The sequence below is a fragment of the Pelobates fuscus genome, chromosome 3 (assembly GCF_036172605.1).
Source record: "Pelobates fuscus isolate aPelFus1 chromosome 3, aPelFus1.pri, whole genome shotgun sequence".
Taxonomy (NCBI): domain Eukaryota; kingdom Metazoa; phylum Chordata; class Amphibia; order Anura; family Pelobatidae; genus Pelobates; species Pelobates fuscus.
In genome coordinates, this window is record NC_086319.1 from 359,917,442 (window position 1) to 360,205,799 (window position 288,358).

The window sequence follows — 288,358 nt, forward strand, 5'->3', positions numbered from 1 at the left end:
TAGAATGCGGGGCGGAGGGAAGGGTTGGGTGTGGGTGGCGGGGGGGAGGAGGGGGGCGCCTGAGTTTTGTCCTGCCTTGGGCAGCACAAAACCAGGATACACCACTGCCTGGGAGTGAGAGCACTCTGTTCAAAGTTTTATCGGATCACGGTGGTTGCCCGATCCGATTAGGAGTTGCAGACAAGTTTTGTTGTAGCTCCCTGTCAAGTCACACCTCCCTGCATGTGACTTGCACAGCCTTCCATAAACACTTCCTGTAAAGAGAGCCCTATTTAGGCTTTCTTTATTGCAAGTTCTGTTTAATTAAGATTTTCGTTTTTGTTCCTTTCATGCAGGCTCTGTCAATCATAGCCAGTGGAGGTATGGCTAGGGCTGCATAAACATAAACAAAGTGATTTAACTCCTAGATGACAGAGAATTGAGCAGTGAGACTGCAGGGGAATGATCTATACACTAAAACTGCTTTATTTAGCTAAAGTAATTTAGGCGACTATAGTGTTCCTTTAAGGGCTAATCGTAAAGCCAGAGCAATCTACATACAATCTATTTATCTGATATAGAATTGCCACACATAGAATCTCAACCCATAAAAATAAATAAAAAACAATATAGCAAGAAATGGATTGTCTTCTAAATATTGCTAGTAAATTAAAATTTCACTGGGTAATCACTATAAATGTATGTCACAAGACAGTGCTAGCTGGTAGGATAAAGTAATCCAAAATAGCTATCCAGAATGTATGAGCCCAAACTTAGATACTTTGTTATATTCATAAACAGAATTGAAGATTCATTCCAGATACGATCTGCTGTGTAACTCACTAGCCTGTTCAACAGTTAGTATTGTCATAGCGCTTAAGGTTTGATTGTTTTCAGGAGCAGTCCTTACATTTATCACTTATTTGGCACATAGTCTATGGAAAGCCAGTTTTAACTATTGTAGTGTATATATATATTTTATATTGCTACCCGACGATCTAGGAATATTAAGTAAGGGGTCTATTTGGGCAGGTTTCCATGAATGGAGCAGGTTTTCTAAAGACGGATTTCAGTTTACGATCCATCTAGCAGGGGAAGGCAATTCAGACCTAGTGGTACAAGACAATCTGAGCAATATGTGAGATTCACTAAACAGTGAATACCGAGAGCAGCAGAGATGATACTAGTGGGTTTATCACGAGGATTAGAGCTCTGACAGACAGTGTGGGTGGCTCTTATAAGAGCCTTTGGGTTTATAGTAAAGTAGAAGAATGCCATTACTTGGCGCTGGTGTACTTGGTGACAGCCTTGGTGCCCTCGGACACGGCGTGCTTTGCCAGCTCTCCGGGTAGCAGCAGGCGCACGGCGGTCTGGATCTCCCGGGAAGTGATGGTGGAGCGCTTGTTGTAGTGAGCCAGGCGAGAGGCTTCTCCTGCGATGCGCTCAAAGATATCATTGACAAAGGAGTTCATGATCCCCATGGCCTTGGAGGAGATACCGGTGTCGGGGTGGACCTGCTTCAGCACCTTGTACACGTAGATGGCATAGCTCTCCTTCCTGGTCTTCCTACGCTTCTTGCCATCTTTCTTCTGAGTCTTGGTCACGGCTTTCTTAGAGCCTTTCTTGACGGCTGGTGCGGACTTGGCTGGATCAGGCATGATCTACGCTGTTTGCTGGAAATACAATGACGGTCTGCGCGCTCCGACGGCTTTATTTATAGGCAGGCCATGCAAATTAAGCCCTTCCGCTTTCCGTGATGGGATTGGTCAACACAGACAGGTGACGAAACGATGTCATAGTTTCAGCAATTGATTGGTATCCTGTACAGCGCGTGTCTAATTGGCTGCTTGCAAAGCCATCCAATCCCAGAGCAGAGTGTGTCTATAAATAGCCCGTGTAAAGGGGGGTGAGGTTTTATTATCAGCGAAATTCTAGAACCAACATGTCAGGCCGTGGAAAGCAAGGAGGAAAGACCCGTGCAAAGGCGAAGACTCGCTCATCCCGCGCTGGTCTTCAGTTCCCAGTCGGCAGAGTCCACCGTCTGCTGAGGAAGGGGAATTATGCAGAGCGTGTTGGAGCCGGTGCCCCCGTCTATCTGGCTGCAGTGCTGGAGTACCTGACTGCTGAGATCCTGGAGCTGGCAGGGAATGCCGCCAGAGATAACAAGAAAACCCGCATCATTCCCCGCCATCTCCAGCTCGCTGTCCGTAACGACGAAGAGCTCAACAAACTGCTGGGAGGAGTGACTATCGCCCAGGGAGGTGTTTTGCCCAACATCCAGGCTGTGCTGCTGCCCAAGAAAACCGAAAGTCATAAATCAAAGAGCAAGTAAAGCGGACAGCTGCTCCACCGGTCTAGACTAAAAACACAAAGGCTCTTCTAAGAGCCGCCCACAGTCTCCACAAAGAGCGCAACCATCTTCCTGTATCTACTCTCTCTCACACACACACACACACCCCATGAACGTGTAACAAGTCAAATAGGAAGCGTTCTCGTCCTGCACTCAGTCCCATTCTGTATACAACATTCCAACTCTAGAACGCGAGCTAGAATCAATGTATACCCATGATACGTGCAGCAGCATCGAGTTAAACATTGGGTCAAGTGTATATAGTTTGCATGAGCCTCTATTGCTAAGGGGGGGGGGGGGGGGAATCTCGCTTACTTAGGGTCGTCCCCCTCCCTGTCTGAACATGCTGCGTGAAACTTAGGATAAGATTCAGCTCTACAGATCCGATCTCTGGCTGCTGGATGCGTTAGCTCTGCCTCAACAGCATGGACTCACGGCCGCACAAGGGGATTATTGTTTCAATGAGTGGCTGCCTGGTAACATTCCCTGCTCTGTCTCATGTAGCTCGGTTATAAGGCGGCTGGGCGTACTGTGAGTCCTTTATCAGACGTGATCACACTAAGAATCCCATGTAAAGAAGCGGGCTCTCTGCATGTGTTAGAGGTGTATGTCCCATCTCCCCTCGGTAAAGCCTACACACTAGTTAATAATTCTATTGGGAGTAATACGGCCATTACTGCCCACTGCCAATCCTATCAACTAGTAGCGTCTATAATAAATGCTGTCAGGACAGGAGGACTCACTGAAGGACTAGATCCCTTCTTTGAAGCAGATGATTTGAGCGGGTATTTTGAATGAGGGGGAGGGGATAAGCAGTTGATTTGAGCGGGTATTTTAAAATGAGTAACTATTTGTGTTCAGCCAATCAGAATACTCCACCCACCTGATGAACCAATGGAAACGCCGTGCCTGGCTATAAAAGCTCGGTCTTGTAAGCGCAGACTTCATTCGCGCTCGTTTTGTTACGATGGCCAGAACTAAGCAGACCGCCCGTAAATCCACCGGAGGCAAGGCTCCTCGCAAGCAGCTAGCCACCAAAGCTGCCAGGAAGAGCGCTCCAGCTACCGGCGGAGTGAAGAAGCCTCACCGTTACCGGCCGGGAACTGTGGCTCTCCGGGAGATCCGACGTTATCAGAAGTCCACCGAGCTGCTCATCCGCAAGCTGCCTTTCCAGCGCCTTGTCCGTGAGATCGCTCAGGATTTCAAGACTGATCTGCGCTTCCAGAGCTCTGCCGTCATGGCTCTGCAAGAGGCTAGCGAGGCTTACCTGGTGGGTCTCTTTGAGGATACAAACTTGTGTGCCATCCACGCCAAGAGGGTCACCATCATGCCCAAAGACATCCAGCTGGCCCGTAGGATCCGAGGAGAGAGAGCTTAAACTCTTAACTTGTTCACACAAACACCACAAAGGCTCTTTTAAGAGCCCCCAAATCTGCACTGGAATGAGTTTAAACACTTTTATATGCACGGTCTTTGTATCCTCTGCACATCACTAAATATCTAGACGTATTCAGTTTCTTTCTTTTCTAATCAACAAACAATGCCCCCCGGGTAGATATAGTAGCTGCTTGGCTATTTTACTCGGAATTTTACCTTCACAGATTTTCAGTGAATAAACTCATCTAGTAGACAGTAGAAGCGAATTACTCTATTTACAAGCGATCATGTGAATTGGCAGCAGGTAAAGGAGTACTTTATATTTGCTACGGCTTGCTTAGAGGAAAAGAATACATGTGTATTTATATACAGCTGGTCATAATGTTTCTAATGAAATGGCTTTAAACTGCAAGCATGTTATAAAATGTAAGCAACAGTAACTATATTCAATACTTCTAAAATCTTGGTAGTCTGTCTAATCTAAATGCACTGCACTAGATCGCAATGTTGAGTGATATAGCGCTACAATTACTAGAAATCGAGTGCTAACTGCAGACAAATCGATGTGTAACTAGATAATGACACGATCTCAATAACCATTGACTCTACATAGGAGAATGTTATAAACTCAGATCTCGCTCTACCAATACCATGTTTGTACTTTCCGATGTGTTTGAGCAGTAGAAGGCAGTTTGTCAGATATAGGGTTGAAATGATTAGATTTACTCTTTCAGTGAAAAGGTGGGTGGCCCTAAAAAGGGCCTTTGGGTTAGTGGGGTATGCGGTAAGGCCGAGTCAGGGTTTTAACCTCCGAAGCCATAGAGAGTGCGGCCCTGGCGTTTAAGGGCATAGACTACGTCCATGGCGGTCACAGTCTTCCTCTTGGCATGCTCGGTGTAGGTGACGGCGTCCCGGATAACATTCTCCAGGAAGACCTTCAACACCCCGCGAGTCTCTTCGTAGATGAGGCCGGAGATACGTTTCACTCCTCCTCTGCGAGCCAGGCGGCGGATTGCAGGCTTGGTAATGCCCTGGATGTTGTCACGCAGGACCTTTCTGTGCCGCTTAGCGCCGCCTTTCCCGAGACCCTTTCCGCCTTTACCTCTGCCAGACATGGTTCTGTTTTTCTATCTGCCGGAATGATACGGGATACATGCAACGCTCTCCTTATATACACCACGGGTGGACCGAATGGAGAACTGCAGCACATGGGGCGGAGTTAAGTCGCGCCCTCATTCACATTTTTTTTTTCCCCCCTCTTCCCTGAAATGGTTCTGTCTCTTGAACATAAAGTTGTGTAAACACGAAGGATGAAACAAGATCGTGACTTTTATTTTTATTTTTTTTAAATCATGTATTTAGTGTTGCTTTGAAAGTCGGCTTATTCACAGCACACGGTATCACTTATTTCCTACGGTTTGATCATCTAAATAAGCGCCCGGTTCCCAAGTGAGAGAGGGCGATGGCAGTCCCTTTATTATCACCATGTAAATATTCAGCTCGACAACAGCCTTAATTAGTCTCTGCTTTATCATCTTACTGAACAGGAAATAAAGCCAGTATGGCTACTTTGGATGGTGATATTCTATAGATTATATGCGTTTCTCACTCAATTCTGACTAAAGTTGGCCTTTTGCAGTTTAATGAATCTCCCACAATATCTTAGCAAGGAGGGAATTTCAACTTCCCACAAAAAATAATAAAAACATTTTATAAAGAGTAGCACTGACAAGGTACTTTCTATTTACATCCCAACGAGGTATTTTCTAGCACTAGATCCTGCTTTACGAATGAGAAATGGTGTGTGTGACATTCTATAAAATAAACACGTGCCTATCACAAATATAGCTCTTAAAGGACAAGGTGGTGGCTCTTAGAAGAGCCGTTGGGGCTTTTAAATATAAATTAAAACAAGATACGAGCAGGGCTTATTTTTTCTTGGGAGCTGCCTTTTTAGCCTTTGCTGGACTCTTAGCGGCTTTGGGCTTGGCTGCCTTTTTAGCCGGGCTCTTTGTTGCTTTTTTAGCCGGACTCTTCACTGCCTTCTTGGGCTTGGCGGCTTTGACTTTCTTGGGGCTCTTGGTGACTTTTTTAGCGGAGGCTGCCGGCTTCTTGGCCTTCTTAGGGCTCTTCGCGGCTACCTTCTTCACTTTAGCCGGAGACTTGGAGGCTTTCTTTGGGGCGGGCTTCTTGACTTTAGCCGGTGCCTTCTTGGGCTTTGCAGCCTTGTCTTTGCTCTCCGCCTGCTTCTTGTTGAGCTTGAAGGAGCCGGAGGCTCCGCTACCTTTGACCTGGACGAGAGTCTCTTTAGTCACCAAGCCCTTGAGAGCCAGCTTGAGGCGGCTGTTATTCTTCTCCACATCGTAGCCAGCGGCGGTCAAAGCCTTCTTCAGGGCTGCCAGGGACACCCCGCTGCGCTCTTTAGAGGCGGACACAGCTTTAACAAGGAGCTCGGACACGCTAGGACCGGACGGCTTGGCAGCTTTCTTGGCGCTGGATGCCTTCTTCGGCTGCTTCTTCTTAGAATCGATTTCAACCGCAGGAGCGGCAGCAGGAGCAGTTTCAGCCATGATCACTATTCACTATACCGATCAGTCAATAATTCCGTTCACAGCCGGCTCTCATTTATAGATCTCAAGCTGGCATCCTATAGGCTGATCTAAGCGCGCTCTGATTGGATACTGTCTTATGACACACCCTTCACTTTCCCTTCTCCTGCTTTTCACACACTGCTCTCACTCTGTGTTTCCGAGTGGATACAACTAATAGATTTTACTGAAATAAGAGAACGGATGTCGATGTCATCCATCGTGAAATGTACTAAACTATCTAATCTAGAATTTATTAGCAGTCTCATGGCTCCCGAGGGCTGTCACAATGTAGTAGAGCTGGGGAAAGCAGACACAACTCGTTTGTGATCAGCTTGATGTTTTCCAGAAACATTATTTCCAGAACTATTTAAATGATATATTTGAAGGCTTTCTTTCTCAATCTTATTCAGGGAAGGGAAGGGACCTGTGTTATCAAGGTGTGTTGTAGCTCATGTCATAAAGAAACAGAGAAGAGGGATGTTGCACCTCGTTTGTTCAGACAGTAAACTCAGGCAGTATGTAGTAAGATCATAGCATATAGTTGATATTTAATTTGCATAATCTTTATTCTATCTATTTATTCATTATCCTCTGAGTCTAACAGCAACTAAAACCAGTTCTATATGCTCTGGAAGGAAACTCTGCTCTGTGAATTTGCGTCCCTTGGTCATCTTGAGGTAGTGTGATGACCCCCTTGCCGACCTGCCAGTAGAGCGCTTTTTGGAGGGAAGGTTCAGACTTATTGGAGAAATTGCTTCCTGAGAGCCAGGGGGAGCTCCCTTCCATTTGACTGCAGGAACTCCCACTCTTTGATTGGCCCAAGACCAAGACACAATTATGCTGGAACTATTTTGGGCTTGGCCCTCGTGTGCGGCCAGTCAAAATGTAACCCGGTGGAGATTCAACATTTTTTCATGGATCCTGGCACTATTTTACCAATTCGGATGACAGCTATCCAGGGTTGTATGATATGTGGGGTGCCTGTGTGGTTTTATTGTATTATGGGGGTGTTTTTGTCTTAAGTACTTTGTATTCGGGAGATAATCAGTTTAGCGGTCAGGTGCTTGGATGGGCACTGTATGCACATGTGACGAAACCAATCTCGCCACATTGTATTGGAGGAGCCTGGTTGCCCGTGTTCTATCAAAAAACCCTACCCCGTGAAAATTCCCTACCCTCGTCACTTCCGGTGACGCAGCCGCACCGGAAGTGACCCTCATCCAATGGAGGAGGAGGGCGTGCGCCGCCGCGCAAGCGCACACAAACTAGGTAGGGATTTTTCACGGGGTAGGGGAAATGAATGCAACAGTGCGCACGCGCGGCAAAGTACTCCCGTCGGAGGTACAGCGCACGTGCGCACGAGTTGCAAGGGAGCACTTCACAAACCGCGCATGCGCAGTATAGGGGTAGGGAAATTTGATGGCTATTAGCCCTGTGAAATCTCCCTACCCCTATACTGCGCATGCGCGGACTCATCATCAGATTAAAGCCTCTCCCTGCTCCCAACACTCTCAGCCATCCAAGATTGAGGGTGAATTATGGTGGGACGGTGGGTGTTTATGTGCATTATATTGGGGGGTCTGTGCAGACCCCCAATTCTGCACAGACCCCCCAATTCTGCTCAGAACCCCCCCAATATAATGCACATAAACACCCACCGTCCCACCATAATTCACCCTCAATCTTGGATGGCTGAGAGTGTTGGGAGCAGGGATAGGCTTTAATCCGACGATCAGAGTTCGCGCATGCGCAGTATAGGGGTAGGGAGATCTCACAGGGCTAATAGCCATCAAAATTCCCTACCCCTATACTGCGCACGCGCGAACTCTGATCGTCGGATTAAAGCCTCTCTCCCTTGCCACTAGTGCGCACGCGCGCTGTACCTCCGACGGGAGTACTTTGCCGCGCGTGCGCACGGTGGCGTTAATTTCCCCTACCCTGTGAAAAATCCCTGCCTAGCCTAGTTGTTGTGCGCCTGCGCGGCGGCGCACACCCTCCTCCTCCATTGGATGAGGGTCACTTCCGGTGCGGCCGCGTCACCGGAAGTGACGAGGGTAGGGAATTTTCACGGGGTAGGGTTTTTTGATAGAACACCCGCCTGCTGCCTTTGGATTATGGACCGGCAGCTAAAGGGTTAATTTTACTGTGCAGAAGGATTTATTTCTCCCTTTCTGCACAGCAGTTCGGTAGATTTCATATACCGATCAAACAGCCGTTCACCAACCTTCCCAGAGCCGTGGGAAGCCGGCCGGCGTTGTTAATTGGCCACCCAGGAGCTGGAGTGTGCCTCCTATTTACCTCCCTGAAGCTGCGGTTAACCGCAGCTTAATTGCTTGTTAACTTTGTGCCTGCCGTTACACTTTGCGGCCGCTAGGTGGCGGTGTTCTAGAGCTCCCCGGGCAGCCAGCGCTTTTCTGCCCGGCTTTCATGCACCAAAATCGGACACTTTTACGTGCAGGCACCGCTGAACCTCCAGCCCCTGGTTCTAATTCGTATGGATTTGGTGAATGCAGGGAAATTCGGTGTTTTATGTTTTATGTGAATCCTTTAACCCAGATAGCAATGCCATGGAGCCTGTTCGTATAATTAAAGACTTTAGCTCCATGGCACTTAAACTGTATTCGGGTGGTCTGGGTGCCATTCACCTAATAATGTGCACCCAGACCTGAGCTATCTGGGGATATGTTACATGTCTGTGTTTTGTGTATAAAATGTGTCTTTATGTATTTTAAAGTGATAGTCTGTTTCTGTGTCACCACGTGCATAATGGAGTCTTGCCTTTGTCCTGGGAGATAATTTAATTACTTCATTAATTATCTCCAGGACAGAGAGGAGGAAACCAGGATGCATTGTGGGAAAGTATTGTGGCTGAGTGTACGAAAATGATACATGTCTGTCTGCTGTTACAGTCTTCCATCTGGTCCCCTAGGGGAGTGTCCACCAGGTGGGAGACCTGCATAAATACAGGGGCAGGTAGCCCTGAATAAACAGACCACTGCTTGACCCTCAACACGGAGCCTTGTCTCGTTCTTGGGGGGGATTCACTGTATGCTGTTGGAGATTGATTGCTAGGAGTGTAAGCTGATATATGCTTTTCCTGTTCGTCTGCTAGCAGCTATTCGTGAGGTTCCAGTTTGGAGTGCTACCTTATTCCCTTGTATGTAGTTCGGGAGTTTGATGCATTTACCTATATCCAATTTGTGAGGTTTGGTGATTTTACAGTAGCTGTGCCTGTCTCTCAGAAAGGGGCATATCGCCTAAACAGATTTTAACCCCTTGTCTGCTGAAACGGTCCGTTACAATTGGTGGCAAGCGGCGGGATCGTTCCTACAGCCAGAAGGACAGCTACAGGAGACACCATTGCTCTGGATTTTACAATTTGAGGGCAACGCATGTCTCAGTACAGCGACCCTGACAGCACCAGCATGGAACCAGCAGTGGAGTTCGATGAGGCTGACATGGATGACCGAGATGCAGTACGCAAAGGCATCTGGTACCAGGCACTGGGTATTGTGGAATACCAGCAGGACGGGAGATTCCCCAAGGAAGAGCAGCGGTTGCAGAAGCGAGTAGCCCTGCGGATGCCCTTCCTGGGAGAGCAGCCCCTGGAGGAATGGGTGAGAGAATTGGAACACCTAGTATGGCAGGAGATGTGGCTGGAGGATGCCTACCAAGCGCTTTGGTGGTATGTTGCACAGTACCTGCCCTGGACAGCCGAGCATGACAAGCCAGAGGGAGAGGAGTTTGATGGTCCTGGCTTGTTATGGGAGACTTTTGCAGAGCCTGAGTTTGGGAGCGCTACACAAGCCCGGTTCCAGGATCTCTTTGAGTGGAGGGAGAGCAGGTATGACTGGGACGACACTCATAAGATTGAGCAAGACCTGGTCCACCTGGTGACCCGGGAGATGGAGCTGGAACAGGGCTACCAAAATCTGTTCCACTCCAGTGAGAAGGCTCAGCAGGGAAGCGCAGACCCAGATCCAGACCCCTTCAGCTGGGAAGATATTGTACAGTTTTACTGGGAAGAACCCCAGGTGGCCAGTGGAGATGGGAGCGAGGTCTCTCCACCGGTCCTGCAGGGAATTGGGAGCCCAGTCTCCATTCCCCAGCGGCAGTGTGAAGTGCAGGGAGAGGAGAGCAGCGTCCTCCCTCCTCAGCGGCAGGCTGAGTTACAGGGGCAGAGGTAGTTGTTCCTGCCCCCCAGCAGCAGAGTGATATGCCAGGAAGGCAGTGTGAAGTACAGGGAGAGGAGAGCAGTGTCCTCCCTCCCCAGCGGCAGGCTGAGTTACAGGGGGCAGAGGTAGTTGTTCCTGCCCCCCAGCAGCAGAGTGATATGCCAGGAGGGCAATGTGAAGTGCAGGGAGAGGAGAGCAGCGTCCTCCCTCCCCAGCGGCAGGCTGAGTTACAGGGGGCAGAGGTAGTTGTTCCTGCCCCCCAGCAGCAAGTGGTATGCCAGGAAGGCAATGGGAAATACAGGGAGAGGAGAGCAGTGTTAAAAATTTAATTTAATACCTAGTTGAGAACAAAAGGATCTCCAAAAACGGGAAACAAATTGGGACCCTCTGTCAGATACGATTTGGGAAGGTATCCCATGTAAGCGAAAAATCTCCCTCGCGAATATCTCTGCCAACTCTGGGGAGGATGGAAGCTTAGGCAAGGGAATGAAGTGGGCCATCTTGGTGAATCTGTCAACCACGGTGAGGATAACAGTCTGTTTTTTAGAGATAGGTAGATCGACAATAAAGTCCATGGCCAAACAAGACCATGGTTTCTCTGGTACCTCTAAGGGATGCAGGAATTCACTTGGGAGCGTATGAGGTTGTTTGGTCTTAGTACACACTTCACACGCAGCGATGAAATCTTTAGTATCCTTACGTAAAGCAGGCCACCAGAAGTCTTTAGAAATTAAAGCATACGTCTTGCGGATACCAGGATGTCCCGCCATCTTGCTGTTATGGAAACATTGCAACAGCTCCAGTTGAAGAGTAGGAGGAACGAAATGTCGACCCTCAGGAGTCTGTTTAGGTGCTAGATGTTGCAGCTTAATGATCTCGGCCAGTAACGGGGAATGAATCCTGAGATTCGTATTAGCAACAATCTTGCATTTAGGAACTATAGAAGAAAGAATCGGTTCAGATACAGTGAAAGGTTCATATTGTCGAGACAAAGCATCGGCCTTAGAGTTCTTAGAGCCAGGTCTGTAAGTAAGCACATAATTGAAATGAGTCAGGAATAAGGACCAACGAGCTTGCCTAGAGGACAAACGCTTGGCCTCCCCAATATAGGACAAGTTCTTGTGGTCCGTCAAAATAGTAACCGGATGTAAGGTGCCCTCCAATAGATGTCTCCACTCTTTCAAGGCTTTAATGACTGCTAACAATTCCCTGTCTCCGATGTCATACCTGCTTTCAGGCCCAGAAAGTTTCTTGGAAAAAAAACCACAAGGATGTAACGGTTTATCCACCCCCAACCTTTGTGAGAGAACGGCACCTACTCCTGTCTCAGAGGCATCGACCTCAAGTAGGAACGGCAAGGACGTATCAGGATGGACTAATATTGGAGCAGAAGCAAAAAGTTCTTTGAGATTTTTGAAAGCAACGAGAGCTTCAGTAGACCAAGTCTTAGTATCAGCCCCTTGTTTGGTCATATTGGTAATAGGTGCAATAATAGAAGAGTAACCCTTAATGAAGCGCCTATAATAATTGGAGAACCCAATAAACCTCTGGATAGCCTTGAGTCCCTTAGGCAATGGCCAATCTAGAATAGACTGGAGTTTGTCAGGATCCATCTTAAAGCCTTCCCCAGAAATCACGTATCCAAGAAAATCTATCTGGGTCTGGTCAAAGCTGCATTTCTCCAATTTGCAGTATAAGCCGTGTTGTAGAAGTTTGTGTAATACCTTTCTGACTTGTCTATGGTGGGTCTCAATCTCTCTAGAGTGTATGAGAATGTCATCCAGGTATACAATAACACAATCCTGTTGAAATTCCCTAAGAACTTCGTTAATCAGATCCTGGAATACTGCCGGTGCGTTACAAAGGCCAAAAGGCATGACCGTGTACTCATAATGCCCGTAGCGGGTATTAAACACAGTCTTCCACTCGTGACCTTGTTGAATTCTCACCAAGTTATATGCCCCTCTGAGGTCCAACTTGGTGAAAATCTTAGAACCTTTTAGCCGATCAAAGAGCTCGGTAATCAAGGGGATCGGATAGGCATTCCTAATGATTATTTTATTCAAACCTCGGTAATCAATACATGGTCTGAGTGAGCCATCCTTCTTTTTAACAAAAAAAAATCCAGCCCCGGCGGGAGAAGAGGATCTCCTAATGAATCCCTTGTCTAAATTCTCCTGAATATACTCCTCTAAAACAGAATTCTCTTTAATGGGTAGAGGATATACATTACCCCTGGGGGGCATGGTGCCGGGCAAAAGATTAATTTTACAATCAAAGGTCCTGTGTGGGGGTAGGGTATCAGCGTTCTTCTTATCGAACACTGCTTTTAAGTCTATGTACAGAGGAGGTATCTGTCTCCCTGTAGACTGGGTAGAACTATCTGGTGTGTTAATCATAGCCAATGGAGACACCCTGCGTAAACACCTCTCCTGACAACCCTGGCCCCATGAGATTATCTCCCCTAATTCCCAATCGATAATAGGGTTATGTCTCTTTAACCATGGGTAACCCAGGACTATGGAACAGAAGGAGATGAAATGAGCATAAGTGATAAGTTCTCCTCGTGTAAGATACCAATAGTTAAGTTAATGGGTATAGTCTCACGAGAGATAACAGGCTCAAGTAAAGGTCTACCATCTATGGCCTCAACGGCCAAGGGTGTATCCCTTACCTGGGATGGGATAGTGTGTTTAGTAGCAAAGACTTGGTCGATAAAATTCTCAGCAGCTCCGGAATCTATCAAGGCCATGGTCTTTAGCATTCCCTTCTCCCACGTTAAAGAAATTGGTAGCAGAAGCCTGTGATCTTTATAATTATGCGTAGAGGACAAAATAGAAACACCCAAGGCCTGTCCTCTAGAGAAACTTAGGTGCGGGCGTTTCCCGAGCGAGTAGGACAATTCAGACACAAATGACCTCTGGCTCCACAATACATACATAAACCCTCCCTTCTCCTGTACTGCCTCTCCTCCTCAGAGAGGCGAGTATTGCCTATCTGCATAGGTTCAGGATACAGTGAGGTATTGGAATCAGGACTTTGAAATGTAGGAGCTAATTTAAAGGCAGGTCTGAAGTTCCTCTCTCTAGTGTTCTGTCTCTCTCTTAAACGCTCATCAATACGAGAAATGAACGAAATTAAGTCCTCTAAATTCTCAGGAAGCTCCCTAGTAGCAACCTCATCAAGGATAATATCTGATAGCCCATTCAAAAATACATCTATATAAGCCTGCTCATTCCACTTGACTTCTGCCGCCAGAGACCTGAACTCTAGTGCATAATCCACAAGTGTTCGGTTCTCCTGTCTCAGGCGCAACAGTAATCTGGCTGCATTAACCTTCCTACCAGGAGGGTCAAAAGTTCTTCTAAATGCAGCTACAAAGGCATTATAATTATATACCAATGGGTTATCATTCTCCCATAGTGGGTTGGCCCATCTCAGAGCTTTCTCAATGAGTAGGGTGATAATAAATCCAACTTTTGCCCTATCTGTGGGATAGGAGCGGGGTTGTAGTTCGAAGTGGATATTAATCTGGTTCAAAAAACCACAACACTTCTCCGGTGAACCACCATAACGTACAGGTGGGGTAATACGGGAAGAGGCACCTACAGTGGCTACCTCTAGACCAGAACTTACAGGAGAGATGGAAGTAGTACGGGTCTCCTCAGGTGGGTTATTGGCACGAGATAATAGCGCCTGTAGTGCTAGTGCCATCTGGTCCATTCTGTGTTCCATGGCGTCAAACCTGGAATCAGAGGGACCAACCTGACTGTTTGTACCTGCAGGATCCATTGGCCCTGTCGTAATGTCAGGATCGGGACAGGGATCCAACACGCAAAGTACAAACAGGACAGGGTACGTATACCGGACCTTAGAATGGCCGGACTAACGTACGGAGAGTAAAGAGAATGGTCAGAAACAAGCCGAGGTCGAGGGAACGAGAGGACAGGTGAGCGAGGAACAAGCCGGGTCAAGGATACCAGAGGGAAACAGAGTAAGTCAAACTAGCCGGGTCGGAACCAAAGGAATAACTGAAATCGCCAGAGCACTGTGTGACTAGACAGGCTAGAACCACGACAGGGCAATGAGTGAATGGGAGAAACAGGTTTAAATACCCTGGTTACAGTGAGTATACCCGCCTCCGACGAGTCCTGAGTGGCTTCCAGTCACTTGAGTGACAGATCGGTCCGGACTGACGTCATGACGTCGGGCAGCGTGCGTGACGTCATAAAATGAGACGGATCCCTCGCGGCCGGCGTGAGAGTGTCTAGGGGAGCCGCGAGGGATGGAGGAAGCCGACCTGCTGGAGGAGTAAACTACTAAGTCTCTACCTATTTCGGAGGTAGAGGCTTCAGGTACCCTGACACCTACCTGACGTGTGCATCTTGTTAAATCTTGGTAAATCATTTAAACTAAACGAGAACCTAAGCTGTCAAAATATTGATCTCATTAATCTAAAAATGTGCCTTGACAAACGAATGCCACGACTTGTACTGCAAATGTCTATCAATTTTTCTTGATGTCGCTGTTGTGGCGCACCAAGGCTTTTTGTTACTTTTGTGCACAACAAAAATAAAGAATTAAAAAAAAAAAAAAATGTGTTAGTATGAGTGAGATGAGTGAGTGTGTGTCTGTCAGTGAGTGTGTATGTGTGTTTATGTCTGTTAGTGTGTGTGTGTGTGTGTGTGTTTGTATGTCTGTTAGTGTGTGTGTGTGTGTGTGTGTGTGTTAGCCTGTGAGTGTGTCTGTTAGTGTGTGTGTCTGACTGTGTGTGTGTCTGTTAGTGAGTGTGTGTGTGTGCTAGTTTGTGTCTGTTAGTGACTGTGTGTTTGTCTGTTTGTGAGTGTGTCTGTTAGTGTGTGTGTTTCTGTCAGTGAATGTGTGTGTGTATATTTAGAATGCGGGGCGGAGGGAAGGGTTGGGTGTGGGTGGCGGGGGGGAGGAGGGGGGCGCCTGAGTTTTGTCCTGCCTTGGGCAGCACAAAACCAGGATACACCACTGCCTGGGAGTGAGAGCACTCTGTTCAAAGTTTTATCGGATCACGGTGGTTGCCCGATCCGATTAGGAGTTGCAGACAAGTTTTGTTGTAGCTCCCTGTCAAGTCACACCTCCCTGCATGTGACTTGCACAGCCTTCCATAAACACTTCCTGTAAAGAGAGCCCTATTTAGGCTTTCTTTATTGCAAGTTCTGTTTAATTAAGATTTTCGTTTTTGTTCCTTTCATGCAGGCTCTGTCAATCATAGCCAGTGGAGGTATGGCTAGGGCTGCATAAACATAAACAAAGTGATTTAACTCCTAGATGACAGAGAATTGAGCAGTGAGACTGCAGGGGAATGATCTATACACTAAAACTGCTTTATTTAGCTAAAGTAATTTAGGCGACTATAGTGTTCCTTTAAGGGCTAATCGTAAAGCCAGAGCAATCTACATACAATCTATTTATCTGATATAGAATTGCCACACATAGAATCTCAACCCATAAAAATAAATAAAAAACAATATAGCAAGAAATGGATTGTCTTCTAAATATTGCTAGTAAATTAAAATTTCACTGGGTAATCACTATAAATGTATGTCACAAGACAGTGCTAGCTGGTAGGATAAAGTAATCCAAAATAGCTATCCAGAATGTATGAGCCCAAACTTAGATACTTTGTTATATTCATAAACAGAATTGAAGATTCATTCCAGATACGATCTGCTGTGTAACTCACTAGCCTGTTCAACAGTTAGTATTGTCATAGCGCTTAAGGTTTGATTGTTTTCAGGAGCAGTCCTTACATTTATCACTTATTTGGCACATAGTCTATGGAAAGCCAGTTTTAACTATTGTAGTGTATATATATATTTTATATTGCTACCCGACGATCTAGGAATATTAAGTAAGGGGTCTATTTGGGCAGGTTTCCATGAATGGAGCAGGTTTTCTAAAGACGGATTTCAGTTTACGATCCATCTAGCAGGGGAAGGCAATTCAGACCTAGTGGTACAAGACAATCTGAGCAATATGTGAGATTCACTAAACAGTGAATACCGAGAGCAGCAGAGATGATACTAGTGGGTTTATCACGAGGATTAGAGCTCTGACAGACAGTGTGGGTGGCTCTTATAAGAGCCTTTGGGTTTATAGTAAAGTAGAAGAATGCCATTACTTGGCGCTGGTGTACTTGGTGACAGCCTTGGTGCCCTCGGACACGGCGTGCTTTGCCAGCTCTCCGGGTAGCAGCAGGCGCACGGCGGTCTGGATCTCCCGGGAAGTGATGGTGGAGCGCTTGTTGTAGTGAGCCAGGCGAGAGGCTTCTCCTGCGATGCGCTCAAAGATATCATTGACAAAGGAGTTCATGATCCCCATGGCCTTGGAGGAGATACCGGTGTCGGGGTGGACCTGCTTCAGCACCTTGTTCACGTAGATGGCATAGCTCTCCTTCCTGGTCTTCCTACGCTTCTTGCCATCTTTCTTCTGAGTCTTGGTCACGGCTTTCTTAGAGCCTTTCTTGGCGGCTGGTGCGGACTTGGCTGGATCAGGCATGATCTACGCTGTTTGCTGGAAATACAATGACGGTCTGCGCGCTCCGACGGCTTTATTTATAGGCAGGCCATGCAAATTAAGCCCTTCCGCTTTCCGTGATGGGATTGGTCAACACAGACAGGTGACGAAACGATGTCATAGTTTCAGCAATTGATTGGTATCCTGTACAGCGCGTGTCTAATTGGCTGCTTGCAAAGCCATCCAATCCCAGAGCAGAGTGTGTCTATAAATAGCCCGTGTAAAGGGGGGTGAGGTTTTATTATCAGCAAAATTCTAGAACCAACATGTCAGGCCGTGGAAAGCAAGGAGGAAAGACCCGTGCAAAGGCGAAGACTCGCTCATCCCGCGCTGGTCTTCAGTTCCCAGTCGGCAGAGTCCACCGTCTGCTGAGGAAGGGGAATTATGCAGAGCGTGTTGGAGCCGGTGCCCCCGTCTATCTGGCTGCAGTGCTGGAGTACCTGACTGCTGAGATCCTGGAGCTGGCAGGGAATGCCGCCAGAGATAACAAGAAAACCCGCATCATTCCCCGCCATCTCCAGCTCGCTGTCCGTAACGACGAAGAGCTCAACAAACTGCTGGGAGGAGTGACTATCGCCCAGGGAGGTGTTTTGCCCAACATCCAGGCTGTGCTGCTGCCCAAGAAAACCGAAAGTCATAAATCAAAGAGCAAGTAAAGCGGACAGCTGCTCCACCGGTCTAGACTAAAAACACAAAGGCTCTTCTAAGAGCCGCCCACAGTCTCCACAAAGAGCGCAACCATCTTCCTGTATCTACTCTCTCTCACACACACACACACACACACACCCCATGAACGTGTAACAAGTCAAATAGGAAGCGTTCTCGTCCTGCACTCAGTCCCATTCTGTATACAACATTCCAACTCTAGAACGCGAGCTAGAATCAATGTATACCCATGATACGTGCAGCAGCATCGAGTTAAACATTGGGTCAAGTGTATATAGTTTGCATGAGCCTCTATTGCTAAGGGGGGGGGGGGGGGGAATCTCGCTTACTTAGGGTCGTCCCCCTCCCTGTCTGAACATGCTGCGTGAAACTTAGGATAAGATTCAGCTCTACAGATCCGATCTCTGGCTGCTGGATGCGTTAGCTCTGCCTCAACAGCATGGACTCACGGCCGCACAAGGGGATTATTGTTTCAATGAGTGGCTGCCTGGTAACATTCCCTGCTCTGTCTCATGTAGCTCGGTTATAAGGCGGCTGGGCGTACTGTGAGTCCTTTATCAGACGTGATCACACTAAGAATCCCATGTAAAGAAGCGGGCTCTCTGCATGTGTTAGAGGTGTATGTCCCATCTCCCCTTGGTAAAGCCTACACACTAGTTAATAATTCTATTGGGAGTAATACGGCCATTACTGCCCACTGCCAATCCTATCAACTAGTAGCGTCTATAATAAATGCTGTCAGGACAGGAGGACTCACTGAAGGACTAGATCCCTTCTTTGAAGCAGATGATTTGAGCGGGTATTTTGAATGAGGGGGAGGGGATAAGCAGTTGATTTGAGCGGGTATTTTAAAATGAGTAACTATTTGTGTTCAGCCAATCAGAATACTCCACCCACCTGATGAACCAATGGAAACGCCGTGCCTGGCTATAAAAGCTCGGTCTTGTAAGCGCAGACTTCATTCGCGCTCGTTTTGTTACGATGGCCAGAACTAAGCAGACCGCCCGTAAATCCACCGGAGGCAAGGCTCCTCGCAAGCAGCTAGCCACCAAAGCTGCCAGGAAGAGCGCTCCAGCTACCGGCGGAGTGAAGAAGCCTCACCGTTACCGGCCGGGAACTGTGGCTCTCCGGGAGATCCGACGTTATCAGAAGTCCACCGAGCTGCTCATCCGCAAGCTGCCTTTCCAGCGCCTTGTCCGTGAGATCGCTTAGGATTTCAAGACTGATCTGCGCTTTCAGAGCTCTGCCGTCATGGCTCTGCAAGAGGCTAGCGAGGCTTACCTGGTGGGTCTCTTTGAGGATACAAACTTGTGTGCCATCCACGCCAAGAGGGTCACCATCATGCCCAAAGACATCCAGCTGGCCCGTAGGATCCGAGGAGAGAGAGCTTAAACTCTTAACGTGCTCACACAAACACCACAAAGGCTCTTTTAAGAGCCCCCAAATCTGCACTGGAATGAGTTTAAACACTTTTATATGCACGGTCTTTGTATCCTCTGCACATCACTAAATATCTAGACGTATTCAGTTTCTTTCTTTTCTAATCAACAAACAATGCCCCCCGGGTAGATATAGTAGCTGCTTGGCTATTTTACTCGGAATTTTACCTTCACAGATTTTCAGTGAATAAACTCATCTAGTAGACAGTAGAAGCGAATTACTCTATTTACAAGCGATCATGTGAATTGGCAGCAGGTAAAGGAGTACTTTATATTTGCTACGGCTTGCTTAGAGGAAAAGAATACATGTGTATTTATATACAGCTGGTCATAATGTTTCTAATGAAATGGCTTTAAACTGCAAGCATGTTATAAAATGTAAGCAACAGTAACTATATTCAATACTTCTAAAATCTTGGCAGTCTGTCTAATCTAAATGCACTGCACTAGATCGCAATGTTGAGTGATATAGCGCTACAATTACTAGAAATCGAGTGCTAACTGCAGACAAATCGATGTGTAACTAGATAATGACACGATCTCAATAACCATTGACTCTACATAGGAGAATGTTATAAACTCAGATCTCGCTCTACCAATACCATGTTTGTACTTTCCGATGTGTTTGAGCAGTAGAAGGCAGTTTGTCAGATATAGGGTTGAAATGATTAGATTTACTCTTTCAGTGAAAAGGTGGGTGGCCCTAAAAAGGGCCTTTGGGTTAGTGGGGTATGCGGTAAGGCCGAGTCAGGGTTTTAACCTCCGAAGCCATAGAGAGTGCGGCCCTGGCGTTTAAGGGCATAGACTACGTCCATGGCGGTCACAGTCTTCCTCTTGGCATGCTCGGTGTAGGTGACGGCGTCCCGGATAACATTCTCCAGGAAGACCTTCAACACCCCGCGAGTCTCTTCGTAGATGAGGCCGGAGATACGTTTCACTCCTCCTCTGCGAGCCAGGCGGCGGATTGCAGGCTTGGTAATGCCCTGGATGTTGTCACGCAGGACCTTTCTGTGCCGCTTAGCGCCGCCTTTCCCGAGACCCTTTCCGCCTTTACCTCTGCCAGACATGGTTCTGTTTTTCTATCTGCCGGAAAAATACATCTATATAAGCCTGCTCATTCCACTTGACTTCTGCCGCCAGAGACCTGAACTCTAGTGCATAATCCACAAGTGTTCGGTTCTCCTGTCTCAGGCGCAACAGTAATCTGGCTGCATTAACCTTCCTACCAGGAGGGTCAAAAGTTCTTCTAAATGCAGCTACAAAGGCATTATAATTATATACCAATGGGTTATCATTCTCCCATAGTGGGTTGGCCCATCTCAGAGCTTTCTCAATGAGTAGGGTGATAATAAATCCAACTTTTGCCCTATCTGTGGGATAGGAGCGGGGTTGTAGTTCGAAGTGGATATTAATCTGGTTCAAAAAACCACAACACTTCTCCGGTGAACCACCATAACGTACAGGTGGGGTAATACGGGAAGAGGCACCTACAGTGGCTACCTCTAGACCAGAACTTACAGGAGAGATGGAAGTAGTACGGGTCTCCTCAGGTGGGTTATTGGCACGAGATAATAGCGCCTGTAGTGCTAGTGCCATCTGGTCCATTCTGTGTTCCATGGCGTCAAACCTGGAATCAGAGGGACCAACCTGACTGTTTGTACCTGCAGGATCCATTGGCCCTGTCGTAATGTCAGGATCGGGACAGGGATCCAACACGCAAAGTACAAACAGGACAGGGTACGTATACCGGACCTTAGAATGGCCGGACTAACGTACGGAGAGTAAAGAGAATGGTCAGAAACAAGCCGAGGTCGAGGGAACGAGAGGACAGGTGAGCGAGGAACAAGCCGGGTCAAGGATACCAGAGGGAAACAGAGTAAGTCAAACTAGCCGGGTCGGAACCAAAGGAATAACTGAAATCGCCAGAGCACTGTGTGACTAGACAGGCTAGAACCACGACAGGGCAATGAGTGAATGGGAGAAACAGGTTTAAATACCCTGGTTACAGTGAGTATACCCGCCTCCGACGAGTCCTGAGTGGCTTCCAGTCACTTGAGTGACAGATCGGTCCGGACTGACGTCATGACGTCGGGCAGCGTGCGTGACGTCATAAAATGAGACGGATCCCTCGCGGCCGGCGTGAGAGTGTCTAGGGGAGCCGCGAGGGATGGAGGAAGCCGACCTGCTGGAGGAGTAAACTACTAAGTCTCTACCTATTTCGGAGGTAGAGGCTTCAGGTACCCTGACACCTACCTGACGTGTGCATCTTGTTAAATCTTGGTAAATCATTTAAACTAAACGAGAACCTAAGCTGTCAAAATATTGATCTCATTAATCTAAAAATGTGCCTTGACAAACGAATGCCACGACTTGTACTGCAAATGTCTATCAATTTTTCTTGATGTCGCTGTTGTGGCGCACCAAGGCTTTTTGTTACTTTTGTGCACAACAAAAATAAAGAATTAAAAAAAAAAAAAAAATGTGTTAGTATGAGTGAGATGAGTGAGTGTGTGTCTGTCAGTGAGTGTGTATGTGTGTTTATGTCTGTTAGTGTGTGTGTGTGTGTGTTTGTATGTCTGTTAGTGTGTGTGTGTGTGTGTGTGTGTTAGCCTGTGAGTGTGTCTGTTAGTGTGTGTGTCTGACTGTGTGTGTGTCTGTTAGTGAGTGTGTGTGTGTGCTAGTTTGTGTCTGTTAGTGACTGTGTGTTTGTCTGTTTGTGAGTGTGTCTGTTAGTGTGTGTGTTTCTGTCAGTGAATGTGTGTGTGTATATTTAGAATGCGGGGCGGAGGGAAGGGTTGGGTGTGGGTGGCGGGGGGGAGGAGGGGGGCGCCTGAGTTTTGTCCTGCCTTGGGCAGCACAAAACCAGGATACACCACTGCCTGGGAGTGAGAGCACTCTGTTCAAAGTTTTATCGGATCACGGTGGTTGCCCGATCCGATTAGGAGTTGCAGACAAGTTTTGTTGTAGCTCCCTGTCAAGTCACACCTCCCTGCATGTGACTTGCACAGCCTTCCATAAACACTTCCTGTAAAGAGAGCCCTATTTAGGCTTTCTTTATTGCAAGTTCTGTTTAATTAAGATTTTCGTTTTTGTTCCTTTCATGCAGGCTCTGTCAATCATAGCCAGTGGAGGTATGGCTAGGGCTGCATAAACATAAACAAAGTGATTTAACTCCTAGATGACAGAGAATTGAGCAGTGAGACTGCAGGGGAATGATCTATACACTAAAACTGCTTTATTTAGCTAAAGTAATTTAGGCGACTATAGTGTTCCTTTAAGGGCTAATCGTAAAGCCAGAGCAATCTACATACAATCTATTTATCTGATATAGAATTGCCACACATAGAATCTCAACCCATAAAAATAAATAAAAAACAATATAGCAAGAAATGGATTGTCTTCTAAATATTGCTAGTAAATTAAAATTTCACTGGGTAATCACTATAAATGTATGTCACAAGACAGTGCTAGCTGGTAGGATAAAGTAATCCAAAATAGCTATCCAGAATGTATGAGCCCAAACTTAGATACTTTGTTATATTCATAAACAGAATTGAAGATTCATTCCAGATACGATCTGCTGTGTAACTCACTAGCCTGTTCAACAGTTAGTATTGTCATAGCGCTTAAGGTTTGATTGTTTTCAGGAGCAGTCCTTACATTTATCACTTATTTGGCACATAGTCTATGGAAAGCCAGTTTTAACTATTGTAGTGTATATATATATTTTATATTGCTACCCGACGATCTAGGAATATTAAGTAAGGGGTCTATTTGGGCAGGTTTCCATGAATGGAGCAGGTTTTCTAAAGACGGATTTCAGTTTACGATCCATCTAGCAGGGGAAGGCAATTCAGACCTAGTGGTACAAGACAATCTGAGCAATATGTGAGATTCACTAAACAGTGAATACCGAGAGCAGCAGAGATGATACTAGTGGGTTTATCACGAGGATTAGAGCTCTGACAGACAGTGTGGGTGGCTCTTATAAGAGCCTTTGGGTTTATAGTAAAGTAGAAGAATGCCATTACTTGGCGCTGGTGTACTTGGTGACAGCCTTGGTGCCCTCGGACACGGCGTGCTTTGCCAGCTCTCCGGGTAGCAGCAGGCGCACGGCGGTCTGGATCTCCCGGGAAGTGATGGTGGAGCGCTTGTTGTAGTGAGCCAGGCGAGAGGCTTCTCCTGCGATGCGCTCAAAGATATCATTGACAAAGGAGTTCATGATCCCCATGGCCTTGGAGGAGATACCGGTGTCGGGGTGGACCTGCTTCAGCACCTTGTACACGTAGATGGCATAGCTCTCCTTCCTGGTCTTCCTACGCTTCTTGCCATCTTTCTTCTGAGTCTTGGTCACGGCTTTCTTAGAGCCTTTCTTGGCGGCTGGTGCGGACTTGGCTGGATCAGGCATGATCTACGCTGTTTGCTGGAAATACAATGACGGTCTGCGCGTCATTGGTTCTGTTTTTCTATCTGCCGGAATGATACGGGATACACTGCAACGCTCTCCTTATATACACCACAGGCGGACCGAATGGAGAACTGCAGCACATGGGGCGGAGTTAAGTCGCGCCCTCATTCACATTTTTTTTTTCCCCCCTCTTCCCTGAAATGGTTCTGTCTCTTGAACATAAAGTTGTGTAAACACGAAGGATGAAACAAGATCGTGACTTTTTTTTTTTTTTTTTTTTAAATCATGTATTTAGTGTTGCTTTGAAAGTCGGCTTATTCACAGCACACGGTATCACTTATTTCCTACGGTTTGATCATCTAAATAAGCGCCCGGTTCCCAAGTGAGAGAGGGCGATGGCAGTCCCTTTATTATCACCATGTAAATATTCAGCTCGACAACAGCCTTAATTAGTCTCTGCTTTATCATCTTACTGAACAGGAAATAAAGCCAGTATGGCTACTTTGGATGGTGATATTCTATAGATTATATGCGTTTCTCACTCAATTCTGACTAAAGTTGGCCTTTTGCAGTTTAATGAATCTCCCACAATATCTTAGCAAGGAGGGAATTTCAACTTCCCACAAAAAATAATAAAAACATTTTATAAAGAGTAGCACTGACAAGGTACTTTCTATTTACATCCCAACGAGGTATTTTCTAGCACTAGATCCTGCTTTACGAATGAGAAATGGTGTGTGTGACATTCTATAAAATAAACACGTGCCTATCACAAATATAGCTCTTAAAGGACAAGGTGGTGGCTCTTAGAAGAGCCGTTGGGGCTTTTAAATATAAATTAAAACAAGATACGAGCAGGGCTTATTTTTTCTTGGGAGCTGCCTTTTTAGCCTTTGCTGGACTCTTAGCGGCTTTGGGCTTGGCTGCCTTTTTAGCCGGGCTCTTTGTTGCTTTTTTAGCCGGACTCTTCACTGCCTTCTTGGGCTTGGCGGCTTTGACTTTCTTGGGGCTCTTGGTGACTTTTTTAGCGGAGGCTGCCGGCTTCTTGGCCTTCTTAGGGCTCTTCGCGGCTACCTTCTTCACTTTAGCCGGAGACTTGGAGGCTTTCTTTGGGGCGGGCTTCTTGACTTTAGCCGGTGCCTTCTTGGGCTTTGCAGCCTTGTCTTTGCTCTCCGCCTGCTTCTTGTTGAGCTTGAAGGAGCCGGAGGCTCCGCTACCTTTGACCTGGACGAGAGTCTCTTTAGTCACCAAGCCCTTGAGAGCCAGCTTGAGGCGGCTGTTATTCTTCTCCACATCGTAACCAGCGGCGGTCAAAGCCTTCTTCAGGGCTGCCAGGGACACCCCGCTGCGCTCTTTAGAGGCGGACACAGCTTTAACAAGGAGCTCGGACACGCTGGGACCGGACGGCTTGGCAGCTTTCTTGGCGCTGGATGCCTTCTTCGGCTGCTTCTTCTTAGAATCGATTTCAACCGCAGGAGCGGCAGCAGGAGCAGGAGCAGTTTCAGCCATGATCACTATTCACTATACCGATCAGTCAATAATTCCGTTCACAGCCGGCTCTCATTTATAGATCTCAAGCTGGCATCCTATAGGCTGATCTAAGCGCGCTCTGATTGGATACAGTCTTATGACACACCCTTCACTTTCCCTTCTCCTGCTTTTCACACACTGCTCTCACTCTGTGTTTCCGAGTGGATACAACTAATAGATTTTACTGAAATAAGAGAACGGATGTCGATGTCATCCATCGTGAAATGTACTAAACTATCTAATCTAGAATTTATTAGCAGTCTCATGGCTCCCGAGGGCTGTCACAATGTAGTAGAGCTGGGGAAAGCAGACACAACTCGTTTGTGATCAGCTTGATGTTTTCCAGAAACATTATTTCCAGAACTATTTAAATGATATATTTGAAGGCTTTCTTTCTCAATCTTATTCAGGGAAGGGAAGGGACCTGTGTTATCAAGGTGTGTTGTAGCTCATGTCATAAAGAAACAGAGAAGAGGGATGTTGCACCTCGTTTGTTCAGACAGTAAACTCAGGCAGTATGTAGTAAGATCATAGCATATAGTTGATATTTAATTTGCATAATCTTTATTCTATCTATTTATTCATTATCCTCTGAGTCTAACAGCAACTAAAACCAGTTCTATATGCTCTGGAAGGAAACTCTGCTCTGTGAATTTGCGTCCCTTGGTCATCTTGAGGTAGTGTGATGACCCCCTTGCCGACCTGCCAGTAGAGCGCTTTTTGGAGGGAAGGTTCAGACTTATTGGAGAAATTGCTTCCTGAGAGCCAGGGGGAGCTCCCTTCCATTTGACTGCAGGAACTCCCACTCTTTGATTGGCCCAAGACCAAGACACAATTATGCTGGAACTATTTTGGGCTTGGCCCTCGTGTGCGGCCAGTCAAAATGTAACCCGGTGGAGATTCAACATTTTTTCATGGATCCTGGCACTATTTTACCAATTCGGATGACAGCTATCCAGGGTTGTATGATATGTGGGGTGCCTGTGTGGTTTTATTGTATTATGGGGGTGTTTTTGTCTTAAGTACTTTGTATTCGGGAGATAATCAGTTTAGCGGTCAGGTGCTTGGATGGGCACTGTATGCACATGTGACGAAACCAATCTCGCCACATTGTATTGGAGGAGCCTGGTTGCCCGCCTGCTGCCTTTGGATTATGGACCGGCAGCTAAAGGGTTAATTTCACTGTGCAGAAGGATTTATTTCTCCCTTTCTGCACAGCAGTTCGGTAGATTTCATTTACCGAACAAACAGGTGTTCACCAACCTTCCCAGAGCCGTGGGAAGCCGGCCGGCGTTGTTAATTGGCCACCCAGGAGCTGGAGTGTGCCTCCTATTTACCTCCCTGAAGCTGCAGTTAACCGCAGCTTAATTGCTTGTTAACTTTGTGCCTGCTGTTACACGTTGCGGCCGCTAGGTGGCGGTGTTCTGGCGATCCCCGGGCAGCCAGCACGTTTCTGCCCGGCTTTCATGCACCAAAATCGGACACTTTTACGTGCAGGCACCGCTGAACCTCCAGCCCCTGGTTCTAATTCGTATGGATTTGGTGAATGCAGGGAAATTCGGTATTTTATGTTTTATGTGAATCCTTTAACCCAGATAGCAATGCCATGGAGCCTGTTCGTATAATTAAAGACTTTAGCTCCATGGCACTTAAACTGTATTCGGGTGGTCTGGGTGCCATTCACCTAATAATGTGCACCCAGACCTGAGCTATCTGGGGATATGTTACATGTCTGTGTTTTTTTTTTTTTTAATTCTTTATTTTTGTTATGCAAAAAAGGATCACAAATTGGCTTGCACTGCTACAACAGCCAGTGTGAGCCCACAATTGGTAAAAACAGGCATATAGCAGGTGAGTAACATTGCACATTTTTTTTTTTTTTATGTAACAGTAAACTTAGCTAGGTAGCGGAGCATGCCTGGACATCAATTTAAGTAATGGTATCGAGTGCCAGAGGTGAATCAATGCTGTGGGCAGAATATTACTATCGTGAGGGTAGAGACCGAAGCAGGTCTATTTTTGGATGTCCTGTGGGAAAACCTATATTGAGAGACAGTGGGTCCTAAGCTACGCCTGCTCCTTGTTGTTTGAAGGTAAGTATTCTAGTTGAGTGTTCTATTGGGGCCCCATGAGTTTCATCCCAGTGGTTTGTTTGTCTTATGGGATATTTGGTAGTTTCCCAGTGTAGACTTTGAGCTAAACGCGGGGTTGCTATGAAGACACCTATCTGCAGGTGACTTTGTACCCTACCGGGCGCTGGTGAGTAAGGTCACTTATTGGTTCCCTTGCGGGGGTATGGTAGGGGGGGGGGGGGAAGGTATGTGTAGGCCAGTTGGGATATACTAGGTCTGAGGATTGTGAGCGGACTAGTACAGGGGTACATTCAAGGTAGTGTGATAAATAGTCGTCGAGGACATGGTGACAGTTATTGGTGCATCTGTGCCGTGTAGAGACGGCGGTGTATTTAGAAAACATAAAACATTTAAAGTATAACACGAAAACATTAATAGAGAGGAACGAGTGAGAGTTCTCTTAAATGCCTGGCAGGCAGCGAACAGTCCAGCACATCAGTTGGACCTCTATGCGGACAAACCAGCTCCGGCTCGGGCTTCACGGTGGCAGTCATGTCGGCATCGCATTCCGGGTCGGTCTTGGAGTAAAGTCCGCTATGTGTGCAGGGTTTATGTGGAGCAGAGTCCCGCTTGCCCCGCTCTGGGGGGTAGTAAGACTAGTTGATTGGAGGTGCGCTTCCAATTCTTGTAGGCTACGTGCCTTGTAGGTATTCCCCCCATGGGTGAAGATCAGTGCTCGAGGGGTGCCCCATCGGTATGCTATGTTCTTGGCGCGGAGGTGTTGAAGCTGCGGCTGTAGTGATTTCCTCCAGGATAGGGTACTTTTGGTAACGTCCGGAAAGACTAGGAGCGTGGCTCCTTCAAAGGTTAAGGGGGTTGTCCCTCTTGTCGCTGCTGAGAAGGTGTTCTTGTCCTGGAGGTTTTGGAAGCGGAGGATGAGGTCCGCCGGTGCTGCTTGTGGTACCTGTGCAGGCTTGGGAAGCCGGAACATCCCGTCTAACTTTATGGCTTTGGCCTGTTTGGGTGTCAGCAAAGCTTCAAACAGGCGTCTGATAAAGTGGGGTAATTCCTTGAGGCCTACGGTCTCCGGTATGCCTCTAAGTTTTAGATTGTATCGCCGTCTTTGGTCTTCGAGTGTGTTCACTCGGTTTTCACAGCTAGTTGCCTGTCTTGGAGGTCTGCCACTGATTTCTCTACCATCGTGAGTCGGGTGTCATGGGCACTGGAGTTGGCTTCGAGTTGTGTGGTTATGGCCTGGACGCCTTCTATGGCGGTTTTATAGTGGGCCCTGTCCGCAGCCAGGTCTTTTCGCAGGTCTGCGAACATGGCTTTGAGCAGGTCCGCCGTCACCGGTTCCCCGGTCTGCAGGGGTTTGTCAGGCCTTTTCTGCGGTGGGTCATAAGAGGCTCCCTCCTCGAGATCTATGGAGGCCTCGTCGGATGAGTATGACAACTCGTCCCTGAGCGCCATCTTGGCCCATGCGGCCTGTTGCAAGCTGCGTAGCATTTCTCCAATATCTTTGCTTATCGGGCACTTGTCGGCTCGGGGCTTTTTAGTTTTCCTGCCCATCGCCTTCTTTTATGTTGCAGGTACGGTTTGGGGTCAGTTTGGGCTGAAAACGCCTGTTTTGCCACGGTTTCAGCGAAGTAGGGCTCAGAGCTCAGAGAGTTGCGTCCGCTCCGGTCCTCAGTTAGCTCCGCCCCCCACATGTCTGTGTTTTGTGTATAAAATGTGTCTTTATGTATTTTAAAGTGATAGTCTGTTTCTGTGTCACCACGTGCATAATGGAGTCTTGCCTTTGTCCTGGGAGATAATTGAATTACTTCATTAATTATCTCCAGGACAGAGAGGAGGAAACCAGGATGCATTGTGGGAAAGTATTGTGGCTGTGTGTACGAATAAACAGACCACTGCTTGACCCTCAACACGGAGCCTTGTCTCGTATTTGGGGGGATTCACTGTATGCTGTTGGAGATTGATTGCTAGGAGTGTAAGCTGATATATACTTTTCCTGTTCGTCTGCTAGCAGCTATTCGTGAGGTTCCAGTTTGGAGTGCTACCTTATTCCCTTGTATGCAGTTCGGGAGTTTGATGCATTCACCTATATCCAATTCATGAGGTTTGGTGATTTTACAGTAGCTGTGCCTGTCTTTTAGAAATCATATCGCCTAAACAGATTTTAACCCCTTTATATAGTAAAAAACAAAGAAAAGAAAAATGTTACCTGCGCTCTCTCCTTAATCCCTATGTATATTTAGACAAATGGAGGTCATTTAGTTGCTCCAATGGCCATTGGAGGTAATGCCCGCCTGCCAACGTCAAGGCAGACCCCCCTAAGCGGGTCCTAACACTGACCCTTCAGCCTGCTTCCTTGAGCTTCTGGCAAAGATATCTCTAATGAGACAGAAAGGGGTATTTTTTATATACACCCCTATACTTATTAACCCTTAATAGGGAACACATGGGATGGGCAGCAGCATTGTAACCAGGCTGTGTGATACAAAGTAAATACAAATACAAAAAGTGAAGTCCTGCGCTTAGTCCCATTACTACTGGGCCAGCAGCAACGACTACAATACACATCAGCCCCAATATATAGTAAAAACCAAAGAAAATAAAATGTTACCTGCGCTTTCTCCTTAATCCCTATGTATATTTAGACAAATGGAGGTCATTTAGTTGCTCCAATGGCCATTGGAGGGAATGCCCGCCTGCCAACGTCAAGGCAGAACCCCCTAAGCGGGTCCTAACACTGACCCTTCAGCCTGCTTCCTTGAGCTTCTGGCAAAGATATCTCTAATGAGACAGAAAGGGGTATTTTTTATATACACCCCTATACTTATTAACCCTTAATAGGGAACACATGGGATGGGCAGCAGCATTGTAACCAGGCTGTGTGATACAAAGTAAATACAAATACAAAAAGAGAAGATTTTAACCCCTTGTCTGCTGAAACGGTCCGTTACAGCACACAATGGAGACCCCATGATGGGGATCTATGTATAAAAGACCAAGCCTGTTGAATAAAAAAAAAAAAAATAGTTGTGGGGGCGTGGCCAACCGAGCAACAGAGAATCCAGAGTGTGCAAGTGTCAGGGTACCTGTAGTCTCTACCCCTGAGACGGGTAGAGACTTAGACGTTTTTCCATCCAGACGGCATGATTCTCCCGTTCCTCGCGGTCCCCTCGCGCATGTAAACGCCGGCCGCGAGAGAACTATGCCTTTTTGTAACGTGACGCTCAATAGTCGACGTCATGGCGCTATTCTAGCCCGACCTGTCAGTCAAATCCCGGACACGAATCAGGTCTCGGCGGAGGCGTGATTAGTCTCTAGAACCAGGGTATTTAAGGGAGCTCTCAGCATTTGCTCATTGCCCTGTCGTGGTTCTAGCCAGCCTAGTCACACAGTGCTCTTGTATTCTCTTGTCTTTTGGTTCTGACCCGGCTTTGTTATTACTTACCAGTCTTCTCTGTTATCCTTGACCCGGCTTGTCTCTCGCTTACCTGTCTTCTCGTTCCCTCGACCCCGGCTTGTCCCTGACCATTCTATACGTAGTATTACGTTAAGTCCGGCCATTCTAAGGTCCGGTATACGTATCTGCTACTCTTTGTACTCTGCGTGTTGGATCCCTGTCCCGATCCTGACAGCAAGACACCCACAACAATCTGCAAGCACTAACAGACCAAGTACAGAAACTTACCAAGTCAATGTTAGTGATGGAGTCCAGACACAGACGGAAGAACATCCGCCTCCGCGGCATTCCGGAGCATATTGAGGGGGACACAGCACTGCCCTTCCTTCGACGCTGCATGGCCTCGCTAGGCATAGGGGGCAACACGAGCTCAGAGACACTAACGTCAGCGATCCGGGTCCGCAAATCCGCAGCTGCCCCAGCAGATGCTCCAAGAGACGTAATTGCCACGACCAAATACATTACAACCCGATCTGCAATCATGGCCAAATCGAGAGAGCTCGGAACCATACACTTCGAAGGCTGTGACATAGCCATATACGAGGACCTCCCTTTTGCCGTCCTCGCAGTCAAGAGACAGCTAACACCGGTGGCCCGACAGCTGAGAGAGGCGCGGATCAGATATCGGTGGGAGGTGGATGGCTCCCTACTGGTAGCACAAGGAAACAACATACTCACCCTCTCCTCTCCTGAGAACAAAGAGACTTTCCTCCAAAAACTGACAGTTACCACAACAATCCCAGCGAAAGTCAGGAACAGGCACAAAAGGGACCCACCAGAGTTCACCCATTAAACCCGCAAGCTCGACTCCTAGTTAAACCACGCCACCTGTAGTTACACCACACTCATAGCGGTCCTTAAAGGCTACTAGCAACTTGACAACGAGACACACAATAGTTGCCCAATATTTCACAAATATGAACCCATAATAAAGTTGACGGCAAATGCAGTCATACACTCATATTGACCACATCTTAGCCCCCAACCAAAGAATGATTATTTACCTTTAATTTACTTAATACCTTTCATTTAATTGTTTTACGTTATACACTAGTACTAGGGACATCACACACAGCACCCAACGAGACTGTCTTTTGAAGAGACCACACATAACGGTAGCAGTTCTCCTTTTTAGTTCTTAAGCATTTAGTTCACACATACTCCAATTTATATTCCTTAGTGCACATGTACTACAGAGTTAATTTTTATCTCTACTCTTATGTGCACGCTACTGGGCAAAGTCCTAGAGGCTACCATGCATAGCCCACATTGCACACTGATATGCACATGTTGCTAGCTACCTATACATTGATATATATATATTGTATATGTTATATACCTATTCTTGTAACTTTATACCTTGACGCAGATATTTTTGGAATTGGAAACTCCAACAAAATACAAAAAACAAAAACAAAAAAAAAAACAATACAACTATAAGTGAATTGCTTTAGGAAACAAAAATAGAGAGAAAATCATTGTTGTGCGATTAATCTCAGTTACTCGATTTACCAAGTTTAGCTTAATCAGTACTTTTTGAAAATAAATTCTTGAAATCTAAAAAAAAAAAAAAAAAAAAAAAATAGTTGTACTCCCAGAACTGTGTTGTCCAGTTACTGAGGGAAAGGGCTATTGTGAAGGAGTTCCTGTATGAGTAACTCCACCTTGTCGGCTTCCTAGCAGCTTGCAGGGACCCTGGAAAGCTACAGCCCAAGTTTGCTAAAAGCTCGGGAGCTCTCTCCTTCCGGGAAGCTATCGTCCCCTCTGCCTATTCTTCCAGACAGATATCCACCTATAGCTGCAATGTTATTTCTGTTGCCTTTGCAGGCAGCAATATTTGGTCATCGAGTGCATGGAACTATAATACGGATACCTGAACTTGCGAACCCCAGGATTATCGTACCGTCGCCTGCTTCTCTCACACACAAGTCAGAAGAGAGCTGTTTGGGGGAAAATACACTCCCGAACAAGGGGAACATTCGCTCCCTGCCAGCCAGTGGAACCTTTTGTTTGAATTCATATACGAACTCCCGAAGATTTACCTACGGCAACCTCTTTTACGAGCCACGAGAACCTTTCATTTGAATTTGCATAAGAACTCCCGAAGATTGACTGTCCGCTACCTCTTTTGTTATGGAACTATTTTGGGCAGAAGCCGCGTGTGCTGCTGGTCAAAACTTTACCCCAGTGTTGATTTGGCTGCAATACAGGGATCTGAGCACTATTTGGACAACTTAGGTGCTCAGATCCAGGCAGTGGTGTATTTTGGATCTGTGCTGTCCTAGGCATGACGGAACTCAAGCACCCCCTAATTTAAATTTGCCCCATGGCTTCTTGTCAAGGCCACACCTCTTCCTGTTAAAGTCTAACACACACTTTGACTGACAGACACACACTCTCGGATACACTGACATACACACACACTCACTGATTTGACACAATCTGACAGACACACACATTTACTGACTTACTCACAGACACACACTGATAGACACACGCAATCAATGACACACACAATGAATCAGACACACACACATTCACGGACAGAAACACACACTCACTCACAGACACACTCTGACAGACACACAATCACTCAGACACACTGGCTCCCTCACATAAAAACACACACTCACAGACACACACAATCACTAAGATCACTGGCGTTCATAGCCCGGTAGCAGGGGTCGCAGCTGCGACTGGGCACGTCACTCCAGGGGGCCCGGCCTCCCTGCAGACCCCTGCGACCGTGTACCCGCCATCATCATTTGCGGCCCCGACCCGCTCAGCAAACCGCTGGGGCCACATGTTAAGGTATCCATCGGGTGGCCCATGCTGTCAGGGCCACCCGATGGAGATGGATTGTCAGGGGGCCCGGTCAGTGCTGGGTACTTTAACAGCGCGGCTGGGCCCCCTGTGATGAGATTACATGCTGAGAGGAAGTGACTGCATGTCACTCCTCCCGGCTAACATACAGAGCCCGTGACGGAGGAAGAACAGGGAGTCAGAGTGGGAACTCTGACTTCAATCAACCTGAGCCACCACTGGACCCCAAGGAAAGTCACCCTCCTGTACCTAAAAAGTAGGAAACAGGAGGGTGACTTAAATATTATGTGTGTATGTTTGTTTGTATGCATGTGTCTGTGTCTATCTGTCTCTATGTATGTGTGCCTGTCTGTCTGTATGTATGTGACCCAGGACATACTTGAAAACGAGAGAAATCTCAATGTATCTTTCCTGGTAACATATTTTATAACTAAATAATGTGTCTTTGTATGTATATTGTATGTGTGTGTGTCTGTCTGTCTGTGTCTGTCTTTGTCTGTCTGTCTGTATGTGTCTTTGTATATATTTGTGTCTTGTGTGTGCCTGTATGTGTGTGTGTGTCTGTTTGTATTTGTGTCTGTGTCTATCTGTATGTATGTATGTATATATGTGTGCCTGTTTGTTTTTATGTATGTATGTGTCTTTGCATGTATGTGTGTCATGTGTGTGTGTGTGTCTGTTTGTATGTATGTGTGTATTGTCTGTCTGTATGTGTGCCTGTCTGTTTGTATGTGTCTTATTATGTATGTGTTGTGTGTATGTATGTATCGGTAGGTATCTGTCTGCCTTTGTGTGTGTGTGTCTCTATGTATGTATGTATGTATGTGTGTGTCTGTCGGGGGGGATCAGAGAGGGGGAGTGGGATCATGGATCAGTTTTGCAACGGGGCACCATGGGTCATGTGTATGCCACTGACTCAGACAAAAACACACATTCACTGACAGACACACATTAACTCACAGACAAACACAGTCACTCAGACACACAGGCTCCCTCACAGACAAACACTGACAGACATACAAACACTCACTCACAGACACAATCACGCACTCGTAGACACACGCAATGACTCAGACACACATCGACAGACATTCTCTCACTTACAGACACACTCACTCACAGACACACACTGCCAGACATACACACATTCACAGACAGGCACACACTTACAGGCATACACAAACACACACACACACTGTGTGTGTTTGTATGTATGTGCCTGTGTCTATCTGTCTGTATGTCTGTGTGCCTGTCTGATTGTATGTATGTGTCTTTGTATGTATATCCTATGTGTGTGAGTTTGTGTCTGTCTGTCTGTATGTATGTGTCTTTTTATGTATGTGTGTTCTGTGTGTGTCTGTAACGGATCGACGGGCACCCAGACTGGGTACCTGTGTTGATTGATGCTCCTAGCGCTTCCTGAGGACTCCAAGTACTGCAGCGGCCACCACAACCACCGAACCGGAGAAGTATACAAATGCTCTCAAGCATATGAATGCTGTAAACAGCTGAACAGGAAAAGCATACAATCAGCTTACACTCCTGGCAATCAGCATACAACCCAATTCCCCCAATAATGAGATGACACTTTGTTTTGAAGTCAAGCAGAACTGACTGTACTGGCACATACAGCCAGGGGCGGGCGAAACTCTTTTAGGACCGGCCGCGGTGGGCCGGCCCTTTAAATGCTGCAGCCGCCTGAGCATAGCGCTCAGACGGCTGCAGCAGCTTCTCCCCTCCCTCCCCTCCCCTGTAGCGTGGCCGGAGCTGGTCTCCGGTCCGTGGTCCCGGCCAGAGTGATGGAAGGTGCACACTGAGTGTGCACTTCCTGTCAGTCCGGCCGGTTACAGGAAACAGAAACTCCTGTTCCGCGCGGAGTTTCTGTTTCCTGTAACCGGCCGGACTGACAGGAAGTGCACACTGAGCGTGCACCTTCCCATCACTCCGGCCGGGACCACGGACCGGAAAGCAGCTCGGCCACGCTACAGGGGAGGGGGTAAGAAGAGGGGAGGGAGGGGAATAAGAAGAGGGGAGAGGATAAGAAGAGGGGGGGAGAGGATAAGAAGACGGGGGGAGAGGATAATAAGAGGGGAGAGGGGGGGAATAAGAAGAGGGGAGGGGGGGAATAAGAAGAGGGGAGAGGATAAGAAGAGGGGGGGATAAGAAGAGGGGAGGGGGTAAGGAAGAGGGGAGAGGGGGAATAAGAAGAGGGGAGGGGGGGGAATAAGAAGAGGGGAGGGGGGAATAAGAAGAGGGGAGGGGGGAATAAGAAGAGGGGAGGGGGGAATAAGAAGAGGGCAGAGGGGGAAATAAGAAGACGGGAGAGGGGGGATAAGAAGACGGGAGAGGGGGGATAAGAAGACAGGAGAGGGGGGATAAGAAGACAGGAGAGGGGGGATAAGAAGACAGGAGAGGGGGGAATAAGAAGAGGGGAGAGGGGGGGAATAAGAAGAGGGAAGAGGGGAGGGGGTAAATAAGAAGATGGGAGGGGGAATAAGAAGAGGGGAGGGGGGAATAAGAAGAGGGGAGGGGGGAATAAGAAGAGGGGAGGGGGGAGTAAGAGGGGAGGGGGGAATAAGAAGAGGGGAGGGGGAATAAGAAGAGGGGAGGGGGAATAAGAAGAGGGGAGGGGGGGAATAAGAAGAGGGGAGAGGGGGGATAAGAAGAGGGGAGAGGGGGGATAAGAAGAGGGGAGAGGGGGGATAAGAAGAGGGGAGGGGGGAAATAGGAAGAGGGGAGGGGGGAAATAGGAAGAGGGGAGGGGGGAATAAGAAGAGGGGAGGGGGGAATAAGAAGAGGGGAGGGGGAATAAGAAGAGGGGAGGGGGGAGTAAGAGGGGAGGTGGGGAATAAGAAGAGGGGAGGGGGGAATAAGAAGAGGGGGAGGGGAGGGGGAGAGTAAGAAGAGGGGGGAGGGGGGAGTAAGAAGAGGGGGCAGTAAGAAGAAGGGGAGATAAGAAAAAGGGGGGAAGAAGAGGAGGAGGGGGAATAAGAAGAGGGGGAGGGGGGAATAAGAAGAGGGGGAGGGGGGAGTAAGAAGGAAGGGAGATAAGAAAAAGGAGGGGGGAGTAAGAAGGAGGGGAGATAAGAAAAAGAGGGGGGTAAGAAGAAGAAGGGGAAGTAAGAAGAAGAGGGGGAGGGGAGTAAGAAGGAGGGGAGATAAGAAAAAGAGGTGGAGGAGGGGGAGTAAGAAGAGAGAGAGGGGAAATAAGAAGGAGGGGAGATAAGAAAAAGAGGGGGGAGGGGGAGTAAGAAGGAGGGGAGATAAGAAGAAGAAGAAGGGGGAGTAAGAAGAAGAGGGGTGAGTAAGAAGAAGAAGGGGGGAGTAAGAAGAAGAAGGGGGGTGTAAGAAGAAGAAGGGGGGGTGTAAGAAGAAGAAGGGGGAGTAAGAAGAAGTAGGAGGGTTAAGAAGCTCGAAGGGACAGCTCTATAGGACAGGGGGCAAGACAGGGAGCTCTTTCACACTATGCGCAGACACACACACACACAATGCATCCCTATACATACACAGAAACACACAATGCATCCCTATACATACACAGAAACACAACATGCTTCCCTTACACACAGAGAAACACACAATGCATCCATTACACACACACAATGCAACCCCCACACAAAGACAATGCATCCTTTGCACACATACACAGAAACAGACAATGCAAACACACACATACTGCTTTTCTTACATACACACAGAAACACAATGCATCTCTTACACTCAATGCACACACATACAGACACACACCTTGCATCCCTTATGCATACAAACACAGATTCACACAATGCATCCCTTACACACAACCAGAAACACATAATACATCCCTTATACACAAATACACACTGCTTCCACTACACACAAACACACTGCATCACCTGCACAAACTGGTATCCCTATAAACTACATACCATAAGCACACATATTAGATCCTCTACAATAACTCATAACACATCCCCTACACACTCCACTCCCTGTGAGCGAACTCATGGGTGGGTGGAACATATAAGTGGACTTATGAGTGGGCCTTATGGGCATACTCACCGTCAGGCCCTGGGGCCCAGACCTTGAGCTGTGTAAGAGGCCCCCAAAAAATGGAGCTGCTTCTAATTCTCCCAGAACATTGAATTTTGTGACCACAGTTGCAAACAGCCTCCAAAGATCCTGTTCTACACCAGACCAGTGGAGCCAAACTGCAGCTCATCATCATCCTCATCTAATTGTAAGTAGGCAATCTAGTATATTATTAGTGACACTAATCTATAATTTACCTCACATTAAAGGGACACTATAGCTTAATGAAGTGGTTGTGGTGTCTATAGCTGGTCCCTGCAGGCTTTTTAATGTAAACACACACTGTGCAGCACTGGCGTTAGTTCATATGGCAGATCATATGGGTGGGGCATTGTGATGTCACATGGGGGGGCGGCAAATTTATATTTTGTCTAGGGCGTCAAAAATCCTTGCACTGGCTCTGATCCTGGGCAGGTGCACCAGTCTACTGGTGACCCACAGCAGGGGAGTTCACTGATTGCACTGCACTCTCCTCCTGCCCAGACCCGTCTTGACCGCAGTGCAACTGCCCTCTGCCCCTAACTTACAGTGGCTCACACTCACAACAAGCAGTGCCTGGAGCCCTTTGCAGAGACGGAAACAAAGAGGTTCTGCGGCAGCTGGCCGTCCTGCAAGCATTACATTAAACAGCTGTTCCCCATGCAGCCACAGGTGGCGTTGTGCTGGGAGACTGTGATTACTCTTCACTTCCTCCCAGCCTACAGAGCAGCGCATGGGGGAGAGAGAGGAGGAGGCATGATTTAATCTTACAATAAATCCTCTAAGCAAACCTTTATAAATTTGGGGGGATCAGCTCTGTTTCCACAGTTTATTGGTGTTTACTCTGATGTCTGCGGCCAACACAGCTCACAAGTTGGGTACACCAGCATATTTAATTTAAACGATTCGCTGGTGGTCCACTGGTGGGTCAGATCATATCCTCTCCCTCATGGTTCCAGCGCTCAGTTAGTGAGTCAGAGCACAGGCTCAGAGATTCTCAGCCTGTGCTCTGACAACATTGAAAGTCAGAGCCGTAAAAGGAGTGGGTATGGCAAAGAGCTACTGATTAGCATAACATCAATATCCGTTATAAAACCAGGAAAAGGTGGGCATGGATGGTGAACTGATTTGGTGGCGCAATGGGCCACTTGACTGGTTTTGCCCCCCAGGCCTAAGGCTGCCAGCCCTCCCCTGCATACAGCCTCTTTTATTCCCAATCCACAAACATAGTAAACCCACATGGTTTTATAGAACAGCCAATCAATCCGTACAATAAGCACAGAGACTCCCCCACAAAATCCTCCCCTCTGCCTGTGATATGATTACTGAACACAATGGGTAATATAATTATCACAGACAGAGGAATACAGTTTTATAAAACATATCACAGGGACCCCAAAACATGCAATAACCCCATATATCATCAGAACCGGGGGATCTGGGTGAACCACATATCCAAAATTCACCCAGATCTGTTCAGTAGTTTGGAAGATACAGTTTAATGCAGTTTCTGCAGAACATATACAGGCTATATGGAAAATAATTACTGTATAATGTGTCTCCTGTTGTATAGTTTAAAACTACTGCACAATTTCTTTGTGCACCAAATACCAGCGAGATGGCACCATGTAGAAAAGTCACAACAGTGTCTGTGAGTTAAAATGGCCGCAATCTATTGTTCTCACCATGTGCTTCATCCATTGTTCTCACCATGTGCCTCTGATACATGAAATGGTGGCCACCCAGTAACTCCACAGTATGTCCCCAGATGGTTCTTAAAGGGGCAGTAGCAGCATAATCTAATACAACATGCCTGTGACGAAGTGCCCTTCGCCACTTTGTTGTGGAGAAGCCTATTTGCCAGCCTCCTGCCTCATGACTATGGCCCCTGGAAGATTGTGCCCCTGAAAATTTATTAACTTTTATTGGGTGTGTATGGCCCTTTAAGAACCGTCTGGGGACATATTGTGACTTTGCTGAACAATGCCCCTTTAAGACTATGTCCCCAGACCTGTAAAATAACTTGCCCCTGGCTCTCTCCCACTTGGTTCAGTAAATAGGGCTTACTGAACCAAGTATTACACAGGCGGACCACCCAGAAGTTAAAGTACGCAGGCAATTTACCTCCCAGGCTGTGAGGTTACTGCAGGTTAATTGCCGAGCGCTGGGTGGCCGCCATTCGGCAGCCGAACACGTGGCGGCGGCCATTTTAGTCATTCGAATGCTTTCAGCGGTGTATGCTAAAGATTCTGTGGAACCAAAATCGGCTACACATTTTGCCGAACACCGCTGACCCTTACCTTCTCCCATACTGAACTTGCAGCTCCAGAGACTAAGTCCCGTTCGAAATGGGACTTAGTCGTTTTTCGGCATGAAATTGACCGGCCGCACAGCCCAAATCTATGGAACTGTTTTGGGCAGGAAATTGTGCTTGCGGTCGGTCATAAAGGACTTCCAGCTAACTTTTGATCCACTGGAGGGATCTGGCTGATTTTTGGAAGTGTTTATGTTTGATGTATGTTGAGTCTGAATATAATAGTTATTGAAATTGAATGTATGGTTTTAAAGTTACAGTGTGTGTGTAAAAACTGTATTTTTATTGTATGTAATAATTGGTTTAACTGTTTATCTGAGGGGAGGGAATGTGTGGGTTGCACCAGATGTGTGATTGGTGATTTTATGCCTCCCCCTGGGAGTGTCCTATTTGCATGTAACCTCAATAAAAGCCAGGCTGGGTGTTCCAGCATCTCAGACCTCTTCTGACCCTCAATACGTAGCCTCGTCTCGTTATTGGAGGGAACTGCTATATCACACTGGGGATTGCTATGCTCTGCATATTCCCCTGAGCTTAATCACTTAGCTCTTCTAAGAGCTTGTTCCGGATACGCTCTCCTGGAGGAGAGGTCTTCCCCACACGGTCCTGGAGGACAGAATCCGATCCAGGGTGGAAGGAAGACGGCGAGGCTCCAGTTAAGCTACGGCGGTTGTGGAGCCTGCGGTGGTGTCGTCTGCAGTGCTTGGAGTCCTCTGTAAGCGCTAGGAGCATCCATCAACGGAGGGTACTCGGTCGGAGTACACGGAGCTCCGTTACAATGCCCAAATCAGTTCTTAGAAGGGCAATACATCCCAGGGCCATAGTCGCAGGGCAAGAGGCTGGCAAGCAGTCCTCTCCAAGCACAAGTGGCGGGGCTGGTTTCGCCACAGTGTCTGTATGTGTGTGTGTGTGTCTGTATGTATGTGTGTGTCTGTGTCTATCTGTATGTATGTATGTGTGCCTGTTTGTTTTTATGTATATATGAGTCTTTGTATGTATGAGTGTGTGTATATGTGTTTGTTTGTGTCTGTCTGTTTGTATGTATGTATGTGGGTATCGTCTGTCTGTATGTATGTCTGTCTGTATGTGTCTTTGTATGTATGTGTCATGTGTGTATGTATGTGTCTGTAGGTATATGTCTGTCTTTGTGTGTGTGTGTGTGTGTGTGTATATGTTTTTATGTGTGTGTATGTCTGTATGTATGTGTGTTTGTATGTATGTATGTGTGTGTCTGTCTGTATGTGTCTGTGTTTATCTGTATGTATGTGTGCCTGTTTGTTTTATGTATGTATGTATGAATTTGTCTTTGATTGTAGTGTGTTTTGTGTGTGTGCGTGTGTGTGTGTGTGTGTGTCTGCATGTGTGTCTGTCTGATGTATGTATGGGTGTCTTGTCTGTCTGTATGTATGGATGTGTGCCTTGTCTGTATGTATGTGTGCCTGTCTGTTTATATATGTCTTTGTATGTATGTTTGACGTGTGTGTCTGTCTGTGTCTGTGTCTGTATGTATGTGTGTGCCTGTCTGTTTTTATGTATGCATATATGTGTCTTTGTATGTATGGGTGTCATGTGTGTGTGTGTGTCTGTATGTATGTGTGTGTCTGTATGTGCCTGTCTGTTTGTATGTATGTGTCGTTGTATGTATGTGTCATGTGTCTGTATGTATCTGTCTGTATGTATCTGTCTGTCATTGTGTGTGTGTGTCTCACTATACCGCGAGTAGGGACATGTCTATTAAACAGTGAACAGCCTGCGGCTGCCCACTGTTAAAAAAAACAACAACAAAAAAATAAATTTCCCGCCCCCGACCCCTGAGCAGCGGGTGGGTGCCCTAAAGTAAACAAATGGGGGGAGACCTATTTTCCTCCCTCTGGCCCCCACCTATGCGCGGCAGGTGGGGGCCCTAAATATCAAAAAGGGGGGGACCTATTGTCCTCCCCCCTGGCCCCCATCCCTGAGCGGTGGGTGGGGGCCCTAAGTTAGAATAAGGGGGGGACCTATTGTCCGCCCCCCCCGGCTCCCACCCCTGAGCGGTGGGTGGGGGCCCTAAATACTAATAAGGTGACTAGGGGTCCCACACACCCCTAGTCACCCCCTCCCCCAAAAAATAACCCCTACCTACCCCCCTTGCCCTAAAAATAATGAGGGGGGACCATAAACTAGATACCTGTAAAAAAAAAAAAAAACCCATTAGATGTCTTTTTTCTAAAATCTTATTTTTTTCAGCCCCCAAAAAAGGCCAAATAAAATTTCATAATAACCAACGCACTTTGAAAAACAAAAAACAAAGCCCGAGCTCAAAAAAAAATTAGCCATCTTCACCCATGGAGGGCTCCGTGCAGACTGAGCTCTGCAGGTGTGACAGATCCCTGTCTTGGAACGATACTGCTATCCCTTTTGGTTTGTTTGTATTTGTGTAATTGCCTGCCCGTACTCCCCCGTTCATTTATTTCCTAAACTCCCGAACAAACTACAGAACGGCCAGCCACCCAGAAGAGAAGTGTGCTGCTGGTTAACCTCTTGGCCTCATTAGAACGTTGTGGTTAACCGCAGACACCTCTTAATTGACAACCGTATGCTGGGTGGTCGTCGTTCGTATGCCAACCACGAGGCGGCTGCCATCTTGGACGCACAAATGAACAGTATGGAGCTTGGTCCCGTGATTGGGGGAATTGCTACTTTGGAGTTTTACTTGTGCCTGTTCCAGGAGAGAAGGAGTTTGTATGTTTCCCGTTCGGTGGGTTAGAGCATTGCTGTTCCCTTGTAAAGGTGAATCCCCAAATTGGTGTTAACCCTCATTATACGGGTTATACCGTAACAACTGGTTGCAAGCGACGGGATGGTTCTCATCACCCAGAAGGACAACTACACATCCTGAACTAATGGAAGTACCATACGAAAGGCTGAAAAGAGCTACCCTTAAAGACCTGCTGGAACAACAGGGCCGAAAAGCTAGTAACCTCAGGAAGAGGGAGATTATTGCCATACTGACCGAGATGTACGGAGTACCAGGGACCGAGGGAGCCAATGTGCCCAGCATATCAGATAGAACCCCCGAAGAGGCAAGCTTTGACCGGGCGGTTAAAATAAGACTGGCACATTATGGCCCCAACCAGACTACAGAGATCATCGACCTGGTCATAGCCGCTGTGGAGGCCAGCCTACTTTGCCAAAGCGGCGCTGCAGCAGCCCAAGTCACAGTAACCCTGTGTAGCGGTACTTATCCTCTCCAGGGGCCGGACGAGTTCCTTCTTCCCCGCCGCACACGGTCCTGCAACTGGACGAGCCGCGCACGGCTCTTCCGATGGGAAGGTGTGCACAGACTGCAAGAAGCGGTCCCGTGATGCGCCAGGCACTGGGAGCGCGCCGCGCATAGCGAGCGCGCTTTTAAAGGGACAGTGGGAGCAAAAAAATAAAAAGGTCTCCCATTGGCCCATGTCATTCAACATTCCCCATACACTCACATTTTGGGGGCGTGGATTTGACAAGGGCCAATCAAATTAAACTAATAGGTATTTATAATCACCTTTCCCTTAACTCCCTGCCCTATCGTGGTTTCTGATTCAGTTCCCTTTAGTGCTTGTATTGTTCAGTAGTGTTTTTTTCGTGCTTGACCTTGACTTTGTACCTGACTCCGTTTTTCTCTTTATCCCTGCTTTGTCTTGTTCGCCGGTTTCCTGACTCTTGTGTACCAGTCCTTGGCTAGTTCTTGTTTACGCTGTCTCTCTGTTCCCTTGACCTCGGCTCGTTCTTGACTCTGTCTTTTCCTGTCCACATCAAAGTCCGGCCATTCTAAGGCCCGGTAAGATGTATATTGTTTTCTTGTCTCTCGTTGGACTGTTCTTGAGTGTTGGGGTATATTACCGTGACACCCTGGTGGAAAAGAAAAAGGTACATTTTGCAGCATTTAAAACCTTTGTTGAAGCAGAAGGAGAGATTGATGGGTACCTTGCTGATTTTGAGCGGCAATGTGCTCTACACAGGGTACCCGCAAAGGACTGGGTCACTATTATCCGGAAAATTATCTGGCCGGGCCAGTAAGGCTTTTCGGGCCAGTCCTGATGAGGAGATCGGGGATTATAATGCTGTGAAAGAGGCTCTGCTCTCCAGGTATGCTGTTACACCGGAGGCATACCGGAGGCGGTTCAGAAACACTAATGTAAACAAGCCAGAGATTCCTACACCGAGTGTGCATCGCACAGCAGCCCACTGGATGGCGGGGTGCCAAGCCATGTCCGTGGAAGAGGTGCTGCAGCTGTTCCTGTTGGAACATTGCTTTGATAAATTACCTCCAGGAGTCAGAGAGTGAGTCTGGGACCGTAAACCCTCCACACTGCATGAAGCTTCCCGCCTGGCAGATGAGTATACAGATGCCCGTGAACAGGACAATGCTACAACCAAGACCCTTGCCAGAGTGGAGTACCAACCAGCAGCACCCCCAGCCGCTACCGCCTACCCTGGCGCACCGCACTCCAGCACCACCTCCAGCCTAACACTATACTCAGCCATCCGAGTTTAACTCACAGGACTACTCTCAGCCCATCCGGTGTTTCGGATGTAAGCAGCTAGGGCACAAAAGACCAGAGTGTCCACTAAACACCACTAACCAAGCACAGTCCTGGAGGAGACCCACCGGCGGAAACCAGCGTAACCCTCAGCCTGCTGCCCACTGCATAGAGGAGGAGGAATGTTGGGGCATCCTGACGAAGCAGACCCCATTCAAGCGGCCCACCGGGACAACAGACAGCAGCACCGGCAGCTGATTAAAGTGAATGGAAAAGGGGGTCAGTGGTCTGCGAGATACTGGTGCTACCATGACCTTGCACCAAAATAACTTGGTGTCCGAGAACCAGCACACCGGATACACTGTGGCTGCGATGGTAGCAGGGGGCGCTGTGTTCCGTCTGCCTGTTGCCCGGATACATTTGGATTGGGGAGTGGGCGCTAGGCATGTGAATGTGGGGGTCATGAGGGATGAGGGATTTGCCAGCTGATGTTCTCCTTGGAAATGACTTGGCCCCCCTTGTTTCTGCCTACGCTCCAATGGGTCCCGCTGATGTTAACCCTGTGACTACCCGTGCTCAGACCCGTGCTGACGAGTGTGTCCGGCCTGCTGCTGAGACCCAGGTAAGACTCTCTCCCCCGACTTGTACCCTAGATCAGGCCCCCTTAGGCTAGGATACCCAAGAGGCATTTCGGAGGGAATCCCGGAAGGATCCGACCCTTCAGAAGGGCTAGGGTAGATGCTAGGGAAGAGGGGGAGAGCCCTTTTCCCGCATAGCCGTTGACATTGTGGGTCCACTGGCCAGGGCTAGTCCATCCGGGAAGAAATACATTCTCACAGTGGTGGACTACGCCACCCGTTACCCAGAGGCAGTAGCACTGTCTAATATTGAGGCAGAGACAGTTGCTGATGCCCTGGTAAAGGTTTTTACTAGGGTCAGGTTCCCTAAGGAGATTCTCTCCGGGAATCAGGGATCAGGGAATCCAGTTTACCACTGTGCTCACCCAGCAGCTGTGGAAGGTGTGCGGCATTAAACCGCTTCTTAGTTCACCTTATCACCCACAGACTAACGGTCTCTGCGAGCGCTTTAATGGAACCCTCAAGCAAATGCTGAGGAACTTTACCGACACTTGCAGAGACTGGGAGCGATTCCTGTCTCATCTGTTATTTGCTTACAGAGAGGTGCTCCAGGAATCCACTGAGTTCTCTCCCTTTGAGTTGCTCTATGGGATAAGGGTCTGCAGGCCCCTGGATCTCATTAGAGGACACTGGGAGGGGGAGACAGAGGAGGAGGGGACCCCCATAGTGCCATATGTTCTGGAACTCTGGGACCGCATGGAGCAACTGTCTCTGATGGTAAGGGACAATCGCCAGGCGGCCCAGGGGAGACAGAAGAGATGGTATGATCGGGGTGCCCGGCAGTGGGTCTTCCAGGTTGGGCAGAAGGTGTTAGTACTTAAACCTGTGAAGACAGACAAGATGCAAGCATCTTGGCAGGGCCCGTATAAAGTGTTAACCCAGGTATGTGATACTACCTATATTATCGCCCGCTGTGCAGATGAAAGGATCCAGTGATCCATTCATGTGAACATGATGAAGGAGTATCAGGAGAGACTGGAGGATGTCGCTGCTGTGTGTGCCCATGCTGCAGATGACCCTGAAAATTTACCCCTTCGCGATTTATTAGAAAGGGACCCCCAGACTGACCTCACTAGTCTCGTACAGTTAGGTGACCGGTTGAGTCCCCCAGAGAAGGTACAGGCAAGACAGCTTCTGTGGGAGATGCAAACAACGTTCTCCCAAGACCCTACACTGCCCTAGCTGTACATAAGGTAGAGACCCCTGGACAGAACCCCTTGCGACAGCCACCCTACTGTATCCCTGATGCAGTCCGAGAAGGAATGCAGAAAGAGAAACAGGAGATGACCCGGCTTGGAGTCATTGAACACTCTGATAGCCCTTGGGCTTCGCCTGTAGTCCTGGTGCCTAAGAAAGATGGGACCACCCAGTTCCACTACAGGCGGCTCAACGAGAGGACCACCACTGACGACCACCCGATGCCCCGGGTAGACAAATTACTAGACCGTATTGCCAGGGGACGTTATCTGACTACCATAGAACTGTGTAAGGGCTATTGGCAGATTCCCCAGGCCGAGGATGCTATCCCCAAGTAGGCATTTGTCACCCCATTTGGCCTGTACCAATTTAGAGTCATGCCATTCGGAATGAAAAATGCCCCGGCTACCTTCCAACATATGGTGGATAGACTCCTCGATGGCTTCCAGGAATTTGCTTGTGCCTACCTGGATGACATTGTGGTCTACAGTGAGTCTTGGGAGGAACATCTGGTTCATGTAGGGGTTGTTTTGGACAAGATTCGAGCTGCTGGACTGACCTTGAAACCATACAAGTGTCATCTAGGCATGGCTGAAGTACAGTACCTGGGTCACAGAGTGGGGTGTGGGAGCCAGAGACCAGAGCCAGCCAAGGTAGAGGCAGTGGCTAACTGGCCCACACCTATCACTTGTGTTCGTGACCCCCACGAACGGATGGCCACCCAGAATAGAAGTGTGCTGCTGGTTAACCTTTTGATCCCAATTAGAACGTTGTGGTTAACCGCAGACACTTCTCAATTAAACCAATTTCAGGGTGGTCGTCGTTCGTATGTCGACCACGAGGCAGCGGCCATTTTAAAACAGACACTCGTTCTGCCGAACACCGCTGAACCAACGGGTCGCTTAGCTGTCTCGACGAACACGTACGAACACCAGCTGTTCAGGAGTTTTACTGCATACGAAAGTACTGAACCCAGGTAGCCTTCCCATGGAGTCAATCGCATACCGAAGGACTGTACGAACTTTGACTCCATGGCGGTTGAACTATACGCATGGGATCTGAGCGCTATTCGTCAATAATATGCACTCAGATCCAGGCTATCTGGGGATACGTGATACGAATGTAGAATATTCGGATATTATAAAGTTATATATTTTCATGTACTTTCTGTGTTTATGTTTAAAATGGTGATGTGTCTTTGTCCTGGAGATAATTGCATTACTTCCCAATTATCTCCAGGGCAGAGGGGAGGGAAACATGATGTATTGTGGGAGAAGTCTGTGACTGTATGTCTGAAATGTACTTTTGTCCTACTGTAATTACAGTCTTCCATTTGGTCCCCTAGGGGAGTGTCCACCAAGTGGGACACCCGCATAAATACGGGCGGGTAGCCCACAGTAAAGCCAGATCTTGTTTGACCCTCAATACGGAGCTTCTGTCTCGTTTGTGGGGAAAGGGGATTACTATTGGAACAGCGCTTTCGTTATTTTTAGCTGTGGATGGAGTTCGACTGAATTGCTGATCGGGAGTTGCCGTGTTCGTATGCTCCGGTCGGGAGTTTGACGATCGGCTGAATTAAAACTGCATTTCTAGAGAAAGGGGATTATCTACTAAATGGCGGCTTTACCTACCTGGAGGTGAGTGTCGTAACAGACTTCAATGGGCAGGCGAATTTTAAAACCCACAGGGACTCTTTCTGGCCACAAAAGTGATCGAAAAGTTGTTTCAAGGGGACTAACACCTGGACTGTGGCATGCCGGAGGGGGATCCATGGCAAAACTCCCATGGAAAATTACACAGTTGATTCAGAGTCTGGTTTTAATCCATAAAGGGCAGAAATCACCTAACATTCCTAAATCAAAATGGATATGGATTGACACCTGACATATGACATATTGACACCTTGACATATGGATTGACACCTGTCCTCAGAGACCCTGATACACACTGACACAGAGCAGAAAAGGGACTATTCCCCCTACATAGGGTAACTTGGCAGATATGGATTGACACCTGTCCTCAGAGCCCCTGATACACACTGACACAGAGCAGAATAGGGACTGTTCCACCTACATAGGGTCACTTGGCAGATATGGATTGACACCTAACCTAAGGATCCCTGATACACACTGACACAGAGCAGAATAGAGAATGTTCCCCCTACATAGGGCCACTTGCCAGCTGTGATTTCCCTATGCACAATTAGCAATGCTAACTGCTGTATGATGCCCCCTAGCTGTGTACAAGCTGTTTATAAGTATTATTCCAACTAGTTACTACTATACTAATCATCAGTCAGCTGTTAACTACTTTTCAATGCTTTTCCTGTGCCTAGAAAGGGTAACAAGATCTTTGAATATTTTATACTATAGTTAGCGATGTTACATTTGTATTCAAGTGTCCTATATCAGTTAGATAAGCCAGTGCCACGATTGAATGCTCCATAAAGTTTATAACGCATTGTGCCGCCAAGGTTTCGTTAGACCTGCTCAGCTAAACTAGGACCACATTTTAATTGTATACTCAGTGTAATGTGTAAACGTGGACAATCTCGCCATAAATAACTAAAAAATGTGCACGGATTTATGAAAACCCCATTGTTAAAAATGTTGATGATCAGCGTGAGGAATGCTATTGGGGCACCACACGCCTGCTGTTATGATTTTTTGCACTGCAAAAATAAAGAATAAAAAAAAAAAAAAAAAAGCTAATAGTTCGGACAAGCCAGCTGTCAGACGCTGGGCAAGGGCGTGACTTTTTGACATTGGCTTCTTACGCTCAAACATGTCCTTGACAGACACCTGACTGTGGGCAGATGAGCGGGAACTGCTCAAGGCGAGAGACGGAGTGGTGGATGGTTGAGAGGGGGCAAGGAGGACAGCAGTGGTTGACGTGGCTCAAGATGCTGGACCAGGAGGAGGATGGCGGCTTTGAGTTTGCGTGCTGCTTGTACTCATGTGTTGATCCCATAGGCGTTTGTGATGTGCAATCATGTGCCTACGCGAAGCAGTTGTACCTAGGTGGGTGTTGGACTTCACACGACTCAGTTTCTTTTGGCACAGGTTGCAAATGGCATCGCTGTTGTCAGAGGCAGACACACAAAAAAAATTCCACACTGCTGAGCTTTGCAATGACGGCATTCTGATGGTGGACACAGCATGCGTTGATTGGCGTGCTGTCGGGCTGACCCAGGGAGCTGATGCATGCTGTCTGACTGTGCCACTAGCTCCTTGCGACGACCTCCCCCTGCTTCCAACTCGTCTCCTTCTCCTCCTCTCTGTCTCCCCATCTGAACTTTCGCCCTGTTCTTCTGTTTGCCGAGCGGGCACCCACATGACATCCATGGACGCATCGTCATCATCAACCGCTTCGCTTGTATCTGACAACTCAGAAAAGGAAGCAGCAGCGGGTACAACATCATCATCATCACACCGTACCTCCATGTGTTTAATGCTGCCTGCCTGAGACATATCCCTGTTATCTACATCCTCTATCAATAATGGTTGCGCATCACTCATTTCTTCAAACGGGTGTGTGAATAACTCCTCTGACATACCAAGTAAAGCGGCTGTGGTGCTAGTTTTGGTGGTGGCGGCAGGCGGGTGAGTGGTATCTTGAGAGGTGCCTGAAGCTAAGCTGGAGGAGGATGGTGCGTCAAGGTTCCGAGCAGAGGCTGTACAAGATTGGGTGTCCTGTGTTAGCCAGTCAACTATGTCCTCAGAACTTTTCAAGTTCAGGGTAAGTGGCTTCTGAAAACTGGGCATTATTCTAGGGCAAAAGGGAATCACAGCACCACGACCACGACGGCCCCTGCGGGGTGGCCTGCCTCTGCCTGTCATTTTTTGGGGGATTAGTGGTACTATGCGTGCAAGCTACTGTGAGACCAGATATGATTGGCAATGTGAACTGTAACAGTTCTGCAGAGCACACACTGTAGGCCTGACACACCCGCTTGAAGACAAGTAACTGCTACTCAATCTATAACAGTGAAATCAAATTTTGGTTTTAAAAGCACGCTATAGAGACACCAGATATGATTGGCAATGTGCACTTGAACAGTTCTGGAGAGCACACACTGTAGGCCTGACAGAGCCGCTTGAAATTCCACACTGCTGAGCTCTGCAATGACGGCATTCTGGTGGTGGACACAGCATGCGTTGATTGGCGTGCTGTCGGGCTGACCCCAGGTGCCGATGCATGCTGTCTGACTGTGCCACTAGCTCCTTGCGACGACCTCCCCCTGCTTCCAACTCGTCTCCTTTCCTCCTCTCTGTCTCACCATCTGAACTTTCGCCCTGTTCTTCTTCTTGCCGAGCGGGCACCCACATGACATCCATGGACGCATCGACATCATCAACCGCTTCACTTGTATCTGACAACTCAGAAAAGGAAGCAGCAGCGGGTACAACATCATCATCATCATCATCATCACACCATACGTCCATGTGTGTAATGCTGCCTGCCTGAGACATATCCCTGTTATTTACATCCTCTGGCAATAATGGTTGCACATCACTCATTTCTTCAAACGGGTGTGTGAATAACTCCTCTGACATACCAAGTAAAGCGGCTGTGGTGCTAGTTTTGGTGGTGGCGGCAGGCGGGTGAGTGGTATCTTGAGAGGTGCCTGAAGCTAAGCTGGAGGAGGATGGTGCGTCAAGGTTCCGAGCAGAGGCTGTACAAGATTGGGTGTCCTGTGTTAGCCAGTCAACTATGTCCTCAGAACTTTTCAAGTTCAGGGTAAGTGGCTTCTGAAAACTGGGCATTATTCTAGGGCAAAAGGGAATCACAGCACCACGACCACGACGGCCCCTGCGGGGTGGCCTGCCTCTGCCTGTCATTTTTTGGGGGATTAGTGGTACTATGCGTGCAAGCTACTGTGAGACCAGATATGATTGGCAATGTGAACTGTAACAGTTCTGCAGAGCACACACTGTAGGCCTGACACACCCGCTTGAAGACAAGTAACTGCTACTCAATCTATAACAGTGAAATCAAATTTTGGTTTTAAAAGCACGCTATAGAGACACCAGATATGATTGGCAATGTGCACTTGAACAGTTCTGGAGAGCACACACTGTAGGCCTGACAGAGCCGCTTGAAATTCCACACTGCTGAGCTCTGCAATGACGGCATTCTGGTGGTGGACACAGCATGCGTTGATTGGCGTGCTGTCGGGCTGACCCCAGGTGCCGATGCATGCTGTCTGACTGTGCCACTAGCTCCTTGCGACGACCTCCCCCTGCTTCCAACTCGTCTCCTTTCCTCCTCTCTGTCTCACCATCTGAACTTTCGCCCTGTTCTTCTTCTTGCCGAGCGGGCACCCACATGACATCCATGGACGCATCGACATCATCAACCGCTTCACTTGTATCTGACAACTCAGAAAAGGAAGCAGCAGCGGGTACAACATCATCATCATCATCATCACACCATACGTCCATGTGTGTAATGCTGCCTGCCTGAGACATATCCCTGTTATTTACATCCTCTGGCAATAATGGTTGCACATCACTCATTTCTTCAAACGGATGTGTGAATAACTCCTCTGATATACCAAGTAAAGCGGCTGTGGTGCTAGTTTTGGTGGTGGCGGCAGGCGGGTGAGTGGTATCTTGAGAGGTGCCTGAAGCTAAGCTGGAGGAGGATGGTGCGTCAAGGTTCCGAGCGGAGGCTGTAGAAGATTGGGTGTCCTGTGTTAGCCAGTCAACTATGTCCTCAGAACTTTTCAAGTTCAGGGTACGTGGCCTCTGAAAACTGGGCATTATTCTAGGGCCAACGGGAATCACAGCACCACGACCACGATGGCCCCTGCGGGGTGGCCTGCCTCTGCCTGTCATTTTTTTCTGGATTAGTGGTACTATGCGTGCAAGCTACTGTGAGACCAGATATGAGTGACACTGTGCAGTGGCAGAGGTTGGCAGAGTTCACGCTGTAGGCCTGACATACCCGCTTGAAGACAACTAACTACTATTCAATCTATAACAGTGAAAAAACTTTTTGGGTTTTTAAATGCACGCTATTGTGACACCAGATATGAGTGGCACTGTGCACTGGCAGAGGTTGGCAGAGTACACGCTGTAGGCCTGACACCCGCTTGCAGACAACTAACTGCTATTCAATCTATAACAGTGAAAAAAGTTTTTGGGTTTTTAAATGCAATCTATTGCGACACCATATAAGATTGGCACTGTGCACTGGCAGAGGTAGGCAGAGTACACGCTGTAGGCCTGACACACACTTATGAAGGACACTGACTGCTATTATATTACAGTCAAAAACTTTTTTTGTTTTTAAATGCAAGCTATTGTGACACCAGATATGAGTGGCACTGTGAACTGGCAGAGGTTGGCACAGTACATGCTGTAGGCCTGACACCCGCTTGAAGGTCACTGAATGCTATTAGATTACAGTCAAAAAGTTTTCTTGTTTTTAAATGCACGCTATTGTGACACCAGATATGAGTGGCACTGTGCACTGGCAGAGGTTGGCATAGTACACGCTGTAGGCCTGACACACACTTATGAAGGACACTGACTGCTATTATACTACAGTCAAAAACATTGTTGCTTTTAAATGCAAGGTATTGTGACACCAGATATGAGTTGCACTGTGCACTGGCAGAGGTTGTCAGAGTACACGCTGTAGGCCTGACACCCGCTTGCAGACAACTAACTGCTATTCAATCTATAACAGTGAAAAAAGTTTTTGGGTTTTTAAATGCAATTTATTGCGACACCAGATAAGAGTGGCACTGTGCACTGGCAGAGGTTGGCAGAGTACATGCTGTAGGCCTGACACACTTATGAAGGACACTGACTGCTATTATATTACAGTCAAAAACTTTTTATTATTTTTAAATGCAAGCTATTGTGACACCAGATATAAGTGGCACTGTGCACTGGCAGAGGTTGGCAGAGTACACGCTGTAGGTCTGACACCCGCTTGAAGGTCACTGACTGCTATTAGATTACAGTGAAAAACGTTTTTTTTGTTTTTAAATACACGCTATTGTGACACCAGATATGAGTTGCACTGTGCACTGGCAGAGGTTGGCAGAGTACACGCTGTTGGCCTGACACACAGACGCTTGCAGACAACTAACTGCTATTCAATCTATTACAGAGAAAACAAACATTTTGTTTTTAAATGCACGCTATTGTGACACCAGATATGAGTGGCACTGTGCACTGGCAGAGGTTGGCAGAGTAGACGCTGTAGGCATGACACCCGCTTGAAGGACACTGACTGCTATTATATTACAGTCAAAAAGTTTTTTTGTTTTTTAAATGCAAGCTATTGTGACACCAGATATGAGTGGCACTGTGCACTGGCAGAGGTTGGCAGAGTACACGCTGTAGGCCTGACACACACTTATGAAGGACACTGACTGCTATTATATTACAGTCAAAAACTTTTTTGTTTTTAAATGCAAGCTATTGTTACACCAGATATGAGTGGCACTGTGCACTGGCAGAGGTTGGCAGAGTACACGCTGAAGGCCTGACACACACTTATGAAAGACACTGACTGCTATTATTTTACAGTCAAAAACTTTTTTGTTTTTAAATGCAAGCTATTGTGACACCAGATATGAGTGGCACTGTGCCCTGGCAGAGATTGGCAGATTACATGCTGTAGGCCTGACACCCGCTTGAAGGACACTGACTGCTATTAGATTACAGTCAAAAACTTTTTTGTTTTTAAATGCACGCTATTGTGACACCAGATATGAGTGGCACTGTGCACTGGCAGAGGTTGGCAGAGTAGATGCTGTAGGCCTGACACACCCGCTTGAAGACAACTAACTGCTATTCAATCTATAACAGTGAAAAAAATGTTTTTGTTTTTAAATGCACGCTATTGTGACACCAGATATGAGTGGCACTGTGCACTGGCAGAGGTTGGCAGAGTACACGCTGTTGGCCTGACACACAGACGCTTGCAGACAACTAACTGCTATTCAATCTATTACAGTGAAAACATTTTTTTTTAAATGCTATTGCTATTGCTTTTAAAAGCTATTGTGACACCAGATATGAGTGGTGGCACTGGGCAAGTGGGCACAGTATCCACTGTGAGCCTGACACAGAAGCTGGCAGGCAGGCAACTGCAATTAGATTACACAGAAAAAAAAAGCAGACTGATGTTCTAGCCCTAAAAAGCTTCAGAATGAATCGAAAATGGATGCTGGGAGGGAGGTGGGAGGGTCTGCTAGGGAGGGTCTGCTGCTGATTAGCTGGAATGTGTCTGCTGACTGTGAGGCACAGGGTCAAAGTTTACTCAATGATGACGAATAGGGGGCGGATTGAACCGCGCATATGTTCGCCCGCCGTGGCGAACGCGAACACGCTATGTTCGCCAGGAACTATTCGCCTGTGAACCGTTCGGTACATCACTAATAGGGATGTACCGAACTGTTCGCTGGCGAATAGTTCCCGGCGAACATAGCGTGTTCGCGTTCGCCGCGGCGGGCGGACACATGCACGGTTCGATCCGCCCCCTATTCGTCATCATTGAGCAAACTTTGACCCAGTGCCTCTCGGTCAGCAGACACATTCCAGCCACTCAGCAGCACACCCTCCCTAGCAGACCCTCCCACCTCCCTCCCAGCATCCATTTTTGATTCATTCTGAAGCTGCATGCTTACTGAGAGGAGGGAAAGGGAAGCTGCTGCTGATTAGATAGGTCAACAATGAAGTCCATAGCCAAACAGGACCATGGCTTTTCAGGAACCTCTAAAGGGTGCAGAAATCCACATGGAAGCGAATGAGGAAGCTTAGTCTTGGTACAAACTTCACACGCCCCGATGAATTCTTTAATATCTTTACGTAAATCAGGCCACCAGAAATCTTTAGAGATCAAAGCATACGTCTTGCGAATGCCAGGATGCCCAGCCACCTTGCTGTTATGGAAACAGCGTAACACTTCTAGTTGGAGAGTGGCTGGAACGAAGGGTCGATCCCCAGGAGTCTGTTTGGGCGCAAGATGCTGTAATTTCATGATCTCAGTAAGCAACGGAGAGTGAATCCTGAGATTCGTGTTAGCGATGATGTTACCCTTAGGAACTATCGAGGAAAGGACTGGCTCAGTTATAGTGAGCGGTTCATATTGACGAGACAAAGCATCGGCTTTAGAGTTCTTCGAACCAGGTCTATAAGTAAGTACATAATTAAAGTGAGTAAGGAACAAGGACCAACGAGCTTGCCTGGCGGACAGGCGCTTAGCCTCCCCAATATAAGACAAGTTCTTATGATCCGTTAAAATAGTAACAGGGTGTAATGTCCCTTCTAGTAAATGTCTCCACTCTTTTAAAGCCTTAATGACCGCTAACAGTTCCCTATCACCGATGTCATATCTGCTTTCAGGCCCAGATAATTTCTTAGAGAAGAACCCACAAGGGTGTAACGGTTTGTCCACCCCTAACCTTTGAGACAGAACAGCACCAACTCCCGTCTCAGAGGCATCGACCTCGAGTAAGAACGGCAGAGTCGTATCAGGGTGGACTAGAATGGGAGCAGAGGCAAAAAGTTCTTTGAGAGTCTTGAACGCAACAAGAGCCTCCGTAGACCAAGTCCCCTCTAAGGGATGCAGGAATTCACTTGGGAGCGTATGAGGTTGTTTGGTCTTAGTACACACTTCACACGCAGCGATGAAATCTTTAGTATCCTTACGTAAAGCAGGCCACCAGAAGTCTTTAGAAATTAAAGCATACGTCTTGCGGATACCAGGATGTCCCGCCATCTTGCTGTTATGGAAACATTGCAACAGCTCCAGTTGAAGAGTAGGAGGAACGAAATGTCGACCCTCAGGAGTCTGTTTAGGTGCTAGATGTTGCAGCTTAATGATCTCGGCCAGTAACGGGGAATGAATCCTGAGATTCGTATTAGCAACAATCTTGCATTTAGGAACTATAGAAGAAAGAATCGGTTCAGATACAGTGAAAGGTTCATATTGTCGAGACAAAGCATCGGCCTTAGAGTTCTTAGAGCCAGGTCTGTAAGTAAGCACATAATTGAAATGAGTCAGGAATAAGGACCAACGAGCTTGCCTAGAGGACAAACGCTTGGCCTCCCCAATATAGGACAAGTTCTTGTGGTCCGTCAAAATAGTAACCGGATGTAAGGTGCCCTCCAATAGATGTCTCCACTCTTTCAAGGCTTTAATAACTGCTAACAATTCCCTGTCTCCGATGTCATACCTGCTTTCAGGCCCAGAAAGTTTCTTGGAAAAAAAACCACAAGGATGTAACGGTTTATCCACCCCCAACCTTTGTGAGAGAACGGCACCTACTCCTGTCTCAGAGGCATCGACCTCAAGTAGGAACGGCAAGGACGTATCAGGATGGACTAATATTGGAGCAGAAGCAAAAAGTTCTTTGAGATTTTTGAAAGCAACGAGAGCTTCAGTAGACCAAGTCTTAGTATCAGCCCCTTGTTTGGTCATATTGGTAATAGGTGCAATAATAGAAGAGTAACCCTTAATGAAGCGCCTATAATAATTGGAGAACCCAATAAACCTCTGGATAGCCTTGAGTCCCTTAGGCAATGGCCAATCTAGAATAGACTGGAGTTTGTCAGGGTCCATTTTAAAGCCTTCCCCAGAAATCACGTAACCAAGAAAGTCTATCTGCGACTGGTCAAAGCTGCATTTCTCCAATTTACAGTATAGACCATGTTGCAGAAGTTTGTGTAGTACCTTTCTGACTTGTCTATGGTGAGTCTCAATCTCCCTAGAGTGTATCAGTATGTCGTCCATGTAGACAATAACACAATCATGTTGAAACTCCCTAAGTACCTCAATAATCAAATCCTGAAATACTGCAGGAGCATTGCAAAGTCCAAATGGCATAACTGTGTATTCATAATGGCCATACCGAGTATTGAACGCCGTCATCCACTCGTGTCCATGCTGGATTCTCACCAAATTATATGCCCCTCTGAGATCTAATTTGGTGAAGATTTTGGAGCCCTTAAGACGATCAAACAACTCGGTAATCAATGGGATAGGATAGGCATTTCTGATAGTTATTTTATTCAAACCTCGGTAATCAATACAAGGCCTCAGCGTGCCATCCTTCTTTTTAACGAAAAAGAACCCAGCCCCGGCAGGAGAAGAAGACCTCCTAATGAATCCTTTCTCTAAATTCTCACGGATATATTCCTCTAGAACAGAGTTCTCCTGAACAGATAAAGGATATACATTACCCCTCGGAGGCATAGTACCAGGTAGAAGTTTAATTTTACAATCAAATGACCTGTGTGGAGGTAATGAATCGGCATTCTTCTTGTCGAATACTGCCTTTAAGTCTTGGTACAAGGGCGGTATCTGTCTCTCTGTGGATTGAGTAGAACTACCTGGTGTATTAATATTGGCCAATGGAGAAACCCTGCGTAAACACTTCTCCTGGCAGCTCAGGCCCCACGAGAGTATCTCCCCTAATTCCCAATCGATAATAGGGTTATGTCTCTTCAACCATGGATACCCCAGAACTATGGGAACAGAAGGGGACGAAATGAGCATGAGAGATAAATTCTCCACGTGTAGGATACCAACATTTAAGTTAATGGGTATGGTCTCACGAAAGATAACGGGGTCCAGTAATGGTCTACCATCTATGGCCTCAACGGCCAAGGGTGTCTCCCTTAACTGGGATGGGATATTGTGTCTAGTAGCAAAGGCTTGGTCGATAAAATTCTCAGCAGCTCCGGAATCTATCAAGGCCATAGCCTTTACCACTTCCTTCTCCCAGGTTAAGGAAACTGGTAGCAGAAGCCTGTGATCTTTATAATTAGGAGTAGAGGACAAAATAGAAACACCCAAGGCCTGTCCTCTAGAGAAACTTAGGTGCGAGCGTTTCCCGGGCGGTTAGGACAGTTCGAGAGTAAATGACCTCTGGCTCCACAGTACATAGATAACCCCTCCTTTCTCCTGTACTGTCTCTCCTCCTCAGAGAGGCGGGTATAGCCTACCTGCATAGGTTCAGGGAGCAATGAAACCGTGGAGTCAGGACTTAGAAATGCGGGAGCTAACCTAAAGGAAGATCTCCGGTTCCTCTCTCGAGTGTTCTGTCTCTCTCTTAAACGTTCATCTATACGAGAAATGAACGAAATTAAATCCTCTAAATTCTCAGGAAGTTCTCTAGTAGCAACCTCGTCAAGGATTACATCTGATAGCCCATTCAAAAATACGTCCATATACGCCTGCTCATTCCACTTGACCTCTGACGCCAGAGACCTGAACTCTAGTGCATAATCCACAAGTGTTCGGTTCTCCTGTCTCAGGCGTAACAGTAATCTGGCTGCATTAACCTTTCTACCTGGAGGGTCAAAAGTTCTTCTAAAAGCAGCTACAAATGCGTTATAGTTATATACTAACGGGTTATCGTTCTCCCATAGTGGATTGGCCCATCTCAGAGCCTTCTCAATGAGTAAGGTGATAATAAATCCCACCTTTGCCCTATCCGTAGGATAGGAGCGAGGTTGCAATTCAAAGTGAATACTAATTTGGTTTAAAAAACCACGACACTTCTCAGGAGCACCACCATAACGTACTGGTGGGGTAATGCGAGAAGAAGCACCTACAGTGGCTACCTCTAGGCCTGAACCTACTGGAGAGATAGGAGTAGTACGTAACTCCTCTGGTGGATTATTGGCACGAGATAATAACGCCTGCAGCGCTAGCGCCATCTGATCCATTCTGTGATCCATCGCTTCAAACCTAGGATCAGGAGAAACAAGCTGACTGTTTGTACTTGCAGGATCCATTGGCCCTGTCGTAATGTCAGGATCGGGACAGGGATCCAACACGCAGAGTACAAACAGTAGCCAGATACGTATACCGGACCTTAGAATGGCCGGACTAACGTAAGTAGTACAGTAGAGAATAGTCAAAGACAAGCCAAGGTCGAGGGTAACAGAAGACAGGTAAGCGATAGACAAGCCGAATCAAGGATAACAGAGATAAGCAGAATAGAGCAAACAAGCCGGGTCAAAACCAAAAGGGATAACTAGAAAACACGAGCACTGAGGGACTAGAACAAGCTAGAACCACGACAGGGCAATGAGCTAATGCAAGGAGCACTGTTAAATGCCCTTTTCAGATAAGTAGACACACCTCCGACGAGTCCTGATTGGTCCTGAACCAATTGAGTGACAGGTCGTTCCGGGTTGACGTCCTGACGTCGACCTCCGGGCGTCATGCTATAAAAGGGAGTCACTCCCTCGCGGCCGGCTTTGCATGACCGGATGGACCGCGAGGAAGAGGGAAATCAGACCGTCCGGATGGATGAACGACTAAGTCTCTACCTCTCTCGGAGGTAGAGACCTCAGGTACCCTGACAATAGCTAGGCTAGGGTATTCAGTGTCCACTACAATCCTGAAGGACTCATCTGATCTCTGCTGTAAGAACAGCACCCCAAAAAGCCCTTTTTAGGGCTAGAGCATCAGTCTGCTTTTTTTTTTCTGTGTAATGTAATTGCAGTTGCCTGCCTGCCAGCTTCTCTGTCAGGCTGGATGCTGTGTCCATTTGCATAGTCAGTGCCACCATATCTGTTGTCACAATAGCTTAAGCTTAACATTTAAAAAAAAATTCACAGTAATAGAAGAGCAGTTAGTTGTCTGCAAGCGTCTGGGTGTCAGGCCTCCTTCAGCGTGTGCTCTGCAGACCTGTGCCAGCGTACTTTGACAGTTGCCACTCATATCTGGTGTCTCTGTAGCGTGCTTTTACAAAGAAAAAAGGTTTCCAGTGTAAGCTAATAGCAGCCAGTCAGTGTCCTTCAAGTGGCTGTGTCAGGCCTTCCTTCAGCGTGTGCCCTGCACAACCCTGCCAGCGTACTTTGACAGTTGCCACTCATATCTGGTGTCTCTGTAGCGTGCTTTTAAAACCAATTTTTTTTTTCACTGTTATAGATTGAATAGCAGTTACTTGTCTTCAAGCGTGTGTGTCAGGCCTACAGTGTGTGCTCTGCAGAACTGTTCCAGTGCACATTGCCACTCATATCTGGTGTCTCTGTAGCGTGCTTTTACAAAGAAAAGAGGTTTCCAGTGTAAGCTAATAGCAGCCAGTCAGTGTCCTTCAAGCGGCTGTGTCAGGCCTTCCTTCAGCGTGTGCCCTGCACAACCCTGCCAGCGTACTTTGACAGTTGCCACTCATATCTGGTGTCTCTGTAGCGTGCTTTTAAAACCCACATTTTTTTTTCACTGTTATAGATTGAATAGCAGTTACTTGTCTTCAAGTGGGTGTGTCAGGCCTACAGTGTGTGCTCTGCAGAACTGTTCCAGTGCACATTGCCACTCATATCTGGTGTCTCTGTAGCGTGCTTTTACAAAGAATAAAGGTTTCCAGTGTAAGCTAATAGCAACCAGTCAGTGTCCTTCAAGGGGCTGTGTCAGGCCTTCCTTCAGCGTGTGCCCTGCACAACCCTGCCAGTGTACTTTGACAGTTGCCACTCATATCTGGTGTCTCTGTAGCGTGCTTTTACAAAGAAAAAAGGTTTCCAGTGTAAGCTAATAGCAGCCAGTCAGTGTCCTTCAAGCGGCTGTGTCAGGCCTTCCTTCAGCGTGTGCCCTGCACAGCGTACTTTGACAGTTGCCACTCATATCTGGTGTCTCTGTAGCGTGCTTTTACAAAGAAAAAAGGTTTCCAGTGTAAGCTAATAGCAGCCAGTCAGTGTCCTTCAAGCGGCTGTGTCAGGCCTTCCTTCAGCATGTGCCCTGCACAACCCTGCCAGCGTACTTTGACAGTTGCCACTCATATCTGGTGTCTCTGTAGCGTGCTTTTACAAAGAAAAAAGGTTTCCAGTGTAATCTAATAGCAGCCAGTCAGTGTCCTTCAAGCGGCTGTGTCAGGCCTTCCTTCAGCGTGTGCCCTGCACAACCCTGCCAGCGTACTTTGACAGTTGCCACTCATATCTGGTGTCTCTGCAGCGTGCTTTTCCGAACTATTAGCCCGCCAGCTTTTACCATACAATCTGGTTGAGTCTGAGGCGTTCAAAAAATTTGTAGCTATTGGGACACCGCAGTGGAAGGTACATGGCCGGAATTTCTTTTCACAAAAGGCAATCCCCAACCTGTACTCGTTTGTGCAAAAGGAAGTCATGGCATGCCTGGCACACAGTGTTGGGGCAAGGGTCCATCTGACCACTGATACCTGGTCTGCAAAGCATGGTCAGGGCAGGTATATCACATACACTGCGCATTGGGTAAACCTGCTAACGGCTGACAAGCATGGAATGCGTGGCATTGCAGAGGAGTTGGTGACACTGCCACGACTTGCAGGCAGTCCTGCTGCCACCTCCTCTACTCCTCCTACTCCATCCTCTTCCATAACCTCCTTGGCTGAGTCCTCTTCTGCTGCTGCGTCTTGCTCCACATAAACGGCACCCCCCCCCAGCCCCAGATTAACATAGGGGCTGATGGAGCTGCAGCTCCAGGCCCAGGCCCATGGAATAGGCCCATTTAAAAAAGAAAACAATTTTTTTATTTTTTTTTACACACTACTCTTAGGTTTGCCACCTGACTGGTATTTTACTGGCACAGCCGGTATTTGAGTGTGCCTGGCCGTGCCGGTATTGCAGTAATATCGGCAATACAAATGCAGGTATTTTTCTCAGAATAAATGGAGATTACTCTGCAATACCAGCACCGGCCAGTAGGGGTCACTGTGTGTGGAGAGAGGCAGGGATAGGAAGTTACAGCATATCCCTGCCTCTCTCTACTACTCACTGATCCATGGGGGAGCAGCAACACGGCACAGAGTCCAGACAGCAGCTCTACAGTAAGTGAGGGATGGGGGAAAGGCAGCAGGGACACATGGGGACATATGGGGACACTGAGACACTAGGGGACACAGACACATGGGGACACAGACACTAGGGGACACAGACACATGGGGACACAGACACTAGGGGACACTGAGACACTAGGACACATTGGGACACAGGAAAACATGGGGACGCTGAGACACATGGGGACACTGTGAGACATAGGGACATTGGGAGACACTGAGACACGGATACACTATGTCCCCATTTCTCCCAGTGTCCCCATGTCCCCCAGCCAGTGTCCCTAGTGTCTCAGTGTCCTCAAGTCTCCCAGTGTCTGTGTCCCCATGTCTCCCAGTGTCCCTATATGTCCCAGTGTCCCCATGTCTAAGTCCACAACTGTCCCCATGTCTTCCAGTGTCCCCAAGTGTCTGTCTCCCAGCCAGTGTCCCCTAGTCTCCCAGTGTCCCCTAGTCTCCCAGTGTATGTGTTCCCATGTCTCTGTGTCCCTAGTGTCTTAGTGTCCCCAAATGTTTCAGTGTCCCCATGTCTCTCAGTGTCTTTGTCCCTAGTGTCTCAGTGTCCCCATTTCTCCCAGTTTCCCTAAATGTCTCAGTGTTCCCATGTCTCCCAGTGTCCCCATGTCTGTGTGTTCCCGGGTCTCTCAGTGTCCCCATATCTCTCAGTGTCCCCGGGTCTCACTGTGTCCTCAGTATCCTAGTGACATGGGGTCACACTGAGACATTGGGACACTGGGAGACTAGGCGACATGGGGACACTGACACTGTGATACATAGGGACACTGAGACACCGGGTGACCTGCGAGACTGAGACACCGGGAGACATTGGGAGCAATCCATCTATACAGCAGAATGAAACTGAGTAGTTTGTTGGTGATTTTACATAATTTTCTCTGATATCACTCCTTGTGATTATACAAATGATTAAGACTGGTATTTTTTTCCAAGAAAGGTGGCAACCCTAACTACTCTTCACATACTCTTGCTTAAAGGAGCACTATAGGGTCAGGAACACAATCATGTATTTCTGACCCTATTATGTTAAAACCACCACCCTGGCCCCTTCTTGCCTCCCTAAGTGTAGTAAAATATAACTTGTATTCAAGTCTGCAGCTGCTGGCTCTGCCTCTGAACTGACTGCCTGCTGACATCATCAGAAGTGGTGGTCTGAGCAAATTACAATACTTCCCCATAGGATTGGCTGAGACTGTCAACTAGGCAGATCAGGGGCAGAGCCAGCACAAGTCCAACATAGCCCTGGCTCCTCATAAAGATAAATTGAATCAACACATCTCTATGAGGAAAGTTCAGTGTCTGCATGCAGAGGGTGGAGACACTGAATAGCAGTGCTGCGCAATAGGCAGTACTGCTCCTGGAAGCACCTCTAGCAGCCATCTAAGGAGCGGCCAGTGGAGTTATTTTCTCTGAAAGCACAGTGTTTACTGCAAAAGGCCTGAATGGAATGATTCTACTAACCAGAACAAATACAATAAGCTGTAGTTGTTCTGGTGACTATAGTGTCCCTTTAAGTTCGGGAGCTTAAGAGGGATGTATGGGAACAAAACTTGTTTGGACTGGCTGACAATAAAATGAGTTTAGGTAATGCAGACATTGGTCTCTCTAACACTGTGGCATGTCCCCTTTCTTCTACACTCACTACATACACCATTTCTCTGTCTCAGACTATATACCAGGAATTTCTGCCTGCTAGTAAGAAAGTAAGGAGACAAGTGGACCAGCGAGTGCTAGGAGACAGTCCTTAGAAAGCATGGAGTGAGCGCATCTTTAGACGCATTTATGTCAAGCTCAGGGTGCTGCCTGCGTAGTATGCCTGCATGATTGGCGGGCAGCCTGACATGCATTCATGCCAGACTGTCCTTCAAATTCTTTGGACAGACATGCCCCCTTTTTGGGCATGTTCTCCCCTTTTGGCAGGTCTGTCACATGATTCGCACCAGTGTCCCACCCTTTTACCCTGCCCATTGACTTCCTTCTTCACTGGACACTGCTGTTAGGGGTTATGGATTTACTTGAAAGATGAAAGCATAAATTACAGAGAGATTAGCATAGAGTATGTGTTTTATTATAGCTGCATCCTATGAGTTTCCCTCCAGCACCATCTCCATCAGATACATGACGCTTGGGAGGTATGACTGTTTTTAGTGTTTTTGGTCGATAAGATTCCGTAATTAGGCCCATCATAATTGTCAGCACCAGGCCCACTGTGCTCTTAATCTGGCCCTGCCCCCAGCTCCCTAGGTACTATTCCACATCCCGGATACGGCAGTGTCATGCCGTCTTGGGTTTGACTTGCTTGAAAGCAGAGAGTCACACCGGACAAGCACTCCTGTCCACCCTGAACGCACAGGTGGAAAAGTGGCTGACTCCGCAGCAACTGGATATCGGCAAAGTGGTTTGTGACAACGGAACAAATTTGTTAGCGGCATTGAAGTTGGGCAAGTTGACACATGTGCCGTGCATGGCACATGTGTGTAATCTGATCGTACAAAGCTTTGTGCATAAGTACACAGGCTTACAGGACATCCTGAAGCAGGCCAGGAAGGTGTGTGGCCATTTCAGGCGTTCCTACACGGCCATGGCTTACTTTGCCGATATCCAGCGGCAAAACAACATGCCAGCGAAGCGCTTGATTTGCGACAGCCCGACCCGTTGGAATTCAACACTCCTAATGTTCGACCGCCTGCTCCAACAAGAAAAAGCTGTTAATGAATATTTGTATGACCGGGGTGCTAGGACAGCCTCTGGGGAGCTGAGAATTTTTTTGCCACGTTACTGGACGCTCATGCCCAATGCCTGTAGGCTCATGCGTCCTTTTGAGGAGGTGACAAACCTAGTCAGTCGCACCGAAGGCACCATCAGCGACATCATACCATTTGTTTTCTTCCTGGAGCGTGCCCTGCGAAGAGTGCTGGATCAGGCCATAGATGAGCGTGAAGAGGAAGAGGAAGAGTTGTGGTCACCATCACCACCAGAAACAGCCTTATCAGCATCGCTTGCTGGACCTGCAGCAATGCTGGAAGAGGATTGTGAGGAAGAGGAGTCAGAGGAGGAATGTGGCTTTGAGGAGGAGGAATGTGGCTTTGCTCGTTGTCACCTATCTGGTACCCGTGGTGTTGTACGTGGCTGGGGGGAAGAACATACCTTCATTGACTTCAGTGAGGAGGAGGAACGGGAAATGAGTAGCTCGGCATCCAACCTTGTGCAAATGGGGTCTTTCATGCTGTCGTGCCTGTTGAGGGACCCTCATATAAAAAGGCTGAAGGAGAACGACCTGTACTGGGTGTCCACGCTACTAGACCCCCGGTATAAGCAGAAAGTGTCGGAAATGTTACCGAATTACAACAAGTCGGAAAGGATGCAGCATTTGCAAAATAAATTAAAAAGTATGCTTTACACAGCGTATAAGGGTGATGTCACAGCACAACGGGAATCTTACAGGGGGAGAGGTGGAAGTCATCCTACTCCTCCCACGACCACGCCGACAAGGACAGGATGCTTTAAAGACGTGTTGTTGATGGAGGACATGCGGACCTTTTTAAGTCCTACGCATCGCCACAGCCCTTCGGGATCCACCCTCAGAGAGCGACTCGACCGACAGGTAGCAGACTACCTCGCCTTAACTGCAGATATCGACACTCTGAGGAGAGATGAACCCCTTGACTACTGGGTGTGCAGGCTTGACCTGTGGCCTGAGCTATCCCAATTTGCAATAGAACTTCTGGCCTGCCCCGCTTCAAGTGTCCTGCCAGAAAGGACGTTCAATGCACCAGGAGGAATTGTCACTGAGAAGAGAAGTCGCCTAGGTCAAAAAAGTCTAGATTACCTCACCTTTATTAAGATGAATGAGGGATGGATCCCGAAGGGACTGACACTGGGCGATACATTTGATTAAAAAAGGCCTGATGAGATGAGCTGCCTTGGGCTAAAAATGGTCCACACGCTGCTGTATTTTAGCTCTGAATGCCGGTTGACTTGCGTGACTTATCCGCCACCAACCAGGGTTCAAGCCGCCATGTTTTAGGGCACTTTCTGCCTGTGAAACAAACATCAGTTTTTCTGGCCGCTGCTACAGCAGCGGCTGCAACAATACCGAATTTTTCAGGCATGTGTACATGCCTAATTTTTAGACCCTATGGTGCTGCACTGTGGCTTCAAAAACCAAACCAAAAAAAAGGCACATAGTGAACAGTCCCTATTCTGCTCTGTGTCAGTGTGTATCAGGGATTTGACTATCTTTATTCAGATTCCAAAATTACAATTCCAGGAAAAATTTAACAAACATTTACAAGAACATGTTATGCACATCATAGAAACAACGTGAATTCTGCTCTTTGTCAGTGTGTATAAGGGGCTTTGAGGATGGGGAACAGTCTCTATTCTGCTCTTTGTCAGTGTGTATCAGGGGATTTTAGGACAGGTGTCAATCCATATCTGCCAAGTGACCCAATGTAGGGTGAACAGTCCCTATTCTGCTCTGTGTCAGTGTGTATCAGGGTCTTTGAGGACGGGGAACAGTCTCTATTCTGCTCTGTGTCAGTGTGTTTCAGGGATCCCTAGGATAGGTGTCAATCCATATCTGCCAAGTGACCCTATGTAGGGGGAACAGTCTCTATTCTGCTCTGTGTCAGTGTGTTTCAGGGATCCTTAGGATAGGTGTCAATCCATATCTGCCAAGTGACCCTATGTAGGGGGAACAGTCTCTATTCTGCTCTGTGTCAGTGTGTATCATGGTCTCTGAGGACTGGGAACAGTCTCTATTCTGCTCTGTGTCAGTGTGTATCATGGTCTCTGAGGACAGGGAACAGTCTCTATTCTGCTCTTGCATTTCTATTTCTTCTTAGATAACAAATAATTCTGAGACAACGTTGTCAGGGCTATTCACTTCTGTGATCTGTCATGAATTGTCATTTGAATGTTAATTTGAACTGTGGGGCACAAGAACTTGAATCTGACAATTTTTATTTTATCAGAGAACTTGTTCGGCATACAGAAAGGAAAAAAGGGAGGGTAAGCGGTTAAGGTACATCGATCTTATTCACATCTTATACATTCAAGAGCAAACTGGTTATTCATTCTCGTGGGAGTTTTTCCGCTGCCCTTGTGCCTTTGGTCTAGTACCATGTCATGGTTGTCTTTCTCTCCTAAACCTGGGTTTGGTCCGGGGTATGGGAAGGGGGAAACCTGGGGACAGGCTACGGTAGGGGAAGAAGAACGGGGGAAATAGACGTCGTAAGCCCCTCATCTCCCTTTGTCTCCTTCTTAGTTAGCACGCTGTGTGCGGTCACTGGGTCTATTCCCTTTTCTAACTACTTAACTATGTACAACGTGGGTGTTTGTTCTGTTATGCCCTGTAGATTGTTTAACCTCAGCTTGGTATACCTCAATGTTGGCTGTTGTACCATGGTGTTTGGAGTCGTTGTCTCTCTGCGTCAGAGCAGTTAGGTCTTAGGAGTGGTACTATTCATCCTTCGTGTATATATATATATATATATATATATATATGTGATATGTTATTGTTCTAACACGACCCCCTCCTCCTCCTTCCTCAGATATGCCTCCCATATGTTCCTGGCTTCCACTATGTGGTGTGGGGGGTGTAGCAGCTGGCAGGTTTTTGTTTCATATGCTAGGTTTAGGGAGATCTGTTGGAGAAGGCTAGATCTCTCCGGTGGCTGTTGTTGTTTCCACCCTCTTGCTATTAATAAGTTGGCAGCAATCAAAATATGATATGTTAGGTCGGCATGTGCTTTTGGGAATGGGTCAATCGAGATGAAGAGTAGGGCATTTTCTGGTCTCAGGTCCCAGGTCCCAGGTCCCATCTTATTTGGTGCTTCAACTACATTAGTTCTGATGCCAACCAACATTCTAGGTCCCCAAGGTTACTGAGCCTGTACATCGGACGTTAAACCGGATCCCTAATATCAAGTATCCATTGAGTTAACCATCAGTCCTGGAATGTACATGACTTCATTTCTGCACACCATGTCTACAACAATCCATGCTTGCAACATTATTTGGAGAGTCTCTGGTTCTGCCCATGATTGGTTGTCTCTCTAATATTATCCATGGCCCTTGTTCTGTCCAACTATATGGTTCTGCTCGTGGCCATGATACCACTAGTGTGAGATGGGGGAAAACTCTAGTTCTCAACCCACTCCAAGTTCTGTTATTTATTTAATTTTTTTTTTGGTGAGGCTTTACAGGACAGAGTGCTTCTCCACGGGACATGTTAACTCACGGGCAGATGGCTCATCAAGCAGCTTTCCATGTACAGGTAAGACACGTGCAGCCGGTAAGGGTTCAGGCTCTTCTTCCTGGAGGATACGCTGCAAGACACAAGCATTGTAAGTCTACTTAGAGTTGGTGGATAAAGCAAATACAAAGAACAGTATTCATTGATCAATGCAGACAGCTTATATCTTTGTTTAAGCTGCTGATCCCAGATAGGAGACGCGAAAGGTATTAAACTGATCAGAACAATACTAAACTCACCACTCCTATCTGGTGGCACATTAGCTTGCCCACGCAGTGCCCCAAATTTGAAGTTAGAGGACCGACCAAGCATCTTCTTCCATCTCCCTGTTACAGAAATCACTGCCATATCCATACAAATTGTACATAATGTCCAGGATAGTTTTCCAGGGCCAAATGTTGTCGCCTGTGGAACGAGGTGACCTTGCTCAGGTCCCAGGTGTGCGGTTCCTAAAATGGCTGCCATATACACGTCCACTGATAGGAGACGTGAAAGGTATTAAGCTGATCAGAACAATACTAAACTCACCACTCCTATCTAGTGGCACATTAGCTTGCCCGCGCAGTGCCCCAAATTTGAAGTAAGAGGACCGACCAAGCATCTTCTTCCATCTCCCTGTTACAGAAATCACTGACATATCCATACAAATTGTACATAATATCCAGGATAGTTTTCCAGGGCCAAATGTTGTCGCCTGTTGAACGAGGTGACCTTGCTCGAGTCCCAGGTGTGCGGTTCCTAAAATGGCTGCCATATACACGTCCACTGATAGGAGACGCGAAAGGTATTTACTGATAAGAATAGTACACCACTCCTATCAGTAGGTCCCCCCCATTGTGATTTATGCCCCCCACCCACCGCGCAGTGGTGGGGGCCGGGGGGGAGGACAGTAGGTCCCCCCATTGTGATTTATGGCCCCCACCCACCGCGCAGGGGTGGGGGCCATGGGGGGAGGACAGTAGGTCCCCCCATTGTGATTTATGGCCCCCACCCACCGCGCAGGGGTGGGGGCCGGGGGGGGGAGGACAGTAGGTCCCCCCAGTGTGTATCAGGGTCCCTGAGGACAGGTGTCAATCCATATCTACCAAGTGACCCTATGTAGGGGGAACATTCCCTATTCTGCTCTGTGTCAGTGTGTTTCAGGGATCTTTAGGATAGGTGTCAATCTATATCTGCCAAGTGACCCTATGTAGGGGGAACAGTCTCTATTCTGCTCTTTGTCAGTGTGTATCAGGGGCTTTGAGGACAGGTGTCAATCCATATCTGCCAAGTGACCCTATGTAGGGGGAACATTCTCTATTCTGCTCTGTGTCAGTGTGTATCAGGGGCTTTGAGGACAGGTGTCAATCCATACCTGCCAAGTGACCCTATGTAGGGGGAACAGTCCCTATTCTGCTCTGTGTCAGTGTGTATCATGGTCTCTGAGGACGGGGAACAGTCTCTATTCTGCTCTGTGTCAGTATGTATCAGGGGCTTTGAGGACAGGTGTCAATCCATATCTGCCAAGTGACCCTATGTAGGAGGAACAGTCCCTATTCTGCTCTGTGTCAGTGTGTATCAGGGATCCTTAGGATAGGTGTCAATCCATATCTGCAAAGTGACCCTATGTAGGGGTAACAGTCTCTATTCTGCTCTGTGTCAGTGTGTATCATGGTCTCTGAGGACAGGTGTCAATCCGTACCTGCCAAGTGACCCTATGTATGGGGAACAGTCCCTATTCTGCTCTGTGTCAGTGTGTATCATGGTCTCTGAGGACAGATGTCAATCCATATCTGCCAAGTGACCCTATGTAGGGGTAACAGTCTCTATTCTGCTCTGTGTCAGTGTGTATCATGGTCTCTGAGGACAGGTGTCAATCCATACCTGCCAAGTGACCCGATGTAGGGGGAACAGTCCCTATTCTGCTCTGTGTCAGTGTGTATCATGGTCTCTGAGGACAGGTGTCAATCCATATCTGCCAAGTGACCCTATGTAGGGGGAACAGTCTCTATTCTACTCTGTGTCAGTGTGTATCAGGGGCTTTGAGGACAGGTGTCAATCCATATCTGCCAAGTGACCCTATGTAGGGGTAACAGTCTCTATTCTGCTCTGTGTCAGTGTGTATCATAGTCTCTGAGGACAGGTGTCAATCCATACCTGCCAAGTGACCCTATGTAGGGGTAACAGTCTCTATTCTGCTCTGTGTCAGTGTGTATCATGGTATCTGAGGACAGGTGTCAATCCATACCTGCCAAGTGACCCTATGTAGGGGGAACAGTCTCTATTCTGCTCTTTGTCAGTGTGTATCAGGGGCTTTGAGGACAGGTGTCAATCCATATAGGGGTAACAGTCTCTATTCTGCTCTGTGTCAGTGTGTATCATGGTCTCTGAGGACAGGTGTCAATCCATACCTGCCATATGAACCTATGTAGGGGGAACAGTCCCTATTCTGCTCTGTGTCAGTGTGTATCAGGGATCCTTAGGATAGGTGTCAATCCATATCTGCAAAGTGACCCTATGTAGGGGGGACAGTCTCTATTCTGCTCTGTGTCAGTGTGTATCAGGGGCTTTGAGGACAGGTGTCAATCCATACCTGCCAAGTGACCCTATGTAGGGGGAACAATCTCTATTCTGCTCTGTGTCAGTGTGTATCATGGTCTCTGAGGATGGGGAACAGTCTCTATTCTGCTCTGGGTCAGTGTGTATCAGGGGCTTTGAGTTCAGATGTCAATCCATATCTGCCAAGTGACCCTATGTAGGGGGACAGTCCCTATTCTGCTCTGTGTCAGTGTGTATTATGGTCTCTGAGGACGGGAAACAGTCTCTATTCTGCTCTGTGTCAGTGTGTATCAGGGGCTTTGAGGACAGGTGTCAATCCATACCTGCCAAGTGACCCTATGTAAGGGGAACAGTCCCTATTCTGCTCTGTGTCAGTGTGTATCCGGGTCTCTGAGTACAGGTGTCAATCCATATGTCAAGGTGTCAATCCATATGTCATGGTGTCAATATGTCATATGTCAGGTGTCAATCCATATCCATTGCGATTTAGGAATGTTAGGTGATTTCTGCCCTTTATGGATTAAAACCAGACTCTGCATCAACTGTGTAATTTTCCATGGGAGTTTTGCCATGGATCCCCCTCCGGCATGCCACAGTCAAGGTGTTAGTCCCCTTGAAACAACTTTTCCATCACTTTTGTGGCCAGAAACAGTCCCTGTGGGTTTTAAAATTCGTCTGCCCATTGAAGTCAATGGCGGTTCGCCCGGTTCGCCGGTTCGCCGGTTCGCGAACGTTTGCGGAAGTTCCCGTTCGCCGTTCGCGACATCACTAATTATCTTTACTCTGTCCCCCTTCCCCGTCACACACTATAACCCCCTATACACTGCACCACACACAAACATACAGCCCCAATATACACACAGCCCCTAATACACACACTGCCCACCCTTACACACACTGTCCCCTTAAACAAACTGCCCCCTTACACACTCAGCCTCCCTTACACACACTGCCCCCTTAGACAAACAGCCCCCCTTACACACACTGCCCCCTTACACTCACAGCCCCAATACACACACTGCACCACTACACACACACACTTCCTTCCCTCACACACACTAACCCCCAAACACACACTATACCCCTCACACAAAAACACACTGCCCCTGTATACACACACTGCGCCACTCACACACAAACACACACTGTCCCTCCATACATACATTGCACCCCTCACACACGAACACACTGCTCCTAATATACACATTGCTACCCCATACATACACTGCACCCTTCTCACACATGCACTGCCCTTCCCATACACACACACTTCCCCTCCATACACATACTGTGACCCTCACACACACTGCCTCCCCCCCCCCATACACACACACTGCACCCCTCACACACATATACACTACTGTCCCTATCCCGGCAGGTTTGACTACTTAGTCTGGTAGGGCGCCACGACACTCATGGCACCAAAACCACTACAGAGAGCTTTAGATGATCTGCCAGTCCTGAGATTAGGTTCTGGATCTACAACTGGTCAAGGCTACCTATTATTACTCTAAAGCAACAAGCAACCTTATCTGGGTCAATTGCATGTTCTTTGCCATCTGCTCTGCGGTGGTGGAATACATATTACTGCTACTATTCACTGAACAGTTTCACTTCTCCTGCACCATGTTTGTCATAATCCTGTGGGAAGGAGAATAAACTAAACTGAAAGCTAAAAACCAGAAGTGAGAGCAGACCCAGCATCAATGAACTGGAGAAATATTACTGGGGAAATGGAAAGCAAAATATAATAGAGATTTTTTTTTTCTTTGCACAAGCTAATTCCTATTGTCTATTGTTCTCATTGCAACAACCAACGCTTCTAACGCAGACGTTGAATGTGATTCCTTCAGAAATAGTTATTATTGTTCAAGGTTAAAAAAAAAATCTTCTATAAAAAACTGTTTTATTCCATATGTCCTTAAGGGAACACTATAGACACATAAATCTCTTCAGCTTTATGAAATGCTCTGTATGTCTGGAGTCTGTCATTTTTATGACCGTTTATAAAAATTTCAATAGAAACCGACACTTTTAAAATTGGGACCTGAAACACCTGAGTGACAGCCAGAGATGCTTTCTTCTGCTGCTGTTAACTCCACTGAGTCAACTGAAGCAGCAGGTGCTCTAGGCTAGATTGCACCTGCCTTTCTCACTGAGAAGCCTCTTAATGGAGTGTTCCTTGAATGTCTATGCCTGGGAAAGAGGGGATGGCTTGGTCTGTAGCTTTTTTTTTTCATATGGCCCCCAAAGAACATGTAGGAAAAAATACATATTTTGGGGAATATCTACCAAAAAGTTAAAACAAAAATGTCACATTTGAAAGGGTCAGAGCTCTTCCTCTTTCCCTCAATCAACTAGTATTCCACACCTTCTTCCGCATTTGGAATAGCCTCGCCCCCGCCTTAGGTGATTGATGCTCAATGCTGGTAAAAGGAAACTCGCTGCAACATTGTGTTGCTCAGTTATTTTGCAATACCGTTCTTGCTACCTGTGCTCCTGTCTGTGTACAGCTATTTCCATGCCCTGTATTTAGCTAGGGACATTAACTATTGAATGCGATATTGTGTATATTTATTTTCTAACCCAATAATTTGTGTAAACTTGTGTAACCAGCTCTAAGAGATTGGGTCTCTTTTTTTTTTTTCTAGCCACCTCATAGATAGTTAGGTTTCTTCACTAATTTATTGTGTATTGATTCTTGTAACACTAATATCCCATTTTAGATTGCTACTTAGGACATCTTACTGTTGATGGTTACATCATCTATTAATCTTATTTTTTACTTATGTGGAATTTACCATTTTTATATTAGTATGGGTCATTAATTAAAGGTTAGGTTTTGACCACACATTTATGGTTTTTTTTCTAAGTAGGAGGGCTCAAACCTCTCGGTGGTGGTCCATACATAGCCTTTTCATTTATAAAGCAAGTGGATAGTTAATACAATGATAAACACAAATCTGCACACCAGTCAAGCCATAAGACTTGCTTTTCCCAAAAGAATCACAAATTTGCAATGTTGTTACTACCGCAAAATAATTTGGGTTGGGCATATGTAAATTAGTTCAACAAAGAATCTCAATTTTGCCTCATTTCATTTTAAACATGATTCCTTCGAGTCTGTGTTTGCTGTATACAGGATGAGGATTGGGTTGGGGAACTCTGGCCTAGGGTTTGTTTCCCAAACAAGTCATCATGCATCTCAGTGGTCCAGCATTTATCAAACTTGGAATGAAAGTGAAAAATATCAAACCAATTGGGGTATGTGAGGTAAATGTATCTGCTGTTATATCTACCCTATTTAGCTAAAAAAAAGAAAAGCTGCACTGTCACTTAACTATCATAATCAGTCTATATAAAAGTATTTTTAAAGCATGATGTTGAAGAACAATATATCACATACGAGATACGATTTCACAATACAGCCAGACCCAGCTAATGTGTTAACGAGGATCTGTCTCATCCTCAACTCTAGCATAACCTAACACCTACCTAAAAGCTTCCAATAGTTTGTGCTACATTGGTAGTTTTTTTTTTTTTACTTCTCCATTATTATTTTTTTTTTTTTTGTACATTTCCAATTACAGACTTTTCCAAAAGAAGGGTGGGGGACCTTGTGATTTCTCATGATGTCTCTAGAACACCTTAATTGCATTGTTTTCCAAATTTCAATAATAATAAAATAATATTTTTAGAATACACGATTTGGTATCTTATTTATATAATTCTCTCTCTATATATATATATATATGCTTACATTTTTTTGTGTATGCAGTTAATTAATTCCATTGTATCTATAAAATAATAAGGTAAACTTGTCTGCAAATTGATTAATTTCCAATGTGTAATTTTCGAGACCGTACTCTGCCAGCAGATCCCCTGTAGCTTCCCATGCCTTTCTACAAAACATTTTAGTTTTTAGCCTGTGGCTGCTCACTGTTAAAAAAAAAAAAAAAAAAAAAAGGGGGTGGGGGCCCTAAAAATAACAATAAGGGGGGGACCTACTGTATCCCCCGGCCCCCACCCCTGAGCGGTGGGGGCCTTAAAAATAACAATAAGGGGGGACCTATTGTCCCCCCCCTCGGCCCCCACCCCTGAGCGGTGGATGGGGGCCCTAAAATCAACAATAAGGGGAGGACCTATTGTCCCCCCCCCCGGCCCCCACCACTGAGCGGTGGGTGGGGGCCCTAAAATTAACAATAAGGGGGGATCTATTGTCCCCCCCTGCCCCCACCCCTGAGCGGTGGGTGGGGGCCCTAAAATGAACAATAAGGGGGGGACCTATTGTTCTCCCCCGGCCCCCACCCCTGAGCGGTGGGTGGGGGCCCTAAAATGAACAATAAGGGGGGGACCTATTGTCCCCCCCCGTCCCCAACCCTGAGCGGTGGGTGGGGGCCCTAAAATGAACAATAAGGGGGGGGACCTATTGTACCCCCTGGCCCCCACCCCTGAGCGGTGGGTGGGGGCCCTCAAAATAACAATAAGGAGGGGACCTATTGTCCCCCCCGGCCCCCACCCCTGAGCGGTGGGTGGGGGCCCTAAATACAAAGGGGGGGGACCCTAGTCACCCCTCCTCCCCCCCAAAAAAAATTATCTACCTACCTACCCCCTTCACCCTAAAAATAATGAGGGGGGGGACCTTTAACTAAAAACCTGTAAAAAACAAAATAGATAAAAACAACTTACCATTCGATGTTTTCTTTCTTCTACAATCTTCTTTTTTCAGCCCCAAAAAAGGGCAAATAAAAAAACATAATAACCGACGCAATAAAAAAAAAAAAAAACGACCGCACAAAAAAATAATCCATCTTCACCCATGGAGGGCTCCGCGCAGACTTGCCACGCCCTGCAATTAGGCTAAGAACACTCTGATTGGCTGGTTCCAAAGAACTTTCCCACGCGTGTAAAATTACACAGAGCACTGTGAAATCCATCCGTTCAATTTTCCGACACTGTGTAAAATGAAACAGAGCACTGTGAATGGATGGATTTCAAGCCATCCAATCACAGTGCTCTGTGTCATTTTACACAGCGTGGGAAAGTTCAATTTTCCGACACTGTGTAAAATGAAACAGAGCACTGTGAATGGATGGATTTCCAGCCATCCAATCACAGTGCTCTGTTTCATTTTACACAGCGTGGGAAAGTTCAATTTTCCCACGCTGTGTAAAATGACACAGAGCACTGTGATTGGATGGATTTCAAGCCATCCAATCACAGTGCTCTGTGTCATTTTACACGCGTGGGAAAGTTAAATTTTCCCACGCTGTGTAAAATGACACAGAGCACTGTGATTGGATGGATTTCAGTTCTTTGGAATTTTCCCACGCTGTGTAAAATGACAAAGAGCACTCTGATTGGCTTAAACCAGCCAATCAGAGTGTTCTTAGCCTAATTGCAGGGCGTGGCAAGGCTTTATAAGCCTTCCCCCGCCCTGCAGAGCTTAGTTTGCGCAGAGTCCTCCATGGGTGAAGATGGATAATTTTTTTGCATTGGTTATTATGGTTTTTTATTTGCCCTTTTTTGGGGCTGAAAAAAGAAGATTGTAGAAGAAAGAAAACATTGAATGGTAAGTTGTTTTTATCTATTTTTTTTTTACAGGTTTTTAGTTAAAGGTCCCCCCCTTATTATTTTTAGGGTGAGGGGGGTAGGTAGGTAGATACATTTTTTTTGGGGGGGAGGGGTGACTAGGGTCCCCCCCTTTTGTATTTAGGGCCCTCACCCACCGCTCAGGGGTGGAGGCCGTGGGGGACAATAGGTCCCCCCATATTGTTATTTTTAGGGCCCCCACCCACCGCTCAGGGGTGGGGGTGGGGGGGGGACAATAGGTCCCCCCTAATTGTTATTTTTAGGGCCCCCACCCACCGCTCAGGGGTGGGGGACGGGGGGGGACATTAGGTACCCCCCTAATTGTTAATTTTAGGGCCCCCACCCACCGCTCAGGGGTGGGGGCCGGGAGGGACAATAGGTCCCCCCCTTATTATTATTTTTAGGGCCCCCACCCACCGCTCAGGGGTGGGAGTGGGGGGGACAATAGGTCCCCCCCTAATTGTTAATTTTAGGGCCCCCACCCACCGCTCAGGGGTGGGGGCCGGGGGGGACAATAGGTACCCCCCTTATTGTTAATTTTAGGGCCCCCACCCACCGCTCAGGGGTGGGAGTGGGGGGGGACAATAGGTCCCCCCCTAATTGTTATTTTTAGGGCCCCCACCCACTGCTCAGGGGTGGGGGCCGGGGGGGACAATAGGTACCCCCCTAATTGTTATTTTTAGGGCCCCCACCCACCGCTCAGGGGTGGGGGCCGGGAGGGACAATAGGTCCCCACCTTATTGTTAATTTTAGGGCCCCCACCCACCGCTCAGGGGTGGGGGCCAGGGGGGGACAATAGGTCCCCCCTAATTGTTATTTTTAGGTCCCCCACCCACCGCTCAGGTGTGGGGGCCGGGGGGGACAATAGGTCCCCCCCTAATTGTTAATTTTAGGGCCCCCACCCACCGCTCAGGGGTGGGGGACGGGGGGACAATAGGTACCCCACTAATTGTTAATTTTAGGGCCCCCACCCACCGCTCAGGGGTGGGGGCCAGGAGGGACAATAGGTCCCCACCTTATTGTTAATTTTAGGGCCCCCACCCACCGCTCAGGGGTGGGGGCTGGGGGGGGACAATAGGTCCCCCCTAATTGTTATTTTTAGGGCCCCCACCCACCGCTCAGGGGTGGGGGATGGGGGGACAATAGGTACCCCACTAATTGTTAATTTTAGGGCCCCCACCCACCGCTCAGGGGTGGGGGCCAGGAGGGACAATAGGTCCCCACCTTATTGTTAATTTTAGGGCCCCCACCCACCGCTCAGGGGTGGGGGCTGGGGGGGGACAATAGGTCCCCCCTAATTGTTAATTTTAGGGCCCCCACCCACCGCTCAGGGGTGGGGGCCGGGGGGGACAATAGGTACCCCCCTTATTGTTAATTTTAGGGCCCCCACCCACCGCTCAGGGGTGGGGGCCGGGGGGGGACAATAGGTCCCCCTTAATTGTTATTTTTAGGGCCCCCACCCACCGCTCAGTGGTGGGGGCCAGGGGGGACAATAGGTCCACCCCTAATTGTTAATTTTAGGGCCCCCACCCACCGCTCAGGGGTGGGGGCCGGGGGGGAACAATAGTTCCCCCCCTTATTGTTATTTTTAGGGCCCCCACCCGCCGCCCAGGGGTGGGGGCCGGAGAGGGGGAGGACAGTAGGTCCCCCCCCTCATTATCTTTATGGCTTCCACCCGAACCCAGGGGTGGGGGCCTGGGGGGGAAGGAGAGTAGGTCTCCCACCCACCCCCCCCCCCTTGAACCACTATTGTGGTTATAAAGAGTCCCTGTGGGTTTTAAAATTTGCCTGCCTATTGAAGGCTATGGCGGTTTCCCACGGTTCGCCGGTTCGCGAACATTTGCGGACGTTCGCATCCGCCGTTCGCGAACCGAAAATTTTATGTTGGCGACATCACTAATCAAGAACTTAAACCATCATTATACATTTTCTCACTCTGTGTACTGTAGAAAATACAGAGAAAGTGTTAAAACTTACACACCGATTAAAATTAGTTACCTTTTAAATTGTAGGTCCTTTCAAACATAAAATAGTCCTATATAACATGAATAAGAATAAGACAAATAGTGTAATCTGTTAAAATACCAATAACAGTAGTGGAAAAAATGTCACACTCGGGGGCGGGGCCTGACCGCCGAGCCGGATGGACGTGGGGCACCTCGTCTCCGCTATGAAAATTGCAAAATCAGGCAAAACCTAGCTTTCTTCCCCGAAAAAAAATGATCAACAGCCACACAAAGGCAAAGGGGACACAGGCAAATACCCTGGATGTCAATATCAACCCCAGTCCTGCCGGTAAAGCGGACTGCTGGGCGACTGAGATTGAGACCTGTCGCGAGGCTCTGGCGTGAGAGGCGGCTGATCTCCCGTGCTTAGTCTGGTGGGACCTCTCGCACGCCTACTGAGGGCCCCGTTTCCCCCCGCTGTGGGCCGGGGGGGTTATCCCGGACCCCACCGGAGAGGCAGTGTCCGCTTCTATCATCTGAGCGGCGACACGATCACACAAGAACCGCGTGGCAAAATCTAAGATGGCCGCCACGCTTATTGCAAGCCGGAGATCAAGCTCCCAAATACATAATCGGAAGCTACAAATCCCTGTGATACTGGCAGACCTAAATGGACTTTACCAGGACTCTCACTCTGAGACTTTTGGGAACAATGCCCCTTTAAGAATGTGTCCGCAGACCTTTAAAATACTTTGTTCGAGGCTTTTTCCTATTTGGTTCGGTAAATGATGCTTACCGAACCAAGTACTGTACAGGCAAACCACACAGAAGTGGAAGCGTGCGGCTAATTTACCTCCCAGGCTGGGAGGCTGCTTTATGTTAATTGCCGACCGCTGGGTGGCCGCCGTTCGTACAGGCGAACATGTGTCGAGGCGGCCGTCTTTCTTCAGTCGAACGCGGTCAGCGGTGTGTGCCGTCAAATCTCTGGAACTAAAATCGGCTACAAAACAGCACGAACACCGCTGACCCTTACCTTCTCCTCCACTTCGACGATCCGGCTAAAATCAAAGTGCGTTCGACAATTTGAACGCCATGCTATGCTGTGCTATTTGCACGAACGGTACCCCGTTCGTGCATTCGAATAGGACTTAGACATTTTTTCTTGTGTGAAATTGACCGACCGCACAGCCCAAATCTATGGAACTGTTTTGGGCAGGAAAGCATGCTTGCGGTCGGTCACAAAGGACTTCCAGCTAACTTTTTAACCCCTGGAGGGAATTGTATGATTTTTGGATATGTCTATATTTGAAGTGTGCTGGTTATTAATATGTGCTTTTTATGGAGATTGGATGTATATTTTTAAAGTTGTGGTAAATGTGTAAAAATTATATTTTTCCTGCCTGTGATAATAACTTTAACCCATTGTGTTCAGTAATTATATCACATGCAGAGTGGAGGGTTTGTGTGTAATTGCTGGGAGTGTCTGAATGTATTGTACGTTGTTGATTGGGTGGTAACCTTGTGGAGAAATATGTATAAAAGAAGCAATAAAGCCCCAACTCTGTCTGTTCCTGTTTATACTCCAAACTGTGTGTCGTCCTGTTATTGGAGGGAAGAAGATTTGCTCCTGTGTCTGCTGTTCCAGCTTGTGAGGAGATTCAGCGGGGAAAGTCCTTGTAAGGACTAGAGCTAATTCCCCATTTCTAGTTCTAGAGTTCCCAGGACTGAGTAGCGTCCAGTGCCGGGAGGTGTCTGCTGGAGTGCTTGGAGCCCTCAGGAAGCGCTAGGAGCAGGACCTTCAACAGAGGTACCCAGTAAGGGTGCCAGGTGATCCGTTACACTTACCATTTGGTTCCTGGTTCTTCTGGAACTCACACCATTCCAGCAAAGAATTTACCACTATCTGCAGCAATTCCAATGGTGGATGAAACACTGATACAGTTCAGAGCCATTCTTAAAGGGCTCTTTAAAGTGTGAGTGTGACATTTTATTCCACTTCTGTTATTGGTATTTTAACAGATTACACTATTTGTCTTTTTCTTATTCATGTTATATAGGACTCTTTTGTGTTTAAAAGGACCTACAAGGTAAATCATTTTAATCAGTGTGTACGCTTTAGCACTTTTCCTATTCTTTTTACAATTTCTTATTAAGTGTCCTGGGTGACAATACATTTTAAGTTGTTTTAGGCTGCACTGGATTATTATTGCTTTAAGCGCCACATATCCCTTAACAGTTTTATCCTATACTCTGTGTACTGTGCCCAAACAAAGTAAGTATAATGAAATCTGAGGCATATAGACCCATGTATACACTGGGCAATATCAGCTCATGCCATCCTGATATTTGTATGGATTATTTAAAATTCACATTATGACAGATGCACACACCTATAAAATACAACAACAAACAAACAGATTTTTTGGCAAAGATTGGTGATAAAATGGTAACATTTAAAGGCGCTATGTACCATATATAAAATACTCTGTTTCCACTTTTGCAAATATATCTTATGAGAAAGTAAAATTAATTGTTATGATGACTGGAGAAAGTGGGCTACGTGTTCCAGGGAATCCCCTGGTTTTTGTTTTTGACAAAAACAATCAACACAAAATTATCGTGGTTAGAGTTTCCCTTTAATGTAAGCAAAAACATGCAGTTTTCAATTCTCCCTTCTTCTTCTTTCCGTTAGTTTCCTTTCTGCACCCTTCCTCCTTTACAATCCTTTTGAACCCTCCATTCTCATGTTTCTGTATAGCTCTCTGTGCAAGTTTGCTGCTTTATCTGCCGCTTCAGTTTCTCCCCATCAGCTTGTTTTTACTTAGTTTCCAGTCCCCCCAGCATTTTTCTCATTTATTTTTCTTTCATTTAACCCTTGACAGGAAGGTCTAGGAGAATAGTGACTTACACGGACAAATATTTTGGAATTGGATGTGTGTGTATGTGCACACACACGTGTGTGTGTGTGTGTGTGTGAATGTACTGCAAACTTAAAGATGCAGTCTAGGCACTATAACCACCCCATGCTGATGCAGTAGTTATGGTGCCATCAGAAGCATGTGTGCCATCTTCAGTTTCTTGTTCAAACTGTTCTCAAGTAGTCTGACCCAAAGAAGGGGTCGCTATTAAAATGTGTAATTTACACCAACAAATATTTCAATGGATTGTTGCAATCCACTTGGAATTGTTCACTTTTGCATATAAATAAGTGCCTACCCCTAAAATAAAAGTGTTTGGGCGTGCTCTGGAATAACAGCTGCTCATATTAACCAGGTTTCCCCAAAGCTCCTTACAGGATTGGTTACTAGGAGACAGAACACATATCTTTTAATTATTATATCATAGACAAATATTTTGGAATTGAATATGTGTGTATGTGTGTGTATGCACGCACAAACGTGTGTTTGTACATGTGTGAATGTGCTGCAAACTTAAAGAGGGAGTCTAGGCACTATAACCACTACATGCTGATGCAGTAGTTATGGTGCCATTAGAAGCATAGGTGCCATCTTCCATTTCTTGTTCAAACTGTTCTCAAGTAGTCTGACCCAAAGGGGTCGCTATTAAAATGTGTAATTTACACCAATAAATATTTCAGTGGATTGTTGCAATCCACTTGGAATTGCTTACTTTTGCATATAGATAAGTACCTAAGTCACACATATTCTGTATAGTGTATTGTGATAAAAAAAAAAATGGACCGTATTTGGATTTCCTCGAGTTCCATTTTTGTTCAAGAAAATGTGCAGCTGAAGCACAGATGATAACGGCAGAGAAGAAGAACAGACACTCATTGAAATGCATCCTAACAGGGTACAAAGAAAAGTCCTTCAATTGTTAAGCATACTCTTCATAAAAGCTTATTGTGAGTGATTTTTGTCTGACTTAAAGGGACACTGTATGCACTATAACTATTTCATCTTGTTGAATTGTTTATATTGCTTGGAGTCCCCTGGCACTGTCCTTCAATTCAGTGTTAAAGGAAAACTACAGGAACCATAACTATTTAATCCATAACAATTTCTTATGGTGCCAAGAGGTCCACAAGCGCTTTCTTACCCGAAGGAGTTAAACCTTTTAATCCCAAATGTTGTCTCCAGTGCTGCATCTTCAATTCCCCATGCAGCATCCGGCTTCCGAAATTTAAAAAATTTTTTATGAATGGGAAGCTTCTGACTGGCTTAGAACGGCAGCTGACTGTTCTAGCCAATCAGTGGTGCCCCTGACTGGTGGCACTCTAAGTTCCTGATAGTCAATCTCAGAAGCTGGATGCCGCTGGAGGAATTGGAGATCTGGAATGGAGGCAACCTTCGGAATTAAACTGTTTGAAAATGGTTTAACCTCTTTAGGTAAGAAAGCACCCAGGTACCTCTTGGTACCAAACCTTACTTTCGAGCAGGGCTTGAGTCCTGCAGGAACGCATGGGAACGGCGTTCCTGCACTTTTTCCAAAGCGTTACCAGTCCTGCAGTCCTGCAGGAGCCAGCCGCTACACACAGGGGCCTTCACACGCTGTGTTCCCTCTCCAGCTCTAACTCTCGCAAGACCCGCGGCTGTCAGAGCGTTACCACGGGTTACCATGGCAACGCTCCGCACAGGCGAGTCTCACGAGAGTTAGAGCTGGAGAGGGAACACAGCGTGTGAAGGCCCCTGTGTGTAGCGGCTGGCTCCCTCCACCGGACCACCACTACAAACACACTACATTCATTATTCATACTCTGCATTCACTACAAACACACTACATTCATTATACACACTCTGCACTCACTACAAACACACTACATTTATTATACACACTGCACTCACTACAAACACACTACATTTATTATTCATACTCTGCATTCACTACAAACACACTACATTCATTACACACCCTGCACTGCACTATATGCATGGGAGTGAGATTTTATTTATTTATTTATTTTTTTAGGTGGGGGGGGGGGATCTTGGGCTAGTTCCCACACTTTTTTCCCCAGGACATGACCCCTGCTTTCGAGTAAGTTTTTATGGTTTCTGGATTGTTGCATTTTTGTGCAGTTTATCACTAAATAAGGGTCCCTGGCCACCCACATCTCAGCCTTTAATGGAGGTATGACTGAGGCAGACATTCAACACTACCTTCTAGCCATACCAATTCATACTTGTAATAGGCACTCGGATATCGGAAAAGTATAGCAACCAGGATGGCAGAAAGCTACAGGCAACTGAGCACTACAGGAGTTATTTGTGTGAAATGATCACAGCCCTGGTAGAGCTGGACCAGCGAATCACCATTCTCAGCACAGACAGGACAGGATATGGCGCAAACCCGCCACCTGAGCACTTTCCATAAGCTTAGCTGAAGCCACTGGCAGTAGGATATGGATCAAGCTAGCATCCTTATCCGAGGTAGAGTTCCCGTACAGAGCATCAGAGAGATGGCCCTGCTTCGGAGGCAATCCCTCAGATTGAGGAGTTGTCAGGGTTTCTTTTCTGTTTTTAACAGCAACCCTTCCTTTTTCAGTGAGTTTTTCGCTGAGATTAACGATCAGCTCCTTCAGTATGTTGCCACGGTTACTCACCTGAGAATAGTAATCAACCCTGCTGCTAATCAGTGCAGCCTATTTAAGCAGCAAATCCCAGTACCTCCTTGCCCTTGCGTGGTTTCCTGTTCCCCAGAAGTCTCCTTGTTCCTGTGTTTCCTGTTTGTTCCTGGTTCCTGACTCTGGCCTTGTTCCTGACTTCGCTGATCTCCGTTCTCTTGATCCTGGCTCGTCTGACTACCCGCTCTGGTGACTGACCCCTGCTTGCCTCCTGGACTTTGCTTTTGGTTATTTCTTTGTTATTTATTAATAAAGGTGTCTCTGTCTAGTTCCTGGTCCTTAACAGGAGTGCAGAAACCTTGGTGTCTGATCTCAGAGTTTCAGCAGCGACTACAGGAAGCTCTGTTCCAATATAATGGCACAATCCTGGGAGAGTGTGAGCAGGATCTTAAGGAGTGAAAGCAACTCTGGAGTGAGGTCCTCGAAGAGGTACAGGTTCTCCGGAAAGAATTCCTCCCAACCCCAGAACAGTGATATCAAGGTCAACTGGATATGTGGATGCCTTTTCTGGGAGAGCAGCCCCTGGAGGAATGGGTGACTGAATAGGAGAGACTGGTCTGGAGAGATCTGTGGCTGGACAATGGTTACTTGGCCTTAAGGTGGTATGCGGTACAGCAGTACCCTTGGCTCGCAGGTGACAATCCTTTGGGGGTGAGGGCTATGTTTGCCCTTGCCTATTGTGGGAGGCCTTTGAGGAGTGGAATTATTTTGGGAGATCAGCGGTGTTCCAATTCTGGGACATCTGGGAACTTAAGGGAGACCTATTGGATCTCATGGCAGCAACAAACCTGGAACCCGATCTGACCTACTTAGCAATCCATGAGTGGGAGCTTGAGCAGGACTACAGGTGACTGATCGACTCTATACAGCAGCAGCAAGGTGTGTTCCTAGGGAGGGAAAGGGAGGTTAGTCTTCTCACTCCCCAGTGTCCAAATATGTTTACAGAAGGAAAGGACAGTTGCCTCATTCCACAGCAGGAGTATTTATTTACTGGATGGGAGGAAAGTCTCCTCATTCCCTAGCGGAAGAATGTGTTACCAGGAGGGGAGATCAGCAACCTCACTCCACTGCGGCAGAATGCATTCATAGGGAGTAAAATAGAGGTCAGTCTCCTCACTCCCCAGTGGGTGAATGTGTTTATGCGAGGGGAGGACAGTAGCCTCACTCCCCAGTGTCAGTATTTTTTTATGGGAGGGGAGCACAGAACCCCAACTACCTAGTGGCAGGATGTGTTCATGGAGAGGGGATGGAAGGTCAGCCTCTTCACTCCCCAGTGGCCAAATGTCTTTATGGAAGGGTAAGACAGTACCCTCACACCACAGAATGAGTTTCCAGGAGTGGAGGACAACAGCCTCACTCTACAGATATGTTTACGGGAGGGAAGAACAGTATCCTCACTCCCCAGACGCAGAAAGTGTTTCCGGAAGGGGAGGACAGTATCCTTACTCCCCAATGGCACAATGTATTCATAGGGAGGAAAAAGGAGGGCAGTCTCCTCACCCCCAGCAGCCAAATGTGTTTACGGGAGGAGAGGATGGTATCCCCACTTCCCAGTGGCAGAATGTATTTTCAGGAAGCAAGGACAGCACCCTCAGCAGCAGGAGGAACCCCAGGGGCTTCCCTCCCTAACAACACAGTGGAGCTATCGGGGGGAGCTTTATCCAAGAGGCTACCCATGTGGATTTACTTTTTGGGAGTGACTACCCGACTAATTCAGGCACAGACCATTTGGAGGTCTGGTACCTTGTTAGTCTACTCTTTGGGGAGAAGATACGTCACGGAAGCTCCCGTGCCACAGCCTGCTGGAGAGGCATAACAGGTAGCCTCCTGCCCACAGACTATGGGCCTGGTCAAAGACTTTAAAATTATATATAGGAAGTGGGTATATGTTTTGTCATTGTCAAGTTATATTGTAAAATTTTGAAACGAATGAAAGCTATTGAGTTAATTATATTAGGTAACAGCTATTGTGCAATGTGTAATTATGTTTTAAACACCAAGACACCAGAGATTGGTTTGCATTGTTCTGGCTGAAGTTGTATGTAGGAGGATAAATGCATGTGGTTTTCCCTGAACTAAACAGTTCTCTTGTTTTACCCAATATGGCTGTTCTTGTCCCCTATAATGGGGAATTTTACAAGGTTCCAGAGGGGTATAATAACTGAATGCTGAAGCAGAAATCCAGTACCATAGGAGGATTAAAGAGGCGGTGACCAAGGGACACTAAGAGACCTTGCTACCAGTGACATCCCCACGAAACATGATGCAGGATTTAAAATCCAGGCCCCATTTATCTTGGTGCAGATTTCAGCCATCTCACAGTGTTTGGTCCAGCTGAAATCTGGACACTTGCTTCCCATAACAGGCTAAATGTCCCAAGACTTTATGTTAGCTTTGTGTACAAAGAACTTATCTGTTCTCTCTCTGTTCTTAGATTGCCTGTGCAAAGCTGCTGCAGTAAATTATTCTGGGTATTTCTCTGTTCTCTCAGTGCTGCTACTGGTGCTGCTCTCAGACAGAGCCAATCTCTCCTTCCTACTTCCCCTTGCAGGCATCGCATTCTCTCATGCTGAGTACAAGCAGGAAAGTTACCCAGAGGAGGGTTTTGCTGATAACAGACATGCAGAGCACAAACATCTAATTGGCTGGCTACATGATCCCTGCATTGGTCTGCGGTTGCTATTCCTCCCCAATGCTGATCGTCTCAGCCAATCAATCCAATGCTTCCCCATTGGGATGTATTGTAGAAGCTAGTGCACATGCAATTGCTATAACTGCTCTGCACCAATTGCCATACTGCGCCAGTCAGCAACTCCTCATAGAAATGGATTGTATCAATGCATCTCAATCGGATGAGTCCATCTTTTCAATTTTACAAAACCACATTCAAGAAGTTTCTATAGTTTCTATTTTGTACATGGTATAAATATTTATACCGGTATGTATAATGAACACAAAACACAGTGACTAATCTACCTCTGAAATTGGAGCTTTTACTAGCATCTGTGAGAATTACCAGCTGCAAAAAAATAATTGATGGTGATAAACTTGAAAATACACCACAAACCAGCATTTATACAAGAAGTCAGTCATTAAAAGTAAAATCTAAAATACATTCAATAAATAAAAAATAAAAAAACACAGAGTAAAAAAGAAAATGCAGGAATGCACAACATTTCAATACCACAAATAAAACTAATGAATAATGTTTACATTTGTCTTGCTAAAAACTGCTCCAAACCCTTTATGTGCGGAGACAATTGTCCAAGTTCTGAACCAAAACAAAACATAGAATTTAAACTATTTGTCTGTTCAACCATAATTTACCTCTATCATATTACCTGTACCCAGACTTATTATATATAATTTTGTTCAGGAGACTTAGGGCTTTCATTTAGTTAAATATTTATTTAAGGAACGTAATTTAATAGGAATAAAATCTAAAACAGTTTGAGAACTTAAGAAATGTTAAATAAATAAATAAAAACTCTTGCACTCCAACAAAGTTATGATAGTACCTGGTGCTCTGGTTGCTCAAAGATATAAACAGAAAATATACCGGCACTCCTAGGTTTTTCAAGACAATATTCTTTATTCCAAATCAGTACATCAACGTTTCAGCTCCATTGTGGAGCTTTCATCAGGACAGCCTTTATGTATATTACGTTCGATCACACTCTCCTGAACTCTTAGAAGGTTAAATGATTATAGCCCATTCACATAGTACACTAATTTGTACTCTCCCGAAATCCAAGCAGGTCGTGGGAAAAAAAGTGTTTCGTCGTTCAGATACCCAAACATCAGTCGAGACTTGATGAAGGGTACAAATGGAATGCTTTATTATAGCCAGATGGCCCACTTTTATACACAGATGCCCAGCATGAGGTCTCCAGCAAATGTATAGGAAAACACACACAGGCATCTCTGTGTCTGGGAGATAATTGAGTATGCGTTGCTTAAACTAATTATCTCCCAGGCGCTAGAGGTACAGAATATAAAACAAAAAACACCCCAAAACATACACAATATTACCAGGGACCCCCACGAGTCCTATATCCCCGGATATCCTGGATCTGAGTGGCCAAATACATTCCACGAATACAGCCGAATCGCCACTGGGGTATAGTTTTGACTGACAGCACACGTGGTGTCTGCCAAAAATAGTTCCGTGAGAAAAGTGGTAGCGTTCAGTCCCTTTCGGGAGTCCCAAAACGAACAAACTACCGAACGGTTCCCCTGGCTCGTAAGTAGATCTAGTTCATGTGTACCTTTTCACCGAATAGCGCTCACCTGCCTTGTTGGAAATAGACGCAGGTGTTAGTACAAAGTTACCGGTGTTCGCCAGGTCAAGTGTCCAACCTAGAGTTCCAGACACTTAACGACCAAGTACTGCTGCCTTCTTTCGGGAGACAAGGGAGAGCACTTAATTTTATGGTTACTTTGAAGTTAAATGAGCCAGGGGGGTGGTCGGTGTTCGGTAGATCAAACCGAATACAGTAAAAAAATAACTGAGGCAAGGAAAATACAGGATTTGTCACACCAAGACACCGTGGAGTTGTTTGCATTCTTCTGGCTAAAGACTCCCTGTTGTGTGTAGTGGTATAAACACTAGAGATGTCCCGAATAGTTCGCTGGCAAATAGTTCCCGGCGAACATAGCTTGTTCGCGTTCGCCACGGCGGGCGAACATATGCGATGTTCGGTCCGCCCCCTATTTGTCATCATTGAGTAAACTTTGACCCTGTATCTCACAGTCAACAGACACATTCCAGTCAATCAGCAGCAGACCCTCCCTCCCAGACCCTCCCACCTCCTGGACAGCATCCATTTTAGATTCATTCGGAAGCTGCATTCTTAGTGAGAGGAGGGACAGTGTAGCTGCTGCTGATTTAATAGGGAAATCAATAGCTAGGCTAGTGTATTCAGTGTCCACTACAGTCCTGAAGACTTATCTGATCTCTGCTGTAAGGACAGCACCCCAAAATGCCCTTTTTAGGGCTAGAACATCAGTCTCCTTTTTTTTTCCTGTGTAATCTAATTGCAGTTGCCTGCCTGCCAGCGTGTGTGTCAGGCTCACAGCGTATACTGTGCCCGGTTGCCCAGTGCCACCACTCATATCTGGTGTCACAATAGCTTGCATTTAAAAAAAAAAGCAAAAAAACTTTTTTGACTGTAATATAATAACAGTCAGTTTCCTTCACACGTGTGCGTTTCATGGCCTGCCAGTGCACAGTGTCACACCAGTGCAACTCATATCTGGTGTAACAGTAGTGTACATTAAAAAAACAACACTTTTTTGACTGTGAAATAATAGCAGTCAGTTTCCTTCACGCATGTGCGTTTCAGGGCCTGCCAGGGCACAGTGTCACACCAGTGCAACTCATATCTGGTGTAACAGTAGTGTACATTAAAAAAAAAAAACAACTAGAAATTTGACTGAAATAATAGCAGTCAGTTTCCTTCACACGTGTGCGTTTCAGGGCCTGCCAGGGCACAGTGTCACACCAGTGCAACTCATATCTGGTGTAACAGTAGTGTACATTTAAAAAAACAAAACAAATGTGACTGTAATAGATTGAATAGCAGTTAGTTGTCTGCAAGCGTGTGTGTCAGGCCTACAGCGTCTACTCTGCCAACTTCTGCCAGTGCACAGTTCCACTCATATCTGTTGTCACAGTAGCTTGCACGCATAGTACCACTAATCGAAAAAAAAATTACAGGCATGGCAGGCCACCCTGCAGGGGCCGTCATGGTCGTGGTGCTGTGATTCCCTTTGGCCCTAGAATAATGCCCAGTGTTCAGAGGCCACGTACCCTGAACTTGAAAAGTTCTGAGGACATAGTTGACTGGCTAACACAGGACACCCAATCTTATACAGCTTCTGCTTGGAACCTTGACGCACCATCCTCCTCCAGCTTAGCTTCGGGGACCTCTCAAGTTACCACTTGCCCGCCTGCCACCACCACCAACACTAGCACCACAGCCGCTTCACTTGATCTGTCAGAGGAGTTATTTACACATCAGTTGGAAGAAATAAGTGATGCGCAACCATTATTGCCGGAGGATGTAGATAACAGGGATATGTCTCAGTCAGGCAGCATTACACACATGGACGTACGGTGTGATGATGATGATGTTGTACCCGCTGCTGCTTCCTTTGCTGAGTTGTCAGATACAAGTGAAGCGGTTGATGATGACGATGCGTCCGTGGATGTCACGTGGGTGCCCGCTAGAAGAGAAGAAGAACAGGGGGAAAGTTCAGATAGGGAGACAGAGAGGAGGAGGAGACGAGTTGGGAGCAGAGGGAGGTCGTAGCAAGGAGCTAGTGGCACAGTCAGACCGCATGCATCGGCACCTGGGGTCAGCCAGGCAGCACGCCAATCAACACATGCTGTTGCCACCACCAGAATGCCGTCATTGCAGAGCTCAGCAGTGTGGCATTTTTTTTGTGTGTCTGCCTCTGACAACAGCGATGCCATTTGCAACCTGTGCCAATAGAAACTGAGTCGTGGGAAGTCCAACACCCACCTAGGTACAACTGCTTTGCGAAGGCACATGATCGCACATCACAAACGCCTATGGGATCAACATATGAGTACAAGCAGCACACAAACTCAAAGCCGCCATCCTCCTCCTGGTCCGGCATCTTCAGCCACGTCAACCACTGCTGTCCTCCTTGCCCTCTCTCAACCATCCGCCACTCCATCTCTCGCCTTGAGCAGTTCCTGCTCATCTGCCCACAGTCAGGTGTCTGTCAAGGACATGTTTGAGCGTAAGAAGCCAATGTCACAAAGTCACCCTCTTGCCCTGCATCTGACAGCTGGCTTGTCTGAACTCTTAGCCCGCCAGCTTTTACCATACAAGCTGGTGGAGTCTAAGGCGTTCCAAAAATTTGTAGCTATTGGGACACCGCAGTGGAAGGTACCCGGACGAAATTTCTTTGCACAAAAGGCAATCCCCAACCTGTACTCGATTGTGCAGAAGGAAGTAATGGCATGTCTGGCACACAGTGTTGGGGCAAGGGTCCATCTGACCACTGATACCTGGTCTGCAAAGCATGGTCAGGGCGGGTATATCACCTACACTGCGCATTGGGTAAACCTGCTGACGGCTGCCAAGAATGGAGTGCGTGGCTCTGCAGAGGAGTTGGTGACACCGCCACGACTTGCAGGCAGGCCTGCTGCCACCTCCCCTACTCCTCCTACTCCATCCTCTTCCATAACCTCCTCGGCTGAGTCCTCTTCTGCTGCTGCGTCTTGCTCCACATCAACGGCACCCCCCCAGCTCCCCAGGTACTATTCCACATCCGGGATACGGCAGTGTCACGCCGTCTTGGGGTTGACTTGCCTGAAAGCAGAGAGTCACACCGGACCAGCACTCCTGTCCGCCATGAACGCACAGGTGGATCAGTGGCTGACTCTGCACCAACAGGAGATCGGCAAAGTGGTTTGTGACAACGGAAGAAATTTGTTAGCGGCATTGAATTTGGGCAAGTTGACACATGTGATGTGCATGGCACATGTGTGTAATCTGATCGTACAACGCTTTGTGCATAAGTACCCAGGCTTACAGGACATCCTGAAGCAGGCCAGGACGGTGTGTGGCCATTTCAGGCATTCCTACACGGCCATGGCGCACTTTTCAGATATCCAGCGGCGAAACAACATGCCAGTGAGGCGCTTGATTTGCGACAGCCCGACACGTTGGAATTCAACACTCCTAATGTTCGACCGCCTGCTCCAACAAGAAAAAGCCGTTAACGACTATTTGTATGACCGGGGTGATAGGACAGCCTCTGCGGAGCTGGGAATTTTTTTGCCACGTTACTGGAAGCTCATGCGCAATGCGTCCTTTTGAGGAGGTGACAAACCAAGTCAGTCGCACCGAAGGCACCATCAGCGACATCATACCATTTGTTTTCTTCCTGGAGCATGCTCTGCGAAGAGTGCTGGATCAGGCCGTAGATGAGCATGAAGAGGAAGAGGAAGAGTTGTGGTCACCATCACCACCATAAACAGCCTTATCAGCATCGCTTGCTGGACCTGCGGCAACGCTGGAAGAGGATTGTGAGGAAGAGGAGTCAGAGGAGGAATGTGGCTTTGAGGAGGAGGAGGAAGACCAACCACAACAGGCATCCCAGGGTGCTCGTTGTCACCTATCTGGTACCCGTGGTGTTGTACGTGGCTGGGGGGAAGAACATACCTTCATTGAGATCACTGAGGACGAGGAACGGGACATGAGTGGCTCGGCATCCAACCTTGTGCAAATGGGGTCTTTCATGCTGTCGTGCCTGTTGAGGGACCCTCGTATAAAAAGGCTGAAGGAGAACGACCTGTACTGGGTGTCCACGCTACTAGACCCCCGGTATAAGCAGAAAGTGCCTGAAATGTTACCGAATTACCGCAAGTCGGAAAGGATGCAGCATTTGCAAAATAAATTAAAAAGTATGCTTTACACAGCGTATAAGGGTGATGTCACAGCACAACGGGAATCTAACAGGGGAAGAGGTGAAAGTAATCCTCCTCCTCCCACGACCACGCCGGCAAGGACAGGACGCTTTACAGACGTGTTGTTGATGGAGGACATGCAGAGCTTTTTAAGTCCTACACATTGCCACAGCCCTTCGGGGTCCACCCTCAGAGAACGACTCGACCGACAGGTAGCAGACTACCTCGCCTTAACTGCAGATATCGACACTCTGAGGAGCGATGAACTCCTTGACTACTGGGTGTGCAGGCTTAACCTGTGGCCTGAGCTATCTCAATTTGCGATAGAACTTCTGGCCTGCCCCGCTTCAAGTGTCCTGTCAGAAAGGACCTTCAGTGCAGCAGGAGGTATTGTCACTGAGAAGAGAAGTCGCCTAGGTCAAAAAAGTCTAGATTACCTCACCATTATTAAGATGAATGAGGGATGGATCCCGAAGGGACTGACAGTGGGCGATAAATTCGACTCAAAAAGGCCTGATGAGGGGGACGTAACAGGGATTAAACTGATGAGAATAGTACTACTTAACACACCACTCCTATCTGGTAGCACATTAGATTGCACGCGCAGTGCCCCAAATTTGAAGTAGAAGGACCGACCAAGCATCTTTTTCCATCTCCCGGTTCCTAAAATTGATGCCATATACACGTCCCCTGATAGGGGACGTAACAGGGATTAAACTGATAAGAATAGTACTACTTAACACACCACTTCTATCTGGTGGCACATTAGATTGCACGCGCAGTGCCCCAAATTTGAAGTAGGAGGACCGACCAAGCATCTTTTTCCATCTCCCGGTTCCTAAAATCGATTCCATATACACGTCCCCTGATAGGGGACGTAACAGGGATTAAACTGATAGGAATAGTACTACTTAACACACCTTATAATAACACAGAGAGAGGCAACGCAGAGAGAGGAGTCTGAAGAAGAGGAGTCAGAGGAGGAAGGTGGCTTTGAGGAGGTGGAAGACCAAACACAGCAGGCGTCCCAGGGGGCTTGTTGTTACCTTTCGGGGACCCTTGGTGTTGTACGTGGCTGGGTGGAGGAAGAGACCTTCAATGACATCAGTGAGGACAAGGAACTGGACATGGCTAGCTTGGTATCCAACCTTGTGCAAATGGGGACTTTGCGGTTGTGCGAATGGACCGTTTGCGGTTGTTTGTGGTGCGTTAAACGGGGAGTTTGGTCTGTCACTGTGAAGCGGGTGTAACCCTTACACTACCTGATTGATACAACATCATACCTGATGTTTTAAAGCACGTTGTTCCAAGCAATTTAGGAATGTTAGGTGATTTCTGCCCTTTATGGATTAAAACCAGACTCTGCATCAACTATATAATTTTCCATGGGAGTTTTGCCATGGATCCCCTCCGGCATGCCACAGTCCATGTGTTAGTCCCCTTTAAACAACTTTTCCATCACTATTGTGGCCAGAAAGAGTCCCTGTGGGTTTTAAAATTTGCCTGCCTGTTGAAGTTTATGGCGGTTCGACCGGTTCGCCCGGTTCGCCCGTTCGCAAACATTTGCGGAAATTCGCGTTCGCGGTTCGCGAACGGAATATTTTATGTTCGCGACATCTCTAATAAACACCTTTGTTTTTTCTGAAGTAAACAGTTCTCTTGTTTTACCCAATACGACTGGTCTTGCACCGCTATATTGGGGAATTTCCCAAGGTTCCTGAGGGCTATAATCACTATTCCTGTAGCTTATGAGTCTACAGGAAATAAATGCAATGAATGGGTCTGAAATATGTGGTGGAACAATTCTGAAAAACAGACACTTTTAGGGAGCATATAGGCTTATCATTGAATCCACTTTTGAGACTTGAGTAGCCTCATGATGATTAAATGGTTAATACACAGTGATATTCGCTAAACCTAGAATTGTAGAGAAGGGACTTTCAAATGTAACATTTATTCATTTTAACTATTTAGTTGATGTAGCCTCAAAGAAAACGTGCATGTAATTTTCCCTTGTTTTCTTTGGGGTGTATTAAAAACAGCTTGCAAAAGCTGCAGATCAAGTTCTCCCCTTTTTCTCAGGCTAATACTTTTTTTAATATTTACTGTAATGAGAATAATAGATAAGGAATTAGCTTGTGCAAACATAATCTGTATTATATTCCAGTTTCCATTTCCCCAGTAATATTTCTCCAGTTCATTTACACTTGGTCTGCTTTCACTTCTGGTTTTTAGCTTTCAGTTTAGTTTCTTTATTCTTCCCGCAGGATATTGACAACCACGGTGCAGGAGAAGTGAAACCGTTGGGTGATTTTATTTATGGAAGGACATAGCAGTAACATTCATTCCACAGTAGCAGAAGATGGCAAAAGATATGTATGTGAATGTACTTAAAACGGGTAAGTTTGATTGTTCCTTTAGTGTAGTTATACGTATCCTTGATATGGCAGAGTCTAATACTCCAGACCTGGAACCAAACAGCTTTGAAACATCTGTACAGATACTGAATCTGTTATGGCTAGATTGGAACCATCTGCATCAATTCTGTTCTTGTTGGACTGAAACTCCATATCTGTATCTAATAGTCAAGGGCTCAAACTGTCTGCATTGTATTTGTTAAAGCAGAACTGGACTCACCTGCACTGTATCTGTGTTTAAAGGATGGAACAAGTTGCACTGAGTCTGGAATTGTAGAATGATAACAAGTTGCACTGTGTCTGAAATTGTAAAATAAGAACAAGTTGCACTGTGTCTAAAATTGTAAGATGAGAACAAGTTGCACTGTGTCTGAAATTGTAGGATGAGAACAAGTTGCACTGTGTCTAAAATTGTAAGATGAGAACAAGTTGCACTGTGTCTGAAATTGTAGGATGAGAACAAGTTGCACTGTGTCTAAAATTGTAAGATGAGAACAAGTTGCACTGTGTCTGAAATTGTAGGATGAGAACAAGTTGCACTGTGTCAAATTGTAAGATGAGAACAAGTTGCAGTGTGTCTGAAATTGTAGGATGGGAACAAGTTGCACTGTGTCTGGAATTGTAGAATGGGAACAAGTTGCACTGTGTCTGGAATTGTAGAATGCAAAACAAATTGCACTGTGTCTGAAACTGTAGAATGGGAACAAGTTGCACTATGTCTGAAATTCCAGTGCTAGACCCATTTGCATTGTTTTTGTTACTGCAAGACTAGAAACATCTGCATAGTATCTCTCTTACTGAAAAACTGAAGCAAGCTGCACTATGATAGCATTACTTAAGTTATAGTTGAGCATATAGCAAATTATTCATTGTGTCTTTGTTAATTTTCTTTTTACATTTAGCATCTACTGAAAACAAAGAGTACACAGATTTGTTCACAAATAGAGAGTTGCCAGCTCTGCCTGTTGATGAGAACGGAGACGTTGAAACTGCAGCTAACAATGGAAACCTGACTCTGAAATGTAATGTAAACATATGATTTTATCTGTATCACATCAACATGTATACTGAGTTTTGTATAGTGATAACTCATTATACTCATTATTTCATACATACATGATAACTCATTATTTCAGTGTTTCTTTCTCTGGCTCTGCTTCTTCTCCCCAACTCCTCTCTGTTGGTGTCCCCCAAGGTTCAGTCCTTGATCCCTTACTGTTCTCCATCTATACTGCCTCCCTTGGTAAACTCATTAGCTCTTCTGACTTCCAATATCATTTCTATGCAGATGACACGCAAATCTACTGACTTACTTTAAATAAATTGATGCAGCCTACCTGTAAAAAGAATAAATAATATGTCAGTATGACCTCGTTTTAATATACTTGTAAAGGTTCTCCAATTATTTAATATTTTGAATAAACTTTTAAAATTACTTTTTCTAAATATATCAATATATCAGAAAATTATCAAAATATTTAAACATTAAAAAATATGTTTCAAAATATTAGATCATTTTTGAAGGTTATCCCGAAAATATTAAATCAAGGCCTATATGTGATTGCAAGTAAATGTACTGAATAATGGGTTAAAGAATCACTCCATCAAGGGAAAAATCTATAGCATTATTATTATTACTATTATAATTATATGAGAGATGACTTCATTTGACTTGGTTCACAAAGAAGTCTTTTCTTTTAATTAATTTATTTAAAAAATATTTAACTGGAATTTGGCTACTACTGGGAACTGAATTGTGTGGCAAACTTTTCATGGGTGTCTGAGTGAGTAAGTCGTTTTAATGCAACTTCATTTTTTTTTTACACTTTTGAGCTTCAATGGCGCAGGTTTCGAGTAACTGCTGATTGTGCATTACTGTCGTCTCTCGTTCTTTTATACTTCTGCTTTTTAAATACTGTCTAGGAAATACTTCCATCATGTCATACACTATATATATATGTACTGTTACATTTTATTTCCGATTATTGACATAGATATATAATACTTACTTACAGTGGGCGAAAGCTGTATCCCTGCTCTCAGAGTACATGAAAAAGAAGTAGGATGGGTTGCTTACAATTAGCTTACAGGGTGATCATACACGTAACTTGCTAATATGTTGAAAAATATATAGTGATATGAATTTTTAAAAAAAAGATGCATAGTCATTTTAAAAAGAACATTAACAATCCACTGCAAATACAGTAATTCCAACGAATTGTTTAATTGTCCTTATTGCAAATGCTCTAAATAGTTTTTGAGCAAGAAAAAAAATATGTGATTTGTTCGCCGAATACTGAATTGCCATGATTTGAAAAACAGAATTGCAAAATGTAGGATACACTAACTATGCTATGACTATAGTAAAGTCAGAGAATATATCCTAGTTAATTTGTTTTACCCACCTTTTTCAATTCGATTTTGCAGTTAATTGCAATTCACTGTTTAGAATAAACCTCCTGAAAAACTGTAGTTCACTCCCTCTCCTTACCTGTAACTCTCTTTCAGCTTCTCCACTAAAAATCTTTCCATCCTAATGTGAATACATAGAAACATTATACTGTGAGAGAAGAGAGACAAAATTAGGATTAGGAGTGGGATAGATTTATTCACATAAACAACTATCTAACGGCCCCACGAATAATACATTTGAAAATTTACAGTAACTTTTCCATAAAACTTGAAACAAATATATTTTTCTTCTGCTGACAAAAAGGAGCATTTTTTTTTCTTCTAAACTGTAAGGGTTATTGTAACGGATCGACGGGCACCCCGACTGGGTTACCTCTGTTGACGGATGCTCCTAGCGCTTCCTGAGGGCTCCAAGCACACTAGCAGACACCACAACCACCGAACTGGAGAACCATACGAATGCTCTCACGCATATGAATGCTGTAAACAGCTGAACAGGAAAAGCACACAATCAGTTTACACTCCTGGCAATCAGCATACAATCCAATTCCCCCAATAACGAGATGACACTTCGTTTTGAGGTCAATCAGAACTGACTGTACTGGCACATACAGCCTCTTTTATTCCCAATCCACAAACATAGTACTGCCCACAGGGTTTTACAGAACAACCAATCAATCCGTAAAATACACACAGACACTCCCACACAAAATCCTCCCCTCTGCCTGTGATATGATTACTGAACACAATGTTTAATCTAATTATCACAGGCAGAGAAATACAGTTTTTACCAAATATTAATAACTTCCAAAATATACATGCCACAAACATAAAAATCACATATTCGAACTCAGCACACTTTAATTATAAACATAGTCAGGGGTTAAAAAGTTAAGGGAAAGTCCTATTTGACCAAAGGAAGCATGGCTTTTCTGCCCAAAACCAGTTCCACGGAGTCTTCTATCCTGGAGATAATTGGGAAGTAATCCAATTATCGCCAAGGACAGAAGCAAAACTGCATTAGCCACATGGTAGCAAAATACAATAAAATACATAAAAATATATAACTGTGCAGCTATTGCATAAAACATATACATTCAACATATCCCCGGATAGCTTAGATCTGAGTGCACATTATGACTGAATGGCGCTCAGATCACATACATACAGTTCAATTGCCATGGAGCCAAAGTCTTTCACATAGTCTTTCGTTATACGAATGGGCTCCATGTCATAGCTATCTGGGATAACACTGCTCACATAAGGAAAGTACAGAATGACCCGGCTTTTGGGTCTTTGCAGGGGAAAATCAAGCATTTTAACATGGCGCCATAGTCACAGGGCAGGAGGCTGGCAATCAGTCTTCTCCAATGCCCAGTTGCGAGGCTGGTTTCGCCACAGTTATTATTATTATTATCATTATGATATTTATATGGCGCCATCAGATTCCACAGCGCTTTACAATGGGTGGACGAACCGACATGTAGTTGTAACCAGACAAGTTGGACACACAGGAACAGAGGGGTTGAGGGCCCTGCTCAATGAGCTTACATGCTAGAGGAAGTGGGGTAAAATTACACAAAAAGGTAAGGATAGTATTAGACTAGTGACAGTTGCAGAAGAGGAATCAGTCAGGAGCTATTAACAAATTCATTGATACGATTTTTTGAAGGAGTGGAGACTGGGTGAGCATCTAACGGAGGAGGGAAGCGAGTTCCACAGGAACGGTGCAGCCCTCGAGTAAGGGTGAGCTATTGTTGTTATTACTGGTATGTAGATATAAGTGCTGATATTTTCCATAGCAACATACATTCTGAGAAAAAACACTGCACCGACGAGGGAAACACAGGACAGGAAGGGGGAGACACACACGCACACCCGGGACGCTGACCAAAACTATCCGCTAGGGAACAACCTACGCCAAAGTTGCATGTGGGACGGGAAGAGTGAATGCCCAGGACACCACAGCCCTCGGTTCCAGTAGAAAACGGAGCTACTCACATATGAGATCTCACTTGTACAAGTTTTTTACTTATTATGTCCCTTTGTTATTTTAACCACTGTAAATATTTCCCCAGTTTATAATACCCACATATACGAAGGTAAAAACACTGACAGACAATGCATAACTCCACTGTGAATAACGGCTTTTGCACAGGCCATGAAATGTATAGCCTCACGGTATATCATGCACACTAACATTTAACCTTCCTTTCTGTAACTCATTCTTTGCACGAAAGTTGGTAATTTGGCATAGGCGTAAGCCCCAGCTGATACCGTGATATCTGTCTGTCAGAGCAAAAATAAAGAATAAAAAAAAATAGACTGCACCGTATAGACAAATCAATACAAAAGAAAAGCAAAGAATAGAATACGTGAGCAAAGATCTAGCATTTACAGCTCTTTTACAGAAGTTACTAAGCTAAATAGCTTGTTAGCTTACAATCTAAAGTTCATGATGGGGACTTGAGATCTAGAAAGTCTATCTAAGGATCTGCCATTGACCATCTTGCATATACACAATGGGAGGACACATATATCTATTTTGCATTTACAAATATAAAACAAAAAAGTAGTTGGTATATACGAGTGTAACTGCTCTCTCTTCACTTATCTCCACTGGTGTTTTAAAAGGTGTTATTTATACATATTTAGTGTGCATTACTCAGGTATAGTGTGAATAATGGTGGATGGGACTTGCTAATATCTGGTAGTGGAAGCAGCTTGAAGCTCTGCTCCTTGGAAAAAATTGCCAGAAATGAACACCTAAATAAAGAATGAAAGTCCAATACAATATAAGTGATGGTTTCATAAAGATCTATCTTTAAGGAATCCCATAAGTAACAGTGTTGTTTAAAGATAACAAATGTTGTTGGTTTTTATCTTTCACTCAAATAATTCAGAATTTACATATGAGAACACATTTCCATCTTGCTCTCTCAATCTCTTGTTTTCTCAGGTGGATCATTTATTTGGAGAAAGGACAAACTTGGGTGGCTAATTTTTGCCTTTGGAATTTTCTTGGTCCTGATGTTCATTCTCTGGTTAATCCTTGTCATCGTGGTGATCAAATATTGTAAGTTACATTTAGATGCCAAGTAGGTAATGCACAACATGCCGTGTAGAGTAGAATCAAAATTCCACTAAGGAAGGCAATTAGTGATGTCCCGAACTATTCGACATGCTATGTTCCCGGCGAACATAGCATGTTCGTGTTCGCCGCCGCGGGCGAACACATGCGATGTTCGGTCCGCCCCCTATTTGTCATCATTGAGTAAACTTTGACCCTGTACCTCACAGTCAGCAGACACATTAAAGCCAATCAGCAGCAGACCCTCCCTAGCAGACCCTCCCACCTACTGGACAGCATCCATTTTAGATTCATTCGGAAGCTGCAATCATTTTTTTTTCATTTTTTTTTATTATTATTATTTTTTTTTATTCTAAATGCAAAACATTATTATATAGGGGAATATTCACTAAATGCCAAACATTAGTATATTCCCCCTATATAACAATGTTTGGCATTTAGTGAATATTCCCCTATATAACAATGTTTTGCATTTAGTGAATATTCCCCTGTATAACAATGTTTGGCATTTAGTGAATATTCCCCTGTATAACAATGTTTGGCATTTAGTGAATATTCCCCTATATAACAATGTTTTGCATTTAGTGAATATTCCCCTATATAACAATGTTTGGCATTTAGTGAATATTCCCCTATATAACAATGTTTGGCATTTAGTGAATATTCCCCTGTATAACAATGTTTGGCATTTAGTGGGTGGGGGGCCATACAAATAATGAGGGTGGGACCTACTGTCCCCCCCGGCCCCCACCCCTGAGCAGTGGGTGGGGGCCCTAAAAAAAAAATAAGGGGGGGACCTACTGTCTCTTCCCTGGCCCCCACCCCTGGGCGGCAGGGGGGGGCCATAAAGATAATGAGGGGGGGACCTACTGTCCTCCCACTCTCCGGCCCCCACCCCTGTGCGGCGGGTGGGGGCCCTAAAAAAAACAATAAGGGGGGGAACCTACTGTCCCCCCCGGCCCCCACCCCTGAGCGGTGTGTGGGGGCCCTAAATACTGATAAGGGGGGGACCTAATGTCCTCCCCCCTGGCCCCCACCCCTGAGCGGCGGGTGGGGGCCCTAAATACAAATGGAGAAGGGGACCCTAGTCACCCCCCCCCAAAAAAAAATAATTATCCCCCTACCTACCCCCCTCACCCTAAAAATAATGAGGCGGGGACCTTTAACTAAGAACCTGTAAAATAAAATTTGAAAAAGCAACTTACCATTTGATGTTTTCTTTCTTCTAAAATCTTATTTTTTCAGGCCCAAAAAAGGCCAAATAAAAAAACATAATAACCGACGCAATAAAAAAAAAAAAACGAGCGCAAAAAAAAATAATCCATCTTCACCCATGGAGGGCTCCGCGCAGACTGAGCTCTGCAGGGCGGGGGAGGGCTTATAAAGCCTTGCCACGCGCTGCAATTAGACTAAGAACACTCTGATTGGCTGGTTTAAGCCAATCAGAGTGCTCTTTGTCATTTTACACAGCGTGGGAAAATTCCAAAGAACTTTCCCATGCTGTGTAAAATGACACAAAGCACTGTGATTGGATGGCTTGAAATCCATCCAATCACAGTGCTCTTTGTCATTTTACACAGCGTGGGAAAATTCCAAAGAACTTTCCCACGCTGTGTAAAATGACACAGAGCACTGTGATTGGATGGCTTGAAATCCATCCAATCACAGTGCTCTGTGTCATTTTACACAGCGTGGGAAAGTTCTTTGGAATTTTCCCACGCTGTGTAAAATGACAAAGAGCACTCTGATTGGTGGGCTTGAAATCCATCCAATCACAGTGCTCTGTGTCATTTTACACAGCGTTGGAAAATTCCAAAGAACTTTCCCACGCTGTGTAAAATGGCACAGAGCACTGTGATTGGATGAATTTCAAGCCATCCAATCAGAGTGCTCAGTGTCATTTTACACAGCGTGGGAAAGTTCTTTGGAATTTTCCCACGCTGTGTAAAATGACAAAGAGCACTCTGATTGGTGGGCTTGAAATCCATCCAATCACAGTGCTCTGTGTCATTTTACACAGCATTGGAAAATTCCAAAGAACTTTCCCACGCTGTGTAAAATGACACAGAGCACTGTGATTGGATGGATTTCAAGCCATCCAATCACAGTGCTCTGTGTCATTTTACACAGCGTGGGAAAGTTCTTTGGAATTTTCCCACGCTGTGTAAAATGACAAAGAGCACTGTGATTGGATGGATTTCAAGCCATCCAATCACAGTGCTTTGTGTCATTTTACACAGCATGGGAAAGTTCTTTGGAATTTTCCCACGCTGTGTAAAATGACAAAGAGCACTCTGATTGGCTTAAACCAGCCAATCAGAGTGTTCTTAGTCTAATTGCAGCGCGTGGCAAGGCTTTATAAGCCCTCCCCCGCCCTGCAGAGCTCAGTCTGCGGAGCCCTCCATGGGTGAAGATGGTTTATTATTTTTTGCGCTGTTTTTTTTTTTATTGCGTCGGTTATTATGGTTTTTTATTTGGTCTTTTTTGGGGCTGAAAAAAGAAGATTTTAGAAGAAAGAAAACATTGAATGGTAAGTTGTTTTCTTCTAATTTTTTTTTACAGGTTCTTAGTTAAAGGTCCCCCCCTCATTATTTTTAGGGTGAGGGGGGTAGGTAGGGGGATAATTTTTTTTTTGGTGGGGAGGGGGTGACTAGGGTCCCCTCCCCATTTGTATTTAGGGCCCCCACCCGCCGCTCAGGGGTGGGGGCCAGGGGGGAGGACATTAGGTCCCCCCTTATTAGTATTTAGGACCCCCACCCACCGCTTAGGGGTGGGAGCCGGGGGGGACAGTAGGTCCCCCCTTATTTTTTTTTAGGGCCCCCACTCACCGCTCAGGGGTGGGGGGCGGGGGGGACAGTAGGTCTCCCCCTTATTGTTTTTTTTAGGGCCCCCACCCGCCGCACAGGGGTGGGGGCCGGAGAGTGGGACGACAGTAGGTCCCCCCTTATTATCTTTGTGGGCCCCACCCGCCGCCCAGGGGTGGGGGCTGGGAGGGGGAGGACAGTAGGTCCCCCCCCTCATTATCATTATGGCCCCCACCCGCCACCCAGGGGTGGGGGCCGGAGAAGGGGGAGAACAGTAGGTCCCCCCTCATTATCTTTATGGCCCCCACCCACTGCCCAGGCGTGGGGGCGGGGGGGAGGACAGTAGGTCCCCCCTCATTATCATTATGGCCCCCACCCGCCGCCCAGGGGTGGGGGCCGGAGAAGGGGGAGGACAGTAGGTCCCCCCTCATTATCTTTATGGCCCCCACCCGCCTCCCAGGGGTGAGGGCCGGGGGGGGAGGACAGTAGGTCCCCCCTCATTATCATTATGGCCCCCACCCGCCGCACAGGGGTGGGGGCCTGGGGGGAGGACAGTAGGTCCCCCCCTCATTATCTTTATGGCACCCACCCGCCGCCCAGGGGTGGGGGCCGGGGGGGTGGAAGGAGTTTAGGTCTCCCCCCCTTCAATCACTATTGTGGCCAGAAAGAGTCCCTGTGGGTTTTAAAATTCACCTGCCTATTGAAGTTTATGGCGGTTCGCCCGGTTCACAAACATTTGTGAAAATTCGCGTTCGCGGTTCTCGAACCGAAAATTTTATGTTCGCGACATCACTAAAGGCAATGATTGAGTTATAATTTGCAGAAGAAACAGTTTCATCACACGTTACTTTATTTTTTTTTTTTTTATGTGTTAACTTAAGAGATTTGTATTTACATACATTACTTTTTTTTATTTTAACTCAGACTCCAGAATTTCTGTGGAAATATTAGACGTTAAGAAGAACAATAATGAAACAATGCAGACAGGTAATTACCACACCAGTTGAGCCTCGTGCGGGGTTTAAATATGGTGCTAAACAATGTTTTGGGGGCTGTAAATTTTTACCATAGGTCCATTATATATATATATATTCTGAGTTCTGATTTTCCATCTTTGTCATTTTACTGAATAAGTTAAGTCATGAAGAACTTAACTCTTGTACTACTTAGATGTTCTTAAATTCCACTAGGCCCTCTCCATTCAATATCTTTCTCCAACACTACAAATTACCTCGCCATTGCAAATTGATAACAGGGAACCAATTGACAGGAGTGCCTTTTTTTTTTGTTCATTTGTGGCTGTGGCCACATCTGCGAGTACCTTAACATAAGAGTCAATGAGAAACTAAGAAGCAGGCGGAAGTTTGCCCTGACCACCACGTAGAATTCAAAATAGATAGAAATATGAGAAGAGCAAAGAAGAGTGCGAAAAGGAAGAAGCTCAGATTTCTTCCCTTATTTATGCAATCTTTTAAAGAAATATCTGGCACCTGGAATCACAATAAAGGATGGTTAGTGGCAACTGGTTACTTTTCAAGTTAGTGGGGCGCCAGAGGTGTCAGCTAGCACATACTTACAACTGCACCGGGGGAGTCCTGACAACTCCACCCCATGGTGCAAACAGCCAATCACAGCCCAGTAGGCGTGCTAGTAGGCTGGCCTGCCTACTAAGGGCTATTTTTGTCCTGCATATTAGGCGTCCTAATACATTTCATTAGGAAACAATAGGGAGCTGCCCGGCAGCCAATGACAGTGAAGTAGGCAACCTCCCATATATGTTAATCAGGTTTTTGGTCGCCCGCCCAACAATCTGATTAGGCTTTTTTAATTTTTTTATTATTTTTTTTTTAACTCTCCCTAGCCACTGCAGAAGGGAATAACAAGGGGGATTGCAGTACAGGGAGGGAGAGAACACATTTGTATTAAACAGAAACATATTAAAAGTGTATGTTTACAAAAAAAAGTTAGAAACCCAGAAAAAAAAGAATTCTACAGTTTATTTTTATTTTTTTTCTACAAGAAAAACTCGTGGGTAACTGTCCTGTGGACAAGCCTCCATTGAAGATGATGATTCTGTTCCTGGTCCAATTCAGGAGCACCTCCCCAGACACTGAATTAACTTTGTTGGATCAGATTGTTTTAATCAGATTGTTGTTTCCATTGCATTTGATGTGTTCACGAATAGGTAGAGAAACATAGTGAAGTTGCTGTGTTGGGACATCAGATGGTAGAGATGGACCGAAGATAAAATTAGAGCAATAGATGTCAGCAACACAAAAATATATTGGTTTAAATATATTGACGACATGAACTTCTAAAGAGGAGCATGTGATAGTTTGAAGGATAGAAATAAGGATTTCCAGTTCGGCTATTAGCTTTCGGTAGTTAAAGTTGAAAATTAAACTAAAACTATCGGAAACCATTGTTGTGCCAGGAAAGGAATGAATATGTGATGAGCTCAAGTAATTTTATAGTAATTTTATAGAAAGTTAAATAAGCGTGTCTGGTTGAGTTACAGCCTGGTTTGGCAAAAGGGTCATAATGCTGATTCATTCTCAACCAATCTAGTTATGTGGATCATCTTGTACTTTTTCTGTACAGTTTTCCAGCTTCAGATCCAGCAAGAAAGTATTCTTGCAGAAATGCAAACCACTTACAACAACACTGGTGAGTCTCTGAAGACAGAAGCAGTGTCCATCAGAATTTAAAGACTAAGATTTTTCTGTAACGTTTTCACTCTTCTCCCTTCTTCATTGTTTCTTTCTCATCATTTATACATCTTCTTTATACCTATGACTTTCTTGACCTCACAAATTCTTGACATTTTCTAGTCATTCAGAAATTAACAAGTTATCCATTATTCTCTTTTTCCTTTCTAATCAGCTTTGTTCCTAATTTTATTTTTAGAAGTTTGTTCCAGTAAAAGTCATAATTCCGAAGATATCTTAATTGTGTTTAGTACTCTGAAAGTATTGTGATTAATCTTTTAAATGTGAAGGAGAAGCAAAAACATTGTGGCAAGATTTCGGTGGTCCTTCTGTAATGTTAGGTTCCATCTAAGAATAAAGTAGGTTGTCAAAGTTATCCATGTTTTCTAGCTTAGCAGAAAATAAATAAAACATATCAAAAAATGGAAATAATTGATGGAGGACATGGATTAATACAAAGAGATAAAACAATGGAGAGGCAGGGTTTAGATTCTTTCAGGTTCTCTTCACCCAATTGAAAATGCTTCTATATACAGTTTAATAAACATTTCTTGTTTGTGTATAGATTTTCTTTGCAAGGGCCTTTGTAACTCAATCAAACAGCTGTCCCACCATGCCCTAAAATATATTTAACTAGTTTTTGACAGATTATTGCTAAAATGGATTGTGCATGGGCTACAAATGGAAGTGCTGTTACGTTCAAGAGAATAATGGAATTAAAAAAAAAATACTAGTGTTAACATTAAGAAACATCTACATGCCAACATGTAGTTGGCATTTCAAGAGGTAACATTCTTTACATGCCTTAAATGTGAATAAAATAAGTACTGTTGATTAATCGTTTCTGAACTATAAAACACACCTAAAGATTTCATAAAGTACTTTGACAGGTAAAATAATATCCTATTGGACTTGTACATGGCGAGAAATTTTGGTTCTGCCAAATAATTTTTCAGAAGTCAGATGTTGTTCATCTCAGACGAATGTCAATTCTGGAACTGAATCAGAAGAACAAACAAAAAAGGCTTTGGGAAAATGAGTCAGGAGAACCAAAAGTTCATGAAATCGGGCCAGTCAGTGTGTGCTGCAAATATATTACATATTGTATTATATATTTTTATTTTTTTACTGCTCTGCCTGATTTTTACTTCTACTGGATACTTTTTCTCAGTTGATCTGTGAACCACAGGAAAATGCTGTATATTTTTATATATATATAGCCTATTAATATATATGTCGCCTATCCATCATCTTTTTTTTTTCATCAATCATATCTTTTTTGGCACTCCTGTCAATCATCCCTTTTTATGACACCATGGACAGAATTTAGTTCAGAACACCCGATCGGCCCAAATTCAGACAATTTTCAGTTTGGTCATAAATAAATCTCAAGGTCTATATCCTATATAAAGGAAATAACAATCCCATCTTGAATCACATGGTTTATTTTTCACATTCTTTGAACAACAATTGAGTCTGACTGTCTATTCTAACTCTTCTTGAATCTTCAACTGTGCACTGTTTTGTAAATGTTGTCTGCACATGTACATAGCTGATTATTCTTGTGTAATGATGGCATTAATTTGTAAATACCGTTGTCTAACATATTTTGGCTTGTATAGTACCATTACTATATTAATTCAGCTTCAACTTTCATTCTTTGGATGTAAACCTCTTGTTATTTTGGGAAATGTAAAAGCGAAAGAGAATAGTATGATTGAGCCACCATAGAGATTATTCATAATTAACCTAAAGTCCAGCATGTATAACCCAGGTGTGAAATGGAAGCAAAGAAGTTGGCTATACACCTCAGGTTAAAGGAAGAACTAACTCTGTGAAGTTACTATGATTTGCTTTTTTTTGCAGTTTCCCAAGTTCTTCAGTCACACAAAAATCTTCTTGCTGAGATCACAAAAATTAGTAATATCGGTAAGTATTTGAATACAGGCTTTTCACAACAGATAATACAGAGCAAAGCATTTTCTGTAACTTTTTCTTTGTTTCCGTTTCTCCTATATAGAGGTGGGGCTAGCAGGATCAAAGTATTGAGTAATCTCAGGCATATTATTCAGGGAATGAGATTTTGGACCTTGCTTGTCCATCATTATTAATATTCTCATTGATTGGTGGAATAGATTGTGGGCACTGTAATGGCCCCAGATCAATATTTTTACCCTCTTTATTCTCTAAACATTATGTAATGACATGAGGGATGGATGCTTTTTAATTGGTCCTGTAACCCCACTTGCTGTGCATACAAACATAGAAAAACTGGGGTTCACTTGACTTCCACCTGGTTCATTGAGTTGTGAACATCTTCCTGTTTAATTCATTACCCTAAATTCTTAGGATTTCTCTTGATTCAATTGTGGGATCTCGGGACCACACATCCTACAATTGCATTTATATTACTTAAGGCAAGAGGTACAATGTCACTGACAGAAGCCTTTGATTTGCTGTTGTTCGATCCATTTTGGTGAAAAGGAAATCACATTGGAATTAAGGTTATGAAAGGGAACATGGCTTTAAGGAATTATCATTTGATAATGATAATTATGGCTTTAAGGAATTATCATTTGACAACCTCTTTCAGTTGTGTGCCAATTTATTTCCATAGATGTGAGATTTTATAAGTCCAGATGGTCCTAATTATCTAACCTTCACTAACCTAACTAATTCTTTATCCATCATTCTTTTTTTTTTTTTTTTATACTTTTTTCAGATCGAACTCTTACTCCATGCCCCAGTAGCTGGACATGCATTGGTAAATATGCATATCATTTCTCAACGGAACCTCTAAATTTGGAAGCAGCTAAGGCAGACTGCATCAGTCGCCAGTCACAGGTCTTAATTTTGGCTGACAAAACAGAAATGGTAAATATTATGCGATAATTGTGAAACATTTCTTTCTGTGCGTGCATGCAGTCCCTAGAGGCAGTCTTAACCCTGCAATTTAAACATGGCAGTTTCCCTAAAACTGCAATGTTTTCACTTGCAGGGTTAAGGGGCCAGGGACACTGCACCCAGACCACTAAATGAGAGGGAGTGGTCTGAGTGCCTATAGTGTCCCTTTAAAGAGTTATTTGTATAACTAAAGAAACAATTTATAACAATGTTACGGCTCAGTCAGGTACATAAAACTTTGAAGTAATAAGACTTAAACCCTTCATAAGTTTATTGGTCTGTTCCGTGGAATGGCATTAAAAATTGTTGACTTGTATCAACTCTTCCAGGATGCACTAAAATTCATGATGACAGGAAAGTCATACTGGATCGGGTTAATAAGGAATTATATGGGCTGGAAATGGGTTGATGGAACCTCTCCCTCCTTCACGTAAGTTTGAATCAAACACAGCATATTCAATGTATTTCAACTATTCCAGCTATTGATAAAAAGATGAGCTTCAATCTGGATGTGAGAGATCCCGCAAAGATACATTTCCATTTTGGAACTAGTTGAATTGTGTACCATAGACTCAGTTCACCTAGGACATCTAGATTAATGTGCCTGATCATGAGTTGAGCATAAAACTAGCCTCCCAAGCATGTCATACAAGCTGAATAATATGTGATTTAATTGATTGTATAACTGAAGAATGGGTCACTGAGATAACCACTCTAAGGTTATCGTTTTACTAATTGTTTTAAACTGTTTATTAGATATATCCCCAAAGAAAACATACATGTATTTTTTTTTCTATATGTTTTTTGGGGGGATATATGAAAAAATAGCTTGCAAAAGCTGCTGACATGCTGTTTGCCACCTTTGCAAGCACTCCTCTCTTTCCCCAAGACTCTTAGCAGTGAGCTCGGACACCAATCAGAGGCTTCTCATTGAGAAGCTTCTGTGCTGGAGCCATGCATACACATATTATTTGAGAAGCCTCTGTGCTGGATAGGACAAATGCACTCTATCCCAGCCCAGCCATGCATGCACATATAATTTGAGAAGCCTCTGTGCTGGATAGGACAAATGCACTCTAGCCCAGCACACCTGCCACTTCTGTTAGGAGAAGAAACCCTGAGGGATAGCCAGGCAAGTGTTTCTGTCCCATGATATAAAATTGTCGCTTTATATTTAAACAGTCAAAAAAAAAGACAAGCTGTTCTTTTAACTACTAAGCTATCCCTAATGCAGGCTGATAAACAGGTGCTGGTTGGGTTGCAATCAATTAATCAAATCTCATGGCATTACAAGGACTAGTGATAAGCAGACACAGACTTGCCATCGTGCACACCGTGCAAATGCCCTGTGGGCTGCGGTGGCCATGGGCTGAGCCCGGCAGGGGAGGTTACAGGATCTCCTCTGCCGGTCCATGCAGGGTCTGTGCTATCCGAGCGCCGTCCCTGCTGTGTTCCATGATGAGCTGGTGGGGAGATCTTTGATCTCCCTCACCGGCCCACATGTAGTGTATTGCGGGCGCCGGCGCGGGAGAGAGGGAGGGAGACAGGAAAGGACCTGGAGGAGCTCTATCTTGCAGCTCTGCCGAGTTCCTCTTGCGAGATCCAGAGCATTGCCATGGCAACGCTCCAGATCTCGCGAGAGGGAACTCTAACCCCACAGACTACAGTTCACTCACGACCAGGACCACCAGGGATGGAGGTCACCCACTTTTGTGAAGCATACCTCCCAACTGTCCCTATTTAGGTGTGATAGTCACTATTTTGGGACCAATCCCTTTGGCCCTCTTTTCTACCTAATGTCACTCCTTTCTAGGAAATCTTTATTGTTGGTATTTCTGCGTGTATGATAACTCTACAGCAATAATACTCACAATAATATGTCTTTAAACTACAATAATTTTTTTTTTTTTAGAAATCAGTTTGTGTAAATAAGATACATTGTTATTGTTCTAAATTACATTTTAATTTCATACATTTTTTATTAGTAAGTCACTTGAAATTTCTCAGAACAGGCCGTCCCTAGCCACACCCCCATTCACATCCTTAAAATGAAAGTTTCCCTTTTGTCAATTCATGTTAAATGTTGGGAACTATGGTGGGAACTAAGTTCAGTGTAATACATTTGTTTGATAGATATTAATATCAGAAATATTATTTTTCTTGCTTCTCTAAATAGAAATTATAATCTTACTTTCTCTCTCCCTACATGTATTTGTTTTATTTGTTCATATACAGCTTAAAGGTAAATATTCTTATAACAAAAATGAATGTTTAATTTAAATGACTGATACAAATAAGTGATAAATGTAATATCAACGAGCCAGAATACAGTGACGACTGGTGACTGGATTTCAAGTTGGTGGGGCCTCAGACTGGAAACATGAATGTTTTTAATCATGAATAGGAATATGTCTATATGGCACTACAACCTTCAAAATATATGGACAATCCCATAAATAGGGAATAAACAATACAGACATATTCTTATTAATGAGTTGAATAACTTGGCCATTTTGTGGCTAAATTCATATTACACGTGTAATTCAGAATTTATCCACAAGATGCCACCAAAGGATTACTATTAAAATAATTTTCCCTTAAAGGGATTATAGTGTTAGGGATACAAAGTTGTATACTTAATACTATAGTGCCCTCTGGATCCCCCCTCTCCCCTGGATAAAAAACACTTTATTTACTCACCCGACTCCAGCGTCGATCTCCCTCGGTGCTGGGTCGGTGCTACACCTTTTCCGACATCATCCTACTAGGGGTATCTAATGCACATGCACTGTGAGTACCGTGAGTGCATTAAGCCCTCCCCATACGAAAGCATTGCCAAAGTGCTTTCCTAAGGGTATTTCAAAAGCAAAGCGTGAGGATGTCCAGTGTCGCTTAAGGGACCCAGAGTCCAGTCTAAAAGACTGCTAGTCTAGTAGACAGTCAGAGTCTGGTAGACAGCCACTAGAGGCTGTCTTAGTACTGCAATGCCTATGGTATCTCTTTAAAATGATAGCTAGATAGAATTTCTCTAGAAAAAAAAAAAATATATATATATATATATATATATAATGGCTCTGCCAACAGATTTTTAGATATCAAACATTCCTTCCTTAGGGGAAAATTTTATAACTAAAACACATTTTAACAAAAAAATAATAAAAAATAAGTTAGCAGCCTGACAGCATACCTGTGACTGGTACCTGCTATTGGAGTGGTGTCTGTCACTGTGTGGATGTGATGCTGCTCTAAAGTGAGGCAGGCATCTCTTCAAACACCATGAGCCTGCCGTACATTAGTGTGTAGGGGGCAGCTGGTGGACCAGGTAGCAAGCACCGCTGTCAGTGAAGTGCCTGGGTGAGCTGGAAGACCAGTATCAGGCACCACTGTCTGTGAGGTGCTTGCCAGACTTACAGGGGGGAGCAAGGAAGCCATGTGGCAGGCACTGCTGTAGGTGCGGTGCCTGCCTGAATATCGGAGAAGGGAGAGAGTCAGCCTGCAGTGGGGAATCACTTTGGTTTGGATCTCAGTAGCCCTATAAAATGTAAAGTTGTATTGAAGGCCGAGCAGAAAAATACAGTATAGATATGAAAATCAAGCTTAGGAAATAACATAGCGGCAACTCCCCTATCAACAGCAATGGGCAAAGCGAGAAGGGATGGGTAATTATCTAATATACAATTTAATGTCCACTTCACTGGATGTTTTTTATTTTTATGAGTTATTTATATACAACTACTTTGTATTAATATATGTTGATAATTACATATGCCTAGCATACAGTATATGAATACTACTGTGAAATATGTTTGGAAATTGTTAATTTAGAAAACAAAAAAAAATAAAAGATATAAAAAAAATGAAAGCTATATTTTTATGTGCCCTTATCGGTAGGTTTGATCATTCCTTTTGTTGTTATTAATTATTATTATTATTAAGCTCCTCTAGAGCTTTCATGGGATGTTAAATTATGTTTATCTCTAGGAATAAAAGTAGAAATCTTTAAAGGAACACTATAGTCACCTAAATCACTTTAGCTAAATAAAGCAGTTTTAGTGTATAGATCATTCCCCTGCAATTTCACTGCTCAATTCACTGTCATTTAGGAGTTAAATCACTTTGTTTCTGTTTATGCAGCCCTAGCCACACCTCCCCTGGCTATGATTGACAGAGCCTGCATGAAAAAAAAAACTGGTTTCACTTTCAAACAGATGTAATTTACCTTAAATAATTGTATCTCTAAATTGAACTTTAATCACATACAGGAGGCTCTTGCAGGGTCTAGCAAGCTATTAACATAGCAGGGGATAAGAAAATCTGAATTAAACAGAACTTGCAATAAAGAAAGCCTAAATAAGGCTCTCTTTACAGGAAGTGTTTATGGAAGGCTGTGCAAGTCACATGCAGGGAGGTGTGACTTGGGTTCATAAACAAAGGGATTTACCTCCTAAATGGCAGAGGATTGAGCAGTGAGGCTGCAGGGGCATGTTCTATACACCCAAACTGCTTTATAAAGCTAAAGTTGTTCAGGTGACTATAGTGTCCCTTTAAATCAGCCAGCACCAGTTTGTTGAAAGCTTCCATTGCTGGACTGACTAGTTTTTTGAAATATAGTGTTTTGCAGTAGGGAATTTTTAAAAGAATAGCTAAGGATCGCATAAAATGGTTAATACCCATAAAATTGTCAAAATGGTTCACATTTGTAGGAGCAAATTTTAGCTCTTTTTTAAAACCTGAACTTGAGGACACAGTAGTTCAACACTAAATAGATTAAAATTACTCTCGGGAAGGCTGACACTCATGGCGACCAGACGTGTTCTGCCAGGGTTCCTTATCTGGCCTTAGCTTCTGCCTGGCTTTTAGCCATTTACTGCTCCCAATCGGTCCCTGGTGTGGACTTAGCGGAGCGCTAACTGGGGGAACCAATCTGGAGAGTAGTGCCTATTGCAGAGGCTGTTGGTGAGGACAGTGAGGCCTAGCAGCCCGATCGGGCGCGAAAGACGGACACTTTCCCAACCTGAGAAGGCCTGTACCAGCGGCGGAGCCTTCTATTCCACTGTTTTCCTCCGATTGATTTTCATGTGGTAAACCTAATGGTGGGAACTGGGGACAATTAATCCCTTGAATACGTTTTCAGCTTATAATTAGTGTTAACGTCTCCCAAAAGGTTCCTTTTCTTTTCTACCGTTTGCTACTGAGTGTTCTAATTTAAGCTATGTATATAAAAAATAAAAATATACTCCTACTTGGGATATTATTCCTTATTGAGTTTTTTTGTTTTATCACATCATTTATTTTTCCTTTTTTCTAGTTAAAAGATCTTGGAACAATTTATTCAGTTGTCTCTTAAAATTTTCTTAATTACTTCCTTACACTCGTTAAGTCCCAAAAATGGAGTTCATATTTCTCTAACAGAATTGATGAGGAAATCAATTCTCTTACAGAAACACTAACTCTATCTTTAGTCCAGCAGAGACTACGTTTACACAACATTTGGAAACTGTCTACAAACTCGTTACAAAACTACAGAATAAGGAACAGTGCATGCACAAAATTACAGTTTTAAATTTTACAATGCTACTTAAAATCATCTAACTCGGCAAACACACATGGGGATTCAGTTCCACCATGAGGTCAGATCATGTTAAGCCTACTACTATGTCACAGTACTCCAATATCGGTCAGTCCTACTCCTACACTAATTTTAACATGGGACACAAATTAAATAGTGCTAGATGAACTAAAATGTATTTAATTAGACTTCCCACTTTTTCTCCAAACTTGTTACAGACATCACAGATATTCTGTATAAGTTTAAAATTGTATTGTTTTGTTTACACACTGGGATTGCTGTATTGAGGCAATTACGATGTGCATGTTTGTGACTGGTGCTTCATTATTGTTTTGCGGTATGTATATATATATATATAGACATTTGCCTAGGTTTTGGTCTATTATTCCTATTTGTAGAGCTGCTAGTCATTTTAATTATTTGTTGATTTTTATGTACACTGGGTGTCTTTCTTCGTTCAGCTGCTATACTTTTTTATGGGTTAATCATTTTTAAATACCTAGTTTTTAAAAAAAAAAAAAAACTTCCACAATTATTTATGTTTTCTAATTATTAGTTTAAAAAATAAATGTAACCTAAAGGTAAATCTATTATCATTACAGCTCCTGGAGTCAAAATGAACCTAACAACGCTGGCAGTAGAGAAAACTGTGTTGAGATCAAATCAGGATTATGGAATGACATAGACTGTACAATTAAAAATAACTTTGTCTGTAAGAAAATGTGACCTTCCATTACCACAAATATTATAACCCATAAATGGGGTATTTTTCCCTTTTTATATACATTTGCTGCCAGTAATTAGCAGTATTATGAAACATAATAATTAATAACCACTATATGCCAAAATATCAGAAAAATCGAAAAAGAAAATGTTAAAGTGTTCCCTCAAAACACCAACAACTTGGGAAAAAACATACACAAAACTGGAGGATTTCTAATACCTAAAGATGTTATCCCAAATGTGAAATATAAATGTGATCATAAAATGCAATACAATCTGTGCGAAATGAAGGCGGGTTTGGTGTAATGCAATATATGAACCTAATGAGAATATCTGGAAAAGAACAGACTGAATATAGTGTAATACACTATACTTTTCTATAGCTTTTTTCTCAAGTATTATGAAAGTTTTTTTTATTAAAATGACAACTTTTGTAATTATATATGTATTTAAAGGAATTATTGTGTCAATATATTAAAAATTATGCTAGAATAATAAATGTATAAAGAATTAAAGGATTTATACTTCATTGGACAGGATCATAAATTACAAATAATAAATTGAAAGCTGGATAAGAAGGAATGATTGAGGTTAACTGAAACAAAAGGGGTGAATACAACTTGAAACAAGGGAAAACAACCTAGAAAAGTAAATATTAAAATTATCAAATTTTATGAATATAATATCAAAATATAATTTTAAAAAGTACCAATGTAATCAATAACACCTTCATCGAATGGATGTAAGCCTTTCCTTTCATATATATGTTGTTTGATGTTACTCTAGTAGCAGAGAAATAAAGACTCACGGTTTCTACATCAAACAAATAGTAAATATCCAAAGCAGGACACACAGTGTAAAGTCAGTATCAATTTGTATCAGAACCATATATAGAAGTAGCAAAAATAATGGTAGAAAAAATAGACAGCAGAAAGAGAAAGTGAAGAGGGAGAGATATACCCCCTAAGAATTTGCCCCTGAACATGCCTTAAAGGGCACCTACACTATACTACACATCCTACAGTCATGCTTCAATATGTTGGATACCAAATTCTCTGCTTCTGTAAAAAGTTTCAGCAGTTTGAAGGAGGGTTCTACGATCACGATTCAACTGGTGCAGGACTCAACATCTAACTCCCGTTATAAGAGCATAATTACTCTCCTTGACTCTTTCCTCTGTTCTATCTGTAATCGCTGCTGGTTCCCTTATTTACCACTATGACGGCTTAAAGCATAGAACTTAGCAGGGCTAACCATACAGATTTCTTAGCCATAATTTTATATAGTTAGTGTAAGAGATCCTCTATTTAACATATATAAATAATTGAGAATACAATATAAAATAAGGATTGTCTTGGAAGCAATAAAGGTTTGTCTTTTAGATATTTATTATATAAAAATATAAATATAGACATATAAAATCCATTATGGCAGAGTTTATAAGATTAAGCTAAATGCTTGCAAATATCATTAATAGGTTAACATACCCTTCTGAACATGTCATCATGTCAGCCTCTCTGTCATTTTAAGATGGAGCAGCGTCTGTCTCCAAGTCTCTCCTCTGTTCCTTAACATTTAAAAGTACACCTATTTATACCTTAGGAGTCGTCATTTTAGGGTCACCGCAGTTCATATATGAAAAAGTAACTTTTTTTTACTTTATTCATTTTAGGACCTCCCTTAACATGGCAAAAATACAAGTTCATAACTAAAGGGTGTATACGTCATGGTAATTTTCCTGACTCAGTTCAAGATGGCATCTTACAGTCTGAACATCTTTATCTACTTAGGGTTACCACAGTATATTGTGTACTGAAAGAGTCGTAGCATAGCCTTGAAGCTTGTTTATGCATTATTGTTATTGTAATTCGTCTGGGACAAAATGGCGTAAACATATTATGCACTGAAGGTAGGTAAGAGGTTATTGCTTAAAGAAACAGTTATGAAAAACAATATGTTCCATTTCGAACACCTTGCCAGTTTGCAATATCTCTTAAAGACAAAGTACACAGTTTAAGAAATACATTTCATTCTAAAACTTGTGATATTTGCATTTGACCATAGCACATCCACTCCACATTCAGCGGTGTGCTCTATTTTCCAGCCCTGGTATTGTTCTATGAGATCAGGGCAGCTGCAACTAGTCACGGATTAGTCAGGGCCGGTGCAAGGATTTTGAGGTATACAGGCGATTATGAATTTGGTGCCCTCCCACCCCACAAAAAAAAGCATCTTCACTTGTGTGCCTCTTAATCCACCTTTTCTTTCTTATCCCCCTATAGTGTGTCCCAGTGGTTCTCAAACTTTTTCGGTTCAAGGTGCCTTTAATATTTTAATATTTTCCCAAGGCGTTTCAAGTCAAAATAAATTCTAGGCTGTATATATGTACAGCGCAGCTGCATATACTGGGCCCCTGTTCGGTAGAAATGCTCGCCGTTCAAGCGCAGATCAAGAATCTAATTTTGGGGCACTGGTAGATTATTTAAAGAAAAAAAACAGGCACAACAGAGAAATTTGCCTTCTAACTGATACCGGCAAGGTGATTTATATGTTATAGCCCTATTCAGGGTATGTAGGGGTTTATAAAACACCCCTTCATGTCTCATTAGAGATGTTTACACTTTGTCTGATACCAGCAAAGTTTATTGTGTGTGTAGAAGCCCTATAAAGGGTTAAATGTGAAAGGGTTTATAAAATACCCCTTCCTGTCTTATTGGAGATTCTTGGCTGATATCAGCAAATCTAATGGCTAGAGTAGGACTCACCTCGTGAGGATTGCCTTGACGTGGCAGGTGAGCTTGTATATTCAAATGGTCATTGGGATAAAACTAAAGAGCCTCCATTTTGTTTAAATGTACATAGGGATTTAGGCCAGAGCGCAGGTAACATTCTCTTTGTTTTTACTACAGTGGCATGTTTAAGGTCAGCAGGGACAATGCCAGAAGAGAGAGAGCAGTTGAATATGCGTGTTAAGGGAGGCACAAGACAGGGCGAGAGAGATCTGATAAGGTGAGATGGGACAGATCTATGTGCGGTTGAGAAAGAGAATGACAAGGTGGGGAGAATTCTCTCCTTAGCTGTTTAATCTTGTCGGTAAAGTAGCATGCAAAGCTATCAGCAATAAGGTGAGTTTGGGGGGTGGCCACAGCAGGGCGAAGAAGAGAGTTAAAGGTGTCAAAGAGATGCCTGGGATTGCGGGAGCATGAACTAATGAGAGAGGAATAAATGTGATAACAACAATTATTATATTTTTATAAACAAATTACAATATAATGTGACATGTCTTAATAAAAAAATTGAAGATCTATAAAAGATAAAGCTGTGTCTATAAATAACTAATTTTATAGCGAAACAGGAGGCTTTATATTTGCTTTCCCCTTCTTTACGGACACCTCCAGCAGTAAAGAAACAGGTAACACTGGTTGTTTCTAGTCCTTTATTTCAAGATATAAAACCCAGAATAAGCCAGCCCCCCCACCCTTCCTATTTATTTGTTGCTGCCTCCTGGTGAGTTCTCAACAGCATAGAGTGTTCTTACTCATTGTATTCTGTTTATTGTGCCCTTTTTGCGTTTTTTCTTTATTATGACTACTGGTAGAGCGTAGTCTTATCCTAATAGTAGGGTCTTCTCCCCAGATTCTGCTGGGCTATAAAGGCTCTGCAATCGCGTCCCTCACTTTCCTGGCTATTTTATGCCATTCCCTTGTGCTCCAATCGCGACCCATTCCTCCCACTCCCATATTGGTGTTTCAGTCCTCCCTCACATGTGCTAGGCTGCGGCCTTTATCTTTTTCTTTATTTTTGTAGTACATGTTTTAAATGACATGAGCATTCAGCAGTATCATATATGGAGAAAAAAAGAACATTCAACAGTAGCAATACAATGATATATTCCTGCACTAAATTTATTATTAATACTACGAGAACAGCACCCTTGACAGCTCAAAGATGAGGGTGACAGGAGAGCACAGAACTGTGCGCAGGTAATGCTCTGTGGGCCTAGGGTTTAGAATAACCCGAGGAGTGGACTCAAGGGGAAGCATGTGGTTATCACGCTTTGGTTGGAAACCTGACAAACATGGATTAATATGCAAGACCTGTGCACATCTAGCTATGGTGGTGTAGTACAGGTTAATAGGTGCCTCAGCAACATGGGTAGTTGGAACATAAGAGGTTAATGGCACAGTTAAAGGAGGCTGTACATAGCCGGTTGTTCTGCGGAAATATATTTACCCCTAACCTATCTTTTTGTTATGTGTATTGCTCAGGACTCCTGCTCACTTGGGCATTATGCTGCCTACCTCTGCTCGATTTCAGCCGGCCCTATCACTGTCCGGCCCCAAAGTTTGCTTTGCAGCGCTTTCTCTCTGCTGGGCCCCAGGCTGTGGCCTGGTTTGTTGGCGAGTGGGTGAGCCCCTCCCTGCTACCTCCTACCCCTGGGGTTAGGTTTCAGGCACTAGCAGTTTCTCCCACTGCTCCTGGGTAAGCCTGAGGTCCAATGCTCCGTTGGGATGAGTGAACTTTATTTCTCTTTAAACTCTATTTTTTCCTCTGCATTACTTACTGTGTTTCTGTGGGTTCCGCAATCCCATACTAAGAAAGACACCTTTCTTGTCAAACCCCTGTGTTGCTAGGGTGACCCCTCTGAGTGTGTTGGGTAAATTATTTAAACACACGCTAGAATAATCCCCCATAATCACATATATCTATAAAACAAAATCAGTCAAAAACTAACATACATTTTCAAGTCAATTATTTTCAAATAAGTTTTATTAAGGTTATAATGTATTTCACAACAAATAATAAAGAATATTTAAACATACTATTCGGGGAAGGAAAGAGAAGGGAAACTTGGAAATAGGAAAGCGGATCAATCCACAGCAATAAACATATGGAATATTGTACAAAACAGTAATTATATACAGGGAGTGCAGAATTATTAGGCAAGTTGTATTTTTGAGGATTAATTTTATTATTGAACAACAACCATGTTCTCAATGAACCCAAAAAACTCATTAATATCAAAGCTGAATATTTTTGGAAGTAGTTTTTAGTTTGTTTTTAGTTATAGCTATTTTAGGGGGATATCTGTGTTTGCAGGTGACCATTACTGTGCATAATTATTAGGCAACTTAAAAAAAAACAAATATATACCCATTTCAATTATTTATTTTTACCAGTGAAACCAATATAACATCTCAACATTCACAAATATACATTTCTTACATTCAAAAACATAAAAAAAACAAATCAGTGACCAATATAGCCACCTTTCTTTGCAAGGACACTCAAAAGCCTGCCATCCATGGATTCTGTCAGTGTTTTGATCTGTTCACCATCAACATTGCGTGCAGCAGCAACCACAGCCTCCCAGACACTGTTCAGAGAGGTGTACTGTTTTCCCTCCTTGTAAATCTCACATTTGATGATGGACCACAGGTTCTCAATGGGGTTCAGATCAGGTGAACAAGGAGGCCATGTCATTAGATTTTCTTCTTTTATACCCTTTCTTGCCAGCCACGCTGTGGATTACTTGGACGCGTGTGATGCAGCATTGTCCTGCATGGAAATCATGTTTTTCTTGAAGGATGCAGACTTCTTCCTGTACCACTGCTTGAAGAAGGTGTCTTCCAGAAACTGGGAGTTGAGCTTGACTCTATCCTCAACCCGAAAAGGCTCCACAAGCTCATCTTTGATGATACCAGCCCAAACCAGTACTCCACCTCCACCTTGCTGGAGTCTGAGTTGGACTGGAGCTCTCTGCCCTTTACCAATCCATCCATCTGGCCCATCAAGACTCACTCTCATTTCATCAGTCCATAAAACCTTAGAAAAATCAGTCTTGAGATATTTCTTGGCCCAGTCTTGACGTTTCAGCTTGTGTGTCTTGTTCAGTGGTGGTCGTCTTTCAGCCTTTCTTACCTTGGCCATGTCTCTGAGTATTGCACACCTTGTGCTTTTGGGCACTCCAGTGATGTTGCAGCTCTGAAATATGGCCAAACTGGTGGCAAGTGGCATCTTGGCAGCTGCACGCTTGACTTTTCTCAGTTCATGGGCAGTTATTTTGCGCCTTGGTTTCTCCACACGCTTCTTGCGACCCTGTTGACTATTTTGAATGAAACGCTTGATTGTTCGATGATCACGCTTCAGAAGCTTTGCAATTTTAAGAGTGCTGCATCCCTCTGCAAGATATCTCACTATTTTTTACTTTTCTGAGCCTGTCAAGTCCTTCTTTTGACCCATTTTGCCAAAGGAAAGGAAGTTGCCTAATAATTATGCACACCTGATATAGGGTGTTGATGTCATTAGACCACACCCCTTCTCATTACAGAGATGCACATCACCTAATATGCTTAATTGGTAGTAGGCTTTCGAGCCTATACAGCTTGGAGTAAGACAACATGCATAAAGAGGATGATGTGGTCAAAATACTCATTTGCCTAATAATTCTGCACACAGTGTATGTTTGAACTTAACAAAATATATATTCTATAATTTTTAGACAATTCTTGACCCTTAAAGAAACACTGCAGTCCCAACACGACTTGCAATCAGGAAGATATTCTGTGGTGAGGAGAGGTGTAGCTAAAGGGGCAGGACTATGATGCAGAAAACTTCAAAACTAAAGACATTTAACAGGGAAAAAACACAGAATAAATATGAGGCAAAAACCTACCAAGTTGTTTTGGTGCCTGAAGTGATTCTTTAATCAGTCAAGCTTATGCGTGTGTAAATCACTAATAAATAATTGCATTGATCTGTTCATCAAAAGTAATCAATTAGGTTTGTGCGTTTGTAAGTCAGCAATAAATAACACTAGATTTATTTTTAAAAAGGAATATATTGTGTGTGTGCGCGTTAATCTCGGGAAAACAAAACATGAAGATCTACAAGATGTTAGGTTTGTGTATGTTTAAATTACTAAAACTGCAGATCTTTCTATGCTTGTGAGTAATTAACTCCAGATGTGTCTATGCTTGTGAGTGTATAAATCGGTACATACTAAAGTGGAACTGTCACTTCTCTTAAAATTATAGCATTGAATCAAGCTTGTGTTGAACATTTTTTATGTGATGCTTTTTTTTTCCAAGCCTCAAAAATACATATTTATTAGGTATCAGGGCTTATCCTGGGAAGCGACAGTTTCCCTTTGAACTGTAGGTTTATTAATGCTTGTCCGAGTGTAAATAACTCATTACCTGCAGGTTTACCTATGTTTGGCAGTGCGTAAATAACTAACAATAATAACTGCAAATGTATCTGTTTGTTGTTCTATGTAAGCAAAAACCAAAAAGGTTATGGTGGGGAACAAATTGTGATTGAAAACCCCTTCCACCTGAAGTCTGTGGATAGCTAATACAATTTTAAACAAAAATCTGCAGGCCAGTCAAGACTTGCTTTTCCGACAGAAATCACAAGTTTGCAGTGATGTTACTACAGTAAAGGATTCTGGGTGGGCATATGCAAATTAGTTTAACAAAGAATCACATTTTTGCCTCATTCCATTTTAAACATGGATTCCTTTTAATCTGTGTTTGCTGTATACAACAGCTTTAAAACACAATTTAGGAAAAGATGCAAAACCATGGACAGCTGTTTCATTGTTAATGCAAATCACCAGCATGAGGTTGGTTACTGGTTTGCTTATTGAGGCTTGGTAGTGCTTGGGAAGCAAAAACCAAAAAGGTTATGGTGGGGAAAAAATTGTGATTGAAAACCCCTTCCACCTTCATTTACAATTTTGTTGCCCAACATAACAAATTGCATCACCAGCTTAGTCCAGGCACACATTGTATATGAGGAGCTGACATTATTTAATCCCACCTCTTCTCTGAATGATGTCTGTATGTTGACTCTCATGAGCAAAAGAAAGAGCTTTTAAGAAGATTGATGGGGAGCTGAGATGGATGAGCCCATTTCTATATTTAATTTTATTTCTCATTCTTCAGCCATATATAGTTGTTGAATATATAGTTTAAGTAAAGATAATAGAGAAAAAATCAAGAAAAATGACAGTTCCACTTTAACAAATATGAGATTGTTGGAGTTCAGAAACATCACTTTTAGCTACCTTTCCTAAAAGCTGCTTCTCCCTAGAGTGAGAGAGGAAGCTTTGTGCAACAATGAACATTTTTATTTGCACCCAATACTGGCAAACGTTCTCTAATGATTGTGTCACTCATGGGTATAGTTCTCATCATGAATATGATCAAAAAAAATAAAATAAAATAAAAAATGTAATGTAGAAATTAGCTGTAGCAATGTCTGTAGTATACTGACAGACACGGGTAAGAGAGTGGATTTATAAAGGGTTTCACTAGGTCACAGTTTGATGTGCTAGGCCTTTCCATTGACTCATCCTTAAGGTCTTCTCTTCATCCTGATTTGGTGAAAGAGAGATGATGAAATAATTAGTGATACATACAAAATTATGAAGAAAATACCTGCAGGAATTGCCCATCCTTACCGTTTCACATTCTCTGCTCGCTTTCCATGGTAAATCTTTGTCACCACTATGCATGTTCTCCGCTATAAAAAGAGTAAAGTCCATACAAAATATTTAAAGAAATGTGAAAGAGACACTGGTTCAGTCCAATTGTAGGGAAAACAGAATGCCTACAACAGTAGATAGCTTTGTCCTAAAATGTGTGCTTTTTTTCATGTGTGTGCGCTGTTCCTTAGTCTGTATTTTGTATATATTTTGGTCTTTACAGCAGCACCACTACTGAAAAATGCATGTTCTGGGTTTGCCCCCAACTCCCATTTTTCTGTGTATATTTGGAATGCAGACCAGGTTCTTTTAGGGTTCAGCAACCCGCCCTTCCGCTATAGGTGACCCTTTGGAGGTTTCCACATTAGAGCATAAATTTGCCTTGCCATAAACTTGATCACCTCTATGTACTGAAAAAACAAATTAACAAACAAAATTATAAAATACAGGTATGTAACATGGAGTACATGGGCCTTGTGGCTGTAGGGCGTAGTGTGTTTGTGTGTGTGTGTGTGTGTGTGTGTATCTGTATTATTTTAACTTAGAATAGTTCTAAAAATGTTGTGGGATATAAAGTTAGTTTGAAGTGAAGTATACTGGATTAAATTAGTTGTATCTATCAGAATACTAGTCACGGCCAGAGGTGAAGTATAGAAAATGAACAACAACAAAAAATACCATTTTCACAAATACTAAACAATTTACACATGCAACCATTTTTTTTCACAGCAGTACCTCTTAAAGAAATAATTAATTTTACTAATAGAATGATTCCTACATCTTGCGTACTCTGGTCACTCACCTATTTTCTGCTCTGGGAATGATTTTCGGCTCGCTGCAGGTTCAATACGAGAGACAATTTCTGCCAGGTCTGTGAATCCTGGTACAACTTCATCCTACAAGAACAAATCAGAGTGATGGCAGTTTATCCAGTGGTAATGACACACAATAACATATCAATAACACGAGCGATTAAGTGGAAGAAGCAGTAGTGACATTAGACTTACAGAACGCTCTTGATGCTGATAAAATTCAGCAGTGCTTCTATCCTTCAGCATTTTCTCAATGAGATCACCACGGTGCCATTCAGTAAAAATAAGCTTTCCATACTCATAACCCACATCCTGATGAAGAGAAACCATACATTTTAGGGTAAGCTGTTTGGCTTTATTCTAAATTTAATTTCCTGCTTTAGGACAGCAGCATGTTCAACCCAGTCCTTCTCAAACTCTTTCACTATCTCAGCCTCTGCCATCTCTACTGGTAAGCTATATTATGTACCTACAATAATCTGTAAAATGTATTTCTGACATCACCCTTGCATTTTGCTCCCAACACATTAAAACAGAATTAACACTCCCAAAGTAGTGACAGTTCCATGTCCATTCACCCCATTATATGTTATTTAACATTTATTGGAGTGAACAGAACAGCAGAGCTAAGTAAAAACAACTTACCTCTGCTGCTCTTTCGCGCTGCATGCTTGGTCGCCTATCAAACAATTGCATCAGGCATTTACTCTAGCCGCGCTGTCTGCATGCATGCGCTGTACGTATGGTACTGTAAGAGTTAACTCATTTGAATAATTTGTCAGGCTAGCATATAATAATTTGCTAGGCAAGATTATCTATAAACTAAAGAGAATTTGTATAATAATTTTAGCAAGGCCTAAGGCTATAATTGCATTTAGATGTTAGGTTATGCTGAAAGTGAGCAAGTAACAGTTTCTTTTTAAGTATTATTGCATAAGCTAACCCCTTTCTACAGAAAGATAAGTTAATGTGTGTGGCATTCCTTTATATTGTATGTACAGATTGAACTTTTGATCAAAGATTATAAAATAAGACTATAATAATAAATACAATTTATAAATACAACAGCATCCCCATGTTTTGGAATTGCTACATTAGAAAACGGTGGGATACTATTTGAAGGGATAAAACTAAAGAGAATTAATCATCTGAACGCCAGGGAGTGGTTTTGATGTTGGTTAAGATAGGAAAGCAAAATAATGCAAACGTACATGTATCTCCTGGAAGCGGTTGAAATCTGTAGTGTTGAAGCGCTGGACCGGAGGACTCAGATACTCACAGTATCCACTGTGCTTTACTTGTTCCAGCTGACGCACGCATGAGACATAGGACAAGCGAGACTGCAGCTCTGCCATGTCTGGAACCTAAAAGAAAAACAGCAAAAGAAGAAACTGCTAGGAATATGTGGAGACATAACCCCACCGAGATACCATAAAGCTATCAATATGACAGGACTCCGATTCATCCTGTTCAAACTCACGTAGAAACATAGAATGTGATGGCAGATAAGAACCATTCGGCCCATCTAGTTTGCCATATTTTCTAAATACTTTCATTAGGTCCCTGGCCTTATCTTATAGCTAGGATAGCCTTATGCCTATCCCACGCATGCTTAAACTCCTTCACTGAATTAACCTCTACCACTTTAGCTGGAAGTCTATTCCATGCATCCACTACCCTCTCTGTAAAGTAATATTTCCAGGTATTATTTTTAAACCTTTGCCCCTCTAATTTAAGACTATGTCCTCTTGTTGGGGTAGTTTTTCTTCTTTTAAATATAGTCTCCTCCTTTACTGTGTTGATTCCCTTTATGTATTTAAATGTTTCTATCATATCTCCCCTGTCTCGTCTTTCCTCCAAGTTATACATGTTAAGTTCCTTTAACCTTTTCTGGTAAGTTTTATCCTTCAATCCATGAACCAGTTTAGTAGCCCTTCTCCAAAATCATTCCTTAGTATCAATATCCTTCTGGAGATCCTGTCACCAGTACTGCGTACAATACTCCAAGTGAGGTCTCACCAGTGTTCTGTACAATGGCATGAGCACTTCCCACTTTCTACTGCTAATACCTCTCCCTATACAACCAAGCATTCTGGTAGCATTTCCTGCTTCTCTATAACACTCTCTCCCTACCTTTAAGTCATCTGAAATTATTACCCCTAAATCCCTTTCCCAGATGTTGAAGACCTTCTGCAAGATCACTAATACAAATATTAAAGAGAATGGGTCCAAGTACAGATCCCTGAGGTACGCTTTAAATAGATAACTGCATTGTTTTATTACTGTTCTATTATATGGTAAAAACTGTTCTCTGCCAAACCTTGTTTGATGTACACTTTTGTATTATCTATGTACCTCCTCTGTTGCATCCATTGCTGATCTAAATGTGACCTAAATGTAACCTCAATGTTATCTCTGAAAACCTTGAATAAAAGCTGATTATATCAAAACCAGGAAAGATCATCATCTAAGAGGGTATTATAAAAACCCCAAAGTTGCAACCACATATACTATTCAGTAGGGGTCACTGTTCCATTTGGGTAAGTTGAAACTGGTAAATCCCAGTAATATTGAATTCCCCCCTAGGGGTCACTCTTTGTACAGTTGAGTAATGCTTGTTCCTCTGTATTCGATTCAGTAATAAACCAAATGGATAACATATACTTAGAATTAGTATCTGTTAAATACTTAGTGTCTGTTAAATACATGGCCTCTACCTACTCCAATCCCATTCCGTATATATCAAACAACACTAAACCAGATAGCTATAACAGTGTCCTAGTCGTATCTATTTATAAACAACAATCAATCTTAGTGCCTTCTTGATTTCTAGCTCAGCATCTGGTATAGATATATATTGGAAAAATAAATAAACACAATGTAAGTTGAGGACCAAGCCAAAGTTATCCAATGAAAGACGGGAGCCATACTGAGACAAATCATTTAGTTTCTATCCATACCAGGATGGGTGGTTCAGCTATACCCTACAAACATCTAAGTTATAAGCCGCATTCTAGCTTTGCCCTAATTATTTGCTGGCCACTTGTCCAAATAAAATGCTGCCTAGTCAAAGTGTGAGTCTGCCCCGCACCCGACGCGCGTTTCACTCGGTCAGTTCTACCGGGATCATCAGGAGTGACGATTTTGTCTTTATCTTTAGACTGTGTGTTTTTCTCTTATAATTTTTTTATAATGAATAGATTAAAAGTGAAGTTTTAATTACACTACGTTTCATCGATTGCTGGCATTTCGGTTCCGGACTGCTGTTACAGGTCTGATCAGTCTAATATGCTTCAGAATATGTTCTATCCGTAATGGCACAAGTGAGAAAAAACTATTTTTAGACCTGAAGGGCAAGCTACTAAGTTTCTCTAAGCTTTTGTCCATTCTCAAAGTTCTCATATTCCATATTTTTGTCACATAAAATACATATTTTACATTAAAAAAGTTTGTGGTTAATTCCCACATTGATTGCACTTTTATTTTATAACACCCTATCTATGTTACATTTAGCCCACAATTTGATAAAGCAAATATAAATATATATATATAATACATTACTAAACACAAATACACACACTAGGCAAGCCATAAGACTTGCTTTCCCACAGAAATCTTACTTTAACAGTGCTCTCACTGCTGCAAGGGATTCTGGGTAGGCGTATGTAAATGAACTCAACAAAGACCCACATTTTTGTCTCATTCCATTTTCCATGGATTCCTTTGACTCTGTGTTTGCTGTATACAACAGCTTTGAAACACAACTCAGGAAGAGGATCACAGCCAGTGAACCACTCATGGACAGCCGTTTAGTTGTTAATGCAACTCTTCAGCATGAGGTTGGTTACTGGCTTGCTATGGAGGCTTGGCAATCAGCACTCACCTGCACATCACATTATTATATAAGACATACATCTTAACGTTGGCATTAAACCATCTACATAGGTATATTTAAAACATAGGGAAGAACTGAAAATTGAAGATGTATTGTGTGTGTGAAAAAAAAACATCCTAGGATATAACAATATTGGGGTACTTTGGTGGAGTGGTAGGCATCCTGTGATGGTCTATATTTTACATCTAACATAGGTGTTTTAGGTGGCTTATAATAAAATGACCGCACCTTTAAAAGGAAGTGTGTTAATTTCACTAAATGTCACTTTGTATAATTGTTAGAACAGGCTTAGGGTATTCCTCCCCAATAAAGCATGTGAATCTTTTTTTGGGCATTCTCACATTTGTGGCTTAATACTAGCACTTTAGATTTAACAGAGTTACACCTCGGGTAATCTAAATCTCTGTACCTGCAGTGTTTCATACTAAAGCTCTAAACATAAATACTTGAAGCACCATAACCACTTCAAAACACTTAATGAATGGAGTAACCAAATAATGCATGCCAAGGATACATTTAATGTAATAATTTACAGTAATAATAAAAACTTGATAGCTTATATTGTATATACGAAATGTAAGACAGAATGCATTTGTCAAATCCTGCACACAGCTCTTTACACAGAAGACATATGTAAACTTTGTATGCTAAAGGCAGAATACCTTGACTTTTTCACTCCAGGGGTTAAGTCTATTCCACAGCAGCCACCAGCCAGACAAGCTGTCTCCATAGTTCCATGTGTTCCACTCTTTCTGCTGGCCAACATCAATTGCAAGAACAGTGCGGGCTCCAAGGGAATGAGCCACGTCCGCTGAAAATGGTGCAAAACTGGAGTTGTCATAGAGCATTAGGGCAAGGAAAGCAGGATGTAACTGAGAATTATATATAAGAGGAAAATTTCAAAATAAATGCAGGAAAAATATCAATAAAAAATTAAAGTCATCAGCGAAAAACATTGAGAACTCAAGAAAATCAATAAAGGAACATAAAAAGGTAAATTAAAAGGAAAACGCAAGAGATGCATGTTGGAGAAAAGTAAAATGTCAGCACAGGTTTGTGATATATGAGTTAGATTAAGGGAAGGGAACACAATAACATTATGCTTGAAGAAGTCACTGTAAAAAGACTCCTATAACAATTAAAATAAAAGTACGGACCTGGCAGGTTATTCACATAGCAGCCATCCAGGAGCAGGTGGGAATCCTGGGGGTCACAGAGTGGAGGAAGATAAGGGGTATAGGAGGCACTGGCTCGAACATAACGCCATAAACAGCCTGTAGGAGAAGGACTGATTATTATTATTATTATTGCCATTTATATAGCGCCAACAGATTCCGTAGCGCTTTACAATATTATGAGAGGGGATTTAACTATAAATAGGACAATTACAAATAAACTTACAGGAACAATAGGTTGAAGAGGACCCTGCTCAATCGAGCTTACATTCTATAGGAGGTGGGGTGTAAAACACATTAGGACAGGAATTTGCAATCAAATAAGGTGGGCTGCCCTTTAGGAGAGGGCAAGAGACAGGTATGTGAGGTAGGGGTTAGTCTTGGAGGCCATAAGCTTTCCTAAAGAGATGGGTTTTAAGGCACTTCTTAAAAGATGCAAGACTAGGGGAGAGTCTGATGGCGGTAGGCAGGCTATTCCATAGGAAGGGAGCCGCCCGTGAGAAGTCCTGCAAGCGCGAGTTGGCCGTACGGGTGCGGACAACGGACAGGAGGTGGTCACGGGCAGAGCGGAGAGACCGAGAAGGGACATACCTATGGATCTGTGAGGAGATATAAGAGGGGCTAGAGTAGTTCAGTGCTTTATAGGTGTGAGTTAGTACTTTGAATTGACTCCTATAGCATACAGGAAGCCAATGTAAGGACTGGCAGAGGGGTGAGGTGTGATATGTTAACATTGTTACTGGTGTGAAGTACACACAGAGTGGCATGCTATCTCTGTAGAAAACGCATACAGACACCTCTTTCTCGGACAAAACTGGCAGCTAAGTGGGTGTCAGCAGGTCAGTGCTGTTTATCATATTTAACATTTGTATGTACCTTTTCCCTACTAATTTGTATTTGTTCCAATCTATGCTCGCATACCTCTTACCTTCTCTGTGAACTCGCATTGTAGAAGAGCTGATGTCTGTCGTGATGCTGAAATATGGCAGCCACAGATCCTAGAGATGAAAGTTAGGATTAGGTCCGTGAAGTAACCGGTAGAGCCATAGAACAATGGAAGAAGGAATCAGGAAAGTCTGCAGCTAGGACTAAAGAGTGTAACCAAGAATAAGGTTTGGGCTGTGCAAAGCACACCATTATACAAGGATTGCCCGGAAACAGTCCAGTCTGTTTGCGCGACATCAATGTAAACTGGCATCCAAGAAAAGTGGACTGGAATGCGCTTGCGTGAACAATAACGACTTCACTGTACTAGTCAGTGGGGAAGCTAGCCGTTGAATGAGCATGTGTACTGTGTGGCCATCACATTGAAAATGACGAGTAGAACAGCAAATCTGCATCAAACTTTGAGTTAAGCTGGAACATTCTTCCACGGAAACTATTCAGATGATTCAGACAGCTTACGAGGACAATGCAATGAGTGCAGCACAAATGCTTCAAAGATGGTCAGGAATCTGTTGAAAGATTTTCGCCCTGCGATTTCATGCTTTTCCCAAAACTAAAAATCACCTTGAAAGGGAAGAGATTTCAGACCATCGATGAGATTTAGGTAAATATGACGAGACCGCTGATGGCAATTCTCACAATGAATGGAAGAGACTAAGGGAGAACTGATTTCCCAAGGTGCCAACTTTGAAGGGGACTGTGGTGTCATTGTTCTATATACAATGTTTCTTCTATCTTGTATCTTATTCAATAAATGTCTCCATTTTTTTATATTACATGGCTGGATACTTTGTGGAACAGATCTCGTTTACTGACGGGGACTAGTGAATAGAGAGAAATGTGTAATACTTATGATGTATTACAGCAGCCAAAAGGAAAACTGTCATCATTTATATTATTACTGAAAATAAAAGATTACAAGTCTCACTGTGCGTTACTTTGTAGTCAATATATACATTGATAACCAATATTAGTTAATCTCCAGGCTTACCTTTGCATCCATTTATACCATGCTTTAGTCAGAAGTACCACTTATCTTCTAAGACCATGAACAATCGGAAGTTCTAAAACTACACATGTTTGACATTGCTGGCACTTGTCCATTGTTGCACAATAACTCTTCATTACCTGCAGAGTTCTCGACAGGATAAGCCGTGCTTGTGGCCAAAGAGGACTGAAAAAATACACACACACGCACACGCAATACAAAATAATATGCACAAAGATGTAATCTGCAGTCTTTTATCAGGAATTTTATGTTTCAGTAATCATTTCATTCTGTAAAATAATAGTTTTTGCAAGTTAGATGGAAATAGACCACAATTAACTCCCATGTGATACAAAGATTTACAGAATATTTACTTTTAATTGCATCTATTTCTTTGAGGAGATTTTATATATATATATATATATATATATATATATATATATATATATAAAACAATGAATAAAGCAAACAACATTTTAGATATGATCAAACTCATCTGTTTCCTTCACCTGGATTTGTCTCTCCCGAAAGAGTTTGTGCAACATATCATTGAACGTAGAGCCTGTTAAGAATGAGGCGATTGGGTAGGTGAGATCCATAACTGTTTGGGGAAGTGAAGACATCATCTAGTAATGACATAGAATTAGATGTCTAATAAGAATACAAATTATTGGTGACAAAATGAATAGGGAAAGGGGACAGGAAAGACGTCATACAATGTACACGTCAGGAAAGATAAAAATAAAATCATGCCACACCAAATACAATACAAGTCTTTTCCAACCTGTGCCCATTTACTTGTCCGCTCTCTTGTTCGACTGCTATTTCGCTCTTCAGCATATATACCTCCAACCAGTGCCCCAATAGAAGTTCCACCCACCATGTCCACTGGAATACCAGCCTCCTCTAAAGCTTTTAACACACCAACATGCGCAAAGCCTCTGTACAGAGAGTAAAAGAAGATACACCCATATACATATGTAAAACGAACAAGAAAATATATGCCCATATACATATATAGAAATATCGATAATGTAATAAAATTCTGGATGCAAAGACCCACCTGGCTCCACCACCTCCTAAAACCAAAGCAATGGTGTTTCCAGTCAAGGCGCGCGCCAGACGAGAGAAGTCACTGTGACGGTTGGCGTGCTGCTGCAGGATCCTAGTGTATAACTCGTACTGATACAAAGGAAATAAGAGGGCAATGAGGGTGGCAGCACAAGAGCCAGAGGAAAGGAAGAGGAGGACAGTGAAGGCATCAACATACTCTTTAGTGTTACAGAATAGGCAGAAAAAAAAAACAACAAGTAATTTAGTAGTATACAAATGTAAACACATAGAGTAAGAAGTAGAGAGGGCCCATGCAGTCTTAATTCACACACAGACATAAAGTCTCTTATCAAAATATATTTCTTCTATACTGTGATGTTCTGCAATCACTAAATCAGTGCAGTTCACCAAGAGAACTGAGACCCATCCAAGCCTGGCAGATTTATATTTATTTTTTTGTAGTGGTAAAAGCATGAATATGTCAAAATGAATCCTTACAGGGAAAAGATTCTACTGCTCCTATGAATTTTCAACTTTTATTCTTGTCAACACAGATTGAAACATTGAGTAAGCTCACAGTAACCTCTCTATAGAGCTAACTTGCTATGTTCCTGATTATTATGCTGAGTGAAGTTGATGACAGATCTCCTCTGAAGGTGGTCATCAATGCCCTATTACAGAGGCGGCTCTTGACTTTATGAGACCTTAGGCGAAATGCAAACATGAGGCCCCACTAACAAAAAAGTGTCACATATACACATTGATGCACTGTCTACCTGTGTATGTGCCTGAGAGTGTGTCTGACAGAGACTATCCTTGTGTGTGTGAATGTATGTCTCTGTGAGCATGTTTGCGTTTTTGTCTGAGACCCTATGTGTATGGGGTAGCTGCTTGAAGTGTGTTGTGTGTATAGGGGGGGTGATGGTGAGAGGGAGAGACGGGTGATGGTGAGAGGGAGCGGGGGGTGTGATGGTGAGAGGGAGCGGGGGGGTGTGATGGTGAGAGGGAGCGGGGGGGGTGATGGTGAGAGGGAGCGGGGGGGGTGATGGTGAGAGGGAGCGGGGGGTGTGATGGTCAGAGGGAGCGGGGGGGTGATGGTCAGAGGGAGCGGGGGGTGTGATGGTCAGAGGGAGCGGGGGGTGATGGTCAGAGGGAGCGGGGGGGTGATGGTCAGAGGGAGCGGGGGGGTGATGGTCAGAGGGAGCGGGGGGGTGATGGTCAGAGGGAGCGGGGGGGTGATGGTCAGAGGGAGCGGGGGGGTGATGGTCAGAGGGAGCGGGGGGTGATGGTCAGAGGGAGCGAGGGGTGATGGTCAGAGGGAGCGGGGGGTGATGGTAATGTGAGAGGGAGGGGGTGATGGTAATGTGAGAGGGAGGGGGGTGGGGGTAATGTGAGAGTGAGAGGGGGGTAATGTGAGAGTGAGGGGGTAATGTGAGAGTGAGAGGGGGGTAAAGTGAGAGTGAGGGTAATGTGAGAGTGAGGGGGGGTAATGTGAGAGTGAGGGTAATGTGAGAGTGAGAGGGGGTAATGTGAGAGTGAGGGTAATGTGAGAGTGAGGGTAATGTGAGAGTGAGGGTAATATGAGAGTGAGGGTAATATGAGAGTGAGGGTAATGTGAGAGTGGGGGGGGGTAATGTGAGAGTGAGGGGGTAATGTGAGAGTGAGGGTAATGTGAGAGTGAGGGTAATATGAGAGTGAGGGTAATATGAGAGTGAGGGTAATATGAGAGTGAGGGTAATGTGAGAGTGGGGGGGGTAATGTGAGAGTGAGGGGGTAATGTGAGAGTGAGAGGGGTAATGTGAGAGTGAGAGGGGTAATGTGAGAGTGAGAGGGGGTGATGTGAGAAGGAGGGGGTGATGGTGAGTGGGGTGAGGCTGAGGGTGGTGACGGAGGGTTATGCTGAGGGTGGTGAGGGGGTGATGCTGAGGGTGATGAGAGGGTGATGCTTTAGGTGGTGGGGGGGTGATGCTGAGGGTGGTGGGGGGGGGGTGGTGCTGAGGGTGGTGGGGGTGGTGGGGGGTGAGGCTCAGGGTGGTGGGGGGTGAGGCTGAGGGTGGTGGAGGGTGATGGTGAGGCTGAGGGTGGTGGGAGGTGATGGTGAGGGTGGTGGTGGGGGGTGATGGTGAGGCCGAGGGTGGTGGGGGGTGATGGTGAGGCTGAGGGGGTGGGGGTGATGGTGAGGCTGAGGGTGGTGAGGGGTGATGGTGAGGGTGGGGGGGTGAGGCTGAGGGTGGGGGGGTGATGGTGAGGCTGAGGGTGGTGGGGGGTGATGGTGAGGGTGGGGGGTGAGGCTGAGGGTGGTGGGGGTGATGGTGAGGGTGTGGGGTGAGGCTGAGGGTGGTGGGGGGTGATGGTGAGGGTGGTGGGGGTTGAGGGTGAGGGTGGTGGGGGGTGAGGGTGGTGGGGGGTGAGGCTGAGGGTGGTGGGGGGTGAGGCTGAGGGGGGTGATGGTGAGGGTGGGGGGGTGAGGCTGAGGATGGTGGGGGGTGAGGTTGAGGGTGGTGGGGGGTGGGGCTGAGGGTGGTGGGGGTGAGGCTGAGGGTGGTGGAGGGTGAGGCTGAGGGTGGTGGGGGGTGATGGTGAGGATGGTGGGGGGTGAGGCTGAGGGGGGTGGGGGTGATGGTGAGGCTGAGGGGGGTGGGGGGTGATGGTGAGGCTGAGAGTGGTGGGGGTGATGGTGAGGGTGGTGGGGGGTGATGGTGAGGCTGAGGGTGGTGGGGGGTGATGGTGAGGGGGTGATGGTGAGGGTGGTGGGGGTGAGGCTGAGGGGGGTGGGGGGTGATGGTGAGGCTGCGGGTGGTGGGGGGTGATGGTGAGGCTGAGGGTGGTGGGGGGTGATGGTGAGGGTGGGGGGGGTGATGGTGAGGCTGAGGGTGGTGGGAGTGATAGTGAGGGTGGGGGGTGAGGCTAAGGGTGGTGGGGGGTGATGGTGAGGGTGGGGGGGTGAGGCTGTGGGTGGTGGGGGTGAGGCTGAGGGTGGTGGGGGGTGATGGTGAGGGTGGGGGGTGAGGCTGAGGGTGGTGAGGCTGAGGGTGGTGGGGGGTGAGGGTGATGGGGTGAGGGTGAGGGTGGTGGGGGTGAGGGTGGTGGGGGTGAGGGTGGTGGGGGTGAGGCTGAGGGTGGTGGAGGGTGATAGTGAGGGTGGTGGGGGTGATGGTGAGGCTGAGGGTGGTGGGGGTGATGGTGAGGGTGGTGGGGGGTGATGGTGAGGCTGAGGGGGGTGGGGGTGATGGTGAGGCTGAGGGTGGTGGGGGTGAGGCTGAGGGTGGTGGGGGTGAGGCTGAGGGTGGTGGAGGGTGATGGTGAGGGTGGTGGGGGTGATGGTGAGGCTGGTGGGGGTGATGGTGAGGGTGGTGGGGGGGTGATGGTGAGGCTGAGGGTGGTGGAGGGTGATAGTGAGGGTGGTGGGGGTGATGGTGAGGCTGAGGGTGGTGGGGGTGATGGTGAGGGTGGTGGGGGGTGATGGTGAGGCTGAGGGGGGTGGGGGTGATGGTGAGGCTGAGGGTGGTGGGGGTGAGGCTGAGGGTGGTGGGGGTGAGGCTGAGGGTGGTGGAGGGTGATGGTGAGGGTGGTGGGGGTGATGGTGAGGCTGGTGGGGGTGATGGTGAGGGTGGTGGGGGGGTGATGGTGAGGCTGAGGGTGGTGGGGGGTGATGGTGAGGGTGGGGGGGTGAGGCTGAGGATGGTGGGGGGCTGAGGGTGGTGGGGGGTGATGGTGAGGCTGAGGGTGGTGGGGGGTGATGGTGAGGGTGGTGGGGGGTGATGGTGAGGCTGAGGGTGGTGGGGGGTGAGGCTGAGGGTGGTGGGGGGTGATGGTGAGGCTGAGGGTGGTGGGGGGTGATGGTGAGGCTGAGGGTGGTGGGGGTGAGGCTGAGGGTGGTGGGGGTGAGGCTGAGGGTGGTGGAGGGTGATGGTGAGGGTGGTGGGGGTGATGGTGAGGCTGGTGGGGGTGATGGTGAGGGTGGTGGGGGGGTGATAGTGAGGCTGAGGGTGGTGGGGGGTGATGGTGAGGGTGGGGGGGTGAGGCTGAGGATGGTGGGGGGTGAGGCTGAGGGTGGTGGGGGGTGCTGGTGAGGCTGAGGGTGGTGGGGGGTGATGGTGAGGGTGGTGGGGGGTGATGGTGAGGCTGAGGGTGGTGAGGCTGAGGGGGTGGGGGGTGATGGTGAGGCTGAGGGTGGTGGGGGGTGATGGTGAGGCTGAGGGTGGTGGGGGGTGATGGTGAGGCTGAGGGTGGTGGGGGGTGATGGTGAGGGTGGGGGGGGTGATGGTGAGGCTGAGGGTGGTGGGAGTGATGGTGAGGGTGGGGGGTGAGGCTAAGGGTGGTGGGGGGTGATGGTGAGGGTGGGGGGGTGAGGCTGAGGGTGGTGGGGGTGAGGCTGAGGGTGGTGGGGGGTGATGGTGAGGGTGGGGGGTGAGGCTGAGGGTGGTGGGGGGTGATGGTGAGGCTGAGGGTGGTGGGGGGTGATGGTGAGGGTGGGGGGGTGATGGTGAGGCTGAGGGTGGTGGGAGTGATGGTGAGGGTGGGGGGTGAGGCTAAGGGTGGTGGGGGGTGATGGTGAGGGTGGGGGGGTGAGGCTGAGGGTGGTGGGGTGAGGCTGAGGGTGGTGGGGGGTGATGGTGAGGGTGGGGGGGTGAGGCTGAGGGTGGTGGGGGGTGAGGCTGAGGGTGGTGGGGGTGGGGGGTGATGGTGAGGCTGAGGGTGGGGGGGTGAGGCTGAGGGTGGTGGGGGTGAGGCTGAGGGTGGTGGAGGGTGATGGTGAGGCTGAGGGTGGTGGGGGTGATGGTGAGGCTGGTGGGGGTGATGGTGAGGGTGGTGGGGGGGTGATGGTGAGGCTGAGGGGGGTGGGGGGTGATTGTGAGGCTGAGGGTGGTGGGGGGTGATGGTGAGGGTGGGGGGGTGAGGCTGAGGATGGTGGGGGGTGAGGCTGAGGGTGGTGGGGGGAGATGGTGAGGCTGAGGGTGGTGGGGGTGATGGTGAGGGTGGTGGGGGGGTGATGGTGAGGCTGAGGGTGGTGGGGGCTGATGGTGAGGGTGGTGGGGGTGATGGTAAGGGTGGTGGGGGGTGAGGCTGAGGGGGGTGGGGGGTGATGGTGAGGCGGGTGGGGGTGATGGTGAGGGGGGTGGGGGGTGAGGCTGAGGGGGGTGGGGGGTGATGGTGAGGGTGGTGGGGGGTGATGGGGAGGGAGAGCCTACCTTTCCCTGGTGGTCCAGTGGGCTCCCTGGTGGTCCGGTGGCCACTGCTCCCGGTCTGCAGCTCCGCAGAGCTGCAGACCGTGTAGTCTCGCGAGATTTCAGAGCGTTGCCGTGGTAACCCGCGGCAACGCTCTGATTGGCCAATTCTCGCGAGTCACATGGTCTGCAGCTCTGCACACTGCCGAGCTGCAGACCAGTGTCTGCGATGGTGGCCGGGCAGCCAGGAGGGGCCTCGCACCCAGCGGCATACCGGGCAAGCCGCCGGGTCCCCTCCTGGTGTCAGGTCCTCGGTCAGTGACCGAGGACCTGACACACTCTGCCAACAGGCGGTTTAGGCGGCCGCGAGGCCCCAGCCAGCGCGAGGCCTTAGGCGGCCGCCTAAACCGCCTAATTAGAGAGCCTCCTCTGCCCTATTATTTAGTTATAAAACAGGTTCTGCCTCTCTCATACACACAATACTGTGAACATTATATTTTTAAAACATATTTTGCAGCACGGTACAATAGGTAAATGAGACATGCAAGTAAGTGATGATAACATGCATGCATACAAAAAGAAATGTGAAAAGGTCCTGATTAATGAAATGTATAATCTAAAGGCCGTTCTACTTTCTACAGAGGCTTCCACAATCTGTCATTATCAATTGACCTTCTTTTAAAACATACTATTTACCACTCTATGCGGAGGTTTCTGCATGAACATGCGTTTTGGGCTCCGGATATGAAAATGTCCTGAAAGCCAGGGCCTCTCCCTCAGCCACTGAACAGTACCAGATGGAGAAGGACCATCCATCCTGTGCAGAAGGACCAACTGTTTCAGAGCGCGAATTGGGGACTGTTCAAAGAATGTCTCCAGCTGAAAATCACAGAGGAAAAAAATGCAAAATAAAATCCATCACCCTCCGCATCCCATATGAACGTTAAACACATTTTCTTATATTTGTAAATGTAATTTTACATAACCGTTACAGAATAGTAGATTCCACTTTACTTACATTTCCCAGATGTGGCTCGTCTTCCCCCAAACCAACTAAAAGAATGCAGTCTGCCTGGCGGATGCATCGGATAGTCCATGGTGTGAGAGTGGACTCAGTCTGGTATAGGACAATTCGATGGAGGTCTTCTTGTTGGGCCAGCCAACTGGACAACTGACATTCATGCGTGCTGCAGAATAGAAGTGGAGGCATTAAATGCAAATAACAAAACCAAATTTTGACTATTTTGAATCTTGTGTACTAATTCTAGGCTTCTCTTAACAAATACAAATGTAAATAAAATTCTGAAATGCACAGGTACTGCATGAGAAATAAAAAAACAATACTTTCCTTTCCAGGGCGTAGGCACCAAGTTGTACCCTGATGATTTCACTTGTTAGAACCAATGTCGGGCCTAAAAGATGCAGAATATTATCTCTCTGTTGTTTACCTCCATCATTTTAACGAATACCCATCAAGGAACTTACCAATGACGTCTAGAGCATGTTTGAGCTCCAATGTGAAAGCAGTGAGAGGGACAGTATTACTGCAGGGTAGCACACAAACTGTGCACAGATTACTGGCAAGACTACTGGGATCTAGAAATGAAAACAAAATAAGATGAAAGATATATAATTAGTTTCAAATAAGATAAGCTATAATTTTAAATTATACAATTTTCAGTTTAACCTGTGTGGTAGGTAGGGAGATATACTATACCTGAGACAGTACAAATACTGGCAAGTTAAAGGACCACTATAGTGCCAGGAAAACAAACTTGCTTTCCTAGCACTATAGGGTTATTAGGTCAACCCCAGCCTCATGGCCCTCCTCCCGCTGGGCTGAAGGGGTCAAAAACCCTTCAGCCACTTACCTTAATCCAGCGCTGGTGACCTCTCCTCCTGCCGAATGCGCGGCAAAATCCTTGGGTGCATTCAAACCGCCCATAGGAAAGCATTACTCAATGCTTTGCTATGGACGTCCAGCGTCTTCTAACTGTGATTTTCACAGTGAGAATCGCAGAAGAGGCCTCTAGTGGCTGTCAATGAAACTTAGCAGTTTCTCTGAAATTGAGATCATCACAACAATGATCTCACAGCAGGTGGAATGTCTGTTGCAACAAAACAGGGACAAACCTGGAAAAAAAAAAAGGCTAGTTTTATTATTTTTTTATGTTTCCAAAGGGGGTCTCTGTATTGAAACATTAAAAGGAACACTGAAACTTTATAAATATATTTATTTAATGTGTTACATTTTTTTTTAAAGGGTTCTAAATCTCCTTTGACCTTTAAACTCGCTGAACAAGTCTGAGATGGTTTACCTGTGACATCTCCTTCAGGTTGCTGAAGATGACCAATTATTTTCTGACTTAAAATATGAATCAGCCTTGTTACTACCTGAAGGAGAAAATAAGAGATCCTGGTAAGAGCATATTAATCAATTGCAAAATTAATAGTAAGACGACTAATTATCCTAGCAGAAGAAATGCAAAAGAAATACGGACGTTGAAGCTTCACTTCATGAAAAAAAAAATTGTCTTTCCCAACGGTCACCAGCATGTTTTCTTTAAAAAAGGCTGTGATAATGGTTCTATTGCAGTCCATCATGCTAGTTAACCGTTACCTGGGGGTATTTCCTCTTGATGTAGGACAGAGCTTCATCTGGTACTTTGGCCAGTTCAGAGTCTCGTACTGCATAGACAGATTTGGCCCTTGGCTTATGGGTCAAGGTCTCCACCTACAGAAAAAAAATACTTTGATTGATGGAAGTAAAACACATGTAGAGTAACAAAAAATAAGTAATACTGGGTGCCAGATTAAAAGGTGGGAAATATAATGTAAACGGTTATTTTAAAAAGATGGCTAACCCAGAATTTAACACTCTCACCATTCCAATCAGCTGTCCTCGGCCATACTCCCCAACCACAGACTTTCTACCATCTGGATATTCGATTACAGATCGAAGGCGACCATTCAGGGTAATGTAAGTACAATCAGAAGGGTCTCCCATTCTGAAAAACACAGTAAAACAGAAGTATTGAAGATAAGTATAGGACTTAAAATTAGCTCTAAAAATGGCAAACCACAAACCTATTTTTATTTTGTTAAACTCACTTGTAGAGTTCTTTACCTGCCTCTACACCAATCCAGTCAATAGCAAAATCCACCTGACGCACAAAGGGAGATACTCGACGGGCAACGGAGTGAGCAACTGAAAGGAGGACAGTAGGGTGAGAGCGCACAATCCTAAGATAGTAGAAAGATAAACAGATGAAAGGAGGCAGTTATAAGGATGATAGGGAATAAGGAAGAGGGACGTCAAGATAGAGACAAAACATATCTGTAATAAATAAAAAATACTTTCACTATAAGAATACATTGATATTTTAAGTATGTACAGGAGAGTAAATGTTATTATTGACCCTCCAACGACATTTATTTAATCTTCCTTAGAAGAATGAAAGGCTAAGTCAATCCTTTTTTGGGAACTGAATGCTGAAATCTGAACAGGTTCTAGAGCTGATACTTTAGCCACCGGATGTATTTCACTGGCACGTGCTGGATTGATAAGTGTAAAACTTTGTCACATTAGTTAGTTAATTAGTTTTAATTCCTAAAATTTAAATGGCAATGATACTCACTGGTAAAAGTGAGCACGGCTTAAGCAGAGAAATGAGCTGTCTTGAAAGGCTCTGATAGTGAAGATCAGGGGTTCTCCAGTTAGGACTGTTAGCTGCCCAATCATCTCACCTGAGCCCGTCACAAAAATGCAGGAGTCTTGGCGGCCACTGACACCCTGATAAATATGGAGACAGCCAGACAGCACAAAGTGCAGACCCACTCCCTGAAAGAACCCGAGAGACTGAATGTAAAATGGATGATTGAAACAAAACCAGTCGAATGATATAAAGTAGAGATTGGCGAAATGAAGGTCAGTGGTGCAGACACAAAAATAGTAGGCAGTATATGAAAACAGCAGAAATTCGGAGAATAACAGTAAAGGTAATGGTAGTAAAGGAGAAAGCAGCAATAAACAAAATAAGTGGAAAAGGGGAAAACCTGCTGTCCCTGGTGTGCAATAACCATATCAGCCTTCACAGAATGCAGAGATACTCTGTTATCCAATAACGACACATCCTAAGACAATGTAGAAAAGATGTATCAATTCAGGGCTTCATTCCCCCAAGGACAAATGCAAGCAACATTGAAAATGTATTATTAGCTATTATGTTTCTAAATGCAGTAATTAACAGAGTTACTTGTAGCAAAACAATTCAATTTGTATATTAATAATTGCACGAAAGTTTTGCATGACCTCCAAGTTTTATCGTACCTCTAGGTCCATCAGTTTTGCCAGCTGTTTTTTGCCGCTTTCAATCTTCTCCTGGATATTTTCTACTTTAGATTCCACAGAGTAGAAGTCCTACAAATCCCAGGAGAGTATTCCATTATTTCTCTACAACTTGTAAATCTGTAAAAGTTTGCAATTAAATCATTACATATGCATGGAATATTCTATTAAAGGATATCTTACCAGAGAAGAGGGTGATGAAGGGACCTCTCTGTTCTCAAGAGAAACAGGGGTGTGTGATTGCTCTAACTCACAATCCAGAGAGTGCCATAAACCAGAGAAAGAGGTAGATCCTATAATGTGACATATATAATCAGAGAGAGAGAACTTAAAAATGTCACATGTAAAAATGGATTATGCAGCTATGGCACCAAATAAACATGCCAGAATGTAATCTACTACAATTTAAGGGAATATAGATTATATAATAGTCTATTCAGCAACAAAGAGCAGAATCCCCAATGCTGGAAACAGCAAGAAGATAGAAAGAGGAAGAAGGGTTGCACCTGAAGAGAAACTACAAAGACAGAGATGTAAACGGAAAACCTCAAAATTATGGACGGGCACAAAGCAATCATCAAGACTGCATGGTAGAACAGAAAGAAAACATGCAGGAATGCAGGAAAGTGGAAGACTATAATAACATCACGTAAATACTTAAAGTAAAGAAACAGGAGAAAGAGAATATCTTTAATTCACCAGAAAAAAAAAAAGCAAGTATGGAATAAGGAAAAAAACTACCATTATGCAGGCTCAAAAGCCCTAAGTCTAGAATAAATGGAAACTAATAGCTGATCACTAAGTAAAATGTGGTGTATCTTTCGTAACAGGAAAATAAACACATAGTAGCACAAACAACAGCAAACATGCATGGAAACATCACAATCGTCCCTTTCGATGGTCATACTATCTCTAATCACATTTTTATTTTACACATTTACTTCTAGTTCCCAAAGACACAGATTTGCAGAGTCCGAGAGGCGGTGCTCTCTTGTGTATGTTTTTGGACGTAGCAGGAGTATATGTGATTTCTGAAAGAGAAACATAGATCGATGTTGTATTTATTTATGGTGAAAAGACATTTAAACTGCAGCATATGGACAAAGTGTGCTGGATCACAAGAAAAAATGGTCTCACCATCATGTGTTTTACTTCTTGAAAGTGGTGGTCGTCGAGCATTCACCGACTGGCCGAGTGAATCAGGAAGAGGCTCATCCTGAAGTTCCTGCAGAGAGTAACAGATACGATTCTACGGATGCTACCAGTAAATATATCATATCCCTTCCTTCAAATGTTCCCAATAACTATACAAATAGATTCATCATAAAAACACTTTCTACATTTCACAAATATTCACATTATCTGTAATATCTACTCCAAACTCAACAGTCTTCAACACATAACACAATCTGTGTCGTGATCTGTTTTACTTATACAAATATGCAAAATATGCCTTCTAAACTACCACTTCTGGAACTCATTACCTAATAAATACAAACTCTCACTATCTGCAAAAGTTTCTTTCTTATAAATGGACACTAACGTAATGAATGCATGTTTGTATTCTTAATGCTAGAATGGTGTATGGGCCATCTGAGTTGTCACCTATCCCCTCACCCAATAAATAATTAAATTAACCCACCTTTCTCACCGTGGATGCCATTCCTCCCCAGCTGAGATCATCAATACTGGGAGGCTAGTGAGCACGGGTAACAATCGCCACGCTGTGCCAATCATTATCTTCTCAATGACTCAATGCATCCATATAGAGAGCGTTTGGCATTTCCACAAAGAGCATGGAGATGCCAAATGTTGGAATTGCAAAGACTCCAGGAAAGCAACCAAGAAACCCCTCTAGTGGCTTTCAGAGTGACAGTACCTAAAGATGACATTAGACAGCAATCTAAGCACTTCTCAGAAAAAGCAGTGTTTATAGTACAGAGACTGCAGTGACAGTCTATTTGCTCCAGAACCAATACATTAAGTTGTAATGAGTCTGGTGCTTAGTGTCCCTTTAAGAAGGATATAACCCTAATAATGCACTGGCTTTAACTACATAATTCTCCCATCTTCACCAATAGGATGTCCTCTCAAGTCAAAGTATATCGCTTTGTGTCTCATTTAGAGAGCTTATGAACAGCAGGGCAAGCTCATTGTATCAAAGGAAATGTTTCCTCAGATACTGTGAGCTTGCCCTACCATTCATAAGTTCTCTAACTTCCCTCTCAGAATGTAAAAAGAATAAAACTAAGGGATCTTACATGTTGGAAGAGTTCTATGGTCAGACCCAGATAGTGGTGGAGGGCAAGAAATGTCACCCTTTGCAGGCGGAGTGCTATAATCTGCAGAAAGATGGGATTCAAACTGGCATTAACATTGTATGCAATAGACAGACAGCACACCTACAATTATTTGCCCTGACTTGCATTGTTTTTTGAATGATAAAACTCTTTAACGGAATCTGGCTGTAAGTTTTATTTGCTTCGCTTCAAAAAGTGTCACATTTTAAGTTAGAAAAAAAAGCCAATGATTTATATATATATATTTTTTTTTTTACACAAGGGGATTCAAAGAGCTTAGCACACTCACTTGGACTTATTGATGATGTTACGGTTACCCATATTCAATACTCTAATTTCACTCAACTCAGACTAATGATCATCCAAGAAGACCCTTGGCAATGAAACAGGCAAGTCTGAAGACAATTTATTTTATTATTTATCAAATATTTTACCAGGAAAGATACATTGAGATTTATCTCGTTTTCAAGTATGTCCTGCGTATAGCGCTCTTGCACATTATCGTTTGTATATGTAATAATGGTTGATGACAATTTTTGGCAATATTAATCAGTGAAAAAAGAGATGTAACTGTGGCGAAGCCTACAAATTCACAAGGAAAACTGGTGCAAGACTCTGTTATACACCATCTATAACAAACGCTAAGTCACCCCTGGCTCCCCTCTACCCCTCTCCTAGCTTCAATTATGCTGCACGCTCTAAGATCGATCCATAAAACTGTTCCAGGAGGCCGGTACAGCCACAAAACACTCAGCAGGACCAGGATCTAATTTCATGGAACTCTGACTTGGCCTGGTCCCATGCGGCTGCCTGGTGAAACTAACCATTGCTTAGTGAAATAAAGAGCTACAAGAGCGCTTTTTAGAGGGGAGTTGGAAGAGAGCGAGAGGCGTCCAATCATTACCTAAGAGCCAGGGGTAGTCCCCCTTTTCCAGGAAGAAAACTGACTATTTCGGAGACCGCCACATAGCAGTGAACAGCCTGGAACTCCGCGCCGGAACTCCGCGCCGATGATTCTGCGGGCTAGGTACATCAGATCCGGGCTCTTTTGGACATTTTGCTTGGGGAATGGTGATGTATGTGTCTATGTTATGTTTAAGTTATGTTTTTATATTGTTTTAGTATCTAGGTGCCCCGGACTCAGAGACTCCAGGAAGGTAACCTATTGTTCTTGTGTGTGCTCTTGTGACAGTAAACCATGTTATTCTCCCCTACACTAAGTGTTGTCTAGTGCTTGGGGAGATGGGCTGTAATCACTACAGCGACCTTTCTTCTAGCCTGAGGGATACTTTAGCAGAGATACTCGCCGGAGTATTGGAGCTCCGCTACAGTAACTTTATTCATACCAGTTACTAGTGAGAGTATCTTTTCTTTACGAAGATGAATTCTTTATTGAGTAATTACAGAATCAAAAGGATGCCACAGACATTAGCTTATAAAGAAAGAAAATTGTCCTTTCAGCCTTTACAAAAAAAATTTATCAAAAGAAAACAAAAAAATGGTCATAATAATAAATATATAATTGAGTATATATTTTATTAAATGCATGACAGAAGGACACACAGGTTCCTCTTCCTTACCTGCACGGTCCGTACCAGGCTCTGAGGGTAGCTGTTAAAGATAGCACTGAATGCCTCGACCGGTAAACGGAGTAAAGTACTTTTTTCTACAGCCTGGGCAGTCACAGTACGATACGGTCGCTGGTGGCCCTGGTAGGTGAGAAATACTTGACACATTCCATTTGTTGTAATCAAGTATAGTCTATATTACTAAACATATTATCATGGTATATTCTACATACAGTGGCTTACAGGTGTCTGGGGCACACAGCCACTGGATTGATAAATAACCACAAGTATTAGGAGTCCAATGGTACAGTAACTACAAGCTATACCTGGATCTAGCACATAACCGATTACATATTTAAAAACAGGAATGTGCTTCCTTATTAATATACTAAGAGCCTGGGACATTGATTAGGGATTTAGCCTGTTGAAGCATGCTAGATGTGTACCAATATACTATACAATGGATCTTCGGGTCATATGTGCATTTAAGTCACAAAGGCCTTGATTTAATATTGTTGGATAATCTTTTCAAATGATTTAACATTTTCTGGTAAACATTCAGTATTCTTTTTTTTTTTTTTTTTTTTCAAAAGATTAAATTAAAAACATAGCAATATATAAAAACAAAATATCAAAATATTGCAAAATTGTAATATGTTTCAGTTAACGAAATCATTTTAAAAGTGTATCCAAAAATATAAAAACTTTTGAAAAGCCTATCCAGCAATATTAAGTCATGACCTTGAAGGTTTAAATACAATAACTAATGCTCACCGTAAGCACATCTAAGATACTGAGGAGGCTGTGCACATTATCACCTGGTCCGACACTTTTCATGTTATGCCTTGTTCCATCCTGAGAAGAGATAGATTGCATTTGTCAACCGTCAGGCTGATGGGTATAATTGGATGCTTTAAAGTTAGCCAACATCGGAGATTAATTTCATGCCAAGTGCCAACTCAACTCGTATTGCATGTCAACCCAAGCTGATTTTATTTAGAACTGTGTGCCAACACCAGCTGATTTAATGTTATATAGCATGCAGACCCAACATGATTTCACATGATTCCATGCCACCCTAGTGTGATTTCTTATAACATAGTGAGCCAACCGGTGGCAGATAGTTATGGATGGAGAAATATTTTTGGTAGCTATCACCATCTGCCACAGGTGCCAAGCATTTCAGATTAGCATGCATTTGAAATCATGTCCATTGAAACATTGAATTTTTTTTAATGTTGAGAAAAGCAAAAAGTGAGGAACACTAAAAAGCAGAGTTTGATGTCTCACGGGATCAGTGATGGACAACTCCAGTCTTCCCTCCAGGACAATGTAAATACTGGAGTCAGGTTGTCCTGGGCAGAAAACCAAAGATCCAGGGTGGTAATGTTCATACACCACGTGTTGGCACAGCTCAAGGAAGAGAGGTCTCTCAAAGTGACCCAGCACTCTAAGAGAGAGAATGAAAGCAGAGATACAGAGAGGGGATGGGTGAGGGTAAGATTGTGATGGTTATATGATGCACAAACACGAGTATGGAAGAGTGATGGGAAAGGCGGGATATCTTAACCTTTTTCAACCAAGAAGAAGCACTAAATAAATACATTATTTCCTGCCAAAGAGACCTAATAAAAACTGAGCAACTATAATATTAACCATTTCCTATACTATTTCAGAGAATGTATGTACTGGCTTAAAGGGCATTATAACACCTTCATGTAAACTAAGTTGTTACAGTGCCATGGGGTCCCTGATGTTGTTTACAAATGGTTTAAACCCAATGTCTCCTTTTCATTACCGCATCATTCTGCCCCTCAAACATCCGCTTGCTAAAAAGTTTCAGACTAGGACTGAAGCGGGCAGAGGTGCTGCTGATTGGCTTAGAATGTTTACATGACACTCTCAGCCAATCTGTGGCTCCCCATTCATAGGAAAGGCATGAGAAAAATATGTAAGTTTTTCAAGCTGTTTTGTGAATGGGGAGTCACTGACATCATCAGCTGACTGTGCTTATCCAATCAGCTGCCCTTTTACCCACAGCAATCCCAGGCTTCTGTTTTGAAGCTGTTCAGCAAACAGATGTTGGGAAGTGCAATCGGGCACTGGTGTGGAGACTTTGGAGGTTAAACCATTTGTGCACGGTTTAACTGTAAAGAATCTCCTGGCACCACAACCACTTAATTTTGATTTCAGTAGCTATGGTGCCAGAGTGTTCCTTTAAGCAGAAGTACTTCAAGGGTTACATGTGCAGCATTTAAAAAAAAAAAAACCAAAAAACATCCTAGCAATATGAGTACAAGATAGGGATGAAGCAGAGGAAGTTTGTTAATTTAGTAATAATAGAAGTTAAAGAGTAAAAATCAATTCCTAGGATTTTTCAAATGTTTACTTATTTCCGGTAACATATATGTATTTGTCAGGTGTGAAAATGTAAATGAAATGAATGAATCAAAACTTCTTAAAGGAACACTCTAAGTACCAAAAATATAGATCATGCTCCTGTAGTCTAACTACTCAATTCTTTGCGGTTTAGGAGTTAAATAATTTTATGTAGCTCTAGCCACACCCCCCCTTGCTATGATTCACACAGCTTCCATGAAAAAGAAGGTTTAATTTTCCAGCAATACACAAAATGGGATCGGGGTAAAAGGAGAAGGGTGAGTGGTAAAGAGAGAAAACAAAGGGGTTAAGGGGTAAGAAGAGAAACAAGGTGTGAAGCAACCTTGTTTTTTTTTGTTTTTTTTTAATGCCTTGGGGTGCTAACAGACCAACCAATACCAACTGTCCATTACCAGCACTGTCCCTACACTTTGCATTTAAATTCTACTTCTAAAAGATTTAAAGCAAATCAAAGTGGAATCTCATTGTTAGAACCTGCAGATAAGAAAAAAATGAAAGCAACGAAGCAGAATTACGTAATCTGAAGTAGAAAGGTATGCTTGAGGGTGAATAACAGATGAACATGATCATGTAACAGAAATAGATGAGAGTGAAGTGGAAAGTATCATTAAAGGGACACTATAGTCACCCAGACCACTTCAGCTTAATGAAGTGGTCTGGGTGCCAGGTCACCCAGGTTTTAACCCTTCAGATGCAAACATAGCAGTTTCAGAGAAACTGCTATGTTTACATTGCAGGGTTAATCCAACCTCTAGTGTCGGTCTTCTCGAGAGCCGCTAGAGGCGCTTCAGCGACACTGGATGCGAAAATCGCATCCAGCGTGCAGAAGGTTCAGAGGAAAGCATTGAGAAATGGTTTCCTATGGACTGTTTGAATGCGCGCAAGGCTCTTGCCGCTCATGCTGCTTCACTCTGGAGCTGGCGTCGGCGGGGGAGGAGAGGTCACCAGTGCCGAGGCAGCCTGGCGCTGGATAAAGGTAAGTGGCTAACAGGGTTTTAACCCCTTCAGCGCCAAAGGAGAGGGGCCCTGAGGGTGGGGGGGTCCTAAGCATGATATAGTATTTTCCTGACATTATAGTGATCCTTTAATGGCAAGAGATAGGAACGGATGAGAGTGAAGAGAGAGAGACAGAAAGGTGAACTAATGAAGCAAAATGATTTATTAGTAAAAAAAAAAGACATACATTGCACCAGCTATATGGGTGCTGGGTGGCTGCCTCAGCTTGGGCCAGTCTGGAGGCTGAGTGAGCGGAGACACAGGTTAGTTAAGAAGATCTGACATCTTCTTTTACTAGCCTGACATTGCTATGTTGGTGTAGCGACACACTTTGAGCACTCACCTCACACAGCTCTGCCTCAGCTTCGACAACAAGGGAGCCTGAAGGATCACTCAATGCAGCTGCTGCACAGATATTTTGAGCAGCTCCGGCTCTTCATACAGAGCAATGCAGAGTGCATGAGTGACAAAGCAGCCCATCTATGCAACAAGTGCAATGATTAATCCCAGCTACCCAATGGATCCAAACAATGAGGTTCCCTCCCAATTCTCACTGGCAATAGGACATGGAAGGCTGGGTGGACCTTGAAAATATTATTATAAAATCACATGTCTGTATGTATGTTATGTCTGTATAAATGTACGTATATATGTAAGTTTGCATGTTGGATACCTATTGATAAAAATACACACATATATACATATGTTCACAAAAATATTAACACATCTATATGTTATTGGTAATCTCCATCTTCCTGGTCCTCTATAACATGGCCCCCTTCTCTCTAATTATACTCCCTTTAGTGCCCCTCCCCTATCTGCGTTGCTGGCAACCTCCCTCTTCCTCTGTCAATACATATAGGGTTTAACACAGAACTATCAAACCTTGGTACTGCCACTTTCAAACAATATTCCCCAAAATTCCATGCAAAAACAAATTCTGCTTACACTTGAATTACAGGTGGAAGTATGTGGATTTTTATTTATATATTTATTCAATCTTTTTGTAGAAAACAAGCCTTACCTAACACTCTTCATCATGTATAGCACCTCAGGGGGCAATGTTGGGGTCATCGGCTCTGCTGGAGGGCTACGGAGCTGAGATGGAGAACAGTCGGTGTGATGTATGGGAGGCGATTCCACCTGGCTTCTCCGAATCCTGGGAACCAGTTTTCACAATTAATATCACGGTCTAATCGATATTTCAGTGCCCATGCACCTGACTCCAAACCATGCTTACCTCTTTTTAACACACAAGACTTTCCGCTTCTTCTTCAGCTGGAAACAAATAGTGAGACAGTGATCCCAGTGACACAGCAAAAAGTGCCGCACATACAACATGTGAACAGCAGCCAGCAAAACACTCAGTGCCACAAACATCATGCAAACAGAGCAGTCATTTTCCCAAGCTGGCTGAGCCATAGAGAATTCTGCTAGGGTAGCAAGCTAGCACAAGAAATCCCTCCTTTGACTAATGGAGCTTATATGGTATATGTTTAATGAGTCTAAAGAAAAGATAGGCCACTCCTATGTTCAATGGACATATAGCACATATTGGCACCTCCAGCTGTTAATCACAACACAAATTAGTATATACAGTACCAAGGCTAACTTTGGCACTTCAAGCAGAGCCAGATTAAGGGCCTCAATGGACTGGAGCTGAAAGTTTTTATGGTCCTAATCGAATGAGTATATTAAAGGAACATTTCAAGCACCAATACCACTATAGTGGTTATAGTGCCTTATTGTAAATATTTTAACGGTAGTAAGAACGGTTTGTCTACTTACCTGGGGTCTGCTGGGGTCTGCTAGCCTACTCCTCTACTCCAGCCAGAGAGGCAGAGGCTTTTCCTTTAGAGACTTCTGCAGAGAGCTTCTGAATCTCTGACTCAGGTAGTAGAGGAAGGAGCAGACCCCAGCTCAGATGTTAAGCCATTCTAATGGTTTACCTACTTTCAATGGGGGGCACCAGGGCATGCTGTAGAGATTATGGTGCTTGGCATATTCCTTTTACTGGATATGTTTCAGACATATCTAAAATTATACCCAAGTGCTCATATAAATTATCATCTGAGGACATATGTAAACCCATAACTGCATTGACATATGCACACTGGATAAATCAGTCCTATATAAAACCATCTGCACATTAAGTCATTAGTGTTGTTCTGGTACTCTAAGTCTAGCCAAGTTAGTTCACCCATCCTTCTATAAACAATATAGTATTCAATATACAACAAAATGGCGCCAATTCATTTGTTTAGCTGATTTATCCCCAATTTAGCATATTTGGATTTCAATTTGCTACAACTGGATGGTTATTGCATTTCACACCCTGACATATATGTATGTATTCAAAATCCAATCAGAGGGTAATGCATGTGTGTGTGTCTGATACATATACATGAGTGAGGCAAATAATTCATACCCTCAAAACATACCCTCCAATATTTCAAATGGACAAAGAGAGACACTTTAATGTTAGGGGTGTGGCCAGGGGCAGGACTGTTCTGAGAAATTTTAGGTGACTTACTTAAAACAATTTATGCAATTAAAATGTAATTTAGAACAAGAACAATGTATCTTATTTACACAGACTGATTTCTAAAAACATTTATTGTAGTAGGGACTATAGGCACCCAGACCAGTTCATCTCATTAAAGTGGTCTGGGTGCACTGTCCCTGTTCCCTGTCACTGGTTGCTCTGTCCTTGTCTGCTAAGGAACATTGGCTCTGGAATCAGGTAACTGTTTAAAGGTTGTTGTTTTTTTAACCCTTTACATGGCCGCAAGGGCACTGAAGGAGGAGGCACAGGACACTATTGTGTTAGGAGTACAGTTTTGCATTAAGACCATAGTGTTTCTTTAACCACAATATGATTAGCAATATGTGCCCTTTCTAACCCTCTGTAAAAGAAGAAGAACACTGCATATTTGTTACAGAGCTTACCTCTTTACCAATACGAGTTCCTTTAAAGTGAACCTGTCATCGAGAAAAAAAAAACACAATGGCACATTATTCCCATATCTTTAGAAAAGGATAGATATTTTATTTATTCTAAATGTATTTATATTTGAATGATTATTCACTCCCCACCTTCACTACTTCCACCACCACCAGTCATAGCTCTGGCTCTCTGACGGACGTAGTGCATGTAGGGAGCAGCTGCCAGAAGAAAACCAGTTAAGAAGTAAAACCTTTCTTAAACCGATTAACTTCTTAAAATGGGGGGGGGGGGTGGAGAGGCAGACAAGACAAATAATGAATTACAATCTATTGATCGGAAATCGCAGTATAGCAGCAGAGCAAATACACAATTCCCAAGTTTACCCAATGTACCCTGTGAATATTACAAAATCAGAGTAATCTTTCATGCACACAATGACTTTAGGGTAACTGCAGAAAACACTGCAGTATAAAATAGACACTCATGCACAGTGTAAAACACACATAACGCTGTCCATATGGAACATGTATACACAAACGTCCATAAACCATAGCAGAGAGACATGTCTTATTAATTAACATTACATACATTCAACAAACAGTTATGTTGTGGGATATCTGTCAACAAGGCAAACTGAGCCATCTGCTACATAAACCTGCAGCTGTCAACACATTGAATACTATATGCGTATTCAAGAAGTATACATGCCAGTAAGCATTTCACACATATCTACTTGATAGCACAGCAAAGACTAGAACACGGCTTGCCGTGTAGATTGATAGATACATTTGTTGCATTGACAGAAATGTGTGCATATAACTATCATCGCTAACCGAATGGAAACACTGAATCAAAAATAGCGGATATGAAGAAAATTCCCGTCTTAGCCATAGTCACCACTTTGCCTCAGTTTTAACATATGGATTGATTTTGAAAAAATTGAGACTTTAGTGAATAATCCTGTAAGTGTGAATTTTAGAGAATGAAAAATAATTCATTATAGCCAAAAAAAGGTGAACGGAAAAAAATGTAGCGCTTTTTTTTTTTTTTCTTTTCGATAAAACATAGCTAGAGAGATGGTTGCACACAGAAATTATCTGAAAATATGAAAGTAACTGCTCCTTATGTCCAGCAGGGGGACCCATACTCCCTATGTACTTGATTAAGGTCACTAGGCAAAAACGCTATGCATTGTATCTCATTTGACAATAAATTGTTTAGGTTTTGTGTAGCGACCCCTGTGTAGCCTGCATTCTTTGCATTTTCTTTTTTTTTCTGTTTGTTTATTTTGTCCTGGCAATTAAAATTCACTTTAAATTCAAGTCCTGACAATTCATAACTGTGACTGAGCCCATTGATACACAGTCACCTTTGGAGGGATCTTCTGAGCCTGCAGCCTCTGTGAATCAGATAATGGTGGCTCTGTGGGCAATAATGACATGACAAGTATGTTAAAATGCAAGTAGTGGTGAAATACTAAGCAAGCAATTATGACAAAGCTTCATTTGATGAAGATATATTGGGTCAATAAGTGTGAAAACAACTATGATATATGTGACATCAAAAACTAACACAATGTTTATTTTAGAGCAGTAGTTTCCAAACCAGTCCTCAAGGCATGCCTACCAGTCCAGGATTTAGGGCTTACCTAATTGTGTCAAGGTGTTTTTTTTTTTTCATTCTAAAAACACCTTAAGCACAATTAGAATATCCCTAAATCCTGGACTGGTAGGAGTGCCTTAAGGACTGGTTTGGAAACCACTAGGTTAGGGCATTCTTGGGAATAGGAGCAAGGTGGCTCTGTTTAATTATTCTGTTTAACATGCATTCAAGTGTATGTGCAATAGATGTTTGTATTTTGTAATATTTGTAAATATTATATATAAATGCTGTAGACGTAAAAGGAATGTTCTGTTTTGGGATTGCCTTGGAGATAGCGCAATATATATAAGGCAAAATTCCAAGTGTCCCTGTTAGAGATGGACTATTCCTATTTTAGACCCAAATCCAATTGTGGCTCATTTCTATCCTAATGTTCCTCCTTTCAAGGAGCTCTATATTGTTTCTGTATCTGAGTGTATAACAGAGCTCCATAGCAATAATACTGACAGTAATGTGTGTGCTGGACCACCTGGTACCCCAGATGGGTACCTCCGCCAAGCACGCTTCCTAGCTTTAACAGGGACACCGATAGATAGCCTTTCAACTGCCACAGCTTGATTGGGTTCTATCCGGAGTTTCCCACCCTGGAACAGGGTCCTGTGCTACAGATCCAAGTGATCACTCTCTTCTACAGAGTGTATAGCTGTCTCACCCAAACACTAGCCGAGAATTAGTGAAGGGTGAAGTAGAACTGGTTTTATTAAGTGAACCACAGGTTTTGTATAGGAGTAATCACAACAGGGGATCATCAAACAAAACAATACAAGTCACTCCTTGGAGTCTTGGTGTCTAAGACAGAATTAGGTTGAGTCCATAATGAAATTACCTGCCTGACACCAAGATACTTAGCACAATAGCTATTGTATAATAAACTAATGATCTTCCCTTCTGTTTTACCTTAAACACACAGACACACTAACACAATTATCTCCCATAGTACAAGAAAACACCTAAAAACACATATAATACTATACACCCTTCTGGGAAAACAACATGGAAAGGGGGGGAGGAGGAGAATAACAACAAACAAACAAATACATTACACACCTTTTACCTATAATGACTAAATTATAGTCACAGGGTGACTAAATCATAGCAGTAATCTGGGGACCAACATAAAGTGTCCATCTGCAGCCCCCAGTGATGATGACTACCGCCACAATGTGTCTTTAAAGGAATACTATAGTCACCAGAACAACTACAGTAGTTGTTCTGTGAGTATAGCATGACCCTTTAAGTAGCAAACTTGTTCTCGTGTTTTATGCAAAACGCAATAAAAACTAGTGGATAATTTTTCACATAGTCTCTTGAAGTTTGTCAAAGGAAGCCACTACACATAACATGTGCCAGCTGTTGCGAATGGTGGCGATCCATTATGTTAAATGCATTCACTTTCCTGGAATGCAAAGTCAGATGAATGGTCTGTACAGTTGTGTTACCTTCTACTCGAGTAGGTTAAAGACATATCACACATAGTCTATTCTACCAGTATTGGATTGTTCAGGCATCATTACTAGCTATTACTGTTAAGTGACGCTTCCCTACTAAAACTGGATATATCCCTACAGTGAGGATGTATAATTATAAAGTTGGATAACAATAATAAAGTAGGAAATAATGCAAGTTATCACAATTTCTTTGGCACTGTGAATGTAATGGAGTAGGCAGCAGATGTAAAGCAGCACAAGGACTCACCCAATTGCCTCCCTTGTAACACATATAGGATTAATAAGATAATGCTGATTCCAATCACAAAGAGCCCAGCTCCTTGGATAGAACTGCCGAAGATATTATCCTGAGGAAGAAAAGAAAAGAAAATTTGATAAGGAATGGAAACACCAATACACAAATTTGTGTCTAATGCTTATCACAGTCACGCAATTTAAGTCAATTTAATGTTATTGTTCTAACATTTTTATTTGCTCGTCTGTTCATTCTGAACTTTCTCGGTAGCTCCAGTAAAATAAGAAAAATCTCCAGCATTCTGTACGGAAGATATGAATTTGAGGCAGGTTAATATTGGCGCTTTTGCTCCATTTCTTCGTTTTATGATAGAATGCCTCCCGGGATACAGATTTTCCATCAGTTTTTCAGGTTTTTTTTATTGTTCACGGTATGTTGTTTAATTATTAGCCTGAGAGTCAATGTGCCAATCGTCTTTGGTTTAACAGTGCCCCTTATATATCAGAATAAACCAAAATATTAAAGAACCAATTGTAGACTGTATAGCTACCTGGTTATGGTATGTTATTCTTTTTTTCCAGTGGGTTTTATTTATAGTTTTTTTTATATTTAGATCATCTTCTTTTATTGTCCATTAACTAATTCCATTAACTAATCATGTGACCTGTGTGTGCTTTCTCCTTGGATCCTATTTAACCAGGGAGATCGCTGTCCAGCAGTGCAAGGCTTAGTTCATTGGCTGAGTCTGATCAGCTTACGCCCTCAGCCAATGAGCTGACTCTGCACTGCATGATTTTCTGGCTCTCTGGGCAGCAGAGAGAAGATAGCGAGAGATGACCAGTGAACCTCAGGTAAGAAATCAAATCGGTCTAAAATAGTCTGACTACTTACAATGCTCATTCATGGCACTATAACCACTGTGCACTGTAGTGGTGATGATGCTTGGAGTGTTCCTTTAAATATCCTGCCTGAAACATTGCAGTTTAAATTAGATTTATCAGTATCCCAGTATTTGAATCTTATGTTTCCTTGATCCTGTATTTAACAAAGATGAGTTTGTGAGGTGTGAAAACTAAAAATTAAATATAAGTAAAAAAAATGGCCAAACTGACTGTCTGGGTAGTTTGAGACTACAGTCATCATTATAATAAAATCTTAATATTTATCCAATGAGTTAATGATTAGTAATGGCTGGTGTGAAGAGCTCTACATCAATAAAGCTCAGTAATGTTTGTTTAAAATGCAGTAAAGTTATTCAGAAGTCAACTTGTGTAAATAAAACATGTTTGTCTTGTCCTGAATTACTTTTCCACTTACATTAGAAGTCACCAAAGTTGTTACAAAAAAAGCAAAACAAAACTGTTCAACAGTTTTGCTCCTGGTCTTTAAGTGGTTAAATGTACTGAAAAGTAATTGTTCTCTCCACTGTGACCAAGAATGCTCAACTATAAAGGCATAAATAAGTGATTAATGCGATCTGATGAGTGCCTGGTACCTTACAGGTGTATCCTGTATGCTCAACACATCTATTAATGCTTTTAATTTTTATTTTATTCATTCTAAGCATGTTCTGTAAAAAAAAAAAAAAAATCAGCCCTATACAGCACTAACACTGTCTCTGTCCTTCTTTATACAGAACATTCTAAGTGAATATCAAGTGGAATCTGTATCCATAGCATCCTTACCATCTCCACTCCTTCCTGGTGACTGGTCTGCTCCATGGACTGCTCCTGCAGAGAGAAGAAAGCCACCTTACATCTCCACACTGGGTACACCAACCTCTCTGAACTGCAGTAACAAGTGGACTACATTTCCCATCATGCTCCAGTGATTAAAATGTCAAAATTATGCCTGTGTTCATAAGTCCCTGCTAACTTACTGGACATTCCCCATCACTACAAAATCACAGTAGCTCTGTAATATAACAATAACCTATCCTGAAATAATAGATACACATTTTATTTCTATTATTGCATTTCATGTTTCCAACAATTAGCTGATAATACATCACCCTAGGTAAAGATAAGAAGCTAGACTTTATTCCCATTACCTTTCTCACAGTTAATTGCACTTTCCACCTTTGTCCTGAAGACTTTGACCTTCTTTTTCACCAGTAAACAAGCTGTAGTGGGAACTGGTGACATCATTACTCGGCGCCAACCATTAATGCAACAGCCATCTTTAGATTGGCAAAGCTTGGCATCGCCCTCTAGCTGCTGCTTTGTGTGATCACACCATATCCCCGCGACACCCCCTTCTTGTCAGCAGTGCTCTGCATGATGAGCTGTTTGTGGGCTCTGAGTGTAGATGCACTGCACTTGCACTTCCTTTAAAAAAAATTAACTCCCTAGGAAATTCCTTTTCCAAGCCATGAGCATGAGAACATAAATTGGATGGCTGTTTTGAATCCTTATCATAAAGTTTAAATGACAACTATAGGCACCCAGACCACTTCAGTTTAAAGAAGTGGTCTGGGTGCCTGGTCCAGCTAGGGTTAACCCTTTTTTCTATAAACATAGCAGTTTCATAGAAACTGCTATGTTTATAATTGCGTTAATCCAGCCACTAGAGGCGCTTGCGTGCTTCTCACTGAAAATCACAGTGAGAAGACACCAGCGTCCATAGGAAAGCATTGTGAATGCTTTCCTATGAGACTGGCTGAATGCGCGTGGCTCCTTCCGCGCATGCGCATTCAGCCGGAAATGAGGAGAGCTTCCCGCCCGGCGCTGGAAAAAGAGGTAAGTTTAACCCCTTCCTCTCCATCCAGCCCGGCGGGAGGGGGTCCCTGAGGGTGGTGGCACCCTCAGGGCACTATAGTGCCAGCAAACAAGTATGTTTTCCTGGCACTATAGTGGTCCTTTAAAGGGCCACTACAGGCACCCAGACCACTTCAGCTCAATTAAGTGGTCTGGGTGCCAGGGCACCCTAGTTTTAACCCTGCAGCTAAAAACATAGCAGTTTCACAGAGTCCAGTGTCAAATGAGATCCCACCAGGAAAGCATTCAGTAATGATTTCCTATGGGCAGGTTTAAATGTGCTGGTCGCGTATGTGCATTCGGCTCCACTCGGGAGCTGACATCGACGGGGGAGAAGAGCTCACCAGTGCTGGGAGACGGCGCTGAATTAAGGTAACTGACTGAAGGGGGGCACTCCAAGAGCCTATAGTACCAGGAAAACGGGTTTATTTTCCTGGCACTAAAGGATTCGATTAAAAGAATATTAATAATAAGCAATTAAAAAAGAAAGAAAAAATAATATGGCCCGTACGGGGATCGAACCCGCGACCTTGGCGTTATTAGCACCACGCTCTAACCAACTGAGCTAACCGGCCATATATCAAAAGTTGTGAAAGAGGAGAGGAAATGTACATGGATACGTGTTTATTGCAAAATTGTGTATTCTTGCATGTAAGTATTCCTCCTACATGTTATAAAGTAAACAAAAGAATGACATTTCCATAAAATGTAGACCAAAAGTTATTTTGCAGTCAACAAGAAAATAAAAATACAGCCTCCCCGTCGGGGAATCGAACCCCGGTCTCCCGCGTGACAGGCGGGGATACTTACCACTATACTAACGAGGATTGCATGAAGTAATATGTGTGAAACTCATATACTATTATTGACATACTATTATTGACAAATATATTCTTGTATATTGAATGATTTTAAGTTTCACTTTGAGTTTAGATCCGCATTACAAGCGCAGGTAAAAATAATTATAAAAATTATACCTCCCCGTCGGGGAATCGAACCCCGGTCTCCCGCGTGACAGGCGGGGATACTTACCACTATACTAACGAGGATTGGCGATACACAATTGTCAAGAAATAGGTTTCTTAAATATTGGACTATAAAAATAATAAATGTGAAATAAAAGGTGGTATATTTTTAGGAAGTGATACCAAAACAAACAACAAGAATAGATATTGGCCCGTACGGGGATCGAACCCGCGACCTTGGCGTTATTAGCACCACGCTCTAACCAACTGAGCTAACCGGCCAATTCATAGCAATAAGTCCAAAGTGGTGTCTTCATGTGTTAGCAGCTTATGTGTAAAACATGTATATTTAAAGACTAAAGGCATGCTTTATTTTAGGATTTATGTTGCATTCTAATGCGTAGCAATGTTAATCAGTGGTGACTTAAAAAATAATATCACACCATGGACATTGTCATCACTTACCAAATACTACCAAGTAACTGTATAGTCTATTTTCCTGCCCCAGTCATTGTCAGTTTTAGATTATAAAACCAAAAGCGTAGTAGTTTCAATCATGTTTTGCACTATATGTCTTCCATCTTTTTTTTATTTCTGATATTCCTAAATCTTTACCATCCCATCCTTTTCTGGTAAATTATTGTAACATAGGACTTTTATATGATATTTTGGAGGATATTTTATAAGAAATATTTTAAACAAAATACTTATTAGAAAATGTATGAGTTACTCGTTTACAACATGTGTACATTGAAAAGGGGAATTTTATATTGATACTGGCATTTATACACATATTTTTAGTGTGTAGTTTGCTATTTTTGCACTTTATTGTTCATTTGCACAACATTCATTTTAACACAGTGACTAGAGAGTCCTGAATTGGCTTTATTTTGTCGCTACACTACGTTTCTGTCGTTTGTGGTGAGGGAGGCACTCAGTAGTGTTTAGTTCTGTGTTTAAATATATATTTTTTTCATAGGATAAGGTACTGAAGTGATACTTCCCGATTTTTGGCTTTTAGATTATAGTAAACATATATAGATATAGAGCATACATATAATAATATTTTTTTTTCCCTAAATAAAATCTGCCTCCCCGTCGGGGAATCGAACCCCGGTCTCCCGCGTGACAGGCGGGGATACTTACCACTATACTAACGAGGATTGACATGAAGCAAACTGTGTGAAATCATATACTATAATTGACAAATATATTCTTGTATATTGAATGATTTTAATTTACATTTTAAGTTTAGACCCGCATTACAAGCGCTGGTAATAATTTAGAGACTAAATTATAAAAAAATAATAATTTGAGAGAAAAAAATAATGCCTCCCCGTCGGGGAATCGAACCCCGGTCTCCCGCGTAACAGGCGGGGATACTTACCACTATACTAACGAGGATTGACATGAAGCAAATTGTGTGAAATCATATACTATAATTGACCTGCACTCTTCATATGCATGTTCCAACCATATTGTATTCAGCATACAGTATTTTATTTTATGTGTGGTTGACATACCAACAGATCAGTGTGAAAACTTCCTGCAATGCAGACACTGTTCACATAAAACTAAAGAGAAGTAAAGGTAGGTACCCGGGCAACAAAGGGTGTTTGTGCCACTTTGCCCTACTCCTTCTAGAATTTAAGGTCATTTGAGCAGAACCCTCAGTTCCTGTGTGTCCAGCTCGTCTTGATGCATATACTTGTCTGTTTGTCCACCTATTGTACTTAGCTACGCAATTTGTTGGCGCTTTATGAATAATAATAATAATAATACACATGCTCACATTTACAGCATGATGGACATTTGAAACTGTACTAGCCAATGCTTCTAAGGTTATTTACTAAATGTACTTGCTGCTGCTCCAAACCTTAAACTTTGTATTCCTTAGTGCTTACTGCATACCTCTCAACACTTCAAATGGACAAAGAGGGACACTTTAAAGTGACATTATAGGCACGCTGACCCTATGGTAAAAACTAAAGAAAAACGTTACTTGCACACTATCCAAAATCCCTACGCACATTTAAATAACTGGAGGTTTTTAGTTTCGCTCCGGTAGCCACTTGAGTGTAAGGTCACCTGCCACGTTATTAAATATTGCTAGTTATTTAAATGTGCATAGGAATTTGGGATAGTGCACAATTAACTATTTTCTTAGTATTTTTTTTACATTGTATGTACAGGGGTTGATGTGTATTATAGTCATTGCTGTCGCCCGGGAGTAGTGGGAGTTTGAGCGCAAGGATTAAATGGATACTAGAGGCACCCACACCACTTCAGCTCATTGAAGCGGTCTGAGTGCACTATCCCTGTCAGTTTAATCCTGCAACGGTAATTATTCACAGCGCATTAGAGCCCACTCGTTGCGGGACAGAGGAGGATAAGGAGCTTCTAAGGGTAAGGTAAGTAAATAAAGGGGTTTTAACCCTTTATTTACCGGGGAGGGGGCGCGAGGGATTGGGGAGGCATGGGGAGCGATAGTGCCAGAAATACACTAGAGTATCCCTTTAAACGGACATTCTTAGCAACATAGTCACTAGTGTACTGTTTAAACTGACAAGAGTCTCTGGACACCATCCCCCCATTTATTACCAAACTGTGTTAAAGCAGTTTGACAGAAACCAGGGCTCTCTCCCTGACTCTTAGAAATTGCTGCCTGCCTTGATGCAACCACATTATAATTTTTGTCCAACCAGAACAGCAGTGATATCACTGCTTTCCAAGCAGAAACAAAATACAAACTCCTAAATGGCAGTGAATTAAGCAGAGCAACTGCAGCACATCATTTAAACATCAAAATTACTTAATTAAGATACAGTTGTTTTCATGCTTAGACTTTCCCTTTAACCCCTTAAGGACAGAGCTTCAGAAGCTTGTCTTTCACTTAATGACAACGGCATTTTTTGAATTTTTTGCTGTTTGCGTTCAACTGCAATTTGCATTTTACTAATTTATTGCACCGACACATATTATATACCGTTTTTTAAAGGACAGAAAGGGCTTTAATTTTATCTAACATATATATACATAAATGCTTATTTATTATTAAAAAATACAGAAAAATGCAAAAGAAATGAAAAATTCAGATTTTTTTTACAGTTTTTGCAATAATAATGTGTGCACAATTAGTGCAGGTTAAGGAAAGTAATTAAAAATAAATTCATTTAGTTGTTCTGATTTACAGAATATATAATGTGTCTGGGATTTTAAGTTTTTTTTGGTAGTTACAGGTCACAAAGCACAAGGAGTAAAATAAACTTTTAAAGTGGAGCGATTTTAGAATTTGGTATGTTTGTCTTGTAAGCTTAATAGCCATAAAATAAAACAAAATTGCCACACAAAAGTATATATTTATATAAAGTAGACACCACAGGCTATTTACCTAAGGTTGTTTTGACACTTTCTACATAGCCATTTCACCGCCAACCTCTGCTAAATATTGGAGTCAAATTGTATTTTTGGGGGGTTTTGGCACACAAACTTATAACAAAGAACTTCTCATGTGTATTTTGTAAAGTTGGTGTGTGCTATTCCTATACAAAGTTTTATTTTGTATTCAGTTACATTTGCTGAGTAAAATGACACCCCCATTTTATGTCTTTGGCACTATTTTGTGAAGCTACAGTGCCATCTAGGAGACCTGTCCTTTTCAGTATTCACAGTCGAATTTTGAGAGACGGATATAATGAGCCTATGCTTCCATTTGGAGTATTATAACAGTTTGACTGTTCAAAAAAACCCCACAAAGGCCTACTATTTGTAAAAGTAGACACTCCAAGGTATCTCATAAGGTACATATTGTGCCTTAACATGCCCCCATTATTTCACCAATATATGACAAAGTATGTGGTAAAAAATAATTTTGTGCACTTTTTACATACGGATTGCATTTTTGCTGGGCATTTTGTATATTTCATATGTGCCACTAAGTTCAAAGCCCCCATATTATGCTCAGCTAAGTCTTCTGAGTAAAAGGAGACCCCCATTGTATGTCTCTGGCACTATTTCGTGAAGCTACAGTGCCATACAAGAGACCTGCCCTTTTCAGTATTCACAGTAGAGTTTTGAGAGACGGATTTAATGAGCCTATGTTTCCATTTGGGGTATTATAACAGTTTGACTGTTCATAAAAACCCCACAAAGGCCTACCATTTGTAAAAGTAGACACCCCAGGGTATCTCATAAGGTGCATATTGTGCCTTAGCATGCCCCCATTTTTCCACCAATATATGCCAAAGTATGTGGTAAAAAATTATTTTGGGCATTATTTTACATACGGATTGCATTGTTGCTGGGCATTTGTATATTTCATATGTGCCACTAAGTTCAAAACCCCCAAATTATGCTCAGCTAAGTCTTCTGAGTAAAAAGACACCCCCAATGAATGTCTTTGGCACTATTTCGTGAAGCTACAGTGCCATATAGGAGACCAAGCCATATCAGTTTTTACCGAACTTTGAATTTTGACGCTGGTCCTATGTGCAATTTCCAAGCATCTTCGCAGGTTTTAAATTCAAACTACACCACAAAGGCCTACCATTTCTTAAAGTAGACACCCCAGGGTATTTCAAAAGGCATATTTTGAACCTTAGCGTGGGATCATTTTTCCGCTAGCGTGTACCAAGTGTAGTGGTAATAAGCGTTTTTTTCTGCCTTTTTGACACACAAAGTGAATTTGCACAGTATATTTTGCAAACCATATGTGTACTACCACTGTATAATACTTCATATGTTGATCAGCTATGTCTGCTGAGTACAAAAATACCCCCGTATGTACCTTTGCCATGTATATGTGGACATCGGAGGGGCACATTTGGGACACAGCCATTCCATTTTTTTCAAACTTTAAATTTTTACGCTGTGCCCATGTCCCATTTTAGAGTATTTTACCAGGCTATATAATCCAAATACCCCATAAAGCCATACCATTTCTTAAAGAAGACATCCCAGGGTATTTCAAAAGGCATATTTTGAACCTTAGCGTGGGATCATTTTTCCGCTAGCTTGTACCAGGTGTAGTGGTAATGAGCGTTATTAAATGATTTTTTTAACTTTTTAAAACTTTTTTTTTTACTTTTTAACTATTTTTTAAACTTTTGTTTTGCTTATTAATTTTTTTCAAGTTTCCTAAACTTTCGTAAAACTTTTTTTACAGATTTAACATTTTTCTAAGCTTTTTTTTTTTAACCGTTAACCCCTAACTAGCAGTAAGCAGCACTAACAGTAAATTCCCCATTTTCCCATAACTCCCACCCACCCCAGCTAGCAAAATATTTAATTATACAATATTTAAATTATTTAATTAAATAAATGTAACCCCTGAGGGTTAAAAAATAAATAAAAGTTAATCGTCAGGGGTTAAAAAAAATTAGATCACAGTATAATACTGTGATCTGTATTTTTATCACTGTAGGCAGTGATCGACTGGCAGGGAAGGGGTTAATTTTTATTTGGACTGGGTAAAGGGTTTATTTTTATTTATTTTTTTTACTTAAATGTTATTAAAACTTTTGTTTTAACTTAATTTTTAAACTTTTTAAAGCTTATTTTAAAACTTTTCTTAACATTAACCCCTAGTTAGCCTAACACTAAATCCCCCAATTCCCCACTAACTTCCACCCTCCCCAGCTAGCTAAATTTATAATTGTAAAATATTTAAATTAATTAATAAAATAAATTTAACCCCTGAGGGTTAAAAAAAAAAAAAGAATTAACCCTCAGGGGTTAAAAAAAATGAGATCATATTAAAATGTAATCCCTGCCAATTGATCACTGTAGTCAGTGATCAATTGGCAGGGAAGGGGTTATTTTTTATTAAAATTTATCCGTCTCCCTGCACTTCACACTGAACCCGGAAGTGCAGGGAGGCGGAGGTGAGTATACTGAGCACATGTGCCCGCTCTGACATGCTGTCAGAGCAGGCACATGTGCTGGGGCAGCACTATCGGGTGCTCCCGGTCTGCCTCTAATACAGAGGCAGACCGGAGCACCATTAACCCCACGATCGCCGCGGAGAGACCTAATGCGCATTAGCGCTCCCCATAGGAAAGCATTGAAAAAGATTTTCAATGCTTTCCTATGGGGAATTGAGCGACGCTGGAGGTCCTCACACAAATCTTTGCTATGAGTCAGGAAGTTCCCTCTAGTGGCTGTCTAGTAGACAGCCACTAGAGGTGGAGTTAACCCTGCAAGGTAATTATTGCAGTTTATAAAAAACTGCAATAATTACACCTGCAGGGTTAAGGGTGATGGGAGTTGGCACCCAGACCACTCCAATGGGCAGAAGTGGTCTGGGTGCCTAGAGTGTCCCTTTAACCTGTCATGTGCAACTCGTGTGAATCAGAGGATCACATTCAGGTATACATTGAGCTTGTAAAAAAACATCAGCAAGAGTATTACTTAAAATATATACGTGCCTGAATATCGCACCCTTCAACATACGGCATACCATTCTGGACTTAAAACAGAACAGAACTAAGTCTGCCTAAAGTGGCTGTCTGGCATGCGCATTAGCGTCCGCTGGTCGCTGGACGAGGCAGAGCCGCGACCCAGCGCCAAGAGACATTGGTGCTTGGGTAAGGTATTATTATTATTAATATTATTGCCATTTATATAGCGCCAACAGATTCCGTAGCGCTTTACAATATCATGAGAGGGGATTTAGCTATAAATAGGACAATTACAAATAAACTTACAGGAACAATAGGTTGAAGAGGACCCTGCTCAATTGAGCTTACATTCTATAGGAGGTGGGGTGCAAAACACATTAGGACAGGAATTTGCAATCAAATAAGGTGGGCTGCCCTTTAGGAGAGGGCAAGAGACAGGTATGTGAGGTAGGGGTTAGTCTTGGAGGCCATAAGCTTTCCTAAAGAGATGGGTTTTAAGGCACTTCTTAAAAGATGCAAGACTAGGGGAGAGTCTGATGGCGGTAGGCAGGCTATTCCATAGGAAGGGAGCCGCCCGCGAGAAGTCCTGCAAGCGCGAGTTGGCCGTACGAGTGCGGACAACGGACAGGAGGTGGTCACGGGCAGAGCGGAGAGACCGAGAAGGGACATACCTATGGATCTGTGAGGAGATATAAGAGGGGCTAGAGTTGTTCAGTGCTTTATAGGTGTGAGTTAGTACCTTGAATTGACTCATATAGCATACAGGAAGCCAATGTAAGGACTGGCAGAGGGGTGAGGTGTGAGAGAAACGACTAGAGAGGAAAATCAATCTAGCAGCAGCGTTCATTACGGACTGTAGGGGTGCAGTACGGCTATTGGGAAGACCAATCAGCAGAGGGTTACAATAATCCATGCGGGAAATTACTAGAGCATGGACAAGCTCCTTGGTAGTATCTGGTGCAAGAAAGGGGCGGATGCGGGCTATGTTTTTAAGATGGAATCTACATGATTTGGCAACATGCTGGATGTGAGGCACAAAGGTGAGACCAGAGTCAAGTATGATGCCAAGACAGCGCGCTTGCAAGGATGGACTGATGTTGGTACCACAAACTTGAAGGGAGAGCGAAAGAGGAGGATCAGTATTAGGAGGAGGAAAGACAAGGAGCTCAGTTTTTGAGAGATTGAGTTTCAGAAAGCGGGAGGACATCCAGTCAGAGATAAAATAAAGGCAAGCAGTGACACATTGCAGGACGGCAGGGGAGAGGTCCGGGGAGGAGAGATATAGCTGCGTGTCATCAGCGTACAGGTGGTAGTGGAATCCAAAAGAGGTAATAAGTTTGCCAAGAGAGGCAGTATAAAGAGAAAATAGAAGGGGACCAAGGACGGAGCCTTGGGGGACTCCAACCGAGACAGGGCGGGGGGAGGAGGTATCATTAGAAAAGGAGACACTGAATGAGCGTTGGGAGAGATAAGAGGTAAACCACGAGAGGACAGAGTCACAGAGACCAAGTGATTGAAGAGTTTGAAGAAGGAGAGCATGATCAACGGTGTCAAAGGCCGCTGAGAGGTCAAGAAGAATTAGTATGGAGTAGTGGCCTTTGGATTTAGCTGTGATTAGGTCGTTAGTAACTTTGATAAGGGCAGTCTCTGTAGAGTGGAGAGGGCGGAAGCCAGATTGAAGGGGGTCAAGGAGAGAGTTGGAATTGAGGAAATGAGACACACGGCTAAAGACAAGTCTTTCCAGAAGCTTTGAGGAAAAAGGGAGCAGGGATATGGGACGGTAGTTAGAGAGGGTGGATGGGTCGAGGGATGGTTTTTTTAGTATAGGTACTACAGTGGCATGTTTAAGGTCAGCAGGGACGATGCCAGAAGAGAGCGAGCAGTTGAAGATGTGTGTTAGAGAAGGCACAAGACAAGTGGAGAGAGATCTGATAAGGTGAGATGGGACAGGATCGAGCGGGCAAGTGGTGGGGCGAGAGGAGCAAAGAAGAGCAGCCACCTCTTGGTCAGTAGCTGGGGAGAATGTCTGAAGGGTAGGAAAGGCATGATCTATGTGTGGTTGAGAAACAGAAAGGCAAGGAGGGGAGAATTCTTTCCTTAGCTGTTCAATCTTGTCAGTGAAGTAACATGCAAAGTTATCAGCAGTAAGGTTAGTTTTGGGGGTGGCCACAGCAGGGCGAAGAAGAGAATTAAAGGTGTCAAAGAGACGCCTGGGGTTGCGAGAACATGACCTAATGAGAGAGGAAAAATAGGACTGTTTGGCAAGGGCAAGAGCCGCACTGTATGAACACAATATGAATCTATTATGGAGAAAGTCTGATTGGGTACGAGACTTCCTCCAGGAGCGTTCAGCACAACGGGAGCATCTTTGCAGATAGCGTGTTGATTTAGTATGCCATGGTTGGGGGCGGGTCCTCCTCGGGGTGCTTGTTTGGAGTGGCGCTGCAGTGTTCAAGGCAGATGTAAGAGTAGAGTTATATATGGAGATGGCCAGTGAAGGACAGGAGAGGGAAGGGATGGACAGCAGTTGTGAATCAATGTCAGCTGACAACTGTTGGAGATCAAGGGAATTAAGGTCCCTCCTGAGTTGAGGGGGGTTAGGCTGAGGTTGTTGGGTGAGGGGGTATGCGAGAGCAAATGATAAGAGGTGGTGATCAGAGAGTGGATATGGAGTGTTGCAGATATTAGATACTGTACATGCATAAGTGAAGATTAGGTCAAGGGTATTGCCAGCTACATGGGTGGGAGAATGTGCCCACTGCGATAAGGTAAGTAAATAAAGAGTTTTTAACCCTTGATTGACCACAGTGGAGAGGTGCGAGGGAGGAGGAGGCAAAGCGAGCTATAGTGCCAGGAATACAGCTTTTTATTCCTGGCACTTATAGTATCCCTTGAAAGGAGTAACCACAAATGTAACTGCACCTCTCCCAAATGACGCTGTTGGTAGGTATCCCACAATTCCCAATATGCAGGGATACAAACATTCAATATGGGAGACTATGGACAGCTCATCTATCGGTGCGGATCACATTTAGATGCAGTTTTTATTAGACATGCACAAATGTGTTTCAGCTGGTATGCACAAATCAAATGTGTTTTAATCTGTGCCCATATGAGTCGACCCATCCATTAAATTAGTCTCCACAGATGAATCCCAGGCGAAGTCATTAGTTCGGGTGTAAATCAAAGGACCGCTAAAGTCACTCAGACCACTACATCTGAATAAACTGGACTGGGTACAGTGGTCCTCTCATTTTAACCCTGCAATGTAAATAATTTCAGGGTTAAACACAGTGTTAGTGGCTGTATTCCTTGGCACTGTCCAAGTCAAACACTGTCGGGTGACGTTACAGCTCATAATGAAGCATTGAATTCAATACTTTCCTATGAGAAGCATTTGGACGCACACAACACTTGCTGCGCATGCACAACAGTTTGATGACAATGCAGAGAGAGGCAAAAAAAATATATTATTTCATTTTTTTTTTCTTGGAAACAGGGGGCTAACACCAAACCGCAACTAGAGCACTATCACGTTAAGGTTTGTATTCCTTATGCTACAGTGTTCGTTTTCAGACTAAACCAATTTGTGCTAGTCTCAGCAAAGCAGGAATACCAAACAACGTAAAATAGAGAATAACTCATCACTTCTACATTTGCTGGCCCTTTGACTAACACAATGTATAAATGACATTTTTTATGCTCTTTGAAGTGACGTCACATCATATTAGTCATAATAGGTGCTCACTCCTTCCCTTTGCCGTGTAAAGGACTAAGCTGCCCAGCATTTTTTTTTCTTTCTGCACCTTATATAGCTCATCAACCTTGAATCGCATTCATCCTTGCTTTCAAAAAAGATTTAAACCTAGTGTGAAAAATGTGCCTCTGCAGCTACCATAGAATAATCTAATAGCATTGCATCCCATCCCCTCCCCCATCACCCTCCTGCATTTATTGACACATAATGAATTTAGCAGAAGGCAGTCACAGCTGGTTTCACTAGCTCATGCATGGTAGGGAAAAATTATTTTACACTTGTTATCCTCAGAAACATTATTGCAATGTGCCTTTTGTATCTCAGCAGTTGCATGGATGTTGATTACAGTAGAGGGTTAGTATCACAGTATTGGGTGTTCTAAAAAAAAAAAAAAGCCTGGAGGTCTAAAGGAATCAGCATTTATTTTTCTATTGCCCACTATTTCATAAAACCAAAAAAAGGATTCTATTGATGTCTGACAATGACTGGGACAGGAAAATGGACTATTTGGTTATTCTTCTGTTTTGATCACCTGAGGGGAGTTTTTGGTAAGTCAATATCCATGATGTAATTTTATCTATTAAGTCATACTTCACACCCACATTGTTACACATTAGAATGTAATCTATACTTTGCATACATCTTAAAATAAAACCTCTTGTCTTTTTTTATTTGTTTATTTTACACTATAGAATAGGTTCAGTAAAAGTGTATTTGTACATCGATGTGTTTTGTCTCTTTGCAAATAAAACACTTTCAATATTTTATTTTCAAGTGGTTTTATGCTATTGCATGTGTGATCATTCAATTCCTAATAATAATGCATGTGGTATGTATGTTCCAATATTTAGATCTAATAATTTGACAGTTCTTTATTGTTGATTATTTAGGCATTTCTACATGTTTGCATACTTTATCTTTTTTTTTCCTGAAGGTCTTTGTAGTGTTTATTGTATGTGTTGTTGAAAACAAGATTGATTGTTTGTTTTAATTTTCACTTATTCAAGATTAAAACCGAAATTGATATTGAAAAGGATCTACTCGCATTGCTCCCATTTACATTCTACATTAGAAATACGTATTGGGTTTCATTTGAACATGTGTGTTACTGTAACTTTTTTGTTTGTTTGCTTGTTTATTTTTACTTTTATTACTATCTCATTACAAAAATTCTTGCCACTAAATATGACCTCATCTGTTGTGAAAATGTCAGAATAATCCAGTTGTAGAAAGGAATCCATGAATCAATGTAAAACTTTGTAACACACACCTTGCTCCTGCAATGCATTTCAAAATTCCAGAAGCATCATTTTTAAAGTAATCAGAGATGTTAATTGTTATAGAAATAAAATTGTTATAGAAATAATTATTTTGTTATTAGAATAATGATACATGATGTATATGTAAATAGACTCCTGTGACTACAAAGCAAAAATCATTTATTGATTCTGTAAAAAATTCTAGCTAAAGGAATACATAGACACTGCACATATATGTATTATGTATATTATACACTTGTCCAACATTCACTGGATAATTCTCATTGGTTGCATATACTCACAGTCCCTCTCAACATTTCCTTAGATGCTATTAATCTATGTCTTCCTCTCAGCCAATCCAGGTAATCCCATAGGATTCAGTGGTAGGGCTATACATTTTCATTAATCTCTGGCAGAGGGGGTGTATAAGAGTGTGGACATGTGCAATAATGGCTGGCTGCTTTTCACTGTAAAAATGAGAACCTCTTGCTTGTGATGATGAGAGAGATGTTTATTAGTACTTCTTGGGCGTGCGCCCATTTCTCATTGAGAGTGGGCTATGCTGAGGTTCATGGTGAATGTACAAATGTTTGCTTGCACATGTGTGTTTCACCACAGCAGTGGCAAAGGTGTGCATGTGTTTTGTGGAAAACGCATGGTAAAAAAACAAACAAACTGAGATACATTATTTGTATTATGTGCTCATTTTGCATTTTTCAATTTTTTTTTTTTTTTTAAACTTTTTTTTTTTTACTATACCACCTGGTAATAAGGAAGCAATGTGTTATTTTACTTAATTTCATCCTGAGCCAAGTAGTGCAGTGCAAGGCCAGCTCCTTGACTGAGATAATCAGTAGATTGCTTTCAGCTGACACGCTAAGGCCTACTCCGTCCAGGCTTTTCGTAGGCAGAGAGCTTTCAACTCTCTTAAGGCTGCAGTGGGGCTGGAAGTGGTGCCTGAGTCCCCAAGAGGTCAAACTTTAAAGTGGCTTTGCTATTTTCACTGGGTGTGCACTCCTGGCACCACAGCAATGAACAAAAATATTTTCTTGCTTTAACAGAACAATCTGGTCTAATTTATTTCAATAACTATATTAATTAAAACATAATTCTGATTAAAACAAATATTTGATTCATACTTATAGTTTTAGAGTACTTAAAATGTCATATAGTACTTGATGCTGCCCTTTTTATGTTGCTGCACCACAAATGAGTTATAATGGGCATTCCTCCTCCCAAAAAATGTTGTGGTGAATGAGAAGGGACCAATCCCCACCTAAATAATGGTGGTCTACGTACATTACCTATAGTCTATGGACACTTTATGTAAGGTTTTGTCAAATTCCTGGAGGCAGTATGATTAAAACTAAGGCTCTCTCCAGCATCCAGAGACTAACTTTTCCTCAGGGGCGTACCTAGAGCACTTGACACCTGGGGTGGGTCTCACTTTTGCATTATAAAAAACAACCGCAATTTTTTTAAATTTATTTAGCACTGAGCAGTGTTTGTGTCTTCCTCACACACTTTTATAATGAGGAATTTACATTTACGGATGTGGAGGGCAGAGACTGAGAGCCTTTTATTGTGGCCAGCCTAAGGCACACCTTTGCAATAATCATGCTCTCTAATCAGCATCTTGATATGCCACACCTGTGAGGTGGATGGATTATCTCGGCAAAGGAGAAGTGCTCACTAACACAGATTTAGACAGATTTGTGAACAATATTTGAAAAGAAATAGGCCTTTTGTGTACGTAGAAAAAAGTCTTAGAACATTGAGTTCTGCTCATGAAAAATGGGGGCAAAAACAAAAGTGTTTCGTTTATAGTTTTTGTTCAGTGTGTATATACACAGGACCCGGACCAGATTAATAAAACTCTAGGTATGCCCCTGCTTGGGAGATATGTGTTTGTACTTGCCCCTGGGCCAAATGTAGCCAGCCCTCCCCTGGTGACAGGTTGAATAACTTTGCATATATTTTGCAATTCACTTTTAAGTTAACAGCAATTTGGTATTTAATGAATAAACCTAAATGTAAAATGACTTTAAAATCAGTAATAATATAGAATCTCACTGTTGAAGATTATATGGGCCTTACAAAATATCTATCATTGTTCAATTTGACTTCTACTAGTATTCAATTATGTATTCTGCCCATATCCTTCCGTAAGATATATCATATAACAGGAAACAAAACATTTGATTGAGTGAGGCCCTTATTGCCTTTCAAGTGATCAAGTAATTTTGAGGTAAGTGGATGAGGGTAACGATTTATAAAGTTAATTTTATTCAGACCACTGTAGTCAATACAGTGATTTAAGAGCCTTCTGTTGTCTACACTAATAAAAAGCCAACTCCAGATGGGGAAACACATTTTATGTGTAAATCACTGTAAAAGATTTTCTTCAGCGCGGCACTCTCATGTGGTTTCTGGCTCATAAATCCTAAACCAAGCTGTATACTCATTGGCAGTATAATAAAATGTGGAAATTAAGAGAGCGAGGAGAGTGTGTGTCTCTCTCTCTCTCTCTCTCTCTCTCTCTCTCTCAACTCTCTTCATAAAAGAGTTGTGGTGAACTTAAAATTTGCAATAACCGTAATTTCTAAGTCTCAACAGTTCACGCTGTGCTGCTCAGGGACAGTTCCTAGAAGGTGGACACCAGGGAACTATAGTGAAATGGTGAGATAAGACCCTAAAATTGGGACTGTATTGGCAAAAGTGGGTCAGTTGGGAGGCATGCTATTGCTAGGTTAGTAGCTACAATGTACCAGGTTGCTACAGTAGCATCTTATGGCATGGAGAAGGGACCAACGCAATAAAGGGTTCAGGTCTAAATTTAAAGATGGGGACTAGGCACACCTGCTCCTGCTGATTGACAGCCATAGGGGGTAACAAGGTTAGTTTAAAAAAATGTACAATTTCTTTTACAATCAGCACTTTTTGTAAAATTAAAAGATGGCACACTCTTCAAATATAAAGCACTTCATCAAGCAGTTAATTTAGGAAGCTGTAACACATGGTGATTTACTGAAAACCTGGGAATTTCAAATGTGACAGGGTGTGTATGTGTGTGTGTTATTTTGTTTGTTTATTGTCTTTGCAGTTATAATTGTATTTTCCATATTAATACAGCACTACTGGGGTTAAACTGAAATGTGCTAGGATAGCCAGACTTGGAATGTAAATTAAAAGATAAACAGTCTAAAAGAAAATTGCACAAAACAAATTTAGTTTTTCATTACTTATCGGATTGTGTATAAATCTCAGATGTAACAGTTCTGCATTAAGGCATATAACTCCACACTTCTAGTACTTTCTTCTAAGTAAATTATCCAACTAATAGAATTAGCATTTTGTTTCTAGTGATTGTAACTGCATCTCACAAATATGTTCTGTGGTGCTGCAGTAGAGCTGCAATCATTGTTAATCCAATCAGCTCGTTGGCTACTAAGTGTTAATATAAATTCAAATTATTGTTGTAGCAAATTACAGTAGTATTCGACAAAAGAAAGTAAGGATTGGAAAAAAAAAATTATTTGGTGCCAGCTGAGTTGCTGGCTTGTCAGAAGTGCTCTACGTGTCACATCAATGACCAGTTTTGGTGTCATTGGCGGTTATCGGTGGGCAGTATGAATGGCCAAGCCAACTGTTCTCCATTAATGGTCCATGTGATAAAAGAAGGAAGGTTGTCAAACCTATTTCACAGTTTGAGTGGGTGCATACAGATTATTCATAATAATATACTGCCCCACTGTGCACAATAACATTTGGTTAAAAAAAAAATATATTTTTTAAAATGATATATTTTAATTCCTAATGCTATAGTGTGCCCATGTCCCTACCGAACACCGACCAACCCCCTGGCTAATTTAACTTCAAAGAAAACCACAGACTTAAGTGCTATCTCTGCGATCGCCATCTTGTCTCCCGAAAGCAGGCAGCGGTACTTGATCGTCGAGTGTGTGGAACTCTAAAACAGACACTCAACCCCGCGGACACTGGTAATTTTGTACGAACGCCTGCTTCATTTCACGACAAGCCAGGAGAGTGCTGTTCGGTAGGATTGTTCGCGTGAACCAGGCGAACAATCGCTACCTATGAGCCAGAGAAACTGTTCATCTTTTTGTTCGTTTTGGAACTGCCAAAAGTGACCAACCGCTACTACTTTTTCTCTGGAACTATTTTGGGCAGACGCAACGTGTGCAGTCACTCAAAACTTTACCCCGGTGGTGATTCGGCTGTATTTGTTGGACCTGAGCACTATTTGGATATGTTGGCTGCTCAGATCCAGGCAATCCGAGCATATAAGACTTGTGGGGGTTCCTATGTGTGTTATATGTATCTTAGGGTATTTTATGTTTTATTTTCTGTACCTCTAGTGCCTGGGAAATAATTGGTTTAAGCAAAGTACACTCATTTCTCTCCCAGACACAGAGACTCCGGGGCGTGTTTTACTATACTTTTGCTGGAGACCCCATGCTGGGGGTCTGTGTATAAAAGTGGGCCATCTGGCCATAATAAACCATTCATCAAGTCTGGACTGATGTTTGGGTATGCGAACGAAGAAGCTCTTGATTTTAACCACAATCTACTGTGGTTTCGGAAGAGTACGAAGTAGCGTACTATGCGAATGGGCTATAATCACTCAAGCCTCTAGCATTTCGGGAGTGTGCGAACAAATGTATCATGCAAGATACAAGGGGTTTGTTACATGTATAAAGGGTTTAAAAAAAGGGTTATTTTCACTCACATTAATTCCAGCAGCAAGGTCTGGCTTCATCTTGTACTTCCTTGTTGTGACCCTGGACTTAATCTGTTTATGCTTTCCTATGTGGATTTTGAAGATGCTGGACGTCCTCATGCAAACCATGAAGATGCCCCAATTCATTGCGTGGAGTTAAACTGAAAATCCTGTGAAATCCAGTAGGCTCTGGTAGACCGCCATTAGAGGTTGTCTTAACCCTGCAATGTAAACACTTGCAGGGTTAAGGGGACATGGACACTGCACCCAAACCATTTTAATGAGATTAAGTGGTCTGGGTGCCTATAGTGTCCCTTTAATATCCCACGAACTAAGCAGGTTATTCTTTAAATAGGGATAGTGCATGGGGCTAGGCAAATTCATGGTTCTTGGACCTCTGTATAGCATCCTAAGGTCACCTTATAGTTAATCCTGCTCTGGTTAAAAATACATTGCCACTGCAACCAAGACACTTATTGAGATGAAGTAATCTGGGAGTATTTAGTGGTGCTTAAACACAGAAATGTTCCCAGGTGCTCAAGCTTGATGATGTATGTTCAGTAAAATGCTTCTCATAAAATTGCATTGTGGACATACAATTATTCTCAGCCAATTGCTACAATCTTGAAACCAAAATATGGGTCAATCCAACTATAGGGAAATAAAAAATAACATAGTGCAACTCTGTTTGGAATATGTAATAGTGTTATGTGCCAAATGGATCACTCACACTTTAACTGTTAAAACAGGGCGTATCAATATTCATTGTGGCTCTCTGGTGTTTCTTTGGTTCCCAATTTATTCAATCTCATATGTATAGAGAGAGAAAAAAACAGAAGCATCCAAAAATGAAAATTAGAAAGGCTTGTGCAAAGTACAAAAACATTTATTACTTACACATAGGTAAGGATCAGTCAGCATAAAATCAAGTAAAAACTGCCCCCAGTGTGTCCAACGCGTTTCTTCCCACTTCAGGGACTTCCTCAGGGACCTTGTAGCAGTATGGCAGATAAATCATGCAATTTATGCATGTAAAAGGTTATTTAGAACAAAAAAAATAATAATAAATATACACAGAATGGTTTACAAAGACATTTAGTAGATACACATCGATGTGAGCATTATTGTTGTTGAGCTCTGTTATACACTCAGACACACCAACAATAGGAGCTCCTAGCAAAGAGGAACATTAGGATAGAAAATAGGGACAGAAAGATTTGGGCCCGAAATAGGCACTGTCTCTCCTAAATAGGGACACTTGGTATAACTATGTCCAAGGAAGAAGGCAACAGACTGGAAACAAACGTAAATAGAACTGATAACATGTATGTGCTGTGGGGAGGGAGACTGCATGGAAGAGACATATACAAAGACAGGAGATCTTATTAGATTTTTTTTAAAAGCAAGAAGTAACAGTTTTATAAAGTTTTTCCTTTACATATTGGCAGATAAATCTAACAAGTGCACATACATTCTGACATATATAAATTATATATCACTGTATTACATTTTACTGGGCCACTCGTCACCAGCCTAATAGAAATCATATCCTGTATAATAAGATCGAAGTGTGTTGAACTAAATGAAATTTCTTTAATGAACATCTGTTTTATAGAAAACCATGCAACCACAAATATTGCATGCATGATTTACCTGCCACACTGCTACAAGGTCCCTGAGGAAGTCCCTGAAGTGGGAAAAAACGTGTTGGACACACTGGGGGCAGTTTTTACTTGATTTTATGCTGACTGATCCTTACCTATGTGTAAGTAATAAATGTTTTTGTACTTTGCACAAGCCTTTCTAATTTTCATTTTTGGATGCTTCTGTTTTTTTCTCTCTCTATACATATGAGATTGAATAAATTGGGAACCAAAGAAACACCAGAGAGCCACAAGGAATATTGATACGCCCTGTTTTAACAGTTAAAGTGTGAGTGATCCATTTGGCACATAACACTATTACATATTCCAAACAGAGTTGCACTATGTTATTTTTTATTTCCCTATAGTTGGATTGGAAGATTTGAGGAGATCTTCGGGTTAAAATCCACAATTTAGAGGAAAGTTTCTTCATTTACTTACAACACTTGGTGTTATATTACACTGGTGAAATTGTATTATCACTGTATCTCATAGTGAAAGATTTTTGTATTTTCACAATTGCTACAATCTGTCAATCCAATTGCTATAAATCATTGGATCCACTCCCAGTGTCCGGTGTAAACATACTTTGTTTACTGACTTCCAAGCATAAATAGATTAATTTATTAAATATATGAAGTCCAATCCACTAGTGGATAACTTTCTGATAGCTTGTCAGGACGTGGATATTTATAAAAGTAGACACTGCCATTTAACTCTGCAATGCTGCATCTATGCCACAAAACACACATCGTTAAGATGTTTTTTTTGGTTAGATTCTTCCTTGTAATAGAACTGCTTTCCAGCAGAAGTGGCCCACCTCCTGAGAGACTTAAAGGCCATCAGATTCATCTAAAATAAGAGTTTTGTTTCAAATTGTGTCTAGGGTCACATTTTGTAGTAGACAGAGTAGACATCTACATACTGACTCAAAGCTATTATTATTTTTAATTGATTGGCATGTGCAGCTGACACAATGTGACAACTGGGTAATGGGGAAGAATATGGATTGCTTGTGTTTATGTTAAAAAATAAAAAAGGGATACCTAAATGTGAATGGCCACTTAGCTTTGTATGTAAATAGGGTTGGAGGGATATGGCCATATCTTATTGAATGTAAACAGAGCATCCACACACCATGCATAGACCTACACGTCGTATTTCCCTGCAAACAGATATGCACATATTCACACCTCTCAGAGGTACTTCCATGCAATCTTGTACCCACAAATATACACTTGACTTGGGCACCGCTGAAATTTCTGTTTCATCTGAATACATTGGACCCAAAACAAAATATTATTTTATCCAATCCAAATTTTGTCTGTTTTGTTTTCAGACAAAATTCGGCAATTCTTTTAATTTCTGAATTTTTTTCTGACAAATGAAATTTTGCGATCCATGCGCAGCTGTATCTTGCAACCATTTTTAGCAGATGACTCCCTAATTTGGTACACTTGTGGGGTTGCCATCATTTGGGGTACATAACCGGCAAGTCTAAAAATGTACCTGTCAGACAAATTTGGTTGGTTTAGAAGCCAAGTCAAATTGAACAGTGTGGTAAAACCTCTTAAGGCTTTCCCTGCTCTACAAGTTCAGGCTACATGGACCCCCTGCATGGTGAAGATGGCTTGTTTGTTCATCTGTTTTGTTTTTTCAACGCAGTGTTTTTTTTTTGTTGAAAAAAGATGATGGAAGAAAAAAGAAGACATCTTGTGGTAAGTATGACATTTATTTTAAAGGTATTTAGTTTATTGGCCCCTCACTATTATTAGATGAGGCCAGTAGGTAAGGTCTTTTGGGGCCACTGGGAGGATGGACACAAGGAATTTTTAATATTATTAGCCACCACCGATGCCAGTGGGTGGGACCTGGGGTAGACAATAAGTCCACCGCCTTTAATATTTAAAATCACCACCTGCTGCCAATGGTTGAGAGCTAGAAGGGACAATAGGTCCATCCCTTTTTAGTTTTTAGAGCCCTCACCCCGCCACCAATGGGTGCTGTCTGGGCGGGCACAAAGTCCCCCACCCGTGTATTTTAACAGCCCTCACTCGCAGGGCATGAGTGGGGGCTCACGAGGATGTTATGTCCCTTCATTTATTTAGTACACCGCCATGGGGGACCTGTGCCAGGTCCCCTTTTATTGGATTAGTGACAGGGCAGTCTAGTCGGTAGTCTTGTTTTATGATTGTGAGCAGCCACTTGCTGCTTGCTCTTTAATAGACATGCCCTTAATCATGGCACTGCAGCTAGGGGCATGAGGGAGGATTTAACATCCTTTATACCCATATGGTGGTATAAACATTAGGGTGAGGTGGTTATTGTGGATTTAGGAAATGGTAGGGAGCACAGCTTCCTGACACTTCTATTATTAAATATTACAAGGTGGAATCTCGAGCCTGTAGTTCCCTCCTTGTAATTAACTAAACAAAGGAATGAAGGAGCCAATTTCATGGATGAAATATCGTCCAACAAACAACTTGTTTCATTTGATGTAATTTGCAAAAGTCCATTTGTCTTTTGGACAAATTGACGAACATTCGGACGAAAAACGAATGCCCAAGTCTAATATTTATTCCACAGGAAATGCCTAAATTCACTTAATCTAAAACACACTACACATTTCATTACTCATATATATTAGATATGCACATGCACATATCTAGTTGTGAGTCATGCCAGCTTTAATATATGACTGCATGTCAAACCAAAAGGCAAGCTGAACAAATCACAATATAGATCATTCATGCCTTCAGTGTGCTATCAGCCTGGGTGATGCACGGCACTGTTTAGTCAATGTTTAGTCCACTCTCTATAGAGACATTGAACACGTTTCACACTTTTTAAAGGTTGTTTTCAACAATTACCCCTTTTGCTAGAATTTGTTGCGGCTTTTATTTATATTTTTTGTTACAGGTATGCTGTGTGTATAGGAGTGAAGATTTCATACTTTCATATACAATCACAATGAGACCATTGCGGGGATGCGTGTTTGGGTCCATAGACTGGACCATTGAATAAACAGTGGGTTTACAAATGTCTGTATGAGTTCGTCTTTAGAAGTAATTTTTTTATATCTCTGCACTGTTCATTTATAAAATAACAGTGAATGCATGTATTTAATGAACGGTCCTCCTTTCTCTGTCATTAAGATTTTATTTCTGACTGCATGGTCACGTTTAAATGTCCACAAAAAAGTGTCTGTGTATATATATATATGCCTGCATGTCTAATATTATATCTATATGGCAAATGTTTTTTTTTTTTTTTGTTTGTTTTTTTATTAGAGATCTTTTTTTGGAATTCTGTGCCTACAAGTTTCTGTTCTGTAAATCTTACCCTGTCTGATTCTAGGAATGTCTAAAAACAATAACATTTGTTAGTTGTACTGTTATAGTGATTTTCTTTAATAGAATAATTCATGGAAGGCTCCACTACTACGTAACAATAAAGAACTAATATTTCTGTGTTCTCTTATTCAGCACATTCAGGAATATCTGAACCGTCATTTATTGCAAAAAGTGAAGACAGATTATTCAAATATTTATTCCAAGATCAAGATTACCAAAAATGGGTTCGTCCAGTTGAAGAGTTGAATGATACAATAACAGTGAAGTTTGGCCTTGCAATAACACAGCTTGTGGACGTGGTAGGTATCTTTTTATGCCGGTTAGAAAGCAAATTACAGTTACTATCTTTCGGTTGCTTGTGTGTTATTTAAATAGTAAAAATGCAATTAATAAACTTTAAATACAAAATTTGATCATCAAATGCCAAATGTAATGGAGATAATCCTGAAGTGACTTTATTATATTAAAATATATTGCAGTTATCCCAAATCCTTTGTAACTTGTTTACAGCTATACGGTAAACTAACTTGTTGAATTGTTCCTTATCCCTAAGAACATTAATACTCGAAATATCCCTCACACCGAGTGGTAGTGTTAAACATTGAGTCACTATGAACTGTGCTGTATTGTTGTTATACTCTCGAAAATACTGTGCAATTACAAAAACTAAGAAGCAACTTTTGACATTTTTGAGCATATGGCAGCGATATTTTTAGTGTTACATGAATGAAAGTTGTGCAATCTGCCCTTAAACTTACACAATTAATTGTATAGCTCAGTGGTACCCAACCCAATTCCCAAGTACCCCCTAACCGCCCAGGATTTAGGGATTACCCAGTTGTGTCTAAAGTGTTTTTAGAAGAAAGAAAACCAGCACTGTAGACACAACTGGGTTATCCCTAACTCCTGGACTGTTAGGGGGTACTTGAGGACTGGGTTGGGAACCCCTGGTATAGCTGATGAACCAAACACAGGGTGCACTTTGTGGGTACTAGACTAATAAGGGCCTACCATTGGACTACAGTGTTTGCAAGAGGAACACTTAAAGGACCACTTCAGCTCAATGAAGTGGTCTGGGTGCCAGGTCCCTCTAGTTTAATCCTGCAGCTGAAAACATAGCAGTTTTAGAGAAACTACTATGTTTACACTGAGGGTTAATCCAGCCTCTAGTGGCTGTCTCCCTGACGCTGACATCCATAGGAAAGCATTGAGTAATGCTCTCCTATGGTTTTAACCCCTCCAGCCCAGCGTGAGGGAGGCCATGAGGGTGGGGGGGGGGGGGACCTAAGGACTACATAGTGCCTGGAAAACGAGTTTGTTTTCCTGGCACTATACTCGTCCTTTAAATTCATTCAAAGAACATGTTTGTTTTGTTTTATCTTGATGGTAATGTGATTTAATTTTTTCCTATATTTTCCATTTTAGGATGAAAAAAATCAGCTAATGACTACTAATGTCTGGTTAAAACAAGTATGTAAACCATTCCTGTTCCTGTATATATATTATATGTCGAGAGTGATATACATCAGACTCAAGTGAAGAATTTGTCCTTTAAGGACCAGGGATATTCTATAGATTCAAAGGGCATTTTAAACACCATAACCTCTGCAGCTTATTGCCCATATGAGTCTCCAGTTGCTATCCCATTATTTTTGTTGCATCAAATAGTTTTTCAAGGAGTTTAATAGAAATAGAGTTGTCTTGGTCACCAAGGACTTTTTCTGGACATGAGATAATGCTGACACTTTTATTTATGTATTACTCATCAGTTTGGATGCCAATGATAGGCTGCAGCCCTCATCCTAGCTGCCCCTGGCACTCACAGCCAGTCCATGCCATTCAGACTAGGATAGATTGATTTTATAGCTGGAGTAGGGGTTTGGAGCTAAAAGAGTTACATTTTTTTTTTAACTGTTCAAAAAGGATTTAACAAAAATTTGGAGGAATGTACAGAATATTTGCACTTTGACCACTGCAATAAGGTGTAGAGTTTCCCTTTAAGAAAAACAAGAACAAGCTTTATCACCTATCAGGGATTGTAGTCGTTGGCTTGCAAACAACCTTATCATTTCTTCAATATTGTACCCTGCAGGTGATGAAGGGTTTGTCCCTTCTCCAATATGTGTGAAGCCTAACTCTGTTTACTCATTGCTGTTTTTAATGGCTATACCAGACTGTCACAGAAGCTCCCGTGCCACAGCTTGCTGGAGAGGCATAACAGCTAGCCTCCTGCCCACAGACTATGGGCCTGGTCACAGACTTTAAAATAATATATAGGATGTGGCAATACGTTGTTCTCTTGTTTTACCCAATACGACTGGTCTTGTCCACTATATTGGGGAATTTTACAATGTTGCAGAGGGCTATAATCACTGTATGCTCTATGTCAGGCCTTAAGCCTCCCGATGTCTCCTCATGCTTCCGGGTTTGACGGAGCTTAGCCACACCCCCATTGCCGCGGTCTGCTATTTAATGCGACCGCACCAGCTGATAGACGCTGGATTATTGAAACGCGTACCTCGCCAAACTCACCGGCTCACATACCTCGCTGAGACGACCACTCGCTACTAGACCGGACTGGAGGAATATTCAAGTCCCCCAACATCTCTCCTCATCACAGACAGATACCGGCACTCTCGGCATCCATTCACTGAAGCAACCGCCTCGGAGGAGAGCTGGGGACACAATCCCTCTACTTCTAGAAGTTAAGTAACTTACAGTCTCTGAGTTAAGAGCTAACAATGCTAAAGCTTTATTTCTTCATACTAAAGTCTGCTATCAAGTTCTCCAGCAAGCCTGTTACAGCTTTCCTCAAATCAAGTATTATTCAAGTTCAGCTGTACCTGTCTTGCTACAGATAATCTTATTTCTTCATACTAAAGTCTGCTATCAAGTTCTCCAGCAAGCCTGTTACAGCTTTCCTCAAATCAAGTATTATTCAAGTTCAGCTGTACCTGTCTTGCTACAGATAATCTTATTTCTTCATACTAAAGTCTGCTATCAAGTTCTCCAGCAAGCCTGCTACAGCTTTCCTCAAATCAAGTATTATTCAAGTTCAGCTGTACCTGTTTGCTACGGATAATCTTATTTCTTCATACTAAAGTCTGCTATCAAGTTGTCCAGCAAGCCTGCTACAGTATCCCTCAAAACAAGTACTATTTAAGTTTTGCTGCACCAGTCTTGCTACTGATAATTCCAATGTATATAAACTCTTATAATTTGAACTGTTAACAAGAATAACGGACTCTAATGAATTCTGAACCTTGTCAATGCTAAATGAAACAAACCGTTTATTATTTAAAGAAACAGTAACTGTAATTCTGGAACTGAAGTCTCAGTTCCATCTAAGTGTCTTAATAAAAGATCAAAGTCCTAAGAAATCTGCAGTTGTGTTCCACATCATTTACTGTGAACGTGACACTCTAGCTGAATCCAGGACCAGTGGGGGATTGCTAGAAGGGACATTAACTGTTAACACAGACCCTTGAGAGACCTTATCTACGATCATGAATCACAGTGCCACCAGTAGGCTAATGACATTCAGCTAATGCTCTGGTCTCTCTCTGCTAAGGCAGAATATAGCACATTTAATGCTATTTAAATTGCTGCACAGAGGGGTGCACTGACTTCTAGTGAGTTTCTGCAACAAATCTTGTTATTGATGGCACCCTGCTATTATACAGACCAGCCCTTCTATGCTTCCTTTGCAGCTAAGCCAGTAGAGTCAGCGTGGCTGCATTGATCCAGATTAATCAGATCAAAGTAGGTCGCAGTCCTTCTCACATGCTAATCACACCTGGAAATCTTTTTTTTTTTATCTTATTTTGTTCAGTACAAACTGCACTCCATCTTACAATGAAACATAAAATATGTACCAAACTGTTTATTTTCTTGATATATTCATGTAAATATCCAATTGACCACTAGATGTCAGCACATATTACTATATACAACTTCTGTCTATTCTTTGTTCTTTAGCTATTTACATGTTAAACACTTCTTTTAACGTTGGCTGTATTCATGAGAGGGGTTTTATTAACAGTAACTAGCAATGGATTTTTATTGATTTTATTTTTCTGAGATAGTAATTTTAAAGCTAGTATTAAATGGACACTATGGTCACCAGAACAACTACAGTTTAATGTAGTTGTTCTTGTGAGTATAGTCTGTCCAGTGCATGTCTATGAGAAGATGCTGATTGACTAGGGCAGCGTTGGCCCTGCCCCTGCCCCACCTGCTTGGCTGAGATCATCAGAATTGACAATCTCAGCCAATCCAATGCTTTCCTATGAAATAAGGTAAGTTTTCTTATTATTTAAGGGAGGCAAGGGGGTGTGGCAGCACCCTAAATGGTGTTTTTAACACTATAGGGTAAAGAATACACATTTTTACAATGCACCTGACAATCAAGCGAAAATAGGCTTCAGATTGAAGACCCTGCGTGAAGTATTTTAGATTAATATTTACGTAACTAAGGCATGCATTTCTTAAATCATATTTTTGATAGAAAGTGAACAACTGGACACATTAGCAAGGGCATCTGTATAGAGTATTTGAAATTGAATTTATTAAAACACAGGAAAAAAAATATACAACAATCTAAAATAATAAATGCAAAAATTATACTCTCATTTTAAAGGAACACTGTAGGGTCAGGAACACAAACATGTATAGTTAAAACCACCATCTAGACTCCCTGCCCCTCTCTTGCCTTCCTAAATATAGTAACATCTTACTTGTATTCAAGTCTGGAGCTGCTGCCTTTGCCTCTGAACTGTCTATGAGCTCTGACATCATCAGAGTTGAGTCAATAACAATGCTTCCCCATAGGATTGGCTGAGACTGACAAAGAGGCAGATCAGGGGCAGAGCCAGCACAAGTCAAACACAGCCCTGGCCAATCAGCATCTCCTCATAGAGATAAATTGAATCAATTAATCTCTGTGAGGAACGTTCAGTGTCTGCATGCAGAGGGAGGAGAATGTTTGGATGCATGTTAGGCAGCCATGACCCAGGAAGAATCTCTAACAGACATCTGAGGAGTGGCCAGTGGAGTTATCACTGGGCTGTAATGTAAACACTGCATTTTCTCTGAAAAGACCATGTTTACAATAAAAAGCCGGAAGATTCTACTCACCAGAACAAATACAATAAGCTGTAGTTTTTCTGGTGACTATAGTGTCCCTTTAATTTGGTGCATTTGCGAGAAATTCCCAGGCTTTTGACTGCCAGACAAAGATGTGAATAGCTAAGTAGTATATTTTAATATTTCCGTGTTTTGGCACAATTAAAGGGTTAAGTTCATCACATAGACTTTCATGTTTGTGTAGGAACCACAGGATTAATGCCAGATAACGTTACTAGTTTCTGAGTGTATTGTAAGTGACCTAATTACACTTGCTGTTTTGAATCACAGCTCCTGTTGCGGTTTTATCCTTTTCTATAGATCTTTTTGTTACGCACAAAGCTTGTTTATAACTGCCACTGCTAGCTTAAATAGTAGAATTGAGCAATATTTCAGTGGCAACAGTTTTTCATCACAATGTTGACTAGTAAATCAGGTAATTATTGTGTGGCACAGCTTTACTTAACCGTTAAAGGTGTAGCCTAAGCACCATAACCACTACAGTTACCACAACTACATTATCAACCTATTTGACAATCACATCGGTGCCTCCAGTGTAGCCTTCTCTTCTGATGTCGCTATTGCAGAAGTTTGTATTTTAGCATTAGTGACATCAATTTTGCCCATGTTGGCAAAATTAATTTGCTGAGATCATCCGCTGACACTGTAGGCCATTGCCAATGCACTGTCTAGATAGGGACACTATTGACATATTAATGTGGAAGGGGATAGAAAAGAGGGGCAAAGCCAGAGGTGCCTCGACTGACTCTTTAATATGCTTTCCTTATTTCATAAAGGAGCTTGTGTTATAGCGCTACCGTGGTTACCCACAGAAACTCTGTGGTACGTTGCCATTGTATAACTAACTCAATTTCCAGGTCTTCATTCTGGATACCAGCAAGTGACGTACAAGCCATGCATGCACAATTCATAATCCTGAAGCCCCAACTGTGAGAAGCCTATAAGCATATCCTCATGCAGCCAGACCACGGATTGAAAGAATGCCGAGAGTCTGACTGCTGTGGGTGGGAGTGATCTTTTAAATGAAATATTGACAAATCTATACATTTGCTATCAATTTACTAGCCACAATCTACACATGAGGAATGAAATAGTCATTAGTGTAAAAGAGCATGACAGTCTCACTTTCAGTACAAAGGTTTAAACCCTAAATGTTGTACTCTGAACAATTATTGATATAATTTTAGAGCAATAGATTGTCTACTCAAGTTGTCTATTTTCTAGGAATGGGTTGATGTCAAGTTAAGATGGGCCCCCAAGGAATTTGCTGGTATAACTTCGATCCGCGTCCCTTCAGATTCTATCTGGATCCCCGACATTGTTCTTTACGACAAGTAAGTAATCGAATATTTGCATTTTATCGCATTTAGAAGGGGTTTTCTCCCAGTGAAAATAGAACATAAGTGCATTATAAAATTAAAATCTACATGTGCACTTAAAGTACTGCACACTTTAATAGGGGGTTACAATAGATATATATTGATATGTATATGTTAGATCAGGGGCGTATTAGCCGCGAGGCAAACAAGGCATTTGCCTTGGGCGGCATTTTCCAGGGGGCGGCAAAAAACGCCGCCCCCAAATGCCCAAGGCAAATGTCTTGTTAGCCTTGCGGCTAACAGACATGCTGGGCTGGTTGCTGGGCGGCCGGCGAGGGAGCTCTTCCCCTGAGCTCTCTGCTCAGCTCCCTCGCGCGCCGCCCGCAGAGTGAGACTGGGAGCCGGAATATGACGTCATATTCCGGCTCCGCCTCCCAGCCTCACTCTGCGGGCGGCGCGCAAGGGAGCTGAGTAGAGCGCTCAGGGGAAGAGCTCCCTCGCCGGCCGCCCAGCCTGCCCGCCAGTGCCGTCCTGCAGCCACTTGACCACCAGGGAATTGGAGAACCCCCCCACCCCCAGCATTCCCAAAGGTGGGGGGGGGGAGTAAATAAATAAAAAAAAAATGTGTTAATGTGAGTGTGTGTGTCTCTGACTGTGTGTGTCTGATAGTGTGTGTGTCTGTTAGTGTGTGTGTGTGTGTGTGTGTGTGTCTGTTAGTGTGTGTGTGTGTGTGTGTCTGTTAGTGTGTGTGTGTGTGTGTCTGTTAGTGTGTGTGTGTGTGTGTGTGTCTGTTAGTGTGTGTGTTAGTGTGTGTGTGCCTGTTAGTGTGTGTGTCCGACAGTGTGTGTCTGACTGTGTGTCCGACAGTGTGTGTCTGTTAGTGTGTGTGTCTGTTAGTGTGTGTGTGTCCGACTGTGTGTGTTTGTTAGTGTGTGTGTCTCACTGTGTGTGTCTGTTAGTGTGTGTGTCAGACTGTGTGTGTTTGTTAGTGTGTGTGTCTCACTGTGTGTGTCTGTTAGTGTGTGTGTGTCCGACTGTGTGTGTTTGTTAGTGTGTGTGTCTGACTGTGTGTGTTTGTTAGTGTGTGTGTGTGTGTCCGACTGTGTGTGTTTGTTAGTGTGTGTGTCCGACTGTGTGTGTTTGTTGGTGTGTGTGTCTCACTGTGTGTGTCTGTTGGTGTGTGTGTCCAACTGTGTGTGTTTGTTAGTGTGTGTGTGTGTGTGTGTCCGACTGTGTGTGTCCGACTGTGTGTGTCCGACTGTGTGTGTCTGACTGTGTGTGTCTGTTAGCTAGTGTATGCGTATCTGTCAGTGAATGTGTGTGTATTTAGAAGGCGGGGCAGGGGGGAAGGGTTGGGTGGGGGTGGCGCGCGTGCGCGCGGGGGGGGGGGGTGTCTGAGTTTTGTCCTGCCTAGGGCAGCACAAAACCAAGATACACCACTGTGTTAGATTCAGATGTTGTCCTGTACGGTTTACAATCTGAGTAGTAGGAATTCCCATAGATATAGCAAGAATAAAAAGCATTTGGCAGCAGTACAGTAAATATAAATGTATTAAATGAATTTAATGTAATTGTGTTTGTGGAGTGTTTTATTATTGGTATATGCCAGGATGCAGGGATTTAAAATTAATGGCGCCAGTGCTCTGTGTTCAGAACCACAAGGTCTCATTTATTGCAGTAGGGTAAATTCTGTAGAAAAGGTTTAGCAAGACAGCAGATTGCACTGACTTCAGAAAGGCAAACAGATGTGAGTAAATTGTACAATTAAAAAATTTGTAGACTAAAGGAAGGAGTGACTCAGGGCACCAGATGGAGATAAATTATATGAATTATATGCCTAGCTCTATTGAAGGGACCTCATGGGTGGATGGTACATCTGATTTGATTAATTATGTAGACAGTGCTTCATACAAAACCTTACATATTTTTGTACATAGAAACACAGGATGTGAAGGCAGATAAGAAGAACCATTCGACCCATCTAGTCTGCAAAAGTTTCCAAATAATAAAATAATAAATACATAGATATTTTTGAATGCATATAATACAAAATAATAAATAAAGTCCATATCAAAACAACAATGTGTTATTAAAGTGCAAATAGTATGTATAGGTATAAAGACTACCAAACATGTAAATTTTCATACAGGATTGTAAGAACCTTTTGTTTGTAAAAATTGCATGTTATTTTGCTGTATATGCTATATAAAACATTCACGCCATCTTTGCTTTGTTTACAGTGCTGATGGTCGTTTTGAAGGCTCTGTTACAAAAGCCGTAGTAAAATATGATGGAACCATTAGTTGGACCCCACCGGCAAATTATAAAAGTTCATGCGTGATCGATGTTACCTTTTTCCCTTTTGACCTTCAAAACTGTTCCATGAAGTTTGGTTCATGGACCTATGATGGATCTCAAGTTGATATTAACCTGGAAGACTTTCATGTAGACAAGAGGGATTTCTTTGATAATGGAGAATGGGAAATAGTAACTGCTACAGGATTCAAAGGAAATCGAACAGATGGGTGCTGCTGGTATCCATATATCACTTATTCGTTCATCATAAAACGGTTACCTCTTTTTTATACACTTTTTCTAATTATACCTTGTATAGGACTTTCATTTCTTACAATACTTGTATTTTACCTCCCTTCAAATGAAGGTGAAAAAATTTCTCTTTGTACATCTGTACTTGTATCTTTAACAGTTTTTCTCCTTGTCATTGAAGAAATTATACCGTCCTCATCAAAAGTGATTCCTCTTATTGGAGAATACCTGGTCTTCACAATGATATTTGTGACATTATCAATTGTGATAACCGTTTTTGCCATAAATATTCACAATCGTTCTTCTTCAACTCACAATGCCATGGCACCTTGGGTGCGCAAGATTTTCCTTCACAAACTTCCAAAATTACTGTGTATGAGAAGTCATGTTGATCGGTATTTTACCAGAAAAGAAGAAACTGGAATGACAAATGGATCGGATTCTTCTAGGAATACCTTAGAAGCTGCTTTGGATTCTATTCGGTACATAACAAGGCATGTCATAAAGGAACATGAAGTTCGTGAGGTATGTATTTTTGTTGGTTATTGAATACCAGATAAAGTATAGCTCACTTATGCTTCTTGTTTAATGTTCATATACAATAATTTAAATGTATTTTAAAGGGGAACTGTCATTTCTCAGAATTTGTACATTTCTTTTTACTTATCCATATATTTAAAAAAAAAAAAAAAAAAATATATTTTTTTAAATAATAGTTTTGTGAGGCTTAAAAAATAAAAATAAATGTAGAAATTGGCACCTCTTTATCCTGGCTACCTGTCAATCATTGTTATAAGCTGTGTCCTTTGTTCCTTGCAGTCAGCATAGACAAAGAGGATGAGAAAAGCAGCAATTTTCCTATTTTTCTCTCCATTTGCAATCTCTGCCCTGGATTCGTCTTACCTGAACTGTACTACATTGTCACTTGCTAAATCTTTAAAGGGACAGTTTAGGCACCCAGACCACTTTATCTCAATGAAGTGGTCTGGGTGCCATGTCCGTTTAACCCTGCAATATAAAACATTGCCGTTATGCTGGAATGTTTACCTTGCAGGATTTAAAATACCTTTTAGTGGCAGTCCAATACAAGTCCTTCCTCCAAAATAGCCAAGTAAAACTATGCTGTTTCTATCAGATGGTATAAGATTGGTGCCATTTGATTGGTGTAGAGCAGCATTTTGCCACACATGCGCACTAGCCAACCCCCCCCCCCCCCCCCCCCATACCCTTGTTGGACCTTGGGGGAAGCAGGACAATAGAATAACTCAAAATATGCACTCCTAAAGCAGCTCACATGGGAGGCGTGTGACCAAATTAAGAATGTTCTGAGGAATTCTGAAATTGACTTTACCGTAAAGAAAGCATTGAAAACTGATTCATTTCCCCTTCGTAAAAAAAAGTGAATTTGTTCATAAAAAAAGTTAAAATTTTATAAAACTCATTGATATGTATTTATTGTGTTCTCTATCTATAGTTGATACAACCTTTTTTGTTAAGTCCCTCTTTAGTAGTAAATTTCAATAATAGGAATATTTTTTTAATTTTTTTTCCCTACAGGTTGTTGAAGATTGGAAATTTGTAGCTCAAGTGCTGGACAGGATGTTTTTATGGACGTTTCTTCTAGTTTCAATAGTTGGATCAATTTTTCTTTTTATTCCTGTCATTCACAAGTGGGCAAATATCATTGTGCCTATACACATTGGAAATATGTACGGAGACAGAACCACATGAGCTGGTCTGTTATATATTTATTATAATATTGAACATACATATTTAATGCATTTTCAGAAATATTTGCTGCTCTATGTAATATTTTAAAACTGATGCTTTTAAAGAAATATTTTTATTTTTTATTTAAACAGCTTATATAATTAAGGTATGACTTAAAAGTATTTAAAATTGGTTGATATTATTTTGTAATACGGTCCGTTTATTATATACTGCTTATATGTACATTTTAAACCTTGAATAAATACACATTTAGCCCGATATCTAATGTCACAATTAATATATTTTTTAATTATTTGTCTTTTATACTAACTTTGATATGAAAGATGAACGTTAAATGAACACTCTGTAAAAAAAAAAAGTTTATTTTTAATATTAATTTTCTTAGGTTTTAGATTAGTCATTCTTTAAAAATACATCTGCGGGGGCGTGTCTGACAGCTGGCGTGCACGGTCGCATGGAGTAAGAGCTCCCGGCCGCAACTGACCCGATCGCGATCAATAAGCGGATAAGACGACCAGAAACCCGGCAAAACTTTACCCGCCGACAGGTACCGACACCAGGGCCCCATCCAAGCAATTGAAGATGACGGATCAAATACGATCCACCAAAAAAGACGAGGGCAAATCTCCACAAGATGGCGACGACAGCATGGGCCTTCCTCCTGCACCAGACCAGCTAACTGAAACTGACACATCCTCATATGCCTACACAGAGGCACCAGTTAGTGAAAAAAGTCTGTTCACCATGCTGCAAGATTTAAGAACAACTTTAAATGCGGACATGAAAAAAATGACTGCAGAATTTAAACGTGAATTGACCGAAATAGGTGAACGTACAGTCCGCCTGGAAGTGCGGACGGAAGAAATCTGCGCCTCACACAGCGAGTTTGCAGAGCAGTTGCGCACGCTACGAGAAGAGCACATACTTCTAAAGAGAAAAACCGCAGACATAGAAGACCGCTCAAGGCGGAATAATGTAAGATTCCGGAAAATCCCAGACAGCGTCACCCATGATGCTCTCCCTGACTACATCCTAGGCCTAAGCACCACGTTAGTACCGGCCATAGAGAAAGAAGGGTGGCTCATGGACAGGGCCCACTGCATTCCGAGACCCCTGCATTTCACAACAGACACACCAAGGGACACGGTGGTCAGATTTCACTACTTCAAATCTAAAGAAGCGCTGATGACCGCGGCACGCAAAATGCAACGACTACCAGAGCCGTACCAAGGCGTCCAAGTATTTTCTGATTTATCGGCGCTCACCATGGAAAGAAGACGGGAATTCATCTCTGTCACGAAAACGCTGTGCAATCACAACATACAATATCGCTGGGGATACCCGACCAAACTCTTGATATGGAAAGACAACAAACACCGCAACATCGAGGACCCAGCTGAAGGCCTGAAACTTCTAAGGGACTGGGGACTGTTTGGATCTCAGGACTCTCCTGCACAAAGCTCTAAGATGCCTCGGCGGCTGTCGACAGAATGACACATGGCGGGCTCGCCCAGAAAACAGCAATGTGATACTTAAAAGGACTACATGCTTGCAACGTTCGTAGGACCAGGACTGTGTGTGACATCCCTCAACTGACTGATGCCAATATGTATGTATACCATGTCACACTTCACCGCACAACTACGACATACATCAGATATTTTTGAATTAGCACGATATATATATGTATTCCATGAAACACTTCACCACACAAAAACGACATGCATCAGATGTCTTTGAATAAGTCCCTCTTTTAGGAGGTTACACATGCAGGGCTGAGCAAGGTGACACATAATTAATGACGTCACACAAAAAAAAAAACACACACACACACCGGTAAAACACACAAAGGTCCTAACAAACGAACGTCTTATGTTTGAAACCATGTTTAAAGGGTCGTTGAAATGAGGCTGCGGCTCGGGTTGCAGACCAATCGAGTAGAATGCCCAAGACCAAAGGGGCACCTTGTAGATACTTTATTTGTTTATTTTTACTTATGTTTATGTTTATGTTTTTGTATCCGTTTATGTCTCTACCCAATACCTGGTTGTACTGCTTGATAACCTGTAGGCCTGTACACAATGTACAAACCCCAACCTATTCCCACAGACCGCGGCCCGGACACTGCCGTGAACCAACACGCACGATCACAGGGAATTCCCCAAAGACAGTCTAGCAATTGCTAAACAGAATAGTCCAAATCTTAATCCCAATGGTTAACTCATTGCAGTTATTCTCCCTTAACGTCAAAGGCCTTAACAGCCCCCACAAACGGAGGCTGGCAGCGCAGGAAATGCGCTCGTCCAAAGCGGCGATAGCCTGTCTGCAGGAAACCCATTTTTGTAGACGAAACCCGCCGAAATTTTCTGTGAAACAATATACGCAGGTCTTTCACGCATTCTCCCCAACAAAATCCAGAGGGGTCTCCATATTTTTCCATGATGACTGGGCATTTACTATGAGCACACAACACGCAAACAGGGATGGCTGGCTACTTATACTGGTGGGTTCCATAAATGGCATAGAGATCACGATAGCCTCACTATACGCTCCCAACGAAGATCAAAAATCCTTCCTTACCTCAGCACTAAAAAAACTGGACAGATATAAACGAGGACACGTAATCCTATGCGGTGACTTTAACTGCACAACTGACCCACACATGGACATGAAACGAACAGGGAACAAAGCTCCCGAAAGATCATCTATCTTATTGGGACAACACCTCACCAAACTACTCCTAACACATGACTTGTATGATTCATGGAGGTGCCTATACCCCGCGGATAGGGACTACACATATTACTCCCCGGTCCACATAACATACTCCAGGATAGACCTCTGTCTCACCGACAAGAGTACCCTAACACACTTCACTGAAGTCTCTATAGGTCCAATAACGTGGTCAGACCACGCGCCGCTTACGGTTACGCTCCGCGTCCCGTACTCGGTTCGTGGCAGAGGCACTTGGCGACTAAATGAAGCCGTTAGACAACCCAGAGAATTCAAAAAATATAGAAAAACAGATAAATTACTTTTTCGCCAATCACACAACTTGCACAACGCCCATTACGACTCAATGGGTAACGCACAAAGTGGTCCTGAGAGGGGCGTTCATTCAACTGGGAGCCAATAGCAAAAGACGGGCATGCACACAGAAAGCTGAGCTGCTAACAACACTCACTAAATTAGAAGCTACACATAAACAGGACCCCAAAAAGCATACCCAAAAACAGTTGGAACAAGTATGGTTGCAACTACATGCCCTAAACACCACTGAAAAACATATGCGCTACCTCAAACAAACCCATTATACAGGAGGTAATAAAGCAGGGAAAATGTTAGCTAGAAGGCTAAAGAAGAGATATCAAACCACTAAGCTCCCATACATCATATCCGCGACAGGTGACAAGTTATACAACCCTCAAGACATGGTAGAGGAACTAGCCTCCTATTATGCCACATTGTATCAGCTCGACAGGGACAGTACCACACACCAACCCACGGAGAGGGAATTACAAGCATTTTTTAACAACACTACCCTCCCAACACTCACCCAGGAACAGAAAACCTCATTAGGGAGGCCATTCACAGACGAAGAAGTTTGTTCCACGATAACGTCACTGCCTAAACACAAAACACCGGGCCCAGGTGGGCTAACAAACTACTACTACCACAAATTTGGTGATACCCTGGCCCCACAACTTACCAAACTCTTCAACCACATAAAAGACACAGGAGAAATCCCACCAGAAATGCTAGAAGCCCACATAATAACACTCCCTAAACCCAATAAAACACCTACAATGTGTGCTAACCTCAGACCTATCTCCCTACTGAATGCCGATACAAAACTCTACGCTAAATTGTTAGCAAACAGGATTAAACCACTTCTATCCAAGCTAGTTTCGAAGGAGCAAGCAGGGTTTGTGCCCGGTAGGCAGGTGGGAGATACTAGACACTTCATCAACCTAGTTGAATGGGCACACACATCAAACCAGCAAGGAGTCCTCTTGGCACTCGAAGCAGAAAAAGTGTTCGACCGCCTGAATTGGAGATACATGAGAAAGACCCTTGAAGCTCAGGGATTTTCCCAGCCCTTTATAACTAGCACTATACAGCTGTCCCTCGGCAAAGATCTATAATACGGGTTTCCTCTCCAGACCTTTCCACATCCACAATGGCACACGCCAAGGATGCCCACTATCCCCACTCATCTTCATTCTGTGTCTGGAGCCCCTCATCTATAACATTAAACACGACCCACTAATCCGGTGGCTTGACACCCCTGCGGGCGAACAAAAACTAGCCCTATTTGCGGACGACATACTGGTATTCCTGACAGACCCGATACAGTCTATCCCAGCCCTACTACAACTGCTGAACAAGTATGGCTCCGTGTCGTACTACAAAAATAATACAGCCAAAACCCAGGCTCTCCCCATCCGACTACCAAAGGCCACGATTAAAAAATTAGAAACGCATACATTCGAATGGCGATCTAAATCGATCCAATACTTAGGCATAAAACTAACAAAGTCCATACACTCACTGACTACTGAGAACCACACACCTATGATCCACAAACTTGCATCCCAAATGAGTCAATGGGAAGGGTTGGAAGTATCGTGGCTGGGGCGCATTAACTCCATTAAAATGCTGATTATACCCCACATGCTTTATCTCTTCCGCACACTCCCCATACCACTGTCGACCAAAATGCTAAAAAGATTCCAGACTATCATTAACGCCCACATATGGAAAAGGAAGCCTCCCAGAATGGCCACCGCCAAACTTAGCCTACCATATGCGAAAGGAGGCTTAGGTGTTCCGGACATCCGTAATTACTACTGGGTATCTTTATTAGCACAAGGACTAAGATTAATCAGATTTCCAGGTGCAGAACAAACCCCTCTATGGTTAGCTCTTGAGGATGCCTGCATACACCCAGACACTCTGACAAATGTCCTCTGGACACCCGAACCAACAACCATAGGGAATACCGCACTATGGTGCACAAAAACCACTCTGAACACTTGGAGACAGTGGGCCATGGAGGTCATGGACACGCAAACACTATTCAAAGAATCACCACTCACAGCATTGCAGGCTAGCTCACCCGACCTCTCGCTACAAACATGGACGGCCCTAGGGATCTGTAAAATACAGGACCTATATAACCAGAACATGCTGAAAGCATTCCCAACCCTGCAAAGCGAGTTCTCCCTGAACGCCAGAGATATATTCAAATATTTAAGGGTCAAGCACATACTACAAACTCACACCAAGCTGACAACACCTTAAAAACGACCAGAAACTTCTTCTGCCCGGTACATTTTGATGTCCCGCTCCATCAAACCTCTAGCACTTTGCTATAATGCACTAGAATGAGGGAAATCCGAGCACAAACTTCCTTACATGGAAAAAAGGGAAGGAGACATAGGGAAACCACTTACATTACAACAATGGCATGAAGCCTTTTATTTAACAAAACGAGCGTCTAAAAGCTTGTCCCTATGGGAAGCATATTGCAAAATTGCAATGCGTTGGTATTTGGTCCCCTTAAGACTAGCTAGAATGTATCCCAACTCCTCCCCACTATGCTGGAGGTGCAATCGCACATCAGGGTCGCTACTACACATATTTTGGGACTGTCCGATCATACTGGAACTCTGTCCAAACACTCATACGCGAAACCACTAGCATAACTATACCACTGGACCCTGTACATTACTTGCTTCATATGCTCCCCGCGAGCAATCCAGTGAGACACCCAGCAACCACGACTGCATTAAACATATTAACCATAGCCATAATTGCGATAGCCTCATAATGGATGGTCGAGACGCCTCTAATCTTAGTGGAGGTAGCAAAACGGGTGGATAGCATATGCCTGTATGAGAGAATGGCACACAAATTGCAAGGAACACCGTACAAAACATGGTATCCAATGAGGCGGGTGGCACAACGTCCGAGCAAAGGACGGAACAGATGAATAAGGCACTAAGGCACATTGACACACGCTCCAGAGGAATGATTAGGGGGGACATGTCACAAACCATGCCACAAATCACAAGTACCGCAGGGTCCGGTAGTGGAACCAAAACAATATGCACAACAGGAAAAGCCCAGGATACACGGTTACACAAGTTGAGTTACTGTTGAATGTTACCCTTCCCTTAACCTTTTTTCTTTTGTACCCGGTTGCATGATGCGATAGAAAATAATTCTTGTACGCCCACCAACAATAGAAAGCACGAGTGACTAAAGCTCCATGTAAAAAAAAAAGTACCTCAAACGAGCTGTCACACAAGCAATGATATAACACAACACCGATGAAAAGTAGAATCGGTGCTGCATAAATGTTGCTAACAATGTAAATGCTACTGTACGTGTTATGATGTTATGATGTATATGGTGCGTAGCAAACTGGTGATGCCGTACCTGATCAATGAGCTGCTGCGTCAGCAATTGTATTGTATTATGCAACTGTATTATGCACTGGAGTACTACCAAAACTAATAAAAAATAAAAATCTGCATTTATTCTCAATCTAGCACCAAAACAGTCTCCTCTTGGCAACATTCCTTCTCTTCTGAGGTTATCTGTTCTGGTAGTCAGCCAATTCAAAGCCTATCTTTGCAGCATCATGCTGTGTAGTAATTAAAAGTATTTAATGAGCAAGCTTTGGATTGTTTAGTTTTTTTTGCCGCTTTTTTTCCCCTGATGATTTTACTTTTAACTACATTAAAAAAAATAAGAGTGGTTGACATATGGCCTCAAAGACTAGTTGCAGTTGGAGGTTATGTACATGAGAGCCAAAACACCATTTCATGTTTTGTATGTAGGAAAACCCAGCATAATGACCAAGCACATAGTCCCTTATCCTGGAGTGTATATTATGTGCCATCAGTGTATATTGCTGTTCTGAGAGAAAATTGTGAAAATTAAACCAGATTATCCCAATATAGTATTTAATTTTTTTTAAATGGATGTCTGTGACAGAGCTCCAGTACTCCGCCCGAGTACCTCTGCCAAGTGTGCTTTCTCAGAGCTATCAGGGACTCTGGAGCACTTCAAACCCAGTCACCAAGACTTGACTGGGATCTCTGAGGGCCTTGTCCACCCTTGATCAGGCTACTAGGATTACAAGCCTGGACACCCTTTTCATCAGCAGAGCAATAATCAGAGCTCTTTCCCCAAACACCAGACGACACTTGGTGAAGGTTGAAACAACAACTCCCTATAATGAACACAGCAAACATATTTATGCCCCCAACAGCCTCGTTTACATACAATAGGGTGAATAGAGCACTATAGTACATGGAAGGATGGGGCCAGACAATAGGCTGAGAACCAAATAGCAGATTGAGGAGGGACAGGGCAGCTGCTTTAAACTGGTCCTGCAGTGTCCCTGGGACAATGCCCTGCTGGGGAAATGATAGGACAGGAAAAAGGGGGAGGGGGAAAGGCCCAGATAATCAGTACATTCAACATACCCTGCACCAATACTGGGCACAGGGTGACCAAAGTACAAGAGGAATCTGGGGACCCATACATAGTGTCTGTCTTCCATCCACAGGGATGGTGACTACCGTCACAATGTCTATAGAGCTTAAAACTTATTTTAGAAATTATGTAATTCACTCTTTTAGTGAGCTCAATTGGGCTTTGTGAAGTTATTACAGTAGCATGCAAGCCAGACATTGACTCCGTAAATGCTGAAATATGACTGAATTAGAAACATTTGGAATTTGACTCTATAGCTCTTTAAAAATATTTTCTTTTCAAAAGTCTTCATACGGCTATGGCTGTATTCGTGGGCAGTAGCAGAATACAAATATGAGGTTTTTACAGTAGTGGGACACACATATGTTGAATTCCGCATAAAAATTAAATGTGTGTGTATGTGTGAAAAACACACACACAACAACATTTAACATGACCATTAAAGGGAAACTCCAGTGCCAGGAAAACGATCCGTTTTCCTGGCACTGGAGGGTCCCTCTCCCTCCCACCCCCCAATCCCCGGTTACTGAAGGGCTGAAAACCCCTTCAGTGACTTACCTGAGGCAGCGGCGATGTCCCTCGTCGCTGTCTCCGCCTCCGCGACGCTCCTCCTCTTCATTGCGTCGGCCGGTGGGCGAGACTGATCTCGCCCACCGGCCGAGGGGACCTAATGCGCATGTGCGGCAATGCCGCACATGCGCATTACGTCTCCCCATAGGAAAGCATTGAAAAATAATTTCAATGCTTTCCTATGGGGTTTCGAGCGACGCTGAAGGTCCTCACACAGCGTGAGGACGTCCAGCGACGCTCTAGCACAGGTTTCCTGTGCTAGAACCGAGGAAGTGACCTCTAGTGGCTGTCTAATAGACAGCCACTAGAGGTGGAGTTAACCCTGCAATGTAATTATTGCAGTTTATAAAAAACTGCAATAATTACACTTGCAGGGTTAAGAGTAGTGGGAGTTGGCACCCAGACCACTCCAATGAGCAGAAGTGGTCTGGTGCCTAGAGTGTCCCTTTAAATATGACAGAAGTTAATGATAAAATTGCTAAATGAAGGGTGTCACAATTCTCTTATTTAAATGCCCTGGGAGGAAGGACAACTTTCTACAAATATGATTCAAAACCATAACAAAAAAGTAGATATGTTTAATTATTGTTAATGTTATAATCTCAGTAGACCAAATTTAGCAAGTTTTTGCTTATGTTTTATATTTTTCGTAATTTTATTTGTAATTTACATTTTTTATTCATATGTAATGTCCGAAGAAGAAAAACTGAGCAAATGTTTTTATAAATATAATTTCTAACTTAACGGCTGGGTACAAAGAGAAGTGGAAACTTTTTGTTTGTCAAAATAACCTATTTTTAGCAAGGGGAAATTAATGTTTGACTATAACTGAGCTCAATTCTTTAGAAATAGAGAAATCCATTTTAAAACTTTTATTTGAAGAATTCTTGAAATTTCAAAGTGAATTTTACATTTTATGACAAAATAGCCAAAGTTGAACATTTACAATTCCATGTGAATTCTCAGCAATTAACACTTTAGATTAACACCTTGTTATCAACTAAAGTGTAAATTCAACATGAATCTAAAAATTAGGCCAAATTAGCAGTTGGCCTTTTCTGCCTAAAGCCTTAGATTCACTTTGAATTTGTGACAATTCACTCAGTAACGAATTAAAAAATGTAGTCAAAAATATTCAGATTTTATAAATGACTTATCCATTTACTGTTATATGGTAAAGTCTCCAAGGTGGTAAAGTCTCCAAGGTATATTCTTGCACTGTTGCAAACTGAATGTTTATTAAACCCCATGAGAACATCTTCCCAGGTAAGGCTTTCCTAATATAAACCCAAGGAAACTCAACCTTTTACTTTACGATGTGGATACAAGATCAGATTAAACGCACAGGTCAGTTAATTCTACCTTCAGCATATCAAACACGTTGATATTTTTATTATTTCTATTCTATATTCTAAGATCTATCAAACACTTTTTTTTTTTTTTAAATGAGAATTCGAGGCCCTGGGCATTTTTTATAAAAAAAAAAAAAATTAACTAATCATAGAATGGCCACGCCTCAGAAATACCAGTAAGTAATCAGTAGAGATTACTGAAAGTTAATCAAAAAAACAAGTTCTGCGCTCAAACTCTTAGTACTGAAAGTAGTAGAATTAATTGAATCAATAGAATTGCAGAGAATTAATTGAAGCAGATTAATTTTAGGAGTACAGTGATTTATTAATTAGCTTATCTTTTCTATAAAGAATACTTGAGCATCTATATATTAAAAGTTAGGATCGTTAATCGCATTTGTTACTGCGCACACAGATCCCTGGCAAATGTTATGGTGCTTCACTGGCTATTTTGTGACTTAATGGGCGCAGGTGAAGCGTTGTCACTCGTTTCTCTAGCTATTAAGGTTAAGCCCATGCTATAATGTAATTACTCCAGGAACTCTCAGAAGCCCTGGGTAACAACAGCTTGTACACCTTGTTTTATTTTTATTGTAGTTGTTACTTAATGACCTACATCGTTAGGGAAGAGAACTGTTTTGGACAAAGGTATTTATATGCTACAAATTATTCTCCTCACAGTATAGTGAGCTATGCAATTTAGCATCACCTCATCGTTCCATGTTCCCTTATGTTGCTTATGTACGTGTTTAAAAAAAAAAAAAAAAAAAAAAGCAATTGCTATTACTTGGTGGTATTATATGTAATCACTGTGGCTTGGGTTTAATATTTTGTGTCTTTTCACCATTTATTTGATCTCTTCTCTTTGTGGGTGAGAGATACTTGTAAGGGCTTAATGCTAGGATTTTTATCATTTAACTTTTTTTAGGTGTGGATACATTCCTCTTTTTGCAACATTTTTGATTGTAATTGCTTCTACGGCATTACAATCCCAAATGTTTTGCTATGATTTGTGCTATACCCCTGCAGTTTTTAGATTGAATCTTTTTTGAGTTTGTCTTTTTTAATTTGTGTATTCCATTATTAAAATATACTTATTATATGTATTTAATTTTATTTAACTCTTATATATTAATAGGAGGGGTCATACTGCAATCTATTTGTTTTTATCTATTTCATCTCCCTTCAGTGTGAAGCAGCCCACAATAACTATATCTATACTTGACATGTTTTTACTTTTACCCTCTTAATATAGTATATGTATGTTTTGTCTACAACTTTGGGTTAGTTTGTCTTTTTGCTAGAACTGAGTTATTGGTTTCCAAAAATGACTAGAAGCTACTGGAGAGAAGTTACCATATTGTGATTTGACTTATGAATACCTTGAACAAAAATATACACACGTAATTCTGATTAAAAAAAAAGTGTGCACGTTTTACTATATAGCTGTCAGTTGTAATCTGATATCCCCAATCATACCAGGCACATATCACTGACAATTGAAAGAGTGGGTAAAAAAACAAAAACGTCTATTGCCCATTGCCTGTGTCCATGTATTCTTAAAGATAAATTATAGGACCTGGGAGCAAATATTTCTAAAAAGAAAGCAGACTGCAGCAAACATTTGCAGGTAAATTAGAGGGGCTTAGCGGAGAGAAGTACGATTTTTTATAAAAACACACATTTAACAATCTACATACAGTGAGGGAAAAAATAACTTGATTCCCTGCTGATTTTGAACGAAATGATCAGTCTACAATTTAATGGTAGGTGTATTTTAACAGTGAGAGACAGAATAACAAAAAAAATCCAGAAAAAAGCATGTCAAAAACATTATAAATTGATTTGCATGTCAGCTCATGGGCAGGGTCCTCTACCTGTTGTATCGGTCTGTTCTTATTGTGTTTGTCTTTTTCCCAATTGTACAGCACTGCGGAATTTGTTGGCACTTTATAAATGCCAGTAACAATAATAATAATAATAATGAGTGAAATAAGTATTTTATCCCCTATCAATCAGCAAGATTTCTGGCTCCCAGTTGTCTTTTTTTTATTTTATTTTATTTTTATATACAAGTAAAGAGCTGAGATTAGGAGCACTCTCTTATAGCACTCTCTTATATAGCTTGTTACCTGTATAAAAGACACCTGTCCACATAAGCAATCAATGAATCAGATTCCAAACTCTCCACCATGGCCAAGACCAAAGAGCTGTGCAAGGATGTCAGGGACAAGATTGTAGACCTACACAAGGCTGGAATGGGCTACAAGACCATCGCCAAGCAGCTTGGTGAGAAGGTGACAACAGTTGGTGCGATTATTTGCAAATGGAAGAAACACAAAATAACTGTCAGTCTCCCTCGGTCTGGTGCTCCATGCAAGATCTCACCTCGTGGAGTTTCAGTGATCATGAGAACAGTGAGGAATCAGCCCAGAACTACACGAGAGGATCTTGTTAATGATCTCAAGGCAGCTGGGACCATAGTCACCAAGAAAACAATTGGTAATACACTACGTTGTGAAGGACTGAAATCTTGCAGCACCCGCAAGGTCCTCCTGCTCAAGAAAGCACATGTACAGGCCCATCTGAACTTTGCCAATGAACATCTGATTGATTCAGAGGAGAACTGGGTGAAAGTGTTGTGGTCAGAGACCACAATCGAGCTATTTGGCATCCATTCCGCTTGCCGTGTTGTGAGGAGGAGATATGCTGCCAAGAACACCATCCCCACCATCAAACATGGAGGTGGAAACATTAGTCTTTGAGGGTATTTTTCTGCTAAGGGGACAGGACAACTGCCCCGCATCAAAGGGACAATGGACAGGGCCATGTACCGTCAAATCTGGGGTGAGAACCTCCTTCCCTTAGCCTGGGCATTGAAAATGGGTCATGGATGGGTATTTCAGCATATCTATGACCAAAAACACACAGTCAAGGCAGCAATGGAGTGGCTCAATAAGAAGCACATTAAGGTCCTGGAAAGGCCTAGCCAGTCTCCAGACCTTAATCCCATAAAAAATCATCTGTGCAGGGAGCTGAAGGTTCGAGTTGCCAAACGTCAACCATAAAACCTTAATGACTTGGAGAGGATCTGCAAAAAGGAGTGGGACAAAATCCCTCCTGAGATACCGTATATACTCGACCCGAATATAAGTCGAGGCCCCTAATTTTACCCCAAAAAACTGGGAAAACTTATTGACTCGACTATAAGACTAGGGTGGGAAATGCAGCAGCTACTGGTAAATTTCTAAATAAAATTAGATATTAATGACTATGAATATTTATTCACAGTGTGTATATATAATGAATGCAGAGTGTTTGTGTAGTGTGTGTATATATAATGCAGTGTGTGTATATAATGCAGTGTGTGTGTGTGTATATGAATGCAGTGTGTGTATATAATGCAGTGTGTGTGTGTGTGTGAATGCAGTGTGTGTATATAATGCAGTGTGTGTGTGTGTATGAATTCAGTGTGTGTATGTGTGTGTGTGTGTATTTGATGCAGAGTGTGTAACCTTGGTGGGGGTGGGCATTTTTTTTTTTTTTTTATTATTATTATTTTAATATTATAATTTTTTTTAATATGAACATTTTTATTTTATTATAATATTCATTTTTTTATATTATTTTTTATTTTAATATTATTACATTTATTATATTATTATTTAAATTTGTATTTATTTTTCATCCCCCCTCCCTGCTTGTTAGCTGGCCAGGGAGGGGGGCTCTCATTCCCTGGTGGTCCCGTGGATGGGCTTTGTAGAAGGGGGGCTGGCAGAGAGCTGTTACTTACCTTTCCTGCAGCTCCTGTCAGCTCCCTTCTCCTCCGGTCCGGTCAGCTCTCTTCTCCTCCACTGCATGTCTCGCGGTGTGACTGCCACGCGGAGCGTTGCCACGGTAACCCGTGGCAACACGCTGACCCCGCGGCTCTCGCGAGACTTGCTCTGAAGGAGAAGAGAGCTGACAGGAGCTGCAGGAAAGGTAAGTTACAGCTCTCTGCCAGCCCCCAACAGGATCACCGGGTTTGTAATAAGCCTGGCGGTCCTGGTATTTATTATGACAATGTAAGTTGCCATAATACAGACACTGACTCGAGTATAAGTCGAGTTGGGGTTTTTCAGCACAAAAAATGTGCTGAAAAACTCAACTTATACTCTAGTATATACAGTATGTGCAAACCTGGTGGCCAACTACAAGAAACGTCTGACATCTGTGATTGCCAAAAAGGGTTTGCCACCAAGTACTAAGTTAAAGGGGTCAAATACTTATTTCACTCATTGACATGCAAATCAATTTATATAGTTTTTGACGTGTTTTTCTGTATATTTTTTTTTTTTTTGTTATTCTGTCTCTCACTGTTAAAATACACCTACCATTAAAATTATAGACTGATCATTTCTTTGTCAGTGGGCAAACGTTCAAAATCAGCAGGGGATTAAATACTTTTTTCCTCATTGTAAAGTTGCCCATTTTTATTTTCATATGCATTTTTTTTTATGTGAACAGTGGAAGCGACTTGACAACAAAGGAAGTGACTGAACTTGTGACCAAGAACAACTGTCTGGAAGGGTGAGTGACTGAGTTTTGAGTGAGTGGTTGTGAAGTGCAGGTAGATCGTTGAAATTGGGACAGGTGCACACAACCCATGTTAGCACTGCATGACCCTAACTGAACTAGCAGAGCAATAAGTAAAATGTTCTGCTGCACACCCTAAAACCAAAAAAAGGGAAAATATACCACTCTTTCTGCCTCCTAATTTTGCATTTCAAAAACAATTAGTTGGCCATTTAAGGACAAATTGAAGCACGACGCTGTAAGCTCATTATTGTCCCTGTGTAACTTATGCCAACATAGAATGATCCACTTCATTTATTATTTAAATTTAACATTGGCTGCTTAACACAGCCCTACAGTAAGTAAGTTATCTTATATTTAAAAAGAATCCTTAAAGAACGCATTGTAATAATGATAAAAACATTGTTGGCCCTTAAGTGGCTATCTGTGTATCATCCTATTCCGTCATGGTTTTCTATAAAACAGATGTTCATTAAAAAATGTCATTTAGTTCAACACACTTCGATCTTATTATACAGGATATGATTTCTATTAGGCTGGTGACGAGTGGCCCAGTAAAATGTAATACAGTGATATATAATTTATATATGTCAGAATGTATGTGCACTTGTTTTATCTGATCTTTATCTAGATTTATCTGCCAATATGTAAAGGAAAAACCTTATAAAACTGTTACTTCTTGCTTTTAAAAAAAATCGAATAAACTGAAACTTAATTCACGCAGAACAATCCCTTTATAGTAGTGGCAGGCAGCCCTGTCTTTGTATATGTCTCTTCCATGCACATACATGTTATCAGTTCTATTTATGTTTGTTTCCAGCCTGTTGCCTTCTTCCTTGGACATAGTTATACCAAGTGTCCCTATTTAGGAGAGACAGTACATATTTCAGGCCCAAATCTTTCTGTCCATATTTTCTATCCTAATGTTCCTCTTTGCTAGGAGCTCCTATTGTTGGTGTGTCTGAGTGTATAACAGAGCTCAACAACAATAATGCTCACATCGATGTGTATCTACTAAATGTCTTTGTAAACCATTCTGTGTAAAAGTAATATTTTTTTTTTTGTTCTAAATAACCTTTTTCACACATAAATTGCTATGCAACCTGAAATTTCCCAATACAGCCCCGCCTCTGGCTACACCCCACCAATGCCCCTAAAAGATATTGTCCATCTTTGTAATGTTGATATGTTGGAAGGCATGCAAACTTTGAACAAGCTATGCATGCAGGCAGCACTCAATGCAGCAGGGTTCATGGTCCTCAGGCACGTTCCATCATAATTCTAGTTTATTTGTGAACTTCTTATACTTCATGTCTGCTGAAGACTGTGTGTAGGTGTCTGGAGTCAGCAGTCATGTTCTATATTGATAGAGAGCAGGGTCAGCCTTAGGCATTTAGGTGCCCCTCTCCTCCACTTCATCCATGTATAGTGTGTGTGTATAGGTGTTTAGTGTTTGTATAGGGGACAGTCATACACACAGCAACACACAGGCAGACAGTCACACACAGTTACAGTCAGTCATACACAGTTAAATTCATACACACAGACACACACACACACACAGGCAGTCAATCACACAGGTATACAGACACACACACAGTTAATGTCACAGTAAAACACGGGCAGTCCCACACAGAGGCAGGCACTCACATACAGTTACAGTCACACACACAGGCAGACACTCAGTTACAGTCACATACAGTACCCACACAGTTAGTCACACACAGAGTCAGACGCACAGTTACAGTCACACACAGAAGCAGACACTCGCACACAGTTACAGACCTGAGCACACAACACGCAAACAGTGATGGCCGGCTACTCATACAGGTGGGTTCCTTAAATGGCATAGAGATCACGATAGCCTCACTATACACTCCCAACGAAGATCAAAAATCTTTCCTTACCTCAGCACTAAAAAAACTGGACAGATATAAACGAGGACACGTAATCCTATGCGGTGACTTTAACTGCACAACTGACCCACACATGGACATAAAAACGAACAGGGAACAAAGCTCCCGAAAGATCATCTATCTTATTGGGACAACACCTCACCAAACTACTCCTAACACATGACTTGTATGATTCATGGAGGTGCCTATACCTCGCGGATACGGACTACACATATTACTCCCCGGTCCACATGACATACTCCAGGATAGACCTCTTTCTCACCGACAAGAGTACCCTAACACACTTCACTGAAGTCTCTATAGGTCCAATAACGTGGTCAGACCACGCGCCGCTTACGGTTACTCTCCGCGTCCCGTACCCGGCTCGTGGCAGAGGCACGTAGTGACTAAATGAAGCCCTGTTAGACAACCCAGAGAATTAAAAAAATATAGAAAAACGGATAAATGACTTTTTCGCCAATCACGCAACTTGCACAACGCCCATTACGACTCAATGGGTAACGCACAAAGTGGTCCTGAGAGGGGCGTTCATTCAACTGGGACCCAATAGCAAAAGACGGACATGCACACAGAAAGCTGAGCTTCTAACAACACTCACTAAATTAGAAGCTACACATAAATAGGACCCCAAAAAGCATACCCAAAAACAGTTGGAACAAGTATGGTTGCAACTACATGCATTAGCCCTAAACACCACTGAAAAACATATGCGCTACCTCAAACAAACCCATTATACAGGAGGTAATAAAGCAGGGAAAATGTTAGCTAGAAGGCTAAAGAAGAGATCTCAAACCACTAAGCTCCCATACATCATATCCGCGACAGGTGACAAGTTATACAACCCTGAAGACATGGTAGAGGAACTAGCCTCCTATTATGCCACATTGTATCAGCTCGACAGGGACAGTACCACACACCAACCCACGGAGAGGGAATTACAAGCATTTTTTAACAACACTACCCTCCCAACACTCACCCAGGAACAGAAAACCTCATTAGAGAGGCCATTCACAGACAAAGAAGTTCGTTCCACGATAACGTCACTGCCTAAACACAAAGCACCGGCCCAGATGCGCTAACAAACTACTACTACCACAAATTTGGTGATACCCTGGCCCCACAACTTACCAAACTCTTCAACCACATAAAAGACACAGGAGAAATCGCACCAGAAACGCTAGAAGCCCACATAATAACACTCCCTAAACCCAATAAAACACCTACAATGTGTGCTAATCTCAGACCTATCTCCCTACTGAATGCCGATACAAAACTCTACGCTAAATTGTTAGCAAACAGGATGAAACCACTTCTATCCAAGCTAGTTTCGAAGGAGCAAGCAGGGTTTGTGCCCAGTAGGCAGGTGCGAGATAATACTAGACACTTCATCAACCTAGTTGAATGGGCACACACATCAAACCAGCAAGGAGTCCTCTTGGCACTCGACGCAGAAAAAGCATTCGACCGCCTGAATTGGAGATACATGAGAAAGACCCTTGAAGCTCAGGGATTTTCCCAGCCCTTTATAACTAGTATCCTAGCACTAATACAGCTGTCCCTCGGCAAAGATCTATAATACGGGTTTCCTCTCCAGACCTTTCCACATCCACAATGGCACACGCCAAGGATACCCACTATCCCCACTCATCTTCATTCTGTGTCTGGAGCCCCTCATCTATAACATTAAACACGACCCACTAATCCGGGGGCTTGACACCCCTGCGGGCCAACAAAAACTATCCCTATTTGCGGACGACATACTGGTATTCCTGACAGACCCTATACAGTCTATCTCCGTCCTACTACAACTGCTGAACAAGTATGGCTCAGTGTCGTACTACAAAAATAATACAGCCAAAACCCAGGCTCTCCCCATCCGACTACCAAAGGCCATGATTAAAAAATTAGAAGAAACACATACATTCGAATGGCGATCTAAATCGATCCAATACTTAGACATAAAACTAACGAAGTCCATACACTCACTGACTACTGAGAACCACACACCTATGATCCACAAACTTGCATCCCAAATGAGTCAATGGGAAGGGTTGGAAGTATCGTGGCTGGGGCGCATTAACTCCATTAAAATGATGATTATACCCCACATGCTTTATCTCTTCCGCACACTCCCCATACCACTGTCGACCAAAATGCTAAAAAGATTCCAGACTATCATTAACGCCCACATATGGAAAAGGAAGCCTCCCAGAATGGCCACCGCCAAACTTAGCCTACCATATGCGAAAGGAGGCTTAGGTGTTCCGGACATCCGTATTTACTACCGGGCATCTTTATTAACACAAGGACTAAGATTAATCAGATCTCCAGGCGCAGAACAAACCCCTCTATGGTTAGCTCTTGAGGATGCCTGCATACACCCAGCCACTCTGACAAATGTCCTCTGGACACCCGAACCAACAACCATAGGGAATACCGCACTATGGTGCACAAAAACCACTCTGAACACTTGGAGACAGTGGGCCTCAGAGGTCATGGACACGCAAACACTATTCAAAGAAGCACCACTCACAGCATTGCAGGTTAGCTCACCCGAACATGGACGGCCCTAGGGATCTGTAAATTACAGGACCTATATAACCAGAACATGCTGAAAGCATTCCCAACCCTGCAAAGCGAGTTCTCCCTGAACTCCAGAGATATATTCAAATATTTAAGGGTCAAGCACATAATACAAACTCACACCAAGCTGACAACACCCTCAAAACGACCAGAAACATCTTCTGCCCGGTACATTTTGACGTCCCGCTCCATCAAACTTCTAGCACTTTGCTATGATGCACTAGAACGAGGGAAATCCGAGCACAAACTTCCTTACATGGAAAAATGCGAAGGAGACATAGGGAAACCACTTACATTACAACAATGGCATGAAGCCTTTTATTTAACAAAACAAGCGTCTAAAAGCTTGTCCCTATGGGAAGCATATTGCAAAATTGCAATGCGTTGGTATTTGGTCCCCTTAAGACTAGCTAGAATGTATCCCAACTCCTCCCCACTATGCTGGAGGTGCAATCGCACATCAGGGTCGCTACTACACATATTTTGGGACTGTCCGATCATAACTCCGTTCTGGAACTCTGTCCAAACACTCATACGCGAAACCACTAGCATAACTATACCACTGGACCCTGTACATTACTTGCTTCATATGCTCCCCGCGAGCAATCCAGTGAGACACCCAGCAACCACGACTGCATTAAACATATTAACCATAGCCATAATTGCGATAGCCTCACAGTGGAAGGTCGAGACGCCTCCAACCTTAGAGGAGGTAGCAAAACGGGTGGATAGCATATGCCTGTATGAGAGAATGGCACACAAATTGTAAGGAACACCGGAAAAACATGGTATCCAATGGGGCGGGTGGCTTAACGTCCGAGCAAAGGACGGAACAGATGAATAAGGCACTAAGGCACATTGACACACACTCCAGAGGAATGATTAGGGGGGACATGCCACAAACCATGCCACAAATCACAAGTACCGCAGGGTCCGGTAGTGGAACCAAAACAATATGCACAACAGGAAAAGCCCAGGATGCACGGTTACACAAGTTGAGTTACTCTTGAATGTTACCCTTCCCTTAACCTTTTTTCTTTTGTACCCGGTTGCATGATGCGATAGAGAATAATTCTAGTACGCCCACCAACAATAGAAAGCACAAGTGACTACAGCTCCATGTAAAAAAAAAAGTACCTCAAACGAGCTGTCACACAAGCAATGATATAACACAACACCGATGAAAAGTAGAATCGGTGCTGCATAAATGTTGCTAACAATGTAAATGCTACTGTACGTGTTATGATGTTATGATGTATATGGTGTGTAGCAAACTGGTGATGCCGTACCTGATCAATGAGCTGCTGCGTCAGCAATTGTATTGTATTATGCAACTGTATTATGCACTGGAGTACTACCAAAACTAATAAAAAAGAAAAATCTGCATTTATTCTCAATCTAGCACCAAAACAGTCTCCACTTGGCAACATTCCTTCTCTTCTGAGGTTATCTGTTCTGGTAGTCAGCCAATTCAACGCCTCTCTTTGCAGCATCATGCTGTGTAGTAATTAAAAGTATTTAATGAGCAAGCTTTGGATTTTTTTTTTTTTTTTGCCGCTTTTTGTTCCCTGATGATTTTACTTTTAACTACATTAAAAAAAAAAAAAAATAAGAGTGTTTGACATATGGCCTCAAAGACTAGTTGCAGTTGGAGGTTATGTACATGAGAGCTAAAACACCATTTCATGTTGTGTATGTAGGAAAACCCAGCATAATGATCAGCCCCAAGCACATAGTCCCTTATCCTGGAGTGTATATTATGTGCCATCAGTGTATATTGCTGTTCTGAGAGAAAATTGTGAAAATTAAACCAGATTATCCCAATATAGTATTTCATTTTTTTAAAATGGATGTCTGTGACAGAGCTCCAGTACTCCGACCGAGTACCTCTGCCAAGTGTGCTTTCTCAGAGCTATCAGGGACTCTGGAGCACTTCAAACCCAGTCACCAAGACTTGACTGGGATCTCTGAGGGCCTTGTCCACCCTTGATCAGGCTACTAGGATTACAAGCCTGGACACCCTTTTCATCAGCAGAGCAATAATCAGAGCTCTTTTCCCAAACACCAGACGACACTTGGTGAAGGTTGAAACAACAACTCCCTATAATGAACACAGCAAACATATTTATGCCCCCAACAGCCTCATTTACATACAATAGGGTGAATAGAGCACTATAGTACATGGAAGGATGGGGCCAGACAATAGGCTGAGAACCAAATAGGAGATTGAGGAGGGACAGGGCAGCTGGTTTAAACTGGTCCTGCAGTGTCCCTGGGACAATGCCCTGCTGGGGAAATGATAGGACAGGAAAAAGGGGGAGGGGGAAAGGCCCAGATAATCAGTACATTCAACATACCCTGCACCAATACTGGGCACAGGGTGACCAAAGCACAAGAGGAATCTGGGGACCCATACATAGTGTCTGTCTTCCATCCACAGGGATGGTGACTACCGTCACAATGTCTATAGAGCTTAAAACTTATTTTAGAAATTATGTAATTCACTCTTTTAGTGAGCTCAATTGGGCTTTGTGAAGTGTTACAAATCGCTATTTGTAACTGGCCCTTTAAATGGAAAATTGCCCTGCTTCCCTGGATTGTGGAGAAGCCTATTTGCCAGCCTCCTTCCTCATGACTATGGCCCCTGGAAGATTGTGCCCCATATAACTTATTAACTTTTATTGGGTGTGTATGGCCCTTTAAGAACCGTCTGGGGACATATTGTGACTTTGCTGAACAATACCCCTTTAAGACTATGTCCCCAGACCTGTAAAATAACTTGCCCCTGGCTCTCTCCCACTTGGTTCAGTAAATAGGGCTTACTGAACCAAGTACCACACAGGCGGACCACCCAGAAGTTAAAGTGTGCAGGCAATTTACCTCCCAAGCTGTGAGGTTACTGCAGGTTAATTGCACGTGGCGACGGCCATCTTTGTTCAGTCGAACACGGTCAGCGGTGTATGCTAAAGATTCTGTGGAACTGAAATCGGCTACACATTTTACCGAACACCGCTGACCCTTACCTTCTCCTACACTTCGTTTTTCAGCTCCAGACACGAATTTCAGCTCCGTTCGAAATGGGACTTAGTCGTTTTCGGCATGAAATTGACCGACCGCACAGCCCAAATCTATGGAACTGTTTTGGGCAGGAAATTGTGCTTGCGGTCGGTCATAAAGGGACCTCCAGCTAACTTTTGATCCACTGGAGGGATTTGGCTGATTTTTGGAAGTGTTTATGTTTGATGTATGCTGAGTTCAAATATGTAATTTTTTATGGAGATTGAATGTATAGTTTTAAAACTACAGTGTATGTGTGAAAACTGTATTTTTACTGTATGCTATAATTATGTTATATGTTTATCTGAGGGGAGGAGACGTGGGGGTGTAACCATGCATATGATTGGTTATTTTCAACCTCCCCCTGGGAGTGTCCTGTGTGTACCTTTTTGTAATAAAAAGCAGGCTGGGTGTCCCAGTCCTCAGTTCTTCTTGACCCTTCAAAACGTAGCCTTGTCTCGTTATTGGAGGGAATTGCTGTACCACACTGGGGATTGCTATGCTCTGCATATTCCCCTGAGCTTTCAATCACTTAGCTCTTTTAAGAGCTTGTTCCTGTTACGCTCTCCTGGAGGAGAGGTCTTCCCCACACGGTCCTGGAGGACAGAAGCCGATCCAGGGTGGAAGGAAGACGGCGCGGCTCCAGTTAAGCTACGGCGGTTGTGGAGCCTGCGGTGGTTGTGGTGTCGTCTGCAGTGCTTGGAGTCCTCTGAGAGCGCTAGGAGCATCCATCAACGGAGGGTACTCGGTCGGAGTACACGGAGCTCCGTTACATTGGTGGCAGCGGTGGGATGGCGTCCTAGTGCGAGGAGAAGCAGCTCAGAGACAGTGGTAACGTTTTGAGTTACAATTGAGGGCAACGTTAGCACTCGTGCAGCGCCTCTGGCAGCAGAGGTATCCAGCGACTTGGAGCAGACAAGTATGGAAGGCTCTGACGCTGAAGATTATGGGCTGGCCGAGGTGAGGCAGCGAGTGGCCCAGTATGGGGGTTATGTATCCATGGAGATATTCCAGGGGATCTGGAACCAGGTCCTGGCTAAGCGAAACTCAAGGATGGACGGAGAGTATGCTCAGCGGAAAGAGTGTTACAGCAGCAGAGTAGAGGCTGCATCCGAGGAGGTTAGCCGTCTTCCCCTGAGGCGGCAGTGTGTAACCCCGGGAGCTAAAGGTGCCGTCCTTCCTCCCCAGCGGCAGTGTGTGTTACAGGGAGCTGAAGATGCTGTCCTTCCTCCCCAGCGGCAGTGTATACCCCAGGGGGCCGAAGGTGTCGTCCTTCCCCCCCAGCGGCAGTGTGAACCCCAGGGAGCTGAAGGTGTCGTCCTTCCTCCCCAGCGGCAGTGTGTGTTACAGGGAGCTGAAGGTGCCGTCCTTCCTCCCCAGCGGCAGTGTGTACCCCAGGGGGCCGAAGGTGTCGTCCTTCCCCCCCAGCGGCAGTGTGAACCCCAGGGAGCTGAAGGTGTCGGCCTTCCTCCCCAGCGGCAGTGTGTGTTACAGGGAGCTGAAGGTGTCGTCCTTCCTCCCCAGCGGCAGTGTGAACCCCAGGGGGCCGAAGGTGTCGTCCTTCCCCCCCCAACGGCAGTGTGTACCCCAGGGGGCCGAAGGTGTCGTCCTTCCCCCCCAGCGGCAGTGTGTACCCCAGGGGGCCGAAGGTGTCGTCCTTCCCCCCCAGCGGCAGTGTGAACCCCAGGGAGCTGAAGGTGTCGTCCTTCCCCCCCCAGCGGCAGTGTGAGTTACAGGGGGCCGAAGGTGTCGACCTTCCCCCCCAGCAGCAGTGTGTCCTACAGAGAGCAGAGACAGTTGGTCCCTCTCTACAGCAGCAGGACAATGTTACGGGAGTGGAGACAGGCGGTCTCCCTCTCCAGCGGCAGCCTGTGTTTCCGGGAAAGGAGCACAGCACCCACTCTCCCCAGCGGCAGCTTCCCCTAACAAGGGGAGACACCAATCCCCCAGACGGCGCAGATGGGACCGTGGTCTCTGTGCCTGACCTACAGGGATGCTGGACAACCTGTCCAGATCCCCAACTACCCTCACCGGGACAACAGGAGGAGGGGGTAAGTACAAATTCCTCTCCCCAGCTAACTCCTAGCGTGGCACCAGGGTTAACAGAGGCGATGTTAACCCCTACGGACGTCCATGTTCCCTTGGCTACTGAGCCGGACTATGTTCCCAGCACCCCAGCAGAAGAGCTGGCAGCTGGGCAGAGTGCAGTTGGCCTCTGCCCTACTGTTGTCCCTGATCCAGATCCTGATGTCCTACAGGCTATCCCAGCAGAAGAGCTGGCATCAGGGCAGATCGCCGCTGGCCTCTGCCCTTCAAGTCCCCTCAGCGGGTTGCCTCATCACCACAGCAAAATACCCAGGTGCAGTAACTGTTTGTTGTGGGTGGGCTACTCTGGCATTTGGTTATTGTGGGTTGGTGGATCGACTAACGGAGGCACTGACCGACAGAAGGTCAGGTGCCTGGTTAGTCTTCCCCCCAAAGGGGAGATGTGTTACAAATCGCTATTTGTAACTGGCCCTTTAAATGGAAAATTGCCCTGCTTCCCTGGATTGTGGAGAAGCCTATTTGCCAGCCTCCTTCCTCATGACTATGGCCCCTGGAAGATTGTGCCCCATATAACTTATTAACTTTTATTGGGTGTGTATGGCCCTTTAAGAACCGTCTGGGGACATATTGTGACTTTGCTGAACAATACCCCTTTAAGACTATGTCCCCAGACCTGTAAAATAACTTGCCCCTGGCTCTCTCCCACTTGGTTCAGTAAATAGGGCTTACTGAACCAAGTACCACACAGGCGGACCACCCAGAAGTTAATGTGTGCAGGCAATTTACCTCCCAAGCTGTGAGGTTACTGCAGGTTAATTGCACGTGGCGGCGGCCATCTTTGTTCAGTCGAACGCGGTCAGCGGTGTATGCTAAAGATTCTGTGGAACTGAAATCGGCTACACATTTTACCGAACACCGCTGACCCTTACCTTCTCCTACACTTCGTTTTTCAGCTCCAGACACGAATTTCAGCTCCGTTCGAAATGGGACTTAGTCGTTTTTCGGCATGAAATTGACCGACCGCACAGCCCAAATCTATGGAACTGTTTTGGGCAGGAAATTGTGCTTGCGGTCGGTCATAAAGGGACCTCCAGCTAACTTTTGATCCACTGGAGGGATTTGGCTGATTTTTGGAAGTGTTTATGTTTGATGTATGCTGAGTTCAAATATGTAATTTAAGATTGAATGTATAGTTTTAAAGCTACAGTGTATGTGTGAAAACTGTATTTTTACTGTATGCTATAATAATGTTATATGTTTATCTGAGGGGAGGAGACGTGGGGGTGTAACCATGCATATGATTGGTTATTTTCAACCTCCCCCTGGGAGTGTCCTGTGTGTACCTTTTTGTAATAAAAAGCAGGCTGGGTGTCCCAGTCCTCAGTTCTTCTTGACCCTTCAAAACGTAGCCTTGTCTCGTTATTGGAGGGAATTGCTGTATCACACTGGGGATTGCTATGCCCTGCATATTCCCCTGAGCTTTCAATCACTTAGCTCTTTTAAGAGCTTGTTCCTGTTACGCTCTCCTGGAGGAGAGGTCTTCCCCACACGGTCCTGGAGGACAGAAGCCGATCCAGGGTGGAAGGAAGACGGCGCGGCTCCAGTTAAGCTACGGCGGTTGTGGAGCCTGCGGTGGTTGTGGTGTCGTCTGCAGTGCTTGGAGTCCTCTGAGAGCGCTAGGAGCATCCATCAACGGAGGGTACTCGGTCGGAGTACACGGAGCTCCGTTACATGAAGTTATTACAGTAGCATGCAAACCAGACATTGACTCCGTAAATGCTGAAATATGACTGAATTAGAAACCTTTGTAATTTGACTCTATAGCTCTTTAAAAATATATATTTTTTCAAAAGTCTACATATGGCTATTGCTGTATTCGTGGGCAGTAGCAGAACAGTAGTGGGACACACATATGTTGAATTCCGCATAAAAATTAAATGTGTGTGTATGTGTGAAAAACACACACACAACAACATTTAATATGACCACAATTCTCTTATTTAAATGCCCTGGGAGGAAGGACAACTTTCTACAAATATGATTCAAAACCATAACAAAAAAGTAGATATGTTTAATTATTGTTAATGTTATAATCTCAGTAGACCAAATTTGGCAAGTTTTTGCTTATGTTTTATATTTTTCGTAATTTTATTTGTAATTTATATTTTTTTATTCATATGTAATGTCCGAAGAAGAAAAACTGAGCAAATGTTTTTATAAATATAATTTCTAACTTAACGGCTGGGTACAAAGAGAAGTGGAAACTTTTTGTTTGTCAAAATAACCTATTTTTAGCAAGGGGAAATTAATGTTTGACTATAACTGAGCTCAATTCTTTAGAAATAGAGAAATCCATTTTAAAACTTTTATTTGAAGAATTCTTGAAATTTCAAAGTAAATTTTACATTTTATGACAAAATAGCCAAAGTTGAACATTTACAATTCCATGTGAATTCTCAGCAATTAACACTTTAGATTAACACCTTGTTATCAACTAAAGTGTAAATTCAACATGAATCTAAAAATTAGGCCAAATTAGCAGTTGGCCTTTTCTGCCTAAAGCCTTAGATTCACTTTGAATTTGTGACAATTCACTCAGTAACGAATTAAAAAATGTAGTCAAAAATATTCAGATTTTATAAATGACTTATCCATTTACTGTTATATGGTAAAGTCTCCAAGGTGGTAAAGTCTCCAAGGTATATTCTTGCACTGTTGCAAACTGAATGTTGATTAAGCCCCATGAGAACATCTTCCCAGGTAAGGCTTTCCTAATATAAACCCAAGGAAACTCAACCTTTTACTTTACGATGTGGATACAAGATCAGATTAAACGCACAGGTCAGTTAATTCTACCTTCAGCATATCAAACACGTTGATATTTTTATTATTTCTATTCTATATTCTAAGATCTATCAAACACTTTTTTTTTTTTTTAAATGAGAATTCGAGGCCCTGGGCATTTTTTATAAAAAAAAAAAAAATTAACTAATCATAGAATGGCCACGCCTCAGAAATACCAGTAAGTAATCAGTAGAGATTACTGAAAGTTAATCAAAAAAACAAGTTCTGCGCTCAAACTCTTAGTACTGAAAGTAGTAGAATTAATTGAATCAATATAATTGCAGAGAATTAATTGAAGCAGATTAATTTTAGGAGTACAGTGATTTATTAATTAGCTTATCTTTTCTATAAAGAATACTTGAGCATCTATATATTAAAAGTTAGGATCGTTAATCGCATTTGTTACTGCGCACACAGATCCCTGGCAAATGTTATGGTGCTTCACTGGCTATTTTGTGACTTAATGGGCGCAGGTGAAGCATGTTTTTACTTTTACCCTCCTTATATAGTATATGTATGTTTTGTCTAGAACCTTGGGTTAGTTTGTCTTTTTGCTAGAACTGAGTTATTGGTTTCCAAAAATGACTAGAAGCTACTGGAGAGAAGTTACCATATTGTGATTTGATTTATGAATACCTTGAACAAAAATATACACACTTAATTCTGATAAAAAAAAAGTGTGCACGTTTTACTATACAGCTGTCTGTTGTAATCTGATATCCCCAATCATACCAGGCACATATCACTGACAATTGAAAGAGTGGGTAAAAAAACAAAAAAAGTATATTGCCCATTGCCTGTGTCCATGCATTCTTAAAGATAAATTATAGGACCTGGGAGCAAAGATTTCTAAAAAGAAAGCAGACTGCAGCAAACATTTGTAGGTAAATTAGAGGGGCTTAGTGGAGAGGAGTATGATTTTTATAAAAACACACATTTAACAATCTACATACAGTGAGGGAAAAAAATACCTTGATTCCCTGCTGATTTTGAACGAAACGATCAGTCTACAATTTAATGGTAGGTGTATTTTAACAGTGAGAGACAGAATAACAAAAAAAAAAGAAAAAAATCCAGAAAAAGCATGTCAAAAACATTATAAATTGATTTGCATGTCAGCTCATGGGCAGGGTCCTCTACCTGTTGTATCGGTCTGTTCTTATTGGGTTTGTCTTTTTCCCAATTGTACAGCACTGCGGAATTTGTTGGCGCTTTATAAATGCCAGTAACAATAATAATAATAAAATGAGTGAAATTAGTATTTTATCCCCTATCAATCAGCAAGATTTCTGGCTCCCAGTTGTCTTTTTTTTAATTTTATTTTATTTTTATATACAAGTAAAGAGCTGAGATTAGGAGCATTCTCTTACAGGGAGTGCTCCTAATCTTAGCTTGTTACCTGTATAAAAGACACCTGTCCACAGAAGCAATCAATGAATCAGATTCCAAACTCTCCACCATGGCCAAGACCAAAGAGCTGTGCAAGGATGTCAGGGACAAGATTGTAGACCTACACAAGGCTGGAATGGGCTACAAGACCATCGCCAAGCAGCTTGGTGAGAAGGTGACAACAGTTGGTGTGATTATTTGCAAATGGAAGAAACACAAAATAACTGTCAGTCTCCCTCGGTCTGGTGCTCCATGCAAGATCTCACCTCGTGAAGTTTCAGTGATCATGAGAACAGTGAGGAATCAGCCCAGAACTACACGGGAGGATCTTGTTAATGATCTCAAGGCAGCTGGGACCATAGTCACGAAGAAAACAATTGGTAACACACTATGTTGTGAAGGACTGAAATCCTGCAGCACCCGCAAGGTCCTCCTGCTCAAGAAAGCACATGTACAGGCCCATCTGAACTTTGCCAATGAACATCTGATTGATTCAGAGGAGAACTGGGTGAAAGTGTTGTGGTCAGAGACCACAATCGAGCTCTTTGGCATCCATTACGCTTGCCGTGTTGTGAGGAGGAGGTATGCTGCCAAGAACACCATCCCCACCATCAAACATGGAGGTGGAAACATTAGTCTTTGGGGGTATTTTTCTGCTAAGGGGACAGGACAACTGCACCACATCAAAGGGACAATGGACAGGGCCATTTACCATCAAATCTTGGGTGAGAACCTCCTTCCCTCAGCCTGGGCATTGAAAATGGGTCATGGATGGGTATTTCAGCATATCTATGATCAAAAACACACAGTCAAGGCAGCAATGGAGTGGCTCAATAAGAAGCACATTAAGGTCCTGGAAAGGCCTAGTCAGTCTCCAGACCTTAATCCCATAGAAAATCATCTGTGCAGGGAGCTGAAGGTTCGAGTTGCCAAACGTCAACCATAAAACCTTAATGACTTGGAGAGGATCTGCAAAAAGGAGTAGGACAAAATCCCTCCTGAGATACCGTATATACTCGAGTATAAGTCGACCCGAATATTAGTCGAGGCCCCTAATTTTACCCCCCAAAACTGGGAAAACTTATTGACTCGAGTATAAGACTAGGGTGGGAAATGCAGCAGCTACTGGTAAATTTCTAAATAAAATTAGATATTAATGACTATGAATATTTATTCACAGTGTGTGTATATAATGAATGCAGAGTGTTTGTGTAGTGTGTGTGTGTATATATAATGCAGTGTGTGTATATAATGCAGTGTGTGTGTATCAATGCAGTGTGTGTATATAATGCAGTGTGTGTGTGTATGAATGCAGTGTGTGTGTGTGTGTGTGTGTATTTGATGCAGAGTGTGTAACCTTGGTGGGGGTGGGCATTTTTATTATTATTTTTTTATTATTATTATTTTAATATTATAATTTTTTTAATATGAACATTTTCATTTTATTATAATATTATTATTTTTTAATATTTTTTTATTTTAATATTATAACATTTATTATATTATTATTAAAATTTGTATTTATTTATTTTTCATCCCCCCTCCCTGCTTGTTAGCTGGCCAGGGAGGGGGGCTCTCATTCCCTGGTGGTCCAGTGGATGGGCTTTGTAGGAGGGGGGCTGGCAGAGAGCTGTTACTTATCTTTCCTGCAGCTCCTGTCAGCTCCCTTCTCCTCCGGTCCGGTCAACTCTCTTCTCCTCCACTGCATGTCTCGCGGTGTGACTGCCACGCGGAGCGTTGCCACGGTAACCCGTGGCAGCACTCTGACCCCGCGGCTCTCGCGAGACTTGCACTGGAGGAGAAGAGAGCTGACCGGACCGGAGGAGAAGGGAGCTGACAGGAGCTGCAGGAAAGGTAAGTTACAGCTCTCTGCCAGCCCCCAACAGGATCGTCGGGCTTGTAATGAGCCTGGTGGTCCTCGTCTGTATTATGACAATGTAAGTTGCCATAATACAGACACTGACTCGAGTATAAGTCGAGTTGGGGTTTTTCCGCACAAAAAATGTGCTGAAAAGCTCGACATACTCTAGTATATACAGTATGTGCAAACCTGGTGGCCAACTACAAGAAACGTCTGACCTCTGTGATTGCCAACAAGGGTTTTGCCACCAAGTACTAAGTTAAAGGGGTCAAATACTTATTTCACTCATTGACATGCAAATCAATTTATAAAGTTTTTGGCATGCGTTTTTCTGGATTTTTTTTTTTTTTGTTATTCTGTCTCTCACTGTTAAAATACACCTACCATTAAAATTATAGACTGATCATTTCTTGGGCAAACGTTCAAAATCAGCAGGCGATTAAATACTTTTTTACTCATTGTAAAGTTGCCCATTTTTATTTTCATATGCATTTTTTTTTTTTATGTGAACAGTGGAAGCGACTTGACAACAAAGGAAGTGACTGAACTTGTTAACCAAGAACGACTGTCTGGAAGGGTGAGTTAGTGAGTGGTTGTGAAGTGCAGGTAGATCGTTGAAATTGGGGCAGGTGCACACAACCCATGTTAGCACTGCATGACCCTAACTGAACTAGCAGAGCAATAAGTAAAATGTTCTGCTGCACACCCTAAAACCAAAAAAAGGGAATATATACCACTCTTTCTGCCTCCTAATTTTGCATTTCAAAAACAATTAGTTGGCCATTTAAGGACAAATTGAAGCACGATGCTGTAAGCTCATTATTGTCCCTGTGTAACTTATGCCAACATAGAATGATCCACTTAATTTATTATTTAAATTTAACATTGGCTGCTTAACACAGCCCTACAGTAAGTAAGTTATCTTATATTTTAAAAGAATCCTTAAAGAACGCATTGTAATAATGATAAAAACATCATTGGCCCTTAAGTGGCTATCTGTGTATCATCCTAAAAACAGATGTTTATTAAAAAATGTCATTTAGTTCAACACACTTCGATCTTATTATACAGGATATGATTTCTATTAGGCTGGTGACGAGTGGCCCAGTAAAATGTAATACAGTGATATATAATTTATATATGTCAGAATGTATGTGCACTTGTTAGATTTATCTGCCAATATGTAAAGGAAAAACTTTATAAAACTGTTACTTCTTGCTTTTAAATAAAAATCTAATAAACTTAAACTTAATTCAGGCAGAACAATCCCTTTATAGTAGTGTCAGGCAGCCCTGTCTTTGTATATGTCTCTTCCATGCAGTCTCCCTCCCGACAGCACATACATGTTATCAGTTCTATTTACGTTTGTTTCCAGTCTGTTGCCTTCTTCCTTGGACATAGTTATACCAAGTGTCCCTATTTAGGAGAGACAGTGCCTATTTCGGGCCCAAATCTTTCTGTCCCTATTTTCTATCCTAATGTTCCTCTTTGCTAGGAGCTCCTCTTGTTGGTGTGTCTGAGTGTATAACAGAGCTCAACAACAATAATGCTCACATCGATGTGTATCTACTAAATGTCTTTGTAAACCATTCTGTGTATATTTAATATTTATTTTTTTTGTTCTAAATAACCTTTTACATGCATAAATTGCTATGGCACCTGAAATTTCCCAATACAGCTCGCCTCTGGCTACACCCCACCAATGCCCCTAAAAGATATTGTCCATCTTTGTAATGTTGATATGTTGGAAGGCATGCAAACTTTGAACACGCTATGCATGCAGGCAGCACTCAATGCAGCAGGGTTCATGGTCCTCAGGCACTTTCCATCATAATTCTAGTTTATTTGTGAACTTCTTATACTTCATGTCTGCTGAAGACTGTGTGTAGGTGTCTGGAGTCAGCAGTCATGTTCTATATTGATAGAGAGCAGGGTCAGCACTTAGCCTTAGTGTGTGCCATACACACACACGCAGACAGTCACACACAATCACACAGGTATACAGACACACACACAGTTAATGTCACAGTCAAACACGTGCAGTCCCACACAGAGGCAGGCACTCACACACAGTTACAGTCACACACACAGGCAGACACTCAGTTACAGTCACATACAGTACACACACAGTTAGTCACACACAGAGTCAGACGCACAGTTACAGTCACACACAGAAGCAGACACTCGCACACAGTTACAGACGCACAGTTACAGTCTCACATACAGGCAGACTCTCACACACAGTTACAGTCTTACATACAGGCAGACTGTAATGATATTGATATTACAAAGTGTTGGAGTCCAGTAGCCAGATCAGCAATGTTTTCTGCCAGAGGTAGCCACTCGTTACCCAGGTGGTTGAGCCCCTGAGCCTTGAGTGGCCTTCTGGTCTTAAGCAGAGATAGGAGACTGGAACAGAGAGATGATAATCGTAGTGAGGCAAGCCGAGGTCAGTGGGAAGGAGAAGCAGCAAAGTCAAAAACGGTCCAAAATCAGCAACAGGTAGGAGAAACAGGAACAAGCTTGATTAGAGAGTACAGGAACCACAATAATCTGGCAAAGGTACAGAGACAGGAAGTGGCTTTTATAGGCCAAGAACCAGACACATGACCAGACACAGCTGAAGAGACTTGTCACTGATACCAATGCTTATAGAGTCAAGGTTACCAGATCTCGGGTACATTAGCAAAAGGCAGGCTGGTGTAGTGGTAAGGAAGAGGTTTAGCAGCATGTAAACCAGGGTTCGAAACCCAGCAGAGTCAGTTCCTCACATTACTCCCACCTCTACAGGCGCAGCCTCTGGATGCCCTATTTCCTGGTTTAGCTGGTACTGTGCATGGAAAGACTGAAGAAGATCAGTAGCATGAATATTGTCCACTGGTTCCCATGATCTATCCTCTTCACCATAGCCTTTCCTAAGAACCAAATATTGAAGCTTGTTGCGGAATATCCTGGAGTCAAGAATTTTTTCCACCTCGTATTCATCTTCACCATCCACGAGGACTGGTGGTGGGGCAGGCAGGGCTCGACCAGGGAAAGTATTTTTATGAAAAGGTTTAAGCAGTGCAACGTGAAACACCGGATGTATTTTCATGGAATCTGGAAGTTGCAGACGGAAGGTGACAGCATTGATCTGAGCGATGATCTCAAAAGGTCCCATGAACTTTTGACCCAATTTATGAGAAGGAATCCTAAGCTTAAGATTCTTTGTTGACAGCCAAACCTTGTCACCAACATGATAAACTGGGGCCTCCTTTCTATGCCTATCAGCAGCTCTTTTGTAACATTCCTGAGCCTCTGAAAGAGTCTTCTTCAACAGTTCTTGGGAATCTCGTAAGGCGGTTAGCCGGTCAGTGACTGCAGGAATGGAAGTAGTAATTGGGAGACTCACTAGAAAGGTTGGATGGTAACCATAATTAGCAAAAAATGGGCTCAGAGAAGTGGAGCAGTGTTGGGCATTGTTATAGGCAAATTCCGCCGTGGGTAGAAAATCCAGCCAGTCATCCTGCAGGTAACTAATATAGCACCGCAAATATTGTTCTAACGTCTGGCTGGTTCGCTCAGTCTGTCCATTACTTTGTGGATGAAAAGCTGACGACAGATTTACATTAATACCTAGAATAGAACAAAAATATTTCCAAAAATGAGATGTAAACTGCACTCCCCTGTCAGAAATTACTTCATCAGGCACTCCATGCAAGCGAAATATTTCCCGAATAACTAGGTCAGCAGTCTGTTTAGCTGAAGGGAGACCACGAGCTGGTATGAAATGACTCATCTTAGTTAACCGGTCCACAACAACAAGAATGGTAGTGTGTTCCTTAGAGGGGGTAGTTCCACAATAAAGTCCATGGATATAGATCCCCAGGGACGATGAGGAATAGGAAGAGGCTGAAGCATGCCAACAGGGGATGAGCGAGGAGTCTTATGTCTGGCACATACATCACAAGAGGACACATACTTCTTAACATCCTTATAATATTTAGGCCACCAAAAGGATCGGGTAAGTAGTTCTTGTGTCTTTCGGATTCCTGGATGACCTGCTGGTTTTGAGTCATGGTAGAGACGTAAAACGTCCAGTCGCACTGATTCTGGAACAAACAGACGTTGTTGAAAAATCCAAAACCCATTAAGCATGGTCATATGAAGATCACGAGGAGGATCACGAAAAACTGGATCATCAGCGTAGCCCTTTTTAATGCGAGACATTAGATCAGAAGGAAAGGTAACTCCTAAAAATCTACTCTCAGGCAAGATGGTGGCTTTGGTTACTGTAGTATGGAGGGGGTCAGCTATCCTAGACAAGGCATCTGCCTTGCCATTTCTGGAACCAGGGCGGTATGAAATAAAAAAATTAAACCTTGAGAAAAATAGGGACCAGCATGCTTGTCTGGCTGACAGTCTCTTAGCTGATTGAATACATTCCAGATTTTTGTGATCTGTGAGGACAGTAATTGGATGGGTGGCTCCCTCCAAGAGATGTCTCCATTCAGCAAAGGCAGCTTTTATAGCCAAAAGTTCTTTATTCCCTATGTCATAATTTCTTTCTGCTGGTAACATCTGGCGGGAATAGAAGGCACATGGATGTAACAACATCTTAGGTCCAGTCCTTTGAGCCCCAACAGCTGAATCAGAAGCATCTACCTCTACAGTAAATGGCAATTCTGGCTGAGGATGTACCAGGATAGGGGCAGATGTAAACAGAGTCTTTAATCTGGAAAATGCAGTGTCAGCCTTATTGGACCACTGAAAAGGAGTCCCTTTACGTGTAAGTTCAGTGATCGGTGTAATAACGGCAGAGAAATTCTTAATGAAACGCCTGTAAAAATTGGCAAACCCCACAAATCTCTGAATATCTTTTTCATTCTTGGGGATGGGCCAGTCCAGCACAGCTTTAATTTTACTTGTGTCCATACTTAAACCTTTAGGAGTTATTACATATCCCAGGAATTGAATTTCTGTTTGTTCAAACTCACATTTTTCCAGTTTAATGTATAGGTGGTGGGTACGAAGGCGCTCAAGAACAATGCAGACCTGTTTTCTGTGATTTTCAAGATTATCAGAAAATATCAGGATAGCATCCAAATATGCCACAACAAACTGATCCAGGAGATCCCGTAGTACATCATTGATTAGATGCTGAAAAGTTGCAGGGGCATTACAAAGCCCAAATGGCATTACTAGATATTCGTAATGTCCGTACCTTGTTCTGAAAGCTGTTTTCCATTCATCATTTGGTCTTATGCGAACCAGATTATATGCCCCCCCGTAGATCAAGCTTCGTAAATATTTTAGCTGAACGAAGTCTCTCCAGAAGTTCAGGAATGAGAGGCAAGGAATAGCGGTTTTTAACAGTGATTTTATTAATGTCCCTGTAATCGACACATGGCCGTAGACTGCCATCTTTCTTTTCTACAAAGAATATAGGAGCTCCTGCTGGAGAAGTAGATGGTCGAATAAAGCCTTTGGCAAGATTCTCTTGTATGTATTCACGAAGTGCTTTCAATTCAGGCTCAGAAAGGGAGTATATACGGCCAAATGGGATAGCAGCTCCAGGTAGCAGCTCTATGGGGCAATCATAAGGCCTGTGAGGTGGAAGCTGATCAGCATTCTTCTTATCACAGACATCTGCAAAATCACGATATTGTAGAGGAAGCTTAGTTAAGTTTGTATCAACCATTTCATTAATTGTTGTGGCAACAGGTGTTGCCTTAGAGGGTTGACAATTCATTAAGCAGTGTTCTGAAGGAAAGGACAAAGTTCTAGTCTTCCAATCAATCTGTGGGTTATGCAGAGCAAGCCAGGGTATACCCAAAATCACTGGAAACTGTGTTGAGGAAATTAGGTGGAAAGATATAGACTCATGGTGATTCACTTCCAGAATCAATTTTAAGGGCACAGTCTCATGTGTAACCGGGCCTGACGTAAGTGGAGAACCGTCTACTGTTTCCATTAACACAGGTGAAGATTTAGGGATAGACTGAATTTTATTTCCTGCTGCAAATTTAATATCCATAAAGTTTCCGCCTGCTCCAGAATCTATCATAGCTGTAGTTGAAATTTTATTATCACCATATTGCAAAGTGATAGGCACCACCAAATGAGGATGTTGAGTCATCATACCCTCTTCACCCTGAGCCAGAGAAAACAAGGGTTGTGTGACAGAATCCAGTTGGTCTGAAATCTGGGATTGGTGTTGAATCTGTGCACCCTCAGCAGTCATAGCTATTGTTCTTTTAGACTTGCTAGGGCAATTGATGGCATAATGCCCTGCACTACCACAATACAGGCATAAATTGTGAGTGCTTCGCCACTGTTTTTCTTCATTGGATAATGACCCTCTTATTAGATCTACCTGCATAGCCTCAGGTTCAGAGTCTGTAGGTGTTTGTGGGGTCGGAGTAGAAATTCTTGAATAGAAAGTAGGAGTAGCACTTGGTTTAAAAGAGCCCTGTCTTTCCAATCTTCTTTCTGAAAGTCTCCGATCAATACGAATAGCCAACCGCACAAATGCATCAAACTCAACAGGAAGATCAACACGAGCTAGCTCATCTTTTATAGCTTCTGAGAGACCCCTTCTGAAGTGCAACCTCTGGGCTGATTGGTTCCAAGTAGTATCAGCAACCCACTGTCTGAATTCAGCAGCATATTCAGCCACAGAGCGCCTCCCTTGATGTAAATGAAGGAGAGTGGCTTCTGCTGTAGCACAGCGATTGGGGTCATCAAAAACTAGGCACATGGCCTCAAGAAAGTCTTTTAAATTTCCCAAGACTGGACTGTCCTGTTCCAGAAAAGGGGAGCCCCAAGCCAGGGCTTCATCTTTGAATAGGGAGAAAATAAATCCCACCTTCTCTCTTTCAGATGGAAAACGGTTAGGTAACATCATGAAATGCAAACGGCATTGATTTAGGAAACCCCTAAATTTTTTGCGGTCTCCTCCAAATTTTTCTGGTAGAGGCAAGCGGGCATCTTGTGCAGGTGTAACAGTAGTAGCAGCAGCAGCCGCAACATCATGTGCCCTGTAGCTGGTAAGCTCACTATGCATTTATCGAACTTCATTTTGCAGTTCAGCTACCTGATCTTGCAGCACTTGAATGGTCTGTGCCTGGGTCTGCATAGTTCTTGCATTAAAAGCAACCTGCTGGGCCAATGCAGAATCTGATCCGACAGTCTCCATGAATGGGCCAGATTATTCTGTAATGATATTGATATTACAAAGTGTTGGAGTCCAGTAGCCAGATCAGCAATGTTTTCTGCCAGAGGTAGCCACTCGTTACCCAGGTGGTTGAGCCCCTGAGCCTTGAGTGGCCTTCTGGTCTTAAGCAGAGATAGGAGACTGGAACAGAGAGATGATAATCGTAGTGAGGCAAGCCGAGGTCAGTGGGAAGGAGAAGCAGCAAAGTCAAAAACGGTCCAAAATCAGCAACAGGTAGGAGAAACAGGAACAAGCTTGATTAGAGAGTACAGGAACCACAATAATCTGGCAAAGGTACAGAGACAGGAAGTGGCTTTTATAGGCCAAGAACCAGACACATGACCAGACACAGCTGAAGAGACTTGTCACTGATACCAATGCTTATAGAGTCAAGGTTACCAGATCTCAGGTACATTTGCAAAAGGCAGGCTGGTGTAGTGGTAAGGATAGAGGTTTAGCAGCATGTAAACCAGGGTTTGAAACCCAGCAGCGTCAGTTCCTCACACAGTTACAGTCACACTCAGAGACAGCCGCACACAGTCACACACAAGGGCAGATGCTCACACATAGTTAAAAACACACACAGTTACAGTCACCCAGACAGACACACACAAGGACAGACACTCGCACACAGTCACACACGCAGACAGTCACACAAATGGAAAGTTACCTCTCTTCATAATGAGCTGTAGGAGTGGAGAGTTTAACTACTGCAGAAAAATACATGATTAAGTTACACGAAAGGCTAAATATAATTCCCTCATTAGCCCATTTGGGTCTATGGATATTAACGTCATTATCCCACCAAAGAATGTCCTGACAGTTCTTTCTCCTCTTTTGCACAGGTTATGTACCTGATTTATTGTTGGCATCTCATAGAAGCAATATCATGGTGAAAATTGTTTAATGCTGAGCAGGTAATACATTTTTTTTCAAAATGTGCAATTAAGCAAGTTAAGCTAATAAAAATTGATACAAAGTTAGTTAGATTCTTTCACAATCAAAATATATTCTACACTTATTATATAAATATTCTAACAGCTTGTCTTTTTTCACGAACAAGCAACAATGTCTTCTAGTTTAAAAGGGTTTCCTGTTTGTCTAATATTGTATCTGTAGCGGAGCTCCCTGTACCCCGGCTGGATACCTCCGCCAGAATCGATTCCTAGCTTGAACCAAGGAAACTGCAGCGCTTCTGCCCCAGTCACCGTGGCTCGACTGGGGTACTCCTCGAAGTTCTCCTTTCTGAAACAGGGTAGTGAAATAGCTCTATCTCCCCCCCAGTAACTGGAAGACATACAGTTCTGGGAGAACAACTGACTTCATTGAGCCAAACTCTGCCTTTTATGCACAGACCCCAGCATGGGGTCTCCATACAAACAGTGCAGTCCCCGCCCAGGCATCTCTGTGTGAGATAATTAAGTCCAGGACTGGTAAGTTAATTATCTCTCAGATACAGAGAGACAAATTTAAAAAACATAAAAGTATCCCAAAATATAGTTAAAACATCCGGGAACCCACATGTCCTATATCCCAGAATAGCCTAGATCTGAGTGCCCAAGTTGTCCTAATAGTGCTCAGATCTATGCAGTGTAGTGGAATTCCCACTGAGGTAAAGTTCTGACTGGCCACACATGTGGGTCCAGAGCGATTAGTGGTTTGGCCCGTCAACTGTTGGGGGCTCCAGCGGACAAAATGCTGGGTGCTCCTCCTGGTTCTCAGGGAGCGATTGTTCTACACAGACTCGAGCACCTTCTCTCCAAAAGGCAAGGAGGTCATAACACCGGACAAAGATGACCTGGAACCACAAAGACTTCTTGCCAAAAAGGATTCCATATCGGAGTTTGTGGCAAAGGAGCGTTTGCCACAGAATCTTTATCAAGCTTTTCTACCTCAGAGAAATTATCAGCTTCCTTACTTGAAGACTTTTTTTCAGCCATAGTTAAAATCAGATTTTTTTTTTATGTCCCTGTCCTTGCTGTCTGACAGATAATAACAATCTTGTTTGTGCTATATCCAATGACCCCAATCGGCTTTTAACTTCCTCATGGACTAAGTGCCATATGCACAATTAGTGTCTTTGCAAATTACTCTGTTCCATAGCCATATCTCTATAGGAGGGCATTGTGGATTAATATACTTAAATTAATTCTATAGTATTAGGAATATAAAGGTTTATGCCTAACACTATAGTGCCCTCTGGTCCCCCTCTCCCTCACACCCCCTGGCATGTAAAGGGTTAAAAAAAAACCTTTATTCACTTACCTGATTTAAACACCAATGTCGATTGGCACTTGTTAGGAGCCCGGCCTCCTGAGATGTAATCCGATGGGAGTTGCTGATGCGCTTTCACAGCGAGCACTGAGAGAGCAATAGGCCCACCCCATTGGAAAGAATTGTCTCAATGCTTTCCTATGGAGATTTCACTGTCGATGGATGTCCTCATGCAGAGCGTGAGGATGCACAGTGTCATTTAGATGACCCGGAGTCTGTTGGCATCCAGGAAGTGCTTCTTGTGGCTGTCTGATTGATAGCCACTGGAGGTAGTCTTAATCCTGCAAGGAAATCATTGCAGATTCTCTAAAACTGTAATGGTTTACATTGCAAGACTAAGTGGGATAGGAACATTGTACCCAGACCACTTCAATAAGCTGAAGTGGACTGGATGACTATAGCGTCCCTTTTTACTTTGTAGAATATTTGTTACAGTTAAATTATTTTAGTCTCGGGAAAGTGTATGTCTGTGAGCTTAACATCCAAAAAGTCTGTGGGATCATTTGCAGCAACAAGAATATGAATACTATGTATGCACCCTTAAAATATTCTCTCTGTTACCTGCCCTTGGTGCAAGGAAGATTTTCTGGTGCATCCTTAGATGAGTTTTTTTAAGCATATGGCATTAAAACCCTTCACAGGATAAGACAAAAATTCCCTTGGGAAAAAAAGCAGTTTTTTTGCTAATAGAAAGGGCTCATAGAAAGTTTCTCCAAAAGAACACTTTTCAGGAATGGGATTGTTCTCTTGACTCAGTAATGAACATCTGGCCTTCTATGATCATAAACCTCCAGTGGTGGTAAAGGACTCCATTCCACTATCAAGGAATATTCTTCATTCCTGTACACTACCAAATTGCTACAATAGATGCTTCAGCCACATGATGGGGAGCTTACTTTCAGGAAGGATTCTTCAACAAAATGCAGTGATAGTGTAATCGTCAGATTTAAAGGGAGTACACAAGGCTAGTCTGTGTTTCCACCAGTCTCTTTGGAATTGTTGTTAGATAATGTAATAAGAATTTCCTATTTAAATTGTCAAAGAAGAACAAAGTCAACGAGTTTGAGTATTACAAGCTTTGGATTTAGAATTTCCTTGCCTCATTGGGCATCTTCAGCATCAGCCTCTGTAGACCAACTTTGTAAAGCAGGCACCTTGTCTTCTCTTCATACATTCGTTAAACACTAAAGATTAGACATTCGAGCCTTGCAAGAAGTTTCACTTGGGTGAAACGTACTACAGACTGAATGATCTACTCACCCATTACTTTTATCTTTCTACATCCCATGTGTTACTACTGCCGCTATCTGCATAGAAAGACAGAATTGTACTCACAATAAAATAATTTTTCAAAGAATCGTCGGCTTATAATACATTTTGTACTTTTTTCGCGGATAATTGTTGTCTTGTTTTTCTTCTGGCAATTCTTGGGTCTGTAAGGTTATTATATAAGCAAGGGGTGCATTAAGGGGATTGGTATGTTAATGCAGGTAATTGTTTTTATATTTTTATATTTTAGGTCCTGCCTGTCCTTTTTTTGAAGAACTGTTGCAAAATCCACTTGTTACTATTGCCACTAGTTCTATGGAAAAGACAATTTATGATGTGTAAAATGAATTTTTCAGTACTTAGTTTGGCTTACCATTGCTCAATAGGCAGCAATCTTATTACATAGTTACATAGTTAGATAGCTGAAAAGAGACTTGCGTCCATCAAGTTCAGCCTTCCTCATATTTGTTTTTTGCTGTTGATCCAAAAGGCAAAAAAAAACAAAAAACCCAGTTTGAAGCACAATTTTGCAACAAGCTAGGACAAAAAAAATCCTTCTTGACCCCAGAATGGCAGTCAGATTTATCCTTGAATCAAGCAGTTATTACCCTACATTGAAAGATTATATCCTTGAATATTCTGTCTTTGCAAGTATGCATCTAGTAGCTGTTTGAACATCTGTATGGACTCTGATAAAACCACTTCTTCAGGCAGAGAATTCCACATCCTGATTGTTCTTACAGTAAAAAAACCTTTCCTTTGCCTTAGACAAAATCTTCTTTCTTCCAGTCTAAACGCATGGCCTCGTGTCCTATGTAAAGTCCGGTTTGTGAATAGATTTCCACACAATGGTTTGTATTGGCCCCGAATATATTTGTATAATGTTATCATATCCCCTCTCAGGTGACGTTTTTCTAAACTAAATAGGTTTAAATTTGTTAACCTTTCTTCATAGCTGATCTGTTCCATTCCTTTTATTAATTTTGTAGCCCGCCTCTGCACTTTTTCTAGTGCCATGATATCCTTCTTTAGAACAGGTGCCCAAAATTGCACAGCATATTCAATATGTGGTCTTACCAGTGATTTATAGAGAGGCAAAATGATATTCTCGTCCCGAGAATGAATGCCCTTTTTCATGCATGACAATACCTTACTGGCCTTGGCCACTGCTGATTGACATTGCACATTGTTGCATAGTTTGTTGTCTATAACAATTCTCAAGTCCTTTTCGTGTGTTGTTATCCCTAATTCACTTCCATTAAGGGTATACGTTGCTTGTGTATTCTTTACGCCGAAGTGCATAACTTTGCATTTTTCAACATTAAATTTCATCTGCCATTTGAGTGCCCAGTCCTCCAGTCTATCTAAATCCTTCTGCAGCAAAGTAATATCTTGCTCACATTGTATTATTTTACAAAGTTTTGTGTCATCTGCAAACACTGAAACATGACTTTCAATGCTGTCTTCAAGATCATTTATAAAAATGTTAAATAGAAGGGGTCCCAGAACAGACCCCTGAGGGACACCACTTGCCACCTCTGTCCAGCTTGAAAATTTACCATTAACAACAACTCTTTGTATTCTGTTTTTAAGCCAATGTTCTACCCAAGAACAAGCATTTTCATTGAGACCGATTTCCTTGAGTTTGAACACTAATCTTTTGTGTGGAACTGTATCAAATGCCTTGGCAAAATCCAAATAGATCACATCCACTGCAACACCCTGATCTATACTTCTACTTACTTCTTCGTAGAACGCAATCAAGTTAGTTTGACATGACCTGTGCTTCACAAAACCGTGCTGATTTTTGCTGATAACCATATTCTTCTCAAGGAATTCTTGAATATTATCCCTTAATAACCGTTCAAATATTTTACCAGCCACAGAAGTTAAGCTCACAGGTCTATAATTTCCAGGCAAGGATTTTGAACCCTTTTTGAATATAGGAACCACATCTGCCTTCCTCCAATCCTCCGGAACACTTCCTGAAAGAAAAGAATCTTGAAAGATTAAAAACAGAGGTTCACTTATTTCTTCACTTAGTTCCTTAAGTACACGTGGATGGATACCGTCAGGCCCTGGAGCTTTGTTTATATTAACTTTCTTTAGTTGCTGCAGCACATTGTCTTGAGTTAACCAATTACAATTATTCTGCAAGTTTTTAGTAGCAATCATTTGCACATCTATTGCCATGGGTTCTTCTTTAATATATACGGAGGAGAAATAGTTATTTAGAATTCCTGCCTTTTCTTGGTCTTCATTAACTAACACCCCCGTTTCAGTTTTAAGTGTACCTATACTTTCATTTTTGGGTTTTTTAGAATTTATGTACTTAAAAAATGCTTTGGGGTTGGTTTTGCTCTCTTTAGCTATCATTTTTTCATTTTGAAGTTTAGCAAGTTTAATTGCCTTTTTGCACGCATTATTTGCTTTCTTATATCTTTTATAAGATGCATCTGATTTGTCTGATTTAAATGCTTTAAATGCCCTTTTCTTATTTTTAATCTCTTGTTTTACTTCTCTACTAAGCCACATTGGTTTTAATTTGTTTCTTTTATATTTATTTCCCAATGGTACGTACTGAGAAATGTACCTTTCTAATATTTGTTGGAAGATGATCCATTTATCCTCAGTGTTCTTTTCACTAAAGAGTTTATGCCAGTCAATATATTGTAAAGCTTCCCTTATCTTATTGAAATTGGCCTTTTTAAAATTATATGTTTTAGTATACCCCATGTGCTTTTGTTTATTTGAGTTTATTTCAAAGGACACTATATTGTGATCACTATTTCCCAAGTGCTCACCTACTTGAATGTTGGTCAAAAGATCAAAACCAGGTCCAGACAAGCGTCCATTCTAGTTGGTGCTTGTACAAGTTGTGACATGAAGGTGTCATTTAACAAGTTTAAAAACCTAATTCCCTTTGCTGAGCTACTAGTCCCTATGTCCCAATTTATGTCTGGGTAATTAAAATCTCCAATAATTAAAGTGTTACCAAGATTTGCAGCTTTCTCAATTTGCTCAAACAGCTGTTGTTCCTCGTCAATATTAACATTAGGTGGTTTATAACATATCCCAACCAATAGTTGGTTTCCCTTTTCCCCCAAGCAGATATTTACCCATAAAGCTTCCACATTTTCCTCATCGCATTCAATTTGCTTAAGATTTGGCTTTAAATCATGGTTGACATACAAACATACCCCACCACCCTTCTTGTTTTTCCTATCCTTCCTAAATAATGTGTACCCATTTAAGTTAACTGCCCAGTCATGTGTCTCATCCCACCATGTTTCAGTTATGCCTATTATATCATATTGTTTAGTGTATGCTAATGCCTCTAGTTCCCCCATTTTGTTATTTAGGCTCCTTGCATTAGTAAGCATACATTTAATATCATGCGTCTCTTGTTTATTTTGTGAATTACCAACATTACATAGCTTCTCTGTTCTGAGCTTGCCCCTCCCCCCATCTCCACCCTCCTTATACTGTTCTAAAGCCCATCTCCTTTCTGTCCTATCTCCATTTTGTAGATTGGTATGACCCTCCCCCCCTACTACTAGTTTAAAATCTCCTCCAACCTTCTAGCCATCCTATCCCCCAGCACTGCAGACCCTCTTCCGTTTAGGTGCAATCCATCACTACTATATAGGTTGTACCCAATCGCAAAGTCGGCCCAGTGCTCTAAAAACCCAAAACCCTCCTTCCTGCACCAAGACTTCAGCCACGCATTAACCTCTCTAATCTCCCGCTGCCTTTCCACTGTAGCACGTGGCACAGGTAATATCTCAGAGAATACCACCTTGGAGGTCCTTTTCTTGAGTTTGCTACCTAATTCCCTGAAATCATTCTTTAGGACCTTCCATCTTCCTCTTACTTTGTCATTGGTACCATAATGGACCATGACCGCTGGGTCATCCCCAGCCCCTCCCAATAATCCATCCACTCTGTCAGCAACATGCCGGACCCGAGCACCCGGGAGACGGCAAACTGTCCGGTTGAGCCGATCAGAGTGGCAGATTGCCCTATCTGCTCTCCTAATGATAGAGTCCCCTACCACCACAACCTGTCTTGCCTTCCTTACAGTTTGATCCCCACCCGTACTAGAGGGGCTGTCACCTCGGCTGTTAGAAGTAACAGCTTCCTCTAATACAGCTACTCCTGAGCTGATGCTCCCAACATCTTCCCTCAAACGGGCAAATCTGCTCGGTTGCACCAAATCAGGACTAGCTAGCCCTTTCCTCTTCCCTCCCCCCCTGCTTCCTCGCCCCACTGTCACCCAGCTACATGCCTGTTCCCCATCTGTCATATCTCCTCCCTCTCCACTACCTGTCCCCACTAAACTCTGCTCAGTCAGCAGCAGACTCCTCTCAAGATTGTCGATCTCCCTCAAAGTTGCGATTTGCTTCTCAAGATCTCCAATCTGAGCTTCCAGAGAAGCCACTCGCACACAACCATCACAGAGGTATGGACCATGGACGGGTACATCCAGGCATCCATACATGCAACAAGATGTGCATTGAGTTAAACTAGCAATCTTGCTAACACTCATTTCCCCAGATACAGATAAAAAAAATAAAAAAATAATATATATATATATAAAATAAAAAAATTAAAAATTACCTTGATAGTTTAAACCCCTAGTTAGTTTTTACTCCTGGTTTTCTAACTCCTACTTGAAAGAGTCTACTTAATAGAGTCTGCTTCCAAATAATGTGAGCAAGCTCAGTGAGTTAGGGGTGTGCCTTTATAGGGATACAAATCCCACACAGGTGTAATTAATGAACACTCCCCCCAATCAATCAAGCAGCAGCAGCACAAAAGAGGGGGAAAAACCAGAACACCAGGAAAAAAAAACAAAAAAACTTTTTTTTTTCTTTTTTTTTTTTTAAACTTTACAGACTGAACCAATTAAACAACAATAAAATACAAACCACTCTCCACAGTATACAAACCACTCCAAGCAACTCCTGGTTTTCTAACTCCTACTTGAAAGAGTCTACTTAATAGAGTCTGCTTCCAAATAATTTTATGTTTCATCCAATACATGGATGAGCAAGCCAATGTTCAGGCAGCTAACTGTGTGTGTGCATTCACAAACCAAAGTGTCATGGAACTGGATGTCATACATTTTTTTTATTTTCATCAATAAAAAAAAAGAGGACAGTTTGTCACAGTGCACCTGGAGAAGCTCTCTTCCCTGCCAATGGTTCCACAGTTGTTCAGTGCGAGGTGCGCCGCACTTGTTCCTCACCTGCCAGGCACTGCAGTCACACTACATGCGTGCAGGTGAAGGAAGGCACTACCTGTCTGCTCTCTGGCTCTCCTCCCCTCAGGCAGGCATCCTGTGTAACGTGTATTGTGTCCCACACTCTGCTCTAGGATCCCTTCAGGGTGTCAGAACCCTAGGGGATCCAACCTTGCATTTCTGGGAGCAGTGTGGGAAACAGCTAGTTGAAGGGACAAACTGATATAGCATCCCACCCACATAGATGCATGGACCCACATGGATGCCTCTTTACCCAAAGGAGGCAATCTACTCATGGGAGGGCTCTCATTCCGTTATCCCTTTTTTAAACCCAGACCATGCTCAGTTGTCTTGTGAACTCCCTAGTGGTTACAAGCCTCCTTTGCCTTGATTAAACCTTCCCTGCCTGAACCTGCCTTCAATAGCCTTGCCTGCCTGAACCTGCCTTTACCTGCCATAGCCTATCCTGGATTGCCTGGTTAGCCTTTGCCTACTTGAATAACCTGCCAAGACTTCCTGTGTGCTGGTCCTGCTTGGATCATCCTGTTAAGACTTTTCTTTTGCTTTCCTGTTTTCCTGCCTCTACATCCAATCTCTTAGTAATTTGTTATTCAGAGACTTTATGTTGATTTATTTTTCTTTGCTTTACTTTGCCTTTTCTCTGCATACCAAGTCCATTCACCCCAAACTATTTTCTTTAACAATAAGATAAGCATAGAGGTTATTTGTGATCGAGATTTAAAATACTCAGTGTATTTATGAATAATGTACTAAATTTATATTATATTATAGTATGTATAAAACATACTCCGTTTATGGCACTGGGATATAACAATCCCTGTGACCAACTCATTGAGCTATAATACCATGTTTGATCCATTTTTGTTGTTGCTGTTTTCTTTGCTCCCACGTCAATGTTATATGCAATACTTTACATAATTTTGCTTATTTATAAAATTAACTGTAAAAAACTACAATGCACACATGATATAAATATAATTTCAAATACATTTTTCCTTTTTACAGAATAATATGCAGCTGGAGTATGGTGCAAATCAATCAAACGTCAGTTACAGAATTTATTTTGTCAGGATTAATTGATAACCCTAAATTCAATTTTCTATTTTTTATGGTATTTTTATTGATCTATTTAACAACATTGTTGGGGAATGCATGTATGATTATTTTAATTTATTGTTCCTCCACTCTTCAAAATCCCATGTACTTTTTTCTTGGGCATCTGTCATTTTCAGATCTTTGCTATTCATCCGTCATCACCCCAAAGGTTCTACATGGTATGCTGTCTAATAGGATGCACATTTCTTATAAAGGATGTGCCTCTCAGTTGTTCTTTTTTGCTTTATTTGTGGGTGCAGAGTGTTTCATTGTAACTACAATGTCATATGATCGATATTTGGCTATTTGCAATCCACTTCATTACATAATTATCATGAACAAACTTTTTAGGGTAAAATTAGTTGGGTCATCTTATGCTCTGGGATTGTTAACTTCAATAATACATACAACTTGTACTTTCCGGCTATCGTTCTGTGGATCAAATGTAGTGAACCATTTCTTTTGTGACATTCCTCCACTACTTAAACTTTCATGCACTGATACCTTCTTGAGTGAACTCTTCATGTTCCTACTATCCAGTGTTCTTGGTATACTTTCTGCTGTAATTATCCTGGTTTCATATGTTAAAATTATCTCGGCCATGTTGAGGATGAATTCATCACAAGGAAGACAGAAGGCCTTCTCAACTTGTTCTTCTCATCTAATGGTGGTCGCATTGTTTTTTGGGACAGCTATATTTGTATATGCAAGACCTATTTCCAGTTATTCAGTTCAGAAGGACAAAGTGGTTTCACTGATTTACACAGTAGTTATACCTATGTTGAACCCAATTATTTATAGTCTACGAAACAAACAGGTGAAAGTTGCTTTTAGAAATGTTCTTCATATTGCTATTAAACAATAAATAAAACATTAAAGATATATAAAAAAACATTTAAAGAGTTCAGTACAATATGTTTAATCCTAGAATCCCAACGCTTGGTCACCTACGTGCTAATTAATCCTCACACTTAACCTCCTCGCCTTCTTAGCCCTCTTCCACCTGTGCTTCTCTGACCTCGGTAGTCCTCCTATTCTTCTGAGCAACTAACTGTACTCATTAGTTATCTTCTTCAGTAGATTACTTGGTCTTCTTTGTAGCCACTCTGTGCATTTCAGTAACCCATTATGTTCTTCTTAGGAGGGCTAATGAGTATTATATTGTGCCTACTAATTTTCAGAAGGATGTGATTGCAGTTATTAACAGTCACCAGTCTTTTTGCTTTACAGACATACCATCCATACTTCATAGCATCTTTCATCCTCAATATCCCCATCTGCCTAAAATCATGAGCTGCTGACAAAGCATCTTAATAGATGTGCAACACATCCAGCTAGTTTTTAGTTTTCTGATTCCTTTTTGCTGCCTCCCCCTCCCCCCCCACCTTCTCACTTTTCCAGGAGTGCAAACCTTTTTATTATTTTGTTTGCACTTTACAAGTTGAGTATCTGTCATGTATACATGTGTATCAATGCTGATTGTAGTAACACAACTTTGGGTCTCAATAGTTTTGTTGATTTCTTGAAAATCTGAGACCACAATTAGCATTGTTCAGTCAACAAGGTCAGCCTTAGACCTTAGGTGCTGTGTGCGATACTTAGGAGTGACACACTATTTTAAGATTGTTTGAGTATGTTAATATCATAAGTAGCTTTTTGAATGAATGAAAACATATATAGTTTATATAATATTGAGGAATGTGAGAGTTTCTGTACATACACCCCATGTGAATACACATGAATTTCTCTTGGTATAAAACCATGGTTTATGGCGTGTGCAGTGTCTGTTTGTATCAGAGCTTCTATGTGTACACTGTCAGTGGGCGTATTTCAGTGCACCTGTAAGTCAACAGCTGTGCATATATGTGAACCTTGGGTTCACGTCAACAGTGTGTGCATATATACATTTTTCTGTTTGGGTGCAATATTACATGTGCATTTTGATATGCTTGGATGTGGGCAATGTCAGCACGTGTTGGTGTTCCAGTGTTTCTGAGTGCATACTTGTGAACTGTCCAGATATTCATGAGGAAATTCTGACTATTGGCCTACTGTCTCACTATGTAATTGCCCCAGGACTCTGATATTCATTTTAAAAATGTCATCAAAAATATATTGGACAATTGTGATTTAAAAATGTTTTAACCCCTTCACTATAAGAATCATGTTTATACGATTCCAATGGTATTGGAATGGTAAATTAATTTTGTTTGCAAGTGTTGCTCTGTCTTTGGCAGCCTGCCCATGTGACAGACAGAACCAGTGCTACTATTAGAGCACCAGCTCTGAGGGGCACACTGTCACTGCAAAAGCCAGGGAAGCAATCAAAAGATCTCAACAGATCGATGCTCTCTTGCAATGGGAAGGGAGCATCAGGTCTGCATCACTGCCAGGTGCAGAATATTGCCAATGTCCCTACTTGTCACAGACAAGACGGAAACTTTTACAGAGGTCTACACTTAACCATACATCAGGTCTGCACCTCTGCCTGGCACCGGCCATCAGTAAAAGACCGACAGACCACTCTGAAAAACGTTGTAGCCACACTGTGTGGAGAATCAGGACACATACAGATATCCCCTTGTACACCTTGACACCCCCACAAGCACCAACCAATTAACTTACAAATGGTCACCAGCCCAACACACACACGTTCATACCCAGCACACAGTCTCCAGAAGAGGAAAACTGGAAACTGCTCTAAGAACTTCTGTTCACTCCTCTGAGCTAAGCAATGCAGAAAGAAAATTGTAGTAAACAGAATTTCATCATATAAGCAAAGGCATACAACCCAGACGCTACACCAAATTATTTGCTTCTGTTGACCGTGACTTTACAGGATGAGAGAGTCACCAAATTTGGTTGTTTGGCTGCCTTGAACCACATCAGTAATTCACAAGCGCTGAATTTCCCCATTTTGAGAATTTAGTTCATGTCTCAGTTTGACTTGAATTTAGGTAAGGAAATAAAAACGGGAAAACAATTTGGATAGCTTGACCAGCAGGAAAAAATGGAACTATGACTGTGCGACATTCAAAAATGGCTCATTTTGCCTGCCTGCGCAATATCAGCGATTTCTGCAATGTCAGGATTAAAAAATACAAACAAACAAAATGTTGTCTTTGTAGTAGCAGGAGACATTTATTTGGGAAAAATGGAATAAAAAAAATGGGTCATATTTTTTTTCAAAAAAACACCTTTTCCTTTACTTTTTTTTTTTTTTTTAATCCTTCATTGTGGAAAAGCAGTGTTCTATCAGCTTCTCCAAACTCTGTCTCTGGAGGTAACGGACACAACAAGACACAGTCAGGCAGGATAAAACCACAATGAAGGTATCTGAAAAAAAGTTAGAGCAACAGCACGAATATTAAATTTTTTTTTTTAGATGATTCAACAAAGGTAACGCCACCACCATCAAATTTTGGACTACTTTTTTACTACAAAAAGTTTTTTTTAAAAAAGACCTACCACACTCAGAGTAGGCAGAGTTACTTTTGCAGAAACGGCAGCCATCCTCTGTGTGAATATTACTGAGGGAAGAAGCGTGCAATTTCCACTGCACAAGCCTTGGTACAGAAGCACACTGCAAAGCAGATAATGCATAAAGGAATTAAAAAATCTAAATCAGAGAATTAAAGTGGTTGTATTTGGCATTGTCAGTAGCAGCTAGGCAACATGAACTTTTTTAATATGTTCTCTTTTTTTCTTTTCTGCTTTTATTTTATTTTTATTCACTGAATGATGAGGGATGCTACTGTTTCTGTCCAACCTGTCTCTGTCGACTGCTGGCACTATCCTGACCATCCTCCCTGCTCTCACTAAAGGTCTTTGTAGTAGTAGTGAAGGAGGTAGTGCTACTGGCAGGTTGTGACTAGAGATGTCCCGAATAGTTCGCTGGCGAATAGTTCTTGGCGAACATAGCTTGTTCGTGTTCGCCACAGCGGGCGAACATATGCGATGTTCGGTCCGCCCCCTATTCGTCATCATTGAGTAAACTTTGACCCTGTACCTCACAGTCAGCAGACACATTCCAGCCAATCAGCAGCAGACCCTCCCTCCCAGACCCTCCACACTCCTGGACAGCATCCATTTTAGATTCATTCGGAAGCTGCATTCTAAGTCAGAGTGGGGACAGTGTAGCTGCTGCTGATTTAATAGGGAAATCGATAGCTAGGCTAGTGTATTCAGTGTCCACTACAGTCCTGAAGGACTCATCTGATCTCTGCTGTAAGGACAGCACCCCAAAAAGCCCTTTTTAGGGCTAGAACATCAGTCTGCTTTTTTTTTTCCTGTGTAATCTAATTGCAGTTGTCTGCCTGCCTGCCTGCCTGCCAGTGTGTGTGTCAGGCTCACAGCGTATACTGTGCCCACTTGCCCAGTGCCACCACTCATATCTGGTGTCACAATAGCTTGCATTTAAAAAAAAAAAAAAAAAACTTTTTTGACTGTAATATAATAGCAGTCAGTTTCCTTCACATGTGTGCGATTCAGGGCCTGCCAGGGCACAGTGTCACACCAGCGCAACTCATATCTGGTGTAACAGTAGTGTACATTGAAAAAAAAACAAAAACTTTTTTGACTGTGAAATAATAGCAGTCAGTTTCCTTCACGCGTGTGCGTTTCAGGGCCTGCCAGGGCACAGTGTCACACCAGTGCAACTCATATCTGGTGTAGCAGTAGTGTACACAGGGCCGGCGCGTCCATAAGGCGGCACAGGCGGCCACCTTAGGGCACACCGGCTCTGGGGGCGCAAGATTTCGGTGACCGGCAGGAGGGAAGCGCTCCCTCCTGCCAGGTCACCTCCTGGATCCCTGGCGGGCGGCAGCGTTCTAATGAGAGGCGGTGAGGGAGCTCTAACCTGTCTGCTCTGCTCCCTCGTGCGCCGTGTGCTGATTCTGCGGGAGCCGGAATATGACGCCATATTGCGGCTTCCGGCATTAGCAGACAGCCGGCGAGGGTGCAGAGCAGACAGGTTAGAGCTCCCTCGCCGCCTCTCATTAGAACGCTGCCGCCAGCCGCACTGAAGCCCCACTGGACCCCAGGGACACATCCACACCAGCTCTCCAGGTAGGGAGGCTGGGTGGATATTATTATTAATTTGTGTGTGTCTGAAAGTGTATGTGTGAGTGTGTGTGTCCATGAGTGTGTGTGTCTGTGAGTGTGTGTCTGTGAGTGTGTGTGTCTGTGAATGTGTGTGTGTCTGAAAGTGTGTGTGTCTGAAAGTGTATGTGTGAGTGTGTGTGTCTGTGTATGTGTTTGTGAGTGTGTGTCTGTGAGTGTGTGTGTCTGTGTATGTGTTTGTGAGTGTGTGTGTCTGAAAGTGTATGTGTGAGTGTGTGTTTGTCTGTGAGTGTGTGTGTGTGTCTGTGTATGTGTTTGTCTGTGAGTGTGTGTCTGTGAGTGTGTGTGTATGTGTCTGTCAGTCTGTGTGTGTATGTACGAAAGGTGTGTACTATAGCGTTAATCCAACAATAGAGATAGAAAATGTGCTGTCACCAAGAGTGTACCTCACTCACTCAATAATAGGTAATGTAGAAAAAATAGCTGATATGGCTAAACAAGCAATATACGCTATATAAAAGGGATAGCACATAAAAAATGAGGATACAACCTTATGATAGGATGGGATCTTGTATCAAATCTAAAACATAAATATAATAATATGGTGAAGTATGAATGGACAAAAACACAAATATCCAGGAGGTAGAGAACTTACAACAGGTATAGTCGTTCTGCGTATATCTCCCTTAAAGGGTATAGGTAGCGGTTCGCTGTACAGCATACACGTGGAATCCCTCCAAATGTTAAGTCCTCAAAATAGGCAAAAACAAGAGAGATACATAGAATAGTACTGTATAAAATTATCAAAAATTTATTACACTGATTGTACTTACAACAAGGTAGCAATCAGCGAGCATGTCTCCACTAATAAGTGGACCAAGGTGTTAGATGGATGAACAATGCAGATGGAATGAAGCTGATCGTACCATAAAAATGCAGGAACAAATAAAAACAATTATAATAGAAATAAAAAGGTATGAATACTCAATCCAACGCGTTTCGTCTTGTAGAGACTTCTTCAGGGATGTGAGTGCTGTTCCGGAGCGTCCTTGTTTTATATCAGTTGATCCAGGTGATTTCTGTTGAGTCCTTTCGAAAAAACCGCGGAAACAGACACTTCCGGGTTTCTCCACGTATCCTCTCATTGGCAAACGACCTGGGCGGACGTCATGCGTCGTGCGTACTTCCGTGTTCCAACGGTGGAACGCATGACGTCGTATATGTACTTGCGTTCCAACCGTGGAACGCATTCAGCAGAGAGCGAAAACGGAAAGACTAAAAGATTAGGACAGCAGTGGGCGGAGCAAAATTTTTTGCTCTCCCAAAAGAGCGCAGGATTTCACAAATGTGGTACTTGTTCTACATGCACGTATCAAAAGAAAAAGACCACTACTTTTACAGGCACTTACACCAAAAGGACGTATGCCATAAAGAAATTTATTCACTGCACATCTACATATGTAATATATTTATTGCAATGTGGATGTGGAGCACAGTATATAGGCAGAACAATCAGACCTATTCATGTCAGACTCCGAGAACACTTTAATAACATTAGAACTAACAAAGTAGAACATAGTGTTCCGAGACACTGCAACACCTGCACATCCTTTAACTGGTCTACTTTGATTGCCATTGGCATAGACTCTATCGAAAAACACTGGAGAGGAGGTAATAAAATGCATGAGCTTGCCAAAAAAGAGGCGCAATGGATATATAATTTAAAAACACTAAAGAATGGATTAAATCAAGACATAGACCTTACAGGATTATTATGATGCCCCCCCCCCCCCCCCCTCCTTTTTCTCTCTTTTTTACCTAAGTGGGTTCACTGGAATCTATAGCAAAACACATATAATGTATGTACATTGACTTTATATTAATTCCTATTTTCTCTTCTTTATAGAACATCTAAAAAGGTTCTGTCAATTCTTATTATTATATGTATATCTGCCAGTCGGATAAATATCATTAAGATTTGCGACACTCTGAACATCCGAAGTTGGGTTTTGCTGGCTTGTTCTTATGACTTACAGGTACATATCTGCGGATCTACAAGAAACTTTACTACATTTTTTAATCTTTATTTAATTTATTTTCACTATATTATACATTTTTATTTACATATCTTTATATATTTTTATATCTCATTTTTTGAGATGATAGAGGGGTATTATACATCCCATATCTCCTGTAGAGTTTGGGTTTTTTTACATCCGCATATATAAATTTATCCATTATGTTTGGATTGTACTTTGTTTATTTTGTAGTGTTTTATATATTAGCCGATTGACTATGTATGTGTAGTTGTCTCTCTCGTAAGCTCGGGTCACCAGTGGGCGGTTTTGCTCCGCCCACTGCTGTCCTAATCTTTTAGTCTTTCCGTTTTCGCTCTCTGCTGAATGCGTTCCACGGTTGGAACGCAAGTACATATACGACGTCATGCGTTCCACCGTTGGAACACGGAAGTACGCACGACGCATGACGTCCGCCCAGGTCGTTTGCCAATGAGAGGATACGTGGAGAAACCCGGAAGTGTCTGTTTCCGCGGTTTTTTCGAAAGGACTCAACAGAAATCACCTGGATCAACTGATATAAAACAAGGACGCTCCGGAACAGCACTCACATCCCTGAAGAAGTCTCTACAAGACGAAACGCGTTGGATTGAGTATTCATACCTTTTTATTTCTATTATAATTGTTTTTATTTGTTCCTGCATTTTTATGGTACGATCAGCTTCATTCCATCTGCATTGTTCATCCATCTAACACCTTGGTCCACTTATTAGTGGAGACATGCTCGCTGATTGCTACCTTGTTGTAAGTACAATCAGTGTAATAAATTTTTGATAATTTTATACAGTACTATTCTATGTATCTCTCTTGTTTTTGCCTATTTTGAGGACTTAACATTTGGAGGGATTCCACGTGTATGCTGTACAGCGAACCGCTACCTATACCCTTTAAGGGAGATATACGCAGAACGACTATACCTGTTGTAAGTTCTCTACCTCCTGGATATTTGTGTTTTTGTCCATTCATACTTCACCATATTATTATATTTATGTTTTAGATTTGATACAAGATCCCATCCTATCATAAGGTTGTATCCTCATTTTTTATGTGCTATCCCTTTTATATAGCGTATATTGCTTGTTTAGCCATATCAGCTATTTTTTTCTACATGTGTGTGTATGTGTTTGTCTTTGTATGTGTTTGTCTGTGAGTGTGTGTGTCTGTGTATGTGTGAGTGTGTGTATGTGTTTGTCTGTGAGTGTGTGTCTGTGTATGTGTTTGTCTGTGAGTGTTTCTGTGTGTGTGTCTGTGTGTGAGTGTGTGTATGTGTTTGTCTGTGAGTGTGTGTCTGTGTATGTGTTTGTCTGTGAGTGTTTCTGTGTGTGTGTCTGTGTATGTGTTTGTCTGTGTGTGAGTGTGTATGTCTGTGTATGTGTGTGTCTGTGTATGTGTGTATGTGTCTGTGTGTGTCTGAATGATTGTATGAATGTGTGTGTCTGTGAGTGTATGAGTGTGTGTTTGTGAGTGTCTGTCAAATCAGTGAGAGTATGTTTGTGATTGAGTGTGTGTCTGTCTGTCAATGAATGAGTGTGTGTCAGATCAGTGAGTCTGTGTCTGTCAGTGACGTCTGTGTGTTTGTCATTGTGTATACACCACTGAGTGTAGCGTGGCGGAGCGCAGTATAGGAGCTTCTGTTTCCTGTACCTGGCCAGACTGAGAGGAGGTGTTCACTGAGAGAGCACTTCCTGTCAATCCAGCCAGGTACAGAAAACTGAAGCTCCTGTAGAGGGTCTGCTCCGCAACGCTACAAGACAGGTATGAGGCACACCAGGAAGGGGAGTGTGACCGCTAAGAGGGTGGGGGGTGCACCAAGGGACAGAGAGGGGAGGGGAGAGAAAAACCAAGGGACAGGGAAAGGAGGGGGGAGGGGAGAGGAACACTAAGGGACAGGGAAGATGGAGGGGCTGGTTAGGAGGCACATAGGTGAAGATGTTAACGTTAGAGGGGGGGGGCGGAAAAATGCATCTTCGCCTATGTACCCAAAAATCCTTGCACCGGCCCTGAGTGTACATTAAAAAAAAACTAGAAAGTTGACTGTGAAATAATAGCAGTCAGTTTCCTTCACGCGTGTGCGTTTCAGGGCCTGCCAGGGCACAGTGTCATACCAGTGCAACTCATATCTGGTGTAACAGTAGTGTACATTTAAAAATAAAACACTTTTTTGACTGTGAAATAATAGCAGTTAGTTGTCTGGAAGCGTGTGCGTTTCAGGGCCTACCAGGGCACAGTGTCACACCAGTGCAACTCATATCTGGTGTAACAGTAGTGTACATTAAAAAAAAAAAACTAGAAATTTGACTGTGAAATAATAGCAGTCAGTTTCCTTCACACGTGTGCATTTCAGGGCCTGCCAGGGCACAGTGTCACACCAGTGCAACTCATATCTGGTGTAACAGTAGTGTACATTTAAAAAAAAAAAATGTTTTGACTGTAATAGATTGAATAGCAGTAAGTTGTCTGCAAGCGTGTGTGTCAGGCCTACAGTGTCTACTCTGCCAGCTTCTGCCAGTGCACAGTGCCACTCATATCTGTTGTCACAGTAGCTTGCACGCATAGTACCACTTATCGAAAAAAAAATGACAGGCAGAAGCAGTCCACCCCGCAGGGGCCGTCAGGGTCGTGGTGCTGTGATTCCCTTTGGCCCTAGAATAATGCCCAGTGTTCAGAGGCCACGTACCCTGAACTCGAAAAGTTCTGAGGATATAGTTGACTGGCTAACACAGGACACCCAATCTTCTACAGCTTCCGCTCGGAACCTCAACACACCATCCTCCTCCATCTTAGCTTCGGGCACCTCTCAAGTTACCACACGCCCGCCTGCCTCCACCACCAACACTAGCACCACAGCCGCTTTACTTGATCTGTCAGAGGAGTTATTTACATATCAGTTGGAAGAAATGAGTGATGCGCAACCATAATTGCCAGAGGATATAGATAACAGGGATATGTCTCAGTCAGGCAGCATTACACACATGGACGTACGGTGTGATGATAATGATGTTGTACCCACTGCTGCTTCCTTTGCTGAGTTGTCAGATACAAGTGAAGCGGTTGATGATGACGATGCGTCCGGGGATGTCACGTGGGTGCCCGCTAGAAGAGAAGAAGAACAGGGGGAAAGATCAGATGGGGAGTGGGGAGACAGAGAGGAGGAGGAGACGAGTTTGAAGCAGGGGGAGGTCGTCGCAAGGAGCTAGTGGCACAGTCAGACAGCATGCATCGGCACATGGGGTCAGCCAGACAGCACACCAATCAACGCATGCTTTTGCCACCACCAGAATGCCATTGCAGAGCTCAGCAGTGTGGCATTTTTTTGTGTGTCTGCCTCTGACAACAGCGATGCCATTTGCAACCTGTGCCAAAAGAAAGAGTCGTGGGAAGTCCAACACCCACCTATGTACAACTGCTTTTCGAGGGCACATGATCGCACATCACAAACACCTATGGGATCAACACATGAGTACAAGCAGCACACAAACTCAAAGCCGCCATCCTCCTCCTGGTCCAGCATCTTCAGCCACGTCAACCACTGCTGTCCTCCTTGCCCCCTCTCAACCATCCGCCACTCCGTCTCTCGCCTTGAGCAGTTTCTGCTCATCTGCCCACAGTCAGGTGTCTGTCAAGGACATGTTTGAGCGTAAGAAGTCAATTTCACAAAGTCACCCCCTTGCCCGGCATCTGACAGCTGACTTGTCTGAACTCTTAGCCCGCCAGCTTTTACCATACAAGCTGGTGGAGTCTGAGGCATTCCAAAAATTTGTAGCTATTGGGACACCGCAGTGGAAGGTACCCGGCCGAAATTTCTTTGCACAAAAGGCAATCCCCAACCTGTACTCGATTGTGCAAAAGGAAGTAATGGCATGTCTGGCACACAGTGTTGGGGCAAGGGTCCATCTGACCACTTATACCTTGACTGCAAAGCATGGTCAGGGCAGGTATATCACCTACACTGCGCATTGGGTAAACCTGCTGACGGCTGCCAAGCATGGAATGCGTGGCTCTGCAGAGGAGTTGGTGACACCGCCACGACTTGCAGGCAGGCCTGCTGCCACCTCCTCTACTCCTCCTACTCCATCCTCTTCCATAACCTCCTCGGCTGGGTTCTCTTCTGCTGCTGCACCTTGCTCCACATCAACGGCACCCCCCACCCCAGCTCCCCAGGTACTATTCCACATCCCGGATATGGCAAAGTCACGCCATCTTGGGGTTGACTTGCCTGAAAGCAGAGAGTCACACCGGACCAGCACTCCTGTCCACCCTGAACGTACAGGTGGATCAGTGGCTGACTCTGCACCAACTGGAGATCAGCAAAGTGGTTTGTGACAACGGAAGAAATTTGTTGGCGGCATTGAATTTGGGCAAGTTGACACATGTGCCGTGCATGGTACATGTTTGTAATCTGATCGTACAACAATTTGTGCATAAGTACCCAGGCTTACAGGACGTCCTGAAGCAGGCCAGGAAGGTGTGTGGCCATTTCAGGCGTTCCTACACGGCCATGGAGCACTTTTCAGATATGCAGTGGCGAAACAACATGCCAGTGAGGCGCTTGATTTGCGACAGCCCGACACGTTGGAATTTAACACTCCTAATGTTCGACCGCCTGCTCCAACAAGAAAAAGCTGTTAATGACTATTTGTATGACCGGGGTGCTAGGACAGCCTCTGCAGAGCTGGTAATTTTTTTGCCACGTTACTGGACGCTCATGCGCAATGCCTGTAGGCTCATGCGTCCTTTTGAGGAGGTGACAAACCTAGTCAGTCGCACCGAAGGCACCATCAGCGACATCATACCATTTGTTTTCTTCCTGGAGCGTGCCCTGCGAAGAGTGCTGGATCAGGCCGTAGATGAGCGTGAAGAGGAAGAGGAAGAGTTGTGGTCACCATCACCACCAGAAACAGCCTTATCAGCATCGCTTGCTGGACTTGCGGCAATGCTGGAAGAGGATTGTGAGGAAGAGAAGTCAGAGGAGGAATGTGGCTTTGAGGAGGAGGAGGAAGACCAACCACAACAGGCATCCCAGGGTGCTCGTTGTCACCTATCTGGTACCCGTGGTGTTGTACGTGGCTGGGGGGAAGAACATACCTTCAGTGAGATCACTGAGGACGAGGAAAGGGACATTAGTAGCTCGGCATCCAACCTTGTGCAAATGGGGTCTTTCATGCTGTTGTGCCTGTTGAGGGACCCTCGTATAAAAAGGCTGAAGGAGAACGACCTGTACTGGGTGTCCACGCTACTAGACCCCCGGTATAAGCAGAAAGTGCCTGAAATGTTACCAAATTACTGCAAGTCGGAAAGGATGCAGAAGTTCCAAAATAAATTAAAAAGTATGCTTTACACAGCGTATAAGGGTGATGTCACAGCACAACAGGAATCTAACAGGGGAAGAGGTGAAAGTAATCCTCCTCCTCCCACGACCACGCTGGCAAGGACAGGACGCTTTACAGACGTGTTGTTGATGGAGGACATGCAGAGCTTTTTAAGTCCTACGCATCGCCACACCCCTTTGGGGTTCACCCTCAGAGAACGACTCGACCGACAGGTAGTAGACTTCCTCGCGTTAACTGCAGATATCGACACTCTGAGGAGCGATGAACCCTTTGACTACTGGGTGTGCAGGCTTGACCTGTGGCCTGAGCTATCCCAATTTGCGATAGAACTTCTGGCCTGCCCCGCTTCAAGAGTCCTGTCAGAAAGGACCTTCAGTGCAGCAAGAGGTATTGTCACTGAGAAGAGAATTCGCCTAGGTCAAAAAAGTCTAGATTACCTCACCTTTATTAAGATGAATGAGGGATGGATCCCGAAGGGACTGACAGTGGGCGATACATTCGACTAAAAAAGGCCTGATGAGGGGGACGCAACAGGGATTAAACTGATAAGAATAGTACTACTTAACACATCACTCCTATCTGGTGGCACATTAGATTGCATGCGCAGTGCCCCCAATTTGAAGTAGGAGGACCGACCAAGCATCTTTTTCCATCTCCGGTTCCTAAAATCGATGCCATATACACGTCCCCTGATAGGGGACGTAACAGGGATTAAACTGATAAGAATAGTACTACTTAACACACCACTCCTATCTGGTGGCACATTAGATTACACGCGCAGTGCCCCAAATTTGAAGTCGGAGGACCAACCAAGCATCTTTTTTTACATCTCCCGGTTCCTAAAATCGATGCCATATACACGTCCCCTGATAGGGGACATGACAGGGATTAAACTGATAAGAATAGTACTACTTAACACACCACTCCTATGTGGTGGCACATTAGATTGCATGCGCAGTGCCCCAAATTTGAAGTAGGAGGACCGACCAAGCATCTTTTTCCATCTCCCGGTTCCTAAAATCGATGCCATATACACGTCCCCTGATAGGGGACGTAACAGGGATTAAACTGATAGGAATAGCACTACTTAACACACCTTATAATAATGCAGAGAGAGGCAATGCAGAGAGAGGAGTCTGAAGAAGAGGAGTCAGAGGAGGAAGGTGGCTTTGAGGAGTTGGAAGACCAAACACAGCAGGCGTCCCAGGCGGCTTGTTGTCACCTTTCGGGGTCCCTTGGTGTTGTACGTGGCTGGGTGGAGGAAGAGACCTTCAATGACATCAGTGAGGACAAGGAACGGGACATGGCTAGCTTGGTATCCAACCTTGTGCAAATGGGGAGTTTGCGGTTGTGCAAATGGACTGTTTGTTATTTGCGGTGCGTTAAACGGGGAGTTTGGTCTGTCACGGTGAAGCGGGCGTAACCCTTACACTACCTGATCGATACAACATCATACCTGATGTTTTAAAGCACGTTATTCCAAACTATTTAGGAATGTTAGGTGATTTATGCCCTTTATGGATTAAAAACAGACTCTACATCAACTATGTAATTTTCCATGGGAGTTTTGCCATGGATCCCCCTCCGGCATGCCACAGTCCAGGTGTTAGTCCCCTTGAAACAACTTTTCCATCACTATTGTGGCCAGAAAGAGTCCCTGTGGGTTTTAAAATTTGCCTGCCTATTGAAGTCTATGGCGGTTAGCCCGGTTCGCCCGTTCGCCCGGAAATTTTTATGTTCGCGACATCTCTAGTTGTGACAACTCTGCAGAATCAGAGTACCAATGGACCTGCTGTCTGCACTAGCACTTTCTTGATCTGCTTGTTCCCTCAGTAATACAGACTTGTGATGACTTTGCAGCTGTTGCTTGACATGACAGTGAGACACTCCACTTGCCTCCTACTCATTTCTCATAAAGGCTGCTAAAGGCACTGAACGTAATCCCAAAGTTTGCTTCATTGGTGCAATACAGTTCCCTCAACCCTTTGCCTTGAATCTGCTTAAAGGGGCACTCCAAGCACCCAGACCACTTCTGCCCATTGGAGTAGTCTGGGTGCCAACACCCACCACCCATAACCCTGCAAGTGTAATAATTGCAGTTTTTATAAACTGCAGTAATTACCTTGCAGGATTAAGTCCTCCTCTAGTGGCTGTCTATCAGACAGCCACTAGAGGGACATCTGTGTTCTTAGAACATTAAAAGTGTTTTAAACGACGCTGGACGTCATGATGCTATGCATGAGGACCTCCAGCGTCACCGGAATTCCCATAGGAAAGCATTGAATAATGCTTTCCTATGGGAAGGTCTAATGCGCTCACGCAGCCATTGCCGCACATGCGCATTAGACTCCCGTGCCGGCTGATGTCGGCGGGGGAGGAGAGTGGGCGGAGCCTGACCCAGCGCCAAGGGACATCGCTTCTGGATTCAGGTAAGTAGCTGAAGGGGTTTTAACCCCTTCAACAACATGGGATGGGGGGTGGGAGGTAGAGAGTCCTGCAGTGCCAGGAAAATGGATATGTTTTCTTGGCACTGGAGAGTCCCTTTAAGTTGCAGGTTTATTTGCATCTGTGGCAATTAAAGCTCTCTGCAACACTAGGATGAACACTAGAACTTGGTTGGTTAATGTTATGGGAAATGTTGATGGTGTAGGTACAGGTGATGTAGTGGTGATGGGGATGGTAACATTGACTGAGGGTGAGCTACTTTTGCCAGTGGTAGCAGGTGCAGCTGATGTCTCAACTGACTTCTTTGGATGAGACGATTATGTAACAGACACAGATGGTCTTGGAGATGGTGGACAAGATGCAGGAGGCAAATGCACATTAGCTGCTGCTCCTACCTGTCCTCTCCACAGTCTCCTCTGTTAATTTCTCTGGCTCATCATACTCATTTCCAAGTAGCTCCTTGGCCAGAGGTGCCTGTAGTAGTTGGAGAAACTGAATTTTCATTAGCGTATTCATCACAATCACTACCATCACCAAATATTGGGAACACTTATTTGGTAGTAGGGGGCACCAAGAAGGTATACCACATGAAGTAACTGTGTTAGAATGAGCTGCATTGCCATTGGAAGCAGCATCACAAGTTGTTGCAGCAGAAAAGAATGGGAAACAAATTGCATCCTGGGTGTTGAATCGAATGTAAAGGACATGCTGCTAATCTTACTATTCTGAGGCTACATACTACTTAAAGTGATGGTGGTGGCCAGTGGCATACAGACAATCCATGGGACCCCAGAGCAAAACTGGTCAACGTGACCCTCCCACACCACCACCCCATACAGACACACCCAGACACACATCGATACAGAGACACATACATACAGACACACAAACATACACACAGATACATACAGACACGTACATAAACACACATACGTAAACACACACACAGACACATAAATACATACAGACACACACTCAGATACTTACAGACGCATACATAGACAGACACACACAGACAGACAGCCACACATACATTCAGACACACACATACATACAGACACAGATACATACAGGCACATACATAGCACATACATAGACACACATATTTTCAGACACACACACACACACACACACACATACATACAGACATACACAGATACATACATACAGAATCAGATACATACAGACACATACATAGACACACATACATAGACACAAACTAGTTCCCACTCTGACTACCTCTCCTTGCTCCCGCGTGGCTCCTGGTGGTTGCTGGGAGGAGTGACCGGGGCAGTCACTTCCTCCCAGAGTCTGACATCATCAGAGGGGGCCTGTTCAGCGCTGTGACCCCTGTGACCACGGTATGTACGCCACTGGTGGTGGCTGTGTTGGTGGTGACAGCACATGGTGTTCCACCTGTCAGAAGCCATGGCACTGCTGCTGTTGGTGTATTGTTGAACAATTTTAGTTTGGGAGCATGATATTAATGATGCTGGGTTTATATTTCTTATCACAGGAAATTAGGTATATAAATGATTGTGTATTGTATAAGCTAACACAACTGTATTTACCAGAAGTAGATGTTTGTGTTGCAATGTACAATGTTTATGTACACCAAAAAGAAAAAAAAAATCAACAAAAATAAATAAATAACTTTGAACATCTGTATATTGGTAAAATAGTCTTACCCAAGGATGAATGGCAAAATGCATGCCAAGGGTCAAATTCCTATCTATCATTCTCTAGTGCTCCAGGCAGTACTAGCTTCTAAATATACCATACAGCTAAATCTAGCCTCACACTAGGATCAATGACTTAAGCTATTTTGCACTCCAACACAGGCACAGCAATGGTAAATGTGCAGGATCATTGTTGGTCTGTTGGTCCCTCAATAGCAGCAAAGTCTGTGGAAAACATCCTGCTTGGAAGTACAGCTGTTTTATTTGAAGTTGGTCAGTTCCCTTGATCTGTGAATAAACTCAACAATAGCTAACTGTCTCCTAACATCAATATCATTTTTTGATACCTCTTAATTGGACAGGGAATCGAGCCCACATGATTGGGCAGACCTCTTGTATACGGTGGAAACATAAGCTGTTAATTCCCACCATCACTTTTCTTTTCCATTCCCATGTTTTTCTGGTGCCAGGAACGGCACTCTGAAGCAAAAATGAAAATAAGCATGTTTCGGCCCATGCAAGTTGGTTCCCCCGAGACCCTAACCGATGGCAGTTCTGAAAATGGAAATTCTTCTGATCACCTGCTCGACCCGAATTCAGCTGGATTTCTAGTGGAGACTTTCCTCAAGTCACTCAAAACACAATTTGCATTTAAAAGTGGTTCTATCAAGTATTGACAGGGGAGGGTGATTTACTATGCAAGCAATGAATGTTTTATTATTATTATTATTATTATTATTATTTTTATTCCACAATAAGCAATATTTTGTATTTTCAAAGTGTTACATACGTAGTGTAAAATGGGGAATGTCCAAAGGGACAAAATAATAAGGCATGGCACTGCAACTTTGTTGTAGGCAAATTGTTATATTTATTATAAAACACAAAGCATATGGTGTAATATTTTATTAAAGTATTACACCATCTGCATAATACTTTATTAAGGTGCCACAAGCACCATGACTCTTTTTAGTCCCTGATTTACATCTTTATTCCTCAAGCTATAAATGATAGGGTTTAGCATTGGAACAATCATCGCATAGAACACAGACACTATCCAATCCCCAGGCTTTTTTTTGCTTTTTTTATTATTAGTTTGTTTTTTTGATTCCACAATAAACAAACTTTTGTAAGTAATACGTGTGTAGTGAAAATGGGGAAATGGGGCCAAATATTAATGCATGGCACTGCAACTTTTGTAGTAAGTAAATTGTGATAATTATTAACTAACACAGATCATATGGTGCATAATACTTTATTAAGGTGCCATAAGCACCATGACTCTCTTTAGTGCCTGATTTACATCTTTATTCCTCAAGCTATAAATGATAGGGTTTAGCATTGGAACAATCATCGTATAGAACACAGACACTATCCAATCCCCATTCACAGAATAAGACGTAGGTGGTCGCAAGTATGCAAATAAAATAGGACAGTAGAATAAAGCAACACAAGTGAGATGAGAGGCACATGTGGAAAATGTCTTATGTCTACCAGTAGTAGAGTGAATCTTAAACAAGGCCAATAGAATACAAGTATATGATATCAGAATACATAACAGAGATCCAACTTCAATAGAACCAGCAAAAGTAAACAAAAACATTTCATTCAAAAATGTGTCCTGACAAGATATCATTAAGATGGGTACAATATCGCAATAAAAATGATTGACATGACTTGAACAAAATACTGGTACTCTAAATGCGCAGTAAGTATGTATCAGTGAATTTATAAATCCTGCACTGTATGCTGTGCAAATGAACTGAATACATCTTTTATTGCTAATAAGTATTGGATAATTCAATGGATGGCATATTGCTACATATCTGTCATAAGCCATGACCGCGAGTAACATTCCTTCCGAGGCACCCAGGCCAATGAAGAAAAACATCTGTACTGCGCAACCAATGACCGAGATTGTTTTATGGACTGAGATGATATTAGCCAAACTGTTGGGTGTAATTGTCGATGAATACACTATATCTACAAGGGATAAATTAATAAGGAAAAAATACATTGGTGTTTGCAGATTAGGTGTAATTCTAATTAATGTAATAATAGTGATATTACCCATCATAGTGATAATATACACTAACAAACATAGCAGAAATAAGGGAAATTTAAGTTTTGGGTTTGATGTGATTCCAGAAAGTATAAGCTCGGTTGCATAGGTTTTATTACTCTGCTCCATTTGTCCAATGATTTCCTTTATAAAAGAGAATTAAGAAAGAATTAAAAGATAATGCAAACAATTTATATATAGACCCTCTGCAAATATGAAAAGTTTAAAGCGATGTGGCATTGTTCACCTACATAGGATGCATTGTGATTCCTACTGGAAGAAATCTTGATAATTGGAGGAGTCCATCGTTCTTTTCTATTAAAATACATTCAAAATAAGTGCTAATTAAAAAACAAACAAACAAACAAACACACACACACAAACCAAAACAGTTTTGAACAGAGGGAATTAATGTGTTTATTCATTGTACTAAGTTTGGTAAATCTAAACTATTCCAGTTGGTTACATAGTTGTGTTGAAAAACATAAAAATAAATTGTTTTAAACATTGCATAACAAACCGGATCATTTGAGATTTCAAAGTGAAATCAAAGTGAATTTCAAATTTAAGGCCAAAGTAGCCAAACTGGATTTTTTAAAGTCAGCTATGATTTCAGTTTGGCTACTTTGGCGTTACATTTTAACTTAACTTTGAATTCTCACATTAGCTAATTACCCATAAGGAATTTATTTATATATTTAATCTGTTTTCTAATCAAATGCTACGTTTCAGATGCTACTTCAATTTTAAAACTTAAATCTAACGAATGATTAGTGATGGCCCGAACGGTTCGCTGGCGAATAGTTCCTGGCGAACATAGCGTGTTCGCATTCGCCACGGATGGCGAACATGTGCGATGTTCGTCATCATTGAGTAAACTTTGACCCTGTACCTCACAGTCAGCAGACACATTCCAGCCAATCATCAGCAGACCCTCTTCCCAGACCCTCCCATCTCCTAGACAGCATAAAATTTAGATTAATTCTGAAGCTGCATTCATTTTTTTTTATTATAATAATTTTTTTGTGTTTATTATACACTATCCTCCATAGCCAGTAACCTGTGTTTATTATTCATTATCCCCCATAGCCAGTAACCTGTTTATTATACATTATCCCCACACAACCAGTAACCTGTGTTTATTATACATTATCCCCCCACAACCAGTAACCTGTGTTTATTATACATTATCCCCCACAACCAGTAACCATTATCCCTCCATAGCCAGTAACCTGTGTTTATTATACATTATCCTCCCCATAGCCAGTAACCTGTGTTTATTATACATTATCCTCCCATAGCCAGTAACCTGTGTTTATTATACATTATCCCTCCATAGCCAGTAACCTGTGTTTATTATACATTATCCCCCCATAGCCAGTAACCTGTGTTTATTATACATTATCCCCCCATAGCCAGTAACCTGTGTTTATTATACATTATCCCCACATAGCCAGTAACCTGTGTTTATTATACATTATCCTCCCATAGCCAGTAACCTGTGTTTATTATACATTATCCCTCCATAGCCAATAACCTGTGTTTATTATACATTATCCCTTCATAGCCAGTAACCTGTGTTTATTATACATTATTCCCCCACAACCAGTAACCTGTGTTTATTATACATTACCCCCATAGCCAGTAACCTGTGTTTATTATACATTATACTCCCCATAGCCAGTAACCTGTGTTTTTTATACATTATCCCCCCATAGCCAGTAACCTGTGTTTATTATACATTATGCTCCCCATAGCCAGTAACCTTAGTTTATTATACACTATCATCCCATAGCCAGTAACCTGTGTTTATTATACATTATCCCTCCATAGCCAGTAATCTGTGTTTATTATACATTATCCCCCCATAGCCAGTAACCTGTGTTTATTATACATTATCACCCCACAACCAGTAACCTGTGTTTATTATACATTATCCCCCCACAACCAGTAACCTGTGTTTATTATACATTATCCCCCCACAACCAGTAACCTGTGTTTATTATACATTATCCTCCCATAGCTAGTAACCTGTGCTTATTATACATTATCCTCCCATAGCCAGTAAAATGTGTTTATTATACATTATCCCTCCATAGCCAGTAATCTGTGTTTATTATACATTATCCCCCCATAGCCAGTAGCCTGTGTTTATTATACATTATCCTCCCATAGCCAGTAACCTGTGTTTATTATACATTGTCCCCCATAGCCAGTAACCTGTGTTTATTATACATTATCCTCCCATAGCCAGTAACCTGTGTTTATTACACATTATCCCCCCATAGCCAGTAACCTGTGTTTATTATACATTATCCCTCCCATAGCGAGTAACCTGTGTTTATTATACATTACCCCTCCCCCCCACAGCCAGTAACCTGTGTTTATTATACATTATCCCCCATGTTCATTTATCATTGGACCTAGGCAGCATGATGTCTTAGGCCGTCCCAGAGAGTGAGTGAGTGAATAATATAATATATATGTTCAGAAACATATTAGTAATATATGTAAATTGGGTTCATGCAAAAAGGGTGAAAAGGTATTAAAGAAAAACACACTTATTGCATCAAATTTACAAAGCCAAACTTTTAAAAGCTTTCCTCATTTCTTTCTCGGGATGAGGAATATATCGGTTGTAGACTGAGGATTTCCATCTGCCCAATCTTTTAATAATATGCACTGGAGTGTCAGTGTTGAAGGAGACCGAAGCTGCCCCTATTCTAAATAAAAGACCCAAGACATGGATACAACCCAATCTTAGGAGTAGTGTTCTGATGTAGAAGATGAATTTAGCCGTAGTCAGAGGGATTCAGTGAGAGTAGTGGTGAAATGTGTGTGGCATGACTGAGTGTGGGTAAGTAAGAGTCAAGTATTTTAATTGGGCACTAGTTCTAGGTGGGATAAAGTGGTATAGCGGATGGATGAGTAGTTTGGTTCGTTTTAGAGGTTTGTAGAGAAAGTATATAGTGATCATGATTTTTAGCGATATTCAATATTTTTAAGGTGGTCCCAGTGCCACCACTCATATCTGGTGTCACAATAGCTTGCATTTAAAAAAAACAAAACATTTTTTTGACTGTAATATAATAGCAGTCAGTTTCCTTCACACGTGTGCGTTTCAGGGCCTGCCAGGGCACAGTGTCACACCAGTGCAACTCATATCTGGTGTAACAGTAGTGTACATAAAAAAAAAAAATATAGAAATTTGACTGTGAAATAATAGCAGTCAGTTTCCTTCACACGTGTGCGTGTCAGGGCCTGCCAGGGCACAGTGTCACACCAGTGCAACTCATATCTGGGGTAACAGTAGTGTACATTTAAAAAAATAAAAATACAGGGGGCTTGTTGTCACCTTTCGGGGACCCTTGGTGTTGTACGTGGCTGGGTGGAGGAAGAGACCTTCTATGACATCAGTGAGGACAAGGAACGGGACATGGCTAGCTTGGTATCCAACCTTGTGCAAATGGGGAGTTTGCGGTTGTGAAAATGGACTGTTTGCGGTTGTTTGCAGTGCGTTAAATGGGGAGTTTGGTCTGTCACTGTGAAGCGGGCGTAACCCTTACACTACCTGATCGATACAACATCATACCTGATGTTTTAAAGCACGTTATTCCAAACAATTTAGGAATGTTAGGTGATTTATGCCCTTTATGGATTAAAACCAGACTCTGCATCAACTATGTAATTTTCCATGGGAGTTTTGGCATGGATCCCCCTCCGGCATGCCACAGTCCAGGTGTTAGTCCCCTTGGAAACAACTTTTCCATCACTATTGTGGCCAGAAAGAGTCCCTGTGGGTTTTAAAATTTGCCTGCCTATTGAAGTCTATGGTAGTTCGCCGGGTTCGCCCGTTCGCGAACATTTGCGGAAGTTCGCGTTTGCTGTTTGCGAACGGAAAATGTTATGTTCGCGACATCACTACGAATGATTATATAAGGATTGATATTAATTAAAAATGTATATTAAACCATACCTGGAAATTTTAAAGATTATCAAACTTATGACAATCTGGAAATTATATTCTTTGGAATAGAGTAACATCTTTTTTAAGCAATCTAAAATCTACTGCACACAAGATGTCATTGTCTTAAGATCCTGGGACATACAATATGGATATTCAGATAAATGATTATTTTAATTTAGAGGTTCCCAACCCAGTCCTCAACTACCCCCTAGCAGTCCAGGATTTAGGGACCACCCCGTAGTGCCTAAAGTGTTTTATTTTCTCCTTTCTTTCTAATAACACTATAGACACAACTGGGTAATCCCTAAATCAGGGGTCAGCAACCTACGGCACGTGTGCCAAGCATGGCACTCAAGGAGCCTTTGCACGTCACTCAAGGCTGCTATAGCCGAACAGGCTCTGGCCTATCAGGAGTCCTGGTGGAACTTCAGTTATCTGCTAGTGCAAAAGGGTGGTGAGGGATCATTCTCAATTTACCATTCCAGCACTTGTAAACAGGAAGTAGAGCAGCCCCCACCAACTATCGCAGATCCTGCCTTTGACCTGTACCTGGCCAAACTGGTCCCCACTGAATCCTAAGGAAGCCACGCACTAGATATACACAAAATTGCAGAATAAGCCTCCCCGTTATACAAATAATACTGACCACCCACAAACAAACACACACAGTCCCCACAAACACCACAAGCAGCCTCTCACATGCAATACCACAAGCAACCCCACACATACACACACCACCAAACACACTGTGACATATCATCCACACACGCAATTCCACAAGAAACCCCCATACACAGCCTACATTCATAGGTATCATAGAAAACACCACAAATTACTAATGAACATATACAATAGAACAGTCTGCATGCACACAAATACAATGTTACAAAGCAGCTGCAACACCCATAAATAACACAAGCAGAATATGGCAACATACACACATACAAAATTTGGGTTGGCACACCAAGGGACTTCGAGATATTGTTTTATCACAGTACTACTAAAAGGTTGCCTACTCCTGCCCAAAACCCTGGACTGTTAGGTGGTACTAGAGGGCTGGGTTTGCAACCACTGTTTCTAACTCATCTGCTAATAATTTTGTTCGCACTGTGGAGCTAAAAAAAGAGCAAAAGTTAGGCTGATAATTTCTGATTTAGTCCTTTCATAGAAAGTGGAGAATATTCTGCTAGTTTTGCTTAAAGGAACCAGATAAGCAGCTTAACTCTTTCCTTATCATTCAGTCAGATTCTCTTAACAGATCTCATAATGTTCTAGAAAAAAAAACACAAAAAAAAAACACTGCTCTTTCTAGCAACAGTGTGGTTAGAAAATCTGAGTTAGCCCAACACTCTCTGATAATAAATGTAGTTCAGGTTTGATAAAATTGACATTGGTAATGTGAACATCAACATTATCTATGTGGCCCTCAGGGATGAGATAGGCCCTAGTTTGTATCAAACCATCCACTAATAAGCTGTAATAGTTACGTTGCTTAGAGTGTCACTTTAAACCTACCCCTAAGTGCAGATGCAACTCTAGCTAAAATACATAGTCCCCTATCGAACTATTTTAATATTGGGGTTGGGTGGGTGTCTTAAACACAAGTGCTTTGTCACTTTATCATCCCTTATGTTTATTCATATATAACTCCTAATCCTAACTGTATGGATTCCTTAAAGGACCACTATAGTGCCAGGAAAACATACTCGTTTTCCTGGCACTATAGTGCCCTGAGGGTGCCCCCACCCTCAGGGACCCCCTCCCGCCGGGCTCTGGAGAGAGGAAGGGGTTAAACACTTACCTTTCTCCAGCGCCGGGCGGGGAGCTTTCCTCCTCCTCTCCTCCTTCCTCGCGACGTCATCGGCTGAATGCGCATGCGCGGCAGGAGTCGCACGCGCATTCAGCCGGTCGCATAGGAAAGCATTTAAAATGCTTTCCTATGGAAGCTGGCGTCTTCTCACTGTGATTTTCACTGTGATTTTCATGCAAGCGCCTCTAGCAGCTGTCAATGAGACAGCCACTAGAGGCTCTGGAGGCTGGATTAACCCTCAGTATAAACATAAACTTAATCCTAGCGGGACCAGGCACCCAGACCACTTCATTAAGCTGAAGTGGTCTGGGTGCCTAGAGCGGTCCTTTAACACTAGCTCTAAATAAAATAAAATGGTGCTCTTATGAATGAAGCTTTAATTTTTATGTATTCTTATATTTTTATATTATTTTAAACGTGAAAACAAATCCATTACATTGCAGATCTTTCACCCTCAAAACGCAACCTCCCGCCTGCTGCAAAGAAGATAATAACAGATAATTCCCTATACATCCTATAGTTAAAACTCACAATGAGACCCTAAAGCACATTTTAAATCACATTAAATCATATCGTAAATCAATGAAATAAAAAAGTCTAGACTCATGATATAAAACATAAAATTTTAATTTCTTTCTAAGTAAAGCGTACGTGTCATAAATAAAAGAGATTTGTATCTGGCACAAAATCACTGTGTAATGTATTGTATCACTGTCACTATTTCCTGCTAAGGCCAATCACAGGGTGAAGTTCGAAAGCTCAGGGTGAGCTTTTTTTTAACTAGAAAGTTGTAGTTTGTGGAATTGGTATAGTGGAATTCTCTGCCTGACGAGGTATTTTATCAGAGTCCATACAGATTTTTAAACAAAAATTGGGATATAATTTCTAATTAGTGGGGTAATAGCTGCTTGAATCAAGGAGATATCTCACTGCCATTTTGGGGTCAAGAAGGAATTTTATTCCTAGTTTGTTGCAAAATTGGAAGCGCTTCAGACTAGGTTTTTTGTCTTCTTTTGGATGAACAGCAAAAACATATGTGAGGAAGGCTGAACTTGATGGACGCAAGTCTCTTTTCAGCTATGTAACTATGTAACTATGATGACGACTTACACACAGTGTGTTTCTGTGCTTTACCAACAAGTGGATAATCTGCGACTGGTTAGTATCTTTGGGAGCAGACATTGTTGATGGACAGCCAATAAAAAATAGCGACAAGTTTGGAAATCAGTCGGTAAATACTAGTGACAAGGTTATCCTCAATATTTGTACAACTTGCAACTTTGTTAGTACAATTTAAGTAGATTCCACAACACATTACCAAATTCATGTACCACTTAATTTCACTCATCAAAACATTGAACTATGTTATACAGTATATGTCCAGAGTTTTACATGTTGTGGAATTAACTGTTCTCCTATGACTTTTTCTGAACCAAATGAAAACCAAAATAATTTTTGTTATATAGTTACATAGTTACATAGCTCAAAAGAGAATTGCGTCCATCAAGTTTAGCCTTCCTCACATGTTTTTGCTGTTGATATTGCTGTTAATGAAATGCTCATACCTTTAGCTCCTATCCATTGCTCTATTATAATTGTAAAATTGCTGTACCTTTCCTACATCATCTCCAGTGTGTCTTCTAATTATAATTAATCTAAAAATCCACATAGGACCAAAACAGAATATAATTCTTCTCTCTGTATCAGAGGTATGTTTTCATACAGACCTGCATGAGTGTTAAGTTGCAACACTTGTATGTTCAGCTGTTTGTCCGGCTGCAGATTATACACTACATTTTCTTTTTTATAAACCTAAATTTGGGATATGCAACAAGGTGTTTATTTACTAAATGGTGAATAATTATGAATTCAGAACAACATTTGCATAGTTTAGGTCAAATTAACACGAGCTGGAAATATTCTCAAATTCAGCTATGTTCGAGACATCAACTTTTTGGCCTGGATTTAGCAAATTTGGTTCTCAACTCACCACAGTGCACTTTTATAAATAAAAAAAAAATTCTGTTTGGTTTTCTCAGATCTATAAGGTTTTTTCACTAAGCTGTGAATTGTGCTAAACTGATAATTATAATATACATCTTGGGCCAAACCTGCTTCATCAGAAAACATTCTCCAACAGTTATTTGGTTACTTTTTTTTTTTTTTTTCACAATTTGTGATTCCCTAGTTAGTCTCCAGTATTTCCCTTATAACTCTATGATGCAAATTGGTTGTTAGCAAAAAAAAATTATAATAATAATTTGAAAAAAATGCTAATTCTATCAGTTTCATTAGTTTTGATAGGCAAATTAAACCGCTATCAACAACAAGAAATTAATAACCAATCTGACATTGTTTAGTTCAAATCAACTGGACATTCTTGACATTTAAAATGTGATCCGATCTAAAGTGTGAAATGACATGATTATAAAACAATTGTACCTGCAATAAAGCAAACACCAAAAAAGGCTTTTCTTGTGTTTCAATGCCGTCTTTTAAAGAAAATAAAAAGTCTGGTTGTCACTGTTTATATTATATTGCTAGGAGAGAATTGTTTACCCAAAGAATCCTTTGAGATTTTGTGGATTTATTCCATTGTGGTTATTGTTATAATTTTCTATATGTCTTTGTTATCTCAGTTCAAGTAAATAATGTTAAACTTGATGTATGTAGTCACAATCTATGGTTATATATACCATTTATATACATATATTCACAATTACCTACAGATACAGTGTATATATTCACTAAATGTAGAACTGAGATGACTCACCAGGTAAGTAGCCAAGCTGTCCTTAAACAGTTTGAAAGTTTACATTTGCAAGGCACTCTTGGCACCATAACCACTACAGCAGGCTTCACTTTTTTCCTCTCTCAACTTTATCCATCCCCTCTCAAGCAGTTTCAATGCACAATTCTGTCCTCTGATTATGGATGTGCCAATTAAAGCTCACTCTAAGTGGCCATCACAAATTTAACACCAACACATTATGTTAAACCATTCTCCCCAAATATTTTCCCACCCTGCATGAAGTTGTTGGAGGAAGTCTCACACCACACCAGACTTTCCTCATTACAAACTAATGCTACATTATTTAAGCTCTGTCCTCTCCTTTGCCAAATAAGAGTACCGTATATACTCGAGTATAAGCCGACCCGAATATAAGCCGAGGCCCCTAATTTTACCCCCCAAAAATGGGAAAACTTATTGACTCGAGTATAAGACTATGGTGGGAAATGCAGCAGCTACTGGTAAATTTCTAAATAAAATTAGATCCTTAAAAAATTATATTAATTGAATATTTATTTACAGTGTGTGTATATAATGAATGCAGTGTGTGTATGAGAATGCAGTGTGTGTGTATGAGAATGCAGTGAGTGTGTATGAGAATGCAGAGTGTGTGTATGAGAATGCAGTGTGTGTATGAGTGCAGTGTGTATATGAGTGCAGTGTGTATATGAATGCAGTGTGTGTGTATGAGAATGCTGTGTGTATGAGAATGCTGTGTGTATGAGTGCAGTGTGTGTGTATGAGAATGCTGTGTATGAGTGCAGTGTGTGTGTATGAGTTCAGTGTGTGTGTATGAATGCAGTGTGTGTGTATGAATGCTGTGTGTATGAGTGCAGTGTGTGTGTGTATGAGAATGCTGTGTGTATGAGTGCAGTGTGTGTGTATGAATGCAGTGTGTGTGTATGAATGCAGTGTGTGTGTGTGTATGAGTGCAGTGTGTGTGTATGAATGCAGTGTGTGTGTATGAATGCAGTGTGTGTGTATGAATGCTGTGTGTGTATGAATGTTGTGTGTATGAGTGCAGTGTGTGTGTATGAGAATGCTGTGTGTATGAGAATGCTGTGTGTGTGTATGAATACAGTGTGTGTGTATGGATGCAGTGTGTGTGCATGAATGCAGTGTGTGTGCATGAATGCAGTGTGTGTGTATGAATGAAGTGTGTATGAGTGCAGTGTGTGTGTATGAGAATGCTGTGTGTATGAGTGCAGTGTGTGTGTATGAATGCAGTGTGTGTGTGTATGAGTGCAGTGTGTGTGTATGAATGCAGTGTGTGTGTGTATGAGTGCAGTGTGTGTGTATGAATGCAGTGTGTGTGTATGAATGCTGTGTGTGTGTATGAATGCTGTGTATGAGTGCAGTGTGTGTGTATGAGAATGCTGTGTGTATGAGTGCTGTGTGTGTGTATGAATGCAGTGTGTGTGCATGAATGCAGTGTGTGTGTGTATGAGTGCAGTGTGTGTGTGTGTGTGAATGCAGTGTGTGTATGTGTGTGTGTAATGCAGAGTGTGATGCAGAGCCTTGGTGGGGGGTGGGCATTTTTATTTTTTAATTATTATTTTAATATTTTTTTGTTTCATTACATTTTTTTATTATTATTATTTTTTATTTTATTATTATTATTTATTTAATTTTTTTTTATTATTTTTTTTTTTATTATTATTAATATATATATGCATTTTTTCGTCCCCCCTCCCTGCTTGCTAGCTGGCCAGGGAGGGGGGCTCTCCTTCCCTGGTGGTCCAGTGGATGGGCACTGTGTAGGAGGGGGCTGTGGGGGCTGCAGAGAGATGTTACTTACCTTTCCTGCAGCTCCTGTCAGCTCTCTCCTCCTCCGCCGGTCCGTTCAGCACCTCGGTCAGCTCCCAGTGTAAATCTCGCGAGAGCCGCGGCTCTCGTGAGATTTACACTGTGAGCTGACAGAAGAGCTGAACGGACCGGCGGAGGAGGAGAGAGCTGACAGGAGCTGCAGGAAAGGTAAGTAACATCTCTCTGCAGCCCCCACAGCCCCTGTCTGTATTATGGCAATGCAAATTGCCATAATACAGACTCTGACTCGAGTATAAGCCGAGTTGGGGTTTTTCAGCACAAAAAAATGTGCTGAAAAACTCGGCTTATACTCGAGTATATACGGTACTTCCCCTCCTTCATCAGTACCTATTCTCATGACCATAAATTTATTTTTAAGATCTTTAACTCCTTACTCGGCTCCGCTGCAAACACTTCCCACACCTGTCTTGCGCGTAAGTAGAGGGTATTGTGTATGGGCCATAACTAGAAACCCTTGCCCTTATCCACCCGAAATAACCAAACCACAGACTTACCTGGTGAAAATAGACCATAGCTTTATTACAAATTATAAATATTTATATCTTCAACATAAACTTTACAACATATTAACTTAATCCTGCTCCTTTCAAGCACCATAGGGTCCCTTGCACCCCACTAATAGTTCCAGGACAGCACTTCTGACCACACAATACAAAATTTCAGGAACATAAGCCATAACTGTGCCAAATCCTTCTGGTTCGTTCCTCCCAGATCCCACACCGGAATAGTGCCAAGGTCGTTACCCACCAGATGAATTATGAGTACATCAGGAACACCGAGTAGGCGGATCAACTGTTCCATTTCAGGCAGCAGGTGAGCCCAGCGCATGCCCCGGTAACCAAACCAGCGGACGTCCGCCAATGCTGGCGATAAACCCAGTCGCAGTCCCCTGGGATGAACCTCTGCACGCTGCTGTGTTCAATAAACATAAGAATGGCCGATCACCCACACTTGCCTTCCGGCACCTACGGAGACAAAACGGGGAACGTAATCAGTTCGGCTGGACGAACATAAGAATGGAACCTGCTAGATTCCCACTTCCCAACCCCCCGTGAGCCTCCTCTGAAAACCACAGGTGTGACGCTTCATTGGCAGTTCCAATCCAGAAGGAGTGCCCTCCAAACTCAGCACTAGGCATCCCAAGGGCCTTCAGCGCCATGCGGACGACCCTGATAAACTGAACACGTGATGGAAAACTAAAATCACTGTGAACCAGGAATGGGCCAGCGGACACGGGGCGAACTCAGCAGAATGCCGGAAAACATGCGACCGGACAAACCACTGAACCAGAGATCTGCTGTAACGAGACCCAGGTACCACGGCTGAGAACATCCGTCTTGAACTTACGCAGCAAGAAATGTACAGATCCTTCCTAAATGAACACGTCTCCAAACAATACTCCCCCAGGGACCTTCTTGTTGGGGCTAACGAGCTTCCCCACCTGCATGGCCCTGAAAAAGGTGAGCACGAATGCCAAACGAAACAGAGCCACTTCGAAATCAGAAGAGCAAACCTGTGGCAGAACCTGAAACAGGCCCACCATCAGAGCACCAGAGCCTGGCCTCCGTGAATCCAAAACCTTGGGCACCCTACGCCAACTCCTCATCGCCAATGATATTAAAACATCCTTTGTAAGATCCGGAGCCCTGGTGAGCTTGAACCAAAAGCTTAGCCCAGATAACTTACCCGAAAGAGCTGAAGGGGAGCATCCAGACGCTTCCCAAAACCACAACAGTTGTAACAAGCCATGCAGACGCTCCGCATCAGATCGGAAACCACCGAGCTGCCTCTCAAAATTCACCCACTCCCCCCATGCCTTACCATATCACAGCCAAGTAGATTCCGAAACCGAAACCCGAATCCACAACATCACTCGGTCAGCCCAAGTCCCCAGAGATCCGCCAGGCACGGGAAGCCCACCTTGTTCTCTTTAAGTTCAGAAGTTCAGTTTGTATAACACCTGTATATTCAGTTTGTTACTGTCATGGAGTAACACTTCCGGGTTCGGCACTCAGCGGTGAAGAGCCGGACCCCGCCTCCCTCTGACACAGCTCTGACGGTATTTAGGGAGACTGGGCCAGAGAGAGGGGGCTTGGTGATTGATTGTGTGAGCTAACGTGTGAGCTGCCTCCGTGAGACCGCAGGCTCCACAGGCTCAGCTACTGGGAGCTACTTCCACCAGACTTACCTCTCCACAAGCTCAGACAAGCCGTTCCAGCCTTTGAGCAAATGCAAGGATTGCTGCATGCCATAAAGGATTACTGGAGAACGGATACTTTGCTACTTTACAAGTGGACCATATCTCTGAACTATTGGAGGACTACCCATATTAACCTTAAGTATATATTTCAGCTATTTGTCTGCAATATCATTTATTAATGAACTAATGCTTGCTTACTCAAATCTTCATTGCTACAAGTTACTAATCTCATGAAGGACAACTCCCATCATGCGTATTCACTATGAACTGTTTCTTGCTTTGCATTTACATTCAGTGCTTCAAGTTACTAATCTCATGAAGAACGACTCCCATCATGCTTATTCACTATGAACTGTTTCTTGCTTTGCAATTACATTCAGTGCTTCAAGTTACTAATCTCATGAAGGACAACTCCCATCATGCTTATTCACTATGAACTGTTCTTGCTTTGAAAATATTCTTAGCTACTTGATTATTGTTCCTATTGAAGATTATTCTCATGAACTAATGTTACTTAATTCATCTCTGAAGAAATACTTAATAATGAACTTTGTGTTGTTGATTACTTGCACTTCTTCTTATTGGATTATTGCCTAAATGCAATTCATTTAAGTTTAACACTTATTAAAACTTTGGATGAATCAAGTAACCAGAGATTCTCTCTTTTCTTAAAGCTACAGCATTGATACTTAAGGATTCTCAATTTCTTCACTATTGTAATTAGGGAGATTACAAGCTGCAGTTGAGTTCAAATCCAAATCACCCCTAGTAGCGTAACAGTTACTCAGTATTGGTTATCGGTTGTTTAAGAAATAATTTTTTCAAACATAACTTTCTTTTAAACCTATTCAAATCTAAATATACACTGAATTTGTCTATTGGCATTGTAGGGGCAAACCCAAGCCCTTTTTCCAATACTTCCACCTGTCTAGAAGTCAGTTCTCTTTAGGAAAGATTGAAGATTTCATTTTGTTTCGGTATCTGTCTCTCCTTTCCTTTATGTAGGTGTATTCCTCCTCTATTTCCATTTCTTCTAAACTTCAATTTCTTCTTTCCATTCCCTTTCTTTTTGGTGCCAAGAATGGCTCTCTAAAACACTAGCATGCTTGGGCCCATGCAAGCGTGTTCCCCCCAAGATCCTATCAAATGGCAGTTCGGAAAACAGAAATTCTTCTGATCACTTGATCGACCATAATTTGGCTGAATTTGTAGTGGAGACTTACCTCGAATCACTCAAAACACAATTTGCATTTCAATATCAATATCAATAATTGACAGAGAAGGGTGGTTTATTATGCAAGGTTTTTTTTGCTTTTTTATTATTAGTTTGTTTTTTTGATTCCACAATAAACAAACTTTTGTAAGTAATACGTGTGTAGTGAAAATGGGGAAATGGGGCCAAATATTAATGCATGGCACTGCAACTTTTGTAGTAAGTAAATTGTGATAATTATTAACTAACACAGATCATATGGTGCATAATACTTTATTAAGGTGCCATAAGCACCATGACTCTCTTTAGTGCCTGATTTACATCTTTATTCCTCAAGCTATAAATGATAGGGTTTAGCATTGGAACAATCATCGTATAGAACACAGACACTATCCAATCCCCATTCACAGAATAAGACGTAGGTGGTCGTAAGTATGCAAATAAAATAGGACAGTAGAATAAAGCAACACAAGTTAGATGAGAGGCACATGTGGAAAACGTCTTATGTCTACCAGTAGTAGAGTGAATCTTAAACAAGGCCAATAGAATACAAGTGTAAGATATCAGAATACATAACAGAGACCCAACTTCAATAGAACCAGCAAAAGTAAACAAAAACATTTCATTCAAAAATGTGTCCTGACAAGATATCATTAAGATGGGTACAATATCGCAATAAAAATGATTGATATGACTTGAACAAAATACTGGTACTCTAAATGCGCAGTAAGTATGTATCAGTGAATTTATAAATCCTGCACTGTATGCTGTGCAAATAAACTGAATACATCTTTTATTGTTAATAAGTATTGGATAATTCAATGGATGGCATATTGCTACATATCTGTCATAAGCCATGACCGCGAGTAACATTGCTTCCGAGGCACCCAGGCCAATGAAGAAAAACATCTGTACTGCGCAACCAATGATTGAGATTGTTTTATGGACAGAGATAACATCAACCAAACTGTTGGGTGTAATTGTCGATGAATACAATATATCTACAAGGGATAAATTAATAAGGAAAAAATACATTGGTGTTTGTAGATTAGGTGTCATTTTAATTACTACCATAATAGTGATATTACCCATCAATGTGATAATATACACTAACAAACACAACAGAAATAGGGAAAACGTAAGTTTTGGGTTTGATGTGATTCCAGAAAGTATAAGCTCTGTTGCATAGGTTTTATTACTCTGCTCCAGTTGTTCAATGATTTCCTTTATAAAAGAGAAATAAAAAAGAATTAAAAGATAATACAGACAATATATATCTAGACCCTCTAAAAAATACTTAAAGTGTAAACATATGTAGCATTGTTTACCTTCGTAGAATGCATTGTAATTCCGACTGGAAGAAGTTTTGATAATTGAAAGTGTCAATTCTTTTCTATTCCAATACATTCAGAATAGGTGCTAATTAAAAAACAAACAAACAGAAAACAGATTGGGACAAAGAAAATAAAAGAGTTTATTCATTGCAGTAAATTTGGAAAATCTTAAATATTTAATTTGGTCATATATCTGCATTATAGTAAAAAAAATCAAAATTAGTTTGGATGCCATTTTGTATTTTAATTATTACACAACGAACAGTGTTTTTCATTAAAGAGAAAATTTAAAGTGAAATCAAAGTGAATTTTTTTTTGAAGGTTTTTATTAATTTTGAACAACATGGGGGAAGACAGTATCATAAGTCACATCCGCATCAAGTATCACATCAGCATTTACAGTCCGACAGCATATTGGGGTACAGAAGAGAAAGCATGGCATTTTCAAATTCATGGCAATGTCATATTACAGTAACTCCTGAACGACACACGTTATATGACGTGCACTTGCTACACATGCAATACCCTCCATACGTCTAAGTAATTATTTTGAAGAATAATCTGCTGCAATTTAGCGGAAGATTTACCGCGTTTTGTGTTAGTGGCTTGTAGGACCCTATCGTTTGAGGTGGAGTTGAGCGACTGGTCTAACCGATCACTACCTCCCCAAACTTGTGGAGCGGAACTAGGACACACAGTTTTTCAAGGAAAGAGGGGTGTCTGTCATGTGTCTTCCTGAATATACAATCAGGAAGGTATAGGGTTCGTTGCTAAAATAGCATTGCTGTAACAAAAATCTGCCCGCCTCATTCCCTTTTTTTTAACGAAGTTAAAGGAGACTGCTCTGCTAACTAATATCGACACTCTTCTCTTTTTGGTTTTAAACTAAATTTGGGTCGAATTCCCCACTGGAAATGAGTTTCTTGGCAAAAAAAAGACGTGGGCATTAAGTTTCCGTGCCTCCATCAGTGTCAGCCTGCATTTATTGGGAGAATTTAGCCCCTTGACAGTAGGAGTGTGTCTGAATTACCCTTATGCTATCGAGAGGGAGGGTGCAATTGTTGGTCTCCAACGTGAAGAACTCTTGTTTTTTTATATTTTTTAAAAATTATGTTTTTTGGGGGGGGTTCTCTTTTGAAATATTTTTGTGATTTTAGTAGTTTTTTGGGGGGTTTTGAATACAGGCCCATCTCATGTATCCTCTCGTGCACCATAAGCACCTATGTGCTTCAAATATCGCCTCCACTCCCACCTCTGGGTCCCCAGGGGGTGGTCTTGAGGCTGTTGCCCCGAGATATGATGCCCATGTCACCTGCATGTCATCATGCCTCGTCAGATAGTGAGAAGTTGACCCTAACAAAAAAGGGGAGGGGTGAAGGAAGGGGGAGAACAGAAAGAAACATATAACTATGTACAAAAAGTCGTCAATCGTGGTGCATTTGCGTGCCAATGACATAAACATAGCTCTTGTGAGTTGCTGGAGGGGGTCGCCCCGGCTGAGAACCACTTATTCCCTTACGAGAAAGAGAGTACAGTTATACCCAAAACATCAATAGCTCTTGTAATTGTGGGACTCTAGGTCTGAACAGGTCAGTATACCTCCTAAGATCTAACTAGTAAACTGAGAACTTGGCACTTGTGAAATAGGTAGGACAGTCAGGGCAAATACATAATGGGGGCCGAAGCCCTTAAACTGAGTATCGTATCTGTCCGTCGTGGATAGACATCTCCACAGCATGTTTTGAGTAAGAGCACAGTCACTTTGCCTTGGGTGCCGTATGCCAGTCTGAGTGAACTTTCGGCGGCGTGTTATGTACCTTGCTAGAAGGCCCTTGCCCTCCAAGCTCTTCTACCGGAATCTTCCATTCTCCCAATGTGTTCTTGGCTTCTTCAATCATTGTAATGCGTAGACTTGCGCCCTTATGCCTGATGATAAGATGGGCTGGGAAGCCCCATTTGTACATCCCATTAGCTTTTCTCAGCTCCAGCGTTATCTGAGCCAATGCCCTCCTTTTTTGGAGTTTGGAAGCTGACAAATCTGTGAATAGCTTCACATTGAAGTACCGGCCCGGCAGGGCTGCCAAAGCCTTGAGGCTTGCATAATCCTGTCCTTGGTGGTGTAATAATGCATTTTAGTTATAACGTCCCTGGGTGCTGATTGCGGTGAGTTGCGTGGCTTTGGAAGTCGGTGGATCAGGTCCAAGAGAAAGTCCTGATCAGGCAATTCTGGCACCAGGGCTTTGAAAAGCTCCCTAGTGTAGGGTGCAAGCTCTTGCGGCGAGATTTTCTTTGGGATCCCTCTTAGACGTATGTTACTATGTTTGTCCCTGTCTTCGTGGTCCGCCACTCTCTCTGTCAGACTGCCTATCTTGACATGCAGCTCATAGTAGAAAGCAGCAAGGTTATTGTGCGCTGAGATTATTTCTTCAGTCTTGTCCTCAAGCTGTGCCGTCCGTTCTACTATTGTCTGAACATTTGACCTGACATTTCTGGCCAGTTTGGCGAACTCGGCCTGCATTGTTAATTGAAAATCTAGCAGCATTTTGTGAACAGAGGAGTCGGTCGCTGGGATAGAGGTATGTTGCGAGATACATTTGCGGTCGCTGCGATCAGAGCAGGACGCCAGCAAGCATGGGACTTCAGAGCCATCTTGAATTCTTGGCGAGGACAAGGCCACAATTTGCAAAGATGCTTTCTATTTAACTTTTTTAGCTGATTTCTGTGCCATTGTTGTCTGGATGGTATCTGCACCTGTTTCGGATTGTTTTTTGGCGTATAACAATATTATAATCGCTGTAATGTGGATCTCTCAGCAGGCGCTAACCACTCACGCATCCATTCCGCTGAGCTGCGAAACTACGCCCCATGAATTTCAAATTTAAAGTTAAAATAGCCAAACTAGATTTTTTTTTTGTTAGCGATGCATTCAGTTTGGCTGCTTAGGCCTTACATTTGAAAACGTATTTATATACTTAATCCCTTCTTCCAGTGTCATGGTTCAGAGGCTGCTTACATTTTAAAACTTAAATATGCTAAATGATTATATCAGGTTGGTATCTATTACTATTTATAATAGCCCATACTTGGAAATTTTAAAGTTTCATCTACGACAAACCACAACATTCTACTTGTTGGAACAAAGTTAAATCTTTTTTCCTGTTGCTAATGAATTTGAGATTCTTTAAGCAATCGAAAGTCTACTGCACACAAGATGACATTCTCTTACAATCCTGGGACATACAGCATTGATATCCAGATATATGATCACTCTAACTCATCTGCTAACAATTTTTTTTTTTAGCACTTTTGGTTTTCTATAGAAAGCAGAGAATATTCTGAAAGTTTTGTTTTATGGAACCAGATAAGCAGCTTAACTCTTTCCTTATCATCCAGTCCAATTATTTTAATTGATCTCATACTGTTATAAAAACACTGCTCATTCTAACAGTAGTATGGATAGAAAAACCGAGTGAACCCAGCACTCTCTGATAATAAATGCAGTCCAGGTTGAATGAAATTGACCTTAATAATGTGAAAATGTTAATTCAGCATTATGTGGCCAAGGAGGGTGAGGTCCCTCAGGGTTGAGATGAGCCTGTATCAAACCATCCATAAATATATCTATATCTGAAACATATTTTTATATGAATAAAAACTCTAAAAGTATGAGACATTTAAAAATGTATTTTCTTAGTACTGCATAGCATTTTTACTGTGGATGTCATAATACGGTTAGATTTTACTGCAATAAAATACACATATTTGTATTCAGTTATGTCTCACAAGAACAATGGTACCACCCATATACAGGTTTTATGGTGTATTGGAAAGTTATAGGGTCAAATATAGGGCTATTCCATTTCCAGTTTGTACACATTGAATTTTAGCAGATTGGGTATGTTGCTGTATGGCAGCCCAGAAATGAAAATTACCCCCATCATGGCATACCATTTGGAAAAGTACACAACCCAGGGTATTTAAAATGGGGTTTGTCTAGTCTTTCTTTCTTAGAGGGCACTTGGTCACAAACACTGGCCAAAGTTAGTCTTCATATTTTTTTTGGTTGCATTTTTCACAAATAAACTGCCCTTTTGCCAATGATATCAACATTATCTATTTTAGTTTTCCAAAACACTCATATTTCTGATCAGTAATGTCTCATGAGTTCAACAGTAAGCCCTTCGTCCAGGTTTTATGATGTTTTGAAAAGTTACAGGATCAAATAGAAGACTTGCCCATTTTTGTTTTTACACATTAAAATTTGACAGATTGTTTATGGCAGCCCAGGAATGAGAAGTACCCCATCATTTGAAAAAGTAGGCAACACAGGGTATTCAAAATGGAATATGTCCTTTCTTTTTTAGTGTTCACTTTGTCAAAAACCCCTGCCAAAATTAGCAATCATATTAGTTTTTGCATTTTTTACACAAAACTGCACTTTCACTGATGATATCAATGTTGTGATACATTTTACTGTTTAAACACTCATATTTGTATTCAGTAAAGTCTGATTAGCAAAACAGTATCCCTATGTACAGGTTTATGGTGTTTGAAAAGTTACATATAGATATATAGAGCTTGCTAAATAAATTCTCTGGACTTTCTGCCTGGGTTACCAGGCACATCCCTCAAATTTTAATTAGTAAAATCAGATAATTATGTAAAATATATACGTATACCACACACATATATGTATAGATAGATATATTTAATTTGGGCAATACTATTTTTTCCCCTGTTTTAGGCACTGGGGGGGGGGGGGGAGGGGTGGGGGGCTACTTGACTGCCCAGGCCGTCCCCTGCAGGCAACTCCATAGCAATCACATGGACGGTGGGTGTCTGATTCACCAAAGGGGGACTGCCTGAGGCAGTCCCCGAGAATGGGATTACGGCACAGGTAATTTTGCCGGTTCTCCTGGGGCCGAGAGCTGTTATGTCATTCCATGCCACCGCAATGGCTAAAGCCCATTATAATGTGGGCGGCATGAGACGGTGTAACTGCTTAAAGGAGTTAAAACATATTAAACAATATCAAAAAGCAATACAATTAAAAAAGGCTAGGCTTATAATACAATAAATACAATTGTGACCTCTTTATTTATTTACAGAGATATCTATCTGTTACAAAATCACTATATGTATTGTATCACTGTCACTATCTCCTGCTAAGACTAATCACAGGGTGAAGTACGCATGCTCATTGTGAGCTTTCTAACTGGAAAGTTGTAGTTTCTATGATGACAACTTACACATAGTATGTTTCAATGCTTTACCAACAAGTGGATAATCTGCGACTGGTTGGTATCTTTGACTTTATTGACGGACACCCAAACGAAAATAGAGACAAATTTGGAAATCAGTCAGTAAATACCAGCTGTTACTAAGTACAGGCTGGTTAACAGCAAAAACTTGCAGTTGCTATTTAGTTACTTTGTTAGCCCAATTCATGTACCATTTAATTTCACTCATCAATACATTGAACTATGATATACAGTATACGTCCAGAGTTATACATGCTGTGTAGTGATGTCGCAAACATAACATTTTCGGTTCGCGAACAGCGAACGCGAACTTCCGCAAATGTTCGCGAATGTGCGAACCGGGCGAACCGCCATAGACTTCAATGGGTAGGCGAATTTTAAAACCCACAGGGACTCTTTCTGGCCACAATAGTGATGGAAAAGTTGTTTCAAGGGGACTAACAGCTGGACTGTGGCATGCCGGAGGGGGATCCATGGCAAAACTCGGAAAATTACATAGTTGAGTCTGGTTTTAATCCATAAAGGGCATAAATCACCTAACATTCCTAAATTGTTTGGAATAACCTGCTTTAAAACATCAGGTATGATGTTGTATCAATCAGGTAGTGTAAGGGTTACGCCCGTTTCACAGTGACAGACCAAACTCCCCGTTTAACGCACCGCAAACAACCACAAACAGTCCATTTGCACAACCGCAAACTCCCCATTTGCACAAGGTTGGATACCAAGCTAGCCATGTCCCGTTCATTGTCCTCACTGATGTCATTGAAGATCTCTTCCTCCACCCAGCCACGTACAACACCAAGGGTCAAATTAGGGGCACTGCGCGTGCAATCTAATGTGCCACCAGATAGGAGTGGTGTGTTAAGTAGTACTATTCCTATCAGTTTAATCCCTGTTACGTCCCCTATCAGGGGACGTGTATATAAGGCATCGATTTTAGGAAGCGGGAGATGGAAAAAGATGCTTGGTCGGTCCTCCTACTTCAAATTTGGGGCACTGCGCATGCAATCTAATGTGCCACCAGATAGGAGTGGTGTGTTAAGTAGTACTATTCTTATCAGTTTAATCCCTGTTACGTCCCCTATCAGGGGACGTGTATATAAGGCATCGATTTTAGGAAGTGGGAGACGGAAAAACATGCTTGGTCGGTCCTCCTACTTCAAATTTGAGGCACTGCGCGTGCAATCTAATGTGCCACCAGATAGGAGTGGTGTGTTAAGTAGTCCCCCTCATCAGGCCTTTTTTAGTCGAATGTATCGCCCACTGTCAGTCCCTTCAGGATCCATCCCTCATTCATCTTAATAAAGGTGAGGTAATCTAGAATTTTTTGACCTAAGCGACTTCTCTTCTCAGTGACAATACCTCCTGCTGCACTGAAGGTCCTTTCTGACAGGACACTTGAAGCGGGGCAGGCCAGAAGTTCTATCGCAAATTGGGATAGCTCAGGCCACAGGTCAAGCCTGCACACCCAGAAGTCAAGGGGTTCATCGCTCCTCAGAGTGTCAATATCTGCAGTTAAGGTGAGGTAGTCTGCTACCTGTCGGTCGAGTCGTTCTCTGAGGGTGAACCCCGAAGGGCTGTGGCGATGCGTAGGACTTAAAAAGCTCTGCATGTCCTCAATCAACAACACATCTGTAAAGCGTCCTGTCCTTGCCGGCGTGGTCGTGGGAGGAGGAGGATTACTTTCACCTCTTCCCCTGTTAGATTCCCGTTGTGCTGTGAAATCAGCCTTATACACTGTGTAAAGCATACTTTTTAATTATTTTGGAACTGCTGCATCCTTTCCGACTTGCCATAATTCGGTAACATTTCAGGAACTTTCTGCTTATACCGGGGGGTCTAGTAGCGTGGACACCCAATACAGGTTGTTCTCCTTTAGCCTTTTTATATGAGGGTCCCTCAACAGGCACGACAGCATGAAAGACCCCATTTGCACAAGGTTGGATGCCGAGCTACTTATGTCCTGTTCCTCGTCCTCAGTGATCTCTATGAAGGTATGTTCTTTCCCCCAGCCATGTACAACACCACGGGTACCAGATAGGTGACAACGAGCACCCTGGGATGCCTGTTGTGGTTGGTCGTCCTCCTCCTCCTCAAAGCCACATTCCTCCTCTGACTCCTCTTCCTCACAATCCTCTTCCAGCGTTGCCGCAGGTCCAGCAAGCGATGCTGATAAGGCTGTTTCTGGTGGTGATGGTGACCACAACTCTTCCTCTTCACGTCATCTACGGCCTGATCCAGCACTCTTCGCAGGGCACGCTCCAGGAAGAAAACAAATGGTATGATGTCGCTGATGGTGCCTTCAGTGCGACTGACTAGGTTTGTCACCTCCACAAAAGGACGCATGAGCCTACAGGCATTGCGCATGAGCATCCAGTAGCGGCAACTGCTCAAGGCGAGAGACGGAGTGGCGGATGGTTGAGAGGGGGCAACGAGGACAGCAGTGGTTAACGTGGCTGAAGATGCAGGACCAGGAGGAGGATGGCGCTTTGAGTTTGTGTGCTGCTTGTACTCATGTGTTGATCCCATAGGCGTTTGTGATGTGCGATCATGTGCCTTCACAAAGCAGTTGTACCTAGGTGGGTGTTGGACTTCCCACGACTCAGTTTCTTTTGCCCAGGTTGCAAATGGCATCGCTGTTGTCAGAGGCAGACACACAAAAAAAATGCCACACTGCTGAGCTCTGCAATGACGGCATTCTGGTGGTGGCAACATCATGCGTTGATTGGCGTGCTGTCTGGCTGACCCCGGGTGCCGATGCATGCTGTCTGACTGTGCCACTAGCTCCTTGCGACGACCTCCCCCTGCTTCCAACTCGTCTCCTCCTCCTCCTCTTCTCTGTCTCCCAATCTGAACTTTCCTCCTGTTCTTCTCTTCTAGCGGGCACCCATGTGACATCCAGGGACACATCGTCATCATCAACCACTTCACTTGTATCTGACAACTCAGCAAAGGAAGCAGCAGTGGGTACAACATCATCATCATCACACCGTACATGTGTAATACTGCCTGACAGAGACATATCCCTGTTATCTACATCCTCTGGCAATAATGGTTGCGCATCACTCATTTCTTCCAACTGATGTGTAAATAACTCCTCTGACATACCAAGTGAAGCGGCTGTGGTGCTAGTGTTGGTGGTGGCGGCAGGCGGGCGAGTGGTAACTTGAGAGGTGCCCGAAGCTAAGCTGGAGGAGGATGGTGCGTTAAGGTTCCGAGCGGAAGCTGTAGAAGATTGGGTGTCCTATGTTAGCCAGTCAACTATGTCCTCAGAACTTTTCAAGCTCAGGGTACGTGGCCTCTGAACACTGGGCATTATTCTAGGGCCAAAGGGAATCACAGAACCACGACCACGACGGCCCCTGCGGGGTGGCCTGTCTCTGCCTGTCATTTGTTTTGTCGTTTAGTGGTACTATGTGTGCAAGCTACTGTGACAACAGATATGAGTGACACTGGTGTGACACTGTGCCCTGGCAGGCCCTGAAATGCACACTCGTGAAGGAAACTGACTGCTATTATATTACAGTCAAAAAAGTTTATTTTTTATTAAATGCAAGCTATTGGGACACCAGATATGAGTGAGTGGTGGCACTGGGCAGGCCCTGAAACGCACACTAGTGAAGGAAACTAACTGCTATTATATTACAGTCCAAAAAGTTTAGTTTTTTTTAAATGCAAGCTATTGGGACACCAGATATGAGTGAGTGGTGGCACTGTGCAGGCCCTGAAACGCACACTCGTGAAGGAAACTGACTGCTATTATATTACAGCCCAAAAAGTTTAGGTTTTTTTTAAATGCAAGCTATTGTGACACCAGTGAGTGAGTGGTGGCACTGGGCAGGCCCTGAAATGCACACTAGTGAAGGAAACTGACTTCTATTATATTACAGTCAAAAAAGTTTATTTTTTTTTAAATGCAAGCTATTGGGACACCAGTGAGTGAGTGGTGGCACTGGGCAGGCCCTGAAACGCACACGTGTGAAGGAAACTGACTGCTATTATATTACAGTACAAAAAGTTTAGGTTTTTTTAAATGCAAGCTATTGGGACACCAGTGAGTGAGTGGTGGCACTGGGCCGCACACTAGTGAAGGCAACTGTGGGCTGAAACGCACACTAGTGAAGGCAACTGACTGCTATTATATTACCGTCCAAAAAGTTTTTTTTTTTTTTAAATGCAAGCTATTGTGACACCAGTGAGTGAGTGGTGGCACTGGGCATGCCCTGAAACGCACACTAGTGAAGGAAACTGACTGCTATTATATTACAGTCAAAAAAGTTTAGTTTTTTTTTAAATGCAAGCTATTGGGACACCAGTTAGTGAGTGGTGGCACTGGGCAGGCCCTGAAACGCACACTAGTGAAGAAAACTGACTGCTATTATATTACAGTCAAAAAAGTTTAGTTTTTTTTAAATGCAAGCTATTGGGACACCAGTGAGTGAGTGGTGGCACCGGGCAGGCCCTGAAACGCACACTAGTGAAGGAAACTGACTGCTATTATATTACAGTCCAAAAAGTTTTTTTTTTGTTAAATGCAAGCTATTGTGACACCAGGTATGAGTGGTGGCACTGGGCAAGTGGGCACAGTATATGCTGCGAGCCTGACACACACGCTGGCAGACAACTAACTGCTATTCAATCTATTACAGTCAAAATTGTATTTTTTTTTTAAATGTACACTACTGTTACACCAGATATGAGTTGCACTGGTGTGACACTGTGCCCTGGCAGGCCCTGAAACACACACTCGTGAAGGAAACTGACTGCTATTATATTACAGTCCAAAAAGTGTTGTTTTTTTTAAATTCAAGCTATTGTGACACCAGTGAGTGAGTGGTGGCACTGGGCAGGCCCTGAAACGCACACTAGTGAAGGAAACTGACTGCTATCATATTACAGTCAAAAAAGTTTAGTTTTTTTTTAAATGCAAGCTATTGGGACACCAGTGAGTGAGTGGTGGCACCGGGCAGGCCCTGAAACGCACACTAGTGAAGGAAACTGACTGCTATTATATTACAGTCAAAAAAGTTTTGTTTTTGTTAAATGCAAGCTATTGGGACACCAGTGAGTGAGTGCTGGCACTGGGCAAGTGGGCACACACGCTGGTAGACAACTAACTGATATTCAATCTATTACAGTCCAAATTTTTTATTTTTTTTTAAATGTACACTACTGTTACACCAGATATGAGTTGCACTGGTGTGACACTGTGGCCTGGCAGGCCCTGAAACGCACACTAGTGAAGGAAACTGACTGCTATTATATTACAGTCCAAAAAGTTTTTTTTGTTAAATGCAAGCTATTGTGACACCAGGTATGAGTGATGGCACTGGGCAAGTGGGCACAGTATACACTGCGAGCCTGATACACACGCTGGCAGACAACTAACTGCTATTCAATCTATTACAGTCAAAATTGTATTTTTTTTAAAATGCACACTACTGTTACACCAGATATGAGTTGCACTGGTGTGAAACTGTGCCCTGGCAGGCCCTGAAACGCACACTCGTGAAGGAAACTGACTGCTATTATATTAGAGTCCAAAAAGTTTTTTGTTTTTTTAAATGCAAGCTATTGTGACACCAGTGAGTGAGTGGTGGCACTGGGCAGGCCCTGAAATGCACACTAGTGATGGAAACTGACTGCTATCATATTACAGTCAAAAAAGTTTAGTTTTTTTTAAATGCAAGCTATTGGGACACCAGTGAGTGAGTGGTGGCACTGGGCAGGCCCTGAAACGCACACTAGTGAAGGAAACTGACTGCTATTATATTACAGTCAAAATGTTTTGTTTTTTTTAAATGCAAGCTATTGGGACACCAGTGAGTGTATGGTGGCCCTGGGCAAGTGGGCACAGTATACGCTGTGAGCCTGACACACTGCGAGCCTGACACACACGCTGGCAGACAACTAACTGCTATTCAATCTATTACAGTTAATTTTTTTTTTTTTTTTAAATTTACACTACTGTTACACCAGATATGAGTTGCACTGGTGTGACACTGTGCCCTGGCAGGCCCTGAAATGCACACTAGTGAAGGAAACTGACTGCTATTATATTACAGTCCAAAAAGTTTTTTGTTAAATGCAAGCTATTGTGACACCAGATATGAGTGGTGGCACTGGGCAAGTGGGCACAGTATACGCTGCGAGCCTGACACACACGCTGGCAGACAACTAACTGCTATTCAATCTATTACAGTCAATTTTTTTTTATTTTTTTTAAAAATGTACACTACTATTACACCAGATATGCGTTGCACTGGTGTTACACTGTGCCCTGGCAGACCCTGAACCGCACACTAGTGAAGTAAACTGACTGCTATTATATTAGAGTCCAAAAAGTTGTTTTTTTGTTAAATGCAAGCTATTGTGACACCAGTGAGTGAGTGGTGGCACTGGGCAGGCCCTGAAACGCACACTAGTGAAGGAAACTGACTGCTCTTATATTACAGTCAAAAACGTTTTGTTTTTGTTAAATGCAAGCTATTGGGACACCAGTGAGTGTATGGTGGCCCTGGGCAAGTGGGCACAGTATACGCTGTGAGCCTGACACACTCGCTGGCAGATAACTAACTGCTATTCAATCTATTACAGTTAAAATTGTAATTGTTTTTTAAAAATGTACACTACTGTTACACCAGATATGAGTTGCACTGGTGTGACACTGTGCCCTGGCAGATCCTGAACCGCACACTAGTGAAGGAAACTGACTGCTATTATACTATATTAAAAAAAATGTTTTTTTTTGTTTAAATGCAAGCTATTGTGACACCAGTGAGTGAGTGGTGGCACTGGGCAAGTGGGCACAGTATATGCTGTGAGTGTGACACACAGGCTGGCTGGCAGGCAGGCAAGCAACTGCAATTACATTACACAGAAAAAAAAGCAGACTGATGTTCTAGCCCTAAAAATGGCTTTTTGTCCTTACAGCAGAGATCAGATGAGTCCTTCAGGACTGTAGTGGACACTGAATACACTAGCCTAGCTATCAATTTCCCTATCAAATCAGCAGCAGCTACACTGTCCCTACTCTCACTAAGAATGCAGCTTCACAATGAATGTAAAATGGATGCTGTCCTTGAGGTGGGATGGTATGGGAGGGAGGGTCTGCTGCTGAATGGCTGGAATGTGTCTGCTGACTGTGAGGTACAGGCCAGGGTCAAAGTTTACTCAATGATGACGAAAAGGCGGACCGAACAGCTCATGTGTTCGCCATCTGTGACGAACGCGAACAAGTGATGTTTGCCAGGAACTATTTGCCAGCGAACAGTTCGGGACATCACTAATGCTGTGGAATTAACTGCTCACCTATGACTTTTTCCAATCCAAACGAACACTTTTTTTTTAATGAAATGCTCATACCTTTAGCTCCTATCCATTGCTCTATTGTAATTGTAAAATTGCTGTACCTTTCCTATATAATCTCCAGTGTGTCTCCTAATTATAATTAATCTAAAAAATGCACATAGGACCAAAACAGAATATCATTATTGTCTCTGTATCAGAGGTATGTATTCGTACAGACCTGCATGAGTGTTGAGTTGCAACACTTGTATGTTCAGCTGTTTGTCCGGCTGCAGTTTATACCCATTTTCTTTAGTAAGATAACACTAAATTAGACATGTGCTCAGTTTTTAATTTTTTTTTTACAGTTTATACACATTTTCTTTAGTAAGATAACACTAAATTAGACATGTGCTCAGTTTTTAATTTTTTTTTAAATTTTTTTTTACATCTTATATTGGGGATATGCATTAAAGTGTTAATTACTAAATGGTGAATAATTATGAATCCAGAATTACACTTACACAATTTAGGTCAAATTAACACAAGCTAGGGATATTCTCCAAATCAGCTATGTTCCAAAAGTCAATCCTTTTTGGCTTGGATTAAACAAATTTGATTCTAAACTCACCGCAGTGCACTTTCTTATAGATCAAATAGTTTTACGGTTTGTATTTCTCAGATGTGTAAGTGTATTGTGCTAAACTGACAATGTACATTTTAAGTCAGAATTGCCACATCAGAAACAATTCTCCAACAGTTTTTTTTTTAACTTGGCTATTTTAGTCTATAATTTGTGATTCCCTACTCAATTCTCCAGTATTTCCCTTATAACTTGAAGGCGCAAAATAGCTGTTAATTTTTTTTTTTTTTTTTATGTTTTCTACTATTTTGATTAGTTTTTAAAGGCAAATAAAACAGCTTTCAACAAACAAGAAATTGTAGCTTTAATTCTCAACAATAGCAAATCTGACATTGTTTAGTTCAAATAAACTGGACATTCTTGACATTTAAAATGTGATCTGATCTAAAATGTGACCTTACATAATTATAAAACAATTGTACCTGAAATAAAGCAAGCACCAAAAAAAGGCCTTTCTTGTGTTTCAATGCCGTGTTTTTTAAAAAAAAGTCTGGGTGAATAAGGGATGGTCTGAAATGTCACTGTTTATATTATATTGCTAGGAGCGAAATGTTTACTAAAAGAATCCTTTGAGATTATGTGGAGTTATTCCATTGTGGTTATTATTATAATTTTTTTTATATGTCTTTGTTATCTCAGTTCAAGGAAATAATGTTATATATGCTGTTTGTAGACAAATTTATCTATGGATAAATACACCATTATATATTATATATATATATATATATATATATATATATATATATATATATATATTCACACTTACCTACACATACAGTGTATATATTCACTAAATGTAGAATTGAGTTGACTCACCAGGTAAGTAGCCAAACTGTTCTTAAACAAGCAATTTCAATGCACAATTTTATCCTCTGATTATGGCTGCGCCGATTAAAGCTCATTCTTAGTGACCATCATCCATTTAACCCCAAAGCAGTATGTTAAACCATTCTGCCCAAATATTTTCCCACTCTGCAGAAAGTTGCTGGAGGAAGTCTCACACCACACCAGACTTTCCTCATTACAAATTAATGCTACATTATAGGTCTGACCTCTCCAAGCAAGAGTATTTCCCTTCTTCATCAGCACCTATTCTCATGACCCTAATTTTTTTTTTAACATCTTCAGCTCGTTACTCTGCCCCTTTGCAACCACTCCCCACACCTGTCTAACTCAGAGCTCTACATAGCCTAACGGCCACCCATCGTGTTTTCTACAAGCAAAGAGAATGGTGAAGAATAATAAAGCTAAGGTCTCCTCGAAGTTCCACCATTAGGCCTTCCCTGCAGCAAAATCTAACCTAGGCCTACCACCTTTCCAAGGCCTCAGAGTCTGACTTGTTTCTCTAGAGTTGAGATACAGACTTTACATCAGCTGTTCTGCTCATGCCAATTCCAGTACTCAATTTGTTGAGATATTATAACATGTTTTTTTTTTTGCTCGCAAAGTAATGTTACATGTAATACTTTACAGAATGTTGCATCTTTATTATCCCAGACCATACAACTATATAAAATGAACTGTATAAAACTACAATGCACACATGATATAAATATTTTTTTATTAACTACATTATTCCTTTTTAAAGGTAAATATGTATACGCAGCTGGAGCATGGTGCAAATCAATCAAACTTCAGTTACAGAATTTATTTTGGTAGGATTAATCGATAACCCTAAATTCAGCCTTCTATTTTTTATGGGTTTTTTATTGATACATTTAAGACCATTGTTAAGAAATGCATGTATGATTAATTTAATGAATTGTTCCTCAACTCTTTCAGAATCCCATGTACTTTTTTCTTGGGCATCTGTCATTTTCAGATCTTTGCTATTCATCGGTCATCACCCCAAAGGTTCTACATGATATGCAGTCCAATAGGATGCATATTTCTTATAAAGGATGTGCCTCTCAGTTGTTCTTTTTTGCTTTATTTGTGGGTGCAGAGTGTTTCATTGTAACTACAATGTCATATGATCGTTATTTGGCTATTTGCAATCCACTTCATTACATAATTATCATGGACAAACTTTTTAGGTTAAAATTAGTTGGGTCATCTTATGCTCTGGGATTGTTAACTTCAATAATACATACAACTTGTACTTTCTTGCTATCATTCTGTGGATCAAATGTAGGAAATAATTTATTTTGTGACATTCCTCCACTACTTAAACTTTTATGCACTGATACCTTCTTAAATGAACTCTTCATGTTCCTACTATCCAATGTTCTTATGATACTTTCTGCTGTAATTATCCTGTATATTTTTTTTTATGCTAGCGTTATCTCAGCCATTATGAGAATTCATACATCACAGGGAAGACAGAAGGCCTTCTTAACGTGTTCTTCTCATCTCATGGTGGTCGTATTGTTATTTTGGGACAGCTATATTCGTATATGCTATTTCCAGTTATTCAGTTCAGAAGGACAACGTGATTTCACTGATTTACACTGTAGTTATATATAGTTATAACAATAAATTAAAAGTCAAAGAGAACTAAAAAACAATACAGTAGTTCAGTACAATATGTTTAATCCTAGAACCCCAATCTTTGGTCGCCTACCTGCTAATTGCTCCTCACACTTAACCTCTTCTCCTTCTTAGCCCTCTTCCACATGTGCTTCTCTGACCTTGGTAGTCCTCACATTGATCTAAACAACCAGCTGTACTCTTTAGTTCCCACTCTTCCTCATTAGCCCACATTTCTTCTCAGTAGATTCCATGGTCATTTGTAGCTGCTATGTGCATTTCAGTAGCCCCTTATGTTCTTCTTAGGAGAGCTAATGAGTGAAGTATTGTGTCTACTATTTCTCAGTACCCACTGTACCCAAAAGAAGGATTTTCTGTCCACCAAAAAAATCAACAAAAAAATAAATCAATCAATCACTTTGAACATCTGTATATTGGTTAAAAAGTCTTACTGAAGAATGAATGACAAAATGCATGCCAAGTGTCAATCTCCTATCTGTTATTCAGAGTTTTCTCTAGTGCTAGTCTAGGCAGGACTAGTTAATACAGCATATACAACATCAAGCTAAATCTTGTCTCACTAGGATCAATGGCCCAGGCCATCTCATACTCTAACACAAGCACAGCAATGGTAAACATGCAGGATCATTGTTAGTTTGTTTCCCTAAATAGGAGCAGTCAAAGTGTGTGGAAAAAAACATGCATGGAGGTATAGCTGTTTTATTTGAAGTTAATTCATTCCCTTGATCTGTAAATAAAATCAACATTTATTAGATGTCCCCTAACCATTAATATAATTTTTGATACCTTTTTATGGGACAGAGAATCCAGCCCACATGAATGGGCAGACCTCTTGTCCACCATGGAAACATACGCTGCTAATATTCTTGTGGTGGATCCTGTCCTACCCCCATTCGATTTCCTGTATTCCCCATTGATTTCCCCTAACAAACTGTGTTCCCTCTGGTTCCGTGCCTTTCTACTACCGAATGTATTACCGAAAGTACGCTCCATGGCTGATGGCGGCCATTTTGTCTCCTGAACGCTAACAGCAGTACTTGGCTGTGCACTTCATGGAACTCTATTTGGCCACTTGACCACGTGGTTCCCGATCTATTTGTTTAGCTGTTT

At 43.0% G+C, this 288,358-nt stretch overlaps 16 protein-coding genes, 5 non-coding genes and 1 pseudogene across 22 annotated transcripts; 7 read left to right on the forward strand and 15 right to left on the reverse strand.

The window, feature by feature from the left end:
• Positions 1-1,205: 1,205 nt before the first annotated feature.
• Positions 1,206-1,637, reverse strand: LOC134601376 (histone H2B 1.1-like). Its single transcript, XM_063445850.1, has one exon. It carries the CDS (start codon positions 1,635-1,637, stop codon positions 1,257-1,259), a length of 381 nt encoding a protein of 126 aa, XP_063301920.1. The 3' UTR covers positions 1,206-1,256.
• A 273-nt stretch (positions 1,638-1,910) lies between these two features.
• LOC134601377 (histone H2A type 2-C) lies at positions 1,911-2,325 on the forward strand. Its single transcript, XM_063445851.1, has one exon. The coding sequence runs from the start codon at positions 1,922-1,924 to the stop codon at positions 2,309-2,311; it is 390 nt and encodes a 129-aa protein (XP_063301921.1). The 5' UTR covers positions 1,911-1,921; the 3' UTR covers positions 2,312-2,325.
• A 961-nt stretch (positions 2,326-3,286) lies between these two features.
• Positions 3,287-3,795, forward strand: LOC134601378 (histone H3). The gene has a single exon (XM_063445853.1). The coding sequence runs from the start codon at positions 3,297-3,299 to the stop codon at positions 3,705-3,707; it is 411 nt and encodes a 136-aa protein (XP_063301923.1). The 5' UTR covers positions 3,287-3,296; the 3' UTR covers positions 3,708-3,795.
• A 653-nt stretch (positions 3,796-4,448) lies between these two features.
• LOC134601379 (histone H4) lies at positions 4,449-4,833 on the reverse strand. Its single transcript, XM_063445854.1, has one exon. The coding sequence runs from the start codon at positions 4,819-4,821 to the stop codon at positions 4,510-4,512; it is 312 nt and encodes a 103-aa protein (XP_063301924.1). The 5' UTR covers positions 4,822-4,833; the 3' UTR covers positions 4,449-4,509.
• Positions 4,834-5,593: 760 nt separating this feature from the next.
• Positions 5,594-6,276, reverse strand: LOC134601380 (histone H1B-like). Its single transcript, XM_063445855.1, has one exon. It carries the CDS (start codon positions 6,274-6,276, stop codon positions 5,635-5,637), a length of 642 nt encoding a protein of 213 aa, XP_063301925.1. The 3' UTR covers positions 5,594-5,634.
• A 10,289-nt stretch (positions 6,277-16,565) lies between these two features.
• LOC134601837 (histone H2B-like) lies at positions 16,566-17,003 on the reverse strand. The gene has a single exon (XM_063446338.1). It carries the CDS (start codon positions 17,001-17,003, stop codon positions 16,623-16,625), a length of 381 nt encoding a protein of 126 aa, XP_063302408.1. The 3' UTR covers positions 16,566-16,622.
• Positions 17,004-17,277: 274 nt separating this feature from the next.
• LOC134601381 (histone H2A type 2-C) lies at positions 17,278-17,691 on the forward strand. The gene has a single exon (XM_063445856.1). The coding sequence runs from the start codon at positions 17,288-17,290 to the stop codon at positions 17,675-17,677; it is 390 nt and encodes a 129-aa protein (XP_063301926.1). The 5' UTR covers positions 17,278-17,287; the 3' UTR covers positions 17,678-17,691.
• A 967-nt stretch (positions 17,692-18,658) lies between these two features.
• LOC134601382 (histone H3-like) lies at positions 18,659-19,241 on the forward strand (annotated as a pseudogene).
• A 579-nt stretch (positions 19,242-19,820) lies between these two features.
• LOC134601383 (histone H4) lies at positions 19,821-20,205 on the reverse strand. Its single transcript, XM_063445857.1, has one exon. The coding sequence runs from the start codon at positions 20,191-20,193 to the stop codon at positions 19,882-19,884; it is 312 nt and encodes a 103-aa protein (XP_063301927.1). The 5' UTR covers positions 20,194-20,205; the 3' UTR covers positions 19,821-19,881.
• Positions 20,206-23,103: 2,898 nt separating this feature from the next.
• Positions 23,104-23,549, reverse strand: LOC134601384 (histone H2B-like). Its single transcript, XM_063445858.1, has one exon. The coding sequence runs from the start codon at positions 23,532-23,534 to the stop codon at positions 23,154-23,156; it is 381 nt and encodes a 126-aa protein (XP_063301928.1). The 5' UTR covers positions 23,535-23,549; the 3' UTR covers positions 23,104-23,153.
• An 805-nt stretch (positions 23,550-24,354) lies between these two features.
• On the reverse strand, positions 24,355-25,043 carry LOC134601385 (histone H1B-like). Its single transcript, XM_063445859.1, has one exon. It carries the CDS (start codon positions 25,041-25,043, stop codon positions 24,396-24,398), a length of 648 nt encoding a protein of 215 aa, XP_063301929.1. The 3' UTR covers positions 24,355-24,395.
• A 19,726-nt stretch (positions 25,044-44,769) lies between these two features.
• On the forward strand, positions 44,770-114,938 carry LOC134601838 (asialoglycoprotein receptor 2-like). The gene is made up of 10 exons (XM_063446339.1): positions 44,770-44,922; positions 94,564-94,603; positions 95,616-95,735; positions 100,085-100,201; positions 103,945-104,007; positions 105,622-105,687; positions 107,595-107,657; positions 108,451-108,602; positions 108,962-109,062; positions 114,804-114,938. Exons 1-10 carry the CDS (start codon positions 44,770-44,772, stop codon positions 114,925-114,927), a joined length of 999 nt encoding a protein of 332 aa, XP_063302409.1. The 3' UTR covers positions 114,928-114,938.
• A 7,958-nt stretch (positions 114,939-122,896) lies between these two features.
• On the reverse strand, positions 122,897-157,512 carry LOC134603366 (patatin-like phospholipase domain-containing protein 6). Its single transcript, XM_063449257.1, has 36 exons — positions 157,406-157,512; positions 157,041-157,085; positions 155,368-155,467; positions 153,380-153,432; positions 152,013-152,045; positions 150,304-150,341; positions 150,088-150,222; positions 146,958-147,117; positions 146,442-146,522; positions 145,680-145,808; positions 144,061-144,141; positions 142,937-143,024; positions 142,741-142,830; positions 141,983-142,092; positions 141,782-141,871; positions 141,508-141,585; positions 141,090-141,292; positions 140,563-140,694; positions 140,336-140,459; positions 140,072-140,185; positions 139,770-139,845; positions 138,937-139,047; positions 138,791-138,863; positions 138,470-138,638; positions 138,148-138,330; positions 132,294-132,412; positions 132,015-132,171; positions 131,740-131,856; positions 130,226-130,295; positions 129,280-129,396; positions 128,785-128,933; positions 125,439-125,591; positions 124,423-124,539; positions 124,218-124,311; positions 123,392-123,453; positions 122,897-123,304 (listed from the first exon to the last, which is right to left on the reverse strand). Exons 2-36 carry the CDS (start codon positions 157,074-157,076, stop codon positions 123,242-123,244), a joined length of 3,705 nt encoding a protein of 1,234 aa, XP_063305327.1. The 5' UTR covers positions 157,077-157,085; positions 157,406-157,512; the 3' UTR covers positions 122,897-123,241.
• A 1,100-nt stretch (positions 157,513-158,612) lies between these two features.
• TRNAI-AAU (transfer RNA isoleucine (anticodon AAU)) lies at positions 158,613-158,686 on the reverse strand. The gene has a single exon. It is a non-coding gene; the product is annotated as a tRNA-Ile (tRNA).
• Positions 158,687-158,866: 180 nt separating this feature from the next.
• TRNAD-GUC (transfer RNA aspartic acid (anticodon GUC)) lies at positions 158,867-158,938 on the reverse strand. The gene has a single exon. It is a non-coding gene; the product is annotated as a tRNA-Asp (tRNA).
• Positions 158,939-159,088: 150 nt separating this feature from the next.
• On the reverse strand, positions 159,089-159,160 carry TRNAD-GUC (transfer RNA aspartic acid (anticodon GUC)). The gene has a single exon. It is a non-coding gene; the product is annotated as a tRNA-Asp (tRNA).
• Positions 159,161-159,284: 124 nt separating this feature from the next.
• TRNAI-AAU (transfer RNA isoleucine (anticodon AAU)) lies at positions 159,285-159,358 on the reverse strand. The gene has a single exon. It is a non-coding gene; the product is annotated as a tRNA-Ile (tRNA).
• An 809-nt stretch (positions 159,359-160,167) lies between these two features.
• TRNAD-GUC (transfer RNA aspartic acid (anticodon GUC)) lies at positions 160,168-160,239 on the reverse strand. Its single transcript has one exon. It is a non-coding gene; the product is annotated as a tRNA-Asp (tRNA).
• Positions 160,240-169,297: 9,058 nt separating this feature from the next.
• Positions 169,298-191,055, forward strand: CHRNA5 (cholinergic receptor nicotinic alpha 5 subunit). 2 transcript variants are annotated; one of them, XM_063445860.1, is made up of 6 exons: positions 169,298-169,779; positions 180,360-180,526; positions 181,653-181,697; positions 186,597-186,706; positions 188,932-189,763; positions 190,796-191,055. In XM_063445860.1, exons 1-6 carry the CDS (start codon positions 169,713-169,715, stop codon positions 190,967-190,969), a joined length of 1,395 nt encoding a protein of 464 aa, XP_063301930.1. In that variant the 5' UTR covers positions 169,298-169,712; the 3' UTR covers positions 190,970-191,055. The 2 variants fall into 2 exon arrangements, with proteins under 2 accessions (XP_063301930.1, XP_063301931.1); XM_063445861.1 differs by having other exon boundaries at positions 169,298-169,487.
• Positions 191,056-235,542: 44,487 nt separating this feature from the next.
• On the forward strand, positions 235,543-255,037 carry LOC134601839 (olfactory receptor 5G25-like). The gene is made up of 4 exons (XM_063446340.1): positions 235,543-235,795; positions 238,142-238,593; positions 248,519-248,542; positions 254,831-255,037. The coding sequence occupies exons 1-4, from the start codon at positions 235,576-235,578 to the stop codon at positions 255,035-255,037; spliced, it is 903 nt and encodes a 300-aa protein (XP_063302410.1). The 5' UTR covers positions 235,543-235,575.
• A 581-nt stretch (positions 255,038-255,618) lies between these two features.
• LOC134601840 (olfactory receptor 5AP2-like) lies at positions 255,619-256,551 on the reverse strand. Its single transcript, XM_063446342.1, has one exon. It carries the CDS (start codon positions 256,549-256,551, stop codon positions 255,619-255,621), a length of 933 nt encoding a protein of 310 aa, XP_063302412.1.
• Positions 256,552-267,179: 10,628 nt separating this feature from the next.
• Positions 267,180-273,462, reverse strand: LOC134601841 (olfactory receptor 5AP2-like). The gene is made up of 3 exons (XM_063446343.1): positions 273,382-273,462; positions 270,525-271,454; positions 267,180-267,200 (listed from the first exon to the last, which is right to left on the reverse strand). Exons 1-3 carry the CDS (start codon positions 273,460-273,462, stop codon positions 267,180-267,182), a joined length of 1,032 nt encoding a protein of 343 aa, XP_063302413.1.
• Positions 273,463-288,358: the final 14,896 nt, after the last annotated feature.

Bases quoted from the DNA above. Each gene is read 5' to 3' on its own strand.
- LOC134601376 (XM_063445850.1), bottom strand. From the start codon at position 1,637: ATGCCTGATCCAGCCAAGTCCGCACCAGCCGTCAAGAAAGGCTCTAAG.
- LOC134601377 (XM_063445851.1), top strand. From the start codon at position 1,922: ATGTCAGGCCGTGGAAAGCAAGGAGGAAAGACCCGTGCAAAGGCGAAG.
- LOC134601378 (XM_063445853.1), top strand. From the start codon at position 3,297: ATGGCCAGAACTAAGCAGACCGCCCGTAAATCCACCGGAGGCAAGGCT.
- LOC134601379 (XM_063445854.1), bottom strand. From the start codon at position 4,821: ATGTCTGGCAGAGGTAAAGGCGGAAAGGGTCTCGGGAAAGGCGGCGCT.
- LOC134601380 (XM_063445855.1), bottom strand. From the start codon at position 6,276: ATGGCTGAAACTGCTCCTGCTGCCGCTCCTGCGGTTGAAATCGATTCT.
- LOC134601837 (XM_063446338.1), bottom strand. From the start codon at position 17,003: ATGCCTGATCCAGCCAAGTCCGCACCAGCCGCCAAGAAAGGCTCTAAG.
- LOC134601381 (XM_063445856.1), top strand. From the start codon at position 17,288: ATGTCAGGCCGTGGAAAGCAAGGAGGAAAGACCCGTGCAAAGGCGAAG.
- LOC134601383 (XM_063445857.1), bottom strand. From the start codon at position 20,193: ATGTCTGGCAGAGGTAAAGGCGGAAAGGGTCTCGGGAAAGGCGGCGCT.
- LOC134601384 (XM_063445858.1), bottom strand. From the start codon at position 23,534: ATGCCTGATCCAGCCAAGTCCGCACCAGCCGCCAAGAAAGGCTCTAAG.
- LOC134601385 (XM_063445859.1), bottom strand. From the start codon at position 25,043: ATGGCTGAAACTGCTCCTGCTCCTGCTGCCGCTCCTGCGGTTGAAATC.
- LOC134601838 (XM_063446339.1), top strand. From the start codon at position 44,770: ATGAGGGATTTGCCAGCTGATGTTCTCCTTGGAAATGACTTGGCCCCC. The intron at 94,604-95,615 runs GTGATTTTATTT...TTTTACATTTAG, and splicing joins AGGAGAAGTGAAACCGTTGG to CATCTACTGAAAACAAAGAG. The intron at 107,658-108,450 runs GTAAGTATTTGA...TACTTTTTTCAG, and splicing joins CACAAAAATTAGTAATATCG to ATCGAACTCTTACTCCATGC.
- LOC134603366 (XM_063449257.1), bottom strand. From the start codon at position 157,076: ATGGAGCAGACCAGTCACCAGGAAGGAGTGGAGATG. The intron at 150,342-152,012 runs GTAAGCTCTGTA...ATTTGTTTCCAG, and splicing joins GAACTCGTATTGGTAAAGAG to CTGAAGAAGAAGCGGAAAGT. The intron at 124,312-124,422 runs GTAAGTCTAATG...TTGTTCTTGTAG, and splicing joins ATCAGCATCAAGAGCGTTCT to GATGAAGTTGTACCAGGATT.
- CHRNA5 (XM_063445860.1), top strand. From the start codon at position 169,713: ATGACTGGGACAGGAAAATGGACTATTTGGTTATTCTTCTGTTTTGAT. The intron at 169,780-180,359 runs GTAAGTCAATAT...TCTCTTATTCAG, and splicing joins TCACCTGAGGGGAGTTTTTG to CACATTCAGGAATATCTGAA. The intron at 186,707-188,931 runs GTAAGTAATCGA...CTTTGTTTACAG, and splicing joins GACATTGTTCTTTACGACAA to TGCTGATGGTCGTTTTGAAG.
- LOC134601839 (XM_063446340.1), top strand. From the start codon at position 235,576: ATGCTCCCAACATCTTCCCTCAAACGGGCAAATCTGCTCGGTTGCACC. The intron at 235,796-238,141 runs TCAAAGTTGCGA...TAGTTGGGTCAT, and splicing joins CTCAAGATTGTCGATCTCCC to CTTATGCTCTGGGATTGTTA. The intron at 248,543-254,830 runs CGTAAGAAGTCA...TTCTGGTGCCAG, and splicing joins CTGTCAAGGACATGTTTGAG to GAACGGCACTCTGAAGCAAA.
- LOC134601840 (XM_063446342.1), bottom strand. From the start codon at position 256,551: ATGGAGCAGAGTAATAAAACCTATGCAACCGAGCTTATACTTTCTGGA.
- LOC134601841 (XM_063446343.1), bottom strand. From the start codon at position 273,462: ATGATTGAAGAAGCCAAGAACACATTGGGAGAATGGAAGATTCCGGTA. The intron at 271,455-273,381 runs GTACATAACACG...TCTTTTATAAAG, and splicing joins GGCAAGGGCCTTCTAGCAAG to GAAATCATTGAACAACTGGA. The intron at 267,201-270,524 runs GTGCTTATGGCA...AAGTGTTTGCAG, and splicing joins AGGCACTAAAGAGAGTCATG to CGGAGCCGAGTAAGGAGTTA.